This window comes from Pan paniscus, chromosome 2 (assembly GCF_029289425.2).
Source record: "Pan paniscus chromosome 2, NHGRI_mPanPan1-v2.0_pri, whole genome shotgun sequence".
Classification (NCBI taxonomy): Eukaryota; Metazoa; Chordata; class Mammalia; order Primates; family Hominidae; genus Pan; species Pan paniscus.
This window is the reverse complement of record NC_085926.1, coordinates 57,972,157-58,185,400: the sequence shown is the minus strand read 5'-3', so window position 1 is coordinate 58,185,400 and position 213,244 is coordinate 57,972,157. Positions and strand designations below refer to the sequence as shown.

The 213,244-nt window shown below is 47.1% G+C and overlaps 2 protein-coding genes and 1 long non-coding RNA gene across 8 annotated transcripts; 2 read left to right on the top strand and 1 right to left on the bottom strand.

Annotated features, from left to right (window-relative positions):
- Positions 1–3,703: 3,703 nt before the first annotated feature.
- Positions 3,704–23,175, top strand: DNASE1L3 (deoxyribonuclease 1 like 3). The gene is made up of 8 exons (XM_003811628.5): positions 3,704–4,283; positions 6,727–6,815; positions 9,460–9,549; positions 10,139–10,251; positions 13,946–14,058; positions 17,081–17,238; positions 21,600–21,696; positions 22,236–23,175. Exons 1-8 carry the CDS (start codon positions 4,143–4,145, stop codon positions 22,350–22,352), a joined length of 918 nt encoding a protein of 305 aa, XP_003811676.1. The 5' UTR covers positions 3,704–4,142; the 3' UTR covers positions 22,353–23,175.
- A 19,590-nt stretch (positions 23,176–42,765) lies between these two features.
- Positions 42,766–206,677, bottom strand: FLNB (filamin B). 6 transcript variants are annotated; one of them, XM_034956737.3, is made up of 47 exons: positions 206,201–206,677; positions 137,706–137,954; positions 136,191–136,288; positions 133,217–133,364; positions 120,040–120,158; positions 118,782–118,859; positions 117,023–117,185; positions 116,091–116,288; positions 112,626–112,763; positions 110,872–110,998; positions 109,742–109,878; positions 108,077–108,270; positions 106,389–106,502; positions 105,622–105,765; positions 105,245–105,368; positions 104,768–104,928; positions 103,057–103,147; positions 102,620–102,789; positions 95,943–96,060; positions 93,429–93,691; positions 91,240–91,837; positions 90,429–90,602; positions 89,190–89,352; positions 88,175–88,335; positions 84,023–84,190; positions 82,911–83,003; positions 81,999–82,122; positions 80,159–80,315; positions 78,763–78,952; positions 76,406–76,653; positions 73,013–73,084; positions 72,190–72,292; positions 71,326–71,466; positions 68,913–69,041; positions 67,969–68,142; positions 66,606–66,764; positions 66,118–66,321; positions 64,973–65,125; positions 64,748–64,870; positions 61,351–61,617; positions 60,067–60,204; positions 58,887–59,002; positions 55,281–55,413; positions 51,662–51,838; positions 46,331–46,549; positions 45,196–45,399; positions 42,766–44,412 (listed from the first exon to the last, which is right to left on the bottom strand). In XM_034956737.3, exons 1-47 carry the CDS (start codon positions 206,490–206,492, stop codon positions 44,225–44,227), a joined length of 7,902 nt encoding a protein of 2,633 aa, XP_034812628.1. In that variant the 5' UTR covers positions 206,493–206,677; the 3' UTR covers positions 42,766–44,224. The 6 variants fall into 6 exon arrangements, with proteins under 6 accessions (XP_034812628.1, XP_054966968.1, XP_054966969.1 ...); XM_055110993.2 differs by having other exon boundaries at positions 73,046–73,084; XM_055110994.2 differs by lacking the exon at positions 73,013–73,084.
- Positions 44,345–52,433, top strand: LOC134729898 (uncharacterized). Its single transcript, XR_010111446.1, has 2 exons — positions 44,345–44,490; positions 48,876–52,433. It is a non-coding gene; the product is annotated as an uncharacterized LOC134729898 (long non-coding RNA).
- Positions 206,678–213,244: the final 6,567 nt, after the last annotated feature.

The window sequence follows — 213,244 nt, the reverse complement described above, 5'->3', positions numbered from 1 at the left end:
CCCTGGAAAGATTTTAATCAGAGCAGGCCTGCCCTTCAGAAAGTGACTCTTGAGGTCCAGGCACAGCCCTGTGTGGAAGACAGTGTGTGAGGCTGAAACCCAGAGTGTGTCATCATCTGGAAACAACCCTGCAAAGGTGAGAGGTTTGTCACAGTTACACAACTTTAACTAATGCACCTTCCTCCCCGCAAACTCTAAGCTGGTTGTGAAACATGACGATGGAGCATTTTGCATATGTTACAAAATTATTGTTAATGCTCATTCATTTTTGGACAAAGACCAGCATCAGTCACTGGAAACACCTGTTTGGGTCACGAGGCTTGTCTTCTGCCAGGAGTGGAGACTTTCCCACAGACTTCTTGTTTCTTCTTGCTGCTTTTGGGTGACTCAGCCTATGACACTTTTGCTCCTCCTGAAATCTCCATATCTTGCCTTTCTCAAATTCCAAGGTAGCCTTTGCGCAACATATCACTCTCCACTGACTCCTGTCCCATCAGGGCCCATAGTGGATGGCTGTATGGGGGCCGTGTGACTGAACTCCTGATCCTCGTTTCAGCCCATTCATGTGACATGCATGGAGCTCTTCAGCAGGGACTTACTGACCAGGACAAGAGCTTGAGACTTTGAGGGGATCTGATTGTCACTGCACAATCAAGGACAATATTCCCAAGAGTGGATGTTGCTCAAGATAGTCCAAGGAATTCTATGAAGAAAAGGACTCCACAGACAATAAATTTTGGACACCCTGTTTCAACACAGTTAAGCGGCTTTTTATAATTACAGGACTTTTCAGAACATTTAATATGCTAATGTGCATTCTAAATCTCCAAGAAAGAATGATGCATATGTATCTTTTCTTCCAGGTGCATCTTAGAGACTGGTGTTTGCAAGTATATGGAGCAGGAAACTTCATCCCGAAGATGGAGACCCCGGGGCTGTCAGCAGGCGTTAGGCAAGTGCCTCAAAATTCCCAATTCCCAGCAAGAGAAGCCAACTGAAGGATGAGACAGGGTTTCTGCCTTCCCTGGGTCCTCCAGTACTACATGGAGGGGTTGGAGTGAACCTTCTGGAGGTGGGGTCAATGACTCTTGGAGGTAGGGGAAAGCTTCCTTTGACCCAGTTGCACACAAAGACAGAAAATGTGTTTGCATGGGCATTGTTTAACCTGCTTAAAAGAATGAAAAGCTTTTAGCACTTTTTTCTTTTTCTGTAATTACTAAGGAAGTACATGTTTTTGCAAAAAAAAAAAAATCAAACAATATACAAGTATATAGAGTAAAAAGTGGAAGTCCTCCTCTCATCTCCTGCCCTGCATCCCTCCCTGCACCCTGCAGTGTTCCATATTAAGGTTTTGGTATGCCTGGTTCAGTGGGTGAGAAGATTAATCTGGAGTCAGCACTCTGAGATTGAATCTCAGCTTTGCCACATGCTAGCTCTGCTTCCTTGGGCACAAGCCTCACTTTGCTCATCTCTAAAATAAAGTAGCCATAGGAAGGGCTTGGCAGGTATGGGATGAGATGAAACACAGAAAGCCCTAATGCAGCACCTGCACCTAGTTGGATTCAGTTAAATTTGGCCGTTAGAATTTTCCTTCCAGAATCCAGGCATTTTTTAAAAGGTCCAATTTCATTCAATGGATGTGCTAATTCGAGAATGGGGTCCATCTCTTAATCTCTTCATGTGACTCTTTAAGTCCTCAAGGGCAGTTTCTATGCAGAAACCACTATTTAGAGGTTTACTTTATTTTTTCAAGTTCATACTCAAATTGTCAAAGCTGGAAATTAAAAAAAAAGCAAATTACTTGACTTTCTTTATTCTACACATTAGCTCGTTTTTAATGCTAGGAACTAAGAACTTTTCTAGGACTTTGATGGAATGATTACTATCTTAGAAAATGCCATGCCTCCATAAATATATATGCCTACTATGTACCTGCAAAAATTAAAAATAAAAACTTTGTTAAAAGAAAAAAAAAAAGAAAATGCCATGCTTTTAAGTTCAGCTTACAAAAGTTCTCATTCTTTTTATAAATCCAGCTAGAATTTCCAGATAAAATACAAGTTGCCCAGTTGAATATGAACTACCCCAAATTCAAATCTACCTACTGTTTTATATTTTTATTTGTTAAATCTGCCAATCCTAAACCCAACAAACCTAAATAATTACTTATAAGGGGTTTGTGGCCAATTTATAAACATTTTACACTTTATTTAATATGCCCTATTTTCTTTTAAAAGTTCTTCAATTGTCTGAACTAACAAAAAAGCTACTTTTAAAAAATACTAAATCATTTGAATTCTAATAAAGTAAACAAACAAAACATTGATGATAACCTAAAGTGTTTATAAATGTTCCAGAACTGTATTCAGACAAAGGTTTCAACGTAAAGTCATGAATCTGAATCAAACCCTACCAAGTGCACATTTTATAAGAGAGTTACAAGATTTTCTATATAGTTGGCCCAGCAGCTCTCATTAAGTCCATGAAATACCGCATATTCCATCTTAAAACACACAAAAAGATTATACCATGGCTCTGAGTCTCTTAAACATTTCTACACTTTAATTCTAAATCTTTTTTTCTGGTTGGAAGATGCCCATTCACCGAGAAAGACAATTAACCATTCCCTAGAGCTCCTTTTTTTTTATTTTTGTTTTTTATTGAGATGGAATCTCACTCTGTCGCCCAGACTGGAGTGCAGTGGTGCAATCTTGGCTCACTGCAGCCTCTGCCTCCCAAGTTCAAGCCATTCTCCTGCCTCAGCCTCCCAAGTAGCTGGGATTATAGGCGCCCACCACCACGCCTGGCTAATTTTTGTATTTTTAGTAGAGACAGGGTTTCACCATGTTGGCCAGGCTGGACTTGAACTCCTGACCTCAAGTGATCCACCCACCTCAACCTCCCAAAGTGCTGGGGCTACAGGAGTGAGCCACTGCGCCCGGCCCAGAGCCACCTTTACCAGAGATTCAACCAGGCCTGAGGTCTTAGGTTGCAGACAACAGGGAGATTCATTGCAGCACGAACTCAGGAAACCATTTCCTTCCATGTACTATTTGGGGTTATCTTATAGAATTCCTGGCATGCTTGGCCAGTATGCTGCCTGGATGTATGTTGGGGATATATGTATAATTTTCCCTGTGGCTGTGGCCACAGACCCATCACCATAAGAGGGGTTGGTCCACAGATCCCGATGCTGGCTTGAAGTTATTCTTATTCCCTACCCTTTTCACAGAATTGTCTTTGCCAAAGTCCATTAATATACCTTGATTGGATTTTGCTTTTTTTTTTTTGCTTTACAGATCTTCATAGTTTCCTGCCCATATCTCTAAAAGTCATTTTGCTTGAGTTGATATCCTGCAGTTCTTACAAGACCTTTCTCTCCCAGGGTCACACAACTCTCGCCAATATTAAATTAATATCAGCTTCAATCATGGGTCTCTCCATGGGTTTCACGGGCTATTTGCTCGCAGAGTCCAGGGACATTTTCCTCATCCATTCCATCAGATCCCCAATTGCTTTCTCTGGCAACACACTGCTAGTATTTGTACGGTAAAGCTGCCTTAAAAAATTAAGTAATTCAAACTACTCTTGACCTTACTTTACACCACCATGGCAATTAGAGTCACAGTCTGGGTGTGTCTGAGGACAGCAGGCCGCCAAATCCCAGTGATTTAGAGAAAACCGAGCAGAATTTCCCATGCCTCCTGCCTCATTGTCCCCCAGCAGAAGGTTCCGTCACCCCAGGTGCCCTCTAGGGTGGACCACTTCCGAGTTCATCCACTGTCAGGAAAAGGCACGTGGCATGCAACCGCAGGACCGATGACTAGATGACAGAGCTGGCTCCCGGTTGGGATATGAGTGACTTTGTGGAGGATGGCACCTAAATGAGGCATGCCAATTTCCGCACCAGGGTGACGAACACAGGGGCTCCTAAAAGGCTAGCCCAATGTATCTGTATTTCCTTGGGGATTAAAACCCATGATCTTCAGTTCCTCAGAGAACTGAAAGTTGCAAGGAGAAATCCAGTAATTCCTGTTATCTGCAGGCTTTATAAGTCAGTGGAGCCTGCGGAGGTGGCCAGAATCCGGCACTCTAAGCACTGCTGTCTTCTCACGGAGTCTTGAAGCCAGAGCAGCGCCAGGATGTCACGGGAGCTGGCCCCACTGCTGCTTCTCCTCCTCTCCATCCACAGCGCCCTGGCCCTGAGGATCTGCTCCTTCAACGTCAGGTCCTTTGGGGAAAGCAAGCAGGAAGACCAGAATGCCATGGATGTCATTGTGAAGGTGAGCCCCTTTCCTGGGAGAAGGATCCCAGACACCCCTCACACCGTCTCTCCTGTCTGCAGACTTTAAGAGACTCAAGGAACTTAAAGTTGGCCCTTAGGGGGAATGTAGAAGCTGGCTTGGAACAATAACCACTTCAACTCTCTGTACCTCCTGCCCTCATCTTAAAACAGGGGTGATAACAATGGCTCCCTCCAGGGTTGCTGGGGGGACTACAGGAGTTGGCAAATGGAAAGCTCTTAATGTAGTATCTGGCTCATTATACATTCCAGATAAGGGTTAGCTATTATGATTTTTATTGCTATTTATTGAATGCCTGTATCAGGCACTATAAGCACATGGTTTCATTTCATAATCTTTATGAAGAGGGACTATTACTCCCCATGTAGAGGTGATGAACAAAGAAAGATGAAGTAACCTTATACAGCTACTCCTTTTCACCAGCAAAGCCCAGCTCCTTTCTCTCTCTTTCCTTTTCTTCTTTCTTTTCTTTCTTTCTTTCTTTCTTTCTTTCTTTTTCTTTCTTCCTTTTTCTTTCTTCTTTCTGTCTTTTCTTTCTTCTTCCTTTCTCTTTTTCTTTCTGTTTCTTTCTTCCTTTCCCTTCCTTACTTTTTTCCTTCCTTCCTTCTCTCTCCCATCCTCATCATCCCTCCCTCTCTTTGTCTTTCTTCCTTCTTCTCCTCCTTCCTTCCTCTCTCCCTCTCCTCTACTTCCCCACTCCTTCCACCTTCGCTTACGCTTTCCTTGGGTGATATACCCAATGTCTGGGGACACTGCTTGCTTTCTCTGGAGTCAATTGACTCCCTTTATCCTACAGGTTAATTAATTTTTGATGCTGGCAACTTAACCCTTTCCCAGGACTCTGGAAAGGTACTTATTACCTTAGGAAACCTGAGACACCATGGTGTGGTAGGGGGGCCAGGAGCCCTGGGTCCAGATTCCACCTACCAGACTTGTGAGCTTGGGAGGCCCTGCCCCTCCCTGAACCACCAGCTCCCCTAGTAAAATGGCGACCACATCCAAATACCACCTGTAGCACTGGCTGGTGAAGAGAACTCAGGGTGCCTGAGGCACCCAGCAGAGCCTGCAGCAAGGTGGGTATTCATGAGCCAGAGACGCTGCTGTTGCTCTCATTGGGAAGGAGGATTGGAGTGAGGACTGGCAGGCTCTGTTCTTCCTTGGACGAGCCTCTCAGACCCGGGTGGCCCTGCCCTTTGGGAGGTACCCAAAGCCTTCTAGATGGTATTGTTTAGCCAGGATAGCAATGCCAAGCCTGTGGGAACCATGACAAGATTGTTCAATGGGAAACCCTGACATGCAAGGCAATGATTTTCCCCACTTCACACATGGCCCGTGGAGCCTGGGTAGCCACTGAGTTCCCATCTCCTTCCTCACTGATGAAACCCGGCTGTCTTTTTGTTCCTTGGTGAGTCCATCATGGGGGCTTGAACTCTGCATCTCCCCTGAGCAGCTGTGTCCTGCAGAGCATGTCCGAAGTCCTTGTCAAGGCTGCCTCACCCTCCCCATCCTACCAAGTGGCCATCCCCAAAACACTGCAAGAGCTACCCTACAGGGCACTCACAGTCACCCGAGAATGCCAGGCATTCAGAATAGGATTATCTCTAGCGCCCATTGACCAAGCACCTCCTATAGGTGCTAATTTTTGTATTTTTAGTAGAGGCGGGTTTCACCATGTTGGCCAGGCTGGTCTCGAACTCCTGACCTCAGGTGATCTGCCCATCTTGGCCTCCCAAAGTGCTGGTATTACAGGCGTAAGCCACCGTGCCCGGCTGGGACTGTATTTTAACAGTTCAACATGGTGGGCTTTGTAGTCACGCAGACCTAAGTTCAAATCCTGACTCTACCACCTATCCTGGCTGTATGACTTTAAGCTAGTCACTCAACCACTCTGAGCTTGGTTTCTGCCTATGTTTAATGGGCTAATAAGCATAGTTACCCCATAGGGTTGTTGTAAGGCTCAGAGTACGTTTGCAGTAAATGTCAGCTTTTATAATTATTATCATTATAATTATACCTCTTTATTTCTAATCCAGTCTATTATCTTTGCTTACTAAGGGCTTAATAAATATTTATTATTATTATTGTAATTATTCAAGCAAAGCCAAGAGGCAGGATATTGTGGGGAGGTCATGAGCAAGGGGCTCTGGGCTTGAATTACATAGGTTCAAATTCTGCCTCCGCCACTTTCTAGTAGGGTGATTGGGAGTGTAATTTACTCAACTTTCTCTGAGTCTCATGCTCCTCTTTAAAATGTACATAACAAAAGCACCTACCTACCTCAGGGAGTCCTTCATTTAGTTCAGAGAAGAAATTATTTTAATAAGCACTCAGTGCAATACTTAAAAACAGTAAGTGTCCAATAAAAGGTTTTATTTATCTGTGGTAAATGACCTCAAACCCCTGGGAATTCTCTTTCTTGCAGGTCATCAAACGCTGTGACATCATACTCGTGATGGAAATCAAGGACAGCAACAACAGGATCTGCCCCATACTGATGGAGAAGCTGAACAGGTAACATGGGGAAGGGTGGGCCCTCTAGGGCTCAAGGTCAAGTGCAAGGGCATCTGAAAACCCCTGGGAACTGAAAGTAATGTGAGATCCCACACTTGACCACCAGTTCACACAGCCAGTGTTGCCCAGGAGTCCAGCTCCCTTAGCCACGGTCCTGAGAACTTTCAACCAGTTGATTTTACTGTGATAAAATAGAATAGGGGAAATAGATGAGGGGTCTGGACACAGAAAAAAGTGAAAAAAGCAGATGAGGCTGAGCTAAAAAGTACAGTTATGAAGAAAATGTTGGAAAAAAGAGAAAAGATTAGAAACCAATAGTAGAAGAAAGATAATAAAATTACAATATGCTCACACACAGGAATATTATGCAGCTGTTAAAAGTCATGCTGGTGGCTAGGTGTGGTGGCACGTGCCTATAGTCTCACCTACCTGGGAGGCTGAGGTGGGAGGATCACTTGAGCCCATGAGGTTTAGGCTATAGTGAGCCATGATCATACCACTGCACTCCAGCCTGGGCCACAGAGCAAGACCCTATCTCTTAAAAAAAAAAATCATGCTTGCTACAGAATAAGTTAGAGCTAAATATTCCAGCATGGAATAATGGCCACAATATATTGAAAAAAAGCAAGTTGAGAATTGCAGGTAAAATAGCCCATTTGAGTCATCGTGTTACATGAATAAGGGTGTGTTTGTGTTTCCATGTGCATAGAGATGAAAGACTGGAAGGATGCTCTCCAAACTATTAATAGTGGTTACTTCTGGGGGGTGTGATCAGAGAGCTGTGGTGAAAGGGGTTAGTGAAGGAGTGAGGGGCACTTGCTTCTTATTGTAGTACTTTTTAAATCTGAGACTCTGTCGCCCAGGCTGGTATGCAGCAGCAAGATCTCGGCTCACTGCAACCTTTGCCTCCTGGGTTCAAGTGATTCTCCTGCCTCAGCCTCCCAAGTAGCTGGATTTACAGTCACGCACCCACTATGCCTAGCTAATTTTTGTATTTTTAGTGGAGTCGGGGTTTTGCTATGTTGCCCAGGCTGGCCTCAAATTCCTGACCTCAAGTGATCTGCCCCTCTCAGCCTCCCAAAGTGCTGGGATTACAGGTGTGAGCTGCTGCACCTGGCCATCTCAGCAAGAAACACTTAATAGGGACTTTTGAACAAAAGCCATGTCTGGGTCTTGGGCAGGAGCAAGATGAGATGGTAGATCCTGGTGCCATCATCCCCCAGCCTCTGGGCTTATCCATCATAGGGAAGGAATGTGTAGGACAATTGTAGGGACAGGCAAGAATCCATGTCAATCTGCCTAAGGGCTTCCCTTATAGTAAGGGAACTGAGTGGGGGACCTGCCTGAGTCACCCAGCCAGGAAGTGGCCAAGCCTACCTTTGAACTTGCGTCACATCTGATCTCATAGCCAGTGCTCTATTCTATGTCATCTCAGCCTTCCTTGGAGTGTCCCCAGTCAGGCTTATGGGAGACTGAGGGGACAGGTTTGTGGGGGACTGAGGGGACAGGTAGGCTCCAGTCATCTCCTCCACAGTCAGTCTAGGGCGAGTCTTTTCACCACCAGTGGTCTTGGCACTCCCCAACCTATCTAGACTGTCGCGGACTCCAAGCAGAGCCAAGCCTGTCTCTTTATCCCCCACAAGCCAGGATGGGCCTTAGTCACTTTGCAACTAAGTCACCACAAGCAGTTTGCTAACTCAGGACTTGGCAGGCTATGTTCAAAATAGGGCCAGTCTCCCCAAAGTGGAAGCCCGGCAGAACCTACTGTTCACACTCCTGGGGCCCCAGGGGCTGAGTCTGCCTTAGAATACTGCATCTGAAGTCCCAGGAATTTCTGTAAGGTCTAAGTTGGCCCCTAAATACCCCTTCTGCTTTTTTTCCAACTGAATCTGAGAATATGCTGCAGCTTTAGACATGCCCTAGATCTTTTTGTAAGCAGATAGAGTGAAATTGTGTTAGGCTCTGCCCAGAGTGGAGTTATCAGCAGGTTTGGTAAACACACAGAAAGAGTCCGCTTTCCCTGGTGCAGGTGAGGGGCAAGGTCAATGGGACTTCATGGCTGTATCCCCAGCACCCAGGATATAAACAACAGTGAATTGAAATCATGGTCCCAAAGCTTGTAAAAAAAATGCCTGGAGGCTTTCAGAGGAGAGAATATTCCTGCTTATCATAAATGCTCAGGAGTGGTTCGTGGACACGGACAGGTGGCCTGATGACATTTATTCCACCAGAAAGCAAGAGCTGCAGCTGCAGCCATGGGCATGAGTGGGGTCAGGGGCTGATTCTGGCCCAGATTGTCTTCTAGGGTCTCAGTGGCCTCCCACAGGTACAGGCCAAAGCATGCGGGTTTTGGGGTGAGTTGGATCTAGGTTCAAATCCCAGCTTTGGGCTTGCAAACCATAGAAAGGGGGTAATGATAACACTCTCCTCATAAGGCAAGAAATAATGGCTGTAAAGATCCTGGCAGATGCCACATTCCAGCCAATGAATGGTGGCTCTTCTTACTGGACTCAAAGGTTATGATGAACAGTGGCCCTTCCACATGATGCCATTGGGCATATGGAGGCAGATTGGAAAGAAAGGAACATGTACAGTAGGGGAATGTTTATTCTTCAAGATGCAGTGTAAAATCTTTGTTTTCTAGAAATTCAAGGAGAGGCATAACGTACAACTATGTGATTAGCTCTCGGCTTGGAAGAAACACATATAAAGAACAATATGCCTTTCTCTACAAGTAAGTATCACCTATGCTCCCTGGAACATGGCCACCAATAAATCGTGAATCGAATCAAAATGCATGTCTTTTCTTCAAAACCAAATTTTGATTTCTAACCAATTCTCAGTGTTCATCAAAATAATTGCTGTCAAAACTAGGGGCTTATGCAAAGTATTAACTCTTCAAGCTGAAAACACAAGGGGTCTCCAAACACCTAATTTGTTGGTTGGTTCCATGGTTGGCAGGCCAGGAGTTCTTTACTCCTCATAGTCAAGTCCTGGCCCAGGGCTGGAAAGCTGAGGTTCTCAGCACAGCTGATTCCTGAACTTCGTATTCTTTTCCTCTTCCTGCTAGTAATTTCTTAAGTCTGAACTTTAACTTTTGGGTGCCACAGATAACTAGTATGGCTCAGATCTTCAGCTCCCAGATTTGCAACAGCTCCCTGGCTGTTGAGAAGAGTTGACTTAGCCTTGTTCTCAGGAAAACGATCCTGTGCTTGAGCCTGCTCTGGAGTCTGAGAAAGCCATGGGAACCTACATTTCTGCTTCATGAAAGTAGTAAGAAAAGGGCTGACTCAGCTGGGAGGACTTCCTTTTCCTTCTTATAGGGAAAAGCTGGTGTCTGTGAAGAGGAGTTATCACTATCATGACTATCAGGATGGAGACGCAGATGTGTTTTCCAGGGAGCCCTTTGTGGTCTGGTTCCAATCTCCCCACACTGGTAAGACCCACAGGCCTCTCTCTCTGGGACCTCCCCAACGGCCCATGAATGCGCAGCAGCCTTGAGCATGAGCTCAGGTTTATGCAGCCCATTAGGGAGCATTAGGCTGGATGTGACAGTGCATTGCTTCTAATACTTCAATGTAGACGATGCAGTTCAGTGTGATGGCACCAGGCTTGCTTCTCAGAATGCCATGACTCAAGACTTCCCCAGCCCAGAACCCACTTTCTGGAAGCAATGGTAGTCCACTCTCTTTGGAGAGTTTAGGCTCATGGAGATTGTTTTCTGCAATTCCTTGGTACCTGTCAAGTACAACTCTTCCTTCCTTTTTAAAAATCCTGGCTGGGTGCGGTGGCGCATGGCTGTAATCCCAGCACTTTGGGAGGCTGAGACGGGTGGATCACCTGAGGTCAGGAATTTGAGACCAGACTGGCCAACATGGTGAAACCCCGTCTCTACTAAAAATACAAAAATTAGCTGGGCATGGTGGTGCGCACCTGTAATCCCAGCTACTCGGGAGGCTGAGGCAGGAGAATCGCTTGAACCAGGGAGGCAGAGGTTGCAGTGAGCCGAGATTGTACCACTGCACTCCAGCTTGGGCGATAGAGTGAGACTCTTGTCTCAAAAAAAAAAAATCCTAAGCCATGGCTTAGGTGAACCCCTAGCCTAGAGGCTCACTCTCCCTCCAGTCACTGCATCGCAGACTCCTCCACAGGCTGCAGCGGGTGAGGAAATCCAAATGGATTGCTCCCTGAACTCTAACAACAGTACTTGTACTGGCCCCTGATTAAGTGCCAGCCTCCTGTAATCCTTGCAATGACTGCAAGGTAGGGAGTAGGATTATCTCCACTTTACATTTCAGGAAACTGAGGTTTAAAAAGGCATGGAGTCACCCAGCTACTTAAATGGACAGGCCAGGGTTGTATCCCAGGCCACCATCTCAGGAGCTCATGTTCTTTTTTTTTTTTTTTCTGTTTTTGAGATAGGGCCTTGCTCTGTCATCCAGTCTGGAATGCAGTGGCATGATCTTGGCTCACTGCAACCTCCACCTCCTGGGCTCAAGCAATCTTCGCACCTCAGCCTCGCAAGTAGCTCAGACTATAGGCATGCACCACCACACTCAGCTAATTTTAAAATTTTTAAATAGCGAGATAGGTCTCGCTATGTTGCCTAGGCTGTTCTTGAACCCCTGAACTCAAGCCATCTGCCTGCCTTGGCTTCCCAAAGTGCTGGGATTACAGGTCTAAGCCACTGTGCCCAGCCAGTGGTTAACATGCAATGTTATGCAATGCTCGATGGAGTCAAGAATCAAATATTTTTTCAGTACCTACTATGTACCAGGCTCTGTTGAGGGCACTGGACAAGACAGAGGAGGTGACATTGGGCTGTGACCTGAAGAAGTCAGCCATACAGAGGGCTGGAGAAAGGGCATTCCACGTGGAGGGCACAGTGAGCACAAAAGCTCAGAAGTGGGAAGGAGGCTGGAATATTTAGGGGGATCAAAAAGAGGATGGGGGAGTGCAGTGGAGGCCTGAGGAGGAGAGCTGGCAATGAGGACACGTGGGGCCCTGGATGCAGCCTGCTGGGCTGAGTTCTGGCTCCTCTCTGTGTGACTTGAGCAGTGACCGCCCCACAGCCCGTGTCTGTTGAGGTAAGAGTGGGAATCCAGGCTGAGAATGAGGGGAAGTCCTAGGAAGAGCTGCTCAGAAGGCGACAGCTGCTGTTAGCAGGTGGGCCAGGCACGGCTTCTGAGGCTCGCGCACATTGCCACACTCAGGCTCTCAGTCCTCCAACGGTGGGGGAAAGTTTTCAGACACTTCACAAAAGTCTTTCGTGAAGACCATGCTAATTTTTAAATAGCTTTTTGGACCTTTTTTTCTTAATTACAAAGGAGTATAAACTGACAAGCCTCACTTTTTTTTTTTTTTTTTTTTTTTTTTTTTTTTTTTTTTTTTAGACAGAGTTTCGCTCTTGTTGCCCAGGCTGGAGTGCAGTGGCGTGATCTAGGCTCACCACAACCTCTGCCTCCCAGGTTCAAACGATTCTCCTGCCTCAGTCTCCCAAGTAGCTGGGATTACAGGCATGCGCCACCCCCCCCCAGCTAATTTTGTATTTTTAGTAGAGACAGGTTTTCTCTATGATGGTCAGGCTGATCTTGAACTCCCGACCTCAGGTGATCCACCAACCTCAGCCTCCCAAAGTGGTGGGATTACAGAAGTAAGCCAACACGCCCGGCCAATTTTTTTTTAACTAGAAAATGTGCGACTGGGCTCGGTGGCTCATGCCTGTAATCCCAGCACTTTGGGAGGCTGAGATGGGTCAGTTTATACTCTTTTTGTAACTCCCAGCTGGGTGTGGTAGCTCACACCTGTAATCCCAGCACTTTGGGAGGCTGAGATGGGTGGATCACCTGAGGTTGGGAGTTTGAGAGCAGCCTGACCAACATGGAGAAATCCTGTCTCTGCCAAAAAAAAAAAAAAAAACAAAGTTAGCCAGGCATGATGGTGCATGCCTGTAATCCCAGTTACTTGGGAGGCTGAGGCAGGAGAATCGCTTGAACCTGGGAGGCAGAGGTTGCAGTGAGCCGAAATTGTGCCATTGCACTCCAGCCTGGGCAACAAGAACGAAACTCTGTCTCAAAAAAGAAAAGGAAACCTTTAAAAAAAAAAAAAGAAGAAAATACAACCATAAATATATGCAATTTTTCCTGTCAATTAAAAAAAGAAAGAAGAGGGATAAAATACATCAGAAACAAAAGAAAATACAGATTTGCCACACACACAAAAAGGGGAAAATAAAAGCACTCACAATGCCAGCATGGAACACAGTTGTTATAAGTAAAATGTTTATTTAGAAACAGAATGCTTGTTCCCTGGTACTGCAAGGAAAAATCAACATTCAGATAAAAAGTTTTCTCAGCAAGCCAATTTTACTTTCTGCAGAAAGGGTGCTCCTTGCAGATGGAACAATGGCGAGAGCACACCTGAATAAAGGAGGGAAGCAATTTTTATCCTTTACTCAGCTTGTCCCTGCTACTGTGTCCTGTCTCTCTATTGGCTGGAGCGAGACCACACAATCTAAGCTAACCCGACTGGCTAATAATTTAAACCTTTCTTAAATAGGTAAAGGCAAGGGAGAACAAAGGAAAAGAGGAAGTTGCTTATACCAAATAGGGAAGGGGCAAAGGCTGTGAGCTGGAATGTGCCTGCGAGCTGGAATGTCCAGCACAAATATCTTGGTTAAGGTACAAGGACATAGAATGTACTATGTGCCTCTGAGCATGTCTAACAGCTACATAGGATAGAGCTTAACAAAGAGTTATTAGCACAAAGCAAGGAGGCTTGAAGGAAGTTAGTCTTTAAAGGAAACTATTATTTCTAACACTTATGATTTATTCTTTAATAAGAAGGGAAACTTTGAAGAGGAAACTTTTTTACTTTCTACAACAGTCTACCAGCTTTCTCTTAGCCATGAAGGGCAACTGGGAGAAATGAGTCTTTCGTGTACTAAAAATAGGCAGCCTAATGACCCCAAGATCATTAAAATCTCGGCCACTGGCTGGACCCTCTGGGAACTGGGGACCCAGACAATGCAGCCTGTGCCTTCTGGAGGGGACAGCCTGTTTCCCTCCAGCAGTGTTTATGAGACCTTGACAGGGGAAGTGTGTGACCCCCGCCTCTTTCCTGTTTCTCAGCTGTCAAAGACTTCGTGATTATCCCCCTGCACACCACCCCAGAGACATCCGTTAAAGAGATCGATGAGTTGGTTGAGGTCTACACGGACGTGAAACACCGCTGGAAGGCAGAGGTGATGACTGCTGTGTCAGCCGAATTCCCATATAGCAGGGGCAGGCTCTGGTCCCTGAGTGGGATGAGTACCTCTCCAGGGAGGGGGAGAGGGAAGGGCATGTGCAGGCTACCACCACTTACAGCATTCTTTAAGGCCTTTCTTCAGCCCTAAGTATCCGTTTTGCTAAATCTGCCTGGGTACCCTGCATGTGGGCCTTGGGAATTGCCACACTTTCCCATTAATAACAGATGCCAACATTTACTGAGTGAATAGCTAGTGCCAGGCACTGTGCTGAGACTTGACATGGACAAGTTTATTTAATCCTCCCAATAATCCCTTGAGGTAGCTACAGTACCTTTCTCATTCCCACTTTGCAATTGAGAAGTGTGAGGCATAGAGCAGTCAGGATTGTTTCAGTTGCAAGGGACAGAATCTTAACATGGCTCATGAAAAAAAGGAGCAATTGATTGGTTTGTGTAACTGAAATGTCCAGGAGTACTTCAGGCATAGCTGGATCCAGGGCTCAGACAAGGTAATCAGAGCTTGATTTGTCTCTTCCTTTCTATCTCCTGGTTGCCCTTTCCTCTGTGTGGCTCCATTCTCAGCTTGGCTCCACCCCTGGGATGGCAGGACAGCCACCAGCAGCCTCCAGACCAAAATAAATTTTCTTTCCCACAAGGCAACAAATACTGTGGGACTGAGTCTCATTGGCTCTGACTGGGTCAGGTGTCCATCCCTGAACCAATCATTGTGATCAGGGTGTTGAGATACTCTGATTGGCTAAATCTGTGTCCACCCCAGCTCCACCCCAAACTCAGTTTGAGGTGGAGGAGGGATGGGTGGTCTCCCAAAGGAACTTGGGGTGCTGTTTTCACAGAAGGGGGCACATATTTGCCATCCCTATAGGCTCAGTTCTTTCCACTTTTGGAAGAGACCACTTGTGGCTGTGAGGGGCTGTGAAAGCTCTTGGTAAATATGGAAGTGCACCCAAGGGTTCTTCTTCTGTATTTCTCTTTTCTCGTTTCGGAATGTGACTCCTGTGATCCCCCTTCCTCCTCTTGAGTTCTGCTGCTCAAATGCAAAATGAATCAAATAAAGTGTGAACATAGTCCATCAGAGCTGGGGCATGGAAAAGACCAGGGGTGTATTTCATTGCTTATTAATAAATAGGTCAAAAGAAAGATTCATTCTTTCCAAAAATTATGAAATCATTCACTTATTAAACAAGAATGTATTGAGCATCTATTGAGTGTTGGGCTGTGGGGAGGCATCAGTGGCGTAAAAGTGAACAAGAGGGGAAACTGCTTCAGTGAAGCAGACTGGGATGTGATTCTTTTTTTTTTTTTTTTTTCCTTGAGATGAAATCTCGCTCTTGTCCCCAGGCTGGAGTGCAATGGTGCAATCTCGGCTCACTGCAACCTCCACCTCCTGGGTTCAAGTGATTCTCCTGCCTCCCGAGTAGCTGGGATTACAGGCATGTGCCACCATGCCTGGCTAATTTTTATATTTTTAATAGAAATGGGGTTTCACCATGTTGGCCAGGCTGGTCTCGAACACCTGACCTCAGGTGATCCACCCGTCTCGGCCTCCCAAAATGCTGGGATTACAGGCGTGAGCCACGGCACCTGGCTGGGATGTGATTCTTGACTTCACCATTTGAACCTCCCAGTCCTGTGGCCTAGAGCAGGTCACTTAATCTCTCAATCCTGTTTCTATAGAAGTTAGTGGGCCCTTGTACCTCCTATTGTTTATTGCTGCGAGGTGTAAATTTAAAAACACCTAGTGCTAGGCCTGGCACATAGTGAATGTTCAGCAAATCATGTCTATATTAGCAGAAGCTGGTGATCACTGAGGTTAAGGATGACACTCTGTCCTCAACTGAACCCATCAATCACGGGGAAAATTGTGATCACCAAGGTCAAAATAAAATGTTCTTGAAGAAAACTCTGAAGTCAGCAATGCCCCACCAAACAATAGCACAAACAAGGAAATCTGGCACTTCCTCTGGATTGTGGAATGTTGAAAATTCTGTTCTAAGAGCCTTGCAGGGAAAAATATTTCCAAGATAGGAAGTTTCTGTTGGTGGCCTTGGGTGGGGGTGGACAGCTCACTTGATGGTCCCCTCCCCTGAAGATGCCCCCACCTCCTCAAGGGACTGAATTTTCACAGAAATAAGTTTCCAACTTCAAAACAATAGGAGAGAAAGAGTGATGCCAGGGTTGTCAATACACCACCCAAATTCACTTTTCCTGCTTGAAAGCAAAAGGCGTTGATTCATTCGTATATTTACACCCTACAGTAGTTTGAGCCAGGGACAAAAGATGTGAGGGAATAGATTCACTGAAATTTTTTTTATCCACACCTGACTCTGCATGCTGAATTATGGAAATGTGGTGACTAAGAACAGCAAACATTCTCCTTCCTGTTAAGAACATCCTCCCTGGTACGCACTCGCCTGTCATCGACTCATCAAAACTGTGACTCAATTTTAAACAACAAAAAGAAATTTTTAAAGACCTTATATTCATTTGCTAGAGCTGCCATAACAAAGTACCATACTGAAGACTGGGAAGTTTAAACAATAGAAAGTGAGTTCGTCACCGTTCTGGAGGCTGGAAGTCCCAGATCAAGGTGTGCCAGCAGGGCTGGTGTCTTTTGGGGGCCTCTCTCCTTGGTTTGTAGACGGCCATCTTCTTCCAGTGTCTTTACATGGTCTTTGCTCCACTTTTCTGTGTCCTAATTTCCCCTTTTTACAAGAACGCCCGTCATATTGGATTAGAGCCCATCCATATGACCTCATTTTACCTTAATTCCCTCTTGAAAGGTTCTATCTCCAAATACAGTCGCATTCTAAGGTGCTGGGGGTTAGGACTTCAACATAGGAATTTGGCCGGGGTGGGAGCAGGGGGTAGACAAGATTCAGCCCATAACAGACCCTGTTGTTTACTGGGCCTGGGACGCAGAGTCTTTGCTAGAGTCCAGTGTGAAAGCATTCTGCAGCAGCACCCACCAGGTGACAGTTCCAAATCTTGTCTTTTAGAATTTCATTTTCATGGGTGACTTCAATGCCGGCTGCAGCTACGTCCCCAAGAAGGCCTGGAAGAACATCCGCTTGAGGACCGACCCCAGGTTTGTTTGGCTGATCGGGGACCAAGAGGACACCACGGTGAAGAAGAGCACCAACTGTGCATATGACAGGTAGGAGGCCCTGCAGGGTGCTGCTGGCTCACCACAGTGCTTGGTGTGCACTAGGAAAGACGCAAGGTGGCGGCTGGGCACTGTGGCTCACGCCGGTATTCCTAGCACTTTGGGAGGCCTCGATGGGTGGATCGCTTGAGTACAGGAGTTTGAGACCAGCCTGGGCAACATGATGAAACCCCGTCTCTACAAAAAATACAAAAATTAGCCAGGCATGGTGGCACACACCTATACTCCCAGCTACTCAGGAGGCTGAGGTGGGAGGATCGCTTGAGCCCAGAAGGTGGAGGCTGCAGTGAGCCAGGATTGCACCACTGCACTCCAGCCTGGGTAACAGAGTGAGACTTTATCTCAAAAATAAAAAATAAAAATAAAAATAAGAAAAGCACACTGCTTGGAGAGCTGAGTCAATTAAATGTCAGGCCCCTCTACTGGGTACCACATGCAGTGTGTGAACCACAGGACCCTATGCAGTGGCCCTGGGCACTGTAGCTTAGCAGAGGTAAGCACTGGCTTCGGTATCAGATAGGCCTGGATTTAAATCCTGACATTACCACTTCATATGTCCGTGACCAAGAGACAAGCTCTCTGTGTCTTTCATTTCCTCCCCTGTAAAATGGAAGTTATCCTAGTGCCTCACTCATGAAGATCCGATGTGGAGTAAATGAAATAACATGTCAGGCTGCTAGCACAATGCCTGGCATATGGCAAGTGCTCATTACATTCATGGGCTGTTCATTGTTCCATCACAAAGACTTACCGCAATTGATTCGCCCAATCCCCATCATTAGGCATTAGGTTATTACCAAGGGTTTGCTGTTATAAATACTGCTAAAATCAATATCCTCTGTGCATTTTGTGCAAGTATTTATGATTTCCTCAGGAAGCAACCCTAAAAATTAGACCAATTAGTGCAACGGTATTTATATTTTTAAAGCTTTAGCTACATATTCCTAAATGCAATGCATACATTTAAGTCCTAGCATTCCCTCGTGCTTTTTAAAGTCCCTTCAGGGATTTTCAAACAGCTTTCATCTTTGCTCCTTCAATGGGGACAGAGCGGGGAGTGCCTGAGGCGTGTGAATGTTAGTGATCTTCCATCACAGAGACCACAGGTGGGGAAACCCCTAGGAGCCTGGTCCCAGGTGGTGGCCACAGTTCCCAGAGCTCAGCCTGCCACGAGGAAGTGTGAGATGGCCATCTGCATGAGAGCCACCAGGCTACTCGTTTTCACTTCCTCTCGGAGTTTTTTTTTTTTTTTTTTTAGACAGAGTCTCGCTCTGTTGCCCAGGCTGGAGTGCAGTGGCGCAATCTCGGCTCACTGCAAGCTCCGCCTCCCGGGTTCACGCCATTCTCCTGCCTCAGCCTCCCGAGTAGCTGGGACTACAGGCGCCTGCCACCACGCCTGGCTAATTTTTTTTATTTTTATTTTTAGTAGAGACAGGGTTTCACCATGTTACCCAGGATGGTCTCGATCTCCTGACCTCGTGATCCGCCCGCCTCGGTCTCCCAAAGTGCTAGGATTACAGGCGTGAGCCACCATGCCTGGCCTGTTCCTCTTGGAGGTTTTGAGGCTGGTGTTTCCTTTGCAGAAGTTATCACTCTGCAAAGTGGGAACCCAAGGCGGGGAGTTACAGGGGTCTAAGTGCCCAGACCCCCTATTTTGAAGGACTTCCAGCAAAGCCGGGACGATGGCCACTCACTCACTTACACATGGCAGTTGTGTGCCCATGGGTAGGTCAAGTCCCTTCTCCAGCGCCATTCTTCTCCCCTGGCAAATGAGTGGGAAGTGATTGAAAATGATACAGAAGAATCAGAAGGCAACATGGCCACAGTAGATCAGGTTGCGGGTAGAACAGGTTAGAAAAAGATGTTTACTAAAAGGATCCTGATTTTATACACATGTATCCCAAAGGATGGTGGGATTACATGTGACATTTTAAAGATTCATTTCTTATTTTGATGCTCTGAATTTTGTTTCTCATAACAACATGTATAACTCTTGTGCCTCTTTTTTTTCTTTTTTTTGAGACAGAGTCCCGCTCTGTCGCCCAGGCTGGAGTGCAGTGGCACGATCTTGGCTCACTGCAACCTCCGCCTCCCGGGTTCAAGCGATTTTCCTGCCTCAGCCTCCCAAGTAGCTGGGATTACAGGCATACACCACCATGCCCCGCTTTTTCTTTTTTTTTTTTTTTTGGTAATTTTAGTAGAGATGGGGTTTCGCCATGTTGGCCAGGCTGGTCTTGAACTCGTGACCTCAGGTGATCCGCCTGCTTTGGCCTCCCAAAGTGCTTGGATTACAGGTGTGAGCCACCATGCCCGGCCTCTTGTGGCTTTCAAAAAGTCATAGGCCAGTTGTGGTGGCATATGCTGTAATCCCAGCTACTTGGGAGGCTGAGGCAGGAGGATCACTTGAGCCCAGGAGTTCAAGGCTTTAGAGCAACATGATCACATGCCTGTGAATAGCCACGGCACTCCAGCCTGGACAACATAGTGAGACCTGTCTCAATACAATAAAATAAAAAGTAAAATTAAATAAAATAAACGGAGAAAATAAAAAGCCATAAAAATGATGTTTTAAAAATGTAATTAGACAAGATGGTCTCAATTCCAGTCTTTGTTCCATGTTCACATATTTATCAAACACCTCTCATGTGCTGAGTGCTGGGGGAACATGCAAAGATGCCCAGGATCTGGCTGGTGCCCTGGACTGAAAACTTCACATGAACACTGGCCTGGTCCTGCACATCCCTAGAAGAAGTCAGAAATGGAAGAGCCTTTAACATGTCATTCTTTGCTTTCTGAGTCTTAAAGAAAGCTTTCACAAATGTCTAACTTGATGCGAAGAATTTACATTTGGGTTGAATTAAAAGCCGTAGCCCGGGCCGGGCGTGGTGGCTCACACCTGTAATCCCAGCACTTTGGGAGGCTGCGGCCGGTGGATCACGAGGTCAGGAGATCGAGACCATCCTGGCTAACACAGTGAAACCCCGTCTCTACTAAAAAATACAAAAAAAATTAGCCAGGCGTGGTGCCGGGCGCCTGTAGTCCCAGCTACTCGGGAGGCTGAGGCAGGAGAATGGCATGAACCCAGGAGGCAGAGCTTGCAGTGAGCCGAGATTGCACCACTGCACTCTAGCCTGGGTGACACAGAGAGACTCCGTCTCAAAAAAAAAGCCGTAGCTCCGGAGCGGTGGCTTACACCGGTAATCCCAGCACTTTGGGAGGTTGAGGTGGGCGGATCACCTAAGGTCACGAGTTCAAGACCAGCCTGGCCAACAGGGCGAAACCCCGTCTCTACTAAAAATACAAAAATTAGCCAGGCGTGGTGGCACACACCTATAATCCCAGCTACTTGGGAGGCTGAGGCAGGAGAATCGCTTCAACCCGGAAGGTGGAGGTTGCAGTGAGCTGAGATGGCGCACTGCACTCCAACCTGGGCGACAGAGCATGACTGTGTCTCAAAAAAAAAACAACAAAAAAAAAGTTAGTTGTGCTGGTGATGTTAGCAAATGCAGATATCAAAACTGTTGATTAGAATGGGGAAGGCCCAGTGGTCACTCATGAAATGGCAGTTTGACTCACCTTGCCATTCCTCGGGAAGTCACTCAGGACCACGTAGACCACAGCTGCATCACCCAACTTGGGATATGTTAGTTTGTTTCCAAAACTCATTTGACTACCTCATTCTTACTTTTTGTCATTATTGCAAAGCACATATACTGTGATTTTTCTCGATATTTTCCATTAAATCGCTTAATTTCTTGCTGAAATAAATTTTTAAAAGAAATTTCATGATACTAGCATGAGTAAGAAAGCAGCAGCATTTGCCATAAATTGAAGGTAACGTAAAAATTAAGTCCAGTGAAAATCACGCCTTGTTAAATTCTGCCTTAATTCTCTTGCCTGCAGAATGCTTGGAGATGGCAGCCTACTCTCTGTCAACACGGGACTGAGGGAGGTGTTAAAGACAAACCAGCACCTCCCTGAGAATTTCTCCATAATCAAATCAGGGAAAGTGAAAAATAATTGAAAAAGGAACAGCGTTCTCAGTACGCAAGTCATTGTTGTGTGGGATAGTGTGCGTGTGTCATATAAAATCTTCTCCTACTCCACCAGAACATTGCCCACACTGGGAGACAGTGTCCTGGTGTCCACAGAACCATGGCAGGGACTGATCCTATTTCACAGTTGTAGGCACTGTCCTTTAGGGTCACAGGCTAAAACCAGGTCTGGACTTTGAGCGCCACATGAAAAGGCCAGACTGCTCGGTTAATTCCAGACAGCAAACACAGACCTTGGTTTGATCTCAGCAATCACAGGTTGGATTAACACAACTGTTTTCCCTCCCCTTGTTCCAGGATTGTGCTTAGAGGACAAGAAATCGTCAGTTCTGTTGTTCCCAAGTCAAACAGTGTTTTTGACTTCCAGAAAGCTTACAAGCTGACTGAAGAGGAGGTAAGGTTGCCATCTTGTCTTTCTATGCCATTGTCCTGGAAAGATGAGTTAGCTTGGGCAACATGATGAGACCCCCATCTCTATGAAAAATTCAAAAAAATTAGCTGGGCATGGTGATGCATGCCTATGGTCCCAGCTACTTGGGAGGCTGAGGTGGGAGGATCACTTGAGTCCAGGAAGCGGAGGTTGCAGTGAGCCAAGATCGCACCACTGCACTCCAGGCTGGGCAACAGAGTGAGATCCTCTCTCAAAAAAAAAAAAAAAAAAGATGGGTTGATGTCACCCTTTGAGGTCACCACTGAAGACACAACATTGGGCACTAGACCTTGACCCTCAATGCCTATGATTCTGTGATTTGAGGCCCCTCCAAAATTTCTGATCAAGCTGGTCTTGGAATGACGCTTACCAGTGTGTGTTCTGTGGGGTGACTTCGGGCATTTCATCTCCCCTCCCTGGTCCTGAATTTGCTCATTGCTAAAATGAAAGCATCTCCCAGGCATCTCCTAATTTCCATGTCTACCTCCCCTTTCTCCTTATAGGCCCTGGATGTCAGCGACCACTTTCCAGTTGAATTTAAACTACAGTCTTCAAGGGCCTTCACCAACAGCAAAAAATCTATCACTCTAAGGAAGAAAACAAAGAGCAAACGCTCCTAGATCCAAGGGTCTCATCTTATTAACCATTTCTTGCCTCTAAATAAAATGTCTCTAACAGATATGAACTGCTCCCTGTACTTAGGAAACAAGAGTGATCCAACTGCTTTCATTTTTTGACCTGAATTTATTCTGACTTGAGCCAAATTGGAAGGAGAATCTTTTGTATCTCTCTTGGGCTCATACCTCCCCTGAATTGTCCAAAAGGGAACCAGGGGCATTTGTAGACCAAAATGATGATCTTCATGCCCTGAGCCAGAGCCCCATCCACTGTCACTGGCCCTGCTCAACTCTGTCATGCGAGAGGCTGCAGGGGGAGGAAGAGCGTCAGCTTTCAGTCCTCATGAGGGGTCCTGTTCCACACGCAATGACCAGAAACACCAAGGCCCCAGCTGCCCCTGTGATTTGGGCAATTAACTGTTTTAAGAGTCTGCCCCCTCCTCTCTGAGGTCAGGCCACCATCATGTCTCACAGTGTTGAGGGATAAAGGCCACTCCCACCTGGTTTCTCTGCCTTCGAATTGTCCTCCAACTCAGCCAGCCCAGGAAGCATCAGTGTCATCCTCTGAAATACTAATCTGACCACAGCCCACCCTCAGTCCCACCCTCTGCCCATAAATCCTTCAGCGGCTCCCATCACCATCGGAGAGAGCTCAGTCTTGGCCACCATGAAGGTCTCTGCTATCTGGCACATTGCGCCAGCCCCACCTTCTGCCAGGGTCCCACCCTGAACCCCTGCTCCAGGAGGCTGTCCTCCGCCCTGCATACCCCATGCTTCCCTCCCTGGGGGCCTTGGCTATGCCCCCCCCATGCCCTGCCCTATTCCAGAGCCCGGGCCAAGTGCCCCCAGCCCCCATGTGCGCCCTACCTCTATTGCAACATCCACCACATTATATTTGTCACCAAGGTCAGTGTTGGAGGTCTTTGGGGCCCCAGTGTGACAAACACCTAGTGGGCTGGCTGGGACTCGAGGATTTTGTTATCTTTCTGCAATCAAGGAGGCTCATTGGAGTCCAACACAGCACCATTTAGCCTGTATCCAAGGTGCCCATTTTTGTTTGTTTTGCTTTGTTTTCCCTGATGTTTCTTTGTTCAAGTCATACACGAACATGGCTAAATGTGTGAACAGTACCAAAGAATAAGCAGGGAAAAGGAATGCCGTGCCCTGACCCCATCCCCAAGTTTCCTGTCTCAGAAACAGCCCCTCTTCCCAGCTCATGTGTTTTTCCAGAGAGTCTGCACAGAAATGAGCACTACATGTAACCTTAAAAATACAAAATATAGCACACCATATGCATGGTTCCACTCTTCGCTTTTTTCCTTTAATATATTGGGTATGATGTGACTTTTGATGTAGGAGAAAAAGACCTTAAGTCTGACACTTGAAATTATGTAACATCTGACTGGGGGAATAAAATCAAAAGGGCCCTGATTAAGCACGGGAAGCCATCTTCCTCAAATGTCCAATTAACCTCATTGGACAAAGGTCTCACTGGAATTGGTGAGGGGTGAGTGATGGCAAGGCTGCTAACACATCTGTCACCCTTCTCCTAAGCCAAAGCTCACAGTCCCAGGAAACTTGCCAGTTTCCAAGGTCCAAAATGGTCAAACAAGGTCAGGCGTGGTGGCTCATGCCTGTAATCCTAGCACTTTGGGAGGCCAGCCTGGGCAACATGGCGAACCCTGTCTCTACTAAAAATACAAAACATTAGCCAGGCATGCTGGTACACTCCTGTAGTCCCAGCTACTGGGAGGCTGAGGCACAACAATTGCTTGAACCCGGGAGGTGGAGGTTGCAGTGAGCTGAGATCGTGCCACTGTACTCCAGCCTGGGCGACAGAGTGAGACTCTGTCAAAAAAAAAAAAGTCAAGCAAGTCATAAATGGGCTTATTCCAGAGAGAGAGGCTCATCCTTCTGTCCCAAAGTACTGCAAGCTCCGAAAGCCCACATGGCTGGGACAAGAACCCTGGCTGCTGGGGTTTGAGACTCCATGCTGGCTGGGGGAGGAATGGGAAGGAGGACCAGACACTAAATGAGTCAGTCCATGGCTCTGACTTGGTCCTGACACCCTGCAGCTCCCTCCCAACAAGACATCCCTCCACTCCTGCCCAGGAGCAGGTTACTGGAGCCACAGGCATCTGCCAGCTCTTATTCCGGCCAAATTCTGACAGGCAAGAGGGCACAGCGCAGGGCATGTCTCACTGCGCATAACCTAATGGAGCTGCAAACATCCTCCTGTCCCTTTGGGTCACCTGGCCTGGCCTGGGCAAGGAACTCTGGTGGCCTTTTGGGGAAAATGGGTGTCCCCTGGTCATAGGCACCCTTTTAGCCTTGGCTTTGTCCAAAGAGTCTAAAGCTTGGCTGGGTGCGGTGGCTGACGCCTGTAATCCCAGCATTTTGAGAGGCTGAGATGGGAGGATCACTTGAACCCAGCAGTTTGAGACCAGCCTGGGTAACATAGCAAGACCCCATCTGAACAAAAAATTAAAAAATTAGCTGTGCATGGTGGTGCATGCCTGTAGTCCCAGCTACTCAGAAGGCTGAGGCAGGAGAATCACTTGAGCCTGGAAAGTCAAGGCTGCAGTGAGCTGTGATCGTACCATGGCACTCCAGCTTGGGAAACAGAGCAAGACCTTTTCTCAAAAACAAAACAAAAAAACCAAACGAACAAAAAAGAGTCTAAACCTTGGTGTGCACTGGAATCCCAGGGAACCATTTACCATGGCGATTCCCAGGTCCCAGTCTCCCAGAGTCTGTCTAAAGGATCTACGGCCAGGGCCCAGGAACCTGCAATTTCAACAAGTCCCCCGGTTGATTCCAAGGCACATGATCTGAGGCCCAGATTTGAAATCACTCTCCCAGTCTCCCTTGGTGAGGCAAGGTGTAGCATGGTAGCAAGGACCAGGCTCACTTTGGAGCCGTAGTCTCTACCACCTACCAGCTGTGGGACCTCGAGCAGGCTACTTACCTTTAGTTTCCTTGTGTGTAAAATAGAGATAATAAGAGAATCAACCTCATAGGTAAAGTTTAAATAAGATGATGGATATAAAGCATGGAGGATGTGCCTGATGCTTAGTAAGCCCTCGATAAATTAAATTCCCTTACTTGTATATTTGTATTAACAGGGCTTGCTCTGTTAAAGGGTAGGCTGCTTTAAGTCTGGGTGTGCAGGTTGCTCGAGCTTAGTTATTCAGAATGAATTTTTGCCACACAAGGAATCATGCCAGGGTTCCATTTCTTTGTCATTCACCACGGCAAATATTTTGCCAAGTAACCCTGAGGATGGAGACGCCCCTGCTTCCAGTCCTTGTGACATCCTTTTCCTTGTCAACACCACTTTCCTGCCACAAATACAGAAACCCTCCCCCAGTGACCTTCTCCCTGACCCTGCTGGGGGTGGGGTGGGTGAAGGGAGCTCCTGCAATTCAGCAACCCTGCTCCTATCTCTCCCTTGGGCTGGAGAGGGCAAGTATAAAGAGTAGTTGCCAAACCAGGAAAGGGCGACAAACTGGGGGCCGCATCCTTCGTCCCTCCCGGAAAGAGGAAAGGCACCCAGCCCAGGCAGGCGTGAGGGTGGAAAGCAGGGCAGCTGAGAGAGGCTCACATTTGCATCAGCTGCTGAGTCTCCTGATCAGGGCGGGCTTCCACCTGAATGATCCTGAAGGAGCCAGCATCCCCATGTCACTTGCCCATGGGCCATATTTCAAAGGAGGAGCGGGTCTCCACGGTCCCCAAGACCCTGGCAACAGTGGCGTCAATCTTTGGGATTCAGGGAAGCTACTAAAATTAAATCAAAATAAGGGAATTTGAGGAAACAAGAATCTATGGATGCAGGTTTGTGTGTGTGTGTGTACGTGCACATACACACGCACTCAGCTCTTTCCCAGGGGTCTCCCTGCCTGGCACATATTCCTCGGCCTGCTCAGCTTCTGGCTGGGTCATACCAGCCCATGTCCCTGCCTCAAATGCATCTTCCGATGGCAGGTGGGAGGAGGTTGGTCATTTACAGAAACTCCTCCTGCTGCCCCTCTATGCTCTGGGAAACTCTACCACCAAATACCCTGGGAGTTTTATTTTTCCGAGTTATCATTACTTTGAGATTCCCGCTCCTGAGATCTTTTCACAGTTTCCTAGAGGCTAGAGCTGAAAATATCCTTAAAGGTAATAATAAGTAATGGCTGCCATTTGCTAAGGGCTGCTGTGTGCCAGGCTGTGTGCTAAGAGGCTGTGGCATGGGCCATCTCACTGAATTCCAACCGCAGCAGTGAGGTGGAGTCTGATGTCATCTCCATTTTATAGACGAGGAGAGTGAGGCCCAGAGAAGTTAAACAACTTGCCCGAGGTCACACAGCTGGGGAATATTGAACCCAGGTGACTCACCCATTAGGCACAGCACCGTGCCTAGCGCCCATGGAAATGTGTTAATTTCTTTCAGAATCAGAAAAACATGAAATTTGGGGATGAAGAAAAAATTAACATAATAATAATAACATGTTTGTCTTTATACCAATATAGTTGTAAAATACAATTTTAATATTTTTTATGGGGGAAAGGATCTATAAAGGCAAAGGTGCCTAATGCCTGTGAAAGTCACAATTGGGCCCTGGGGGAGGCAGAATTAAAATCCCGGTCTGCCTGCCTTCAAAGTTCGTGCTCTCTTCAGTCTAGTCTAATCCTGTTTACAGGTGAGGAAACTGAGGTCCAAGGCCACACAGCAAATGGCAGAGCCAGGTGGAGAGCGCAGGTTTCCAGTGAGCCAACCACCATGGCTTGTGGTCCGACAGCACCACCCGGTGGCCTTTTGGGGAACTTACCTTTAGTCCAGAGGTGAACCTAGAAAGAGAAAGGGCTCAGACAGGTCCAGATACCCGCAGCAAAACTCCACAAGCCAGTCTGCACTTGGGCTCCACACTCAGCAGTGGTGAAGCCAGGCCAGGGAGCCAACTCCACACTCGCTCTAGGTTGTCGTTGGAATTCACACATCTCAGCCTACACACACACACACACACACACACACACCCCTCTGCCAGGGTAAAAGCATCATCCCCCAGAGTTAATATTTGTAAAGTTCTTAGACCAGTCTGGTCCAACAGGAATATAATATAAGCCAAAATGTAATTTGAAATTTTCTGGTAGCCATCTTTTAAGAAGTAAAAGAAATAAGTGAAATTAATATATTTAATATTTTATTTAACACAGAAATCAGCAAACTATACAGCCTGTGGGGGAAATCTGGCTCACCATCTGTTTTTTTAAATAAAGTTTTATTGGAACAAGCCATGCCCATTTGTTTTTGTATTGTCTATGGCTGATTTTGCACTGCAATGGCAGAGTTGAGTAGTTGCATAGTTGAGACCAGGTGATCCACAAAGCTGAAAATTCTTACTATCCAGTCCTTTACAGAGAAAGTTTGTCAACCTCTGATTTAGCCCAATCTATCCAAGTATGGTCATTTCAACATAAAATTCAATAGAAAAATTATTAATGAGAAATTTTACGTTTCATTATACTAAATCTTTGAAATTCAGTGTGTGTTTTATACTTAGAGTACATCACAATTTGGATAAGACTCATTGCAAATGCTCAATGGACATGTGGTTGGATCATGACTACCGAACTGGACAGTGTAGGGCTTAGAACAATGCCCGCAGATATCAAACAGGTATTCATTAAATACCTAAATAAACTCCCCACCAGCCTTTCTTAACTGACTTCCCAGAAAGAATTAAGCCCTAACATTTGGGGACAGCCCCTGTTTGTAATGAATCAACTTCTTTCCCATGCCTGTAGAATGGTGTCATTCCTGGGAGGACTGAGAAAAGTCACTGGTGTCATTTTCTGTAGGGTTTCATTTATTCACAGAATCCCAGTTGAGAAATGCTGCAGCCATTCCTTTTCTAAGGAGCTTGAAGACTTGCTGCTGATAGAGATAATTATTATTAATATAAATCACATGTATAGAGCCAGGCACTGTGCTAAGGTCTTTCTGAGCATTGTTTCAATGACAGAAATGACAATGGCCTCCCTCAGGAAGGCTCCACTGTGCACCAAAGGTGTCCACTGTCCCCCATACAGCCCTTCTCACTATGTCCTGTGAGCTCCAAGATCTGACCCCTCATTCCCCGGGAGCTCAGCCTAGGCCCGGCCCACAGGAGCTGCTGGATCAATATTTGTTGCATTCAATCAAGTAACTCTAGAGAACCCGGGGGTCATTTGGTGTTTGATTCAACCTGGCAGGTGTTTTTCCAGCAGCTCTGTTGTGCAAGGCTGCGATGTGCGTCTCAAGGGAATCCATTCCCACATTGATGCTCGCTCACATTCCCAAGACTGCCCAGGGAAAACCAGACAAGATAGTTGCATTCGCAGTTTTAAGTGGTCTAGCTCCTCTCTGACGGTTCAGGCCAAGAGACAGACCACTAGAGACCCGGGAAGAGTGATTCGTTTGCCCAGTGCTTTCTCTGTCCAGCCTGAGGAACTGCCCTTTTGTCCAAGTAAGGAGGGAAGTGTACCACAATATCCTGGTTGAACAAGACCTGCCCATGAGCATTTTAGTTTTGAAAGAGCTGTATGCAGGGATGTTTATTTGAATTCCCCACCTGCCCGAGGCCTTCTAATCAATCAGATTCTGTGAGCACCAACATCAGATGGGTCCACGGACAATCATTCGACATGTCTGGGATTCTACAAGAGAACTGTTTCTGAGAGAAGGAGGGAGGCCCATCAGGATAATATGAGTAACCAAGGTTTAGCTGTCAGAAGGGAGGTGGTATGGAATGAATTGTTCCTCCCAAAAGACTATTTATTTATTTATTTTTGAGACAGAGTCTTGCTCTGTCACCCAGGCTGAAGTGCAGCGGTGCGATCTCGGCTCACCATAACCTCTGCCTCCCAGGTTCAAGCGATTCTCCTGCCTCAGCCTCCCAGGTTCAAGCGATTCTCCTGCCTCAGCCTCCCAGGTTCAAGCGATTCTCCTGCCTCAGCCTCCCAGGTTCAAGCGATTCTCCTGCCTCAGCCTCCCAGGTTCAAGTGATTCTCCTGCCTCAGCCTCCCAGGTTCAAGCGATTCTCCTGCCTCAGCCTCCCGAGTAGCTGGGATTACAGGCACCCGCCATCACGCCCGGCTAATTTTTGTATTTTTAGTAGAGACAGGGTTTCACCATGTTGGCCAGGATGGTCTCCAACTCCTGACTTCAGGTGATCTGCCCACGTCGGCCTCCCAAAGTGCTGGGATTACAGGCGTGAGCCACTGCGCCTGGCCCAAAAATATTTAAGTTTTTTTTTTTTCCAAGTTCTAACTGCCAGCGCCACCTCATTAGGCAATAGGACCACTGCAAATGTAATTCGTTAAGATGAGGACATACTGGAGGCGTGGGCCCCTAATCCAATACGATTGATGCCCTTCTAAGGAGACAGTCATGGGAAGCCAGAGGGACACACAGGTAGACAGCCACGTGACGAGGAACGCAGAGCCTGGAGTGCTGCAGCTGGAAGCTGAGGAAGGCCAAGGATGCCGGTGGCCACCAGAAGCCAGGAAGGGCAAGAAAGGGTTTGTCCCTATAGGTTTCAGAGAAAGCTTGACCCTGCCCACAGCTTGATCTGATTTCCAGCCTCCAAAAATGTGAGATCGCCAATTTCTGTTGTGTTAAGCCACTGAGTTTGGGGTACTTTATTATGGCAACCCTAAGAAACTGATACAGGAAGGAGCTTCGAATTTAGCATGGTGGCTGCACAAGACATGTAGGCCACTGTGGTACCCTTCCTCCTCTTCCTGCTGAGCGCATGGCTCCATGAATCAACCCAGCCCTCTCACATCTAGGAGTCATGTGACTTGTTCTCACCAGTAGAATGGGAGAGGAAGTGACACTGCTTAGCTCCAGGCCAAGGCGGTTCAGAGCAGGTGTATTCTCTCCATGCTCAGTCTCTCTCCCCTTTCCCTGGCTGGATGTAGAGGACTCAGGGGAGGGCTGTGAGGCCCTAGGGGATGGCAGAGCTACCAGGTGGGAGAAGCCTGGGTCCCCGGATCAGCAGGTGGAAGGTCACCTGCCCAACATCAGATTGGACGGCCATGTAGGAAAGACGTCTTTATTGGTTTAAGCAACTGGGACTTAGGGGCTGTTTGTTTTAGCAGTGAGGCAACCCTGACTAACACAGGTTCTGAGGGATGAGAGAAGCGGTAAGCAAAAACGTAAACTACTTCTTCCCTAAACTATGGGGTAAATTGGCACTAAGCAACCCCGCTATGGATCCCTTCAACAGAATGTAGAGAAATAAAAAGCAGGGAGATATTCTCTCCCTTTAGCACCTTAAGGATTTAGCGAGCCCTCTCCTGCCCCGGGTCTGCTGAGGGAGCACTTGGAAACCCCACTGTTTCCCCCCAGGAAAGCAGCCCCCATGTCCACGCCTTGCCAATGACGGCAGGGGCGGAGGCAGCCCTACAAGGAGCTGAGGTCCTTGGAGGCAGACAGCCGGGAGGGAGGGCCACCGATTGGTCCAGACCCCGCCTTAGTCACTCTCATGCCTACCCATGCACAGCGAGGCGGCGGGGCTCGACAGCTGCAGAGCAAGGGTGAGTCTGGCCGGAGGGTCCAGATGGGCCATAGGCATAGAATAGGAGCAGCTCTGGGGACCTTTCCCCATGTGGACTCACGTGAGCTAGTCTGTTTGCTGTGGGAAATGGCAGATGCCACTTTTGGTGTAAAACACCTTTGTGATGGACTGGACCTTGGCATAAGTTGGAACCTTGATGTGCTTCATAGCGTCCCCTGCAACACAGCAGAGGCTGGGGAGAGTGAGGGTCACCTTCCTCCTGCCACATTACCCCAACCCACAGGGCCGAGGGCCAGCAGGGACACACTACTATAGCTGCTTCAGTTGTTAAAAAAGTGCAATATTTCTGTACCACCTAGGACCAGCCATGCCTTCTTAGGGCCCTTGACCCCTACCTTAGGACCCTCAGACCCTCCTATGACCTCATAACCAAAGGGTAATGCCTGACATCGCACGGAGAACTCGACACCCCACCTTGGCAGCACCACCAGGATCTGTCCTGATAGGGGGGCAATTCCAATTAACTATTCTGACTCCACCCCACCCCAAGCTCACTTACCCCACATCCCATTTCTCCTGTTGTCCCTGGATACCCCACCCATACCAGTGCTCCACAGGAGGCACGTGGGGGCTACTCAAGGCTGAACTAGCTCCCCACATGCCCATAAGCTGCAAATCCTGCCTGTTGAGTCACCACCAACAACAACTACAGTGCTAATAATACCAGCTACCATTTGTTTGAACACTTACTTCATGCCAGGCCCTAGATTGTGCTTTATATGTGTAAAAGGGCATTTTTGGCTGACCTAGCTGGGGTCCAGATTATGCCTTTAACCCCTCTTCCCTGTGTCTTTTTGCAGCCACTGGAATGTCACTGCCCCTGTTTGTAACTGTGGTGTGGAGGGAGAAGTGGTCAATAGTAAGTCTATCATCAGGCGCAGTGGCTCACACCTGTAATCCCAACACTTTGGGAGGCCAAGGATCTCCTGAGGTCAGGAGCTCGAGACCAGCCTGGCCGATGTGGCAAAACCCTGTCTCTACTAAAAATACAACAATTAGCTGGGTGTGGTGGCAGGTGCCTGTAATCCCAGCTACTTGGGAGGCTGAGGCAGGAGAATCGCTTGGACCCAGGAGGCAGAGGTTGCGGGGATCCGAGATTGCACCCCTGCACTCCAGCCTGGGTGACAGAGTGAAACTCTGTCTCAAAAAAAAAAAAAAAGTCTGTCATCTAGGCCAGGCACAGTGGCTCATACCTGTAATCCCAGCATTTTGGGAGGCTGAGTTGGGCAGATCTCTTGGCCAGGAGCTCGAGACCAGCCTGGGCAACATGGGCGAAACCCCATCACTACAAAAAATACAAAAATTAGCTGGGCATGGTGGTGTGCACCTGCAGTCCCAGCCCCCCTGGCATGGGAACTGGCACCTCAATGATTGGGTTGCCAGGATGGAATTCAGGATGCCCAGTTACCTTTGAATTTCAGATAAACAACAAATTGTTGTTTAGGTATCTGGGACATATGTACACTAAAAAATTATTTGTTATCTGAAATTCAAAGGTAACTGGGCATCCTGCATTTTTATTTGCTAGATATGGCAACCCTGTAACTGGCACTGGCTTCACAGGCAGTGGACACAGATGCATGGGCCAGAGCAGGAGGGGACTGGGAGGTTGCTGTGTGGCGCCTCAGCTGAGACCTGCTCTGTGGATGAGTCCTGTGGAGTAGATACTATAATACCTAGGACTCTGCTCAAATGCTCCCTCCCAGCAGGCCTTTCCTGACCACCAGGTTTACCAGAGCAGCCTCTTCTCCTCCTCCTCCTTCTTCCTCTTCTTCTCCTCCTTCTGTCCTCCTTCTTCTCCTTCTCCTCTTCTTTCTCCTTCCCCTCCTCTTTCCACCCTCCTCCCTCCTCCCCTCCCCTCCCCCTCCCCTTCCTCCTCCTCCCCTTCTTTTTCTTCTTCTTCTTCTTTTTCTTATTCCTCTTCCTCTTCTTCTTCTTCCTCTCTTTCTCCTTCTCCTTCTTTTCTTCTTCCTTTTTTGATACAAGGTCTTGCTCTGTTGCCCAAGGTGGAGTGCAGTGGCACAATCTTTGCTCACTGCAGCCTCAAACTCTTGGGCTGAAGCAATTCTCCCACCTCAGCCTCCGAAGTAGCTGGAACTACAGTTGCACACGACCATGCCTGGTTAATTTTTAAATTTTTTTGTAGAGATGGGGTCTCACTATGTTTCTCAGGCTGGTCTCAAACTCCTGGACTCAAGTGATTATTTTGCCTTGGCCTCCCAAAGCACTGGGATTACAGGCGTGAGCCATCATACCTGGCCATCTCCTTCTTCTAACTTATCTTCTCCTTTAGCCTTGACCTCGAGGTATGGTCCATGGACCAGCAGCATCAGCACCATCTGGGAACTTGTTAGAAATGCAGAAGTTCCCCCATCACCGCCCACTCCCTGCCCCAGTCAGAACCTGCATTTTACCAAGACCCCAGCTGATTCCTGTGCATAGGAAAGATGGAAAAGGGCTGCTCTGTAGTAGTGTGGACCACTGCCTGACACCACATCATTATCTGTTTGTTGTCTACCTTTGGTGAGGGCAGGGATCATGTCTGTCTTGTTCTCTGTTGTATGCCCAGGGACAAAAAGTGTAAGTGTCTGACACATACCAGGTGCTCAATAAACACTTGTTAAATGATTGACAGACTGATGAATGAATGAGCCAGAAATCAAACCCAAGCCTCCTAATTAAACTGATTCACAATTCTGTGCTTTTTTGTTCAGTGACTCATTTCCAGGTAGAGCTGGGATTCAGTAACTCCAGATCTCCTCTCCATTCTGAATGATGGAATCACAGTTGGTTCCTACCTCACAGGGGGTTTGTGAGGACAGTTCCTATTCCAAGTGCTTTCCCACTTGATTTCCCCAAAACTCCGTGACACAGGAAGGCACATACTAGGTTATTCCCATTTTTCAGATGTGAAAATTGAGGCCCAGAGAAGTTGAGGCTCTTGCCTGAGATCATACAACTCAGAAGTGGTAGAACCAGGATTTGAACTCATACCTCCTGATTGCAAATCAAGTTCTCATCCCTAGTCCATGTTCATTCATTTGTTCATTCATTCCACAGTCAAGTACCAGCCCCAGGCTGGGAGCTGGGAGGGCATGAATAAAGTTAACTAAGAAGTCTTGGAACCCAAAGGGCTCCCCAGGCCAGATGGATATATAAGGAATGGTGATTCCGTGTGCCCAGTGCTTCTGTGGACTCAAAAACCTGCAGAAGCGTGAAGGTGGGCTCAACTAATCTGCTTGGAGGCATCTCGGAAGACTTCCCAGAGGAGGTGATGTGTGAAATTTCATCAGGGTGGGGCAGCAGGAAGAGCATCCCAAGTGGAGAGACCAGAGCATGAAAAGGCCTGAAAGTGTGAAGGTGCTTAAGCACATCCCCAAGTTCTATGTGCTCAGAGGAAGGTGATCCATGTCCATGAGCCGGGGTGAGGGGTGGTGAAGGATGAGGCTGGGGAGGGAGGCCAGGCCTGCCTGCCAGAGGCCTGGAATGGCAAGATGGTGGTGGCCCTTACCCACGTGCCAGCTGTACTCCTAGGATGACATGACTGGGTACTGGAACTTCTCCTCGGGCTTCAGCCGATGCCGTGCCTGGAGGTCCAGGGCGTGGCCTTGGCCATCGTGGGAGATGCCTGGGAAGAGCAGCTGCAGGATTCTTGGGGAGACCTGCCTCATTTCTAAACTCTCCGGCCTGGTCTGACCTGCTGGCCCCTGAGTTGCTTTTCTGGCCTCCCAGACTCTGTCTCCCATGGGTGGGGAGTCCTGGACACCCACTCCCTTGGACAGCTGGTTCTGGGCCCCCTTGGACAGCTGGTTCTGGGCCCCCTTGGTCTCTGGCCATCCAACCTGTACCTCCTTGCTATCATGGGAGCTGGTGGCAGGCACTGGGCCTGCTACCAAGGCTGACCTGGATGGGGCCTGCTGGAGCTGCTTCCTGGGCACGGTCCCCTCCCTTAGGTACTTGTGGCCATCGTTGATCTTCCAGGCAACTCGGGCGGTGGCCTCCTTTTGGATGCATTCCTTCCAGCAGGCCTGGTTCTGGGAGGTCCACAGCTCCCCAGGGGCAGGGAGAGGTGGAGGAGGGAAGAATGGCTCTTCCCACAGCTCTGCGGCCTGTGTTTGGGCTCCCAGAGCCTCATCTCCAAGGATACATGCAGCCGATGAGGGCTGGGTTGCCAAGGCCCTGAAAGAGAGGAGAGGCTGGGCTGCCCTGGGGGACTTGGGGGGTCCCACAGGCAGAAGAACAGACCAGGCTGGAAAAGGGTGCAGAGCCTGGCCACAACCCACCCAAGGTGCCTGTCCTTCCCCCGAGGGACGGGCCCAGGCCTTTACCTTCACACCCACAGGGCTCTGGGGTGGCGCACGGGGTGCTGCAGCCTCTATTCCATTCAGCAAACTCTGATGCACACCTACTATGTGCCAGGCACCCAATGGGGGTCCAAAAAGAGGCCCAGTCTTCCCCGGCCTCAGGGAGCGCTGGACACGCAGCTGAGGAGGTTTCCAGGGCAACTCTAGGGTCCAGCTCCTCAGATACGCAGCTCTGTCCCTTGCTAGCGGAGTGGCCTCATCTGTACAGGAGGGTGAGAGTGGGAACTACCCTTAGTATTGGGAGAATGACACTAGACCAGCATATAAAACACTTGGACAGTGTCTGGCTGGGAGGAAGTGCTCCCTCAACATGAGCTGCAGTTTCACAAGCACCCGTGAGGTGCCAGGTGCTAAGCTGTGCTCTGTGTGCCTTAAACCATCCTCCCCATTAGTAGGCTTTCATGTCCTCCTTTCCAAGTGGGGCAATGGAGGCTTGGAAACCATGTGACTGCCCCAGGGCACTGAGGCTGGTGTGCCCGCTGGTGTGTACCTACTCCATGCCAGGCCCCGGGCTGGGGACTTTACTGTTACATCACTTAATCCTCACAGTGATTTGCAAACAGGCCGTCTTGCGTCACTCTCACAAATGAGTAAACTGAGGAATCTCTGGGTTTAACCCCAAAACCCACGTCCTTGTGTTATAGACACAAAATTCTCCCAGGAAGTGGGATGGGCACTTGAGAGAGGCGCAGGCAGGGCGGGGCAGGGGAGGACCCACCTGATGCCTCGGCGGTACCACAAAGTCAGCCACCTGGATCCTCACACCTTCTGCCTCCCTGACCAGGGAGAAGGAGGCTACCCACAGGGCCCTGGGGCCACTTGCCTTCCACTTTTCATTCAACAAACGTCATTAGCTTCTGACCCTGTGCCAGGCACCAAGCCAGGCTCAAAATGTAGATGAGGAAAGACAGAGCCCAGGTACTTCCTGCTCTCAGGGTTTCACCCTCTAGAAGGGGAGGCAGACGCTTAGCCAGGTTGCAGTGAGTGGGTCAGGGAAGGCTTCCTGGAAGAGGTGCCGTTTGACTGAGACCTGAACTGTGAACATGAGTTAGCCAGGGGCAAAGCACAGGGGAAGAGTGTTGCAGCCTGGGACACCCCCAGTTAGAAAGGCAAGAAAGGCCACGGATGTATAGACTGCCCTCTGGGCCTCAGTCTTTCCACGTGTGAAATGGACTGTGAGGGGTTTGGGAAATTTGGGGAAGAAACTCAGGTTAAGTGGAATAGCTGGGTCTGAGATGCCTCCCCGGGGCACGCACAGTAGTGACTGATGAACCTTTCGCCTGCAGGCTGCCTGAGCAGGAGCTAAGCACCAGTTAGTCATTCTCTCCTGGCGGAGGGCCTACTGTGTGTCCCGGGCTGCAAGTGAACAACACGACAAAACGCCCTGGCCTCGCGGAGCTGATCCTGCCCTGCCCTGTAACTCGGGTGTCTCCGCGGGCCGAGCCTGGCACACAGTAGGTGCCCTGGAAATGTGCTCAAGTAAATTATGCCTAGGCGCACTTCACATTGGCTCTGTTACGGGGGACAGTGGGGGTGAGGGGTGAAGGGAGGAAGTCAGGAGTTGCGGGGCTTGGGGGCGGCAGGACCCTGGAGTCAATCGGTTGCGGGGCAAGGTCTGCTGCTAGAACTCCAGACAGCCTCTCTGCCCCACCCCCGAAGCTTCTGCGCCGGAGTCCCCGGACTTACCAGCGCAGAAGAAGAGAGGTGGGTGGGTCCCCCTCCTCCTGGCCTGGGAGAGCCCGCGCCTTCCCCACCGCAGGGACTCCGCTTGCGGACGTATTTCGCGTGTCCAAGGCGACCCCTAGCGGTCACTGCGGCGACGACAACCCAGGCAGCCGTCCTCTCGCCCCCGAGGCCCACAACTTCCCCGAGAGGGGAGCGGAGCTGGGACGGTGCAGAGAGGCGCTCCCAAAGGGCCGCCTTCCGCGGGCCCAAGGAGGCCAACGGCCCGCTGGGAGAGCCTCCTCTGGCTTCTGTTTTCTGTGTCTGGAGCCGTGCACAACTTCACGGCCCCGTTCCTAGACAGGTTTACCGAGTTTTAACACAGCCTTGACCATTAATGACTACCTGTGTGACCTTGGGGAAGTCACCAAACCTTTTTTTTCTTTCTTTCTTTTTAGTCTTGCTCTGTCGCCCAGGCTGGAGTGCAATGGCGCGATCTCGGCTCACTGCAACTTCTGCCTGCCGGGTTCAAGCGATTCTCCTGTCTCAGCCTACCAAGTAGCTGGGACTACAGGCGCCCATCATCACGCCCGGCTAATTTTTGTGCTTTTAGTAGAGGTGGTGTTTCACCATGTTGGGCAGGCTGGTCTTGAACTCCTGACCTCAAGTGATCCACCTGCCTCTGCCTCCCAAAATGCTGAGATTACAGGCGTGAGACACCGCGCCTGGCCAGTCACTAAACCTTTCTGAGCCTTGACAAACTCTCCTTTAAAAAATGTGATAGTAAGTCTCAGTGCACTGCGTTAGTGTTAGTTACGATGATAATTTTCTTACTCTTAGTTTATTAACTTATTTAAGCTCCATCCATCTAACAATCCCTGGGATGGCGCAGTGTGGGAGCAGCCCTCAGGTCTGTCACTGGCCTAGGCCTATGCAAAGGGAAAATGGTGAAGCTCTGAAACCAGGGGACAAGAACAGGCTGGCATGTGGGCTGGAGCCCTCCTAGGTGCATGTGACTCACCCCTTTCTCCTCCCACCTTTCTGGCCACTCCCTGAGGCCACCAACATCCCACCTCAGACAGAGTTCTGTGGTTGGCCCACCCCACCCCACCCACTCCTACTGATACTGCCTAACCCTAATGCCCAGCCCAAGACTCTGTCTGCCACACCACACTGCTTTCCTAGGACTCAGAACTTAATGTCTTAGTTCCCTTACACCAATAATAGTAATTTCATGAACACTTATCATGTACTGGACTCTGTGAAATGCCTTTTTTTTTTTTTTTTTTTTTTTTGAGACAGTCTCGCTCTGTCACCCAGGCTGGAGTACAGTGGCGTGATCTTGGCTCACCACAACCTCCACCTCCTGGGTTCAAGCAACCCTTCTGCCTCAGCCTCCCCACTGGGATTACAGGCACATGCCATCACATCTGGCTAATTTTTGTATTTTTAGTAGAAACGGGGTTTTACCATGTTGGCCAGGCTGGTCTTGAACTCCTGACCTCAAGTGATCCACCCATCTTGGCCTCCCAAAGTGCTGGGATTGCAGGAGTGAGCCACCATGCCTGGCCTGAAATGCTCTTTATGTATATTTTGTCAGTGAGTTCTCAGAACACTCTATGGGGTGGGTCCTGTTACCCCATTTCATTGGAAAGAAAACTGAGGCACAGTTTTCTGTGAAGGATCAGTGACCTGCCTGCCAGAGGTCATGGCAGGGCCAGGATTTGAATCCCCAGCCCAACCTTAGAGCCACCACGCTTAATGGCTTCTCCATAAGCCTCCCTTTCCCTAGCTGGGGTGCCCCTTCCAGTCTGCCTTGGGGAGCCGAATCTCTGCAACACTCAGGCAGTCCCTCTCTCAACAGCTTTGGGTTGAGGAAAGTTTGCCCAGGCCAGTTGGGGGGTGGATGTGCTGAGCGGGAGGGAGGCAGGGGGAGATGCCTTTCTGGAGTTCATCTGATTTTAGAATGGAAGTTTCCCATTATTTCCCTATTTTACAGATGAGAGCAGTGAGGCAGAGAGAAGGTGACCACCTGAGGTATCTCGGTTGGTAAGCAGCAGCGCTGGGCTTGGAATCCGGTTTGAACCTGCAGCATGTGACCCGCTGTTCTCTGAATGCTGCTGCTACACGAGGCTATTCTGCTGCTATGGCGCAGGCTGCTTGTAGCTGGGCCTGAAGCTGGCATTTCCAGGACTTGGTGCTTCTGCTGAGGTTTTCTCCTCCTCTGAATACACCCTGCCGGGGTTCAGCACCAGCTTTGCCCTAAGCATGTCCACTTCCTAGAAAGGGAGGGCAGCTCCCGACAGGGAGAGGTGTTCTGGTATCTTGGCAAGGCAGTCAGGGCAGAGGGAGAAACATGGGCAACAAAAGGCTTGCAGATTCTTTCATCTTTGTACTTTGTCCCGGGGAGATAAGCGAGTCCAAAATACAAAACACCCTTGGATATGTGGATCCGTGCCACAAGTCAGGCTCGTAAATTCTCCATTTCCTGCCTGCTCTTGAGAACTCTTGAGGAAGAGAGAAAAAGGGTGTGAGGGCTGTGGAGTGGGTCTCCCTAAATTCCATGCCCATGAGCTGGTCCCTGTGGGCTTGGGGGCTCAGACAAAAGCCTTATCACGAAGCAGAGAAGGATCTCTTTGTTTAGAAAGATTCCTCCCACCATGTGTTAGGCAGCATCCTTAGGACAAAGCCAGAAAAATAAACTGAATCCAGGCTTGCTTGAGCCCTTACTGCCCCCAATGTGACATTTTTACTTCCTCAAATTATGATTTACTATTGTGAAAGGGAAAAAATACCTGCATAAGATACTAATTTCTGGGAGTTTTCATTCGTGAAATATACGGATTATACAGCCTCTTCCCCTTCCAAGTTAATGGAGATTTGGAAAGACTCCATCTCTTTCCTTGACTCTACTTCCATAGGGCTGAGAACTGAGGCTAATGCGCACTTCAATTAACAGCAACACTCCCCATTTTTAATATAAACTTGGCGGGTTGACAAGGATCAAGCACTCATTTTGCCTTTAACCTTTATTCTACTATTTTTTTTTTTTTTTTTAGATGGAATCTCACTCTGTTGCCTAGGCCAGATGGAGTGCAGTAGCACGATCTCAGCCCACTGCAGCTTCTGCCTCCCGGGTTCAAGCAACTCTCCTGCTTCAGCCTCCTGAGTGAGATTACAGGCTGCACCACAACGCCCAGCTAATTTTTCTATCTTTAGTAGAGAGGGGGTTTCACCATGTTGGCCAGGCTGGTCTGGAACTGTTGACCTTAGGTGATCCGCCTGCCTCGGCCTCCCAAAGTGCTGGGATTACAGATATGAGCCACCGCATCCGGCCTATTCTGCTAGCCTATTCTGCTAATTTTTAAGTCTGTGCAACTTTCAAGGGAAATTAAATCCCTATATGCCCTACTCATTTTACACCAAAGTCATCAAAATGTGGCTTCCAAGGCCCCTTTGAAGTCCTAAAACTAGACTTGGTCAAGAGGCCCAAGTGTTTTAAGTGCATCGGAAACAAAGAAACATGTTAATAAAATGTTTCCTTCTTGGCAGCATCCTGGTGAGTGCCTCCCTGGGTTGCAAAGGGAAATGTGATGAGGAAGAGGTGGGCTTGTGTGCTTTGAAGTGGGCAGGGCCCGGGAATCTCTACAGGGCAGTGCAGCTGCTGTCCGCTTCACCTCCATCGGCCCTGTCCATTCCTGGTAGGAAAGAGGCAAAGTCAGTAGTGAAAGGTGGAAAGAAAACACAAAAGTCGGAAAGGACCTGGCACCAGGCCTGTCCGGGGTCAAGTTTCAAAGTTTTCAAGGTATTTGCACAAACAGCTGGTTTCCATAGCAGCCAAGCCCAGGTGCAGGTAAGGGTTGCCCTGTGGTCCTAGCCATTGACTGATAAAGAGGTGCATCCCACCCTGGGATGTCTTTGATGTAACAGAAGGCAGTGGCTTCTAGTGGGGAAATTTACCCCAGGGTAACATCACCATCGCCCCCATGCAGGGGACAACCAGGTGTAGCCCCAGATGCCAACAAGCAGCCAGGGGGCGGCCTTGTGCCAGGAACATCACTTCCAGCAGGTGTTGGTCACAGACAGCAGTGGCTGAGACTCTGGCAGGGAATTGTTCCTTACAGCTCCCTGTGGGCTCTTATCTGATCCTCACGACCACCCAGAGAGGTGAGGCAAGGCGACTTCCCCAGGGCCACACAGCTAATGAACGGCAGAGCCAGCGTTGAAGCTCTGGGGTGCCTGACACCAAAGCCCATGCTGTTAATTTACAAATGCTGCCTCCCCCAACAGAAAGCCGCCAGGCTTCACAGTGGAGAAACCAATGGCTGCGCCCTGTGCTCCTCTGTGGGCAAACTAGCATGATACTGTGGCCCGGCCAGACCCCACCGGGCAGAGCCTGAATGAACTCTTTGGCAAGTGGGGGAACTGCCCGCCACTGCAGAATCCCGAAGCCCACGGACCTTCTCAGATAGGAGTCCAGGAAGCAGTGCTTCCTGGTGCAGGCCACAGATAAGGCTGCTCCCTCCGGGAGGAGAGGACCTTTCCTCCACTCTCTTCCTCCCTCCTCTCAGAGGCAAACAATTGATCCCAATTGACAGCCAGGTGTCAGAAGAATCCAGTCTCCCTTCCCTGCTTTTCTCTCCACCCCCAACCCCCATCTGGAGGGCTGGGGGCCCAGCCATGATTTCCCATCACCATGGCACCTGCCGGGGCCTATCTGGGGACTCCTGTTTCCACAGCGGTATCACCAGGGGGTAGAGCTAGCACCTGGGGTCAAGAAGGCAGGGGCCCAGGGTCTGCCCCCAAGTGAGCTTTGCATCTGCAAACATGTCATTGCAGCACCTGAGGTGGTAGTGCCATCTGTAAAGCGGTGTCGCTGCTGTGGGGTGGGGAGGAGGCAGAGACAGAGGAGGAGGAGGTGGGGGCGGAGGAGGGGTGCTAGGTACCTCCTAAGCATTCAGCAATCAAAAGCTCTTCTAGAAAAAGGAGAAACAGGCCAGTAGCAGTGGTTGACGCCTGTAATACAGCACTTTGGAAGACCAAGGCAGGGCGGATCACTTGAGGTCAGGAGTTCAAGACCAGCCTGGCCAACACGGCGAAACCACATCTCTACTAAAAAGACAAAAATTAGCCAGGCATGGTGGTGCACGCCTGTAGTCCCAGCTACTTGGGAAGCTGAGGCAGAAGAATCACTTGAACCTGGGAGGCGGAGGCTGCAGTGAGCAGAGATCCTGCCACTGCACTCCAGCCTGGGCAACAGAGTGAGACTCTGTCTCAAAAAAGGAAAATTAAAAAAAAAAAAAGAGAAACAGAGGCAAAGGGAGGGGAAGACAGCAGCAACAATAAGCACAGCAGGGTGACAGGTGACAGCTTGTTTACCAGCCCCACCCCACCCCCACAAAAGGAGCCCAGGTTCATTGTCAAAACAAGTTGCTAGTCTTGTGCCCCTTAAGGGGTTGGGAGAGCTGATCTGGGGCTCCAAAGATGTGCCTGTGTGTGTGTGTGTGTGTGTGTGTGTGTGTGTTACACTGTCTTGCTCTGTTGCCCAGGCTAGAGTGCAGGGTTGCAAACACAGCTCACTGCAACCTTGGCCTCTCAGGCTCAAGCAATCCTCCTGCCTCCACCTCCTGAGTAGCTGGGACTACAGGCATGCATTACCACGCTGGCTAATTTTTTAATTTTTTGCAGAGGCTGGGTCTTGCTGTTACCCAGGCTGAGGGTGTTGAACTCCTAGGATTAAACAATTTATTCAGAAGCGACATCATCCAAGAACACCAAGGCAACTTTACGGAGCAAATGTTTTATTTAATAAGTTATAAGATACAATTTACAGTCGGCATTTGATTCCAGTTTGGCTTCCACGTCCCAGCTTACAACACCCGTGGTCCTTTCACATCAGGCTCCGGGCTGTTCCACTTTCTGTAGGGTGGGCTTTTACCCCCAACACTCGCCCCAGATACTACACCTGCCACAAGAGTGGCCACTTCCTCAGGACTAAGCAGCAAACCCTAAAGGTCCGCCTGCCCAGACCCCGCTACACATTTGGGCTCAGGCAACGTCCCTGACACTTTAACCTCATTCCAAAGCCAGCTCAGGTCTGCAGGAAGGCAGGCAAAATTCCCTACACCTCATTTCTGGATTTCTGCACCATGCAGCTCTCACTGTTTCTGCCAATGGTGAAAAGACCACCAATAAGCTGCTGCCCTTCTCTCCCCCAACCATTCCCAACTTTCAGGCCAAAGAGCCGCAGGAGTTTCATTCTGTCCTGTCTGTACAGATCATTATTTTCCAGAAAAAGTGACCCACGAAGTTGGCTGGGGCGGGTGTGGAGTGTTATGTCATGGGACGGGCCTTGGGATGAGGGTGTTAATCCATGGGCCCCTCTGAGGTCACTTTAAACATTTTGGTAAGACTGCCCAGGCTGATGAAGGGCTGGAGCGTGTGTTAAAAACAAGGGCTAGTGTTGGTTAAAAGGGATCTTTGGCAAGTGGGGAACTGCTCACCACTGCAGAATTTCTTCAGACCAAGGAAGGGACTGAAACGGACTTGGAAAACTAAAGCAAAACCATGACTGCCGGGATGGTCTCATGTGGTGATTCTGCAAGAAATAATCACCAGAGCGAGGGGACAGGTACTTGAGAGACATGTGGGCCCGGCTGCCACCACATCCACTCTGCCCTCTGAGAAGTGTAAGAAGGCCACAGAGCATGGGGGTGTTGGCGATGAGGAGTGGTAAAGCAGTGCTAGTGATCTAATAGCCAAATACATTAACACGGACACTGGAAGAGATTAAGCGGATTTTAAGTCATCTCCTTTGCCAAATGACAACCAAACTAGGTGTCCCCTTTTTCTCTGCCCATCTTCCCCTAGCCTTGTTCATAAATGCTGAAGAGTGAACCAGCAGCTCAGGCTAGCCAGTTTTGTTTTTTTGAAATGTCAGTCTCATTGTGTTCCTGGTCTGTCTGCTGCAGTGGCTGGTCTGTTCCACCAAGAGTTCTGGTTTGCACCTAGTGTACTCAGGATCTTCTCAGCCCACTGAACAAGCTTGCATTTCTTAAGATTCTCCAATATGTCCCTCAAGAGTCCAGTCTAGGACTTATTTCTGAAGGCATTTTACAACAGCAATATTTTAGGGATGGGGTTTCAGCCCCACAAACAGGCTGGAGGGCTTTGTATAAAATGAATTACAAACAAGCAACAAAAGCAACCACAAGAACTCTCTCCAGGATTTGAGAAAACTGTTTTAAGGCACTGTGACATGAAAAGGGCTGCCAGGGATGTGTTCCTCCCCCCACTTCACAGCCAGCACATAATCGCCCCTCTCCTTGACGACGTATGTGACGTTGTATTGCTGGTTGCCTACATGCTTCATGGAGACCTCCTCGCAGGGGGTGGTGGGCCCATGGACCCCGATCAGCAGCATGTTGGAGCCTAGGAGGCAAAAGGTGGTTACTCCACCCGGATGCATCAGGACAGGCGCAGGAAGAAGAGGAAATATGAGAGCCAAAGGTAAGGTGCTTCCACGATAATGCTGGGGCCCCTAAGAGGTGGGAGAGTGTGGCAATTACAAGCAGAGGCTCATAGAGCCTGACGGTGTGGGTTCGAATCCCTGCCCTGCCACTTGCTACCTGGGTGACCTTGGACTGGAATCTCACCTCTCCCTAGCTCAGCTTCCCCATCTGTAAACAGGGAATGAGAACAGGACATACCTCACGAACTAGTTGTGAGGTTTAAGGAGTTATGGGTGTCAAAACCTAGCACACAGTAAGGGCTATTCTAAGTGTTGGCTATGAGAATCTTCTTGTTTACTCTCACAAGCAGCTTAAGTAAGGTACTTCCGAGAAGAGGAAACTGACTTTTGGAAAGAGATTTAATAACTTTCCAAGGTCACATGGCTAAATAAGTTTTACGAACAAACGAATGAATGAATGAAGTGGCGGTACTAGGTTTCCAGCCCAGGTGTACTGGATGCCAGAACCCAGGCAACCGACCCTTGAAACCCAAATAAATACCCAAGTTCAAAAGGCAAAAGAGAAGGAAATCATTTAAAAATATTAAGTGCAGGAGAACAGGGTCATGACCATGGTTACTTGCAAACGGCTGGCCTACATGGGGGTGGGCACTGCAGGAGACCTCAGCAGGGAAGGCCAGTGTACCCAGGGTGCCCAGCCTGCCCCTGCCCCACCCCACCCTTGAAAAGGCCCAGACACCTACCAGCTTTGCTGCAGTCCACCAGGAAGGAACTCTTCTGGCCCACAAAGGCCTTTGAGAGCCCTGCCCCCTTAGAGGTCACCTTGCTGGCGTCCGAGGATGCCTTGGGAATGGCGCTATAGCAGGTCTCTGTAGAAGACCTGGTCACTGACTCCACCAGGATGGATGAGGTCTCGTTGGCTGAGCCGGGGCTAACTAGACGCTGGCCTAAGATACAGGAGGGAGGGGGACAGGCATGAATGGCCAGATCAAGAGGGGTCTCTCAGCCAGAGGACAGGCGAGTACCCTACACAGTAACCCCAGGAGAGCCCGCGCACCCCAACACAAAAGCCACCACACCTGTATCTCACACCCATAATGTCTTCTAAACCCCTAGGATCCCACCCCCATACAACTAGGATCTGGCTTTCTGGGCAAATGGATGAGTCTGGCCTTGGCTGACAAGGCCGAGGACCCTCCCAATCTCCCCACCCCCTACCCATCAAAGATGTGCCTGTGGAATTCACATCTTTCTATTGACATAAAATAGTCTATGTACAAGCAGTGTAAAAGTTTGGGACGACATATAATGAAATATCAAAAAATGATTCTGTGGATGAGAAAGGATGATTTTTCTATCTGAATTTTCTAATTTTCCTGCGATGAACCTACATTCTTTATGTAACAGTGAATCATGACGTGTGGAAGGGATTTACTACAGTGTTTATGGTGGTTACCTTGGGTGGTGGCTGTGAAGTGGTTTTCATAGTTTGGTATTTTTTCCAGTGTTTTGGAGGAGACACATTTTTATAAGTATAGGAAAACCTTTTGATTATTTTTCAAGTGAAAATTAGAAATCAGGGGATTTTTCAGGCCCTGATCTAAACAAATACGTAAGATTTCAATGTGTATTCTTTCCTGTTAGAGATAGAAAACCACCTAACATCCTAACATGCTTTCTCAACTTCTGCACGGCTCCACTCTGTGGACTTTTGTAAGTTTCAAACACTGCCCTCTGACATCTCATACTATTTACTGACATTCAAAGTTCAAAGTAGCTTTAACACATCTAAAACCATCCATAGTTTCCACTATGATTGATCTGACACAACCAGCTCCCCAGGAAGGGAGAGTAACTCCGAAGGTGGTTGATCGTTACCTGTCACCTTGGCCTTGAAGGGACTGCCCATGATGTGGTTGGGCCCACCGTATTTGACGCTGATCAGGTAGTTACCAGGAGCCATGGGGGTGTACATGACTTTGTACCCTTCAGGTGTTTCCTGGCAATCCATTTTAACCTTGGATGGGCCTTCGATGGTGACGGATAATGTCCCTGGACCTGCTCGGGTGGTGTTAATAAAGAATTCCGACTGGATACCTGGGAGAAAGGAATAGAAAATGCTGTGTTGATGGCTTGGAGGGCTTTCCTAGGAGCACTGAGGCTGTGGTGAGGGACACACATAGATCCCCTTACAGAGGGCTCACGCTGGTGGCATGGGAACCCACTGGCACTAGCTCTGAACTTCTGGCAGAGAGAACCTCAGGCCCTGCGGGGTGGGGGCTCCCTTTTCTAGGCCAAGGCAGGAGGAGCATGGCTGACATTTCGCCCACAAGCACCAACAGCCTGGACACCCTGTTCTCTCCTCTGGGCATGAGCCATTGTGGCTGAGGGCAAGAAGCCTGAGTCACACTGTGAGCCTGAAGTGCTGCTTCAGCCACCAGAGTCCAGCTCTCCCTCCAGGGGTGTGGGGGAGGCGTGGGCCCCTCTGACTGTCCTTTCTTCTCCGGGTAGACTTGGAGAAGCCAGGGAGGCCAAGCATCTCCTCCCTTCCTCCTCAGCCCTCACCCCAGGCACTGTGCTGCAGACCGAGTGCAGCCACTGTGACCTGCCGGCCCACCCACTTTGCCGTGAATTCCAGCAACAAGCACAGGAACAGAACAGCAGCTCCCGCTGACGGGGCATGCGTACCCCACTCCGGCTCCAGGTCCTGTGCACAGCACCATTCACACATGTGGTATGGAATCCTTTCCGTGATTCCTGCTTCACAAATGACTCTGCGGCTCAGGGAGGGGGCCAGTCACGCTACACAACCAGAAAGTGGTAGAGCCGGGTTTGGACCATGTCTGCATGGCTCTGGTGCCAGGCTCATCTCTTGACCCCTGGGTGGGCAGTGGAGCTGCCTCAGATCCCCTAACTGCAGCCCTGAGACAACTTAGCTGGCCCAGGGAGAGCCTCCTTCAGTCATCAGGTCTGGCACATGCCCGCTACAGTGCCCTCTACAGGGCATGCCTGGCATAGCATCCCCATGCAGGGCTGTGCTTCTGCCAGAGCCCTAGACACTGCCCCAGCTGGGAAATATTTTGGTTTAATTATAGCTCCTAGTCCAGAGAAAGAATTATTGTTCTGGATATCAATAAAAACAAAAGAGCTGCTATCGTGCAACTCTCAAACACAACCCAGCTGTTCCTGGAAGCTCTTGAGGCTCCTGCCCCAAGGTCCACCCCCCACACTATCTCAACCTCATCATGGTATCTAATCTGTGCAGCCAAGAAGCCCCTCAAGCAGCAGCTCTGAGGCCCGGGGCTACGTAGGGAAGAAGTGGGAGGTGAGCAACAAGGAGACAGTGTGTCCATCCAGGAAGCGGCTGTAAGGTGATGATAAGGAAAGATATTTTATTGATTGATTGATTGAGATAGAGTCTCGCTCTGTTGCCCAGGCTGGAGTGCAGTATCATGATCTTGGCTCATTGCAACCTCTGCCTCCCAGGTTCAAGCGATTCTCCCGCTTCAGCTTCCTGAGTAGCTGGGATTACAGGCACTCGCCACCATGCCCAGCTAATTTTTGTATTTCTTTAGTAGAGATGGGGTCTCACCATGTTGGCCAGGCTGGTCTTGAGCTCCTGACCTCAAGTGATCTGCCCACCTTGGTCTCCCAAAGTGCTAGGATTACAGGCATGAGCCAATGCACCTGGCCTTATTATTAATATTTTTTTTTTTTGAGATAAAGTCTTCCTCTGTTGCCCAGGCTGGAGTACAGTGGCATGATCACAGCTCACCACAGCGTCAATCTTCCAGGCTCAAGCCATCCTCCTGCCTCAGCCTCCAAAGTAGCTGGGACTTCAGGCATGCACCACCACGCCTGGCTAATTTTTACATTTTTTTGTAGAGATGGGGTTTTGCTGTGTTGCCTGGGCTGGTCTCAAACTCCTAGGCTCAAGTGATCCTCCCACCTCCACCTCCCAAAGTGCTGGGATTACAGGCGTGAGCCACTGTGCCAGGCCAAAAAGATATTTTTAAAGTGAAGTTGAAATGATGTGGCTGCAGGGGAAAGTTCCACCATTTTTTAACAAGCTGTTTCATTCCTAAGTTCGTCTTTAAACATTTTTTTTTTTGGTAGAGATGGAGTTTTACTATGTCACCCAGGCTGGTCTCAAACTCCTGGCCTCAAACAATCTTTCTGCCTTGGCCTCCCAAAGTGCTTGGATTACAGGCATGAGCCACCGCACCCATTTGGCCCTAATGCAATATTTTGACCAACCAAAAATCAGTTCATCTTGACTGTGAGGGCCCAAAAGGGCAGGGAAGACGAGGTGGGAAAAGAGAAATCAGGGGTTATGGGACAAGAGCTACTACTTGGCTGTTACCTCCTCTACGGCTCCAAACAAGCCTATTAGGTGGGTCCCGTTATTAATCCTGTTTTACAGGAAAGGAAGCAGAGGCACAGTGAAGTCAGATAATTCATCTGGAGTCACACAGCTGGGGACCAGCAGAACTGGGATTTAAACATGAAGTCTGTCCAACTTGGAGCTAAAGCACTTACCTGAGAGAAGATGGAAGGAAAAAAATCCACAAGCAGAAGTCTCTCACCACTGCCTCTAGCTATAACCTGTATCTGACACCACAAAACATCTCTGGGCGCGGCGGTCTTCCCCCACCCCCTCAAATATGTCCAGCTCAGTTCCTGTGAGTTTAATGCATGTTAAACGCAGCACTGCTTGTTCTTCAAGGCAGTTAAGGAAGGAGGCCCTTCTGGTATACCCCGAGCACACTGGGGTTCCTGGATCATTTCATTAGGAAAATTGCTCAGCGGCTCCAAAGAATCTGGAGCTCCCTGGTCTATCTCCCAGCCTCTCAAGCCTCCTCCAGCAGGGTCCCGCCCCAAATTCTCCACATTCCCCTACTCCAAAATCTACAGAATGGACCATTTAAAGCTTGAGCCAAGAGATACAGCAAACTCACCCATTAAAAACAGAGGGAGGTTTGCTTTGTTCAGAAGGTCAGGATACTGGGCGCTCTGGCGGCCAAGTACAGATACCTTTTCATTCCATGCACACTGCAGCTGTGTAATCTCAGAATGGATATTTAGGGAAAGGCTTGGGAGCAGGAGGGCTGGAAAAACAAGGCGCCTTCCCTGTGACAAGAGCAATATTTACACAGGGTTTGAAGCAGGCGGTTCTGTACCTCTCCCCTCCTGGCTAGGAGCTTCCCTGCAAGAGCAACTCCTTCTCTCAGCAGCGTCCAGCACTTGCAGAGCACAGCCTGAAACCCAAGCTCCCAAAAAGGTGTGCGAACAGCCAAAAGGAAATGGGAGAGGGCCCAGGCACAGCGGCATGAGCCAGCAGGAGGGTGAGATGCTTCCTGGCCAGTGTGGGAGACCCCAGCAGCTGTTGTGAGGCCTGGCCTGAAGCCTGCCACGCGCTCCAAGTGCCTAGAGGACCCCAGCTGGGCCCTCAAAGGTGAGTACCTTGTCAGGGCCCAAGTGCCAGCACTGCTGCCTGGAAAGTACTCCTGAGTAGCTGGGAGGACAGGGGTCCTGGTTTAGGACATCCCCAAAGTGGGCTGGGGATGCAGTCACTGCCTCTGGGTGAGCCAGCCACTGAGAGAGGGGGCCAAGCTCGGGGGTTCAGTGCATAGGCTCTGAGGTCACGGATGTAGACTGATTCCTGGTTCTGCCTCCTCCCAGCTGACTGTTTTTTGGGGGAGTGTTTGTTTGGGGAGTGACTCAACCTCTGCATCTCACTTTCCACATCTGTAAAATGGACATCACTTACGGTAAAATGATACCATGCCTTTCACAAAAGGCAAGCCGCAGGCCCAGAGTTCAGGGTGGAGCCAGGCTGGATTTGCCTGGGGAGTCTGGCAGCACTCACACCACCCCTGTGGGTGGCTTTGCTGAGGCCACTGCTTTGGCCAGAGTCCCGGGCAGCCTGCCAGCCCACCAGTCACTCCTGCACCCGGAGAGGGCCCCTTGGCCACACAGGTCACTTGCTCCTGGGGCTGGATGCCAGGCAACCATGCAGCCACTCACCCCTCACCCCTGGGAGGCAAGTCTGCTCCATCCCACTCTCCTTATGCGGGGTGGGGGTACACACACAAGAGACTCAAGAAACCAGGACATACTGCTTTCCCAAGAGGGTCCAAAGTAACACCAAATGCAAACATGCCCCAGTGAGTCCACACTGCGCACTTCCCCTGCAAAGACTAAGGACTGACTCTCCACCCTGGCAGCCTCCATAACAGTGACGCACTCACTGCGCACCACCCGATGCCACCTGTTCAAATAACTGCGATTCACAGCAGGAATTCTCACTACAGCCAGGAAAAGGAGGGGAAGATCTGTTCTGACATGGAAAGATCTTTAAGATGTCAAAGCAAAAACACAAGCTATACCACACAGTGGATACAGTAAGATTCTTTCTGTAAGACAAAAGCAAAACTCTGTGTCTGCTTGTCTAATGAACCAATTAGCTAACCAACCCAGCAACCAAGAATGAAGACAGACAATGAGATGACAGACAGGGTGAAGGTCCTCCCTTCCCAGAGACGTTTGCTTCTGGACCCAGGTGGGGGAGGAGGAGAGAAGATGGAGTGGGTCTCACTTTATTTACTTCTTCACTGCCTGTATCTTTCATAATCAAACATGTCCCATCTGTGGCAAAGAATAAAAATAAATTGTAATGGGTCCAAAAAGCTTCAGAATTCTTTGAACATTTCAGTCTTTTCTCCTCCTCCATTAAGATCTGAGAGTAAAAAGAGGAGGAGATAGGCTGGGACAGGTCTTATTGCTGCTTCAGTGCATTTCTGGGAGCCTGGTACCATGAAAGAACAGATGGGTAGGAGCCCACTTGGACGCATCATGAATTCTGTGCAGGCAAAGAAACCCTCAAAATTAATGACACTGTGCTGTGTTCCCTGACTATCAGCATCCTGTTCTGAAAGTCAAGAAACTTGGCAGAGGAAGGAATCTGAATCACAACTAACAGTAATGAGGTGTGATAACACAGCCATCGAGCTCTCACTCTGGATTTATCGCGGGTCAAACCGCAACTCCCAAAACAGCTTTGGACAGCAAGCGCCTCCGAAGTGTGCATGACCCCAGTTTCCACGGGGAGCGCGTGTAAAAAGCTTCCATGGGGCTTGAGGATTTCCATCTGGCTTGGTCCCTGGAGCTGGTTCAGTTAAGGCTTCAAGAAGCAGAGGAGTGGGTTACCTGTGGTGCCCCCTTCGAGTCCCGCGCCATAGGCGGACACCAGGGCAGGGTTCCCCGCTTGTCCAGGCTCCCCAACGCGCACTTTGAAGGGGCTTCCAACCACGTGGCTCCCATTGAACTTGACATCGATGGTGTGGACACCATTCTCATGAGGGATGAAGCGAACAGCATACTTATCTAGGAGAATGAGCAAAGGCACAGGGTGAAATCAAGCAAATGGACACCCCTGAGTTCAGTGAGGACAAAGGATGGAGGCCAAGCCGAGATGGCCCATTTAAAATCAACAGTTCTACAGGGAGCCTGGCACTCAGCATCCTGGATTTCAGAACCAGACAGACCCCCTGGGTATCCCTCATCAGCCCCAAGGGAAACGCATCCACATTGCAAATCCTATAAACACAGGACAAGACTCTGACCCCTGCCTCAGAACACTTCCTTTCTTTAGAAAACCTCACTTCTTCAATGTGAAATTCTGTGAATGCTGTTACTAATCCTGTCACGAGATGAATCTCATTTCACCAAAATTAAATTATGTTTTTCCACTAAAATGATGATACAAGTTGAAGACACAGCACTCTGAAATTGGAAGACCTCACCACTTAAGGCTCCACAGTGGCTTACTCAGCTGAACTCTAGGTTACTACTCTTTACTTTGTTCACCCACTGGGGGGTTCAGTTTGTTTTTAAACATTGGGAGATGGCCATTCTAACTACTGTTGAATGTCTCTGTTTTGGGAAGGCATAACAAGAAATAAAAAAGAATATATATGAAGGGAAAAAAGAAAACCTCACTTCTTCTACGTTTCTCTATTTGGCCACTTGAAGGGGAAAAAAACGGTTCCAACTGGCATTAATGCTCCTTAATTAAGCTCAAAGCTAGGAACTGCCCCCACAGGGCAGGTTTTTGGCTGTGCGTTTGGGTCACAGCATGTAGCAAGGTAATCTGTTAACTGAAGTGGGCACCTAGAACATCTACCCATTGTGCACCACTTGACCGCCGCTTCCTCCTTGAAGCCCTCCTGCCCAGGGTGCAGAGCCTGTTCTCCTCCTACCTTTCCAGGTAGTCTCTCGGTCTCTCCCTGGTGCCTAGTACTCTTCATCCCTCTCAGAATTTGTGTTCCCCAAAGCTCTTCTCCCTGCCTCTGGACGTCTCCACAGAGGTGCATCTCCATGGAGCTGTGCACCCTACGTCCTTTGGCACTGAACATCCCCCAACAGTCCCCATCCGCCTCCCTTAAAGCCAATGTGTTGTAGGGGAAGCTGGCTCCACCGCCATGTCCAGGTGTGGTCCCTGAGTGGATCAGGGAAAAATCCTTCTTCGCTAAGCCTTAGTCAATGAGCACATGGCATTTCTTTAGCCACAGGAAATGACTCAGCAGTGGGCATGTGTCCAGGTCAGTGAGAGGGGAAGGCAGATGTGCTGGAGACTTCTGGGAAAGGAGCCTCTCGACTTCTAAGAATCCTGAGAGGGTGTCTCTCTTAATTGATGTGGCGTGAAGGTGGGACATCTGGTGCTGCTGCAGCCATCCTGCCACCAAGAGGAAGGCCATCCTGCCACCAAGAGGAAGGCCAGAACCAGGCCCACAAAGCAGAACAGCAGAAATATTTGACGCCTTGCAGGGCACAGCTCAATGACCAAATCAAATCGCTGAAACCTGTCTTGGATATCTTGAACTTTCTAGTTATGCAACTTACTGGGCCCCTTTATTGTGTGAGTTGGCTTGAGCTGGGTATTCTGTAATTTGCAATCAATAGTAACTGTCATGCTAATGATCTCATACATCTGTAGGGGTTCAAATCCTGTCTGGGGTGGAGCTAGCTTCCCCTGAAGCACATTGGCTTTAAGAGAAGAGGGAGGGTACCCAGTGAGGGACTGTTGGGGCTGAGGCCACCAAACCTCACAGTGATCTAGTAAACATCTCCATTTGGGTATTGGGGATCCTTCAAAACCCCTCAAAGTAAAATATTAAACCCTTTAAGGCCCTGATCAATCCTCACCCACCCTCTGCCTGGCTGGCCCTAGTTCTGATAACTGCACTGTCATCTTCCGACCCAATCACTAAGCTACGTGGAACATTTTGGAATGGATTCTCTCTCTCACTCTCTACAGCCACCATAGATCTCTGGCCTCAAGTCCCTCCTCTCCATTTCCAGTGCCACTGCTTCCTCAAATGGACCACTCTGGGAGCACCAGCTTGCCACTTGGCCTTTCAGACTAAAACCGGGATCTGACCCCATCCTTTACACTTGTTCCTCCTGAGGCTCCCCACTGCCTTTCTGCCTACTAGGAAACATAGATCTAAATGTTCACACAGAGCCTACATTCTTTTTTCTTTCTTTTTGAGACAGGGTCTTGCTGTGTTACCCAGGCTGGAGTGCAACGGCATGATCACAGCTCACAGCAGTCTCGACCTCCTGGACATAAGCAATCCTCCCACCTCAACCCCCACAAGTAGACTACAGGTGTGTGCCACCATGCCTGGCTAATTTTTTTTTTACTTTTTTTTGTAGAGAAGGGGTCTCACTATGTTACCCAGGTTGGTCCCAAACTCCTGGGCTCAACTGATCCTCCCGAAGTGCTGAGATTACAGGTGTGAGCCACCATGCCTGGTCAGAGCCTAGATTTCCAACTACACTATACAAATACAGCCAGGCACACAACAAATGCCCTATAAGGCAGTAATCATAGGTCTCCTCCTCATACATCAAGGCCCATATCAAATGTCACCTCCTCTGAGAAGCCCTCCTGAACTCACCGAGGCAGAAACTATTTCTCTCTCCTGCTCTGACCATCTTCACCATTTGCTTCTCAGTTCTCCTGTGGTACTAGTGATCATTTGGGGTCATCATCTGCTTTTTGGCCAGGCCTTCACTAAACTTTGAGCAACTCTTTGAGCCTTATACGTTCCTTCAAGTTTCTGACACTTAATAAATTATGTTCACCGGTAACACTGTCTCTTTAAAGTTGATTAAATCAGAGAATTCCATATACCAAGGCACCAAGCACGAAAAATCTTAGGACATTAGGGCCTAGAGACCCAGATTTTCTTTTTTAAATTTACAGAACATTAACCTACTTTTCCTTTAGAGTAAAGTGAGATCAAAATATGCTTACTCGTGTCATAAGGTCAATGAATAAAAATCTGTAAGATGTTGTTACAATATGAAAGAAAAATCATGATGAATGTCATTCAAAAGGAATCTGAAAAACTAACAGAAAACAAAGAAGCATTTGTTTTTGTGTTGTGTGTATTTTTTTTTTTGGAGACAGGGTCTCACTCTGTCACCCAGGCTGGAGTTCAGTGGCACAATCATAGCTCACTGCATCATAGTTTACTGCAGCCTTGACCTCCCAGGTTAAGGCACTGCACCCAGCCCAGCATTTGTTTAAAAAAGAAAGAAAGAAAGAATGAGCATTCTCTCCTAGCAAAAAGGGTCTGCCTATCCCTGGCACATGTTTAAACCCTAATTTATAAACAATATCTGGCAACAGCAAAGGGAATTCAGAGGCTCACTGGCAGTAATGAAACTGATCAGCCCTCCTTTGGGATACACATTTACAGGAACATTCTGCTGGAAAGTGCTGGTGCTGGGACCCCCCAGCAGGCCTCCCGCTCACCTGGCTCCAGCTCAGACACGTGGCACTCCTCCACGGCTCCAGAGGGGCTGTGCACCTTTGCATCAATCTTGCCTTTTGCGCCATTCAACCTTATAGCAAAGGATGCTGGCTGGTTAACTTTTAATCCCGATTCCTGAGAATTTAATACATTAGACAGGTTATGGCCCTCGGCGTTCCTGCTCAGTGGCACACAGTGACCCTACCCAGAACTGTGGGTGATGGTTCTCATGCAAATAGGTTTTTCTATATAACATATGACAACAAAACAGCAGGTGAGCCATTCTGCATTTTTAATGTAAGATAGAAGAGACGTGTATCTGCATGGTCTCTTATGCAAACCATCTTGATTCAGCCTGGAAGAGATGATTTCTGGGTTTGGATACTTGAGACATCCTGGTCAAAAGGACTATCATCTCAGCATCCAAAATAACACCTGTGCAGGCCAGAAAACCCAGTATGTTCCAGGTCAAAAAAGTATCCTCTTTTAAGAGGATACCGCAGCTAACAAAGTCATGCACTCACGAACACGAACACAGTTTTATGTTAGGCTGTTTGTTATCTCAAGGGCAGAACTGGAGGAACATATTATAAAGGGCTACGTGTGCAAAGAAGGCAGTACTCCATAGCAGTTAAGAATCAGCTGGATCTGGATTTCCCACTGTTTCCTAGCTATATATCTAGGGTGCCAAACCTCTTCGAGTCTTGGTTTCCTCATCTGTAAAACTGGCATAATAACGAACTATCTCGAGGGCTACTATAAAGATCAAATGAAGCTGTGCATGCAAAACATTCATCACAGGGCCTAGCCCATACACAGAGAGGCTCGAAAACATCAGCTTATTATTAAATATTAATATGCATTTAGAGGTTGTATCCCCACAAGAAGCCATAGAAAGACATAGCTTTTGCTCTTCCCTGGATCAGTTTCACTCCCCATACTTTGTCTTGGAAACTATCTCCTCTTCTGGGAGGAGGGGATCAGAAGTTCAGATGGTTAAGAACAAAGCTGAGCAACAACATTTGAGATATTTTAAGACTAGCCGATCCTGAACAGCAGCATTTTACAAGTCAGTAATTTTGATTTAGACTTGGTCGGACAGCCACTCCTCAGGCAATAACTCTAAAGCAGCATGGCTCACACTTAATGTGTAAGCAAACCATCTGGGGATCCTATTAAAATGTAGATTCTGATCCAGTGGGTTTGGGACTGAAGTTCTCAGGTGATGCTGAGGTCCAAGAACTGGCCCAAGAACCACATCTTCATGGCAAGGTCCTAAAGCTGCACTGGCTAATTTGGTAGTCACCAGCCAAGTGGCCATATATACATATATTTCAATTTAATACACTTAAATAAAATGAAACATCCAGCTCCTTGGTTCCTCTGGCCACATTTCAGATGTTCAACAGTCACATATGGTTAGTGGCTATCATGCTGCATAGCATAGACTTGAAGCATTTTGATCACTGCAGAACCTACTATTGGACTGTGCTGGCCTAGGGGATATAGACTGAGGAGGGAGGACAGAACACAGAATTAGAGGGTCTTTGATCACCAGATCACTCCCATCCCACCCCCACCCCAAGTGCCAGCCTACTCCAATTTCCTAAAAAGTCTCAAAAGCAAGACAAAACGATACATGCCTCTCTTTGCTAACCAGCACCAGATGTTGCTGCGTGGGCCTCCGCAAAATCTCTGATCAATAATTTACATATCACTCGGCATCAAATGACCCGGGAAGAACAGGGGGCGATGCCGATGAACACACTTCTCCTGCGGCAGCAGCTGGTTACAAAAGCTTAAGAAACAGCCTGCTGTGCACCTACTGAAACATTGATGACCCAGCTATGACGAGAGGACTCTACAGAAGTTTCCTGGAGAGGATTTTTCCAAACCAGCTCCTTTTAGACAGAATCATTTACATTACCTGAATCCGCTTGCCGCTAAATCCTCAAGAGGGAGATAAATGCCTCGGAAGATTCGAAAGAAATCTTCGAGATGCATGAAGGCAGCTCCTGCCCTCAACAAGTGCTGGGTTTATCTCCCTCCGTAGGTTTTAGTTAAGTTGGCCACAAAAGACACTTCTGTTAAGAAGCCTTTAAATGAAACACAAGAAAAACATCTACACCACAGTAACCAGTTAGTACCCTTGGTATTCTCCGGATGAGGCCGCTTCAATGTGTGGACTGAGTCTGGTTTGGGTTCTGTTTACATCTCTAAATGAAAGACTAATGTTTGGAACAACTGGAGGTATCCCAGTTCCCCTCAGAGTAAGATTAGAATCTCAAATGTAAACCAAGTGTATGGAACTAAAGCCAATGATATCACCAATCTTAGACATCAGATTGGATTTTAATGAATCTAATATTTTCAAAAACTGGGGGCAGCTCAAGGCTATTTAGAAACTCTTACCCAGAAATCATACTTTGGGATTTCCATGTTATTTCACAACTTAATTGCTACTGCCAGTTCAGACACCTAATTATTTTTCAGTGTCCTGGGCAAAAACCCAGAGGCATCCCTGATGGTTCTTAGTTTGGCTGAAGGTGCTGGTACAACCTTGAATTAAGTGACCTGTTTAGGACGAGGAAAAATGTTGCATCTCCTGGTATCCTAATGGGATGGACTATGCAACCATGTGCCACAACATCAGGTGGGGGTTAGAGAGGTTGCCGTTAAGGGCACAGGTTCTGGCCAGGCACAGTGGCTCACGTCTGTAATCCCAGCACTTTGGGAGGTTGAGTGGGGTGAATCACCTCAGGTCAGGAGTTTGAGACCAGCCTGGCCAACATGGTGCAACCCCATCTCTACGAAAAATCCAAAAATTAGCCGGGTGTGATGGCACGTGCCTGGAGTCTCAGCTACTCAGGAGCTGAGGCAGAAGAATCACTTGAACCTGGGAGGCAGAGGTTTCAGTGAGCCGAGATCATGCCACTGCACTCCAGCCTGGATGACAGAGCGAGACTCTGCCTCAACAACGACAACAAACAAACAAAAATACAGGTTCTGGAGCCACACTGTGCCTGTTCTGCCTCATACTAGCTGGTTCCCAGTGGACAAAACCTCCTTGTATCTCTGTTTTTCCATCATTAAAATGGGGTCAAGAGAACCTACTTGTCAGGCTATTGCAAGGATTTACTGAGATAACACTGATAAAGCTCTTAATATAGTTCCCTGCACACTTATTAATGAATCATAGTAAGTTGCAACTGACTTTCTTGAAGAAAGGCAGCCAACAACAGCAGGCTAAAACATCACTGCACTGTTATTTTTGTGTTGGTTTTGTTTTGAAAGCCCTTGTTATCCCTTAACCAATTATGAACAGGCTTCGTTTCTCTTAAATAAACCTTTAAAAACAAACGTGTCCCCAAACATTAAGGTGTGTTGTTGACTGTGGCTCTGTTTTTGCTCGCCCCAAGTGTCATCCGCCCTAAGTGTATGGGGAGTTGACTCTGCCACAGGAAAGCTCCCCAGTGACTGGGTGACATCTGTGGTCAAAATGTGAAAAGGGGCCTCAGCACCTAAGGGGACATTGAAGCAGCCTCAGGAGTCCAGGGGTCTCACTGGTGGCCTGCGGCCAAGGAGATGGATGCTTCCTTGCATCTCACCTGAAGGCTCATAACAGTGAGGCGGCGGGCGTCGTCGGAGGGTGCGATGACCGGCACCAGGTAGGGGCTTTCCGGGATGTGCTCATCATTGAACTTGATGGACACCTCGTAGTTACCTATGAGGACAGGAAAGTCCCATCATTTCAGAGACTCTGGACCCAGAGTGGACTCTTGCTTCTCACCAAGGGCTAAAATGCCTTCAAAGAGACCCAGCCCTCCTCAATGGCCACAGCTGATTGGTTGAGTGGGAGTCGCCTGGCTGAGGCTGGGCCGATATGATTTCCTTAGTGGGGTAAGGCCAGGGACTCTTAACCGGGGCTCACAGGGTCCCCAAATGGCCTGTATTGAATTCAGCAGATCCATGGACTTCAATGGGGAAAAAATTATGTTTTAATTTTCACCATTCTCTAACTGAAATTTACCATTTCCTTTCTTCAGAAATGTTGACAAGAAATCACAGCACATTATAAGTACATATGACTTACATCACCATTAAAAATCATATATTTTTATGTCATTTTACAGTTATTTTGACATATCATTTTCACTTATTACTTTGTCACTTTGATGACTGTTAATATACTGTCACCAAATCTTCTGATTTAATGTATTTTATGCATGTTTTAATGCATAATTTTAATGCATAATGATTTAATGCATGTTTCTATGTTGCATATTTGTTCTTGTAAGATTTTGGTAACTGTACTATAACATCAATGATTTCTTTTATAATGTGACATATTTCATTTTATGTGTTTTAAAACATTATCCCAAGAACAGTCCCCATAGGCTTTGCCAGATGGCAAGAGTCAATGGCACACAAAAGGTTAAGAGCTCCTGCTAGAGGGGGCTCAGATGCCGAGGCCACTCTTCTGGGGCAGCCAGCCAGGGTAGCCATGGGTGGGCAGACAGAGGCTGGTTGGTGGAAAGAATGGAGCAATTGAATGAAAGCAAGAAGCAGAGAGGCTAATGGAGAAAGGCAAAAGGCAACCAGAACAAGCGTTCCCACCCTTAAGAGGTCTGGCCATGTATCTTGCAACTGGATTTCTAGGAGGCTGTCCCATGTGCCCATACACATAGATTCCTCATTGACTTCAGCAAACTTGATGGATTTCTGTTCCTGGCAACCTAATCATGTTCAAACAAGGAAAATGTCCTCTTGTGAAACCTGAATACATACCAGGCTCTTGGGCAATATAAGATACACCGCACGACCCATTTTTATGGTCATCGAATGTAATCTCGGCCTTACTGGGGCCCTCAACAGCGATGGAGAGGCCTCCAGCGCCTGCTTCCCGGGTCCAAATGCTGAACTCAGCTGAGAGCAAAGAGAAACCTGGTTAGTGACTGAGCCCCACAGAGCCCCTGCCCCTCTTCCATTCTTGTTCAAACCTGCAGTGCTAGGTTTCGTTTGTTGCTAGCCCTTTCCTCTTTCTCCAACCCCAAGCAGAACCCAAGCAAGGTCCAAGGTCCATTGTTGAAGTTTCCTAAGCATCACTAGCGATAACTAAATTCACAGGACATCTGGAGTCCTCTGAAGACATGTCTTTTTTTTTTTTTGAGACGGAGTCTTGCTCTGCTGCCCAGGCTGGAGTGCAGTGGTGCAATCTCAGCTCACTGCAAGCTCCATCTCCTGTGTTCAAGCAATTCTCCTGTCTCAGCCTCCCGAGTAGCTGAGACTACAGGCTCATGCCGCCATGCCCAGCTAATTTCTTTTATATTTTAGTAAAGATGGGGTTTCACTGTGTTGCCCAGGCTGGTCTTGAACTCCTGAGCTCAGGCAATCTGCCTGCCTCGGCCTTGCAAAGTGCTAGAGTTACAGGTGTGAGCCACCACACCCAGCCCTGAATACATCTTAACCGGCCGGGCACAGTGGCTCATGCCTGTAATCCCAGCACTTTAGGAGGCCAAGGCAGGAGGATCACTTGAGCCCAGGAGTTCAAGACCAGTCTGAGCAAGATAGTGGGACCCCATCTCTAACAAACAAGAGAGAAAAAGATATTAAATAAAAAATTTTAAAAATGAGTACACCTTAACCAAGCCAGAAAAAGATGAGAATGTTCCATTTTTTCCCTACAGATCTTCCCACCAGCGGCAACCACAGGAAAGGATGCTTACAGTCAGTTTTGTAGCTTTCTAGTATGTTCCACAGAACATCAGCCCTGAAAGATGCTCTGGAAACCGTATTACTCTGCTCCCCAATTAGAGACTCAGGTGCACACTAATAAGATAAGGGCTCCAAGGAGGCTCCCAGTAAGAAACCTGTTTGGCTTTACGTAAGTGAGCAAAGCTTAGTCACAAACTGTGCCAGACTTAGTCACGATGCCTTGTTTTAAAGAATGCCCCTTAATGCCACCTATCAGAAGTCTTCTCTTTCAAATGGGGCAAAAAAGTATGTGGGTGCCCACACTGCCTGGGCTCAACTCTATTCTTCCCAAGTGAAAATCCTGCCCGCAATGCTCACCTGGGACTCCCGCTTCTCCTCTCTCCAGGCCAGGGCCTCCTGCCCGCACCTTGTGGGCACCTCCTTCACCAAGTGGCCCCACGGTGAACTGGAAGGGGCTGCCGGTGACGTGCTGCCCACGGTACTTGACGCTGACCGTGTGCACGCCCATCTCCTGGGGCACAAATCGGACGCAGTGTGAGTTCTTCCCCATGGGCACAATCTCTGCCTCAGTCACACGGCCAGAGGGGCTGGTGACGTGGGCCGACATATCACTGCTGTTGATTTCTGAAAGAGGGAGGGAGGTTGGGGGAGAGAAGAGGGTTAGGGCAAGGGCCTGAGACAGGGCAGGACATGCAGGGCAAGCAGCCGAGAGCAAGGTGTGTGCAGCCCGGTGGACGTGAGGTGCCCAGGCTTCCTTCCCTTCAGGCTGGGTGCCTGCCCTTCTGTGGCCAGCATGGAGTGGGCAGGGCCCTTCAGGCCACCCATGCTGGGGGCACTGAGACTTTTTGCCAAAGGTGACATGGTCATCCATCATGCACAGATGGGCTCCTTTCCACAGATAGGTAAGGGTAGAAAACAAGAGCCATCATCCTTTACCGTCAAGAAGCTTTGGCATTTCTTTTAGGCAACAAGACAAAGTTAGAGAAAAAGGTGAACATATGTAAGTCCCAATGGCAAAGGGGAAACCATGCGTGAGCAAAGCTTTGAGCAAACCAAAGACCAGGGGCCACACTTTCAGGAAAGCAATGTCTCGGGTCACCAGTGCTAGGACGCAAGACCACATCACTCTCCGTGAGCTGCTCACGTCATGCCAACGACTGTGCCTGCACTGCCGTGGTGAGGCCAGGCGGCCGCATGCGGGGCACGGAGCACTGTCATCACCTAGAGCCAGTATGAAACTGCACCCTCCAGCCCCACAGGATCTGGGCAGAGCAGTTCATGACTCTGACCCCTGAGGACAGAAAAGGGAAGGGAGGTTGAAAAGAGGGTCACCCATGTAATGAACTGAATGTTTGTATCCCTCCAAAATTCAAATATTGAAACCCTACCCCCAACAATGTGATGGGATTAACATGGGCCTTGAGGAGGCAATTAGGATTGGATAAGGTCATGAAAGTGGAGCGACCCTGTGATGGGGTCAATGGCCTTGTAAGAGTCCCAGACAGCTGGCTCCCTCCATTCTCCAGCATGTGAGGATACAAGGGGACGCTGTCGGTTTGCAGCCTGGAAGGAGGCCCTCACCACAATCTGGCCATGCTGGCACCTGATCTTGGACTTCCAGCCTCCACAACTGTGAGGCATACATTTCTGTTGGTTGCCACCTAGTTCATGTGATTTTGCTACAGCAGCCCAAACTGACAAAGATGCCCCGCAAAACCTGGGTCCGGAGGACATCTGAAGTTAGTGAGCTGTCCTCCATTAAAGAGGAGGGGATCTCCGAGAGGATCATTTGGGTAATGAGTGGAAAATCGAGCCTCACCCAGAGTCATCTGGTACTAAGTAACTAAAAGAATAACAAAATGGCCAAGAGCTGGAAGAGACTTAAGAGAAAGGGTAAACGTCCACACTGCAGATACTTGCTAGTTCCTCAAGAAATAAGCAGAGAACAGAAATTTTGCCAAATGAGAAATGTAAAGCAAATGAAAAGAAAACACAGTACACACATCACTAGTAATCGAAGATATGAAACTGAACACTGAATGCCATATTTTTCCATCAGGTTGGCCAAAGTGAGAAGGAGAGACAGCCCCAGTGCTGGTGGGGGAGTATGGAGAAATGTGGAGGGCGGTCTGCCAAGGCATGGCAGCGTCTGAAATGCACCAGCCCAGCCCACTCCTGGGCATCCGGCCCACAGCCTGAGCACAGGGTGGCAAATGTCACAGCAGCCCTGATGATGGGAGCTGAGGCACGGAGATGAGTAACGAAGGTTGATGTATCTACACATGAAATGGAATCTCTCTTTTTCTATCACCAACAGTTCCATTAAATGAAATGGCATTTTATCAGGGTCATGAAAGAGATGATGTGGATGTCTATTTTTTGAGGTGGGAAGATGCCCACAAAAACAGTGGATGAGTACACCAATGTGACTGGAAAGTGAGCACATGTGGCTATGAGGATGGGGCAGCCAGGGTCCAACTCTGTACCTAAAATGTGAACCAAGCTCTCTCTGGGAGGTGACACTTCCTCCCCCCACCTTGAGGCACACGAACTGTTTATGACCACAAACGATCAGTACAGCTTTTTTTTTGAGAAAGAGTCTCACTTTGTTGCCCAGGCTGGAGTGCAGCGGTGCAATTTCAGCTCACTGCAACCTCCACCTCCCAGGTTCACGCAATTCTTGTGCCTCAGCCTCCTGAGTAGGTGGGATTACAGGTGCCCACCACCACGCCCTGCTTATTTTTGTATTTTTAGAAGAGATAGGGTTTTGCCATGTTAGCCAGGCTGGTCTCGAACTCCTGACCTCAGGTGATCTGCCTGCCTCAGCCCCCCAAAGTGCTGGGATTATAAGAGTAAGCCACCACGCCCGGCCCAATAAAGCTCTTTTTAAGTGATCATGTCTGAACTCTACAGTAATGAGGCTTTACCACATTCCCATGTGACCTGACGTTGATGTGACTACACAAGAAGAACCCGTTAACTAAAGCCAAGAAGGCGGAGTTGACAGCTCCGTGACACGTTAGGAAGGATGGGAGACGCAGTGTAGAAAGACAACCCCCTCTCCAGAGCTCGCAACACAAGCTCCATCTGAAGATGATTTAGATTTCCCTTCTCTGTAGAATTTGTGCAATTCCACAGGACATGCTAACTTCTGGGCAGAGGAGCCTCAAAACTTTCACTCACAGTGGCTTCCCTCTGGAAGGATTCTTTATAGAAAGAACTTGGAACACATTTCAGACAGACCGTGTGACCTGTTGACTGGCTAATTGGGGCCCAAGAGGAACAATTCACCACCAAAGGGCTAGATGTGGCCCAGCGAGATCTGCAGCACAGCCCTCGTTCTAATTTCAGGAATGAAAGAGAAATACTAGAAGGATGCTGCTGGGCTGCCACCTCTTAAATACTTCCAGACCCTGGCATCGGCAGGGCCAGTTCTTTCACTGACATGATTCTATTTGACAGATAGTTAATCTAAAAATCTAAAAGCATATCTACGTTTCCCCCATGTGACACAATAAAGCTATTTTTATTTGGAAGAGGAAAAAGGTAGCGAGGTAAACATTTGTTTTTCTTGGATGAGACTCTGTGAAAATAAACATAGAAGAACATAATAAAATGAAGTGAAATGAAAAGGTCAGCACAGCCGACTTGGATACTATGTTCTGGGCCATGCCTAAACTTGGTTCCCAAAGGCACCCACTGCCCTGAAGGCTGGAGCCAAGGCTTCCCCACCCTACTAGTCCCCAACACCCACCTGGGATTTTCAGGTTCAGGTCACAAATGCTCCCAACAGTGGCCACGGACGGGGCCCGACTGGTGCGGGTGATGCTCTCTTTGACTCTTCCCTCCCCGCTGATCTTCACGGTAAATGGGCTCCCTGCAAGACCCAAGAAGGCTCCTGTGAGCAGCCCAGAGGCCAAGGCACAGCATTTACAGAAAACCCAAGTATCCCACCTGGAGGGGAATGGAATGCACATACCAGGCACGTGCTCGTCAGCGAATTTGGTGGAGACGATATAAACCCCAGGCACGGTGGGGAAGTAGGAGACTTTGCAGGTGCCATCTTCCAGGTCCTCCGTCTGGATGTCCACTTTGCTGGGGCCTTCCACTGCCAAGGATATGCCACCATAACCTGCAACACAGCAGCCCCAGGCTGTTCTGACAGCAGCTCCTCAGGAAGAGGGAGCCTGATGAATGGAGAAAGGACATCCGACCCTTACGCCTCAATCTGTTTCTACATAGCAGAAAGAAAGCAATGGCGGCCTCGTTTGCAAAGCCCAGAGGGGGATGAGTAGGTTAAGCGTCCTGAGAAGCCCCATAGTGAAATAACCTGCTGAACCTGGTTTTGACCACAGAAGCCTTTCCTTAAGGATATTTACTAATATCCCATAGATGATGTGTCCCGTGCAAACTGCTGGGGAGGACCTTCTGCCCTCACGCCTCCAAGAACTGCACGTACCACCTTGGGGGTTTATCCACAGCCAGACCTGAGATTCTGAATTTTTAAATAGCCCCTGGCTACCTCAGCTAGGTCAGCAGATCCGAAGGTTTAACAGGGAGTATCTCCCAACCAGGACCAGAAATTCTCCAGCCCTCTCCCCTGGGTTAGAATTTGTCTAGAATTCACCAGCGTGGCCATCCTTCAAGAAAGCAGATGACTGGAGGCACTGGGGTGTGGCGAGCTTGGAAGAGACACAATCTAACTCAAACCATCTCAAAGAGAGAACAGAAAGAGATGCTTCATTTCCACAAAAGCTCTGCTCAGTGACCATGGTCTTGGCCAATCAACCCAACATTCTTTGCTTGGAGAGACGCTGGGAAGCTGAGAACAAGGGTGGGAGAGCAGATAAGAAAACAGTTTGCGAGGTGTTGTGGCTCTGGGTTCAGATCCTAGTGCAGAGGGGGCTTCTAAACCTTGCGAGCCTCAGTTTCATCTAAAAAACAAAGACAATCCCATTTTTGCCAATGGTCATGAGGCACAAAAGACAATGCAGGCAGAAGGACCTATAGCTTGAAGGATGCTCAGAAAGGAAAAGGAGTTGGTAGGATGAAAAGATGACGCTGCCTCAGCAAAATAAGTCGGTTCCCACAAGCTCTGGGCCTCTCCCCTGGGACCACACAGACCTGCATCCCTTGTGTCCACGATGAAGTCAGACATCTCGAAAGTCCGGCCTTCTGACAGGCCGCGGCCATAGACTTTGGCTCGGCGGGCGTCACCGATCTCGGACTGGACCACCATGATGGACACGGGGCTGTTGGCCACATGGTTGCCATTTTTCTTGATGCTGACCAGATGTTCGCCCACTTCCCGGGGGATGAAGGAGATGCCTGGACCAGAATACAGATTGGGGCTTGTAAGGGGATGGCGGAGAGGAAGCAGGAGAGAGACACACTCTCAGAAATAGAAATATGTCCTCTTTCCTGACACCCAACAATCCAGAGTGTCGATATCACAATGCACAAATACGCTTGGGCATTTATCGTGCGTGTGACCCAGCAGGTTTATCACATCACACTCCATTGTGCTACCCATTCCCAAGAAAGGACTGCAAGAGTCCCCATCTCCCACCCAAGATGTCCTGGCTCCAGCCAGGAAGGGTAGCCTAGCTCACCAATGTGGTTGTTGGGCAGCCTCTTCAGGAGACAGGGCTCGTCTCGGCCAGATGGGGCCTTAATGCTGGCCGTCAGGCTGCTGAGGTCAGTCTCACTGATGTCGAGCAGGAAGTCAGCGGCTGAGCCCAACTTCACCTGGGAGCACCGCCTGCTGTCATCTGGGAAACATCCCCCAAAAAGGACTCCCGTTACATGTGGTTACCCTGGCTTCACAGAGCTGCCATGCCATATGCTGTTCACGGATGAACACGCAAGAACTAATTACACAAAGTTAAGTGAAAAAAAATGAGCCTTGAACACTGAGTAGACCCAACCAATGAAGAATGGGATTCATGCCTGCTTGCAGCAAAGACAAGGAGCTGGCAGGACCTAGAGACTTGAGTCCTCATGGACCACCTTTTAAAGGAATCCTTGGGCCAGGTGCCTAATCCCAATACTTTGAGAGGCTGAGGCAGACGAATCACTTGAGGTCAGGAGTTCAAGACCAGCCTGTCCAACATGGTGAAACTTCATCTCTATTAAAAATACAAAAATAAGCTGGGTGTGGTGGTGGGTGCTGTAATCCCAGCTATTCAGGAGGCTGAGGCAGGAGAATCGCTTGAACCCAGGAGGTAGAGGTCACAGTGAGCCGAGATCATGCCACTAAAACTCCAGCCTGGGTGATAGAGTGAGACTCCGTCTCAAAAATAAAATAAAATATAGGAATTTTTGTTAGTTGAAGGCACCTCATACCTGCCTGGCATGGCTGTGGGCATTTCTAGGTAAACAATGACCACATTCCACACAGTACTACTGGCTGCTTCACAGACAGGTCTAAATACGGTGGGGAAACAGGATCTGCCTTGTGCATCTTCCTTATAACCCAATGAAAGCATAACCTGAACACAGCAAGGTGAGGAGCATGGGCTTTGGAATTTGATAACCTGGATCTGTTTACCTATACGTGAACTTGGCTACACCACTACCTTGCCAAGCCTCAGTTTTCCCATCTGTAAAAGGGATAGCAGAAAATTTACCTAGTAGTGACGCTGAAGGGCATGTCTAAGCTCATGCACTTCATGCACTATTGCAGTATGATTCGAACACTCCAACTGAGAGCTTTCTCTTTGCACACTAGAGTCACACTGGCACAATAAAAGTGTGCTCCAAATACTAGCTCTCACATTTTCCTGGATTATCAGCAAGAGAAGGATTTAGCTAATCCAAAATTGCATTCCATCCCCTGCTACTCCTCAACAAGTCTCTGTGAAACCTAAACTCAAAGAGATGTCTAGCCTGCTGCCAGGGGTCTGATAAGGAGGGTGGCAGTCAGAGGCAGCCATACTTCCCACAAGGAAGACCTCAGAAGCCAGACAACCCTACCTGTGATCTTGGCTGTGAAGGGGCTGCCAGGGATGTGCTTGTCATTGTACTTGACCAGAATGCTGTAGTCGCCTGGCAGAGTCGGCAGGTAGGTCACTGTGCATGTCCCATCTTTATTGTCAATGCAGCTGATTTCTGCTTTTGAGGGGCCCTCAATAGCCAAGTCCAGACCACCTACAAGTGGGAACAGGGATGCAGGGGTGTTAGGGAGACAGTTGCCTTGTTTTAAGAGTTTCCTTTTAACAACTCATCCAGGGCAGCCCTGATGCTGGGGACAATGGATTGACGCACTCCACGTGAGCTGTGGGCAAAGGGACATCTGTCAGAATGAAGCAGTCCACATAGTAAAAACACCCACTGAGAATAAACCCCAAACATCTGAGTTCTTCACTGCAAGTAACCCTGGGGCTCTCTCTACTCTCAGGATGCATGGGATGAGAAAAGGAAGGAGGCATGTACATCAATTACACATAGGAGACGGTGGGTGGTGGAGGGCAGAGGTGGATTGTCCCTGCCCATCAGGCACTGGCTGCCATCACGGAAATCCCATTAGAACCACAGATTTGGGATTATCCATGAATACCACGGGAATGGGCACACAGCTTTATCAAAAAGAGCCACTCAGTAAGTCATGTGGTCTTGTGGATACATGTGCAAAAAGAACAAAAACATCACCAACCAAAACACACTTAAATTCCAGACAAGTCACATAAAGTATTTCATAGCATGAATCTGATTTCAATTAGAACACAAAGGACTTCAAAAATGTCTGTCTGGGTAGAAGACGAAGCAGCTCTAAAGAAGAAACAGATTTACACGAGAGAAAAGACAAGACAAATACTACCATTTGATTTTCTCGCTTTTAAAAGCCACCCTGGAACCGTGTCCACTTCACCCTCCAAATGGACAGCTGGAGGCGTATAAACACGTAAACCACACAGTACCTTCTCCTGCATCCTCTGTGACGATGGTGAAGGTGGCAGTTTTGTTGGCCACTCCATACACGAGGCCTGGACCGTATGCAGAAACACTTCCACTGTTGGGGTAGTTCACGTAGAACTGGAGTGGGCTCTCTGGGTTTATGAAGGACACAAACAAAATTGGTGCTCATTAAGGAGTGAACGAAGACCCTGGACAACTGGCATCTTGACGCCCACCTCTCTACAGGTCTGGCGCCTCCTAAGCAGAGGCATGAAGAGACAGAAAGAGATGCACATGCACCTCCCGTCCCCCGCCATCCTAGGACATCAGAGAGGGTCTACGCAGTATTATTCCTTCAATCACAACATAAGAAAAACAATCCTGGAAGCTGCTCCAGATGAGGAAGGGGGCTAAGGTAAGGTAATCCAGCCCAACCTGACAAATAAGGAAGAAACTTTTGCACTGGGTGGTGAAAGGACCCATGGCCAGAGGGAAGGTAAGTGGAAAGGGCTTTTGGAAGGCCATTTGCCCATGCCATTCAACCTGTAAGGAATCAACCCCACAGTGGTCTTCCCTGCCCACCCCGACTCCTAGCCCTATGTAAGCACTTTCATTTCTGCAGTGTTCGGGTGCACATCAGGAAAAGACCTAAGTGTTCACAACAGGGGACTGGTTAAATAAATGCTGATCTACTCATGGGCCATTAAAAAGAGTGAGGAAGACCCATGTTTTCTGACTTGAGAAATTATCCATAATATGATGCATTAAAAAGAAAAAAAGCAATGCTATAAACTATGAATACCATTATGCTATTCCTTTAAAAACAAAATAGAATAAAATTATATGTATGTTTGTAGATACAGAGAGAAACATCTGAAAAGATACACAACTCACACCAGCAGTGGAAGTGGATGGCAGATGTGAGAAAGACATTTTTTCCTCTCTCTCCATCTGCCGCTTTAGAATATTTAAATAGAAGCAGATAGTACATTTTTGCTTTAAACCAATATTACATACAGACAACTAAAGTAAATGCCAATCTCAGAGAAATATTTGCAACTCCTACCACAAAGGGCTAATCTCTCCAATGTTTACATTGCTCTTAGAAACCATATGACAAAGGCCAATAACCAAATAGAAAAACAGGCCGTGGATCCAAATGTTCAGTTCACAGAAAAAGAAATACAAATAGACATATGGAAAGTTGTGTGGTCTCATTCACAAGAGAAATACAAATAAAGCAACGCTGAGATTCTGTTTCTTTCCAACCATCAGACTGGCAAAGATCCAAAAATTTGATACCATATTCTACTGGCAAATTTTGTGGAAAAGAAGGTGCTCTTCTCCATGGCCAGAGGGCGTGTGAACTGCAACAGCCCCTCTGAAGGGCAATTTGGCAAGATCTGTCAAAATCATAGATGCCTGCACTGGGGCCCTAGCATTGCCTCCTCTGGTAACTAAATCTCACAGATACATCTTTGTGAGTGTGAGGTGACTAGGGGAAAAGTCGATTTGCTGCAGCAAGACTGGGGACAGCAAGGGCAGGAAGAACCAAAATGCCCTCCAATAGGGAAATGGTCAAATATGTAATGGTTCGTCCACATGAGGGAAGGCTGGGAAGACACTCTCTTATATATCTGTATTTCCGTTTGCATGGAGAGTCTTAAAAATACTCTGAAATTGGCCAGGCGTGGCAGCTCATGCCTGTTATCCCAACACTTTAGGAGACAAAGGCGGGAGGTCTGCTTGAGGACAGGAGTTTGAGACCAATCTGTGCAACACAGTGAGACCCTATCTCCACAAAAAAATAAAAATAAAACCCTGAAACTCTGAAATCGAACATAAAAAAATTTATGATAGTCTAGTTCAAGGAGAGGGGTAGGAAGGAAAACTTTCTTCATATCATTTTTATTTTTGAACCATGAGAATGTGTTACCTATTCAAAATACTAAATTAAAAAACAAATACAACTACAAAAAGAAAGAATGAACTGGTGACACTGTGCTGGTTGGTGACCCATGAAACCTGGGCTGGCTTCCCTTGTCGAGGGCTGCTGGTCCTCTTCTTCCACCTCTGACCTGGCCCCAAGCCCCCAGGCCACACAGGGCTCTGCAGGCCAGGCTGGAAAGTCCCTCACCATGCCTCCCATTTTTCTCCCAGCTTGACCTCTGGCCACACTCAGCGTAGTGACAAAGATAAACAACCACAGACCCAAAGGCCTGCACTGTGACCCAAGACACTGAGCTACATCATCCCTTCCAGAAATCAGCTGGACCTGCTAGGGTCCCAGACTGTTTGGTTTCACAGGGGTACCAACGCTGCATTCCCCAGCCTGCTGCCGAGAGCTGCTCCCTGCACAGCGGCTGAGGAGTGTCTGCAGGCTGCCCGGATGCCCCTGAATGGTGGAGCCCTGCTGGGCCTGCTGACTCAGCTTACCAGGGATGTGGCTGCCCATGTATTTGATGTGCATCTCATGGAGCCCGACCTCAGTGGGGGCGTATCTAACAGTGACCGTGCCGTCCTTGTTGTCCACAATCTCAGGTGTGGCTGTCTTCCCAGAAGGCATGTGGACCTCTCCTATGGAGCACAGAGAGATGGGGCAATGAAGCCCACCAGCAACCTTCCCCAGAGAAGCAGAGCCCAAGGCACAGAGGTATTCAAAATAAAGGTTTCCAGACCCAAGAACATTCATTGCTGCCTAAAACATTCAAGTCCCACAATGGGAGAGACCATTTGCTCTTTTCTTTTTTTTTTTTTTTCCAGTTCCATTTGGCTTCCGCAAAATATAGCAGACAACTCTTAAAGAGTTTTCTACAACTGGCAAAATCAAGCTCAGAAAGGACTTGAGAAGACCATGAAACCAGCTGGATACATAGAGCATCAAACCAAAGAGAAGCGGGCCATTGAAAAGAGGCTGAGGGGAGAAAGGAACTCCTGTATGACAGACTCAGTGTCAAAGTCACATCTGGAAAAGTCAAATAAGAGAAGGCAGGAAAAAGGGGCAAACAAGAACCCGACAGTCATGAGGTATCTAAACACAGCAGTTTTTAACCTAGAGAGAATCATGGGCCTGCTCAAGAAAGTAATGCAAGTTGTCAGTGAGCCACTTCTTCAGAGAAACACACACGTGGCATATTCTGTAGTTTCAGGAGCCCACGGCCCAACACCGGAGACCAAGAACTCGTGACCCCGGGTTAAGGAGCCTGGGTCTGGGGGACAGTGGACACACCTCCCTAGCACCATTCTGGGAAGCTCGTGAGAGCAAGTGAGAATGAGACGGCCTTTATGGCAAGTGCTTACCAGTGATTTCTCCTTTCCTGACAGCAAACGGAATGACCAGGTCAAAAGGCTTAAATCCCAGGCCGTTCATGTTACTCACTGGGACATAGGCCTCTTCGGTCACCTAAAAACAGAAGGCAGTGGTCACTGGGTAAAGCAGACAACAACGGGAGCTGGTGAAGCTACAGGGGGTAGAGCTGCTGGGAATTCTACAAGCCAGTGAGGCTGGGATTTGGGAATGCAGCTGCCCATTGTGGTATGGGCTTTGTCTAAGTGGCTCCAGACCCAGGGTAGAACCTGAGGGACAGGAGAGGTCATGCTGACCAACTGTTAGCAATCACTCGGGAGTCTGTTTGTAAAATTCCCAGCAGCGCCCATGGGAAAGTGGAAAAGTGAGAGACAGCAATGTCTATGAGTCCCAAGAGGCTCCATCTGGAAAGGTTTAGTTGCTTGTGGCCTGGAAAAGAAGGTGCATTTTAAGTGGCAGAGAGTAGCAGTGGGCGGCTTTCCCCCTGAACAGAAACTGAATGTGCAAGTGGCGGCTTTGAGAGGCAGCAGGAGGGCTGCAGACAGCTGTCTGTCTTTCTCTTTAAACATGGAGACAAACTGCACCGAGCGTGATCACAGACACGACGGCTGGCGATTCGTGGAGCATGGATGGTGACGCAAAGGTGATCTTATTACAGAAAAAGCAGGGATCATCGTGATGGGCTGATCAGTGAGGGGCACACCAATGACCAGGACACCCACAGGGCTTAAGCAATCCCAGAAGCAGATGGCAGATTTTCTGAAATGAAGGCTGAGTAAACACAGAAACACAAAAAGGAGAAAACCAAAATTGTACCCAGGGCCTGAATCCAGGGGGACATGCATTTACCGGTGCCTCCTCCACGGCTGTGACTTCCCCATCTGTGGCCTGGTCAGTGGCAAATGGAGATTAGTTGGGAACCATACTGGAAGGATACACTCAGTAGACTACCACCACAGAGCTGCTTCCCCCACTGCTCCATCTTGAACTGCAGTGAGCCACTCACTCTAGCGAAGGACACTTTCTTACTGCCCTTTTGGAAGGCAGTTGGTGTCCTCTCTTCAACTGTCAGATGCGCATGCCCTGTGAGCCCACAACCCCACTTGTAGCACGCAGACCTAAGCTGGCGGGAGGCTCCATAGTTAACTGATGTGTGTAAGGACCTTGACTGGTGCCGTCTGTGGTCGTGCAAAACTAAAGCAACCTAATGTCCATCTGGAAGGGGTTTGTTCAAATAAATTCTGGTGAGTCTGTCCAGTGGAACATGGCAGTCAGGTCCAATGAATCAATATGTAGGGGTACCTACGACACATTGAGGGAAGGAAGCAAGGTGCGAAAGCAGTATGTACGGTGTGACCCCAGGTATGAAAGTGAGGTGTGTGAAGTGTAAGCAGGTAAAAACTAACACAAGGCATCTCTGCAGCACAGAATCAGGAAAAAGTTCTTTTTTTACTTGATAAATGTCTACTGTGGTTAATTATTTAATTTTTTTTGAGGCAGAGTTTTTCTCTGTCATCCAGGCTGGAGTGCAGTGGCACAATCTCAGCTTACTACAGCCTCAACCTTCTGGGCTCAGGTGATCCTCCCACCTCAGCCTCCTGAGCAGTTGGGACTAGAGGCGTGCACCACCACACCAGGCTAATTATTATTATTTTTTTTTTGGTAGAGATAGGGTCTCACTGTATTGCCCAGGCTGGTCTTAAACTCCTGGGCTCCAGCAACCCTCTCACCTTGGCCTCCCAAATTGCTGAGATTTCAGGCGTGAGCCACCATGCTCAGCAGTTAATGTTTTTAAAGTTTTTAATAAATTCATTTTCAACAAATCTTAGCTTTAATGCTCCTGGCTGGGCGCAGCGGCTCACGCCGGTAATCCCAGCACTTTGGGAGGCCAAGGCAGGTGGATCACTGGAGGTCAGGAGTTACCAGCCTGGCCAACATGGTGAAACCCCATCTCTACTAAATATACAAAAAATAGCCAGGGCGTGGTGGTGGGTGCCTATAATCCCAGGTACTCGGGAGGCTGAGGCAGGAGAATCGCTTGAACCCAGGAGGTGGAGGTTGCAGAGAGCTGAGATTGCACCACTGCACTCCAGCCTGGGTGACACAGTGAGATTCTGTCTCAAAAAAAAAAAAAAAAGATTTAATGCTCCTGATTCAACAGAACCAACAGCAAGGGAACCCCTCTCAACACCCTCTTCCGCCATAAGAAAGAATAAGAATCAGAAGCCCTCTCCTACAGAGGTAGGCCTATGTACCCATGTTAACTGCTTTGTGTGTATCTTGGGATCTGCAGAAAGGCAAAGGCAGCTCTGTGAGCGACATTTGGAACAGCCCTATCCTCTGCCTGCACAGGTTGGAGCTATGCAGGGACATATCAGTCAGAAGGAAGATCTTTCAATGGCTGAGTTATGGCCTTTGGTCCAGGACTTCTCAAAGGCAATGGGCAGTTAAGCTGTTTGTCCACGACTCCATGTGCTGTGTGTGAGTAGTGTATTTGAAGAAACCACCCTGTGGGTCTCCTTGAGACATTTGCTATGACTGCAGTGCTGGTCGGTGTCCTTTTTTGGCGTCAAACTTATAGAGAGAAGCAGGGAATCTACCCAACCAAAGCCAATGAACAGTCAGTCAGTCCATCTAGTTAAGGTTCTCTCCCTGGAATGAGAGAATAAAGACCCAAACCAGGTACTGTAGGTGATCGTCCCTTTCTGCCTTCAGCAGTGGTCGGGGGCAGTGGGTAAACACAAAGTATTCTTGCTTTGTGTGTATTCAGGGGCTAGAAGACACTTATTACTGAGTTTGGAAGCCTCCACTTCTGCGAAAAGCGTCCTCAATTTTTTTACTCTGACTTTCTCACTTAGACCTTCCCAATATGGTCTTCTCTTACCCCCAACTCATTGCACCAGCAGGCCCATGACCACTGCTCAGTGCTTGGCTGCTCTTCCCTCCTTCCACCTAATTCTAACCAACCAGATAAAACCCACTATGGGCTAAAAACAGATTCTGAAAACTACAACTGGTACCCTTCTCTGTGAATAAGGACATCAACTTCCCAGCTGTATTTCTTTCTTCCTACAGGAGAAAAACACTCTTAAATGAACAATGTCAAAAGTTGACAAGTGTTTACATACTTGAGACATAAAAGAGCCTCCAGATCTCTGGCATGCTGTTTACAGATAAACAGACGTCGATGGAAGGGAATAATACTACAACAGAGTATAGACTGTTTGGAAGAAAGTCCCTGAGCTTTGGAGTTTGGAATAGAGTCTTCATGCACCTCTCCATTGCTGCACAAAATGAAATAATTAGAAGGTGCTTTGTCGGCTGTGCACAAGGCCAGGTCATTAAGGGCCTATAAACCTTGTGGTCAAGTGCGGCTGCTGACCACAGTATCAAAGGACACCAGTGAGGATGACAGCATGGTATTTGGTGTCTGTCTAGACCAAGCATGCTTCATTTGTAAAAAAGCCAACGATGCTTGGTTTTGAGGGTTCAATGAGGTAATGTCCCCAAGGTTTCTAACCCTTTTCCTGGTTGAAGGATATTCAGAAGAAGATCTATTATGCAATAATAAAAATAAATAAACAGAGGAAGATCTATAAGTAACTCACAACTGAAAATGAAGACCTTGGTCATTCACTAACCCAGGTGTTTGCATAATGGTTTCCTCCTTTTATTCCAGATGTTCCTAGCTGCAAAAGACGAGGTATTTCCCCCTCATACATAAAGTGTGAATCTTTCCAAAACACAAGTGGAGGTACTTTGAGTCCTGGGATTTCAGAGTCAAGTCTCCAAACAAAACAGCATCAGGAAGCTCTCTCCTCCAGCCATGGAGAATGGCCATGAAGATGGAAGAAGGAAGAGCTGGTCGGTTAAAAACCTGTCATGTTTTATGTAGAAACATTTTCATAAAGGTGTGTTTTTCTGAGGAGTTATCTTTCAAAATGCCTGGGCTTAGGCCAGGATATTGCCCAAGTCCCTTATTATGATAGACACCTTGGTGGCCAGTAAGATTCCCAAAAACCCTTACAGCCAAAGGGTCTCTGAGTTTCTAGAGATTACTCTGGGACTCTACAAGGTCATGACTGCTTAACAAATTTTTTTCCAAAGGAAAAAAAAGGTGAAGAGGATATCCTAGTCAGGGTTCAACAAACGGCAGCTGTTACAGTTTCCACCAATAACAGCATGCTCTGGAGAAGGAATTTTCCTTACCATGACAGTGAAGGGGCTGTTAGGAATATCAACACCACCGAAGCGCACATAGATCACATATGTGCCCGGCTTGGCAGCTGTGTAGAAGATGTCATAGGTTCCATCTTCATTCTCAATGACATCAGCCTCGGCCTCAGTGCCATCTGGGGTCAGAACCGTGCAGGTCACTTTCCCCTTCCCGGCAGTCTTGGCATCAACCACAAAGCCTACTTCTTCGCCAGTTTTCACAGTGGAGGCGATTCCAGGACCTGGAGAAGAGTTCAGGGGAAGAGAATGGAAGTATGGACACACATCCTGGAGGCCCAAGAACAAATCATACCCATCCATGTTGTCTGTGCCTGTAAATGTTAGGCCTCCAACTGCTGCCATTCAGAGGGATATCCCAAAGATCCCCTGATCAGGTGTTGCTCAAAGGGTTACTTCATCAATTACTTACTAAATAAGGAGCATCTGTAAGCTCTGAGTGTTGACTAAAGGTTAGCCTGGGTTTGCCAGCATTTAAAGGTATGGCAATGAAGGTTGACTTTCAATAGCAACCATATTGGGCATTTTCTTAAGTGCCAGGTACACATAAAGGTGGGCAAGACACAGTCCCTGCTCTCAAGATGTTAACAGGGCCAGGCACCAAGAACGACAGTTCCAACTGCAGTGGAAATGCTGAAGAGGAACTAAGTTACAGAAAAAATAACAAACTGTTCCTCAGAGAAGTGTCTGGCAGCATATCTAGGCAAAGGTTCTAAGAATTTATATCCCAGGGTTGCCGCACTGACAAAGGGCTTCCTAAAGAAAGGAAACATGGCTGAACCCTGAAGGATGGGTGCTGTTAGCTAAGGGAGACTTGCAACCTCTCCCCAATGACCAGTCTCTCTCTGATTTCTGGCGCCCCTTTACACGGGATCCATATATCAGGAAATGCAGAAAAGCATGAACTAAAAGCACATTGGTAGATATGAGCCAAGTGCGTAGGAGTAATAGGGAGGGTGGCAAGAACAGTTTGTTCAGGGAGTAGTGGAAGAGAAGACTGGAGTCAATCTGTGGAAGGCCCTGAATGACAGACCCAGAGGTGTGGCCAAAAGGCAAGTATTCAGCTCAGGATTCTGCCCAAGCTGGGGGAGGAAATAGGGCCTGCAAGGCAAGGGGGAAGTCCCCATCCAACGTTAACATGCCATCAATTAGTAAAGATGATCTGGTTGTCGCTGGCAGCTGCATAGACCTAGGAGGTGGTGGATTGGCCTGCATTCCAAAATTTCTCCATTTTTTTGCCATGGGTTAGCCAAAAAGGGCCACGCTGAGCAATTCACAACCTTGCCGTGAAAGCCCAGATTTTTTCCATTCAAAAAAAGATGGGCTATGAGAGAAACAGAACACATCAAGGGTGGTCCTGTGTTTAGTCTTCTTATTTAAAAAGAAATAAATCTGTCTCATTTTAGAGATGGGGATTCATGTTTTAAAATCTGCTTGAGCAGCAGCACTGAGCTGCCCAAGGGCTGTTCTTAAAAACTGAAAGGCCGGCCAGGCGTGGTGGCTCACACCTGTAATCCCAGCACTTTGGGAGGCTGAGGAGGGCAGATCACTTGAGGCCAGGAGTTCAAGACCAGCCTGGCCAATTATGGTGAAACCCTGAATCCACTAAAAATACAAAACTTAGCCGGGCATGGTGGTGGGCACCTGTGGTCCCAGCTACTCAGGAGGCTGAGGCTGCAGTGAGCTGAGATTGCGTCACTGCACTCCAGCCTGGGCAACAGAGCAAGACTCCATCTCAAAAAAAAAAAAAAAAAAGAATGGCCTGTGACAGTCAATAGTTGTGTCTTAGAAACTGAAGGAAAAAGGAGGGGAAAAAAAAAGAAAGAAACCAAAGAAACTGTGATGCTCAAATATTCATGGAGAATTCCTGAGAGGTTTACACATGCATGATGAAAAAAACCTAGATCCTTAAATGTGTTTCTCTAATGCTGACCTGAAATGCTCTTGAATGAATCCTGAGTAACTATCTACTCATAAAAGGCAGAAATGTGCTGCTTTTCATGGGAGCCGCCATCAGAGTTGGGTTCTCAACATTTCAAAAGCATATAATAATAGTTATCATGTACCTGGCACCGTGCTAAGCATTTTTCATGCCTGACCTCATCTAATCTTTGCAGTAACCCTGTAAAACAGTCTCTGTTCCTTAGAAGAGCTTCTTGGATCTAAATGTTCTCCAAATAAAAACAAAGAGCTTCAATCTATGTCAAACTGAAGTTCAGTGAGGTTGAGCAACGTGCCCAGATCATGTAGCTTGTAAGTCACAGAGAAGGGCTACGGCCCGGCTTTCTGATTGCAAAGCCTGTGCCCCTGACCTTGAGATGCCCTGTACTCACCCGTGGCCAGGCACTTGCTGGCATCACCCGTCTGTGTGGCTCGGATGCGATAAGGAGAAAGTGGGATGTCGTCACCCCCGTAGGTGACCCCAATCATATAGCGCCCAGTCTTGTCGGGGATGTAGGTGACAGCATACGTGCCATCTTTATTGTCATGGACAATGGCTCTTTTGGGTTTTCCTTCTTGGTCCTGTGGATCATAGAGAAATGCTATTTAGGATGTTGTCAAGATGTAGAAAACATTCATGGAAAACCTTGACATATTTTCCTATTAGTGCCTCTAGTGGAAAGAGACAGAATTGATGGCTTAATACAATCTAGTTTTGTTTTGTTTTTTGGTAGGGAGAGTAGAGGGTCACAGATCCCTTTAACACCATGACAGACATGGCCAATTTTTAGTAATTTTGTTTTCAGGTGAACCAAGAGTGTTTTAGCTCGAAATCCTCTGAAATGTAGGGAGGGGAGGAGGCAGAGGCTTCTGCTCACACACCACCACATCCAGTCTCCCTTTTCTCTTTATTAACAGGACCATAACTCTTAGCTAGGTGCACCGCTCCCAGAAGATGGGACTCCACTTCCTAGCATCCTTGCCACTAGGTAATGTGACTTGTGACCAACCCCCAACAAATCAGAAGGGAATGGAAGTCTATGATGGACTTTTGGCAGGGCTGCTTAAGGGAGCCCACTGAGCTGGGAGGACCCCTTTTTCCCTTCTTTCTTCCTCCTTCTGGCCTGCCACGTGGATGTGATGGCCAGAGCACTGGCAGCCTTATGGTCCAGGAGGAGACCTTAAGGACAGAAGCCACGTGCTAGGTAGAGGAGCAGAGAGATGAAGCTGACTTCCTTGGTGAGCTGCAGGGCACCCAGGTGGCTTAGCCTGGGGTTCCTTAACAAGAGAGAATAATCTCATTTATTTCAGCCACTCTTATTTTAAGGTTTACTGTGATAAGCAGCATAACTTAGTCTTAACTGAACCAAAGAGTAATTTAAAACATTTAAAAATAAAAACATAGGGGACAGGCGCAGTGTCTCATATCTGCAGTCCCAGCACTTTGGGAGGTTGAGGCAGGCAGACTGCTTGATCCCAAGAGAGTTCAAGACGAGATTAGGCAACATGGTGAAACCCCATCTTTAAAAAAAATAAAAATAAAAACATAGGAATAGATGTAGTAAAAAAACATGAAAATTCACCCAAAAGTGGTTCTTGGAGCTACACCCTCAAATCTCTCAGGTGAGCTGCTTATGCTTCTGCACATTTACTGACTCTTTGGTGGGAAAATCTAACAAACAACTTGCATTGAGTCAGAAATCGGTTATTGAAACCCTTGTTCTTAAATCTGGCCCGGAAATTAAGTCTTAGGATTAAGGTTTGGCTCAGAAAATAACTCCAAGTTACCGTTATTTGAACAGCAAGCAGGCCTTCCCCGGCATCTCGGGCATCAATTGCAAAGTCCACAGGTAGACTGGCAGGCACACCATAGGAACTAAGGCCGGGGCCACTGGCAGTCACTTTGCTGGCATCATATGTGGGAAGGACCTTGACCTTGAAGGGACTTGATAGACACACACACACACCCTAGTCAGTAAAGATACATGTCAACCCAGCTGCATCTGACTTTTCTTACACATAAGAGTGGGATGGAAAAGGGGATTTCTACAGCAGATAAGACAGTGAGTTAGTCAAGGTGCCTAAGTCCAGCAGAAATTTACAACCATGAGGTAGTAACCATCATATGACAGACTGGTTTTGTTCTGAGTGTGTTCCAAGGCAGCGGTCCCCAACCTTTTTGGCACTAGGGACTGGTTTCGTAGAAGACCAGGGGGCGTGGTGGGGGAATGCTTTCAGGATAAAACTGTTCCACCTCAGATCATCAGGCATTAGTTAGATTCTCACAAGGAGTGTGCAATCTAGATCCTTCTCATGTGCAGTTCATAATAGGGTTCGCACTCCTATGAGAATCTAATGCAGCTGCTGATCTGACAGGAGGCGGGGCTCAGGCGGTAATGATGGCTCACCCACCACCATGCGGCCCAATTCCTAACATGCCATGCACCCACACCAGTCCACGCTCCAGGGGTTGGGGACCTCTGTTCCAAGGGATACAAGTAGTTTGGGGAGGAAGAGTTCACAAATTAGTTTGGGAAACACAGGGTTAAACACATTTACCCTACTTTTGTTATGCTAAGATCATGGTCACCAAATGGAAAGAGAATAGTGGAACTTCAGTTTTAATATTTATATCTCATCTTATTCTATATTCTGTATCTATAATTATTCTATATTTAGTATGCTTCATATGGTACATGGTATATTAGTAAAGCAATATACAAATGTACTTTATAAATTACATATTTCTACATAGAGCTAATATGCTTATCTCTATATAAAATATGTGTTAGGGGATATGGGTGAAAGTTTTTCATCTTAAGGGGCATGATTCTTTAAAAAAAGAAAAGAAAACCCTTAGAGATTGTTCCAAGAGGTGAAGAGCTTATGTAACATTTTTTTTTGTATTAATATCAACAAGGAACAAGGTTTCTATGCAAAACCTTTTGGAAATGCTTTTATCAAGCAAACCCTGAAGTAAAGACCTTTGTCCTGTCCCAATCAGAAAACTACTTGCAGGTTCACCAAAACACCAAAAGGAAGCCTCTAATAAACTAATAAATTCTTTATTTCATCAATGATTGTCTACTACTATTGCTTTTTTTTTTTTTTTTTTTTTTTTTCCGGAGATGTCAGGGGAGGGTCTATGTTGCCCAGGCTGGCCTCAAACTCTTGGGCTCAAGTGATCCTCTCATCTCAGTCTCCCAAGTAGCTGGGATTACAGGCGAATCCCACCACACGTGGTTAGGATTTCCAACTTCTTAATTTCAGCTCACCTTTAAACTAAAGATGTCTGAAAGGAATTGGGGGAGTGAGAGAGCGGGAGCCACAAATATCAAGGCTAGTGTGTGGTGACAAGTTGCAGGTTCTATGTAATACTTGCTGCCTCTATGAATGGGTAGACGGACTGATGGAGGAATGGATGGGTGGATGGATGGAATGATGAAAGAATGGATGGACGGATGGACTGATGGAGGAATGGATGGGTGGATGGATGGACTGATGGAGGAATGGATGAGTGGATGGATGGAATGATGGAGGAACGGATGGGTGGATGGACTGATGGAAGAATGGATGGGTGGACAGATAGGCTGATGGAGGAATGGATGGGCAGATGGATGGAGCTTACCTGCGAGGAATCTCTTCATCAGCATATTTAACTGAGACCATGTAAGGTCCCTCCTGAGATGGGGTGTAGGTTACTGTGTGTGTGCCATCTCCATTGTCCACCACGTTCACTGGCTCCACCAGGCCTGAGGACAGAGATGAGAGGTTTAAGGAGCTGCCTGGCCTCACCTTTACTCCACCCTTGGCTGAGTCTGAAATAGGACCACATCCATCCCCAAGAGCTGTTGGTTTCCACTGATGAGTAACATAAAGGCCAGCAACCATAATCACAGGCCTGAAAAAAATCACAGGATCCCCAATTCATGGTTGCAGAAATGACCCCGAGAGACACCTTTAGCTTTTTGTTGGCTAAAATACACTCAGTCTGCCCTAGAGTATAATTAAGGACACTGCCTGTGCTTGCTGCTGGAGGGTGTATGTGGATGATGTGTGTTGAAGACACACTATAACCTTTCAAGCTGGTTAGGCACGCTTAGGATGTGGCAATTTTACTCTACAGCTGAGACACTGCCAAAGAGTCCAGAATTGTGAAGAGCAAAAATTAACCAATGGGCTGGCTAGTCAAGACTTGTGGACACCTTTGAGCAAAGAACACTGTGGTACCAGCATGCTGGGGCATAGGTGCAGGGCAGGTGAGGGTGCCAATCTCATGGGGCAAGGGGACCCTCAAGGTGAAACCTGTGGAGATGTTAGAGATTACGCTAAAACATAATCAAGGCACGCGTTGGGTTGCAGAGTCCAGATCCCAGCTTCCAACGTGACAGTCAAGGATGGGTCAACTCCAGTGTAGGTTAATCAAAGGATGGCATGCTCATTAAGCAAAGCAGATGAGGCAGGTGTAAGCAATTTTAGAAGTGAGGCCAGCAAGAAGCATTTGGGTTACATAATCCAGCAGCCATGGGAAAATGCAAACCTGTCTTATTAAAGTCACCCTTCGGGTCACCTTTAAAGAACTCTGAAAGGGCTTTCAAGGGGCTGCGCCATGACTGGGAATCCGTGTCATCAGCTAAAATCAAAAGACTGTTACTTGAGAGTCCTTCATAATAGAGGCAGATATCCAAGTAAAGCTTCTCTTTCTTCTTTTTCTCCCTCTCTCATTCACACATACACAGGGACACATACATGCACACAAACACATGCAGGTCCTGAAGCTCAGTAACTTCACAGAATCTGATCCCAGGCCCATGACCTCATTTCCCCCAAACCACTTCTGCCCTGAGCTTCAAAAGATATAACCTCCTGCTGAACCCCATGAAGGAGAAGGTTCCTCTTCAAAGAGGGAAACCCCCATTTGCCACTTCTGTGAATCCAAGAACATATCATTGGCGAGGAGAATCCAGATTACGTAAGAAATTAGGCACACTGTCCTCTATGTGGGAAAAGGCACATTTTAAGTGCTGGAGGAGGAAACATGGTCACTTACCAAAAAAGGCAAGTTCCAATGCACTTCAGGGCTTTGTCCCTATATGGCCCGCTAGCCTTACCAAACCCAAGTTCCAGGCTGCCAACAAGGCAGGCCAAATTGCCAACAAAGCCCACTCCCCAAGACACCCTCTATCTCTGGGGAACTAAGACAATGACAAAGCCACGTATCACGTGCATCATGTACCTGGCATTCCCAGAGGTTCTGGTATGTACCACATGGACACCAAGGTATCTCAATGAGTTATCACCTCCAAACCCCACCATCTGCCACATCCAGACCAACCCACCCCCTCACAAATGCTGAAACACATAATGAAACAGTCACCACCATATTACATATGACAGCCCAAATACTGCTGCTTCCTCTAAGAAATTGATAGCCATATTATTAAATGGGGGGACAGATCACTGGAGAAATAACAAGCCTGCTTACTTGTAAGCAGGAATTTCTACTGTTTAACTAGAACATGAAACAATAATTTTTTTTTAATTTAATTTTCAGCTCATGAGCAAACTCAAAAGCAAAGCATCTGCTCTGGGTCACAGCTGCCCCTGCCTGGGGCAGATGAATGTCTGCAGGAAGGCAGGGTGCACACTTACCTCGTGGGCCCAGGACCCTCACTTCCAGCGGAGCCAGGCCAGCCTTGCTGCTGTCCACCGTGAAGGACTGCAGGACACGGGCTCGGACGCCTGAGCCCAGCCCGGGGCCGGCAATCTTGACCTTGCTGGGGTCCACAACATCCTTCACAGGAACCCTGAAGGGGCTGCCTGGAAGAGAGGTCGTGGGATTCTGAGCACAAGCTGGGAAATGGAGACCACCTTGTGCACACCCAGAATAGCACTGCTGCTCCCCCGGGACCTCGGCCATGCAGGCCTCGGTCAGCTCCCCCTGCCTCACTGTGTGCACTGCTCATGTGCCCACTCATTGTTGTCAACCATTCTCACAGAACACCTACTACGTGCAGATGTTGTGCCACGTGCTGGATCCTGAGTGGTTAACACCCCCCAGGAACCCACAATTGCAGGAGAAGGATGAGGCAAGCAAGTCACTCTAACATCCTACATAACATATTTGGGGTGTGGAAGGTGGAGCACTCAGGAGGCAATTAACCTGGTCTGCGGGAGACCAGAGAAAGCTTTCCAGTAACATCTCAGTTGCGGCACAAGAGGGAGCAGACAGAGAGGTGCTTCAAGTAGAGAGGCCTCAGCACATGCAGGAGCCTAGAGGCGAGGGAGGAGACAGGCTGCTGGAGCAACTGAAGGAGGAAGCCAAGTGGTGGAACAACAGAACAGAGAGAGATGGGCAGGCCCTGCAGCCCACATCCAGCCCTGTCCCCCACACATGGCTCCTGTGTGTCTCCCAGACTCCTCTCCCTCCAATGCAGCTGGCACCTTCTGACCACACTCAGCCTTCTCGGTCACCCGGCCACCTGGTGAAGCCTTGCCGTCTTCCTGAGTGTAAGCTGAGCTCCTGCTGCATGGCTGACCCCCCGGGGGACCCTGAGGGCCTCTGACTCCTTGAGGGTGTCAGTTTTAAAGATGAAGCACAGAGGAGTCGAGGAGAGGAGATAGCGATTTGCTAGAGAAGTGCTAAACAGAGAAACAAGGGCTAGGCCAAGGACGCTCATGGACTCCACTGTGGAGGGGGACCTCCCCATCCAGCGAACGGCAGCATGCGTCAGGCTACCACGCCCATCACCAAGGGGCTACGTGCACCTCTGCCTCGCATGGGAGTCCTGGTGCTCCCCATGGTATCTGGCAAAGTTAATGACTGCCGTGAAAGCTGAGGGATCTCTGCTTTGCATCCCAGAGAATGTACACTTCGTAGAATTAGAGATGGTAGACAGCCAAGACACACAAAGAATTGAGTCCCTGGCTTTCTAACAAGAGCTGGGTCTCAACGGCATCCAGGTCTTTAGCTACGTGAAATAAATGGCTGGCCCTGGCAAACAAGCACAGGCCTCCATCCACACTGGGGTGAGAGGAACAAAAGGGGGCTTTACTTTAGAGTGACAGTTGAGGATTTCAATGTCAACAGCTGATGGCAAGGGACTACTTCTGAGGCCAATCTTTAAGTCAGAGCCTCCACTAGAAGTTGTCTGAGCTCAGCATGAGAGTAGCCAAAAACCAACAAACCCGGGTAAGATAAACTGTCCAAGATGGCAGACCCCAAGCATTATCCGCCACTCCCCTGTTCCATGCCCAGACACATGTCACCATTCCCTCATGCCAGATCTTATTCCTCATGCACTCTGAACCCCAGTCAATCCAGTGGTCTAGGGAGCCGCCACCAACCAACCACAGCTGGCCTACCACAGGAAATCAACATGCCATTATGGGTAAGACAGGACACGTTGTTAAAAATAACTCCACTCCGGGTTTTTAACCAGGCCAGGAAAAACTAGGCTAATATTTAAGCACCCAGAATTACCATGAAAGCAAATTAGAAGGTGGCAGGTAGCCGACTGTTTCACGGCAGTACCCCCATAGGTTGCCTTAGTTAAGAAGCCCGATGCTAAGAAAACCAACCAACACTTCACTAAATGTCTCTGCCTGGGAAAGTTCTGGGGTTCTGGAAAAGCTGGCATTTGGCTCTCTGGGAGGCAACAGAGAACCTGAAACGTAAAAAGGCACCATCCACACCTGATGGGAAAACCACAAATGAGTGTCTTTCTGTTGTTATGCTCAAAGACGACCATTTGCTTTAAGCTCACAGGTCGGCCACAGGGGACAAACTCTGACCCCTTTCTGTAAGGGGGATTCGGAAGCTGGTGGCACTCACCAGCCTTTCCCCATAGTCAAAAAGTTTCATTGCCACAAAAACCAGGAGATGTTCATCTCCACTGTTGCCTGCCAGGTCGGAGCCACATCACCCCTCCTGGGAGCAGCCTTCTACCTGTTGCCTGTGCCCAACTCTCTCCTAACGCAAGTGTTACAAAACTCCAAAACGAGCCCGTAGCTCTGAATTCTGTCACCGAGCCCCATTCTCATTCTTCATAGCAGTCATCACAAGTTTTAGTTGTAAAAGCCCTAGACAGTGAGCTCCCTGAGGGCAGGAACTTTGTCTTGCCCACAGCTGAAATCCCCTAGACTAGTGATTATAGGAATTTTTAAAATCTATATTGAATGAGCCGCAAGCACAAGTTTGAGGAGAAACATGTTGTTTTAAATGACTTGAGGCTTAAATGAGTATCTGAGTAGAATCAGTCTGAGTTGAATGTCAATACTTTCTGATCAGTGTGAGAGAGAGTGAGTGTGAGTGTGTGTGCACATTTCCATGTGGTAAGGGGGAAGCAGGAATGGAATCAGGAAAGTGTGTGGTCAGTGGACACTCCAGCTGCCTGAGAGTTAACCCAGAACCCAGCAGTGGGCCCCTCAGCCTGCCCTTCCCCTCTCAGCGTGACCCAGAGAAAGAAGAACAAGCCCCCGCTGAGGCTCTTTCTGCTCCTGGGGTCCTGGGGTGGGGCTCTGCCCTCTTCACACCACACCTAAGACAAGGCATAAGTGGCCCAGAACAGCCCCAGCCCTCGGTCTTCTGTCCACACCACACACTCGCCTGCCCTTTTAGAAATGGGGGCGGGGGAGGTGGTCTCAGAATTCACCACTATAGAATTCATCCATGTAACCACAAACGACTTGTACCTCAAAAGCTATTGAAATAAATAAATAAAATGTGTGGGGGTGACAATCGTTTGAGTAGATAACTAGAACCTATGGAGAGTCCTCCCCCCAAAACAAATGGAGGAGGGTCTTTCACTACTTAAGTCATATATTTATTTATTGTTTGAATCTTTACAGCAGTGGTTCAGGCTGAAGTGATTTTGTCCCTTAAGACATCTGGCAAGATATAGAGACATTTTTGGTTGCCACAAATAAGAATGGGGAAGGAGAAGTCTGCTATGGGCATCTAGCAGGTACAGGGCAGGGATGCTGACAAAAGTCTACAATGAACAGGACAGCCCCACACCACAAAGAATCATCTAGCCCAAAGTGTCATAGTGCCGGAGTTGAGAAACCGTGTTTCACAGTGATTACACACGACATCACTAAATACAAAAGAAAGAATTTGAATCTGCATATCTTGATCAGCTACTAGTATTGTCAGTGAAAAAAAAGAAACCAAGACACATGAATAAGGAGCCAAGCACAAAATAAGGTAGAAATTTTCTTTCTTTTTTTTTTTTTTTTTGAGACAGGGTCTTCCTCTGTCACCCAGGCTGGAGTGCAGTGGCACAATCTCAGCTCACTCAACCTCCCAGGCTCCCATCTCAGACATCCTCCCATCACAGCCCCCACCCCACATAGCTAGGATTACAGGCACGCACCATCACACTCAGCTAAGTTTTGTATTTCTTGTAAAGATGGGGATTCCCCATGTTGCCTGGGCTGGTCTCAAACTCCTGACCTGAAGCAATCTGCATGCCTTGGCCTCCCAAAGTCTGGGGATTACAGGTGTGAGCCACTGTGATTTTCAACTTTGTAAAGAACCAGCTTTCCCCTGAATCAAGAACTAGGTCCTCCAACACACGCACAACTGTTTCCAGTCAAAATTCTAAGCCGATGCTTTTTGCCATGTTACCGGTTCTACTGGGAGTTGAGATAATCTTGGAGATGTAGCCCTAAGAAAAACTCTCCTTTTGCAGCTATTACAAATATCAGATTGTTTTCCCCACTCAGAGAGATAAGCAAAATCAAACCCATTTTCCTGCAAAATCAATTATTCTCTGGGGTCCTCTCTGAGGAATAGCTTACCAGGGATGTGGGCTCCTCCATATGTGATATTAACATCGTAATCCCCCGGAGCGAAAGGAATGTACTCAGCACTGCAGCTGCCATCCTTGTTGTCTCTGCAATTTATCTTCGACTCTGATGGTCCCTCAACAGTTATGCCAAGCCCACCAATTCCTGCGCCTCTGGAAAGGGTGGAAAAGAAAGTGAAATGTGCACCATTTATGCTGGTCTGCTTATTGCCAAAATTCATGCAAATTCCCTTTATAAACTATTCCACGTAGCCACCCCAACTCAATTACTACACCTCTCACATAGGGAATTTCACATTAGTATAATGTAAGTAAAGACACTCTGACCCCTCATTTTCAATGCTTATGCTTCATTTATTTTTCTTTTTCCTGAGACAGAGTCTCACTCCATTGCCCAGGCTGGAGTGCAGTGGCGTGGTCTCGGCTCACTGCAACCTATGTCTCTCGGGTTCAAGCAATTCACATGCCTCAGCCTCCCAAGTAGTAGCTGGGATTACAGGCATGTACTACCAAGCCCAGCTAATTTTTATATTTCTTGTAGGGATGGGGTTTTGCCATGTTGGCCAGGCTGGTCTCAAACTCCTGGCCTCAAGCAATTGTCCCGTCTCAGCCTCCTGAAGTGCTGAGATTACAAGTGTGAGCCACCACACCCAGCCTATTTTTCTTATCTAATTGCACTGGCTAGGACTGCAAGTACAATGCAGGCATATGCCTTGCAACCAACTTTAATAAAAATACTTACAAGGTTGGCTACAAATTTTTACATTATCAAGTTATAGAGCTTGATTGACTCCTGGTTTGCTAAATAGTTTCATGACCATTATCAAGTGCTTTGGTATGTTTTTTAGGTATGCTTGGTCTTTCTATGTAACGTAAGTCTCTACAGAAGAAAATATATGTTATAAAAATAAAAATTCATCTTATCAAAAGTTAGGAAACTATGACACATAGGTAGAATCTAGCCACAAAAGTGAGACTCAAGACACCAAATGTAGGACCTTGCCTACCTGGTAACCACGGTGAAGACATTGGGCTTGTTGGTAAAGGCCTCTTTCAATCCAGGTCCTTGGGCTTGCACCCTAGATGGTTGGCAGCCTTCAGTGACAGCCACCTTGAAGGGACTGTTTGGGATAGGCACATCATCATATGTCACCTCCACTACATGGAGACCTGTTCAAAACAACAAACAGACACGCATATTTGCATACAAATCCCCTATTTGTGAAAAATGATTCTCTACTTCAGAGTTTCATCTAGCACTGAAGTCTGCATGCTATACTATGTTATTTGGAAAAGGGGGTTAAAAACACAGTAATGTAGCTGGGGGCAGTGACTTACGCCTATAATCTCAGCACTTTGGGAGGCCGAGGTGGGTAGATCGCTTGAGTCCAGGAGTTCAAGACCAGCCTGGGCAACATGGCGAGACCCCATCTCTACAAAAAATACAAAAATTAGCTAAGTGTGGTGGTGCACACCTGCAATTCCAGCTACTCAGGGGGCTGAGGCAGGAGGATCATTTGAGCCCAGGAGGTTGAGGCTGCAGTGAGCCGTGATCACACCACTGCACTCCAGCCTGGGCAACAGAGTGAGATCCTGTTTCAAAACAAAACAAAACAAACCCACAGTAATGTAGGTATGATCTGACTTTTAAATAATACAAACCATCTATCTGCAGTCACATAAGCCACTCCACCCCAACCAAGCAAATATTCAAGTCAGTCATCCTAAACAGATTACTCTCATTTGGGAAAACACCATCCAGCCATTAACCAAAAGAAAAAGCGAAACCCACGAAACAGAAGAAACACGCATCCACAAGAAGATTGAAAATATCTATATCAGAATATCGCAGGCTTCTGATCTCCAGGTAGTGGAGATATACATGGCACTTTTTTTTTCTTTATGCTTTTCTATTTATTGAAATTTTTTATAATTCCTAATACTCAAGAAGAAAGAAATTCATACGCAAAGAAAAATGGCACAAATGAGCAACATCATGACATTACCCCATAACTTGCTGAGGTGAGACTGAGGCTAAACCCAGCCCACCTATTACACAAGGCCAGCAAGCCAGGCACTGAGTGGGCAGGTGACTGCTGCGGAGGCTGACTTCCACTCTGTCACTCTGCACGTGGCCCTGCTGAGACAGACCTAGCACATGGGGCAGGCATCAGTACCAGCCACCAGGAGGCAATGACCAAGGGCAGCTCTGAACGAGGGTCCAGTCCAAGGACAGGGCGGCTCACCTTTCTCAAAGGGTGTGTATTCCACCTGGTAGGTCCCATCAGCATTGTCTGTGACAAAGCACTCGGTGGAGGCCCCTGAGGGGTTGGCAATGTGGGCCTTGATGTGGTCACCCCCAACCTGGGTCAGCGGCCGAGAGTCAACCGTAAAGTCGGTGGTAGCTTCCCGGAACACATCTGCAGAGCAAGCACATAGCTAACACTGCCACCAGTACCCCAGACACAAAAGCAAACCCCAGAACCAAGGTTCTTGGCACTTCAGGACACATGAAGTCTAATTTCAGTAACTAGAAAACTGGTTTTTCTAACTCTCAAATCAAGAATATTAACCCCCTCCATCCCAAAAGAAGTCCTTTCTAGAGTAGCCACGGCTAAGTGACAACACGACTGCTCACACCGGGCTCAAGGACAGGTTAAAGGTTGAAGACAAACCTGCTGTGTGGCATGCAGGTGTTAGCCAACGCCACATTTTAAACTTTTTTCCAATTAAATGCCAACATGTTGTATGTTGAGTTTCCAGAGAAAAATCAAGATTTCTGCCTTTGCCAAAAAACTAGAGATTCTGCTGACAATGCTAGGTCCTGTTCCCCATGGAGAAACAGAAAACAGGGGTTGAGTAGCACGGTCCCCAGAAATGCAATGTGCTCAACCTTCACCAGGGCCCCCCAACTACTCCCTGAGGCAGAGGGAACAGGTGAGCACCGCCTTATATGTCACCTGGCTCCTGCAGGTGGCTGAGTTTGCAGCTCCAAGTTTCAGGTAGACCTTAAGTCCCAGCTTGTCTTTTTTTTTTTTTTTTTTTAATGAAACCCACCTTTCCCTTCTATTCCCGGTCCAAAGACTTTGATCCTGCTGGTGTCCACGGCGGGCTCCACCTTGACCCGGGCGGGGAAGTGTGGCACGAGTTCGCCACCATACTTCATGGTCAACGTGTACATGCCGGCCGTCAGGGGCACGTAGGTCACCGCGTAGGTGCCATCTTTGTTGTTCTGAATACTGACTTCGGCTTTTGTTCCCGAGTCCGAGACAGCTTCCAGGCCCAGGGCCCCTGGTCCCGCTTCCGAGCAGTCGACGCTAAGGAGGCCAGCTTCACCCACCTTCCCATGCTCGAGACCTGGCCCCGATGCCACGACTTTAGAGGGGTCAAAGGGCATTTCAATGTCAGCTTTGAAGGGAGACCCAGGTATGTGGACTTCTTCAAAGAGGATGTTGACAAAGTACTCCCCGGGTTTTGTGGGAAGGTAAGAGACGGAGCAGGTCCCGTCACCATTGTCGGAGCACTCGATTTTGGCCTCACACGGACCTTCCACCGTTAAGCCCAGACCTCCAGTACCAGCTCCTTTGGTATCGATGGTGAACTCGGCAGGCTTGCCCACGAGACCACCTTCGAGGCCGGGACCATGGGCCTTCACCTATTTGAGCAAAGAATAAAGTCAAACTGCATTGGGATCGCTGCTCAGCCAGCACTGCTTTCAACACCCATGCATATAATCGGCATGGAAGTGCATCTTAGCCAGGCAGCCCTTCTCTTGGGGCTTCATGTGTCACATGTGCACACGAGTTAGAGCCACAACAGTCAATACAGCAAATGCCTCAGAACTCAATCACCAGCGAAAACCCACAGGAGAGAGGTGTGACCCCCATGGAGCAGCCCCTCCAAGATTCTCCTCTCTCCTACCCAACCTGACCCTTCTAAATCACAGGCCTGGACTTGGAGACCTAATGTCCATTCCAACAAAGACACACGAGATCCCAGGTTGAGGGCTCATGGAAGGGCTCTTGTGGAGCTAGCTGTGGCTTGGGCTGTTGCACTTTGCTCAACAAATTCTGCATAATAATAAAACTAAACTGTTTCTAAAAAAGAGTGAGGAAGGAGGCTTTCACCTCTAATTCAACAAATAAGACACCTTCATAGGATTCACACCATTGAGACCACTTGAAATCTTCCAAAACCCCTTGAGTCAGGGTTACTATGAAGAAATGACGATGAACTCTTTTTTTTTTTTGGAGGGGATGGAATCTCACTCTGTTGCCCGGGCTGGAGTGCAGTGGCACAATCTCGGCTCACTGCAACCTCTGCCTCCCAGGTTCAAGCGATTATCCCACCTCAGCCTCCCGAGTAGCTGGGATTACAGGCGCGCGACACCACACCCAGCTAATCTTTGTATTTTTAGTAGAGATGGGGTTTCACCATGTTGGCCAGGTTGGTCTCAAACTCCTGATCTCAAGTGATCCATCCACCTTGGCCTCCCAAAGTGCAGTGATTACAGGCGTGAGCCGCTGCGCCCAGCCAAGAATAATGGTTTTTTTTTGTGGTTTTTTTTTTTTTTTTTTTTTTGAGACGGAGTCTTGCTCTGTCACCCAGGCTGGAGTGCAGTGGTGTGATCTCAGCTCACTGCAAGCTCCGCCTCCCAGGTTCACGCCATTCTCCTCCCTCAGCCTCCCGGGTAGCTGGGACTACAGGTGCCCGCCACCATGCCCAGCTAATTTTTTGTATTTTTAGTGGAGACGGGGTTTCACCATGGTAGCCAGGATGGTCTTGATCTCCTGACCTCATGATCCGCCCGTCTCGGCCTCCCAAAGTGCTGGGATTACAGGCATGAGCCACCGCGCCTGGCCAGAATAATGTATTTTTATATTACATGATTCTAGCTTCTGTAGGGTGAGCTCCGTCTGTGAGCTGGGTGCTGGGCAGAGGCCTCCACGTTTGCTAACTCACCTACCCCTTACAGGCTGGCTTTGTAGTGAGGACTGTGATTATGCTAACAAGTGAAGAAAGAAGACTCTGGGACAGGGAGCCCCTCACCAAAGTCTTGTAGTCAGAGAGCAAGGGGAGGAGCAGGGTTGTGAGCCACCTACCCAGGGGACCTTTCACAGTGAATTGTGCTAACTTTCATCACAAAACGATTTTCAGAAGGTCTTTGCCAGGAAGAACCAGAGAAGGACTATGGTGTCATGTTTAACAGCAATGAGACAAGTTCTGGGACAAAAGCAAAGGCTGACCTTGGTGGGATCTGGTGGCAGCGAGGCCTCCACTGTGTAGGGGCTCCCGGGCACAGGGTGTCCATCGTAGGTCACGTCTACAGCATACAGCCCCTCCTCCCGAGGGATGAACTTGGCCGTGCTGCTCTCCCGGCCTGTCACAGGTGTCACTAGGCATGGCACGACCTTCCGAGAGGGGCTGAGGATTGTCACGTCCAGCTTCCCCTGGCCTCCTGCCCCCCTGGTATCAACGGTGAACTCCTGATCCTTCCCAACTTCCACCCCTGGAAAAAGAAACACAAGCTGAGGTGAAGAGCTGACCCTTTTCAGCAGCAGGAACAATCCAGAGCACAGAAGCAATGGTTCTTTGGACATGGGGACTTATCTCAGCCTCTACCATAAGCAACAGCCGCTGCAGAGGACAAGCAGCAAAGCTGAGTAAGTATCATCAGCATCTCAGCCTCAGTAACAACAAGTGTCGGCACAATAATCCATTAGTGATGACAGCAATAACGGCTATCATTTACTGAATGCATTTTATATGCCAAGCACAAATAGATTATTGTCTTAATTTTCACCACAATCCTATGGGGTATTTATTATTAACCAATGGCTTTCACAGATGGGGAAACTGATGCTGAGAGAGGTTAAGTAACTTGTCCAGGGTGATATATGCAGCAGCCTGCCAAGCTGGGACTCAAAGTGAAATTTACCTGACCCCACAATCTTTGCTGACCAGAAAGTTGTAATCTGACACTGTCGTCTCTTATTTACTTACTTTTGGTGTTAACTTGATATCCAAACACCCTCATAAGTCAATGTTTTATTTACTAATTCTTGGCAGCCAACTCCATCTTATAGGCACCCCTCCCCCTCAAGAAAGCAGAAGTCACAGAGCTGCCAAATGCGAGCCGATTGAAGCAAGTGCTGAGAACTGACTGTACCGTGATGGTTTCCAAAAGGTCTCTGCAAAGCAGGGCTGCAGGAAGCCCAAGTGTTAGATTAGACAAGAACAGGGAAAGGACTTTACCCAAAACAAAAGCACTGGGAACACAGGGCCCCTGCCACAACCCAGAGAACCTTGACTCTGAAGAAACACAGGGCCTGGCAAGATGGACACTGCCGAACCACAGGCAAGGAGGTCCCGGATCGCTACTTCCCACCAGAAAAGAGGCTTTCCTAATTGGCACCCTGCTTTTCCTGTTCTGGAGTCAAAGCTCTCAGTGTCTTGGGGAAAGGAGTGACAAGGGGACACATGACGGGGTTGGGCAGTGGACGTTTACACATTCAGAGCTGGCTGCTCCAGCCACAAAAGCCAACAGTGAGCTCTCACTTTGGATCTCTGCAACTGGGAGCTGGCCTTGCTTGCAACTTGTGCACTTGGGTCACGAGTGAAGGAAGATGCTCACTAATGGCACTGCTAGTGGCACTCTGGAGAAACCCTCACAGGTGAATACAGGAGGCCCCGTCCTGGGGGTATGCACTCAGCCCTGCCTCAGTAAGCCTGAAACCAGGTGAATGTGAGCCCTGAGGTACATCCAGTCTGGAGCCACTCAGCAGTAAACACAGACGGAAAAGATGTAGGAGTGAATGATTCCCGAGATGCACTGTTGGAAGGCAGGCCGAAGAAGTAGGTTTATACAGCAGGGCAACTTTAATGCAAAATAAATACAGCCAAATGTGTTCCACAGGCACATCTATATGTATAGATGCAGAGAGAAGATCTGGAAGAACAGAAACTGAATTGAAAACTTTGGTTAACCCTAGGGAGAAGGAGAGGTGAGGGTTAAAGTGGAATTATCCCTTAACTGTAATGTTTTTTAGATGAAAAATGGATATATTTTTACTTGTATAAAAAAATCATTTTATGAGCATGTGTTGCACATCTGAAGCTGAGCGATAAGTACATCAGTGTTCATGTTATACTATTCTCTTTCCTTTTCTGTTTGAAATTTTCCCTACTAAAAAATAATCAGAAAATTGAAAATAAGCAAAATGAGCTTATACTAGTAAAATCCCTAACAAGCTAAAGGAACATTGGGATGGGGCAGAGGTGTGGTGGTAGTGACTTCTGAGTGCCAGGGATTTGGCATTTATGCTTGACTCGCAACCTTAGTGTGGATTCAGTTGCCAAGGATAGCTGGCACAGTTAGAAACTCATCAGAAAGCAACATAGCCCAAATTCTCTTTTTAATGAAAACTTCCTACTGCAATGCCAGGGGGCTGACTACGTGCCAGCCTCTGAACCATTAGCTCATATAATTTTCAAAATATTCCCATGGGTGTTCTCAACCTCTCCCCGCCGACCACCCCCACTGTACAAATGAGAAAGCTGAGTCTCGGTGTGGCTAAGGGGCAGACACAGTCACAGTTATTTCACACCACGGCCTTAATTCGAACCAAAGTCTGTGCAACTGCAAAGTCTCTTAACATAGAATTTGCTTCTCTGCAAATTTCACCTTTTGAAGAAAATCTAACCAGCAGCCACGTTGGGTGGTCATCAACAACCCATCTGCTCTCCATTCAGGCACTTACTGTTTTCCAGCCCATTGAGTTTTATCTTGCTCAGATCCAGCGGTGCAGCAACACCCACAGTGAAAGGGCTTTTAGGGATGGGATCGCCACCGTAAGTCACCAGAACCTGCATGTTGCCCTGGAACAAGAGAGAAAACTCAGTTTACCTTTGGGTACCAAAAAGCTAACTTGGCATTTAAACTCCCCTCAAGATCCCTCATTCTTCTCACGGACAGGGGAGACTTGATTCCAATCAATGTAGAAAGTATCTTAGATCTATTTCTTCTAGCTTTTGACCACAAGGCAAGACTAACAGAAAAATTAGATCAAATAAGAGCAGCTAATAATAACAGAAGCAACTTAATGAGCATTTTCTACACACCAAGCACCGTGCTATGTGCTTTTATGCATTTCCTCAATTCAAGATCAAAACAGTCCTAAGGGGTAGTTCCTACTGTCATCTCATTTTTTCAGGAGAGGAAACTATGGCTCAGACTGGTAAAGGAACGTGCCCCAAGTCACACACCTTGGTAAGGGTGCGAGCTGGGCCTCACACCCATGGCCCCCAAATCTGTGTCCTAGCTGCTCTGCCACACCACCTCCCCATCATCATACCCAGTGCCAGCCAGTGCAGCTGGGCCTGGGGCCACTCACCAAACAGAACCATTTCTGTCCTAGGAATCAGTTTGAGGCCCCCAGGCTGCAACAGGGATTTGCAAGAGTTCACCTAGACCTGTGCTAAGACCATCGCACAGTATCTGAACTTCCGTTTCTATGTGAAAGAAAATAAAATTGCAAGTGTGAAGGCAGATGGTGCTTGCAGGATTGGCAGGCACCCTCACGGGTGGCTGGGTGGCACGCGATAGCCATGTGTGCGCCATTTCTCTCCTCTGGCCGGTTCCAGGCTGGCACACAGCCGGCTTCTTCTCTCCATGGTTGGCCAAGTTCCCTCCCTCCAAATCGAGACTCCAAGAAATCTCATGGCTGTCTCAGTAGATCAAGATCCCCTTCACCTCAATCGGCCAGGCATAATGTAACAGGAAAGTGTGAGGGAGAGACGAGTTCCCCCCAAGAATCCAGCAGCCTTGCTGGAATGCAGGCCCTGCTGAAAGCTGTTGCTGATCAAGTGTTAAAAGGGTGTAGCATTTGGCCTATGTATATTTTGTCACATTCCTTTTGTAATAAGGAAGGGGGTAAAGGCCAAGAAAGAAAAAAAAAAAAAAACTGGTTGCATCAATGAAGAGAGGATTAATTTTCCAGGATTTTTAAGCACTGCACACAAAACCAATTGGCCCCCTGCCTCATGCGAACAACATTTCCTGGTAAAATGTGTACAGGTCAAATTCAACAGAGCTGGGAGCCAGCCAAGGGGCAGGAAAGGTCTCCTTTTTGTACTGTTTAAGGCAGGACTGACTCGCTACTTCAGCCAACGTGGCATTCCCAACGTGCCAACTCTTCCCGAGCTTCCGTTTCCCCATAGCCCCTAACAATTCGGGGGCTCACTAAGCAGACCTCAGGCTAACCAGAGGTCTTGGGGATACCTCCTCCCTCACCCGCATAAAGTTTTCTGGCCACTTCTCTGAAGTGCTAAAAAAGAGAGGGAAAAATCCTCTTCCAGTTAAGCCCACCCATCCCATAAAAGAAAGTATGCTCTTGTTACCAGTCAAAAACAAAACAAAAACTCAGATAGAAAATGAACTGTACCTTAAATAACCTAAGAAGGGGGAGGGAAAAAATCTCGGAGATTTACACCTACAATGCCTACAGCATTTTAAGGTGTCCCCTGAGGCCCCAACTAAGGAATGGACTGTGTTTATTCCCCAACAGGGCTATGAAGTGAGGGATGTCTGGGTAGTGATGGCCAGTGCATTTCGCCACGACTTCGCAGGCTGCAAGACAGTTTCACTCTCCTCTACATGCTTCTGAAACCTGAATCTTATTCTTCAAAATATACATACACAAGACACTGACCAGACCGCTCAGAAGAGGATGGGACTGAGAGAGCCACCCTCAGCACCATCCCTTTTAGGGCCCTCCAGGAGCAGCCAGGACCACCACGTTAAGAACATTTCAAGGTAGAAACTGTTACTCTGTGAGGGTCTGTGAGCTCACAGGGATTCCTAAAGGTGCCAGAGTACTACATGGAGTGGTCCCCAATCCTAGTGGCTCCCAGCACAGCATGTAATGGAGACATTGCCACCAGCTTCTCAAACTGCTCTGCGCAGGGGAACGTGGGGTGAGGAATTTAAGCTGCTTGAAGCCACCCACAACCAAGAGAAGAGAAGACCAAAGTCCTCGGGGAAATCACTTCCCTTCTATAAAACCGAGTCTTTGACCTCTGGGAGGGTCCTCAAGCCCCAACCCAACAAGTCCATTCCTCTAAGGCAAAACGTGCTCTACTCTTGCATCCTCAAGGGACTCACAGGATCCTACAGCCATCCACATCACTCATCCACCCCAGGCAGGCGAGCACCTGCAAGCTGTCACTCAGGGACTTTGAGAGGTGGAGTGGCAGGCCTGCAGGCGTCAGGGAGCAAAACCAGCAATCAGGGACCTGGGTTACTCAGGCAGGACCTCGGCTCCCCACATGGCACAGCCTGTGTTCTGAGGGGGAAGCGCCCACACCAGGCCAGGACACACCCATGCCCAAGCAGCCACCTTTCTGGGGATTTCCAGCCTGTTATACCCTAAAACTACCATGAGAAGGTGTGCCTGTGGGTGTCAGCCCTCAGAGTATGCTCCCTCCCCCGTGTCAGGGGGTGGCTTTCTGGGCTGACCCAGGTCTCTTAACCACATCCAAGGGCACACTTCCTTAGCCCAGTCTTGAGCTTTTAGCTGCTCTTCAGAAAACAGAGTTCAAAGGAGAATGAGGAGGTGCTGGCATCACTCCTCTACCAGATTACAATGATCTTAGGCCATCTCCGCTTGTGAATCCAGGCGCCATGTCATTTATTCACTCACTCACAGCCATTCATCCACACAGAGCACTTATAGGGCCAGGCTCTGTGCTGGGGGTGGGGGTGGGAAGGAAATTCAATCTAAGGAGAGATTTAATGTGTTCTTTGCCATAGAAAAATAGGCAGAATTGCAAGTTGCCCAAATAATGAAACAATAAACCCAGCTCCAAGCAACAAACAACAAGAAGGACCCCAGTGCCACCCTGCAAGTCATTCACACTTGTGATTTCCCCGAGGACTTTGGTCTTCTCTTCTCTTGGTTGTGGGTGGCTTCAAGCAGCTTGGATGTTGCCACTTGGTGGCAACGACCGCCACCAAGGCCCACCCGGCTCCTTGAACGCATCCTGGGAGCATCTGGACACACAGCCCTAAGTGAGTACTCAGCATGGCAGCAGTTCTCAAACCTGCTGCTATCAGAGAACTGGATGAATGTGACCTTGGGGTGACTCTGAAGTAAGGAGCCTCCCACTCCAGCATTACTTCAAAGGGGACAAAACCAGACCTAGGCTCCTAATCTCCACTTCTGCCTCAACCAGCAGCAGGGGACGTCTGGAGTACTGGGTTCTGCAGTCCTTTCCAAGGATGCAGGTCAAACCCTGACCCTGTCCTGATATCTGCAACTTACTTTCTAACGGCTCAGCCAAAACACTAAAAGGCATATAGACATAGAATAAAGCAGAAGTCACAAAATGTTTTTAGAAGACGCTATGACCTTGTGATCCTAGTCATTGTACACAGACAGCTATGGCTTTCTGGTGCCTTCTCCTAAAGAATACGGAGAATTTGGCAACAAAGAAGATTTAGGGTGGTGCACCCAGTAGTAAGGCTCCCACCAACCCTCAGAACCATCAGCAGGAAAATAATTACATACTTACTATTGAGTGGCCTGATGAGAAAAGAATGCTCTATCTATAAAAGTGTTAGTTTTATCATTACTAATAATGAATGTTTTGTTTTGGATTTTTGATTTTAAAGCACAGGAAGAGCAAGTCTGGAGATAAGAAGCCACGTTTATAACCTGCACACGAGAACTGTTAACGGTGTGAAAAGGCAAACCAAGGAGTGACAGAATATATTTGCAAATCATTTATCTGATAAGGAATTAATATCCAGAATACATGGAGAATTCCTAAAACTCAACATAAAATTAAGAAGGTTGATATAAAAATGGGCAAGTAGATAATTCTCCAAAGAAAATATGCAAAGGACAAATAAGCACATGAAAAGATGATCAGCATCACTAATCATTAGGAAAATGCAAATCAAAACCACAATAAGACACCATCTTACATTCAACAGGATGGTCACTATCAACAACAACAACAACAACAAAAAAAAAACAGAAAAAAAACAAATGTTAGCAAGGATGTGGAGAAACCAGGACCCTTGCATGCTATTGGCAGGACTGTAAAGTAGTGCAGCCACTGTGGAATACAGTATAGTAGTTTCTCAAAAAATTAAAAAGAGATTTCCATATGATCCAGCAATTCCATTTCTGGGTGTATAATCACAAGAATTAAATGCAGAGACTCAAAGAGATATTTGTACACCCAGCATTATTCACAACAGACAAAAGACGGAAGCAACCCAAATGTTCTTCAACAAATGAAGACGGCCGGGCGCGGTGGCTCATGCCTATAATCCCAGCACTTTCGGAGGCTGAGGTGGGCAGATCACCTGAGATCAGGAATTCAAGACCAGCCTGGCCAACATGGTGAAACCTTGGCCAACATGGTGAAACCTTGGCCAACATGGTGAAACATCTATACTAAAAATACAAAAATTAGCTGGGCATGGTGGCACGTGCCTGTACTCCCAGCTGCTCGGTAGGCTGAGGCAGGACAATCACTTGAACCCAGGAGACAGAGGTTGCAGTGAGCCGAGATAGTGCCACTCCAGCTTGAGGAACAGAGCGAGTCTCAAGAAAAAACAAACAAACAAAAAACAGACGAAGAGAGAAGCAAAACATATATACATACAGTGGAATGCAGCCTTGAAAAGGAATGAAGTTCTGACACATGCTACAACATGGAGGACATATGTGAAGAAAAATAAATCAGTCACAAAAAGACAAATACTGAGGTCAGGCGCAGTGGCTCATGCCTGTAATACCCGCAGGTTTGGAGGCTGAGGTGAAAGGATTGCCTCAGCCCAGGAGTTGGAGACCAGCCTGGCCAACATGGCAAAACCCCGTCTCTACCAAAAATACAAAAATTAGCCAGGTGTGGTGGCATGTGCCTGTAATCCCACCTGCTCGGGAGGCTGAGGCAGGAGAATCACTTGAACCTGGGAGGTAGAGGTTGCAGTGAGCTGAGATCATGCCACTGCACTCCAGCTTGGGCAACAGAGCAAGACTTTTGTCTAAAAAATAAATAAATAAAAATAAAAATTTGAAGAAGAAAGCACAAACAGCAGCAAGCCTGGATGTAAGGGGCCACATTTATAACACGACACACAGAATTCCTTCACCCAGGGAATCCCTCCCACTGCAGGGATGTTCTCACAGTAAGGATTCCATCTCCAAGGGAGTGCAGCCCCCAAACTCAGGGGACAGTTACACCATGACCCCTTCCTCACTATAATCCTCTTTCTTCCCCACTTGACTCTTGCCTGCTCCTTGCTGAGAGGACCCAGACGGGAGCAAGGCTTCTGAGCAGTGCTTCTGCAGAAAGCGTTGCCCTTCTTCTCCTACAAATGGCATTTCAAACACAGCAGGATCATTTCCCTTAAGAATAAAGGAATCTCAGAGGCTTGGAACAACCACTTCGAACACTAGGCTTAAGTATTAAAATCCAGACTTTTCTGCCAGGATGTCTGCTCTCCAGACCCCAGAGGTGTGAACATGAAGCAAAACAAAATTTTAAACAAATATAATGGATACAGGGCTTCAGTTTTACAAGATGTAAAGAATTATGGAGATGGATGGTGGTGATGGGTGCACGACATAATGAATGCACTTAACACTAATGAACTATACACTTAAAAATGGTTAAGACGGTAAATTTTATGTTATGTGTATTTTACCACGATACAAATTTTTTTAAATGTTTTTAAACAAATAAACATTAACTTGTACAGAGAGGTAGTTTTAAGGCCCTTATGGCCTGAAATAATCAGAGTAAGCCAGCCTAGATGGTAAGATCACATGTGAAATCCTGCATTTTGTAAAGGGGAATAATTTGCTGCCCTAAATAGTGTGTTGGGCCTTAGGGACGAAAGGCTGAACTGGCTCTTTGAGAAAAGACCTCATTCCAACACCTCATAAAAAGGGTAAACTAAGCTAAAAGGACCAGGAAGGAAACACAAAGCTGTAGCAGCTCTTTTTCTGTGGGTAATTAATGAGAAGACTAAAAGGCAGCTGGTGAGGCCGTGAGGGAATGCATGTGTGTGTGTGTATGTGTGTGTGTGTGCACACGTGTGCACCTGTGTAACAGAAAGATAGATATTAGGGCCTGAATATCAAGAACTGAGCATTTCTCTGATAAAATGCAAACCAAAGGTGGAGATATGGGACCAGCTTCCTGCTTGCTTTTGGGGAATTCTGCAGTTCACCTGATAGAACCCATTGGGCTTCCTATAGGTGCTCCCAGAGGGGTTCAAAGTGCCAGGAGCTGCCTCCCATCAGGGAGCACTTTGGCAGAGCACCTCTCACACCCCTTGGTGTCCACAGTGACCCAGCACAGACTGCATAGAAAGGGGCCTGGCTGGGGGCCAGGGGAGCAGAGGGGAGAAGGACCCTACCTGTTGGGTGGGTGTATATTTAACCGTGTGAGAGTAGTCATAATTATCGATGATATCCAAATCCTTCACTGCATCGCCAGGAAGAGGGCTGTTGAACTGCACGTTGAGCGGGGCTTTCCCAGCCCCCTTGGTGTACACAGTGAAGTGGGTCGGTTTCCCATTTTCCACACCTGGAAAGATATACTGTGAAGTGAGGAGACAGACCAGCTGGAGTAGTTTCACTTTGAGAACCCGTCAGACAGGTTCAACAGCACCAGGTCTATTATGACAGCCAGCAACGGGCCTGGCCAGCCACTGCTGCATCAGAGCTGCACAGAAAACCTGCCAGCTTGGTGTTGGTGTTGGTGGAGATGAAGTTCCTCAAGGCTGTGGATGAAACACGCCCAGTGCCACCAGCTGGCAGAGGGGCCCAGGACAGCCTGGACGTGCCATCTTACCTGCTTTGCTGAGCCCTGGGCCTTCTGCCTTCACTTTGCTGGCATCGTGGGAAGGGTCAACTTTGACTCTGAAAGGGCTGGTGGGGATTTCCTGTAGCAGAGACACAGTCTTAGTAGGAAAGCCCCTGAAGCAACAGCCAGAGCTCAGGGAGCCTTCAACAAAGGGTGAACCTTAGCATCACTCTGACTTAGCGAGTGGCGAGCAGACTTCTATTACCACAGGTAAACAGAAGGGTAAGATAAGCCAAAAGGGCCCAGCATCGGGAAAGGGCCTTCTATAACAGGTCACTCTCTAATGCCTGGATCCCTGATGTCACAAACAAACCCGAGGACTTTGAGCCTTTAATACTGAATGTTGGGTACTCAGGATGAAAAATGCCAACAAGAATAAAACCAAAAACGACAATAATACATGGGGCTGGGGGAAGGAAATGTCCTCCAGGGACAGCTGAGAGCTAAGGTCTGGGGAAATGCAAGAAGTGATCAGAGACAGAATGATTATAATTCTTCAAAAAGAATGTTGCAGACTATTGGAATAAAGGCAGAAGAGGTTAAATGGATGTCAAGACCACTACCTTTAGGCACAGAACATTCTACTAAGATTCCCATTTTTATGTAAGGTTAATTTTAATCCCTAGGATTTCAAAATTCTCTCTTTCAGGATCCTGCTCACCCTATCTTCACTATTACATACCTGAAACTTCAAATCACCTCTCTCTATAAAAATGTAAGGGTGGAGACCACAGTCATTGCTTCAAAGGCATCAAAGTAGAACATATCTAGAAGCTAACTGCATTTCAACCAAAATATTGATGAAAGTTTATTACAAACTAGTCTCTCTCCAGACCCCTGCTTTTAACCACTGAACACACTGCCTCACTTTTGTTAGAAAGTGATAATAATTTAGCTCTGGGTAAATTTTTTTTCCTTCTTGGTTGTAAGGAGCCAGAGAGAAAACGATTGAGCAGCGTTCTCAAGACAACTTCCCTGTCACTAAAACACCAAAAAGGAGGCCAAATGTGGTGGCTCATGCCTATAATCCCAACACTTTGGGAGGCCAGGCGGGCCTGAGGTCAGGAGCTCGAGACCAGTCTGGGCAACCGTCTCTACTAAAAATGCAAAACAATTAGCTGAGTGGCCAGGCACAGTGGCTCACACCTAGAATCCCAGCACTTTGGGAGGCCAAGGCAGGCGTATCATCTGAAGTCAGAAGTTCGAGACCAGCCTGGCTAACATGGTGAAACCCCATTTCTATAAAAATACAAAAAAATTAGCCAGGTGTGGTGGCCTGTAATCCCAGCTACTTGGGAGGCTGAGGCAGGAGAATCACTTGAACCCAGGAGGCGGAGGTTGCAGTGAGCCAAGATCATGCTATTGCACGCCAGCTTGGGCAACAAGAGCAAAACTCCATCTCAAAAAAAATAAATAAATAAATAAATAAATTTAAAAAAAATTAGCTGGGTGGTGGTATGAGCCTGTAGTCCCCAGCTACTTGGGAGGCTGAGGTGGGAGGATCACTTGAACCTGGGAGGCAGAGGTTGCAGTGAGCCGAGATCACACCACTGCACTCTAGCTTGGGTGAAAGAGTGAGACTCCATCTCAAAAATAATAATACTAATAAAACACCAAAAAGTAGATGAGACATGCACACAAGTGGCCAAAGAGAATCCAGGCCTACTCCACCCACCTCCTCCTAGGCCCCACCACATACCTGAGATGCAAAGAGAACTTTGATAGTGTATCGCCCAGCAGCAGGAGGCACATATTTGACCGTGAACGTATCATTGGCATTGTGAATAATGTCAAAATCCACGTCTTCCTCATCTTCACTTAACACCCGGGCATCACACTTAATGCCAACACTGACATCACCTGGAACAGACCAGCTTATTAGCACCAGCTTACAAGAAACAGCATGTCCTGTGCAATCTCTTCCAGCTCAGGTTAACACCCCCAAAAAGCAATTGGGAAGTTTCTAGTAAGAAACCTGAGAAAGAGTAAGGATGTGGGGAAAGGGGTGATGGATTAGCAAAGATATCACTAAGGAATGACTCAGAGGCTCAGTAGATGATTACCTATTCAGATGGACTACTTCCCAGTTCAAAGGGAATTGCCCTCAAAACGTTATGAGAAGAACTGCCTTCCCCAAGGAGCAATGATCACTGGGTTGAACAAAGCCCTTTCTCACCTTCCCCAGCCTCAGTACAGTCCACCGTGAAGTGTGTAGGTTCATTTGCCTTCAGACCACTTCTCTCCACACCTGGCCCAAACACTTTGACCTTCTGAGGATGGCTACCTTGCCCGATGTTGACCTAGAGAAGACATGGAGAAGGTCATCAAGTTCTCCTCCACTTGGACCCAGTAAAATACTATTAAAAAACATTGTTAGAAATAGTTCTTCTGAGCAGGCTGGAGCATTCTGCCCTTCGGGCCCCTCCATCATTCAAGGCCCACCAGGGATGGGTTCCTTCCATATGTCTGCCTTGGCCGTCAGGCATGGATCCCAGACCTGGTGTATGACCAGGCATTTCCATAAAACAGCCAGGATTCTGCCTCACAACCTACCCTGTAGGGGCTGTGCGGGATGTTCACGCCTCCCCAGACCACAGCAATGGTGTGCTTGATGGCCTTCACTGGGGTGTATGAGCACGCATATGTGCCGTCCATCCGGTTCTTCATCTGGATGTCAATGCGTTGGCCTTCCCCATCCTGCAAAAAAGCCAGAGCTAGGACCAGAGGTGGCCCTCACATTGTCTCTATCAAACAGGGTCACTGTGGCCTCCCAAGACAGCCAAGTCACCAGTTGCTTATACAACAAAACTTCATGGACCAACTACAATGTGCCATATTTTCACAACACGATGACAACCAGTGACAAAATATGACATGCATTTATTTATTTTTAGTTATTAAGAGCAAGTGGCCCAAAAACAAAGCTATGGCCACTCAATGCTTCGTAATTTCAATTCCTGCATTTAAGTCCTTTGGCCAAATTCAATTAGATTAAATAAACATACTTTTTAAATCCTTGTTTACAAATCTCCCCCCATGGCCTCAGCAGCTTCAGCCACACCAAAAGACATTACAGAATAACCTGAAACAAACAAGCCTCATTTCCACAGAATATAAATCAGAAAGATAATTTTTTTAAAGCCCAGTACTCTACATGGTAGTCTCACTGAACCCTCACATAACCCTATAAGATAATCTTCTTATCATTTCCATGGTGCAGATGAGGAAACTGAAGATCAGATGGACTCAGCAACTTGCCATTACGTGGTCAGATCTTGTTATCTGACAATTACCTGCACAGGTGGCCCCCTGAAATTTACCTGAGCAAATATCTTTAAGGGAGCTTTCCCAGCATCCTTAGGATCCACGGTGAACTCGGCCAGGTTGTTGACAATGCACCCAGATTTCTCCAAACCTGGCCCGTATGCTCGAACCTGAAGCAAAGGCAGATAATAAGTCTCTTTCTGTGTAATGCCCCAACTAAACCCTTATACAAAGACAGGTAACCAGGGGATGGGGGAAGAACAAAATGACCTGTGTCTGGTTTTACAGTATCCACATAAGAGGTTGGTTATGGGAAGTAAAGTGCTGAAGTAGGTTGTAACTTAAAAACAAATGTCTCTCCCTCATAAGGGAGAAAACTCTCTAAACAAATCCAACCCATGGCCTGAAGCCCACATGAGGCCCAGGATGGCTTTGAATGCAGCACAACACAAATTTGTAAACTTTCTTAAAACATTATAAAATTTTTTGCAATTTTTTTTGTTTTTGTTTTTGTTCATCAGCTATCATTAGTGTATTTTATGTGTGGCCCAAGACAATTCTTCTTCTTCCAACGTGGCCCAGGGAAGGCAAAATATTGGAAACCCCTGTTCTAAAACCATGCCCAAACCAACCCATGCTCCCTGCCTTATTCTGAGTTGACCTAAAGAACTTCTAACAACTGGGGCAGAGACCTCTAGTCATGCCCAGTTTCAACGTTCCCACTTTGAGGGGACTCGGAATCTTTACCACGGACAACATTTGCCCTAGAGGGCAAAGGAATAGCATTTGGCCAAAACGGGGTAGCTACCAGCCCAGACTGACATCAGCCTATGGACAGCTGCCCGTGTGGGCCAACAGTAGCACACGTGGCCTGTGGGGCCAACTCCCTGTCAGCCAGGCTGGCTCAGACTTGATGCTTATCAGCCTGCTTAGGGCTTGAGAGGACACTCTTGGAAACATTGCTCCAACTTAAGAGACAGGGAACTAGGGGAAAAAAACATCCTTTATCTATAGAGCATCTTGAAATAATAAATACAGAAAATGGCTGTAAGACTGACATATGATCCCCGGAGTTGCAAGAAAATAACAGCTTATGGAGCTCCCTGCATGGGCCAGGCATGAGCTAAAGACGTTCTTTATGCATGCCACCTCCTGAATCATCCTAGAAGCTCTCTAGAAGCAGAGAATACTATCATTCCTGTCTTATAGAGGAAGACACCAAGAGTCAGATAGGTAAGTTACTTGCCCAACACTATAAAAGTGCTAAGTGATACTACCAGGATTCAAATGTAGGCCTGGGCTGGGTGTGGAGGCTCACACCTGTAATCCCAGCACTTTGGGAGGGCTGAGGCGGGTGGATCACTTGAGGCCAGGAGTTCGAGACCAGCCTGGCCAACATGGTGAAACCCCATCTCTACTAAAAAATACAAAGATTAGCCGGCTGTGGTGGCGCGTGCCTGTAGTTCCAGCTACTTGGGAGGCTAAGGCACGAGAATCGCTTGAACCCAGGAGGCAGAGGTTCTAGTGAGCTGTGATCATGCCACTGTACCCCAGCCTGGGCGACAGAGCAAGAGTCTGTCTCAAAACAAACAAACAAACAAACAAATGCAGGCCTGTTTCCTTCCTAAAATCCAAATGATTCCTCTCTGCCATCTCTCAACATGCTGCTTAAGGCAACTTCGGGCATGGGGGTTAGGAACCAGGGGCCAGGGACAAGAAGACAGAAGCACAGCAGCTGATTCACCAGATCAGGGTTGTAGTCTCCCGTGGCTGGGTGGATGAAGGCCATGTACGGGCTGTCCTTGATGTCTTCGTCATCACACATGATGTGAACAGCATATTCGCCAGGCTCCTTGGGCCAGTATTTGACATCACACGATCCATCATTCTGGTCGTTGTACTCAATCTTTGCCTGAGAGGGGCCTTCAATGGCAAACCCTAGGGGGTGGAGGTGGAAGGGTCTCCCTGGTTATATGGTGGAAAGCACCTATTCTATGTTACGACAGCTCGTTCCCGCTGCCTCCCTAAAAGCCAAGTGTTGGCCAGAAGATTGAAATCTGTTTGTATCCCTTTCTCCCAAAACCAAGCTCATTAAGTCTTCAGTAGAGATGGAAGGGGTGGAAAAAAAAAAAAAAAACATATATATATATATATGTTTTTTTTTTTTTTTTCAAATGTAGGCCTGGGCTGGGTGTGGTGGCTCACACCTGTCATCCCAGCACTTTGGGAGGGCCGAGGCAGGTGGATCACTTGAGGCCAGCAGGATACATACAGTATTAAATACATTATATGTATTTTATCATCATCCAACAGGGGAAGTCCAACCAGCAAACCCTTCTGCTGGAGATGCGGCAACATGTGGCAAAAGCCTTGAACCAACACCCACTCTTAGCACCACCAAATCCACTTCTGGGTTTTTATCTGAAGGCAATTACCAAGGATACACAGTCAGCACTGTTTTTATAGCAAAACCCTGGAAATAACTGGAGAGCCTGACAATGGATAGAGCCATACAATGGAATTCCATGGAAGCTATGGAAAATGAAGGCATACCCTATATTTGCACATAAAGATATAAAGACTTGTCCAAGATATTTTCTGTACCAAATCAATATTTGCATGCATATATAGAGAAAAAAGTCTAGAAGGATAAACTGAAAGACTTAATATTATCTCTAGACTAAGAATATACAAGACGATTCATATCATCTCTCTAGAAGGGAAAATTAAATGTGATTTCTTATTTTTCTCTTTTGCTTATTGCTATTACCTAAAACGGGTTGCTAAACTACAGTCTGAAGGCCACATCTGGCCCATTGCTTACTTTTGCAAATAAAGTTTTACTGGAACATGGCCACACACGTTTGTTTACGTATTCCTATAGCTGCTTTCAGGCTACAATGGCAGAGTCAAATAACTGTGACAGAGACCATAAGGCCCACAGGTGGAAAATATTTGCCATCTGGCCCTTTATAGAAAAAGCTGGCTGACTCCTGATATAAAATGATCATATATACATTAGACATGTATTTAAAATATACTTCAGCTGTGCTCCAAAGGAAATATTTATCTTCCAAATCCAAATTTCAGCAAAATTCATTCATTCATTCATCTAAACTATATAGGTCAGTCAACACTATTTGCTAAGTGTTTACTACGTTCCAAGCATTGTTTTAGGCACAATACCCACATAAGGTTTCTGCCCTCAAGGTCTCCTGAATGAATGAATGCTGGTATCAGAGGCAACTGCAAACGTACAGCAGCACACAGAGATGGCTTAGGGTGGCCAGGAGGCCAGGAAGCTAAAGGTATTGAGGCTAGGCAAGGCCCCAACATCCAGCCTGACACAGCCCGAAAGCCCTGTAATCCTCAGTCCTCCAGAAGATGCTGGTCAGCTGTGTCCACTTACCCAGAGACCCCACTTCAGAGCCAATGGATTCCACCACGAAGTCCGCTGACCGCCCGACAATCCCACCATGGAGCCCAGGGCCCCAAGCACGGACTTTCTGCATACCCGCTTCAGGGCCAACTTGAACTTCAAAGGGGCTACAGGGAAAGGAATAGAAGAAGCATCAAAGAAGAGTAAAGTAAGGTGTCACTATAGCCATAAGCTGCAGTTCCTTTGCACATTCTTTCCACTTGCCTGATCCTTTCATCTGGCATCCCAAACTGCAGCCAAGCCCTTCCTCCCGCAGGCCTCTCACCCATAGCTACTGTTATGTCAACAATATAATGTAATGTGACTGCTTCTGGGAGTTCAGGTGGCCACTGGGTTGGCACTCAAGCCACGCTGCTTTGCACCAGCCTCCTGGCCCTTTACCTTTGTGTGCAGGCCTCCCCAGACTATGACCCTGGAAAGTGACAGAGTCCACACTCTATATCCTGCTTATGCTATAACCAGAAAGCTTGGTTGAATGGGCTTTATCTCATACATGAATGAATGTGCTGTAACCTTGGCACGGGAGGCTTAAAAAAAAAAGCGTGGTACGTATTCGGAACCCAATAATGCCCAAATATTTCTCAAGGCTAACTGAATTTATTCGGAGTTTAAAGTTGCACCTCCAGGGGAGCTGGAAAACACAGAACGCAGAGGGGCAAGTGCAATGCCCACAAGGCAAAGCTGTAGACTGCGTCCCTTGGCCCCTGACAGCACTCACGTAGACGGTCTTAATGTAAACCACGGCAGATTTTGCCCCGTGGCATTCATGAACAAAGGAGTTCATTGAAAAAGAGAATCTCAGTTTATATGCGGGCATCTAGACACACAGCCCATTTGCTCTAACTGCTCCTTCTGCCTCCCCTGCCTCCCACCAGCCCCTAACCACCAGCATTTGATTTAAAGCAAGTCAGCTAAAACCACAGCAACTCTCTGCTGCTTTTGAGAACAGGCCAAATGTCTGTGCTGCTCCGAAAAAAAAAAAAAAAAGTTTTCAACAAAGCAGATCTCTTTCCCTCCTGCAGCCCGGGAAGCAACCACCCATGAGTCCGCCCTGGGCCGAGCACCCTCCAGAGAAGACCCCTCTGCAGCAGGAGCCTCACCTCTTTGGAATGTGGTGTCCCCCCCATGTGATGGCAATGCTGTATCTCCCCGGGGTGCTGGGGTAATACTCGAATGCGTAGACCCCATCCAGAAAGTCTTTCTGCTTCACCAGCTCCTCCAGACCCTCTGTGGGAAGGAAGGAGATAATCTTTCCAACACAATCCTAGGCCCAAAATGAGAATCAAAAGGACAAGAACAGAGAGGCAGCCACACTGACAAAACATAAACCATACATAAAAACCAAGTGGGCTGCCCCAGAGTATGGGACCTCTCCCCTCAAAGCCTGGGAGATTACTTCAAAGCTAAAAACACAGCCATCTCTGCTTCAAGGTATGAGGAAATGGAGGATTTCCCAGCTAATTGGCTTTAGAAATCTCGCTTGGCTACGAGGGGCCCTGAGGTCCTGAACTCCCTGGGCCTGCGTAAAGATAAATCCAGTCACATTTCAATATTTCCCAATAATCATAGCTACCCTTCCCAGTCCCCCACAAAAACTGGGGAAGAAGTAAACCTTTAGAAGTATTTGGTATGAGTTTTAGGTTCAGTGTTCCAGCGTATACTTTTCCATCTAAAGCTGGACAACAAAAGCAAGAAAGTCCTCGGACGCTATCTGCAAGAGGACAGGTTTTAGATGTGACGCTGCAAACTCCAAACCCAGCCATCAGGCAGGAACTTGTTTTGTGTTGAGCCCTGAGGTTTGGCCAGGAAAGCCGTTGAGTCAAGCAAGTATTCAAGGTCGGGAGAAAACACACACACACGCACTCATACACACATGCATGCACGCATGCAGAGCCGTGCGCACGCGCGCGCACACACACACACACACACCCTCCTTGGCTCCTGTTGGAATAATCTGGGACGGAAGACAGCCCCCAAGCAGCTTGACTCCAGGTCTGGGCAGTCTAGAACCTCGGCTACCCTCAGGGCACAGCCTGACCCAAAGCCTGGTGCTGTGAAGTCAAATATTAACTTTCTGGAGCTCAGAATGCTCCTGCCCCAGCCTGTTGGGAACACAGAGGGTAAGAGCAATCCTGGTACAGGAAGCTCAAGATTCCACAGGCATGGGAGTAAAACCACCAAAGGCTGCTACACCCGAGACTAGAAGTGCTGAAATGCTTCTCTGTTCCAAGGAAAAAAGTGAAGACACCCATCCCCACATCTGCTGTCTCCTTCCCCAAAAGAGGGAGAGAGAATGGGTTGCAGGGTTTAACCTGTACCTCCACAAATGGCATTTATCTACAAAGAAAACTTAATCTTAGGGAATTTTATTCTCCTTCTATAAGCACTGATCATAGTAATTAAGTACTTGACATAATTTCATACTCCATAAAATGTAACCTGTAGTGGGAAAATCACTGGCTTTGGAGACTGTGCTTGAATTCCAGCTCAGATGATTACAAAAGCTGTATGACCTTAGGCAAGAGCCTTCCTCTCTGAGCCCAGATGTCTAAAACAAAAAATGAGCCACTTGTTCCAACAGCAGCATTTCCCCAACTCCTTTACATCACTGCTTTTTCTACTCCCAGAAGTCTTGATGTAATGTAAAGCTGTCAAGCCACCCACTGTCCGCATCCAGGGCAGACATTACTAATCAATCACTGCTGTCTTCCCCAAGGAGCCCAGATAGCCTCAAATCCTTGACATAGCCTTCTGGGATTATTGAGGACAACTGGCCGTGGGATGAAATCCATATGCCATGGCTGCAAAGTTAGCCAAAATCACACCTGAGATAGAGAAACAAAGGAACACTTACTAGGACCCTTCACGGTTACACCGAGCTCCCCACTTCCTGCAGCTTTGGTGTCAACCTTGAAATCTGTGGTCTCCCGGATACGGACGCCTTTGGGTTGTAGGCCTCGGCCACTGGCCCGGCAGGCATTTGGATTGCAGGCTGCAAGCACAGTTTTGACATCAATTCAATCTTTCATTCTTTAGTCAGAGTCGTGAAAGCCAAGGTAACCTGGAGCCACCCGCCAAGAAAATATTTGCTTTGCACAAATAGTATGCAGTAGTTGCCCAAGACCAGGGGTCCCACTCAGGGAGCACACCAGGCTAGCAAATACAGACACAATATAACTTTGTCCAGTCACACCACAGAAGGACTGGAGAAAAGTGACTTTGGCAAAGAAAACAGGAGAGCACAGCAAATCCATGCTGTGCTCCTGCTTCCAGCATTTAACCTTTCATTTGTGAAAGGGAGTTAAGGCCGAGTGCTGGACATTATTCAAACCTCACTGCCATACTCAAGGGCTCAGTAATTGGATAGACTGGACTTTTTCAAGTCTTCTTGGAAAATGCAGTACTTGAAAATGCCTGTCTGGGTTCCAAAACCTGGGTCAGCCATTTTTAAGTGTCTAAATGTTGTTTTCTTCCGCCTGAACAACCAGGCAAAAACAACCAACACAGCTTGGAAAGAGACCAGTTCAGCCCAACCTTGGCTGAGGCAGACCAATCTTTTTGGCTGAGGCAGACCAATCTTTTCGTGCTGTCTGTTACAAGGCCTTCAGAATGTGGGTGGCTATAAAGGCAATAATTAGCAGTAAACACCACTGCTGATTTCATTTCCGGATCTAGCTTGAAAACCTAAAGTTGTAAGTCTAAAAGTTAAGGACAAAGATAGCTTCTAATATGCCTTACTTGAAATGTCCACAGAACTACTGTTCCATGGTATCTAGAGGTTGATAAAAGATACCTTTATGCCCTAGAATAAATCTTCTGCCCAGCACGGACAACCTTTTCAGTAAATAGAAACGGGAGACTAGTGGGGAAAATGTCATGTTATTAAGTGGCTTTTCCTTTCCAAATCTAACACTGCAAATTTGACAAATCTCTATACAGGAAGGTCACAGACTCCAGAAGACGGGACTCTACTCCACAGACGGAAGGTAATTCCTCCTCTGGTTCCTCCTTCCTGCAATGGCCTTAGCTGGCTATTTGGCAAACAACTGCTTCCCAAAGAGTCATACACATACCCTTGGAGTTAGAGATGATTTTAGATGGTTTATGGATGAACATAAGCTTACGGTGGCACTTTATGGCAAGTGACTGTAGTTTTCCATTGTGAAAGTGATATAAAGTTTCTTTTAACATAAAATAATTTACATCTGTAAACCCAGCACTTTGGGAGGCTGAGGTGGGGAGATTGCTTGAGTCCAGGGGTTTAAGACCAGTCTGGACAACAGAGTGAGACCCCACCTCTACAAAAAAAAGAAAAATTAGGTCAGGCATGGTGGCTTATGCCTGTAAACCCAGCATTTTGGGAGGCCGAGGCAGGTGGATCACTTGACGTCAGGAGTTCGAGACCAGCCTGGCCAACACAGTGAAACCCTGTGTCTGCTAAAAGTACAAAAAAACTTAGCCAGGCGTGGTGGTGTGCACCTGTAGTCCCAGCTACTCAGGTGGCTGAGGCAAGAATCACTTGAACCAGGGAAGCAGAAGCTGCAGTGAGCCAAGATCACACCACCACACTCCAGCATGGGTGAGAGAGTGAGACTCTGTCTCAAAACAAAAAAAAAAAAGAAAAAGAAAAAAAAAGGGTAAAAAATGTAACCAGGCATGGTGGCGCACATCTACAGTCTTAGCTACTCAGGAGGCTGAAGTGGGAGGATCATTTGAGCCTGGGAGGTCGAGGCTACAAGTGAGCCATGATGGTACCACTGCACTCCAGCCCAAAAGACAGAGTAAGACCCTGTATCCTTCCCACCGCGCCCCTGCAAATATACATATATATATATATATATATATATATATATATTTTTTTTTTTACATATATAAAATCATTTAGGTGGGAGAGAGGATGTTAGTAAATTAAAAGGAAAAGGTTATTCATTAAATGCTAAATAGTATAGGATGTACAGGCCAGAAAAGAAAAAGGAAGTCCACGAGTGGGGAAAGGTTGGAAAACAGTAGTAGAATTAGGAAAGCTATTCAAAATGCTCTCTTATGTAAAAAAGAGCTTTGCTTAGGAATATGTTAGAATTTTTTTTGCCTGTTTTTTCTTTGTCAAGGGGAGAAAAGTTGGTCATACCAGAAGTAAGTCACAATACAATGACAGGACTTCCTCGGAGGGCTTTAATGTGTCTTAAGAAACACACACACTCATGGAAATTATGAACATGTGCAACAGTCTCAACATCAAAAGAGTAATTGCTGAGTTCATATAAACATTAAATGGGGCTAGAGTCTGAAGGGCACCACCAGCTCCTTCACCATCTAAAAAAGCCCTAGATGTGTTTAAAGGCAATTAGACAGTGGGTTTGGGTTCCGGCTGGACAGGCTGTAATAATAACACCTGCACAGAGTTTCCTAAAATCACACAGAGCACGGGCCCAGCTAACATTCACAAGCAACACAAAGAACTGGCAAGGAAGTCCCACCCAACCAGCCCTTACCAAGCAAGAGGCCTCTGGCCCAGTGGTCTCAACTAGGAAGCCAACAGCTTCAGGGTCCAGGCTGGCCCAGAGGTAGGATTCGGAAGAGGAAGCCACGTCTGCAGACGCAGATTCAGAGGACAGAACAGGGAAAGGCAAGTGTGGGTTAGAAAAGGTAGTACAGTTGGAAAACAAAACAAAACAAAACAAAACAGAAAAAAAGGGGCAACAAAGTCAGAGGGAGAGAGTCTAACATTTGAGAAAAATGCGTACCCCCAGCGCCAGAGGGAGTTTAGCAGAGTAGTTAAGGGTAAGGCCAACAGAGTCTGTGGTTCTAGCCCTACTGATGCCTTGTAGTACTGATACCTAACGCTATCTAAGCCTCAGCATCTCCACCTGCAAGCTAGGGATAATAATAGCACCTGCAACATACAGGCTGGTGCAATGATTAGATGCAGTCATGGTAAGTGCCTGGGCCAGTAAAGGCCAAGCAATGGAGGCTGCAGGGCCCATGTTGCTGCTGCTAACTTCAGTTATGCTACCGACTCCTCCCACTGCCTCAGTCCCACCTCCCTCCATGAGGATAATGACTCTCCTGTACATGTGTTTTGGAGAGAAGTAAATGAGTTAATATAAGCAAAGCATTTAGGTCTCTGCGTGGCTCATAGAAGATATTAATATTAATATATTGAGGACAAAGTAAGCCACTTACTGCTGAAGTAGCCCTGGCAGAAAAGGGATAGGCGTAAGGTCAATGTTGGGCCCTGACTGTTTTCCTGGCCTCCCTGCCCAGCTGTGCAGTCAGCTTCCCTATGAGAAGCACATGTGGCCAGCGGCCCAGCACTCACCTTCCCCAACCTGCACAATGAAGGGACTCTTAGGAATAGTGTCCCCAGCAAAGAAGACCTTGACCACGTGAGGGCCAGGCTGCATGGGTTTGTACACACATCGATACACCTGGTTTCCTTTGTCTTCCACGAGCAACTCCACGGTGTTCTTCCCCTGGGGATCTTCCACCTCCACACCAATGTCACCCACACCAGCTCCTACAAGAAAGCAAGCATTCCATGAGCCCAAGTCACCCTCTCTGAAAGCTCACTGCTGCTGAGTGTAAAATGCAAACAGGACCAGTGTGGTGGCTCATGCTTGTAATCCCAGCACTTCAAGAGGCCGAGGTGGGTGGATCACTTGAGGTCAGGATTTCGAGACCAGCCTGGCCAACATGGTGAAATCCGTCTCTACTAAAAAAAAATACAAAAATTAGCCAAGCATGGTGGCGCACGCCTGTAATCCCAGCTACTTGAGAGGCTGATGTATGAGAATCGCTTGAACCCAGGAGGCGGAGGTTGCGTTGAGCCAAGATCACGCCACTGCACTCCAGTCTGGGCAATAGAGTCATTCTCTGTTCCCCCAACAACAACAACAAAACAAGCAAACAGGAGACAGGCCCTCAGAGAGGTCCACACCAAGATGTTAACAACTATTTTCTAGGGGTTGAAGAGTTTATGGTTGAATGTTTCCTTCTTCTGCATTTTCTATTTACTACATGGAAAAGAAGCCGACAATTCAAGAAGTATGTCTTATTCAAGTGAAGCCTGAGTATTTTAGAGAAGAAAAGCTGGTTTTGAAAAATCTAATATAACACATTTGAAAAAATTGTCTTTGTGATTATTTATTTGATTTAAAAGACAAAAGGTCAGGCCTTCAAGTCCCCGAGGATTATATTTCAGCCTTTGGAAGAAAGCGCAAAGGTCAGATCCATGGAGGAGAGGCACGTTACCTGCCGTATAGATGTCGAAGTAGGTGGGCTTATTGGCGATGTTCCCTACAGCTTCCAACCCTGGACCTTTTGCAGTGACTTTACTGGCATCTCCCTGGGCCTTGTCAACACTCACTTCAAATGGGCTCTTGGAGATGTGCTGTCCTGCAAAGAGGACTGTGACCTATAGGTGACAGATAGGTGAGAAATACATAATCACTTCTCTGTGCCCAGCAAGACTGACATCAAGCCACATACATTGATGATCACCTCTCCTACCCTCCCATGATGGCACACACAAGGTGTCTAGAATAAGGAGCCCTGGAACCAAGTTTAACAGCCTGAATGGGACTCCCACCTGGCCCCTTCAGCCATACAGCTGGGTCTGGGACATCACACCTTTAGCAAAATAAAAATGCTGACCTTATATACACTTAGTCTCTTTAATAGGAAACAAACAAATTTCAATCTCTGGACATTGAGTCCTTTCGGGGGCTGAATGGGCCACTATCCCTCAGAATAAAATACGCAGTTCCAGGATTTCAAATCCACAGCCAAACTGTTTTTTCAAGGGACGAAGATCATTCTTAGATACATGGATTTGGGACAAAGTAGAATGATTTCCATCTAAAACTTGAGTCACTGTTCTCATCTCTGAAATTTTTGGGGGGTAATTGGGTTGGGTTTCATGTGAACCTATACTTGATTGGAATTAATTAATTACATTATAAATGCTCCCTTCAAGAGCACTTACTCCAAATGCATCATAGTCTAAGAGTCTAAGAGAACGCTAAGGCCATCATTCCAGGTGAATTCACTAAAGCCCAAGGTGGTGAGTACAGTCTGTATTCCAAAGTCTGGGCAGGTACATGATGGGATTGGCCTTTATGTGCTGTTGAGGGCTTTCTTCCAATGAAAAGTGTACTCCTGGGTCACCCCACTCTCCTGCAAGACAGGCTCTCTCAGCCCTTGCCCTATAGGTCACCTGGATGTCATCTCAAACAGAACTCGAAAGGTTGCCAAGACAAAGAGCCTGAGGCCTCAATCCCTATCATTTCTCCAGGTGCTGAGAGGGCCATTTCCCTCTACTATATTCAGCTGAACTACTCCATCCTCAGCCTTCAATGCTGACAGCTCCTCCAGAGCACCTCCAAGGAGAGTTCTTAAGAAAGCATTAAGGACAAAGAGCCAGCAGGGTGTGGTGGCTCATGTCTATAATCCCAGCACTTTGGGAGGCTGAGGCAGGAGGATAGTTTGAGGTCAGGAGTTCAAGAACAGCCTAGGTGACCTGGTGAAACCTGGTCTTTACTAAAAATGCAAAAATTAGCTGGGAGTGGTTGTGGGTGCCTATAATCCCACCTACTTGGGAGGCTGAGGTGAGAGGATCACTTGAGCCCAGGAGGCGGGGGTTGCAGTGAGCTGAGACCACACCACTGCACTCCAGCCTGGGTGACAGAGCAAGACCCTGTCTCCAAAAAAAGAATCAAGGACAAAGAACCCATCTATAGTGTAGTCACCACAGCATCTACACTCCAGACACACAGCTGCAACCATTAGTTACCTAGATGGAGTTGGAAAAATCTTACGACATTGCAAACAACTCATCCTAGCTAGTCGAGGGAATCCTAGTGATTCCAATTTTCTATCATGAGCATAGATCCTTCTATAATCAGAAAGGAAAATCAGAAATTCACTTAAGAAAAACACTCTTCTTCCCGGGCTATCTTTCTTCTCCTAGCCCCAGAGCAGCCCAAGCCACGGCCATGCTGCTTCATCTTACTTTATGTAGCCCGGTGACCTTGGGCAGATACTCCACAGAGTATGTCTTGTTCTTGTCGCTGTCAGGGGTCACTTGTGCCTAGGAGGGAAGGTGGGCAACAGTTAGAAAAGGTGCCGGGTGTGAGTAAGGAGCATGCTGTGTCAGCAGGGGTTCTGCAGGAGCTGTCAGGTCGGGAACACTGAAGGTGCTGGCGAGCTCCTGTCCCTCTTGCACAACGCCCCTAGAGAGAAACTGCTTGAAGTCACAGAAACAAAACCACGCAGCACAGAGGCATAACAGAGTCAGGACTCTCCAGTGTCCAGTGTCAGGCTGGCACTCTCTAGGTAAGAGAGAATATGAAGCAAGAAACTTAAACCTTTATCCACTCAATAGTTCATTGAAAGCTTATGAAATGCAGGGCCCAGTGTTAGGTACTAAAAATAAAACATGAGCAAGTCAGACACAATCCCTGCCCCAGTGGGGGAAATGGACCATCCATCTGTAAACTTAGAATTGCAAATTATGCTAAATGCCAAGAATAAAATATGGTCCTACAAAAATAAGTGACAGAAAGAACAGCATGTGCAAAGGCTCTGAGGGAGGAACCAAAGAATGGCCAATGTGGGAAGAGAGCAGGGCAAGACTCTTATTATTCTGGCCATCAGTATATAAAACCTCAACTGAGGCTGGGCACAGTGGCTCACACCTGTAATCCCAGCAGTTTGGGAGGCAGAGGCAGGTGGATCACCTGAGGTCAGGAGTTCAAGACCAGCCTGGCCAATGTGGTGAAACCCTGTCTCTACTAAAAATACAAAAATTAGCCAGGCGTGGTGGCAGGTTCCTGTAATCCCAGTTACTTGGGATACAAAAATTAGCCGGGCTGAGGCAGGAGAATCGCCTGAACCCAGTAGGTGAAGGTTGCCGTGAGCCAAGATTGTGCCACTGCACTCCAACCCGGGCAACAGGAGTGAAACTCTGTCTCAATAAATAAATAAATAAATACATACATAAACCTCAACTGACAAGGCACCTTTGCTAAATCCAAAGTATCCTTTATTTCATTAAACACTGTGTCCCTGGCAATCAATTTAAATTTGATTTCAAGGCTCAGCTCTTGGGCAGGTTACTTTAACAGCTATAAGCCTCAGTATCCTTTTGGTAGAAAACACTTTTGGTTGTGAGCTGAAATGAGGAAATGGAGGCACAGTCCCCGGCCTCATTACAAGCCCCAAAAGCTCCATGAGGTGCTGGAAAGGAGAGGCAGCATCCTCCAACATACCTCCTCTTTGTTCCCTTCTGGGTCCTCAACAAACACCATCACGTCTCCTTGCCCGGCGCTGATGGTGTCCACAGTGAACTTGGCTGGCTGCTTCACCATGTTTCCAGTGGGCTCGATTCCTGCCACAGGTTTACACAGACACGTTAGAAGCCAGGCGAGGGTGTGTCATGAGCCATCGCCCACTGCATCTCTTTCAGGGAACTGAGAGATGGGACCCAGCCCTGCAGATCCCATGTGGGAAATGGGGACAAACTGCCTTGACAAGGAAAATCAGGCAGGTCGAAAGCCTTAATTTTGCCCATGTTATTGAAGTAATATCCAATTTTGATATTCAGAGAACCTCAGTCAGGAGTCTATATAAAATTGTGGAAATAATGTGGTTAGTAAGTAGTAGCAGAGCTTGCCTTGATGGAAGTAACACAGCAGGGAGGAGCAAAGCTTATTTCTCATTAAACAGCATTTATTGTATTGCCTGACATTTTAAAAAATTACATTCAATCATTTTTTTAATTAACCTTTTTATTTTAAGATGATCGAGCAAATTCATCGAGACAGATTTTACCTGTAGGTGTAAGAAACAATGCCCTTGCTGGGAGCAGTGGCTCACGCCTGTAATCCCAGCACTTTGGGAGGCTGAGGCAGGTGGATCACCTGAAGTCAGGCGTTCAAGACCAGCCTGGCCAACATGGTGAAACCCCGTCTCTACTAAAAATACAACGTGGTGGCACATGCCTGTAATCCCAGCTACTTGGGAGGCTGAGGCAGGAGAATTGCTTGAACCAGGGAGGTGGAGGTTGCAGTGAGCCCAGATCGCATCCTAGGCGGCAGAGCATGACTCCATCTCAAAATAGTTTCCCCAGTGGTAACACGGTAAAAAGCTATGACTCAATCTCACAACCAGGGTATTGACGTTGATACAATCAAAATAGAGAACATTCCCTTTAGCACAGGGAGCCCTCCTGCTGCCCTTGCATAACCACACCCACACTCTCCTTAGCCCTGATAACCACTAACCCGTTCTCCACACTGTAATTTTATTATTTCGGTAACGTCACATCAATGGAATCATAACTATGTAACCTTTTAGGAGTGGCCTTTTTCACTACATATAATTGTCTACAGGTTCACCCAGGTTGTTGCTTCTATCAATGGTTTTTTTCCTTTTTATTGCTGAGTAGCTAATATTCCATGGTATAGATGTACCACAGTTTAACCATTCGCCCACTGAAGAACATCTGGGTTGTTTCTAGTTGTCTCTTACCAGTAAAGCTGCTGTAAACATCTGTGCATAGGGGTGTGTGTGTGTGTGTGAATATAAGTATAAAATAGTAAGAAATTATATATATATATAGGTCTCTGCCCCTGGTTCCAGAGTTCCTAAACCCCTTGGAATGTCCTTGGTGACAAGAGCATCTTCTGTTCTAATCAGGCAACTCTTAGTGGGCTCCCAGATAGCTTTCAGGATGTGGCTAATCAACAGAAAGACCAAGTCACGATCGGAAGCTTAGGACTTTCGGCCCCACTCCCCATCCTACAGGGAAGGGAGAGGAACTGTAGTCTCAGTTAATGTCAATCACGCCTACGTGACTTAGCCTCCACATCCCTGAAGTATGGAGTTTAGAGAGCTTCTGGGTTGGTGAACACATCCATGTGCCAAGAGGATGGCCCACCCCAACTTCATGGGGACAGACGCTCCTGTGTTCAAAACCCCTCTAAACTTTGCCCCGTGCACCTCTTCATCTGGGGCATCATCTGTATCCTCTATCATATCCTTCACTACACAACTGCTAAAGGTAAGTGTTTCCCTGAGTTCTGTGAGCCACTCTAGCAAATAACATAACATGAGGAAGGGGTAATGGGACCTTCTGATTTGTAGCAAACCTGGACAGAAGTTGTGGGTTGCCTGAGGACCCACCACTTCTGACTGGCCTCTGAAGTCAGGGGCAGTTTTGAGGGACTGAGCCCTTAATGGCGTCTGCACTAACTTCAGGTAGATAGTGTCAGAATTGAAGGGAATTGATTATAGGACACCTACTTGTTGTCCACATAAAATTGGAGAACTTGTCAGTATGGGGGACAGAAATCCATAGATTTTGCTGACCGGAAGTGAAATATTGAGAGAAGTAGTAGAGAAGATGAGAAAAGTTTTTTTTCTTTAGCTGTGAGACTATAGAAGGAAAAACAGTGGCTCTCCTATACAGTAAGTTTTCATTCCTCTGGGATAAATGCCAAGGAGTGCAATTGTTGGGCCATATGGTAGTTGCATGTACTGTTTTTTGAGGTTTTGTTTTTGTTTTTGTTTTGAGACCAAGTCTCACTCTGTAGCCCAGGCTGGAGCACAGTGGCACAATTACGGCTCACTGCAACCTCGACCTCCCAGGCTCAGGCAATCCTCCTGCCTCAATCTCCTGAGTAGCTGGGACCACAGGTGGATACCACCACACCTGTATAATTTTTAAAAATTATTTGTAGAGATGCAATCTCCCTATGTTGCCCAGGCTGGTCTCAAACTCCTGGGCTCAAGTGATCCTCCGGCCTCAGCCTCCCAAAGTGCTGGGATTACAGAAGCGAGTCACTGTGCCCAGCCTATTTCTTTATTAAGAAACTACCAAACAGTGTTCCAAAGTAGCTACACCATTTTACATTCCCACCAGCAATGTATGAGTGAGTGATCCAGATTCAGTTTCTCTCCATCCATTCTGCATTTAGTGTTATCAGTATTAATATTTTTTATTTTAGCTGTTCTGATAGTGTGTACTAGGATTAATTTGCATTTTTCCCATGGTTAATGATACTGAACAAATTTCGATGTGTTTTTTTGTCAATATGGACGTTCTCTTCAGCAGAAACTGTTTATGTCTTTTGCCCATTTTCTTATTGGGTTGTTTGGTTAAATGTCTGTTTTTTGACGACTAAGACTTGAGAGTTCTTTCTACATGTTTTAGATACTAGTGTTCTGTTGGACATATGGTTTGCAAATTTTTTCTCCCAGTCTTTAGCCTGTATATTCATCCTCCTAACTGTAAAAAGTTTTAAATTGTTTGTAAAAGTAAAATCCAGCCCCCAGATCCCAGTCTCAGCAACATTTTGAGTTCTCTTTGAGACGGTGTCCGGGTGGCTTTTATAGGGTGAGGGCTAAGACAGCTTGTCTTGCAGGACAGTAGGTGACCCAGGAGTGCACCCTTCAATGCAGGAAAACCCTCAACAGCACATAAAGGCCAACCACCATGTACCATGTTGAGTCTTTGAGACAGACCATCCTTCTTAAAACGTTAAAAAGTTTTTAATTTTGATGAAGTCCAACTTATTTTTTTTTTAATGGATCATGTTTTTGGTTTCAAATCTGAGAACTATTTGCCTAGCCCTAGATCTCAAAGATTCTCTTCTATGTTTTTTTCTCAAAGTTTTATAGTTATATGGGTTTTTTGTTTTTTGGTTTGGGGTTTGCTTTTGCTTTGTTTTGCCTAGGGATGTTCAATTTCTCTGCCACCATGTGCCGAAAAGGTTTTTTACCCCAATGACTTATCTTTGCACCTTTGTCAATAATCAGTTGTGCATATTTGTGTGGGGCTGCAATTCTGTTTCACTGATCTATAATGCCTATCCTTTGACCAATACTACAAAATCTTGACTTCTGTAGCTATACAGTAAGTCTTGAAATCAGGAAGGCTGATTCCTCCATGTTGTACTTCTTTCTCAAAATTGTTTTTGCTACTTTAATTCCTTTGCCTTTTCATATAGGTTTTAAAATAATAATCTTCTTGCTATCTGCAAAAACTCTTGCTGGGATTTTGACAACAATTGCATCAAACCTGAATGACAATTTGAGGAGAGGTGGTATCTTTACTATTTGACATTTTTTTTTTTTTGAGACGGAGTCTCACTCTGTCGACCAGGCTAGAGTGCAGTGGCACAATCTCGGCTCACGGCAAGCTCTGCCTCCCGAGTTCACGCCATTCTCCTGCCTCAGCCTCCCGAGTAGCTGGGACTACAGGCGCCCACCACCACGCCCAGCTAATTTTTTGTATTTTTAGTAGAGACAGGGTTTCACCGTGTTAGCCAGGATGGTCTTGATCTCCTGACCTCGTGATCCACCCATTGCCCACCTCAGCCTCCCAAAGTGCTGGGATTACAGGCATGAGGCACCGAGCCCGGCTGTTGACTGATTTTCTAATAGTGAACCAGGCCTTGCATCCCTGCAATAAACCCCACTTGGTTATAATACGTACTTCTTCATTATATACAGCTCAATTTTATTTGCTAATATAGTCATTTGCTACATAATAAAGTTTCAGTCAAAAATAGTCCACACATACAATGATGGTCCCGTAAGATTATAAATAGAGCCAGAAAATTCCTGTTGCCTACTGACGTCACAGTAACGCATCACATTACTCATGTATTTGTGATGATGCTGGTATAAACAAACCCACTGGGCTACCGGCCATAGAAACATATATAGCACAGACAATTATGTTCAATACATAATACTTGATGATAAATGACAATGCTACTGGTTTATGTATTTAATATGCTATACTTTTTATCATTGTATTTTAGAGTGTGCAGCTTCTATTTAAAAATTAAGTTAACTGTAAAGCAGCCTCAAGCAAGTCCTTCAGGAAATATTCTAGAAGAAGGCATTGTTATTATAGGAGACAGCGGTTCCACACATTACTGCTCCTGACGACCTACCAGTGGGACAGTGGGACAGGATGTGGAGGTGGAAGATAGTGATAATGATGATCCTGACCCTGTGTAAGTCTAGACTAATGTGTGTGTTTAAAAAAAAAAAAAAGAAGTTTTAAAAGTACAAAAATGAAAAGTTTTAAACACAGAAAAAAGCTTACAGAGGCCGGGTGCAGTGGCTCACACCTGTAATCCCAGCACTTTGGATCACCTAAGGTGGATTACCGAGGTGGATCACCTAAGGTCAGGAGTTCAAGACCAGCCAGGCCAACAGGGTGAAACTACGTCTCTACTAAAAATAAAAAAATTAGCCAGAAGTGGTGGTGGGCACCTGTAAGCCCAGCTACTAGGGAGGCTGAGGCAGGAGAATAGCTTGAACCCAGGAGGCAGAGGTTGCAGTAAGCCAAGATCACTCCACTGTACTCTAGCCTGGGTGACAAGAGCAAAACTCCACTTCAGAACAAAACAACCAATTGTTGTCCAGTTGAAGGATTCTTTTCTCTGTCCTTCCACCCTGCTATTGCGCTTATCCAATAAGTTTTTATTTCAGCTACTGCAATTTCCAATTCTAAAATGTCCATTTCATTCTTTTTATCTCCTAAATTTTTATTATTATTTTGCTGGGACATTGTATTTCTTTGTTGAGATTTTTAATTTTTTCATTTTTTTCATGATTGTTCTTAATTGCCTACCGAAGCCTTTTTTTTTTTTTTTGAGATGGAGTCTCACTCTTCTTGCCCAGGCTGGAGTGCAACGGCATGACCTCGGCTCACTGCAACCTCCATCTCCCAGTTTCAAGCGATTCTCCTGCCTCAGCCTCCCGAGTAGCTGGGATTACAGGTGCCCACCACCTCACCTGGCTAATTTTTTGTATTTTTAGTAGAGACTGGGTTTCATCATGTTGGTCAGGCTGGTATCGAATTCCTGACCTCAGGTGATCTGCCCACCTCAGCCTCCCAAAGTGCTGGGATTACAAGCCTCCCAAAGTGAGCCACCACGCCTGGCTACTGAAGCCTTTTTTAATGGCTGCTTTAAAATTTTTGTCATAGGATTCTAATATCTCTGTCACCTCAGTGTTGGCATCAACTGTCTTTTTCATTCAGTTTGAGATCTTCCTGGTTCTTGGTATGGCAAGTGATTTTTTTTTTTGAAACTGGATATTTGGGGTATCATGTAATGAGACTCTGGGTCTTCTGTAAATGTTCTGTTGTAGCTGGCGTTTTATGATACCACTCTGGCAGGGGAGGGAAGGGTACACACCTTGTTAATAACGGTGGGGGAAGAAGTCTAGGCTCTCCACTCAACCTCCACTGATGCTCAAGATTGGGGGGCTCATTACTGGTGCGTGGAGGTGGGAGCTCCGGCTGCAGGAAGTAGGAGTGCCTCATTACTGCTCCTCCATGGCCCCAGAGAGTGGCTTCCTTATTGCTAGACTGTTGTCAAAGCCTAGGCTCCCCATTCACCTCTGCGGGTGTAAGTGTGGGGCTGCATAGTTTTTTCTATGGTGTGGACCTGGAGTAGAGCAGTGACTCTTTAAGTTTTCTGCCTCACTGGGCTGCCCTTTCCTGGTCTTCTGGCTGGAGAGGGGAGCTTTTGTTGGCACTTTCTGTGTTTGTGCCCACTGGCATTTTCAGGTTGTCAGCTTCTTTCTTTGGCTCCAAGTCTGGGATATATAAAGCAAAGTAAACCCAAGGAACTCAGTACTGTGTCATTCCTCGAGTCCCAAGATCCCTCGTTGGTCTGCTTCGTCCTTTTTCAGAGGCTCCCTGTGTTTTCCTTATGTATAGCCCAGGGGTTTTAGTTGTAGTTAGAAGAAAGAATTAGGAAAAGTCCTATTCCATCTTCCCAGGAGCAGAAGTCCAAATATTACCTTTTTAAAAAACTTTTTATTATGAAGAATTCCAAACTAGGCTGGGCACAGTGGCTCACACCTGTAATTCCAGCAATTTGGGAGGCCAAGGCAGGTGGATTACCTGAGGTCAGGAGTTTGAGACCAGCCTGGCCAATGTGGTGAAACTCCGTCTCTACTAAAAATACAAAAATTAGCCAGGTGTGATGGTAGACGCCTGTAATCTCAGCTACTCGGGAGGCTGAGGCAGAAGAATCCCTTGAACCCAGGAGGCAGAGGCAGGGGTTGCAGCGAGCCAAGATCATACCATTGCACTCCAACCTGTGCAACAGAAGTGAAACTTCAGCAAAAAAAAAAAAAAAAAAAAAAGGCTGGGCGCCGTGGCTCACACCTGTAATCCCAGCACTTTGGAGGCCAAGGTGGGCAGATCACCCAAGGTCAGCAGTTCAAGACCAGCCTGACCAACATGGTGTAACCTTGTCTCTACTAAAAATACAAAATTGGCGGGGTGTGGTGGTGCATGCCTGTAATCCCAGCTACTTGGGAGGCTGAGGCAGGAGAATTACTTGAATCCAGGAGGCAGAGGTTGCAGTGAGCCGAGATCGTGCCATTGCACTCCAGCCTGGGCAACAAGAGCGAAACTCTGTCTCAAAAAAAAGGCTGGGCGCAGTGGCTCACACCTGTAATCCCAACACTTCGGGAGGCCGAGGCAGGTGGATCACGAGGTCAGGAGTTCAAGACCATCCTGGCCAAGATGGTGAAACCCCATCTCTACTAAAACTACAAAATTAGCCGGGTGTGGTGGTGGGCGCCTGTAATCCCAGCTACTTGGCAGGCTGAGGCAGGAGAACGCTTGAACCCAGGCAGCAGAGGTTGCAGTGGGCCGAGATCGTGCCACTGCACTCCAGCCTGGGCGACAGAGTGAGACTCCGTCTCAAAAAAAAAAAAATTCCAAACACAGATGTAGAGAGCACTGCACAGTGGACCTCCTGTACCCAGCTTCAACAACTATCAACTCACAGCTGGTCTTGTTTCACCTTCACTCCCGCCACCTCCCCTTCCTGTATTATTTTGACACAAATCCTAGACCTCAGATTTTTTATCCACAAACAATCACTATGTATCCTTAAAAGATACTTGCAAAGTACCCACAATATCGATACCACATAAAAAAAAATAATTCCTTCATGTCAAATATTCAGTGTTCAAATTTTCAATTATCTTATAAATATCATGAATTTCTTACAGCACCTTGAGCAGCTGCTTTATCATGAATTTTTTGTTTGTTTGTTTGTTTGTTTCAGACAGAGTCTAGCTCTGTCGCCAGGCTGGAGTGCAGTGGCGCCATCTCGGCTCACTGCAACCTCCACCTCCCAGGTTCAAGCGATTTTCCTGCCTCAGCCTCCCAAGTAGCTGGGATTACAGGCACATGTCGCCATGCCCAGCTAATTTTTGTATTTTTGGTAAAGATGGGGTTTCACCACGTTGGCCAGGATGGTCTCGATCTCCTGACCTCGTGATCCACCCACCTCAGCCTCCCAAAGTACTGGGATTACAGGCGTGAGCCACCACGCCCAGCTATCATGAATTTTTTTAACCATTAGTTTGAATAGGATCCAAATAAGGTCACGTATTACAAATGGTTGCTAAGTCTCTTAAGTCTCATTTAATCTCTGGCTGTCTCTCCATCACTTCCTTTTCCTTGCTACCAATCTGTTAAAGACACTAGGTCATTTGTCACTATACTCTGGATTTCTATTCATTTCCCAATAATTTAGTTTAAGAAAAAATGGCCGTAGACTGTTATATAATAAGATAATCTTTCTGCCTAAAAAGAAAGGTAAAAATTATAAAGAACTACAAATAAATTTTAAAAGGTAGCCTTCCCACACTGCTCAGTAAGAAATGCAAAGCAAAGAAGATACACAGTTTAACTCAGCATAGAAAAAAGGCTAGAAATAAATACCTGAAACTTTGAAGGCAGGAATGAGATTGGCAGTTGGGAAGTGAGTTTCAATTTTTATTTCATATATTTTTCTTTCGCTTAAGATTTACATAACACTCAGGTTATGTAACTGATATAAGCAAATGGATTTAAACATACACCCAATAGCCAAGCATGGTGGCTCATGCCTGTAATCTCAGCACTTTGGGGGGCCAAGGCAGGGGGATTGCTTGAGCTCAGGATTTTGAGACCAGCCTGGGCAACATGGCCAGGCTGGTCTCAAACTAAAATATTAAAAAAAAAAAAAAGCTGGACATGGTGGTGCACACCTGTGGTCCCAACTACTAGGGAAGCTGAGGAGGGAGAATCACTTGAGCCCAGAAGGTCAAGGCTGCAGTTAGCCGTGATGGCATCACGACACTCCACACAGAGAGAGAGAGAGAGAGACTCTATCTCAAAATGACAACAACAAAAATAAGTAAGTAAATAAACATGCACCTAAAATACTAAAAGTCCCACTTCGTGTGACTCCAGCAGCCTAAGAAACAACTTACTCTGCAGCTTGTCAAAGGTCTGGGCTTGGGTTGGTCACCTGTGGCTAACCATGGCTGGTTAGAAAGTTGAACCACACCCCCCCTCTGTAAACTTCTGCGGAGCTTTGCTTACCATGAAAGGAGACAACTGGTACCCCTCTGATTACTCAGATAGAAGGGTGCTTAAGGATTGCTCTACAGTAAATGCTTCATAGAGAACTAGATTTTTACAAAGATTTCTGATTAGCTCATGGACGAATGCTTTTCACATAGCTAACCCTGCAAGGAAGCCCACCACAAAGATCTGTTTGTGGCTGGAGGTCCACCTCACCCCAGCCCTCTCTCCTTTCAACCCACTAGAACTAAGCAAGGTGGGACTCAGTGAATGGATCAACAAATGCTAACTGGCTGGCAACTGGCACCTATTAAACAATCAGGAAATAAAAAATAAAACAACACTTTCAAATCTTTTAGAAACTAGAAGATGAAACGGTCTCTCTTCCTGGGCTCAGGTGGCAGAAATGAAGCAATGTGGCCACACAGAGAAGACCAAAACTGACCCCGGCTTTCATCTAACCACATGACAGGGACATATCTCACAGCCCCACCCATGTGGCCTTGTGACCCTGTCACCTAATATGACCATTTTGTCTTCCTACTTTAAAAAGCAGAGTGAGGCCACTTCCTCCTGAAAAATAAGCTGCATATAGAATTACCATATGATCCACCAATTCCACTTCTGGGTATATCCCTAAAAGAATTGAAAGCAGGGTCTCAAACAGCACTTGTACACCCATGTTTTCATTGCAGCATTATTCACAATAGCCAAAAGAATGTAGCAACCCAAATGTCTATCAGCAGACGAATGGATAAGCAAAATGTGATATACACGTGCAAAGGAATATTATTCAGCCTTAAAAAGGAATGAAACTCTAACACATGCTACAACATGGTGAACCCTGAAAACATATGACAAATGAAGTAAGCCAGAGAAAAAAAGGCAGCATATGATTCTACTTCTAGGAGGTACCTAACAGACAGCGTATGATTCCACTTCTAGGAGGTACCTAACAGACAGCATATGATTTCACTTCTAGGAGGTCCCTAGAATAAGCAAATTCATAGAGACAGGGAGTAGAATAAAGGTTACCAGGAGCAAAGGGGAGGGGAGAATGGGGCGCTATTGTTTAATGAGTATGGAGTTTCAGTTTGGGAAGTTGAAAAAGTTCTGGAGATGGATAGCAGTGGCGGTTGCACAACAATGTGAATACACTTAATGCCACACTTAAAAATGGTTAAAATAGTGAATTTTATGTTATGGATATTTTCCCACAATTAAAAAAATGCCAAAAGCACACATATAAAAAAAAAAATTTTTTTTTAAAAAGGGTGTGTTTCCTCTACAAGTGCACCACACTTGCTAAGAGGCAGATGAAGGAAATGGCAATGACCAGCCACATTCCTGAACCATAACAAGTGATCATTTTCTAGAAAATAGCACCATGAAAGGAAACCGTCTCACATTAACAACAGGGAAGCCGGATGGCCAGTGATAAGGTTATTACAAACATACACTATGCCTTGATTAGATTCAGTCCATTTGACCAATCTGGTTGACAAAGGATTTAATTGGTTGTTTGCAACTGTTTTGCCATTAAGGAAGCATAATTTTTAAAGTCAGAGATTCCTCATTCCAGCCACCACCTGTGGTATGCCTTAAAGAAAGCACTTTTTTTTTTTTTTTGAGACAGAGTCTCGTTCTGTCGCCCAGGCTGGAGTGCAGTGGCGCGATCTCGGCTCACTGCAACCTCCGCCTCCCAGGTTCAAGCAATTCTCCTGCCTCAGCCTCCCGAGTAGCTGGGACTACAGGCTTGTACCACCACGCCAAGCTAATTTTTGTATTTTTAGTAGAGATGGGGTTTCACCTTGTTAGCCAGGATGGTCTCAATCTTCTGACCTTGTGATCTGCCTGCCTCAGCCTCCAAAGTGCTAGGATTACAGGTGTGAGCCACCAAGCCCGGCCAAAGAAAGCACTTTTAAAGAAAGTGAGGACATGCCAGCCTTCAAGTGACTGTGAATGGGAGGAGGGCTTTGAAGTCCCTAGTCCCTACATAACACAAGTGATGTCACACACCTCACAACCCACTGCAAACAGAACCTCAAATGGTAAGGGGTTTGTTCCAGAACTATCTGCCGGTCTAAATCATGCCTAAAAAGTCAGATGAGAAGACCCGACCACTGAGGTGAAAACAGCACGTGGTCAGCATCACTGCCCTAGCCATGTGTCGTCTTAAGAATAAGCGGATTGGGAGGCTGAGCCGGGCAGATCACCTGAGGCCAGGAGTTGGAGACCAGCCTGGCCAACATGGTGAAACCCCATCTCTACTAAAAATACAAAAATTAGCCAGGCATGGTGGTGGATGCCTGTAATCCCAGCTACTCAGGAGGCTGAGGCAGGAGGATCGCTTGAACCCAGGAGGCAGAGGTTGCAGTGAGCTGAGATCATGCCACTGCACTTCAGCCTGGGCGACAGAGCGAGGCTCTCAAAAAAAAAAAAAAAAAAAAAAAAAAAATACTAAGCTGATACCAAGCAGGAAAATACTTTATTCAAAGGGAACATTTGTAGGGAAGGAACATCCTACAAGACACATGCCCTTAACTATTCAGAAAGTCAGTGTCATTTAAAAAAAAAAAAAAAAAAGTTTGGGGAAATTATTTAGCATGAAAAGAGTCTAAAGAGAAATAACAAACAAATGTAGTAAGTGAACCTTAATCAGATCTTAGTTTGTAAAACAGCAACAACTATAAAAGACAATCTTAGGACAATAGAGAAATTCCACAACAAACTGAATATTAGATTATATGAAACTATTGTTAATTTTCTTACATGTGGCAATGAATACTGTGGTTGTGCTAGAGGATACCCTATTCTTAGGAGAAGCTTAGTGATGTACTGAGGACAGAACTGTCACCATGCTTGCAACTTATTTTCAAATAATTCAGCAATCATACACATGAACACATATGCAAACACACACAAAGGGCAAGAGAAAACTATTAAGCTAGAATGGTAACAACTGTCAATTCTGGGAGAAGATATACAGAATACTGTGTGTATAACTATTATCCCACTGGGATAACATTTTCTTTCTCTTTTTTTTTTGAGACGGAGGCTCACGCACTCTGTCACCCAGGCTGGAGTGCAGTGGCAAGATCTCGGCTCACTGCAACCTCTGCCTCCTGGGTTCAAGCGATTCTCCTGCCTCAGCCTCCTGAATAGCTGGGATTACAGGCACCCGCCACCATGCCTGGCTAATTTTTGTATTTTTTGTAGAGACGGGGTTTCACCATGTTGGCCAGGCCAGTCTCCAACTCCTGACCTCAGGTGATCTGCCCGCCTCGGCCTCCCAAAGTGCTGGGATTATAGGCATGAGCCACCACACCCGGCCGATATTTTCTTAATTATGAAAAATGAGAAATAAAATGCACTCCTTCCCCTCCCCCATAGAAAAGGCGTTAAGTTGTATCTGGCCGTGTTGATCTTCACCAGAAACCACACTTTGCAGCCATGTAACTGTTCTCTTCACAAAGCTAGTGTGCTTGAAGTCAGGTGCCAATCACAACACCAAATGCCTTGAAATGGCTTCTACCCACTATAATGTTCTGAGCAAAACGGTGTTCCGCAGCTGCCTCGAAGTCATAAACAGGATGTCTTAGCAAGGAAGTATCTGCCAGGGGTTAACAATAGCTCCCACTCCGGCTGGAAATCTGAGGCAGCCTTAGTGTAACAGAAGGAGAAATGAATCAGCAGCCAGATGGCCCACCCCCATCACTGACTGTGGTGATCTGGGGCAAGACCAAACTCCCCCGACTCCCTACCCCGCGATTCCTCTTCTGAAAAATGGGAGCAATGGGCTACTGCACTAAAATCACCAAGCAGCAAACTTGCCCTTTCCATCTAAGCAGAAACATTTCTTAAAGCCTTAGAAAAACAAGGCAGAATAAAACAGTCATAAAATGTGTTATAAAGGAGGCTTGGGGTCTCTTTGAGGATTACACCCATCTATTTTTGATTCTAAGAACATCACTCTTGAAGCCATGAAATCATCTCCAACACCAGAGGACATGTCTCCAATACAACACCAGAGGACCAGCACTCACCTCTGCCATAGGCCCTGGCTTTCTTCGGGTTGAGTTTGGGTTTGAGAGGAGCCCCCGGCTTGAGCTTGGCTTTGGGGAACTGGGACAGGTAAGTCATAACTGAGTGCTCGTCCACATCCGGGTGAATGATTTCTTCAGGAGTGATGACCTAGGATAATGACATGGTGGATGAACACCCAGAACACATCACTTTGCAACTATTGAAGTGTTTGCAAATGCCTCTTAAACCAAGCACTACAAATATTAAGAAACTCAGTCAGCTTCTCAATTAAGTGAAATTACTTTAAACCAACACACCAATATCAGTGTTTTTAACCATTTTTGAGAAATTGCAGACCCCTTTGAAAGCTAGGGGCCCCTCTCCAAAAAATTCTGCATGTAACTTCCAAAAGTTCATTGTCCTCCCCATTCCCCAAAAGTCCATTTACTCCTCTGGTCAAAATTTCAAAAATGATAAAAGGATAAGCTATAGCAAGTCAGGAAAATGAAGAAACAAGCACACATGGGATTAGAGCATGTTACAAAAAAGTGCACAGGTTAACCAGCTTTTTCCTTTGCTTGTATACTCATGGTCTGTATCTGTATTAACTCTACTAATTAAAAAAGGTAAATAAAAAAGAAACAACATGTAAATATTAGATATGTGATCTCAATATATTAGGAGCCATTAAAAAAATAGGGAAGCCAGGCGTGGTAGCTCATGACTGTAATCCCATCACTTTAGGAGGCCAAGACAAGAGAAATCACTTGAGGTCAGGAGTTCGAGACAAGCCTGGCCAACATGGTGAAACCCAGTCTCTACTAAAAATACAAAAATTAGCCCAGTGTGGTGGCAGACACCTGTAATCCCAGCTACTAGGGAGGCTGAGGCAGGAGGATGGCTTGAACCCAGCAGGTGGAGGTTTCAGTGAGCCAAGATCATGCCACTGCACTCCAGCCTGGGTAACAGAGGAGTGAGACGCCGTCTCTTTAAAAAAAAAAAAAAAAAAAAAAAAGGCCAGACGCAGTAGCTCACACCTGTAATCCCAGCACTTTGGGAGGCCGAGGTGGGTGGATCACGAGGTCAGGAGTTCGAGACAAGCCTGGCCAACATGGTGAAACCCCGTTTCTACTAAAAATACAAAATTAGCCGGGCATGGTGGCATACACCTGCAGTCCCAGCTACTCGGGAGGCTGAGACAGGAGAATCGCTTGTACCTAGGAGGCGGAGGTTGCAGTGAGCTGAGATTGTGCCACTGCACTCCAGCCTGTGTGATGGAGCAAGACTCTGTCTCAAAAAAAAAAAAAAAAAAAAAATAGGGAATGGGTGAACTTCTCTTGATATTCAGTTTAGGAGCAAGACTAGACCCATCCTGGACAGGTGACTTCCCTGAAGGTGCCACCACCTCAGTTTCAGTACCATCATCTGACCCAGCCCTAAACAGCATGCAGAGTCCTCCCTGACTCCAGTAATGGTGCTAAGGAGGTAAATCACACTTCCTCAGATGAACAGAGGCTCTGTCTCATGGACCAGGTTAACCATGTGCAATGAACAACAGATGTGTCCAACTTCCCTCCCCATGTGATAAAAAGCACCAGAAAACATTCTGACCATTAGCCTGCAGGAACAAAAGAACTACTTGGGTTTGAACAGTCGCCTTCAATACATTCCATAAAAAGTAGGATGTGTGTCAATTTGGCATTTCTTCCCAGCAGCTCCTTCAACAACTTCACCCATGCCAACATCACGTGAACGTAAAAAGGAGACGGTTTAGGTTTAAGCAGAGATGAAAAACACACCACACCACTTCCTGAGCGTGGACGAGCCAAGAAACCAATGAGCCATGTAGGAGAGGCATGACTCCAAAACCAAACCAAAGAAACAGGCATGTTGTTCTACCTTCCAAGGGACCCTGTTACAAAATACAGCGAACTCAGACCTCAATGCAGCCTATAGTGACGCCATCAGTCCCATGGCACTGGCTACCTGCAATCTTCCCTGGCTAGCCTTTGGACACAGGACTCATGGTGCCTAACTGTTAGAGGGAGTTTCTGGAAAGAAAACACTGGTTTTCCTCCCAGCTCGGAAGATCAGACTTCAACTAAGCAATGTGACTACTGTAGATGGTATCCAAGACTTATTTGATTTCTGAGTTCTCTTGTTATATTCCTGTGATAGGATTATGGGTGACAGAGATTCTTCCACAGTTTCCATTAATGGTGGATTATCCTGGCTTACATGTTTTTAAAAGTTTTAAGTCGGCCAGGCACAGTGGCTCACGCCTGTAATCCCAGCACTTTGGGAGGCTGAGGCAGGCAGATCACGAGGTCAGGAGTTCGAGACTAGCCTGACCAACATGGTAAAACCCTGTCTCTACTAAAAACACAAAAATTAGCCAGGTGTGGTGGCGCGTACCTATAATCCCAGCTACTCAGGAGGCTGAGGCAGGAGAATTGCTTGAATCCGGGAGGCAGAGGTTGCAGTGAGTGGAGATCACACCACTGCACTCCAGCCTGGGCGACAGAGCGAGACTCCATCTCAAAAAAAAAAAAATTTTAAGTCCTGTGACTTTTCTTAAGCTATTGGATTAAAATTACCTTTTAAAATGTAGATTGAAAAATGGTCAAATACTATCAATTTCTTATGGCTCAACCTAATAGTTAGGGTCCATATTTGTAGTCTGGGGTTTAAAGGTAGTCTTCAAAATATTTAGAGAAGAAATACTAGAAAATTTGCCAGTGTGTGACAAAGAAGAGTGACATGAAAATTTCTGGATGATCTACATTAAACCAACACACTAAGATCTATAAGCACCTGAGTCAATGAGAACCTACTATTATTATGGGTAAACTGAGGAAGATGAGAGAGCATCACAGGCAATGCTCTCTGAAGTCTCAATGCCAAGAAGGTCGGGCTGCCTGACCCGGGAAGGCATCCACAGAACAAGCTAGTGGGTGGGGGCAGCCTCACAGGACCTGGCACACTTGTGTATACCTGTGGGACACCCAGCCAGTCATCTGCCTGCTGCATGGCTTCTCGTGCATTATCCACAGGCTTCTGCGGGTCCCAGGATTCCCAGTCTGGGCAAAGACCTGTTAACAGAACACAAAAGATTCTTTTAGCATTAGCTGACCAAAGAGATTAAAGGAAACCATGTGCCTAAACTAACCCCATTTGTTCTTTTAGTTCAGAGAATGATTTTTTCCTAAAATATGAGCAAATCATATATTTAACAGGCAAAAAGTATCACAGGTATGAGTGTGCCAGGGTGTAAACTATCCTCCATTACTGAGACTTCTCCTCCGGGTGCTATGTTCTTGCATGAAGATGGGGATTATCCATTCCTTGAAGGAGTGGTGTTAAAAAATAAACAAAGCTTGGAAAAAGCCTGGTGCCTTTATGCAGGAGGGATTTTATTTTATTTTTTACTCTATTCCTGGATATATCTAAAAAGTCTAGAATAGCATCCTGTGTGATTCAAAAATCCACTTGCTCAAAGGCACAAACCTAGAATTATCTTAAAAGCCTTTGTAAGCACATGAGGTAAAGGACTAGAGTAAAAACTCCCAGGTTTAAATTGGAAAGAGGTATCCTAAAATGTGTCCTTAAATGGAAGTAAAGAAGAGGATATTAGGAAATCAATTAATGCTGCACTTTGAATTTTTCCTGGATGACACCAACTTATAGGCTCTCAAGTAAGAATGAGGCCTTCAGCCCTCCCCTACCCAACTGACACTAGTTCTGCTTTGAGTATGTCAAGAACCACTAACTAACTAAATACTAATGTGCCCAGTAAATACAGAATACACAGTAAATGGAAAATATGATTAATACCTTTTTTTTTAAATTAAAATCAACTTTAGGGGGTGTGTGTAAACTCTGACTCTGGTCTTTCTACTGAGTGTGTACCAGCAAACTCTACCCATCAATCTAAACCCTCCAGTGGGAATAATTACAACCTTCATATACACTCAACCACTAAGAAATGAGCAGCCCATCAAGGGTGGAAAAGGCTCCAACTGGATCCTGACCAAATGCTATTTCACAGCAACACAGAAAGAAAAGGGTGGAGAATGCCATATATAGTCAAACCAGTGGTTAATAAAAATGGGTACTTTCCACTCCATGGAAGTTTTTAGATTTTCATGCCAAGCCACCTAATAGGACCAAATGTTTCTCCAAATCCAATGAGAAACTGAGCACCAATGTGGGAAGACACAGGATTTTGGAGTCTGGAAGCTAAACCCAAGTCTTGCTTCTAAGCACCAACTCCTTCATTGGAATTTGGATAAAAGACTCAACTTGATGCTCAAACATGTCTATGGATATACCTAGAAAATCTGCCCTTGGAAGGGTACACAGAGCCAGTTTTAGTTTCCTTATAATGGGCTTATACCTGGAGAAATACTCTAATCAAAGCAAAGATAGCATTCCCGTTGAAAACCAGAATGTTTGGGACCCACACACCCCCATCCTGGACAGATGGTTTAGGCAGCCCTGGCCACTTACCTGGAGCACAGCTGTCTACCAGGGCTCCCAGGGCTTTGCCGTCTTGCCAGTTCTGGTTAAAGTTGGTGATGGGCAAGTAGGGGATCTTGTTCTGAATCCACCCCAGCAGCCTCTGCTTTGGCGTCTGCTTCTTGGCATCATCATCCCCTTCATCCTCCCACACGGGCATGGAGATGGAGTAGTGGAGGATCAGCGTCCACACCAGACCCAAGATGAGCTTCAGGTTCCCATCCACAATGGCTTTGCTATCTGGGGAGAGAGGCACAGGCTTGGTCATTCCTTTGGGTTACACAAGTGTAAATTATGCTCCTTATATAAATGTAAATGGAGTCTTCAACTATTAGAGAACCATACTGAGATATTTAAGAGTGAAAGGATGTAATGCTGAAATTTGCTTCAAAACATTTGAGGACAAGAACAGATGAAATATGATTCCAAAATGCCATTAACGGATATCACTGGATCATGGGTTCATGAGCATGTAAGACACCACTGTCTCTACTTTTGTATATGCCTAAAATTTTCCATAATAATGGCTGGGTGCAGTGGCTCACTCCTGTAACCCCAGCACTTTTGGGAGGCTGAGGCAGGAGGATTGCTTTGAGCTTAGGAGTTCAAGACCAGCCTGGGCAACATGGCAAAACTCCCTCTCTACAAAAAAAAAAAAAAAAAAATTAGCCGAGCATGGTGGCTCACTCCTGTAGTCCCAGCTACTCAGGAGACTGAGGTTGGAGGATCGCTTGAGCCCGGGAAGTGAAAGTTGCAGAGAGCTGAGGTCACGCCACTGCACTCCAGCCTGGGCAACACAGTGAGACCCTGTCTCAAAAATTGAAAGAAATCATTTCACAAATATAGACAATAAAAAGGAGTGACTGCATCCCAGAGGTAACAACCTGCTAACTTGGTAGTATACAGCCTACCAGATTGTGTGTGTATGCGTGTGTGCACTTGTGTATGTGTATACATGCATGTGTGTTTGCTGCCTGAATTCACGTTTTTCGATAGGTAGGAATTTTTTTCTTTTCATTAATCATTATGTCCTAGACATCTTTTCCCTATAAAAAGTTTGTTTCTGTTTACATTCCTATCTATAGATTTAAGAGGCCAGCTAGTTATCCCTGCAAATCTCACCAATGCTAGGTGTTATCAATCATTTTCATATTTGCTATTCTGACACATCAGTCATTCTTAAGAGTAAGCCATGACACAAATGCGTCCTGTTGTGAGGAGGATAAGTGCCCAGCCAAAATCATGGCCCCTTTCTAGTCCTTCCCTTGCTTAACAGAACATGCCATGCCATGCCCCTGGCCAGCACCTTCCAGGAGTCTCACTGCCATTTGTTTCCACTTCCCCTGCCCTTGCCTTCTCTGCAGCTATCCATCTCCCACACCCCCTGCAACTTTTTCTCTCTCTCCATTTCCCTATACCCACTCTCCAACAAAGATACTCCGTAGCCAGCTCCCATTCTACCAGGACCCCAAGCTACAAACATGGGCACTATCCCGGACTCCACCTCTTAAACTCTGGGTATAGTTTCCACAATGTGTCAATTCTATCCCTACCTAACTCTTTTGGCAAACCCTTTTCTATACCCTCCCAATAAACATTTTTGTCTTTGATAGCCTTGAAGCCGAATCATTGTTCACATAACCCCAGAACCATCTTTCTCGTCAGGTACCTCTGTGCTTCCAAATTCACCAGGGTTCCCGCTGCACACAGTCAGCTCCTTTAACATACACAGCACCTCAGAAGCTACATAACCCCCATCCAATCCGCTTTCCACTCTTGCCACTTCCACCCACCATACTGCAGGCTCAAAGACTCCTTGTTCCTGGACTACATCTTGCCCTGAGCCCCTGGACCTCTTCACGTGTTCTCTATCCCTTTGATGGGAAGACCTTCACCCGTCCTCCTGTGGGATAACTCCTGGCTCATCATTCTGACACCAGATTCTACAGCTGGTGGCACTTCACTCCCACCAGCATTTACGTGTGAGTTCCTTGGCCTCCCACCTCATTCCAGAACTAAGCCGCTTGTTGGGGAGTGACTGAGCTATCTGCATCTTGGTGTCTCCCCAGCCACCCACCAAGAGCCACCTGAATGCTGGTTGAACACATGCCAAATTACACTTAATGAAACCCAAGCACGACCACATGAAAAGCATACTCACATGCTGATAAGGGGTGCATGGCATGCCACTCAAAAATGAAAGGGTGAGAGCTTTATTTTTTTAATTAACCTGATTATTGTTATATCCTCTTGCAAAAAAAGACCCTCTTTAGGAGCCCACACCCAAACCATCAGAGAGAAATCATCAGAATTTAATTATTAAATTAATTAATCAGAATTAATTTTGCAGTTGCAGATTCAGTCATAATAAAACTCGATCATCTAACCTGGGAAAAACAAAGAGTATCATGGAGTGGCTGGTAAGAAAAACTAACTCAAGCAATCCTCACTCAAAGTTAAGGTTCCCAAGGACTTTCTCTATAATGAATTGTATAAATAATAACTTCGAAGCAGGACTGTCTACATAATTCATGGGGCTCAGAGAAAAATGAAAATACAGGGTTCCTTGTCCAAAACTTAAGAACTTCACACCAACATCCATTTTCTACTCCCCAAATGTATCATAACGTTTAAGCCAGCCCCCTAAATACAGGAAACAGATACAAATTCACCGTGTTTTCTTGTAATTTAGCTCAAGAATTGCTTTCACTACCCACTTCCTCAAATTCCCATCCTTTGCCATGTGTTGCTGTCTTTAACTGTTTGAATCTAGCTTCACACACAGCCTCTTGCTTTTTTTAGTTTCTCTTCTTCACTCTCTTTTGCAAGTATGAGTCTTGTTAATCCTGGGGAGGATAATCTGATTTTGGAACCATTTCCCAGCTCATTTCTCAGTATTACCAGAAGATACATCAAACTTAACTCCTAGGGGAGCAAGACCTGCCTGCCTCTAGACCAGTGGTTCTCAAAATTTAGCAGGTGTCAGAATCACCTGAAGGATCTGTTAAACCACAGAATGCTGGGCTCGCTTTTAAAGTTTCTGATTTAACAGGCCTGGGGTGAAACAGGAGAATTTGAATTTCCAATAAATTCGTAGGTAATGCTGATGTTCTTGGTCTGGGTCATAAGAGTAATTCTGATCATTCCATATTCTGTTTGTCGTCTCCTTTATTGAAAGCCTTTATATCATGGGTTCTTCCTGAGTGTGGGGAAAACCTGTGCCTTTATTCTAACCAACAGAAAAATGGCAGAGGTGACAGGCTATTACTCCCATGACCATATTATGATGCGCGAAACTCCACTTTAGCAGACAGGAGACAGATTCTCTTGCTGGCTGTGAGGAAACAGGCAGCCGTGTTATGAATTGCCTATGCAGAAGGCCTCATGGCAGAGATATGAGCGTAGCCTGTAAAACCTGAGGTTAGCCTCCAAGCAACAGCTAGTAAAAAGCTGGGACCTATCAGTGGGACAATCACATGGAAATGGATTCTTTTAAAAACCTGAATGAACCTGAATGAATCTGAATGAAGTGGATTTTTCCTTAGTTAGGCATTCAGATGAAAACACACCCTAGATGGCACCTTCCTTGTAGTCTCGTGAGACCCGGAGCAGAGGACCTGGTCTTAAGCCATGGCTGGACTCCTGGCCCACAGAAACTGTGAGACAATAAATAAGTGTTGTTTGAAACTGCAACTCCCCAGTGCCAAAAAAAAAATAATAAGAAGAAGAACTTCAAGACAGCAACAGCAGAGCAATAAACCAAGTACAGGGCCCTTCTGAGCACACAGGTCATGTGGTCATGAAGCCAGCCCTCCTTTTGAGGTCCTGTGGTCAATCGAGGAGCAATGGTCTGCATAAAACTCCAGGCCCTGCACGGCACTTGGTTATCCAAGGAATCCACCCCACGGGACCAGACATTTCCTGAGCTGGAAGTCCTTGACCATGACTGAATTTTTTGGATTAGTTATCCTGTTATTTGGTTGTTGTTTTGAAGTGCTATTGATTACGGAGTTACTACCTACTGATTATCAGAAATTCCAGATCAAACAAGTTTCCATGCCAATTCCTTTAAGTTAAAGGGAGAAGAGCAATCTTCAAAAGGGTAAACAATAAATAAGTAAATAAATAAATAAATAGTGGGTATACTGTCAGGGTAATGGTGGTGGCCAGGCACCCTCAAGGCATTGGTCTCTTGCACCAGGAGGGATTGGATGGAGCTATGAAGTCTCATCCGGCCACAGGCATTAGTCTGCAAAACTCAAACTTTCCCAAGTTATATGTTAAATGCTTTTCAAAAGCAGACTTGCAGATTTGATTTACAAACCTAACATGAAATCATTAACATGAAATCGGCTTGCTCTATTTTTACCCAGCTTACACATGCTAGTCTAAAGGAATGAGACACAAGTCTTTTTCGAAAAGATTTTGGGGGAAATATGACCCAGTTGAAGTCTGAGCCAAATTTACAAAAAATACAATGCCCAGAATTTCGGTTTCCAATTGAATTCAAGGTGGGTGTCCACACGGGAAAGCCCCCTTTATGGTCTCATTAGGATAAATGATACCTTCCTTCTGCTATTATAAGGACTAGAGAGAGAGCAGTTCTCATTCCAAAACTGATTTTGACAGGTGAAGGTTCAAACGCTTCACCAAACTCTTGGAACAATAAAAAGATGGCGACTTGCCCAAAGACCTCCAGGTTCCCATCCACATGAAATAGGAGACTCCCCAAGCCTCGAAAATGAAATGTTACACAGCATCACAGGGTCAACAACGTCTGACCATCACGTAGATGAGACACTTTTCAGATCTGAACGTGCTCTGCAATGTTTACGCCGAGGGTAAAACATGGAGCAGAACCTTAAGAGGAGGAAAAGGCCAGATGAGCCGGAAGCCTTTCAGCAGGATTCCATGTGAAGACTTGCTCCAGGGCCTTTTTCGGGAATAAAATAAACCAACGCCTACCAGGTCCGCCTAACCACCTAGAATCTGCTTAGATTTCAGTGGGTTGGAATTGGGCCATGGGTTTCTCCTCCCCAAATCCAGCCAATAACAATTCCCATATAACTGGTCTTGGCTCTGGACAACCCTGACCCTCAAACCACATACATTTTCTTGAACTACTTAAAATTACTCAGTGTTGCTTCTAAGTGAGCAGGGTGGGTGTGTTTTGTTTAGTTTTGTTTTCTTTTCTTTTTAATAGCTAGAAACTTAATTTGAGCTACTGCAAATTCTGGGATGGAATGTTTTCATGTCACTTCTGTAAATCAGTTCTCTGGTCCTGGTGAAGGAGCATTCTAGAATGGATGCATTCACGGGGGTGGAAACCGGCTATTTTTAGGCAATCTTCAGAAGCATCTTGGAAACATCTTTGTGGATGAGTTCCCCAGAGGTCAAGGAGATGGTGGCCTTTTACCTCTCTACTCACATCAGGAGGGCCCAGATCCACGCAACCACGTGTATGCCTACTACATTCCTGCACCAAACCATCCAGGGAGTTCCCAGAGGTCAGTTCCAGCAGCTTCTCTCCTGGTTGTTACTGATTAACCACGGTGGCAGAGGTGGTAGCCCATGAGGAGAGGCATGGACAGACACTATTCCACATTTTTGCCCTCCTGAGAAGGAATAGGTCATCCTTTGGCCACAATGCAGGTAGCTGCTGAGTCAGAAACAGCCAACAAAGTGACTGTAAGAATCAAGGAGAGGCCAGGCATGGTGGCTCACACCTGTAATCTCAACACTTTGGGAGGCTGAGGCAGGAGGATCACTTGGGGTCAGGAGTTCGAGGCCAGCCTGGCTAACATGGTGAAACCCTGTCTCTACTCAAAATACAAAAATTAGCTGGGCATGGTGGTGTGTGCCTGTAATCCCAGCTACTTGGGTGGCTGAAGCACAAGAATCGCTTGAACCTGGGAGCCATAGGCTACAGTGAGCCAAGATCACCCCACTGCACTCCAGCCTGGGAGACAGAGGGAGACTCTGTCTCAAAAAAAAAAAAAGAATCGAGGAGAGATAGGGGTGTGTAGGCCAGGCGGTTCATCTCTGTAATCCCAGCACTATGGGAAGCTGAGACAGGAGGATAGCTCGAGCCCAGGAGTTCAAGACCAGAGCCTGGGCAACATAGGGACACCCTGTCCCTACAAATAATAAAAAAAATTAGTCAGGTGTAGTGGTGCATGCCCATTAGTACCAACTACTACTTGAGAGGCTGAGGCAGGAGGATTGCTTGAGCCAGGGGATTGAGGCTGCAGTGAACCATGATCACGCCACTGCACTCCAAGCTGGGCAACAAAGTAAGACTCTGTCTCAAAAAAAAAAAAAAAACAAGAGAGAGAGAGAGCAAGAGATACTGTAATCCTAGCACTTTGGGAGGCCAAGGAGGGCAGATCACGAGGTCAGGAGTTCAAGACCATCCTGGCCAACATGGTGAAACCCAGTCTCTTCTAAAAATTTGCTGGGCGTGGTGGCATGTGCCTGTAGTCCCAGCTACTCGGGAGGCTGAAGCAAGAGAATTGCCTGAACCCAGGAGGCAGAGGTTGCAGTGAGCCAAGATAGCACCACTGCACTCCAGCCTGGGTGACCGAGTGAGACTCCATCTCAAAAAAAAAAAAAAAAAAAAAGAGAGAGAGAGAGATGGGGTGTGTGCTTGACACAAGTTACCAAGGCCACACACACTCGCACTAAGACTTGGCCATCTGGGGAACAGGATGCCATGCACTGTGCACTCTGCCCCCTCATCTCTACCACCCGGAGAGGCTACATGGTAGAGGGGTTGCAAACACAGGCTCAGGAACCAGTAGCTTGACTAGATACATCAGTTTGAACAATCCATCTCTGAACCTTATTTTTCCTCATCTACCAAATAGAAATGGCCATGGTCAACTACTTCCCAGGGCTGTTGTAAGGAGTAGGTAGGTTAGAGAATGCCAAGTGTCGGCCGGGCACAGTGGCTCACGCCTGTAATCCTGGCACTTTGGGAGGCCGAGGCAGGCAGATCACTGAAGTCAAGAGTTCGAGACCAGCCTGGCCAACATGGTGAAACCCTGTCTCCACTAAAAATAAAATTAGCAGGGCATAATGGCAGGCGCCTGTAATCCCAGCTACTTGGGAGGCTGAGGCATGAAAATCACTTGAACCCAGGAGGCGTGGTTGCAGTGATCCGAGATCACACCACTGCACTCCAGCCTGGGTGACAGAAAGAGACTCTGTCTCAAAAAAAAAAAAAAAAAAAAGAAAGAAAGAAAGAAAGAAAGAGTCAAGCACAATGCCTGTCTCACAGTTGGCCGCTTAATAATGTTCCCTCCCTCCCCTCCATCCTCATTTTCCTAATACTTAAGTACCTGCTATGTGCCAAACACTCTTCCCTAGGGCCAGACATCCACAAGCCATATGCCAAGTGTTTTGTGCAAGCAGCAAGAAATGAAAAGAAGTACCTTGTGAATTAACAGGTGGTTGAAATGTTCAATTTGTCACTTCTCTGAGCCAAGCAATTAATTAGGAGGGCCATGACCGCCACCTCCAAGGCCCCTGCTCTCCTGCTCCAACAGGAGGCTGACCCCTAACGCTGCAGCGAACCTGGGGCACGTGAGATCTCTGCAAGGAGGACACGTCTGAGAAAGAATTTTAGGTGGTTCTTGGTGTTGCTCTGAGGGTCTTGGGCCATGCTGGTCTTCTAAACCACCCGGCTCAGACGTGTCCTTCTTGCAGAGATCTCACATGCAGCACCAAGAACCACCTAAAGAACTGAACTATGGGCCGGGCACGGTGGCTCACGCCTATAATCCCAGCACTTTGGGAGGCTGAGGCAGGAGGACCACCTGAGGTCATGAGTTCGAGACCAGCCTGGACAATATGGTGAAACCCTGTCGCTACTAAAAATACAAAAATCAGCCAGGCATGGTGGTGGGCACCTTGTAATCCCAGCTACTTGGGAGGCTGAGGCACAAGAATCATTTGAACCTGGGAGGCGGAGGTCGCAGTGAGCCGAGATCACTCCATTGCACTCCAGCCTGGGCAACAGAGCAAGACTCCATCTCGGAAAAAAAAAAGAATTGAACTACTGATATTTTATCAGACCTCCCTGAAAGAAAAGAGCAGCACATATGGGTCAGGGGTCTGGCCCCTCCTTTTTTTTTTTTTTTTAAGACAGGGTCTCGGTCATCCAGGCTAGAGTACAATGGTACAATCTCTGCTCACTGCAACATCCGCCTCCTGGGCTCAAGCGATCCTTCCACCTCAGCCTCCTGGGTAGCTAGGACTACAGGCACATGCCACCCACCTGGCTAATTTAATTTTTTATAGAGACAGGGTTCCGCCATGTTGCCCAGGCTGGTCACAAACTGGCCCCTCCTTAACATCCCAGTTTACCGTGCCCCATGCTCACCTGGCCTGGAACTCCTTCCCCATCCCCTCTCCCTCTAATGCCTCTTCTATATCCAACTCTGTGCAAAACTAGAATAGATCCTGTCCGTCTTGGCTGCTTGGGTGAGCCTACAGCAGCAGCAGCAGCAGCCTGTGAAGAGCTGCTGCAAGACCACCCCACATTGAAGAGCTCAGATCTCCTGCATCCAGACCCCAGGCCAGCAGGACCTGGTGCCCACTGACAGCCCAGGTCAGCTTTGCAGTTTCTCTCCATCCTTGCCTGTTTTCTGAGCCCAAACAAACCATGGCTGAATTGTAGGCTTCAGCTGTCCAAACAAAAGGGCATTCTGAACCAAAGCGGGGACAGCTGACAGCTCTCCTCAGTTCCTCAGTCAAAACCTAGCCAGATGCAACCCATCTCCCCGGACAGCAGGTTAAGGAGGACCATGTTGGTCAGCTGCCCAGGACCAGTGTCCCATTTTCAAGTCCCATAGCCCTTCCATCCACACAGCCAATGAACTGTGCACTTTGGCTCAGGTACCCCAGAGGCCCCTGGGTAGGATGAAGGGGACCAAGCTGGCTTATCTCCTGCTGCTCAGGGCTTTTCTCCAGGGCCTTGATCCAATAAAAGGCTGCATGCCAACAAGGCAGACTTAAGGCCCTGACAACTGATGCCTATCTGTGGCCTTTGTCCCCTTCTCCCTCCCAGGCATGCAACTTCCATCTAGATGGTCAGTCAGCCTCCCCTGGAAGTCAGTGGTGTGCCTGTCTTTCAAATAAGCAACAAATGATATGAAATGAGCCACGGCTTCAGGACCTGAACAGTGGGCATGCCTGCTCCATGCACTCTTTCCCTGATTGCCAGCCAGGAGCCCAGACAGCGCAGTCACCTGGCTTTGGCCTGCACTAGGAGAGGCACAGCAAGGTGAGGGAAGGAACCTGGGTCCCAGTATCAGATGCCCTGCCAACCTGAAGACTGAAAAAACCCACACTCTACATGCTTTCCACAACTGTTTTTGTTGTTATTGTTTTTAAGAAAACCTCTGGCCAGGCGCGGTGGCTCATGCCTGTAATCCCAGCACTTTGGGAGGCGGAGGTGGGCGGATCACGAGGTCAGAGATCCAGACACCCCGTCTCTATTAAAAAATGCAAAAAATTAGCCGGGCATGATGGCGGGTGCCTGTAACCCCAGCTACTCGGGAGGCTGAGGCAGGAGAATGGCGTGAACCTGGGAGGCGGGGCTTGCAGCGAGCCAAGATCGTGCCACTGCACTCCAGCCTGGGCGACAGAGCGAGATTCCGTCCCAAAACAAACAAACAAACAAACAAACAAACAAAAAACCTCTTTGTTACAGTGGTTAAACTATAATGTGGGGATGTTCTGGGCTTTGGAAGACCAGAAGTCTCATGGGCCTATCTCAATTGGTAAGAGAAAACATAAACCACAGTAAAATACAAGTAGACAAGGGGACCGAAGTTGGCTGGATTTCCAATTCTCTTTCCTGCTCATGAACTACTCAAAGATCACAAAGAAGCTGTTTGAATTAATTTTTATCCATCACTGTGTCAAGGGTTCAGTTAATATAAAGTTGACTTGGCAGGTCTTTTTATGTTAGTAGTTTTTCAAGAGATGATACAGTAGATCAGGAGCACCAAGTGGTGCTAGTACACTGTGTTGAGAAGGATTCTGAGGCCACATCTGGATTCAGCAAAAAAAAAAAAAAAGACTGCTAAAATGCATTAGAAATGTCTTCCATGAACAGGGCATGGAGAATGGAGGCGGTGAAGATTAGCAACGCCTGCCCTGGGCATGGCATGGGGGAGTCGTGGCCAGGATTTCTCCGCAACAGAACTGAGTAAACATTCCCTAATCCCTGATTTGAGATTTCTACTATAGGCCCATAACACATTCCTTATGCATAACCTCAGACTTCAAATTCCCTATTTTGCCAACTATTACTTCTGTTCTCTCTCACTTGCTGGACAATTTTTGCCTCAAATAGTTGGAACGAATCACTTCATAAATACCTTATTTTTATTTTGGGATAGAGAGTTTGGTGAACGTTCAGCTCATAGTATCTATGATGGTGTACTGCTTCATAAATTATCCCAAACACCCTATTTCTGGTTAACAGGAATCACTGTATTTAAAAGTTCCATTTTCATAACCCAATGCCTTTATTTTCAATGCCACTTTTGAAAAGGTAAAATTTTGAGAATTACTTAATATCCAACCACAAAGCCACACTGGACTAAATAAATGATAAATGAGATGGGTCTGCTAAGGGGCCTAGGATACAGTAACGATCTTACCACTTTCTATCACTGGGAAATCCTTTAAAAGTTAAAACGAGGATTCCAACCTCTTGTTAGAAAGGTCGAAGAAGGGAAACAAAAAAGCAGGGCTTGATGGCTTATGCCTGTAATCCCAGCATTTTGGGAGGCCAAGGCAGATGAATCACCTGAGGTCAGGAGTTCGAGACCAGCCTGGTGAACACGGTGAAACCCCGTCTCTACTAAAAATACAAAAATTGGTCAGGCATGGTGGTGGGCGCCTGTAATCCCAGCTACTCAGAAGGCCGAGGCAGGAGAATAGCTTGAACCCAGGAGGTAGAGGTTGTGGTGAGCTGAGATTTCGCCATTGCACTCTTGTTGCCACTGGGCAACAAGAGCAAAACTCTGTCTCAAAAAAAAAAGAAAAAAAGAAAAAAGAAAGCTTAAAGAAGAAGAAAAAAAGTATAGACACTCCAAAATGGTCAAAGCAATTGCGTTCTAAACTAAGTTTTAAACCTCAAAGCAACAGGTTGCTATACAAACTCATGCTGTTGCTGCCACACAGTTCTCCTGGACAACTGACAGTTCAAGGCCCCCAAGGACGCCTGGGCATGAGCACGAGTGGAGGAGCTCAGAGCCCAGCCCCCGAGAGGCTCAGGTTAAAGCCCAGCATGAGCTCTGGAGGCCTCAGCCTGATGGCAGTCTGTGTCTCGCTCACAGCTTCCAGCTACAACTGCTCGGCAAACATTTCCAGCTGAAATAATAAATGCTGGCTGTGAATGGAGGTCCTCGTGACCCTTTGACTCCAGCTCAGTTTGTCATGTGGTGAGGCCACCTCACCTGAAACACAGCCCATGCTCCTGTGAGCTCAGTCTGGCCCACCCTGGGGCTGTGCACCCCGCAGGGAATCCCTCGAGGAAAAGAGTGATGGGTGAAGGCAGGAGGAACCATGCCAGGGAAAGACTCCTAAACACCTCTTCTCCTTAGATCCACAGCAACCAAAATACAATGGCAGCTCGCTCTCTTCCAGCCCCCTCTCCTGGGCCAGACCCTGTGCCACTTGCATCACCTTGTGCAATCCTCACAATGACGCTGTGAGGGTGGCTTTTAGGGTTAATCCCATTTTACAGATGACATAACAGAGGCCCACAGAGGTGAAGCCAACTGCCAAAAGTGACACAGGGGGAGAATCTAGATGGAAACTCACTTCGCTCTGTTACCAAAGCCCAAACTCCTACTCTTGCTACTTCGCTGAATCTACATCATCTCATAACAACTTGATGAGGTGAGTTCAGTTATGACTCCCATTTTGGAGATGAGGAGACAGTGCAGAGAAGTGATCCACCCACATGCTGTGCTTGGGAGGTAAGCCAGGCTTCTCTGCCCATCAGGGCAGGGCCTCTGAATGTCCACCTGCCCCAGTCATTCCCATGATGCCTACGCTGCCGAGGCTCTCGGGAAAAACATGGTGGACAGGCAGCGTATGAACCATATAAACACAGGGCACAGAAGCACACAGAGCACAGTCCCCTTGTCTCAGCCATGACTGACTCGGCCTCTACCACACCCTGAGAACTGGGGAATTTTTTTTTTTGAGACAGGGTCCGGGGTCTTGCTCTGTCACCCAAGCTGGAGTGCAGTGGCACGATCACAGCTCACTACAGTATCGACCTCCAAGTCTCAAGCAATCCTCCTACCTCAGCCTTCTAAGTAGCTGGGACTACAGACACCTGCCACCACGCCTAGCTAGTGTGTGTGTGTGTCTGTGTGTCTGTGTGGTGTGTGTGTGGCGGGGGGAGACAAGGTTTTGCCATGTTGCCCAGGCTAGTCTTGAACTCCTGAACTCAAGCAATCTGCCCACATTGGCCTCTCAAAGTGCTGGGATTACAGGCGTGAGCCACTGCACCTGGCTGGAACTGGGGATTCTAATGATAATGGACTGTCCCTCCATTCAAGAGGTCCCCTATGCATGCCGCACTGCTTGGCACGGAGCTATTCTCAGATAACTCCTTGAGGGAATCAGGGAACTTGAGAGAAGATGCAGCTCTGCTCTTATTTACCCAAACCTATCAGCCTGTGTGTTTTCCAGAAAACAGAAATTAGAGTTACTCATATACTACTTGAAGATTCAATTTGCTCTATTTTTCTTTTCTCATATTCAATAAATATTTCCTAACTGCCAGCCAGGTGCAGTGGCTCATGCCTATAATCCCAGCACTTTAGGAGGCCAAGGCAGGTAGATCACCTGAAATCAGGAGTTTGAAACCAGCCTGGCGAAACTCAGGAGTTTGAGACCAGCCATGGTGAAACCCCATCTCTACTAAAAATACGAAAATTAGCTGGGCGTGGTGGTGAGTGCCTGTAGTTCCAGCTATTTGGGAGGCTGAGGCAGGAGAATTGCTTGAACCTGGGAGGCGGAGGTTGCAGTAAGCCAAGATCGCACCACTGCACTCCAGCCTAGGTGACAAGAGTGAAACTCCGTCTCAAAAAATATATACATATTTTCTAACTGCCTACTGAGCTCCCAGCTCTGTGCTGAATACCAATTATACTTTTAAATGAGAAAGTTAAATTGGCTTGAAATGACTCTACAAAGAGATAATGGCGTTATTATAATGAAAACTGGTGTCTCCATAGGGCAAGACATTGAGGACCTTTTAAAGGAAAAAAAAAAAAAACCATTTGGCTTTTTGTCCCTCATACTAGGTTATGTTTCCTGGGAGTTTTTTCCCCTTTTATAATAAAAAGTTGATAATAATAATAAATAGGATAGGTATTTATCCTTTAATTGCAAACTTACAAAAGTTGAGCTTTGTTACAAAGTCAGATCAAGGTGGCTTCCTTGGTTTAAAAGGGGGAGAAATCAGCTTCCATTTTTCCCCTGTAACTCACCTCAAGTTACAACTCATATTAGCCTGCTGTAGAGATGGCAGCCTGCCCAAAGATTGTGAAGTCATAAAAGGGAACAAAACTCCTAATTTAAAGTCTTGAGTAGGAACCAAGCTGAGGAAAATTCCAAATAATTTATAACTGCTGGCTCTGACCATCACCACAGAAAAGGGAGGAAACCACAAGAAAGGAGGCCCTCAGAGGACAGATAGGGGGAACTCTGCCTGCTTTACCTACACTGACACTTTCTGGATGGTTCCTCCCTGTGCCCTGTGTTTAGCTCAGCTGACGGCTCAACTTTATATCCCCAAATCTGGACCTTTCAGCCCACAATTATGTGAGGAGGCCTCCAAACACACGTCCCACCCAATCCCAACAGAGCTCTCTGCAAACTCTCTCAGCCCAGGGACCGACCTCCTTCTTACGGGTGGAATTCCATGCCACCAACATCCAAAGTAAAAGGCATGGTGCAGGGATGGGTGGAACCCACTCAAAGAAAGGGCAGGTCGCTGGCTGAAGTAACTGGTGGCCAAGTCACCCAGGAGTCAGGGGCATTAAGTCAGTTAGTGATGGGGCAGCTAGAAGTTCAGACATCCTGCTGGGGCGTCAGAGAAGACTGGTTCACCTCCCAAGCACAGCGACTTGGCAAGCTGTGTGACCATGAGTGGGTCGATTCCCTGTGCTCAGTCTCCTCACCTGCAAAATGAGAGTCGTAACTCCCTCGCCTCATCAGGCTGCGGTGATACAATGGAGTAAAGCAAGCAAGCAGCACTGCCTGATGACCGTCCCATCAAATTCACGGGGGCTACTACAACCACTGTTATTACTACCATAGTATTATAATACACACAAGTTTGGGAGCTAAGGGTGCCTCCCCGTTGGCATTGTGAAAAGGATTCAAGCCATTCAGTTCTGGTTCAAGACTGCTCAGAGCCGAATGCCCTAGAATTCCGCCTTCTAGCACAGATGAGCATTCCATCTGCTAATGACCACAAGAGCTGGGTCCCTAATGGGACACAGCATTAAGGCTGATAGAATCAAGATGTTTCTTGCTCGGTGAGCTGCTGAATGAACTAGCAGTGTGCTCTAGTCTGCAGGCCACCCCAACTCCTCCCACAGATTCCGGGGCAGTCTGCAGGGGCCAGGCTGGGGCCACTGCTGACAGAAAATTAAACACAAGGTCCGTAAATTCAATTTGAAGTTCCCTAACATGATTTCTTTTTCTAATGGGAGGTGGGGGAGGTTTTGATATTAAAGTGATCTTTAGCCATTAAAGCAGTTCATTACAAGATAACTGGTGGGGGGAGGGAGGGAGAACTGAAAACAAATGCCTCCCTGACAGTAAGTGGTTAAATAAACTTTACATTCAAGCAAGAGGAAAACAGGGTGATGTGAAAAGAATAAGAAATGTTTGTTTGTTCCAATATGAATAGGCTTCTATGATGTATTAAGGGAAGGAGATAATTTGTAGAAAAGTATGAATTGTACAATCCTGTTTTTCAGAAGTCATGACTGCATCTGAACAGAAAGATATGGAAGCATAAACACCAAACTGTCCTCACTGGCTCCTTCTAGGAAGAAAACTAAGAAGCCGATGGTGGAAGATGGGCTTTCATTTTATTGTTGTTATTTATTCTGCATTGCTTGATTTTTTATTTTTATTTTTTAATGGAGTCTCGCTCTGTCACCCAGGCTGGAGTGCAGTGGCATGATTTCGGCTTACTGCAACCTCCGCCTCCCAGGTTCAAGCGATTCTCCCACCTCAGCCTCCCAAGTAGCTGGGATTACAGGCACCCCCCCATCATGCCCAGCTAATTTTTGTGTTTTTGTAGAGACAGGGTTTCACCATGTTGGCCAGGCTGGTCTTGAACTCCTGATCTCAGGTGATCTGCCCACCTTGGCCTCCCAAAGTGCTGGGATTACAGGCATGAGCCACCACACCCAGCCCCCCCAAAAATTTAATTTTTAAAATTTAAACTACATATGTTACTTTTCTTTTTTTTTTTTTTTTTTTGGAGGCCAGGGGGAGACAGGGTCTCACTCTGTCACCTAGGCTGGAGTGCAGTGGTGCAATCACGGCTCACTGCAACCTCAACCTCTGAGGATCAGGCTCCCGACAGCTTCCTGAGTATCTGGGACATTTGGGTCCCAAGTAGCTGGGACAGTCACCAACATGCCTGGCTAATTTTCGTAATTTTTGTAGAGACAGGATTTCGCCAGGTTTCCCAGGCTTGTCTTAAACTCCCGGGCTCAAGCAATCCTCCCATCTCGGTCTCCCAAAGTGCTGGGATCACAGGAATGAGCCACCATGCCCTACCCATCTGTTACTTTTATAATAAATCTTGACATACATCATCAAAAAAAGAAACATAGTACAATACATATGAAGAACTCTTCATCTTAACAAAATTGCTTGTCAGGATCTATAGGTACTAACGTGGGAAAATCAACAGGTATTATGAAATGATAAAAGCAATGTGTATGGCAGGTTCAAATTTGAGTACAGGGTACTACAGAAATAATATAATTGAATTCATCTGTGTACAGACTGTCTCTTGACAAGACAAAAAACTGTTCCCAGACCACGCAGTTGCTTCTGGAAAGAGCAGCAAGGAATAGAGGTGAGGTGGGGTGGTAGGGCAATGGCCTTTCACCTGTTTGTTTAAATCGCTAGTGCAATGTTACCTATCAGCAAAGGAATACCTGGAGACTCTGTGGGTTTGCCTGATTGTCTTTCTGATGCTCCTTGGCTCAGCTTTCTCAGTGGCCATCCAAATGCCTTCCATTCCTCACCAGACACACCTGTCCTGGACAAGCAATCTCCCAGCCTCAGGAGATGGACTTTGCCATTTCCAAACAGCTTGCCAGAGGAGTAGATGTTGAAGATTACATTGCAAAAGATGGAGTCATTTGGTTGCCTTTGGGCATGTTTTTCTTTTCTTTTCTTTCTTTCTTTTTTGTTTTTTGAGACAAGGTCTTGCTCTGTTGCCCAGGCTGGCCTCAAGCAATCCTCCTGCCCCGGCCTCACAAGTAGCTGGGACTACAGGGGTGTGTGCCACCACGCCCAGCTAATTTTTTGGGTCAGCCAGGCACAGTAGCTCACGCCTATAATCCTAGCACTTTGGGAGGCCAAGGTGGATGGGTCACCTGTGATCAGGAGTTCGAGACCAGCCTGGCCAACATGACAAAACCCCATCTCTACTAAAAGCACAAAAATTAGCTGGGCATGATGGCACATGCCTGTAATCCCAGCTACTTGGGAGGCTGAGGCAGGAGAATCGCTTGAACCTGGGGGTGAAGGTTGCAGTGAGCTGAGATTGCGCCACTGCACTCCAGTCTGGGCAACAGAGCGAGACTCCATCTCAAAAAAAAAAAAAAAAAGAGAGAGACAGGGTCTCACCATGTTGCCCAGGCTGATCTCAAACTCCTGGGCTCAAACAATGCTCCCGCCTCTGCCTTCCAAAGTGCTGCAATTACAGGCATGAGCCACCACACCCAGCCTTGGGCATGTTTTTCAAGCCACCAAAAAACAAAAACAAAAAAACACCCACCTTCCTAACTCCCTTGTGCCCCCGTTCACTTGCACCCTAGGAGAGCTTGTCCGTTATGCAGAGGTCCGACCTCCCAGTGAGAGGTGAAACCTGAGGGCTTGGCCCTGTGCAGTTACCCCCCTGAATCCTTACAGCTGCTTTATGAGGAACTGCTGTTGGCTCCATTTTCCAGATTAAGAAAAATAATGAATAGGTCAATTAAACCCAAAGTCAGAGTTGATAAGCAGCAGAGCAGGAATTTGAACCCAGGCCATGACTCCAGAATCCACTGTTGGCTATTTCACCCTGGAGACCCAAACGGGAGTACACAGGAAGATGCCCAAACAAGGACATGATGGTGTCACAAAAGCTTTAAAAACTCAGAACCAAGTAGGGGGAAAATGCTGAGGGTTACATCATCCTCCTAAAAGAGATTTATCAGTGTGCCCCTGAACTCTGGCCCATGATAAACGGTCATGGCAGTAAGATAAACAGAACAAGTACACAGCAGATCGGCTTTGCTGCTAAAGGGGGAACACATTCTAACATTCCTGAGGCGCACTGTCCAAGGGCAGGCCAGGCAAGAAACACACGATAAATATCCAAGGCATCACCCCATCCACCAGCTGCTGCCGTGGCTGGAGACGCAGTCCACAGTCAGGGCTCTTTATGACCAGCTCATCTAAACAGTCTGCACCTTAGTCAGAAGCTGCTTCCCGGCTCAACAAGAACCCCAGCTGCAGTGTCTACATCTCAGAGCAGCTCTGCCTGAACCTAGCTCTGAAAAGCTAGGTCCAGCATCCCCCTAGACCACACTCACAGACAAGGCTCTCTCCTCTTACCACCTGGCCTATTTACTAAAGTTTTTCCTTCACTCATGTTTTCTTTTTTCCTTAGCTTAAGTAATTATGTCCTGGAAATCACAGGTTTGATACATTAGTTGCATTTTATAAATACATGAAAAATACATGTTAGAATTTTTAAATGTGTAACATGAGTATCATCTTCAGTACCACCTCTTAGAAAAGACTACCAGATGTTAGCTGGTTTTTCCAGAAAAGGGGGTTTCAGTGGCCAAACAACTGGGGGCACACTAGACTAAACAATTTTTTAACTGCTGCAGGACTTCTCAGAGCCTTTAACATGCCAACGTACATTGACAATCTCAAAGAGAGGGCTACAGTGTCACAGGGAATTTGCCAACACTATTGGACTAGCGGATGTTTACAAATTTTATCTCCAAAGAGACTAATGTTCTCCAGAAGATAGTTTGGGTAAGTCCACTTTAAACTGCTCTTCAGATCCTCTAAGAACAAGTCTCCCAAACATTCCCAGAGGCTGGGAGGTTACATTCTATAAAACTGGCAGGAGTGAGGATGAGACACAGGCAATAAACACACAGAAAGAAAGGAAGACAGGAAATAAGGAATTGGAGCTTTCTCTAATCTACAACTTTCTGTGGCAGTGATTAAGAAATGAGAATCTCGCTATTTGGATTCAAGAAGTTTTGCAGATAAAGGACAATAAAAAGCAGTTTTCAAAACGCTGTCCCTAATTAAGGATGCTAAAGGGAAGCACACCCTTTTGCACAATCCTTAGCCAGTGTTTATGAAATTCAGGCGACAACCAACTCACTTAAAAACCACATTAAGGAACATCTTATTGTTCCAGTGCAAACTGTAATTCTTAAACAACAGGCGATGATTTTGAGGAATTTGGGCGAAAACCAGCTTCTCCTCCTTTCTAGGTTTCCTTTAGAGCTTCTAATGGCAATATGTTGTCTGTGATGAAGATTTAGACAAGTAGGAAGATGCAGGGATGGAGCCCCATAATTTGGCCCACTGCTTACATCAGTAGAAAGAGAGGGAGTCGTCCTGATGTGGGCAACTGGAACATCAAATTATGTGAAAGGGGGAAACCTTCAGAACCTCCAGCCAACTGCCGCTTCACTCTAAACTTCCTACACAGGAGAGGAAAGATAACTTAGTAAAAGTTAGTAAAAACTATTTCTGTAATAACTAAAACACATCCAAGTAGCATCCCTAATGCTACTGAAAGATAAAACGCTCACATGCACAATAATAGCAATGAGCCACGAAGCTTGAGTGCTAATAAAATCCACTCAACTGGCCAGGCACAGTGGCTCACCCCTGTAATGCCAGCACTTTAGGAGGCCGAGGCAGGTGGATCACCTGAGGTCGGGAGTTCGAGACCAGCCTGACCAATATGGTGAAACCCCCAACTCTTAAAAATACAAAATTAGCCCGGCGTGGTGGTGCATGCCTGTAATCCCAGCTACTCGGGAGGCTGAGGTAGGAGAATCGCTTGAACCTGGGAGGCAGAGGTTGTGGTGAGCTGAGACTGTTCCACTGCACTCCAGCCTGAGCAACAAGAGCAAAACTCTGTCTCAAAAAAAAATCCACTCGACTTACATGTGGTATTAGATCCAAATCTGAGATTCCATCGACTATAATGTAAGTGTAACCAACCTAACCCAACAACCACTAATCAACAAATAATTACCAAGGGACCACCCACCCAGTCAACCAACTACGAAACTACTCATAAAAACCCAATTGGATTCATCCTAGACTACTCTCTCCCACCAAGTCCACTCTCCCTGAATCCTGTTAGCTGCCTCTAAGTTGTTCCCTAGCCCAGCAGCCATCATCTAATGTCAGGCCCCTTTACTGGTCACTCTATCTAAGCCTACAAATCAAAACTCTTCCCAAATCTCCCCACTGAACCCAGAGGGTAACCTCATACCCCTCAGGCACAGCTCCTTCTCAGGAACCAACAAAACACTTCTAAAGCTAGGTAGAGGCAGACAGGACAGATTGGGCACAAAATATTAGAAAATTGAAAGGAAATGAAATTAATAGAAGTATAATTCAGTGCTTGCAAACCATCATCTTCACTAATTACTAACTTTGCTATTTATAGAAGTTGCAGGCCAGGCGTGGTGGCTCATTCATGCCTGTAATCCCAGTATGTTGGGAGGCCAAAGTGGGTGGATTGCTTGAGCTCAGGAGTTCAGGATCAGCCTGGGCAACACAGTGAGACCCCATTTCTACAGAAAATACAAAAATTAACCAGGCATGGTGGCACGTGCCAGTAGTCCCAGCTACTCAGGAGACTGAGGTGGGAGGATTGAGCCCAGGAGGTCAAGGCTGCAGTGAGCCCTGTTCATGCCACTGCACGCCAGCCTGGGTAACAAAGAGAGACCTCACCTCAAAGAAAAAAGAAAATGAGTTATAGGTTAGTTTTCTCACATCCCAAGAATTTCCAAGTATACACTGATTGCTGAGAAATTACAGTCAATTGTTAAATAACTGAGTTAGTCACAGGGCGTGGTGGCTCACGCCTGTAATCCCAGCACTTTGGGAGGCCGAGGCAGGCAGATCAGGAGGTCAGGAGATCAAGACTATCCTGACCAATATGGTAAAACCCCATCTCTACTAAAAATACAAAAATTAGCTGGGTATGGTGGAGCACACCTGTAATTCTAGCTACTCGAGAGGCTGAGGCTTGAACCCAGGAGGCAGCAACTGCAGTGAGCCGAGGTCATGCCACTGCACTCCAGCCTGGGCAACAAAGCGAGACTCCGTCTCAAAAATAAATAAATAAATACATAACTGAGTTAGTCATAGCCAAATACTTTTTTAAAACACAAGTATGAGCAAAACCAAAACTTTTTTAAAAAACTTTCAAACTATTTTACAGCAATAAACACCAACACACTTTTTTTAAAGTGTGAAAAGTGAGTGTGTTTCATTGTATTTGATATGATAGGCTTAGGGTCTAAGGTCTTAAAAAACATCCCAGCATCTGGCCGGGTGCGGTGGCTCACACCTGTAATCCCAGGACTTTGGGAGGCCGAGGTGGGCAGATCACAAGGTCAGGAGTTCGAGACTAGCCTGGTCAACATGGTGAAACCCCCACCTCTATTAAAAATACAAAAATTAGCTGGGCATGGTGGTGGGCGCCTGTAATCCCAGCTACTCAGGAGCCTGAGGCAGAAGAATCCCTTGAACCCAGGAGAAGGAGGTAGTAGTGAGCCGAGATCATGCCACTGCACTTCAGCCTGGGCGACAGAGTGAGACTCCACCTCAAAAAAAATAAATAAATAAATAAATAAATAAATAAAATTTATTAATGGCATTTCTTTTCATTACAAACGAAGACCATAAAACACAGGTGCATTAGCAGCACCTGTCGTTTTATCACCAAAGAAATCAGATCTTCTCCTGTCATTGACTGTTTTAGATAGCACAAACTATCCTTTATGCCATTGCTACATGATAATTATAGTAGTTCTTAGACTCACTGTTAGATCTTGTTATTACACATTTTAATACAGATGTGCATTTATTGCTATATCTAAAAATTTTATTTCTGATATCTATTTCAATATCATTGGTTTCCTTTGCAATTCCATGTATATTATTAAGTGGAAAGAAAGAGTACAGTCTTCAGAGAGCCCAAGGGGTCCAAGACATATTAAGTTAACAACTCTGGCTACAATTAATAATTTTTAGAACCAAAAAGTAAAAGGACTTCAAAATTTGGCCCACAGGCCACAGTTTTCCCAACTACACACCACAGCACCACTGTCTATTAGCACCACTGATGTGGTTTGGCTGTGTCCCCACCCAAATCTCATCTTAAACTGTTCCCATTTGTAGTTCCTCATTTGTCAAATGAGACACAGATTAATGGAACCATTCCTGCCAGGGCAAGACCTCAGTCATCTCTCACGCAGACTCTTGAAAGTCACTGAAAATGGGTCTCTCCACAAATATGGCCCGCCCACCACCACAAGTTATCCTCTTAGGCCATAAATACAATCATTCATGTTACTCCTGGCTTGAACACCTTCTACTGTACCCTACCATCTACAGAAGAGGTCAGCAAACTTTCCATAAAGGGCCAAAGAGTAATTTTTTTTTTTTGAGAGACAGAATCTCACTCTGTCACCCAGGCTGGAGTACAGTGGCATGATCCCAGCTCACTGCAACCTCTGCCTTCTGGGTTCAAGCAATTCTCGTGTCTCGACACCCAAGTAGCTGGGATTACAGGCAAGCACCACCAAGCCTAGCTAATTTTTGTATTTTTGGTAGAGACAGGATTTCACCATGTTGGCTAGGATGGTCTTGAACTCCTGACCTCAAGGGATCTGCCCACCTCAACCTCCCAAAGTGCTGGAATTACAGGCATGAGCCACCATGCCTGGCCTGGATAGTAAATATTTAGGTTTTGTGGGCCACACAGTCTCTTTGCAACTATTTGGATCTATTGTTGCAGTGTGAAAGCGTCCATAGACAGTACATAAATAAATGAGTGTGGCCTATGTTCCAATAAAACTTTATAAAAATAGGCAGAGGACCAGATATGGCCCCCATGCCATAGTTTTCCCACCTACACACCACAGCACCACTGTGGTGTGTAACAACACTGATGTGGCTTGGCTATGTCCCCGCCCAAATCTCATCTTAAATTGTAGTTCCCATAATCCCCACAGGTCACGGGAGGGACCTGGTAGGAGGTAATTGAATCATGGGAATGGTTACCCCCATGCTGCTGTTCTCACAAGATCTGATGGTTTTATAAGGGGCTTTTCCCCCTCTTCTCTCTGCACTTCTCCTTGCTGCGGCCTCCATGTGAAGAAAGACATGTTTGCTTCCCCTTCTGCCATGATTGTAAGTTTCCCGAGACTTCTCCAGCCCTGTGGAACTGGGAATCAATCAAACCTCTTTCCTTTATAAATTACCCAGTCTCAGGTATTTCTTCACAGCAGTGCTGAGAACGGACTAATACAACTGCTGTTCAATAGAAGTTTCTGCAACGATGGAAATGTTTTATATGTACACTGTCCAGTGCATCAGCCACAAGCCACATGTACCTATTGAACACTGGATATGCTTGGTATGGCTGAGCTTAATTTTAAATTTGATTTAATTAATTTAGCCACATGACTGGAGGGTAGAACAATCAAATCAAAGGTAACTTTTATGTAAACTTTGGAGGTTCTTTAGAACCCAGCCAGCAACATAACTGATCCTCCCAACACTTCCCAAGCACTCAGCACCAAGCTCCAGAGCCAGTGAGTGGGCAATTCCAGGCACTCTCACACTCCTGCACTTCCCACTACTGGGCCCTTCTTTGCCCAGAAGGTCCTTTGTCTTCTGAATTCACCCCCTTAAGCCCCAGTGTTCACCAACCCCACCCTGCCATGGGCCTTCTAGGACAGCCCAGGTGAAAGGTGTTGCTCTTCGCGCCTCTGGGAGGCACTGCAATGAGACTTGTGCAGCAACTTGTGAACACTTTCTCTGTCTTTACTTCTTCACTCTAAGATAGCGGAAGACGAGGCCATGTCCCTAGCACAGGGCCTGTAAAATTAGTAAGAATGCACTGTTTGTAAAATGAACACACTTTCATTTAAAAAAACACATGTTTGGGCCAGGTACAGTGGCTCACGTCTGTAATCCCAGCACTTTGGGAGGCCGAGGCGGGCAGATCACAAGGTCAAGAGATAAAGACCATCCTGACTAACACAGTGAAACCCTGTCTCTACTAAAAATACAAAAATTAGCCGGGCATGGTAGTGGGTGTCTGTAGTCCCAGCTACTCGGGAGGCTGAAGCAGAAGAATCACTTGAACCCAGGAGGCAGAGGTTGCAGTGAGCTGAGATAGCGCCACTGCACTCCAGCCCGGGTGACAGTGAGACTCCGTCTCAGTAAATAAATAAATAAATGTTTTGTTTTTGCTTATATTTGTGTTTTTAAAAATGATTTGGCTATGAATAGCTCAGTTATTTAACAACGGACTGTGACTTCTCAGTAATCAATGATGTATACCACAGAAATTAACCAGGCATGGTGGCATGTGCCTGCAGTCCCAGCTATTCAGGCAGCTGAGGCAGGAGGATAGACTGAGCCCTAACATAAGCTCTAACTTTCTAAAAAATAATAATAATGTCTTTCTGAAATTAACAGACTTACCTAAAAACCTGTTTATCACATTTTTTAAGGGCTAGACTGTAGACACAGATGGGAAGTCTAAAGTTCAAATGGACATCAGATCTACAGCAGAGAGGTTAGACTACCTGGGTTAACATTCCATTCTGCCACTGAATGATCTCACCCTCTCAAAAACTCCATTTTCCTCATCTGTAAAATGGGCTGACAATGTCTATACCTTGCAGGAATGGTACACACTAAGTACAGTACTGAGAGGCATAAATAGCAGTTGCCTAGCAGAAAAAAATACCCCCATGTACACACAAAATGGAGGAGGCACACAAACTAGACTTGGCACAGGCAGAAGTGTAGAAATGCGAGGGTGACCATGGGGTTTCAGTGCTATAGCTGCTTTAAATCCGGACAGGGCAGGGCATGCCCTTTACACAAAGCTGTGCTCCCTAACGTCCTCTGAGCATACTGTCCATATCATTAGTACTGCTCCTATGCTGTGCCCAGCACTGAAGTCACTTGGGGCAGGTCAGTTCACACACCTCGGCCATCAGCCAGCCCGCAAGCTGTGTGCTGCCACCCTGACTGCTCAGATGACAACCTGCCATCCACACCGATGTCATGACCACGGCACACTAAAGTCTGGAAGCTGCAATTTTTGCAGCTTCTGGGGCTTCTCTAAACAGATAAGACTGAAGTCAGTCCGGTTTTTCTGACCAAAGGCCCTATTTCCCCTCTTACTCAGCTGTCTTACTCACTGGGCTGGGTGCCAAATGACTCAGCCATTGTTAACAATCAAATCCATCCACAGAGAGAAGACCTCAGAGGGGACTCAACAGTGGGCTGGGTCCATCTTAAAGCTGGATCCAAGAGTAGTTTTGGACCCTGTCAGTCCTGTTGGAAGAAGTTCCTAACCTGAAGAAATTCTTGTCCCCTCATATGGTGGTACTAATCTACATGGAGTGATTTTTCCTGATCAATTTTTCCTAATTATAAAATGCCCCACTACAATCAATCCGAATTGTATTCCAAGTGTGGATATAATAAAGCGAGTCGAGGCTGGGCACAGTGGCTCACACCTGTAATCCCAGCACTTTGGGAGGCCGAGGTGGGCGGATCACCTGAGGTCAGGAGTTCAAGACCAGCCTGGCCAACAATGGTGAAACCCTGTCTCTAGTAAAAATACAAAAACTAGCAGGGCGTGGCGGCGCGTGCCTGTAGTCCCAGCTACTCAGGAGGCTGAGGCACGAGAATCACTTGAACCCAGGAGGCAGAGGTTGCAGTGAGCCGAGATTGTGCCATTACACTCCAGCCTGGGTGACAAGAGTGAAACTGTGTCTCTAAATAAGGTCTCTCCCCTGACCCCATCCATCCAGCCCAGCTCTCCAACAGGTCAGGGTTGCTCTGTGCTAATGCCAGGGATATGACCTTGGTCCTATCTCAGGCATGACTCTTCCAACTTTCTTCTCAAGCCTGAACACTTCTCCGTTACTCACAAAAATCACTTCAGTCTCAACCCTGGCTACACATCAAAAAGCTTAAAAAAAAAACAAAAAAAACTGCCCTCCCCAAAACAAAACAAAATCAGCATCTCTTGGGGAGTGGGGCTGGAGTATCAGCAATTTAAAAGCTTTCCAGTTGGGTCTACCTTCGGAATCACTGTGTGCAACTAGACCTCACAGAAATCACATCACAGCAAAATCACTACTCAAGACGACGACCCTTTATCCACATGCAGATGGACACGTAGCAGACCAGAAAAAGTATACAAAGAAAGGGAAAGGAGAGCAAGTACTGTACATGCTTGCAGAACTGGAGGTGCCCAAAGCTATTGCGCAAAGCCTCCTTCAGTGCAGACATGCGGGCCACTTGTCTCAAGGCAACAAAACCACATTCTAACAAAGAAAGGGATGATTCGGCCAGTCCCTTGGAATAAATATGCTGCAATGGTGAACAGTGAACTGGAAGAGGCATGCGTCTCCCTTTTTCTTCTGTAAAAAAGAATAGCCACTAATAGTGAATTCTTACACAAGGAAGCAGAAGGGTGTTAGAGAAGTGAGAGGCAAGCCCATCACTCATTGGAGAGGACCTGCCCTTGATTCCTGGGACAACTCCATGGCATATCCATTTTACAGTGGGGTCAGAGAGACCCAGAGGGTCCCAAGTGACGAATGGCCAGGCTGGGACAAAGCATATTCAAAAGCAAAAGTGTGATCAGGTCCAACTCTTTTGATGGCACAGATTTCCTCTAAAATGCCACTTGCCCAGGCATATCAGCTACCCACGGAGTGAGTTACCTGAGCATCCCAGCAGCAGCGCTTCACCCACAATAGGAACAAATATTACCCCATTTCACAGAGCCAAAACAAATGCTGGGAGAGGCCTATTTGCCCAGAAGCACATGCCAGTGAGCAGAAGGGCCCCAGAGGAAGCTGTGGAAGGGGGCACAGAGGACCTGTCTCAGCCACCCCATTTCAGGAGCTACCCAGTGCACCAATCTGGAGACTTAGGGTCTTCCAAATTCTAATCTGACATTGAATGTCAGGTGGGATGGAGGCCAGGGTTTCAGAATCAAGCTCAGTGCCTCCCATCTGCTCACCCATGAGTCCTCACTGGTATAGTGTGCAGGTAATCAGTACTTCAGCTGGGCAGAACTGCCTTGGGTAATTGCTTAAGGGGAACCTCCAACAGGCCCAGAGAAATCTGAACCACATAATCCAGTCCATGATTGAAACTGCCCACCCAGCCCTGGAACCCCTGTTTTTTCCAGAACATTTTACGGGAGACTTCAAATAAAATTAAATGGCTGTAGTTACCATACTCAGTCCTTGATTTCATTCAGGTCCCCACTTCTGGTCTGAGAGCCCACTCCTGCACAGCAAATTACCCTTTAAAAATGAAAAAGAGGCCAGGCATGGTGGCTCACGCCTGTAATCCCAGCACTTTGGGAGGCCGAGGCGGGTGGATCACGAGGTCAAGAGCTCAAGACCGTCCTGGCCAACATGGTGAAACCCCGTCTGTACTAAAAATACAAAAATTAGCTGGGTGTGGTGGCACGTGGCTGTAGTCCCAGCTACTCCAGAGGCTGAGGCAGGAGAATTGTTAGAACCCGGGAGGCACAGGTTGCGGTGAGCCAAGATCATGCCACTGCACCTCCAGCCTGTCAACAGAGCGAGACTCTGTCTCAAAAAAAAAAAAAAAAAAAAGGCATTTTCTATTTCTTCCAATGAACAAGGTAAAAGGAAGTTTTGTGAGTGTCTAAATCCAGAAGACCCTCCTCTGCCCCCATCCACGGGGTCCTCCCACAGTAGTGGGTGAGATCAGAGGGGCAGCTAGGGGTAGATGCCCACAGATTACACGTTTTCTCACACTACCCTGAGCAGTCTAATGAACAGTTTCCACATCAGCCACCCCTCCTCCCCAATTTAAGGGGAGCTGCACAACAGTCCTGACACCCCCTTTGCAGCTCCTGGAGTGTTCCCCGAGAGCAAGCCAATTTTTCCAGGGCATTGGGCCAACAGTGTAATCACAGGCCGTGGTGGAAGTTTCTGGTAGTTCATCAGAACTCAGAAACCTGGCTGGGGGCTGCACACAGGCAGGAGGCTCCATCAGGCTTCCTGTCACAATAAATTCCTCCACACCCTACCTGTGAAACTCCATTCCCATTTATTACCAAAACTGGAGCCCTGACTTTCAAGCTTTTTCCTGAGGCCTGAAAGCTGGCCCTTCCAGCTGATGACATCACTGACAAGCTTCTGACAATGGCTCCCTGGAGCCTAAACCTCTGCTAATACCTAGCAAGGGCACATTCTTCATGGGTGAGGTCATATTCAGCTAATTACTCATCTAGCCCCCACCCCAGTGCCCAAGGCCACAGCAAGGAGATACCACTACACTTTGCTCCTCCTCCAAGGCCCTTCTCGCAGCTGCAAACACCACCAAGCAGCAAACACAAATGGTGGCCATCCCTGAGAAGGCGGTGGAACGTGGGCTTGGAAGATCGTACAAATAAAAATACAAGATATCAGTTACATATTAATTTAGATAAACAACAAATCGTTTAGTATAGGTATGTCCTACGCAATGACTTGTAACTTGTGAGAGCTGTCTGCCACACTTGGAACATACTTATACTAAAAAGTTATTCATTGTCTATCTGAAATTCAAATTTAACTGTATTTTCTCTGGCAACCTTGGTGGGAACACAGGTGAGTCTCCAGCCCTTCATTGGCCTATAGGATTTCCTAAACCATTATACAGGACAACAAATGCTCTACCAAAAACATACACAGAGTGAAATGTACTGAGAAGCTGTAAAAGCCAATGTTTAAAATACAAATGAGAGTTACCAGGCACTAGTTGCATTTTAAAAATAAAAATTAACACACATACAAACAATTAACTGCTGATTATGTAAGAGCCATGTGTTACCAGCAGGGTATTATAACTGTAAGATGCTATTATTTTTCCCAAAACAGTTCACCAATGAGTGAAAACTGCTGGGGAACAGGATATTCATGTAGTCTCAAAGATTACTTACCAATTACAATCACAGGTTACCTAATCATTATACTAGGAGAAAGGTATTGTTTCAACAGAGAGCAGGCGGACACCACTTGAAGCAGGTGACCACACTTAGCACCACGAAGTAACAGGACAAACTGAGATTGTGAGCCTGTGCTGTGAGGCAGTGGGAAGTACCTATGACCTCAGGAAGTGCCCTAGCCAAAAATATTCAACTTGAATTTAATCACAAGGAAACAGACAGACCTAGAATGTGGAACATTCTACAGCCGAAGACCAGCTGCACTGGCATCACTGGGATGCTGGCTAGAAATGCAGATTCCCAGGCTCCACCCTGTTCTCCAGAATCAGAATGTGCATTTTACCAAGACCCTGCCAAGCACACTTGAGAAACACCAGTTCTACAAGACAACGGGCCTGATTGCTTCAAAAATGACAAGGTCACGAAAGACCAAAAAATGTGTAAAAGGCAGGGGGGCTGTTCTTGATTAAAGGAAAAGTTGAGGTATGTGACTTTGAAACCAAATTCAATTGAGTAATCGTTAATTGGTTCCTGGATCCCAAAAAATGCCATTTTTTTTTAACTGTCATAAAGGACACTTGGGAGCATTTTGGGAAGTTTTACACAAGATGTTATTACTGTATCGGTGCTAACCTCTTGGGTATGCAGTGACGCTGTGGTTAGAAGAATGTCCTGGGAATGCAGAGACACTGTGGTTAGGAGAATGTCCTTTTTCTTAGAGATGCTTGTTGGAGTACGTGGGGGTGAAGGGTCATGATACGAGCTGAGTACTTTCAAATGATTCAATAAAAAACACGCATGTGGCCAGGCATGGTGGCTCACTCCTGTAATCCTAGCACTTTGGGAGGCTGAGGCAGGAGGATCACTTGAGGTCAATAGTTCAAGACCAGCTTGGCCAACCCCATCTCTACTAAAAATACAAAAATTAGCTGGGCATGGTGGCCCGTGCCTGCAATCCCAGCTACTCAGGAGACTAAGGCAGGAGAATCGCTTGAACCCAGGAGGCAGAGGATGCAGTAAGCCAAGATCATGCCACTGCACTACAGCCTGGGCGACAGAGCCAGACTCTGTCTCAAAAATAAATTTAAAAAAAAAAAGTGTGTGATATGCATCTTTAGAGCAAGTGATAGAGCAAGCAAATATGGCAAAACATTAACAATTGGAGGCTCTGGGGAAGGTTATATAAGAGTTGGCTATAATCTTCTTTCATACTATCTATAAGAGTGAGGGTTTCCAGACCAGCCTGGACAACATAGTGAGATCCCATCTCTAAAATAAATAAATAAATAAATAGGGTTGATTGAGGGTTTCCAATAAATTTGGGAGTGGGAAGGAAACATTATTGCTAAAATGAAAACTGTTAAAATAAGTCAAACATCTAGAAAATAAATATAAGAAAAAAGTTCATTACAACTCTGGGTCCTGAGCATCTATATTAATTAACATGCACTAATTTTCTTGGCAATAAAAGAAAACACACTTTCTTCCAGAAACCAATTTTTCTCTTTGGTGTCAAAACATTTAAGAAAAGCAGCAACCACTTAGGTACAGGGAGTTTGAGAAAGTTTGTCTTTTAATCTCCAAATGTAGAAGTTGGCTTTCCAGGAAAAAACACACCAGGCAAAGTAAAAATAAATCTGAAAACTTTACAGCTTTATTTGAAAATTCAAATTCTACACATTCCAACACTTGGCCGTAAAAAAGAATAAAGTACAGACATAACATGGCTGAACCTTGAGAACATTCTGCTAAGTGAAAGAAGTCAGTAACACCAGAACACGTGTATGATTTTACCATATGAAATGTTCTGAATGGACAAATCCATAGAGACAGAGTAGATTAGTGGTTTATTGGGCCTGGTTGGGGAAGGGAAAGGGGGAGTGACTGCTAATGGATACAGGGGTTCTTCTGAGGCAATAAAAATATTCTAAAATTGGCCGGGCACAGTGGCTCACACCTGTAATCCCAACACTTTGGGAGGCCAAGGCAGGCGGAGTTTGAGACCAGCCTGGCCAAAATGGTGAAACCCCATGTCTACTAAAAATACAAAAATTAGTTGGGTGTGGTGGCATGCACCTATAATCCCAGCTACTCGGAAGGCTGAGGAAGGAGAATCGCTTGAACCTGGGAGATGGAGGTTGCAGTGAGCCAAGACTGCACCACTGCACTCCAGCCTGGGCAACAGAGTAAGACTCCGTCTCCAAAAAAAAAAATTCTAAAATTATAGTGATGATAGTTGCATAATTCTGTGAATATACTAAAAATTGCATACTTTAAAAGGGTGAATTTTATGGTGTGTGAGTTATATCTCAGTAAAGCTGGTTTTGGGGGGATTTTTTTAAAGAAAGAAAATTCCTATAAATTCCTCTAGCCTGCAAGCTCTTATTCTTCCTAGCAGAAGGCAGTATTGTAGTTACAAGTAGGACTAAGACAAGCCAAATCCCTTGGTCCCTGTGACCTGAAACCGAGGAGGCCCAGGTTCTAGCCCAGCCCAGCTACCACAACTCACTGTGTTACCTTGATCAGGGCCTGTCCCTCTCTGAGATTCTGATTAACAGAATATCTTCCAATCTGTAAACCTGGCTGGACCAGAAGGCATCTTGAGGTTCTCCAAGGTATTCTATTAGAACCAACTCAAGTCTTTTTTTTTTTTTTTTTTTTTGGAGACGGAGTCTCGCTCTGTAGCCCAGGCTGTAGTGCAGTGGTATGATCTTGCTTACTGCAACCTCCACCTCCTGGGTTCAAGGGATTATCCTGCCTCAGCCTCCCAAGAAGCTAAGACTACAGGCGTACACTACCACGCCCGGCTAATTTTTATATTTTTAGTAGAAACGGGGTTTCACCATGTTGGCCGGGCTGGTCTTGAACTCCTGACTTCAAGTGATCCACCCGCCTCAGCCTCCCAGAGTGCTGGGATTACAGGCATGAGCAACCATTCCTGGTCCAACTCAAGTCTTTTACCTCTATTTTACACAGCACAGTTATTGAACTTTCGTGAGCTTAAGAGAATCATAAAATTTCATTTGGTTCATCCAAGATCAAGTTTCAGGTTCACAAAATTGAGTTACTTCCTTTAAATCAGGGGTATCCAATCTCTTGGCTTCCCTGGGCCACACTGGAAGAAGAAGAATTGTCTTGGGCCACACATAAGATACACTAACACTAATGATAGCTGATGAGCTTTAAAAAAAAAAATGCGAAAGGATCTCATAATGTTTTAAGAAAGTTTACGAATTTGTGTTGGGGCGCATTCAGAGCTGTCCTGGGCCGCCTACAGCCTGCAGTCTGCGGGTTGGACAGGCTTGCTTTAGATGGTCTTGGGACTCTCAAACTCATACTCAGCATTACAACTCAGTTCAGAAGACAAACGTGAAGGGAACGTCATTTTCAAACTGATCATGGTGAGGATTTTTATGAAACTGTCCCAACAAACTTTTAGGATTCCATTTACGCAAGTTATACTATGATTCCCCAACTCCACCCCCAAGTGTTAATGCTGGAGGCAGAGCCAACCCATGACCTATGAATTTGGCAATCAGGGTCTTTTACACCTAATAGAGGTCAGGATGGTGAGGGGGCACATCCCTTCACCCAGGCTCATCCCTACAAACTCATTTCTCATCTTCTGGGCAGCAGAAGCCAGACATTGCAGCCACAGTGGACAAAATTCCACAGAGCCAAAGGCAATACCCTGGAAGTAATCAGCACTGATTAGTGTTTGGGGAAATCCTTGGCTGTAGCACACTCTTTGATTCAGTTTTTCCAGTCAAAGCCATCCTCGAGTCATGCTGACTTGGGCCTAGAAGGAGGAAATTCTCATTCATGCCTCTCAGACAGTGCTGTCTCCTCTGCAGGAAGGAAGGGCCCACACTGGAGCAGAGGCAAGTTCAGGGGGGTCCCAAGGTGCTGATCTGGGCATCGCTTCCAGGCAGGAAGCAGCCATCCACGTAGCTGGGCTAGAGCTTCAGCTGATATCTTCCTAGCTTGGGAGAGAGGCCCTTGATATTATTTGTTTATTTATTTGAATTTTTTACTTTTTGAGACAGGGTCTCACTCTGTCACCCAGGCTGGAGCGCAGAGGTGTGATCACAGCTTGCTGCAACCTCGACCCGCCAGGCTCAAGCAATCCTCCCACCTCAGCCTCCTGAGTAGCTGGGACTACTGGTGTGCGCCATCATGCCTGGCTAATTGTTGTGGGGTTTTTTTTGATTGTTTGTTTGTTTGTTTTTTGTAGAGACAGGGTCTCTTTATGTTGCCCACTCTGGCTTTGAACTTCTGGGCTAAAGCGATCCTCCCACCTTGGCCTCTCAAAGTGCTGGGTATAGAGGCATGACACGGCACCTGGCCTAATACTATTTATCATCATCTTGGACTTAAGAGAATGCTTCCCAACCAGACAATGAGAGGCACCTACCAGTCCCTTCTGGGCCATCAGCTAACATCACAACTTCATTAAGCACAGACTCCACCCACCCAGATTTGTCTTAAAGGGCCCAGCCTCATCACCTCTCAGTCCACAACTAACTGGACTGGGGTGGAACCTGACTCAATCCAAGCCGAATCAGGTTCTCCCTGAGGTCTCTGCCTATGGCTACACCGAGTGAAATGTAAACAGCAGGAGCTGCAGGGCAGCCCCATTGCCTGCAGTGATAGCAGGACTCCTCTACAGAGGGAAGGGACAAAACAGACACCAGGAAGACAAGAAACCATGGCTTTCTGATTTTGGGTTTCAAGTCTTCCTGAGGCCCTGCTGCAGGATTACACTTAAGTCTGTGAACCCATGGTTCATTATAGGGATCACTGGTTGTTTCTGATGCCCAGTACTGGGGTGGGTGCATGAGACAGGAGCCTCCTAAGCACAGCCATTGGCTCAGAGCTGGGCACATAATTCAAGGAGTCTAATAGCAAATCCTGGACTTGTATAGGAGCTATAGGAGAGTTTTGCACTCAGCACTCTCACTCTCCTTTCTGGCTGGGTTTGGACCTGGGAGGCATAAAGGTCCAGAGATGCCAGAAGCCCTTCTGCCACCACATAGAGCCAAAATGAATGAAGCAGACTGGAGATGAGGAGAGAGATCAAACCCTGAAGACCCGTTTGAAACTTGGGACCAAGTAATGCTTGGGGGCAGTCGGCTCTGGGATGTCTCAGTTACTGGGACAAGTGGCTCCCTCTTTTGCCTTTAAGCAGTTTCAAGTGGTTTCTACAACTAAACAGAAATTCACAAAACTCTCCTGACAAAGAATTTTTTCACTTAAGCCAGCTCAAGTGAGTTTCTCTCACTTGTACTCAAAAGAATGCCAAATTACCAGCCTGGTCAACATGATGAAATCCTGTCTCTATTAAAAATACAAAAATTAGCCGGACACGGTGGAGTGTGCCTGTAGTCCCAACTACTTGGGAGGCTGAGGCAGAAGAATTGCTTGAACCTGGGAGGCAGAGGTTGCAGTGAGCAGAGATCATTCCCCCGGGCAACAGAGTGAAACTCTGTCTCAAAAAAAAAAAAAAAGGAATGCCAAATTACCAAAATGACTTATCCAGTTTACATAGCTAGAGTTTAAGGTTTATGTTCTCAAAACAACCCAATAATGCAGACAAAACTCTAGGAAATTTCCCAATTCCTCCTCAGTCTATCAGAAGAATTGATGAGAAGTTATAGGTGTCAAATGACTGCGCTCAACAGCATGACATGGCCCAATATTGGGCCTCCTGGGATTAATTCCCTCTCAGCACCCTGCTAACCATCACAAACAAACATTCCCAGTAGAAAATCACAAGTCGGGTAAAAATACGAGAACTGCTTTTGTAGCATGAGATGAAAGGGGATAAATCTATAATGACTAGCCCAGGCGCAACGAACGGCTCATGGCTGGAGGCAAAGGAGAGAGTATAACTTGACCCCAGGAGTTTGAGACCAGCCTGGGCAACATGGCAAAACCCCGCCTCTACAAGAAAAAAACACAAATTAGCTGGGCCTGGTGATGCATGCCAAGTAGCCTCCCAGCTACTTGGGAGGCTGAGGTGGGAGAATCCCTTAAGCCTGGGAGGTTGAGACTGCAGTGAGCCGTGATCGTGCTACTGCATTCTGGCCTGGGTGACAAAGTGAGACCCTGTTTTCAAAAAGTAGAAATAAATTTGCTGGGCATGGTGGCACATGCCTGTAGTCCCAGCTACTCAGGAAACTAAGGTGGCAGGATCACCTGAGCCCAGGAAGGTGGGGGCTGCAGTGAGCTGTGATCATGCCACTGCACTCTAGCCTGGGTGACAGAATAAGACCCGGACTTTAAAAAAAAAAAAAAAACCTACAGAGACTAAAGCTCCTAAAAGGTAAATAAATAACAACAAAAACCAGTAAGATCCTCTAATCAAACAGAGCTAATGCAAATCTAAAGTTTACCCTGCATCAAAGAGGAGGCCAAGTCCACTTGTGTCCACTACAGCCACATTTCCAGGCCAATTAGAAAAACCAGGCCAGCATGAATCACCAATTGTTCAGGATTCTAGAGGACTTGTTCAACCTAGGTTGCAGAAAACCCATACACACCAAACACAGGTGGCTTCATGGAGAATGCAAAGCTGGGGAAGAATGGGGTCAATTGAGAAACTTTAGAAATGAAATGGTTCACCAAACTGACCACAGAAAGAACTTCAAGAATGCTAAAATCTCTAAACTCTAATGAGTCTCAGAACTCTCTAAAAAGAAAGCAAAGAGGGCACTTGGGGCAAGACAGCTGGATGAGGAACCCTTCTGGGGCTGTTTGACAGTTAAATTGTGTGGCTGGGACCACCCAGCTGGCTACAGTCAAGACAAGCTGCTCGGGAAGCTTCCCTCCTAAGGGAGGCCCACAAAGAAAAGCCAAGCAGGGTTCCAGGAAGGATTTGTAAGGTAGGCTTGAGGCAATTTCAAAAACATGACCCAGGTGACCCAAGCACATAACTGCTTTACCCTGGGTCAAGGCTACTGGCTCAAGGCATGGATTCAAGGCAAGAGTGCTTGTCTTCCCGGCCCAGTGACTGCAGTGGTGGTGGGTAAGTTACTATTCTCTGGAAAATTAAGTTAGGAATGAAAAGGTTGGCTTACAGCTCATGGGCTAGCCCCACTGGTGGTGGTGGTGGTGGTTGGTGGGGAGGGTCGTTCAGCAAAAGCAAGGAGTCCTCTGAGTCCAGCCACAATCCCCTCACCACTGAAGGCCTGCTGACATCCAAAAGCCCAGAGGCCCTGACAACATTTCCTGTGGCTCACAGACTAACCCAGCACACCAGGGCCGCTCAGCGGGAAGAGACAATGCACACACTGGCTGGTTCAGCGCTGAAAATCCCTGCCCACCTGGCTGCTTCTCTCATAAATGGGAATAATCTGGCTTTTCTTCTGAAAATAAATACTACAAGCTCATTGTAATATCATAAAGTGATACTGAAAGCAAAAAGAATCAAGTTAAATCCTTGTGTCCACAGGGATACCACACAGAAATCTGGTTTGTGGAGTTCCCAGATCTGCTGCTGCTCCACGCTCAGCCACTTGCTTGCCAGCTAGGTGACCGTAAATGTAGCCTCAGTTTCCTCAGCTGCAAAACGGGATTAACACCGTTCCTCAGACCTCATGTAAGTGACATGAGGCATAAAAAGCCACCTAGCACACAGTAAGCAGTCACTCACTATGGTTAGCACTCAAATAATAGTCTAATTAAGTTTCTATAATGATCAAACTTTAAGAAACATGTATCCATTCTATGATCCAAAAAAAATACAATAAAGATTTACAGAAAAAGAGAAAAGAAAAACCCAGATGCAGCTCAACTCCCACACATGAATGGGATGGAGCGGGGAGTATATTTTAAAGAAACCATGTTGGCTGGGGACGGTGGCTCACGCCTGTAATCCCAGCACTTTGGGAGGCTGAGGTGGGTGGATCACCTGAGGTCAGGAGTTCGAGACCAGCCTGGCCAACGTGGTGAAACCCCGTCTCTACTAAAAATACAAAACTTAGCCAGGCATGGCAGGATGCACCTATAGTCCCAGCTACTCAGGAGACTTAGGCAGGAGAATCGCTTGAACCAGTGAGACGGAGGTTGCAGTGAGCCGAGATCATGCCACTGCACTCCAGACTGTGTGACAAGAGCAAGATTCCATCTCAACAACAATAAAAAAAAGAAGCCATGTCCTCAGACCTACCCCTTACACCCTGTCAGGTACCCACTCCCATGAGGACTTGCAGGCATGGACCAGAAGCTGCCCCCACTTTAATGAGAGGGCCAATGGCTCCATAAGAGTAAGATGCAAACAGCTATCATGTTGCTGGCCAGAGGCCAGCTCCACGAGGGTAGAAGGTAACTGTTTACTCACACTCCCCTGCAGTTTCAGTTACTGTCCTGTTTGCTTTTGCTCGCTAGGTCAGGGTGTATTGCTTATTATTCAACAAACACTAATCCCGCAAGAGAACCTGAGAGGCCAGCGCTGGGGGATTTGCCATCACAGCACCCCAAAGATCTGGCTTGCTTCTTTTTTTTGAGATGGAGTTTCGCTCTTGTTGCCCAGGCTAGAGTACAACGGCACAGTCTCAGCTCACTGCAACCTCTGCCTCCCATGTTCAAGAAATTCTCGTGCCTCAGCCTCCCAAGTAGCTGCAATTAGAGGCACCTGCAATCAGACACAGCTAATTTTTGTATTTTTAGTACAGACGGAGTTTCACCATGTTGGCTAGGGTGGTCTTCAACTCTTGACCTCAGGTGATCTGCCCACCTCAGCTTCCCAAAGTGCTGGGATTACAGGCATGAGCCACCATGCCCTGACCTGGCTTAGTTTTGCGCATCTCTTCACAACGTGAGATGTTCCTCTTTGCTGGGAGCATACACTAGTGCTACCCTCCCCACCACCCATGAATAAATCATGGTGATATTCTGGGCAACAATCAAAAGAGGCAATAAAGTGAATGGTGTCCTTCCAAAAGCAAATCAGGGCACTTCTGCATTCTTTGGGAGGAAAAGAACCCTCAATAAGTTTCCACTTTCAGAGCACAAAAAAGCTAGTTCTGTTCCTTCTAGTCATTGTAGTTCTTGTTTGCTACTCAGCAACTTGAATTACAGTAGAGTCAAGTCTAGTAGGAAATGCACTAGCTGGGAAAACAAGGCAAGGGGGGTGGTGACCTAGATCCCCCCAGTCAGACTAGCCCCTGGTCAGCTGTGAACCTCTGGGCATCAGTTTTCCCATCACAAAATGAAATGTCTGCATCACTAGGCTTTCCCTTAGATACAAGTTGTAGTTAACAGAGAACCAAGACACCGTTTTCCATTAAAAATTTGCTCAAGACTGGAATCACTTTTCTACACCTTTTTTTTTTTACCTATCAAATTCTAATCCAATGAGAAGTAATTAACAAACCAAACCCACAAAAGTCTGATTTTCCATTCAACAGTTCTGATGATACTTATGCAATTCTTCTTTTTTTTTTTTTTCCTGTAGAGACAGGGTCTCACTACGTTATCCAGGCTGGTGTTCAACTCCTGGCACAATGGTTCATTCCTTGAGCCCACGTGGTCAAGGCTGCAGTGAGCTATGATCATGCCACTGCACTCCAGCCGGGGTGACAGAGCGAGACCTTGTCTTTTTTTTTGAAAAAAAAAAAAGGAACTAACTTCAAGCAACCCTCCCACCTCAGCCTCCCAAAGTGCTGTGATTACAGGCATGAGCCACCATGCCCAGCCCAATTGTTGCTTTTGACAGTAAATAAAGATACAACAGGTTGGGATTACAGTACCACATTGTTCAATATCATCTACAGAGAACTATCTCTTCTATGCACTGGGTGCCAGCTGACAGTCAGCACAGCCTTTCCTAACAAGGGGCAGGGCAGACAAAGGAGATGCCTGCAGGTAGTAACTGCCAGAGCTAAGGAGGTGCATGAGCAGAACTTTAAAATCCGGCCAGGCACAGTGGCTCCTGTAATCCCAGAGCTTTGGGAGGCTGAGGCAGGAGGATCACTTGAGGCCAGGAATTTGAGACCAGCCTGGGGAACATAGTGAGACCCTGTCTCTCAAAAAAAATAATAATAATAATTAATTAACTGGGCATGGTGGAGCATGCCTAGTAGTCCCAGCTACTTGGGCAGCTGAGGCGGAAGGATAGCTTGAGCCCAGCAATTTGAGGTTATAGTCTTCGTACTTCAGCCTGGGCAACAGAGCGAGACCCCCAACTCAGGAAAAAAAAAAAAAAAAGCCATCAATTCACAAACAATCAGATTCTGACAAGAACTCAGTCTTGACTTGGTGCCAAAAAGACGTCAGCAGCTTTCACACAAATCTCTCTTTTTAACAATAAGAACAGGCCAAGCATGGTGGCTCACGCCTGTAATCCCCACACTTTGGGAGGCCAAGGCAGGTGGATCACCTGAGGTCAGGAGTTCGAGACCAGCCTGGCCAACATGGCAAAAACCCATCTCTACTAAAATACAAAAATTAGCTGGGCATGGTGGCGGGCACCTGTAATCCCAGCTACTCGGGAGGCTGAGGCAGGAGAATCGCTTGAACACGGGAGGCAAATGCTGCAGTGAGCCGAGATCATGCCATTGCACTCCAGCCTGGGCAACAAGAGCGAAACTCTGTCATAAAAACAAACAAACAAACAAACAAAAAAAAATAAGAACAGGCCTCAGGCTCAAAGTCTTCAAAAAACTTTTCAAGAATTTAGTAACACGTTGTTTTCATTGATTTTATTTATTTTTTAATTTTTTCTTATGCTATCTCCTCTAACTTATTTTTTCAAAGCCTAGTTACCTGTTCTTTCTGGCAAGTGATCGTGGTTTTCATTTAAGATCATGTTCTCTAGTTGCCTTTTACGAGTAAAGTAGTATAAAGATGAGTAGATATGAAGAAAAAAAAATTCACAAAATAATACTGGCACCTGGAGTAGGCAGAAACCATGCCAGTGATCTAAAAAAGCCACAGGGCAGAGAGGCTGGTCTGGTGGAGGGCCAGGGTCATAAACAGAATCATGGCCATTTTACAAGGATTCTAATTTGTGTGCACAGTGCTGTGGGAATGCAAGGGAAAAAATGAATAATTCTACCTGGGGGCTTTCGAGAGGACTTCACGAGGGAAATCATCTGAATTGGTTCCTGAACTACAGGAAAAAAAATGAGTGGTCAAGAGGAGGCAGCGGGAGGCAAGGGTGAAGGAACCTCCCCATTCATTACAAGGGGCTTTAGCTGGCTGATATGAAGGTTGAAGCCAATGCTAGCGGCCCACTGAGGACAACTTGCATTGCAGGCTAAAATGACTCTAATGTCGGCCAGGCGTGGTGGCTTACGCCTATAATCCTAGCACTTTGGGAGGCCAAAGCGAGCGGATGGCCTGAGGTCAGGAGTTCCAGACAAGCCTGGCCAACATGGCGAAACCCCGTCTCTACTAAAAATACAAAAATCTGCTGGGTGTGGTGGTGCACTCCTGTAATCCCAGCTACCTGAGAGGCTGAGGCAGGAGAATCGCTTGAACTCTGGAGACGGAGGTTGCAGTGAGCTGAGATGGTGCCACTGCACTCCAGCCAGGGTGATAGAGCGAGACTGTCTCAAAAAAAAAAAAAAAAAAAAAAAAAAAGACTCTAATGTCAAGTCTGGGACCGGTGGGAAAGAACATCATATCAACTGACCAGCAATGTTTGTCATGAAGAGAAGAAAGTATAGCCGGGGTGCTATTTGATGACCCTGATTCTGGGTCAGTCTTCAACGTTTACAGGTGAGAAACTGAAACTGCCTTTGCAAAAATTATAGACAGTGAAAGAGGTCAGACCTAACCGACTCCATCTTGCTTCTAACCTTTAAGCTGTCCTTGTTCATTCCTGGGCATAGGCCAAACTAACCTTGGGAATGAATTTAGTTTATGGTTTCACTCTGAAAAAAAACTGCTAATAGCCCTTTCCCAAAAAGACCCTCTTCTTGCCTTGGGAGCAGTCTGCCTTTGTAGGACTAACAAATTAGCTACAAGATTAGAAATTAAGGTTTAGGGGTCAGAAACGGCAAGAGTCTGAACCTCCCCAAATTGCTTCTGGAGATAACATCACTACTGTAAAACTTAACATCAGTGCTTGAGATATTTTGCAGACCCTGCACTCCATGGATCAGCTGACACCTCCCAGAGCGGTAATCTGGCTCAACCAGTTCTACCATCCCACCCAGGAACAGAAGACAGCAAGAAAACCTCACTTCGACCCCCTGTGACTCCATCTCCAACTTGACCAATCAGCACTCCCCACTTCCTGAGCCCCTACCTGCCGAATTATCTTTAAAAACTCTGATCCCAAATGCTCGGGAGACTGATTTCAGTAACAATAAAACTCTAGCCTCCCACACAGCTGGCTCTGGGTGACTTACTCTTTCTCCATTGCAATTCCTCTGTCTTGATAAATCAGTTCCGTCTAGGCAGCAGGCAAGGTGAACTCGTTAGGTGGTTACAAAACTGGGGTCCAAAGCCCCAGAGCTGACGAAGAGCACAGTCAGAATAAAGAAACAGGTATCCTGAGTCCACGTCCTTCTCATTCTGTGCTCTAGGGTCCTCTTTCATCTGAATCAGCAGCATTTACAGCCATGGATTCATTATAAAGAAAAGCAAATCTGTCCTAAGTCTTGAGTCAATTAATTAAGGAGTTTAAATGTATGGGTCCAAAACAATTAAGCTTTGTGGAGTAAGAGCCCGGGTGAGCTCACCAGTGAGAGAAGGATGGTCTCATTTGAAAGCACATCTCTGTAGAAAGTTAATTCCAATAAAAATCTTTCCCATGCTGCCGCCCCAGGCCGAGAATGTTGTACTGAGCCAAACTTCACACGTAGCTGACTGATCCATCCAGCAAAGAGTGGTCTCCTTTAGCTAAGGCCATGATCAAGAGGCATTCTGTCCAACTAGGAATTCTCAAAACTTCCACTTTCCTCCTAGCAGAACCTTCCAATCTGGAATCACACTCACAATGACTGAGGCTGCTGGCTTGTCCGAAGTCCAAGCCCTATAACCACGGATCTTTTTTTAGTTTTTAGTTGGGGAGAGTCACTGTGGTTGAGCTACATTTTCCTCTCCTTCAACATGGACCCTGGAAGGCAATCAAACCCCCTATTTCTCACATATTCATTATTTCTTTCAACTCTTCCTCTTAAAAAAGTTGGGGGTGGGGGTACATGTTGCATTCCCTAAGCCACCATTCTGCCCCCTCTTCAGATGGAAATCCCTCAAGTCTACAGACTGAGGCTCACAAATGAAGTTACCTGATATTTTAAGAGGCATGGAAATTACACCACTTAAATTTGAAGTCAGATTTTATTTCATATCCAAGTCTAAGTAACAGCTTTTAATTATATAGACAGCTTAAAAGAAACCTCAAGCACTCTGCAATTTACGTGTATTTTGGGTTTGGTTTTGTTTTTGTTTTCCTGTTTGATCTGCCTGTGAGGTGAAGAGGTAATCTCACTTCACAGATGTGGACAAGGGGATTACCCTAAGTCACACAGCCTGTGACACCAGGGTTTCATCAAACAAAGGGGCTTTCTAAAGAATAAATGGCAACCTAGTGTCACAGGAAGCCACATGAAACACCTCCTTGAGGTCCACTCCACCAATCCTCTGCAATGTCCCCAATTTCAGGTAGAACATGTGATCTAGGACAAGCCAGTCCCAAGAGTCATTCCCAAGAGTCAAACACCCTTGCCAGTGGTGGGCTGAGATGTGAGCAGGTGACATAGGCTGGTCCAATCACAGTGAACCTCAGGGCTTTCCTGGGACTGCTGGGATCAGGGCCCGCCTTCTTCCTCTGGGAGGTGTGGGGTGTGGCTGCGGGCCTGGGACTGCTACACCCACCCGTCTGTGGAGAGACAACAGAATCAGAGAAGCAGAGCCAAGGCTCTCTGATGCCCTGGAGACTTCCAGGTCCAACTGCCTGCCTACCCCTTGACTTTTCAGTTACGAGAGCCAATGGGCTCCCTTTTTGGATAAACCAGGATTAGGTAGGTTTCCCATGACTTGGAACCATATACATCCTAATGGATACATTTATATTCAAAGTCTTTCTCTACTGCTTCCTGGCTGTGCCGCAAGTTACTAAACCTCTCAGTGCCTCGGTTTCCTCATTTGTAAAATGGTGGAGTGTTAGAATGAAGTGCGATACTTGGTGTAAAAACCAACTGAGAACAGTCTCTGGCCTGTAGCAGGGATTAGCTTACCACTGCACTCCAGCCTGGGCGACTAGGGCGAAACTGTCTCAAAAAAAAAAAAAAAAAAGTTGTCTTTAAAAAACAGAACCTTTTTGTGGCTAGGATGTGCAAGAACTGGAGCTCTCAAACACTGCTCGTGGAAATGTAAAACAATACAACCACTTTGGGAAACAGTTTGGCAGTTTCTTGAACAGTTAAACATACACCTATGATGTATGATCCTAACATTCCACTCAGAAAAATAGAAATATACATCCATACAAAGAGTAGTAAAAGTTGTTCACGATAGCTTTATTTAGAAAACACCCAGCCAGGCGTGGTGGCTCACACCTATAATCCCTGCACTTTGGGAGGCAGAGGTGAGCGGATCGCCTAAGGTCAGGAGTTCGAGACCAGCATGACCAACATGGTGAAACCCCGTCTCTACTAAAAATACAAAAATTAGCCAGGTGTGGTGGCAAATGCCTGTAATCCCAGCTACTCAGAAGGCTGAGGCAGGAGAATTGCTTGAACCCGGGAGGTGGAGGTTGCAGTGAGCCAAGATCACACCACTGCACTCCAGCCTGTTCGACAGAGTGAGACTCCGTCTCAAAAATAAATAAATAAATAAGAAACCACCCAAATGTTATCAACAGAAGGATGTATAAACAAAATGTAGTATATCCATACAATGGACTACTACTCAGCAATAAAAAGGAATAGGACTATTGACACATGCAACAAGGATGAATTTCAGAATAATTATGCTGGAAGAAGCCAGACAAAAAGAGTACATACTGGCAGGGCGTAGTGGCTCATGCCTGTGATCCTACCACTTTGGGAGGCCAAGGCGGGTGATCACCTGAGGTCAGGAGTTCAGGACCAGCCTGGCCAACATGGTGAATCCCCATCTTTACTAAAAATACAAAAATTAGCTAGGTGTGATAGCATGTGCCTGTAATCCCTGCTACTTGGGAAGCTAGGGCAAGAGAATCACTTAAATCTGGGGAGATGGAGGTTGTAGTGAGCCGAGATCGCACCACTGCACTCCAGCCCTGGGTAACAGAGTGAGACTCTTGTCTCAAAAAAAAAAAAAAAAAACAGCATACTATATGATTCCATTTATATAAAAGGCTAAAAGATGAAAACTGACTGATAATGACAGAAAGCAGATCAGTGAATGCTTGAGCATGAGGGTGGAAGACATGGAGAGATAAAAGGCAAGAATTACAAAGAGGCACAAGGAAACTTCTGGGGCTGGATAGAGAGGTTCGCTGTCTTGATTATGGTGATGGTTTCCTGATGTGTGAGTGTACATGTGTACATAGGAGTGTGTGTATAAACTTATCAAAATGTGTTCTTCATTGTATGACAATTATACCTCAATATTTTTTGGGTTTTCTTGGCAGGGGTGGGGAGATTGAGACAATGTCTCACTCTTTTGCCCAGGCTGGAGTGCAGTCATGCAATCTCAGCTCACTGCAGTCTTGACTTCCCAGGCTCAAGCAATCCTCCCACCTCAGCCTCCTGAGTAGCTGGGACCACAGGTGCATGTCACTACACCTAGCTTTTTTTTGGCGGGGAGTGGGGTAGAGATGGGGATCTCTCAGTGTTGCCCAGGCTGGTCCTGAATTCCCAGGCTCAAGAGATCCTCCTGCCTTGGCCTCCCAAAATGTTGGGATTACAGGCATGAGCTACCACACCCAGCCAATAAAGCAGTTTTTCAAAAATTAAACCCATCTGAGCTCATATATTCAGGTGCCTGGGATACCAGACCACATCCCACTAGATGGGGACCACCAAACCACAAAATGGACCTGCTTGAATTTAGCCACAGTGTAAAGGTGTTCTTAGAATGCAACTCTCTCTTAACACTCATTCCACTGTTGAACCAGTCCTACTCTAGACTTTTACCTACTTTTAGAGACAATGCAACTGATTCAGCAGTCCCTTGAGATGGTACCTTAAGCAATATCTCCTTCTGCTCAGACAAAAAGCTATTGACTGGACGCTCCCAGAGGCAAGCTTCTGAAGCCCTCTGTCTCTGAGAATCCCAAGTCTGCCACGTTCACAAGCAACAGAGGAAGCCTTACATTCTAAGGTAATTAGCTCAGGCGTTTCAACACTTGGGGTGGGGGTAGGGGGAGAGAAATCCTGCTAAGCATGAATGCCTTTGTCAAAATATCATCCTGACACCCTAAGGATGGTCTGTTTTCTTTTCTTATAAACTGGGCCCAAACTTGTCTTTAAAACAAACAAACAGGCCGGGCACAGTGGCTCATACTTGTAATCCCAGCACTTTGGGAGGCTGAAGAGAGGATTGCTTGAGCTCAGGAGTTCAAGACCAGCCTGGGCTACCCTGTCTCTACCAAAAATACAAAAAAAATTAAAAAAGAAAAATTAGTCAGGTGTGGTGGCACACACCTGTAATCCCAGCTACTTGGGAGGCTGAAGTGGGAGGATGGCTTGACCCTGGGAAGTGGAGGCTGCAGTGAGCCATGTTCATGCCACTGCACTCTAGCCTGGGAGAAAGAGCAAGACCCTGTCTCAAACAAACAAACAAACAAAATAATAAACACAAGGTATTTTTTTTTCTCTTCCCCTGGTCAAGCTTAGTAATGCAGTATGTCAGCATTAAAATGACACTTTTGGGTGGGGGTGCAGTGGTTCACGTCTATAGTCCCAGCAATTTGGGAGGCCAAAGTGGGAGGATGGCTTGAACCCAGGGGTTCGAGACCAGCCTGGGCAACATGGCAAAACCTTTAAAAATGGAAAAATTAGCCAGGCTTGGTGGCATATACCTGTAGTCCCAGCTACTCGGGAGGCTGAGGTGGGAGGATTGCTTGAGCCTGGGAGGTGGAGGCTGCAGTGAGCCATTATCAGGCCACTGCACTGCAGCCTGGCCAACAGGGCAAGACTCTGCCTTTAAAAAAAAAAAAAAAAAAAAGGCAGGGCACGGTGGCTCACATCTGTAATCCCCTAGCACTTTGGGAGGCCGAGGCAGGCAGATCACAAGGTCAGGAGATTGAGACCATCCTGGCTAACACAGTGAAACCCCGTCTCTACTAAAAATACAAAAAATTAGCCGGGCATGGTGGTGGGCACCCGTAGTCCCAGCTACTCGGGAGGCTGAGGCAGGAGAATGGCATGAACCCGGGAGGCGGAGCTTGCAGTGAGCCGAGATCGCAACACTGCACTCCAGCCTGGGCGACAGAGTGAGACTCCATGTGAAAAAATAAAATAAATAAATAAATAAAAGACACACTTTTTATAAGAAAAATATTCCACACAAAAAAGGGGGAGTGAAGAATCATATAACCACCATGGGACTGAAGAAATAAAACACTACAAAGAGTTGAAAGCCCCTATACACCTCTTCATGACTGTATAGCCCTCTCTGCCCATCCCCAGAAACCATTATCCAAAAGTTTGGTATGATCATTCCCCTAAAGGTTATCTGTATTTTTATGACATATGTAAAACTTCATATAAACGGTATCATAGCATATGGAAATCTCTGCAATTTGCTTTTTCTAATTTTTAACTGTTGTGGATACACAGTAGGTGTATATATTTATGGGGTACATAAGATTTTGTTGTTGTTGTTTTTGAGACAGGGTCTCACTCTGTTGCCCAGGCTGGAGGGCAGCGGCGCAACCACAGCTCACCACAACCTCACCGCAACCTCTGCGCCCAGGCTCAAGTGATCCTCCCACCTCAGCCACCCGAGTAGCTGGGACAACAGGCACCTGCTACCACGCCTAGCTAATTTTTGTATTTTTAGTAGAGATGGGGTTTCACCATACTGGCCAGGCTGATCTGGAACTCCTGGCCTCAAGTGATCTGTCCACCTTGGCCTCATGAAGTGCTGGGATTACAGGCATGAGCCACCACGCCCGGCCCCTCCTAGATTCCTGATAGGAGTCTGGATCCATCCCCTCCGGATAGGACCCATGGGCCTCAAAAGAAGCGACTCCATCCATCCCTGGCTCTGGGAAGGCCTGATTGGTCAGAGTGGAGTTCTCACAGGAACTCTACTATGGTAAACCACAGGAGAACCAGCTTTAGGATGAAAGAAACCAACAGAGCAGAGACCCAAAAAACTTGGGTTCTTGATGACATCTTTTAGATGCTGGATCCCTGAAACCCATAACTTGCTCTGCATCTAGGCTTGCTGACATGAGCCAATCATTTTCCTTCTATGTGAGCCAGTTTTCAGTTCCTTGCAGCTGAAAGGATTCTAACTGCCCTACTTCCCTCCTTGAAGTCTATTCTTGCTATCCGATTCACCCCATACACAATGTCTCAGGGCTCATGGTGCCATTTGTCTCAAACTCTGTATCTCTTCTGAGTGTCCTGGTGCCATTAGCATGTTCTAACCAAGCTGAAACCTGATATCTCCTTTGCCTCGCTTACTACCAGCCTAGAGTAACATAAACCTGGCCCTTTCCATTGGGGAAGTGTAAGATTACCCATTAGCACATCCTGACTTCTTCCCATGTCTCAGGCACTTTACAACTTAGCTCGTTAAATCTTCACACCCACTCTTTCAGATAGAAACTATGATTATTCCCAGTTTATAGATGAGAGCAGTGAGGACGGAGGCCTCAGAGAAAGCATGTCACTCAGTCAATTCCAGATTCAATCCCAGAGCTGCCTGACTCCCAAATTCTCATTCTTGGCTGGACGCAGTGGCTCCCGCCTATAATCCCAGCACTTTGGGAGGCCAGGGAGGTGGGGGGGGTTGGGATCACGAGGTCAGTAGTTCGAGACCAGCCTGGCCAACATGGTGAAACCCCATCTTTACTAAAAATACAAAAAATTAGCCAGGCATGGTGGCAGGTGCCTGTATTCCCAGCTACTTGGAGGCTAAGGCAGGAGAATCGCTTGACACCAGGAGGTGAAGACTGCAGTGAGCCGAGATCGAGCCATTGCACTCCAGCCTGGGCGACAGAGCAAGACTCTTGAGACAAAAAAAAAAAAGAATTCTCATTCTTAATCACAACTTCCCTTCTCCCGAAAAACCCAACAGAAGAAAGGGGGCCCTAAGCTACCAGCAGAACAGAAAAATCAGACTGAGCTTCATATCCCATTATCCCAAAGAACACCATTCATTCCCAGAGATTAGCAGTATGAGGCTTTTTAGAGGCCTAATTCTGGTGTATATCTTGCTTTGCAGAGAATATAGAACATGCTAATCTGAGGGGGGAAATATGAGTGTTGCAAGAGTATTTCAGGCCATTTTGTTATATCTTATCTATTTACAATTGTCACAGACTCCAAGAGAACCTAAAACTCAAATCAGCTTTTAGGAAAAGAGAAAGTTAGTTACCACTACATAAAGGGTTAAGATGGATCATTGTCATAACACCATAAAAACAACAAACAATGACACAAATTTATTTTAAGAGACAAGGTCTCACTCTGTCACTCTGGCTTCAGTGCAGTGACCTGATTATAGTTCACTGCAGCTTGGAATTCCTGGGCTCAAGGGATCCTCCTGCCCCAGCCTCCCAAGTAGCTAGGATTACAGGCACATACCACCATACCCAGCTAATTTATTAAAATGTTTTTGGCCAGGTGCAGTGGCTAGCGCCTGTAATCCCAACACTTTGTGAGACTGAGGTGGGTGGATCACCTGAGGTCAGGAGTTCAAGACCAGCCTGATCAACATGGTGAAATCCCACCTCCACTAAAAAAAATACAAAATTAGCTGGGTGTGGTGGTACATGCCTGTAATCCCAGCTACTTGGGAGGCTGAGGCAGGAGAATTGCTTGAACCAGGGAGGCGGAGGTTGCAGTGAGCTGAGATCGTGCCATTGCACTCTAGCCTGGGCAACAAGAGCGAAACTTTGTCTCAAAAAAAAAAAAAGAAAGAAAAGAAAAAAAATTTTTTTTTGGTAGAGATAAGGTCTCCCATGTTGCCCAGGCTGGTCTCAAACTCCTGGCCACAAGTGATCCTCCTGCCTCAGTCTCCCAAAGTGCTGGGATTACAGGCATGAGCCACTGCACCCAGCCAACACAACTTTAATGTATTTAGAGCTTCTCTAGAATCATTCTGGAATGAAATAGATTATATATTTCATGGGAAATTTAAATTTAAAAAAATTCTAAACAACTCTTATTTGTAGACCCCATACACACATGACAGAATTTAGTTCTGTGATTTTCCTATTAAACCCCTGCAGCCTGTTTGATCTTCGTTTGTATTCAATATTCTATGACCACCTCCCCACTACTAGACCACAAGCAACCAGAAGTCAGTGAACAAGTCCCAATCCCCTCTATACTCCTAGCCCCTCTACACCCCTGGCACATGGTAATGGCTGCATAAGTATCCAAACAAAGCATCTATACATTACTACTCTGAGCTCTTGGTCACACTCAGGCACTTTGCATCACAAAAAGACGTTATTCTCTTCCCAGTTCTCCTAGTTCTTTCTCAATCCTCCTGAGCAGGTCAAGGAAAAGGCTCAATGTAGTGCTAGGTTACCTTCAACACCTCTCCATCTCTTGCTAATTTCCCTTTTTAACCAAAAGAGAGTATGCCTCATGCTGTGAACAGGCAACAGTGCTGGCTGGAATTTAATAACTGTTTGGGGTTTATTTATGGTTACCTTCCATTTACCTAGTGACGCTGTTTTTCCGTTATTATAGTGACACAAAGTCTCCTTTTCAAATACATTTGTTTTACAAGTGAGTCAACTGCAGGGTAAAATAATATTAAGTGAAAAATGAAATAGAGACAGCCGTGGGATATGGCAAAATAGTGAAGGTGGTTCCTTTACAAATGATTGAAGCTTGGGGGACACAGACCTAGTCTAGTTCTCCCATTTTATAGATGGGGGAAAAGGTTCAGGCGAGGGCCCCAGTGATGGTAGAGGTAGACCTAGGAGTAAGAGCCAGGGTCTGGGCCAGGCGTGGTGGCTCATGCCTGTAATCCCAGCACTTTGGGAGGCCGAGGTGGGCAGATCAATTGAGGCCAGGAATTCAAAGCCAGCCTGGCCAACATGGTGAAACCTCATTGATACTAAAAATACAAAAGTTAGCTGAGGCCAGGCACGGTGGCTCACACCTGTAATCCTAACACTTAGGGAGGCCGAGGCAGGCGGACCGGGCCACCGCACTCCAACCTGGGTGACAGTGAGCCTCTATCTCAAAAAAAAAAAGAATTAGCTGGGCATAGTGGTGCACGCCTGTAATCCCAGCTACTCAGGGGGCTGAGGAAGGAGAATCCCTTGAACCTGGGAGGCGGAGGTTGTGGTGAGCCGAGATCGCGCCACTGCACTCCAGACTGGGTGACAGAGGGAGACCCTGTCTGGAACAAAAAAAAAAAGAGCCAGAGTCTAAGTCCGGACATCTGCCTGGGACCTGCAATCTTGCCAAATCCAGCATGTCCTACACCTTTCCCAGAAACAGAAACGGGTCTCCAGAAGGGGAGTGGGTTAACATCAGCTGATCATACTGATAATGCCTAAATGACAGTCACCTTTAGTAGCTGGAGAAACAAAAGCTGTTGTGCAAGTGTTTTAAATTTTTGCCCCATCACATGGAAAAAGTACCCAGGCTGACGAATTTCTTCCCATCATTAAAACATAAAGATCTGCATTAGTCACCCAGTGAAGTAAAACCCACACAAATTCTACCTTTGGGAAAGGTGCTGGGCGTTCCCTGGCTACACCAGAGATGGCCTAAAACTGACATTCGGTAGCGCTGCAGTATTAGAAATCTGGCCCAATTATGAACAGCAGGCAGCTGGCGTCCAAGGAGTAACTGGGGGAAGTACACGGTTCATGCAAGACACAGACAGATTCCTTCTATCCATCAGGGCAAAGACTAATACTCGCCAACTCCTCAAGAGAACTGAAAATACTGGCCCCCAACCTCCCATATCCATTCCTGTCCCAGGAGCCACAGAATTCCCTGTTGGCAGCCTCCTCTGTCACCCTAGCCCAGCGACTTTGATGCTGTTTGTACAGGGCATAACCCAGAAGTCCAGTTTCCAAGCACTAACCACTGTAAAAATATTGTCGCCAGCTCCATGACACCAAGTTGGATAGTGTGGGGGTTTAACACCACACCCAGGGCAGCAAAAATTTTGAGATGGCAGGCGGCCCCACCATGACCCCAGATGCCAAAGAGCTAGGAGGGAAAGTGCTGCCCAGGGCCAAGGCAGGGACGAGTCAGACTCCTGGGGGATGGGAGCAGCTGGCACAGCCACCCTTTACTCCAGGTTGAAAGCACACAAGGCAGTCAGCACAGCCTCAGCCTCGTGGAGGATGTAACCCTGGCAGTCCCCCACCTGTCTCTCCATCTCCACCCTCTTCCAAGAAGCCCTGAAAAGAGAAGCGGTAGCCCATGGCATTAACGTGAAGACTTATTTTTCCAAGGCTAAGTGGGAAGTGCAGGGTCTCACAGCAACAATGCTGATACTAACACCACAACAGCAGCAGCTGACGTTTACCGAGCACTTACTATAAGCCAGGCACAGTGCCAAGAGCTTTAGATGCACCTTCTCTTTTATACCTAAGAACTCTATAAGGCAGAACATTTTTTGTTTGTTTGTTTGAGACAGTCTCGCTCTGTTGATCAGGCTGGAGTGCAGTGGCATGATCTCGGCTCACTGCAACCTCCGCCTCCCAGGTTCTAGCGATTTTCCTGCCTCAGCCTTCCAAGTAGCTGGAATTAAAGGCACACACTACCACCTCCGGCTAATTTTTGTATTTTTAGTAGAGACAGGGTTTCGCCATGTTGGCCAGGCTGGTCTCAAACTCCTGGCCTCAAGTGATCTGCACGCCTCAGCCCCCTGAAGTGCATGAGCCACAATGTCTGGCCCCTGTAAGACAGAGCATTTAAGGATCACATTCAGCATATGGACGACAGGCTCCTGGAGGGAAGCAGCTCCCTGGTGTCAGCCAGCTAGCTACAAAGCAGCAAAGCCAAGACTCAGGCCCAGGAGCAAACGCAAGACCAGGACCTTACCGCCGCTGCTGAGAGAGCATCTTTCCAAGAGGGTGGTCTGGGACAGGCAAAACCAGGAAAGAAAAAAAAATGAGAGGGAAGGCCAGGTGCAGAGGCTTATGCCTGTAATCTCAGCAATTTGGGAGGCTGAGGAGGGAGTATCACTTGAGCCCATGAGTTCAAGACCAGCCTGGGAAACATGGCAAAACACTACCTCTACAAAAAATGCAAAAGTTAGCCGGGTGTGGTGGTGTGTGCCTGTGGTCCCAGCTACTCGGGAGGCTGAGATGTGAGGATCACCTGAGTCCTGGAGGTCGAGGCTGCAATGAGCCGTGAATGTGCCACTACACTCCAGCCTTTGCCACAGAATGAGGCGGGCAGAGTATGAGGTCAAGAGATCGAGACCATCCTGGCCAATATGATGAAACCCCGTCCCTACTAAAAATACAAAAATTAGCTGGGCGTTGTGGCGGCACCTGTAGTACCAGCTACTCAGGAGGCTGAGGCAGGAGAATCGCTTGAACCTGGGAGATGGAGGTTGCAGTGAGCCAAGACTGCACCATTGCAATCCAGCCTGGCAACAAAGCAAGACTGTCTCAAGGTAAAAAAAAAAAAAAAAAAAGGAGGCTTGGCCAGAAGACCAGAAATGCAGAAATGCCACTCATGATGGTTCCTACTCAACAGTTATCCAAAAACCCAGGTTGCCTCTTCTTCTAAAAAGAGTCTTTTAGGTAGGAGGCGGTACCTTTGACCTATTTCTGGGAGTATTCCCAACCACCTTTCACCTTCCTAGATAATTAGATTGCTTCTTCATCTAGTCTGGAGAGACCACCCCCAGGTCCAGGAATTAGGGGTGTGAAAGATGGGAAAGGAGAAGAGAGAAAGGAGGTTGGTGGGGAGCATCATGACCACCATTCATGGGGCACTTACCCCAGCCCCCACCACCACCTCCAAGGACTGGGTCAAGTGATTTATCAGGATTATATCATTTTATCTTTGATAACGCCAGTAAGGGGGTACTGCTATAGTCTGGGACACAAACTCAGAGAGGTCAAACAACCTTCCCCAAGTCTGCCAGCTAGAAAGCAGCAAGGTCTATCTGACCCATGCTCTGAAGCACTCCGGAAGTGGCTGGATCTGTATCCAGAAGTGGTTTCCATTCCATCTCCTCTGCCTCCTGGCTGAGACAGGATGGCTTCATGGGCCTGGTGTCCTGAGGGCTATTGGGAAATGGTGCCTCCAAAAAAACAATACCATGAAGACCTTAGGGCTACATATAATTTTCAGACTTCTCAAAGTTCCCAGGCCAAGGGTGAACCAAGCTGCCCAAGTACATTGTCAGGCTCACATCTGAAACATGTTTAAACAGCTAATGGAGCTGAGCAACTAAAAGCTAAATGAAGGCCGGGCGCGGTGGCTCACGCCTGTAATCCCAGCACTTTGGGAGGCCGAGGCGGGCGGATCACGAGGTCAGGATATCGAGACCATCCTGGCTAACACGGTGAAACCCCGTCTCTACTAAAAAAATACAAAAAATTAGCCGGGCGTGGTAGCGGGCGCCTGTAGTCCCAGCTACTCGGGAGGCTGAGGCAGGAGAATGGCGTGAACCCGGGAGGCGGAGCTTGCAGTGAGCCGAGATCGCGCCACTGCACTCCAGCCTGGGCGACAGAGCGAGACTCCGTCTCAAAAAAAAAAAAAAAAAAAAAAAAGCTAAATGAGTTTCTATGCTGGGCTGCCTATGAGACAATGTCACAATAGTTACCAAGTATAATAACTATTATTAAGAGACCCTGGCAGTCCCAATAAAAGTAGGTCCTAAAAACTTTTAAGAGACAGAAAGTGGCTGGAACACCTCCATGCCGTGGTTGACCAAACATATTTCTAGACCAAGGGAGACTTGCAAACCACAATGAGACTCAAATGAGACCTTTCATTTTAATGTTGGACAAAGCTCAGCAATAACTCAATTGAAGACGAATCTTGTTATAACCATCAGTATGACCAAAATTATTTCACAAAGCATTTCCAGTCCACAGTCACTTTTTTCCTGAGAAAGGAATCTCTTTCTTCCCTATTCTGATTAAAAGGCAGCTGTAAGCAAAATTCCCTAAAAGTAGAAAAAGATTCATTAAAATTCTTCACAGGTGATTTTTTTTCTTTATATTTTTCTGTGTTCTTGCAATTTTTTGCAAAGAGTGACAACTACAGATGTAACTTTTTAATGCTCCAATAAAAATTTATTAGAATTGAATTTCAGGCTGGGCACAGGGGCTCACTCCTGTAATCCCAGCACTTTGGGAGGGCCAGGCAGGTGGATCACTTGAGGTCAGGAGTTCAAGACAAGCTTGGCCTGTCTCTATAAAAATACAAAAATTAGCTAGGCATGGTGGCACGTGCCTGTAGTCCCAGCTACTCGGGAGGCTGAGGCAGGAGAATCACTTGAACCCAGGAGGCAGAAGTTGCAGTGAGCCAAGATTGCAGTTTGGGCAACAAAAGGAGACATCATTTCAAAAAAAAAAAAAGGCCGAGTTTGGTGGCTCAAGCCTGATCCCAGCACTTTAGGAGGCCAAGGCAGGTGGATCTCGAGGTCAGGAGTTCAGGACCAGGCTGGCCAACATGGTGAAACCCCGTCTCTACTAAAAATACAAAATAGCCAGGTGTGGTGGCATGCAACTGTATTCCCAGCTACTCGGGAGGCTGAGGCAAGAGAATCACTTGAACCCAGGAGGCGGAGGTTGCAGTGAGCCAAGATTGCGCCACTGTACTCCAGCCTGGGAGACACAGCAAGACTCTGTCTCAAAAAAAAAAAAAGAAGCAAATTTCAAAGACATGCTGAGCTGATGGCTTTCCTTGGGAAAGCAGTAAAATATGAAGATTAAAATCTCAGACAAGAATCTGAGTAATAACCACACACTCACTGGCCAATCTGGGTGTGCCTCAGTTTTCTCATCTGCATAACGGGAATTACAACAATAACTACTTCTCAGAATTGCAATGATGTTTTGTATAGCTATTAGTAAGAAGCGTTTATCACAATGCCTGGTACTTTGTATGGGCTCTCTCTATATTCACTATAACTAATGAAACTGTTACTATGATTGTGACTTTCAGTAATTTCCTATTAAATTCATTTTCTGAGCTTCACCTGGAAAAGGCCTTGTTCTCTAACAGTTGTTGAAGCAAATCACAGATGTCCAGAGAATGAACATGAACTGCTGAGTTCTTTAAGTTCAGCATCACAGTCCAAAAACGAAGTGTTCCACTGGGACCCCAGACCCAGTTGTCTACTACATATAATTCCCACTTCACTAAAGGCAGCAAAGAACCACTGTTTTGCATTTTCTGAATTGCAAATAAGTCAAAGTACCAGACTTAATACTCAAGCTATTATACTAGAGACTGTTTATTTAACAAATTATTTATTAAATTCCTATTAAGTGCCAAGGTCAGAGCCACAGAGGTAAACAAGAGACACAGCGCCTGCCCCTGGAGCACTGATGACCCGTGGGAGAGTAAGAAGGCCATTTAGAACACCAATACGGCTCAGTAAGAGGGCAGTGTGGCCAAGTGAGGTGGCTCATGCCTGTAATCCCCACACTTTGGGAGGCTGAGGCAGGCAGATCGCTTGAGCCCAGGAGTTCAAGACCAGCCTGGGCAACATAGCAAACCGAATCTACAAAAAATACAAAATTAGCCAGCAGTGTTGGTGTGTGTGCCTGTAATTCTGACTACGTGGGAGGCTGAGGTGGGAGGATCGCTTGAGCCAAGGAGGTCGAGGCTGCAGTGAGCTGTGATGGCACCACTGCACTCTAGCCTGGGTGACAGAGCAAGACTCTATCTCCAAAAAAAACAAAAACAAAAAAACAAGGTGTTGGGTGCCCAGGAGAGGACCTCATGCCCAACTTTGGGTGTGACTCCCCATGGATGTCAGGCAATAGTGCTGAGAAAAAGGGATAGGAGAGACAATTAGGTAAGAGGTGCACACCTGCAGGAAGTGTAATGTGACACCTGGATCACATCCTGTAAAGGACTCCCTGATGGGAGAGCCATCCCCCAGGTGCTAGCTTGCCTCCTTTGGTGGAGATAAGGAATGTGACAAGCCACTGCCTAGGTGCTTTCAAGCCAACTCTGCCAAGGCGCCTCACTCAGAACACATTCTGGGTTCTGCCTCCAGATGGCTAGAAGCTCCACCGAGGGCCCCCATCCCAGCGGCAGCACATTCCTGGTCTTCCAGCAGGTACCCCTCCCTGCCTCTGCTGAGAGGGAATCTTGTAAACAGAACCCTGAACTCTGCTCAACTGATAGCACTACAGACTCACAAAGGCCTTTTAGGGTCTCAGCTCAAAGACCTTGCACCTCAGGTCCCCTGGGAGGCAGGGCCTGGTCCCATACTCTGGCCTGCTTTACCCCACACCAAGGGAACAATCAGTTTGTTCCTGGGCAAGAAGCACCAGGCCGGGCCCCTGCTCCCACAATAGGCTGTAGATGCCAAACCATTCTTGTGTCCCTGGAATCTGATAAACCACTTCAAGGAGGTGCAGGGAAACCAGGGTGATACGCACAAGAAGTGTGGTACAAGCATGATAAGAACTTATTTTCTTGGGACACGGGGGAAACTGAGAAATCCTATTTTAACCACCAAGAAACCTTTCCTGCCCCGGCCTCCCTAGGAGGCCTGCCTCTCCCTCAATCACACTCAGCACAGGCGGAAGGTAGCACCGCTCCTGCCTGTTGAAGGAAAGCTGACTGCTGCTTGCCATTTTTCATCTTAAAGTCTGAATTTATGGGCTATGGCAAATTTACATAGTGCCTGCCACAAATCCCCACCCGTTTCCCTATAGCTCGAATGCCAAAATTCCACCCTGTGTTCCAAATAACTCCAACGTCTTTAGTAGCCTTTTTTTTTTTTTTCTGGAAAGGAAATTCCAGAAAACTTGTCTGGCATGGTAAAGGCTGACAGCCTTATGAAAATACTCAGAAAGGTGACCCATTTAGTCAAAAGAGCTTTCAGATCTCTATGAGAAAAGGAATTCATGCCAGCATAAAGGGCCTTCAGAGAGAGAGAACAGGAGTGCTGTGTTAACACCCAGACCTTTCAGCAAGCCAGCCCTGCGACGGCTGGGGAGGCTGAGCCCTGAATGGGCTGGACGGACCAGCTTTCTCTCTCAGGAGAGGTGCGCCTCAGGAGATGCCCGTGGGGATCACAAGTTCAGCTCCGGCTCACACAACTTTGTGCTGCCACAGCACGAGGCTACCTGCAGATGAGCGGAAAGCCGCCTGCTTGGATTGGAAGCAGGCTGCCCACTTGTGCCAGGGCCATGAGACTGATAAAGGCTGGGTGCTAGGCCTGGAAAGAAGGGTGCAGTTGCTGGGCTCACCAGCAAACACAACCCAGCACACCCTCCCACCAGTTAAACAAGGTAGCAGAAGAAAAGGGTGTGGGTGAACTCATTCCTGACAGAGCATAGCTGTGCCTATGTCCGCTGTCACCAAGGATCTCCTGGCATAGTTGGCTCTCAACAACACTCCCCTCAACACACACACACACACACACACACACACACACACCCCTGTGGTGTCATGGTGTGTGCTGTGAGCCCTGCAGCCAGGGGGAGTTCCAGGGACACCTCCTTCCTCACCTCTGGTTTCTAGACCTCACAAACAAAAGCCCTGCCCACCTCCTCCAAAGCAACCTTTAGCTGGTCCCTACTGTCCACACCTGCGGTGACATTACTGCCCCCTGGAAACCAAAGGCAGGGAAAGAACTGGAGCAATGTCTCCAAAAACTGGAAAAAGTCCCAGTCAGAGCTCCACGGTGTGGGAAAAGATATGGTAAGTAGCCCCCAAAAAGTTTTGTTCTGTAGAAGGAAATTTCAGTTTCACATGAATCAAGCGCAAATGAGTAAAGTTTGGAGCAAAGCAAAACAGGAAGAAAAAAAATCCACAGAAGCAGAAAACAGTCTCTTCTACACCCTCTCACTACAATATATCTATTTTACTTTACAGAGTGTGAAACTCAGCTTTGACACAAAAGTCCTTTACAGCATGATGCAGGCAGGGATTAGGGATTAAGCCTGACCTGTAAAGTGAGGCAGAGCTGAGCCTCAGTTTTCTCATCTGTAAAATGGAAACAGATGTCAACCTAAAAGAAAGAGGCGGAGGCTTAAAATTTAAACTATTAAAGAGTTTACTTGAGCCAAAGTGAAGACAGCTGCCTGAAAGACTCAGGCCCAAGTAACCTTGGATATGAGCTCTGTTTGGCCTTTGTTACAAGCAGGTTTTTAAAAGCAAAAGAGGGGACAGACAGGGAGTGGGGCTGATACAAAGTTTTTTGTCAGGAATTCTCATTGGCGTACAGAAATAGCATTGATTAGTGGTTGGCCATCCATCGTTATGCTATAGGGTGTGGATTATGGTACTGCGTGCAGCATTATTAGATTAATTTATAACTAATTGTGACAATAGCAATTTCTTTGTTTTAGAAACGGGTCTCACTCTGTCGCCCAGGCTAGAGTGCAGTGACGCAATCATAGCTCACTGCAGACTCAAACTCCTGGGCTCAAGCTATCCTCCCAACTCAGCCTCCCAAGTAGCTACAACTATGTAGGCTTGTGCCACTGCATCCAGATAATTTTTTTTTTTTTTTTTTTTTTTTGTAGAGATGTGATCTCACCCAGGCTGGTCTTAAACTCCTGGCCTCAATAGATCCTCCAGCCCCAGCCTTCCAAAGTGCTGTGATTATAAGACAGGCATGTACCACCGCACCTAGCCAGCAACCAATTTTAAGAAATGAATACATAGGCGGGGCACAATGGCTCACACTCGTAATCCCAGCACTTTGGGAGACCAAAGCGGGTGGATTACCTGAGGTTGGGAGTTCGAGACCAGCCTGGCCAACATGCTGAAACCCCGTTTCTACTAAAAATACAAAAAATTAACTGGCTGTGGTGCCAAGGCGCCTGTAATCCCAGCTACTGGAGAGGTTGAGGCAGGAGAATTGCTGGAACCCGGGAGGCAGAGGTTGCAGTGAGCCAAGATCGCGCCACTGTACTCCAGCCTGGGTGACAGAGCGAGACCCTGTCTTAAAATAAATAAATAAATAAATAAAAATAAAAATACCAAAACTAGCCAGGCAAGGTGGCAGGCGCCTGTAATCCCAGCTACTCAGGAGGCTGTGGTATGAGAATCACTTGAACCCCGGAGGTGGAGGTTGCAGTGAGCCAAGATTGCACCACTACACTCCAGCCTGGTGACAAAGCAAAACTCTGCCTCAAAAAAAAAAAAAAAGTCAATGAATACATAGCTCAAAGAGGGTAGCAGGATGTGTTCGCTGTCTCATTTAATGTCTTCCCAGGCCTGATACTTTAAAAGGACTCACCTTCTTCCAATAAAAGTTCTTTTCTTTTCTCATAGATGTAAAGCCACTAGTTTTGCAGAGTTCACGAGGATTAGAAGTAGTATAAGTAAGATAGACCAATGCTCAGCAGATGGAAGGCGTGAGAAATACTAGATGTTATATTAGAGGATGAATATCCTCAACAGTGCACACCTCAACATTCAGTACACAGCCAGCATTATTTGTATGTATTCTTGGTACCAAGAAGAGCCAAAGAATAATATGTAGGAGGACAAGGGTCCTCCTTGCCAAGCTTTTTACAGGCGCTGCTTAGAAAAGCCAGATTTTGATAATGGGGAAAGGGAGAGAGTCAGCGGCTCTGTCACAATAACTCAGTCTGATAGGCAGTCTTGCCTAAGTGAAAAACCAAACTGCTTCTTTGCTTATAGTACAAGAAAATTTTGGCCAAGGGCATTCTACTGCATGGGATCTGGCCAAAATTGTTCTTTGGTAAATGCTGTACTCAAACAATGGGCATAAGTAAAATCTCATCAAATTGTTTTTAAAAATAAACAGTTTGCAGAAGAGTTACAACAACCATCTACAGTTTATCAAAGGAACACATTTAAGTCAGCTGCTCTAAGGCTCTTAGAGGGCAGGAGCTTCAAACATAGCTCAGTATTTTTCTTTGTCCTCCTCCCCTCCCACAGAATAAATCCTGATACTGGCCAGGCGCGATGGCTCACACCTGCAATCCCAGCACTTTGAGAGGCCAAAGCGGGCGGATCACCTGAGGTCGGGAGTTCGAGACCAGCCTGACCAACATGGAGAAACCTCATCTCTACTAAAAATGCAAAAAAATTATCCAGTTGTGATGGCGCATGCCTGTAATCCCAGCTACTTGGGAGGCTGAGGCAGGAGAATCTCTTGAACCCGGGAGGCGGAGGTTGCAGTGAGCTGAGATAGCGCCACTGCACTCCAGCCTGAATGACAAGAGCGAAACTCCATCTCAAAAAAAAATAATAAAAATAAAATAGAATAATAAATTGTGATACTAAGTGGGCCTGATTAAAATACCCAGTAATTCCGTCCTCTGTACCATCTATACCTACTCTCACCTACTGGTTCATCACTTCAGTCATAAAGAGACCCATTTGGTTTTCTAATCATTTTCCCCAAAAAGCTTTCTTCCCAGTACATGGACTCAGTTTCCCATGAAAAGTTAGTTAGGCACCTTAAAAATACAAGATCACTTCTCAAGCTCCTGAAGAAGAAAGTATTGTTGTTTATTATACAATAACCTGAGCCAATTTAGGGATTACTGTGCCCGTTTAATGAATAACTAGATTTACAACAGTAATGTAAGATGGCTTCTAGTAGAATGTCATGAAAAGCAATTGTAATCATTATAAAAGCAGGAAATAGCCCCATTTAGATTAAAATGGCTCATTCCATTGAATATTTTCATTAGTTAAACTTATTGTTGGGGGAAGGTGTTACAATTACAGATCCAGCTCCTTAATTTAGAATACTCAAAGATGAAAATTAAAAGCAGAATAACAAGAATATGGAAAAAAGAAAAAAACTAAATGTAGAAACACAAACCTTCACAGGAGCCTCCAAAAGAGGTATGTCCACCCCAAGGGGACATAAGATAATCTGTTAGAGCCAGGAAAAAAACAGATTTTATATTTGGATTTGTCATCTAAAAAGAAACTAAGATTTACTAATATTTAATATACAAATTGACAGTAGAGTATGTTTATAGCTTATAAATATATATAAATACATATATAAATATATATATATATATATATGGGGAAGGGGCACATATAAAACTTTCTGCTAATAGGAATGACTGGAGCAGCAGGTGAGACCCCTGAGATAAACGACCCCTTTTGGCTGGGTTTACTACCCTACACTAAACAAGGGGCTGGATGCCGTGGCTCACACCTGTAATCCCAGCACTTTGGGAGGCTAGGTGGGTGGATCACCTGAGGTCAGGAGTTCGAGGCCAGCCTGACCAACATGGTGAAACCCCATATCTACTAAAAATACAAAATTAGCCAGGTGTGCACATGCCTATAATTCCAGCTACTTGGGAGGCTCAGGCAGGAGAATCTCTTGAACCCGGGAGATGGAGGCTGCAGTGAGCCGAGATCATGCCACTGTACTGCACTCCAGCCTAGGAAACAAGATTGAAACTCCAACTCAAAAAAACAAACAAACAAACAAACTCAAGGAGCATACCCCATAGGCAGCCTCCAGTTTCAGAAAGCCCTTGGTAAGCCAGCCCTGCCCACCCCTCCACTGCCCCTCTGACCTGAGCATCAAGACCTCTAAACTGACACACTCGTCTGCTCCTGTGTAAATGTCTGTTTGCCTGCCTAATTCTAGTCACGCTTTAGGTCTTAGCTGAAAGGTCCCTTCCTCCAGGGAACCTTCTAGATTACCCATACCCAGCCTAGGGACAGGTGCTCCTCCTTTTCAGAGGGCTTGGCACCTAGATCCTTGCTACTTACAGCACGGTGCACAGACAGCAGGATCTGAAGCTGACTGGAAATGCAGAATCCCAGCCTACACCCCAGCACCTACTCAATCAGACCTGCATTTTTAACAAAGTCCCCAGGTGATGAGCATGGGCCTGAAGGTTTGAGCAGCTCTCCTCTGCATGGCTCTCCCTGCTTGTTTGTCTCTTCTCCTCTGAGCAGTATCTGAGGCAAGCAAAGGACATGATCCTCTCATTCCTGTTGTCCTAGCACCCAGCACAGGGCCTGGTTCAGAGATGGGCTTTCATATATTTGTTGAATGAGGAAAGGAAGAAAGGATCTTGGGAGACATCTTCATCAGACGTTCTGAACTTGGAGAAAGGGAACAGCTAACACACCAGATGACAGCAATAGGATTCCAAAAATATCTGGACTGGCCAGAGAATAGACAGAAGACAAGACAAAGTCCTGGACTTGGGTCCAAAAGCACAATATTCATAGTGATAATGACAACACTGTGCTATAACTTAACCTAATCAAATATAATGCTCCCAGCAACTCTAAGATAGCAACTATTTTGCTCTTGCATTTTATAGACAGGGAAGCAGGCACAGAAAGGTTAAAGCAGTGGACTAGAGTTGCACAGCTGGTATCAGGCAGAGGGCGGATTAGAATCCGGACAGTCTAGCTTCAGACCGAGGCCCTGAATCATTAGGCTACATCTAGTTTTGCCTAGGATGTGCTACCTGGAAACTGACGTAGCAAAGTTGGCTGGGTCCGGTGGCTCACGCCTGTAATCCCAGCACTTTGGGAGGCCGAGGCAGGTGGATCACGAGGTTGGGAGTTCGAGACCAGCCTGACCAACAAGGTGAAACCCCATCTCTACTAAAAATACAAAAATTAGCCAGACATGGTGGCGCACGCCTGTAATCCCAGCTACTCAGGAGGCTGAGGCAGGAGAATTGCTTGACCCCGGGAGACAGAGGTTGCAGTGAGCCGAGATCACGCCACTGCACTCCAACCTGGGCGACAGAGCAAGACTCCATCTCAAAAAAAAAGAAAAAGAAAAAGCAAGGTGACTGGCACCCTGACCATGGAGCTACTAGAGGCAGGGCCTAAAGGCTCCAGGCCCTGGGTATCTGCTCCCCTAAGGAGCAGGGCAGCCATCCTCAACTAAGCCAGCAGCCCACTCCATGGTACCTGCCTCACAGCACAAAACCAGGACCCAAGAGACACAATTTGGCTCCAAATCAAAGCCCTCCTTTAGCTCAGACTCTCCAAGAACGAAGGCGGCCGCCGACTGGCATGCTGGCTCCGCCGTTGCTGGGAGAACTCCACAGAGGCCCAACCACCATCTGGAAGTGATTTGGCCCAGAGATTCCTGAAAGGGGTGGGAGGTTGGAATGACCAGACGCCTGGAGCTCCCTGTCCAGCTTGGAAACAAAGCTGGTGTGAATGGGCCCTGGAGGCAGCCATAACATAGCAGGGGGCAGCCCCTTTCAAGGAGGTGACACCCTCTAGGCAGTCCATAGCCGTATTTTAGCAAGTAGGATCAACCTTAGCCAACCAAGCTGTTCTCCCCAGAGCGCGCTGATTTCAAATGCCCTTTCAGTGTGCAAACCTTTCCGGCATGACTTTTGAGATTATTAAACAGTGCCTTATTTAATTAACAGGCATTCACAGAGCACTTACTATGTACCATAAACTGTGCCAAGCACTTTAAAAATTATTAACTTGTTTAATCTTTATAAGGCTTTTAAGAAGGTAGTTATTATCCCCATTTTAGTGATAAGGAAACCAAGGCACAGAAGTTTCTAATAGCTACTTAGTGGCAAGTGGGATTTGAACCAAGAATCCTTGCTCTTAACTACTACACAAGTGACATTGAATGCTAATGTGCCACCTTGTACATGGCCCACAACTTGTTATTAATAATTCTGACAAAGCATGCTACTTTGCTACTTTTTTTTGAGATGGAGTTTTGCTCCTGTTGCCCAAGCTGGAGTGCAATGGCATGATCTCAGCTCAACACAACCTCTGCCTCTTGGATTCAAGCTATTATCCTGCCTCAGCCTCCCACATAGCTGGGATTACAGGCATGCACCACCACGGCCATCTAATTTTGTATTTTTAGTAGAGATGGGGTTTCTCCATGTTGGTCAGGCTGGTCTCAAACTCCAGACCTCAGGTGATCCACCCACCTTGGCCTCCCAGGGTGCTGGGATTACAGGCATGAGCCACCACGCCCGGCCAACTTTGCTACTTTTTAAGCACTCTCTGTACTACCCAAAAGACATGCTGGCATCTGCTAGACGTGCAAGAAAGAGCAGAACTTAAGGTTATTTGGAAATTATTTTGGTAGAAGTAGCACAAAAGGGAGAGGAAGGAAAAGGAGCTGACTGGACCAGTGACCCGCCACCCTGGAAGCTGCCTAGTGACCCGAAGTCTTGGGAACACGCACCCTGCCTGCTCTGGCGCTGGCCTGGTTTAAGTCAGTCAAGTAAACTTTAGGGTTAGACCACATCCTCTGAAAAGGAAACAATTCCTTTCTCTAAAGGCCCAAAACAAAACACACCACCCAAACTTCTAGGCCTTGATCATCATTCTTGGGCTGAGAGACCCCTTTTCCTCCCAGCTGGCTGGACTGCCCCATGTCAGAAAGGTTTTTGGAAAAACAAGTAAATAAAACTGCCAACTCCTGGCAAACAGCTGGAATTAAAGACACTGAGTCCTCACTATGAACTGCCCACCACATAACAAGAAACGTAAGGAAATTTTCAACTTTTGGATGGCGCCTAGGGGCCTACCTTACAATGAACCACAAATGTGAATCAATAGCCAGGGTTGTCTTTCAGTGAATTCTAGGCAGAAAAGCCAGAGTCCTCTGGCAGCTGTTGAACCACCACCTATCTCAGAGCTGGAGGCATGTACACAATTGAATGACTCCACAACTGTCTGGTCTTATCCAAAGCATACAAAACCCTGTATTCATTCAATGATACCTTCCCTGACGATGGAATAAAACATCATCCATTGGGTAGTAGGAAATCTCAACCAACCAACCAAAACACAATGAGGAAAACACAAGAGGCAAACTGATCCCACTTAATTCCCGGCTGACTCTCAACTTGTGAGACCTTCATCACAGCCCAGAGGATTCATCCTGCCAATCATGGAAGGCCCTGACATCCCTATTTTGTCCAAGGTCAGAGGTTCAGAGTGTGGGTATCCAGCCACCACCCTAACACCTAAGACTTGCAAACCTAGTGTTGCAGGGACCCTCTGATGTGGAGAGAAAAGCTGTATTTTACTCATCTCTGAAACTGGAAGGCAAGTCAGTTAAGGCTCCAATTCAACAGCTGGGCAGACCTGGGTTTCAGACACCATTTACTAGCTAGCTGGGTCACCTCCACAAGTGGCTTCACTCCTGTTTCCCATTTTTAAATAAAGATAATAATACTAACCATGGCAAGAGTATGATCAACCAAACAGAAACAAACAACCAGGCTGTTCTCCCCTGATTTTGAACGTCCCTTCGGTGTGCAAACCATTCGGGCATGACTTTTTTTTTTTGAGTCAGAGTCTCGCTCTCCCAGGCTGGAGTGCAGTTACACAAAGACCTCGGCTCACTGCAACCTCCACCTCCCGGGTTCAAGCAATTCTCTTGCCTCAGCCTCCCGAGTAGCTGGGACTACAGGTGTGCACCACCATGCCCAGCTAATTTTTGTATTTTTAGTAGAGCTAGGGTTTCACCATGTTGTCCAGGCTGGTCTCGAACTCCTGACCTCAGGTGATCCACCCACCTTGGCCTCCTAAAGTGCTGGGATTACAGGCGTGAGCCACGGCATCCAGCCCTGGCATTACTTTTGAGATAATTATTAGACAGCACCTTATTTAATTAACAGGCGCCATTTTCTAAGCAACACATGCCCAGGACAGTGTTAAGCCCTGAACTCTCTAAGTGACTTGCAGAAGCAGATCATTAGAGATAGGGCAGTAGTTGCTGTCAATCAATGATTAGCATGAAAATTCAATGGGGTGATCAACAGAACACACTTAACACCCAGTAGGTGCCCCCAAATTGAAGCTAGTGTCATTGTCAGCACAATGTAACACAACCTAAGCAGTGAATATATGAACCTTAGTCCAAGCTGGAGGTAACTTTGCCTTGAAGGATGAAGGACCATTACCCACCCACCTATTACCTACCACCCATTACCTACCCACCCACCATTACCCTAAGCCTCAAGAGCTTAGGGAAGAAGCCTCCTGCTTTATCCCCACAGCAGTCCTGGCACTTGCCAGGGCTCTCTGTGGTCTCCAGAGGCTGGAAAACCTGTTTGTTGCAAGATCTCTCGGGAGAGCAATTAGGCAGCCAATGATACAAGTCATAAATGTGGTCACACCCTTTAACCCAGGAATGTCACTCTGGGGAATATGATCCAAGAAATCATTAAAAAGGAAAAAAATAGAATGCAAGTTGTGGTAGGAACAGGAAGAAGCTGCCAACAGCCCACAGGCCCAGCACAGAGGAAGGGAAGCTAACTAACCCTGGAACGTCGGGACAATGGGAGTAGCTAGGGCCTGAGTGGATTCGAAAATAAAAATCAGGAGGACCGGGCTGGGCGCGGTGGCTCAGGGCTGTAACCCCCGCACTTGGGAGGCCGAGGCGGGCATATCATGAGGTCAAGAGTTCGAGACCAGCCTGGCCAACATGGTGAAACCCCATCTCTACTAAGAATACAAAAATTAGCCGGGCGTGGTGGCATGTGCCTGTAATTCTAGCTACTCAGGAGGCTGAGGCAGAAGAATCGCTTGAACCCGGGAGGTGGAGGTTGCAGTGAGCAGAGATGGCACCATTGTACTCCAGCCTGGAGACAGAGCAAGGCTCCATCTCAGGGCGGGGCGGTGGTGGGGAGGGGGAGCAGGGAATCAGGAGAACCATGTAAAAAAATGTAGACAAAATCTAGAATGAGACCCACAGCCCCGGGCACTGATGAGAGACAGTGCTGGAAGTAGCTGCTGCCTCTGTAAACAGTGGGTAGATCAGGCAGTCTGTGATTTGCTAGTGCTGTGGTTTGGTTTGGTTTTGTTGTTGTTTTAGAGATTTCATGTCGTATCTGGATACTTCTGGTTTACTTTAAGTTTCTTTATTCAGTTAATTAAATAAATACACATTTTTAAAACAAAGAACAGATCCAAATTGAGCCCAGCTGGGCCTTGGGATTCTTCAGAGGGGAGGCTGGTTTCTGAATGGTAAAGAATTCCAGGAGATTCTGAGGTTCTCCCTCCCCAGTACAGGAGATGGACCCCAGAAAGAAGACAACAGTGTGCCATGCAGATTCTTCTGCAGGGAAGCCACCCTTGGGGAGGGGGAGGGCTGCTGGAGATCAGCTGGGTGGTGCGGCTGCCATCTGGGCCCAGGAAGCAGGAAGCAGCCTTACCTGCCAGGACAGGTGTGGGGGAAGGGAAGGGTGAAGCCCTAAGGCCTAGGGGAGGCTCAGCCTAGAGGGAATCCCTTTTCCACTGGAGAAAGTCCTGGCAGCCACACCCATCTCCCTTTCTTCCTGTCACTAGGGTCACTATAGTGACCTGGTTTCCTCAGGAAGAGACCCAAATCACAGGCCAGGGCCAGTCCCTGGTTCTCCTTAGGAAGAGATCCAGACCCAGAACCCTCCTCCGCCCCAACCCACACCCACCCACCCACATACACACACACACACACCCATACACACGTGTAGGTGGATACACATTCTCTGCATACATTCCGTGTACATGCAAACTCTTTGCATATGCACATGCTATACACACATGCTATGTGTGTACACACGTTCTCTGCACAAACGCCCACATGCACACACACATCACAGCCCCTACCATCACAGCCCACACTCTCAGTAGCCTTGTGGCCCTCTGGGAAGCCTCCAACTATCTCAGACCACAAGGGAGACTTCATCCTTATTCTTCCTCCCCAGACCAGAAGGCCCAGTCCAGCAAGAGACACCAATTCCCTCCCTCCTTTCAGGAAGACCCTGGTGTAGGTTTGGGAGAGGAGAGGAAAACAAAGCTTCCTTCTAACTGTTGCCCACTTCCTTCAATTCTCAGCTGGGCCCTACTTGCTGACCTTGGACAGGTCAATTAACCCTCCGGACCACCTTATCTGTAAAATGGGTCTAGCCTCACCCCAGATGGCAGGATGCGTAGGGACGGAGATAACTTAGAAGGCTGACGGTACACAGTGGACGCTAGTTGGGCTCCCTACAAGACAGCAATTACTGTTACCACCACCATCTCTAAATTATAACTTCGTCAGCAAGGAGTGGGTTCAACCTGCGGCGCGCGGCCAGAGCTGAGCTGGGAGCAGAGAGAGCGAGGACACACACCCGCGCCTACCCTTGCAACCTCGGGGCCCACACCCATTCCAGCGACGGCAGGGGAAGGTACCAGGTCTCTGTCTCCACCTGGGCGGGGAGGCCCCAGGCGCAGAGAACGGTTCCTCCTCAGGTCTCACGGCCCGGCCTCCGAGCCAACGCCCATTCAGCTGCCTCTGAGAGCACCAACCTGGGCGCAGCAGGGAGAGCACTCCGCGGAGCATCTGACCCTAGGGCCCGCCCCCGGGGACAGCGAACGAGGGTTTCTAGTCCCCTAGCTCCCATAGGGGCGCCCCAGGTGCAGAGAAATGCAACAACTCCACCTCTCCTCCTGTGACCCCAGCCCAAACCCTCAACCCTTAGCCAGCCAAAGGTGCACTGCTGGGGCGGATGGCGGGGAGCGATCACAACAGGTCCCATCCCAGGGGAGGACACCGGGGAGGGGGTCTAGGCCCCCTATATCCCACCCCTGGGGACGACTCCCCCTTATCTCCGAGGTGGGGGCGCGCTGCGGGAAGTCCTCGACCTCCGCAGGGGTGCACGCGCGGGGGCGGGTCGGCACCACAGTGGGCGCCTGGGCCCGGCCAGAGAACTCACCGATGGACACCAGCTTGATGCTCTCACGGTCCAGGAACTCGAGCGCCACGGACACATTCTCGAGCTGCATCTGGCGAAAGGTGGGCCGCTGATGGTACTTGCGGTACATGCGCTTCTGGCTGAGCACCTCGAGCAGCGCGATGAGCCGCAGCCCGTCGCTCAGGTCGGTCTGCAGGTTGCCGATGCGTTTGTTCACGCACTTGAGGTGCTCGTTGCACCAGCGTGTGAACGTGTTCTGCTGGATCTTCTTCCAAGGCGCGTCCTCAGCCAGATCCTTCTCGGTTACCGGCATCCTGGTGGCGGGGAGAGCGCAATGCGCAACGAGCTGCCGGGGACTGGTGTTTGGAGGCCCAAGGGCCGAAGGAGCGAGAACCGAAGCGGAGCGGGAGCGGGGTTCGAACTTGCTGCTACCGGAGCCACGGCCGGTGCTGCTCTGCGGCCGCCCGCCCCTGGCCGCGCGAGGCGCCTGGCCCCGCGCCTGCGCGCTGAGCCGCCCCGCCCCCAAGCCCCGCCCCGTCCCGACCCTCCCGCGGGAGTTCCTGGGCCACGCTCGCCTCCTGCCGCCTGCCGCAGGCACTGCGCCCCACTGCGTCCTGGGACCCGCGCTCGAAGCCCACCACCCCAGCAGGATGTAGGGCTGCCTGAATCACCCGGTCAGCCCCGGGGTGGGGGGACCCGCGGGGGCTGGGAGCCGGACAGAATGGGTCGGGCCTCAGTGGGACTTGCGGGAGGGGCGCGCGGGGCGGAGGTCTTCATCCACATATAGATTTAATAAAATTCAGTAAGGGCTTTTATTGAGCTCCACCTGTGTACCAGCCATTCTTCTCAGAGCCTGCTAACCAGTAGTAAATCGGACAAACGTATTGCACAACCTCAAGGAGTTCACAGCCTAATGGAAGAGAAAAGTGTAATTCCACCATAACCAACAGCCCAGCAGTGGTGGTAAAAATGAACAATAAGGCTTGTTGCATGTCTTAGTTTCCAGTTACTGCTGTAACAAGTTACCAAAACTTAGTGTCTTTGAAAACACACACCCACAAATGTATTATCCTTCAGTTCTGTAGGTTCGATGGCCCACACAGGTCTCGCTGAGCTAAAAACAAAGTGTTGGCAGGATGCATTCCCTTCTGGAGGCTGTAGGGAAGAATCTGTTTCCTTGTGTTTTCTAACTTCCAGAAGCTGCCTGCGCGCCTGACTCCTGCCCCTTCTCTCTGTGAAAGCCTGCAATGGGCTGGGCACAATGGCTCACACCTGTAATCCCAGCACTTTGGGAGGCCAAGGTGGGTGGATCACCTGAGGTCAGGAGTTCGAGACCAGCCTGGCCAACATGGTGAAACCCCATCTCTACTTAAAATACAAAAATTAGCCAGGTGTGGTGGCGCGTACCTGTAATCCCAGCTACTGGGAAGGCTGAGATGGGAGAATCGCTTGAACCTGGGAGGCAGAGGTTACAGTGAGCTGAGATGGTGCCATTGCACTCCAGCCTGGGCGACAGAGCAAAACTCCGTCTCAAAAAAAAAAAAAAAAAAAACAGAAAAGCAAGCCTGCAATGTCAGGTGGAGTCTCTCAGACAGTCCTCTCTCCATAGGCACATCTTCCTCTTTTTTTTTTTTTTTTTTTCCTGCGATGGAGTCTTACTCCGTTGCCCAGGCTAGAGTCCAGTGGTGCAATCTCGGCTCACTGCAACCTCCTCCTCCTGGGTTCAAGCAATTCTCTTGCCTCAACCTCCTGAGTGGCTGGGATTACAGGCACCCGCCAGCACGCTCTGCTAATTTTTGTATTTTTAATAGAGACGGGCTTTCACCATGTTGGCCAGGCTGGTCTTGAACTCCTGACCTCAAGCGATCCACCAGCCTCTGCCTCCCAAAGTGATGGAATTACAGGCATGAGCCACCTTGCCCAGCCTTTTTTTTTGTCTCACTCCATCTCCCAAACTGGAGTGCTATGACTCAGTCTCGGCTCCCTGCAGCTTCAACCTCCCCACACCTGGCCCTTTTAAGGACTCTTAAGATGACATTGGGCCAGCTGGTTAGTCCAACATGATCTCCCTATTTTAAAATCAGCCGATTAAGAACCCTAATCCTGTTTGCAACCTTAATTCCCCTTTGCCATTTAAGGGAATGTTCACAGGTCCTGGGAGTTAGGATGTGAACGTCTTTGGGGGCTGTTATTCTGCCTACCACAGCATACCTTGAGCACTTACTCTGTACTCATCCAGGTTCTGTGCTAGGTTCTGAGATATGGCAGAGTCTCAGGCCAGCCCTCTGTTGATAAAAGCCTGAATAATTACAACAGCAAGCATTGAATGAACACCTGCTGTTCCTCTGTGCCAAGCACAGTGCAAAGCACTTTCTTTCAAGTCGGGTGCAGTGGCTCACACCTGTAATCCCAGCACCTTGGGAGGCCAAGGTGGGCAGATCACCTGAGGTCAGGAGTTCGAGACCAGCCTGACCAACATGAAAAAACCCTAGCTCTACTAAAAATACAAAAAATTAGCTGGGCGTGGTGGCGCATGCCTGTAATCCCAGCTACTTGGGAGGCTGAGGCAGGAGAATCGCTTGAACCCAGGAGGCAGAGGTTGCGGTGAGCCAAGATCGCGCCATTGCACTCCAGCCTGGGCAATAACAGTGAAACTCTGTCTCAAAAAAAAAAAAAAAGAAGAAATAACCGAGTGGTTGAGCGGCTTGCCCAGGCCACACAGCACAGTTAGAACCATAATGCAAGTCTGTAAGAGAGGTACAGGGTGCCCTGATACCAGAGAAGGGGCTCCTAACCCGGTTTGGGAGAGGAGTTCAGAGCAGGCAAGCTTCTGAGGAAGAGAGGTTGACCAGGACAGAGGGCAAGGGCTTGCAACTTTGAGGGTTGCTCAAGAGAGGCCAGCCAGTTTATGGGTAGAACCATTCTGTAACAGGTTATTTGCATACAATCAATGCCAAAGTGCTTTGTTCAGACAGATGAACTGACTCACTGGAAATGGTCACAACAGCCTGGGGGAGAGAATATATTACCCGGCCCTGGCTCACAATAGGGACTCAGTAACTACACTCATGTGTTGCTTAACAACAGGAATGCTAGAGGATTTTGTCATGATAGGAACACCAGAGAGTGTGTTCACACAGACCTAGATGGTACAGGCGACCACACATCCAGGTTACAGGGGATCACCTGTTGCCCCTGGGCTACAAACCTGTACAGCAAGTTACTATATTGATACTGTAGGCAATTGTTACAATAAGTATTTGTGAATCTAAACATTAAAAGGGTATAATAAAAATATGATATAAAAGATAAAATTGGGCGGGGCATGGTGGCTCACACCTGTAATCCCAGCTCTTTGGGAGGCCAAGGCGGGTGGATCACTTGAGATCAGGAGTTCGAGACCAGCCTAACCAACATGGCAAAACTCGGTCTCTACTAAAAATACAAAAATTAGCCAGGCATGGTGGCAGGCGCCTGTAATCCCAGCTACTCGGGAGGCTTGGGTAGGAGAATTGCTTGAACCCAGGAGGCAGAGGTTACAGTGAGCCAAGATCGCACCACTGCGCTCCAGCCTGGAAGACAGAGAGAGACTCCATCTCAAAAATTAATTAAATAAATAAATAAATAAAAAGATAAAAATAGTCTACCTGTATGGGCACTTGCCATGAATGGAGCTTGCAGCACTGGAATTTGCTCTGGGTGAGTCAGTGAGTGAGTGGTACGTGACTGTGAAGGCCTAGGACATTACTGTGCACTACTGTAGACTTTATAAACACTGTACACTGAGGCTATACTAAGTTTATTTTTTTAATCTTTTTCTTCTGCAATAAGAAATTAACCTTAGAGGCCGGGCACGGTGGCTCACCCCTGTAATCCCAGCACTTTAGGAGGCTGAGGCGGGTGGATCATGAGGTCAAGAGATCAAGACCATCCTGGCCAACGTGGTGAAACCCCGTCTCTACTGAAAATACAAAAACTAGCTGGGTGTGGTGGCACGCACCTGTAGTCCCAGCTACTCGGAAGGCTGAGGCAGGAGAGTTGCTTGAATCCGGGAGGTGGAGGTTACAGTGAGCCGAGATCGCGCCACTGCACTCCAGCCTGCCAATAGAGTGAGACTCCGTCTCAAAAAAAAAAAAAAAGAAAAAAGAAAAATAAAAAAGAAATTAACCTTAGCTTACTGTAATTTTTAAATTTTATATATTTTTTAATTCTTTGACTTTTTGGCTTTTGTAATAACAGCTTAAAACACAAACACATTATAAGCTGTACAAAAATTCTTTCTTTCTTTAAATCCTTATTCTGTAAGCTTTTTTCTGTATTTAAAACTTTTTATTGGCCAGGCACAGTGGGTTATGCCTGTAATCCCAGCACTTTGGGAGGCTGAGGTAGGCGGATCACCTGAGGTCAGGAGTTCGAGACCAGCCTGGCCAACATGGTGGAACCCCATCTCTACAAAAATACAAAAAAAATTAGTGGGGCATGATGGCGAGTGCCTGTAATCTCAGCTACTTGGGAGGCTGAGGCGGGAGAATGGTTTGAACCCAGGAGGCAGAGGTTGCAGTGAGCTAAGATGGTGCCATTGCACTCCAGCCTGGGTGACAGAGCAAGACTCTGTCTCAAAAAAAAAAAAAAAAAAAGAATATATATATATATATATATAGACACACACACACACACATACATATATAAAACATACAGTTATGTACAGTATATAATATTTCATAAACAAGTATGTTGGCTGGGCACAGTGGCTCACGCTTGTAATCCCAGCACTTTGGGAGGTCGAGGTGCACAGATCACCTGAGGCCAGGAGTTCGAGATCAGCCTGGTCCAACACGGTGAAATCCCATCTCTACTAAAAATTTTTAAAATTTTATTATCGACCTCCCTGGGCTCAGGTTATCTTCCCACTTCAGCCTCCTGAGTAGCTGGGACTATAGGGGCGCACCACCATGCCCGGCTAATTTTTGTATTTTTTGTAGAGACGGGGTTTCGCCATGTTGCCCAGGCTGGTCTAAAATTCCTGGGCTCAAGCAATCCTCCTGCCTCAGCCTCCCAAAGTGCTGGGATTACAGGCGTGAGCCACCACACCCAGGCAATAAAAAGTGTTTGTTTGTTTGTTTGTTTGTTTGTTTGTTTTATTTTTTTGAGATGGAGTTTCACTCTTGTTGCCCAGGCTGGAGTGCAGTGGTGCGATCTCAGCTCACTGCAACTTGTGGAGGTGGCCCTCCACAAGTGTGAGCCACCGCCCCCGGCCTGTGCTATATTTTTACTGGACTGCAGCACAGAAGGTTATGATTACACCAGCATCACCACAAACACAACAGTAATGTGTTGTGCTGTCTGTTGTTGACAGAAATGTCATTATGTGCACATGACTATATTTGAATGCTTGTTCCCCTCATTAGTGATTAAGTGATAAGATTTGCTATTGGTCAGCTGGTAATGACTGGACAAAGCTGGACTTGAACCTGGGTCTAACTCCAAAGGCTGTATTTTGCCCAAGGGTCCCCGTGGTCTCCCCAAGCCTGGGACATGGTTTTGTCCATTCCGTGGGCCCCCTGAGCAGCAGATTCACTCCAGGCAGAGTTGGTAACCTCTTCCTCCCCCACGACCAAGGCCCTCAGTTCCTCATACTTTCCTCCATTCGCACTCATCCATCAAAACTTATCAGCCAGTGTGACTCCCAGGGCCCTCCTCCCTGCTAGGTGAAATGAGCAAATGTGATCAACTCCGCCCAACAGCCACTAATGTGCTAAGGCTCCCCTCTAAGTGTCATTCAAAAAGTAAAAAGGTGCCAGGCACGGTGGCTCACACCTGTAATCCCAGCACTTTGCGAGGCCAAGGCAGGTGGATCACCTGAGGTCAGGAGTTCGAGACCAGCCTGGCCAACATGGTGAAATCCCATCTCTACTAAAAATACAAAAATTAGCCGGGCATGGTGGTGCATGCCTGTAACCCCAGCTACTCCGGAGACTGAGGCAGGAGAATCACTTGAACCCAGGAGGCTGTGGTTGCAGTGAGCCGAGATTGCGCCATCACACCCTGGGTGGCAGAGCAAGACTCCATCTCAAAAAAAGAAAAAAAAAGTAAAAAGAAACAGGTAAAATTAATGACAATTATATACTTAACCCGATAGTAGGGTGACCAAATGACCAGGTTTGCCCAGGACTAAGGTATCTCCTGGGATGCAGACCTATCAGTGTTGCAACCAGTAAAGTCCCTGACAAACCAGAACAAGTTGATCGCCCTACCCAGAAGATCTAAAATGGTATCATTTCAAAATGCAATTGATATTTTAAAGTATTTTTATATTTTTACTTTGTTTGGGTACTGTCTTTGAAATCCAATATGTATTTCGTACTTAAAAAACATCTCAGCTTAGACTGGCACATTTCAAGTGCTCAACAGCCACCTTTGGCTACTGGTGGCTTTCCTGTGGGTCAATGCAGGAGTAGAGATAGGCTTGATGTTGAAATAAACCAGTGAATAAGTTGGCAACCCATAGTGGTCTCACCAAGATCCTAACCTTGGGACCTCCATTTCTTTCTTTCTTTTTTTTCTTTTATTTATTTATTTATTTTTTAATCTATTTTTTTAAAACAGAATTTCACTCTTTTTGCCCAGGCTGGAGTGCAATGGCATGATCTCAGCTCACCTCCGCCTTCCAGGTTCAAGCAATTCTGCCTCAGGCCCCCAAGTAGCTGGAATTACAGGTATGTGCCACCACACCCAGTTACCTTTTTTTTTTTTTTTTTTGAGACGGAATCTCTCTCAGCCCCCTAGGCTGCAGTGCAGTGGCATGATCTCCGCTCACTGCAACCACTGTCTCCTGGGTTCAAGCGATTATCCTGTCTCAGCCTCCCGAGTAGCTGGGATTACAGGCACCTGCCATCATGCCCGGCTAATTTTTGTATTTTAGTAGAGACAGGGTTTCACCCTGTTGGCTAGGCTGGTCTTGAACTCCTGACCTCACGTGATCTGCCCTCCTCAGCCTACCAAAGTGCTAAGATTACAGGCATGAACCACCGCGCCCAGCCTAATTTTGTATTTTTGGTAGAGACG

Excerpts from the sequence above, each read along its gene's own strand:
- DNASE1L3 (XM_003811628.5), top strand. The coding sequence starts at position 4,143 with ATGTCACGGGAGCTGGCCCCACTGCTGCTTCTCCTCCTCTCCATCCAC. Across the intron at positions 6,816-9,459 it reads CTGATGGAGAAGCTGAACAG|AAATTCAAGGAGAGGCATAA; the intron begins GTAACATGGGGA and ends TTTGTTTTCTAG. Across the intron at positions 10,252-13,945 it reads GTTCCAATCTCCCCACACTG|CTGTCAAAGACTTCGTGATT; the intron begins GTAAGACCCACA and ends CCTGTTTCTCAG.
- FLNB (XM_034956737.3), bottom strand. The coding sequence starts at position 206,492 with ATGCCGGTAACCGAGAAGGATCTGGCTGAGGACGCGCCTTGGAAGAAG. Across the intron at positions 112,764-116,090 it reads CATTGTGCAGGTTGGGGAAG|CCTGCAATCCAAATGCCTGC; the intron begins GTGAGTGCTGGG and ends CTGTGCTTGCAG. Across the intron at positions 60,205-61,350 it reads AGGAGAAGCGGGAGTCCCAG|CTGAGTTCAGCATTTGGACC; the intron begins GTGAGCATTGCG and ends CTTTGCTCTCAG.